This window comes from Sphaerodactylus townsendi, linkage group LG05 (genome assembly GCF_021028975.2).
Source record: "Sphaerodactylus townsendi isolate TG3544 linkage group LG05, MPM_Stown_v2.3, whole genome shotgun sequence".
Taxonomy (NCBI): Eukaryota; Metazoa; Chordata; class Lepidosauria; order Squamata; family Sphaerodactylidae; genus Sphaerodactylus; species Sphaerodactylus townsendi.
In genome coordinates this window covers 83343667-83573686 of record NC_059429.1, presented here as the reverse complement: position 1 = coordinate 83573686, position 230020 = coordinate 83343667, and the positions used below count along the sequence as shown (strand labels likewise).

At 41.9% G+C, this 230020-nt stretch overlaps 1 protein-coding gene across 1 annotated transcript; it reads right to left on the bottom strand.

The window, feature by feature from the left end:
• Nucleotides 1–37199: 37199 nt before the first annotated feature.
• On the bottom strand, nt 37200–199587 carry FOXP4 (forkhead box P4). The gene is made up of 17 exons (XM_048497872.1): nt 199230–199587; nt 152887–153088; nt 124850–124939; nt 95640–95762; nt 90493–90579; nt 83188–83335; nt 81724–81928; nt 79464–79568; nt 75772–75859; nt 72482–72565; nt 69596–69797; nt 69082–69158; nt 65236–65286; nt 51741–51862; nt 48784–48850; nt 47566–47732; nt 37200–45580 (listed from the first exon to the last, which is right to left on the bottom strand). The coding sequence occupies exons 2-17, from the start codon at nt 153070–153072 to the stop codon at nt 45436–45438; spliced, it is 1947 nt and encodes a 648-aa protein (XP_048353829.1). The 5' UTR covers nt 153073–153088; nt 199230–199587; the 3' UTR covers nt 37200–45435.
• Between the last annotated feature and the right edge of the window lie 30433 nt (nt 199588–230020).

The window sequence follows — 230020 nt, the reverse complement described above, 5'->3', positions numbered from 1 at the left end:
GGGTGGGACAAAGTAGTGTGATTGAAGCTGATTCACAACCATTGGGGTGAGTAGAAATATCAAATTTATTTGGGGCAAGCCTTAAAAGGCCCATTTTTGTGCCAACACTATTTCTGCCCTACCTTTCCCCAAGGAGCTGAGGTTTTTCCTGCATGTTTCTTCTTTCACAACAACCCTGTGAGGGAGATTGGGTTGACAGTAAGCATGACTAGCCCACAGTAAGTCACAGTGACTTTCTAAGAAGGTTTATTCAGCTCTAATGAATGGGGCTTATTCCCAGGAAAGTGTTTTTAGAACTGCATTGTCATTGAGCTTCAGTGTAGGTTAGTGAGGAGTTGGCCCCTGGCCTCCACGGTCCTAGTTTGACAATTTAATCATCATGGACAATTAGGACACAGGCTCTCCTAATTTGAGGATAAAAACAATGTAATCTTGCAGAATGTTAGAGTCTGATCACTGATAATGGTGTTCCAAGTGAATAATAACTTATCCTTCAATGAAACAATAAAACAAGTAAATTTTCTCCTTCCAAATATAGTCACATGTTTATTGTCTGGGGGGAAAGTGCTAGGTCTGTATTTTAAAATCGATATGTTTTAAATTGTCAGAAAAGCATGCCACTAGTACCGGATTTAGATGAAGAGAGGCCCTAGGCTATTCCACTTGTGAGGCCCCTCCCAGTCTCCCATCCTAATGACTAGATGGAGATGGAAGAGTGTTTTAAACAAAAACTGGATAAAGCCAAGGATAATGACGAGTGTTTAAAATTCCACAATTCACAATCCCTCCTCTAAAGGACATAAGATGTTATTGTTAAATACTGCAGTGACTGAAAATGCACAAATTTTGAAAAACTTTTGCATTATGTCAATATGTATGTAAGAAAGACCTATGACAGTGTCAAAAATATTATACACCTTGATCAGAGACCCCTTAAATTTTGAGGCTCTAGGCTTCAGCCTGCCAAGCCTATATGTAAATCCAGCACTGCATGCCACTAATAAAAACTGTCAGAAAAGGGGAGAGATATATTTCTTACTGTTGCTTGCTAGAGGTAACTTTTCAGTGTTAAATGTTGTGTAGTAGGTAGCGCTACAATACTGAAAAGCAAAAACGTATCTGGTTCTATCCCCCCCCCCCTTCCCCCTGCGCACACAAATGAATGGACTGGGCACATCATAGCAACCCTAGCTGGGACTTATGAAATGCACACATTGTCTGCTATCCCAGTGTTACACTGATCATGGATGCCCTTGGCTGGTAAATGTAGCTGGACAACTGTTTTACTTATTTACTTCATTCATATTCTGCCTTTCTCCCCAGTGGGGACCCAAAGCTTACACCATTCTCCTCTCCTTCATTTCCTCCTCACAACAACCCTATGAGGCAGATGAGAGCGTGTGACTGGCCCCAGGTCAACCTACCAGCTTCCACCATTGTGTAGGAATTGAACCTAGGTCTTCCAGATCCTAATTTGACACTCTAATCACTGCACAATCCTACTAGACACTTGCTATACAAAAAGGAGGACAGAGGAGAGCACAGGTTGTCAGGGAATGCTTTCCTCACAGGTGTCTGTCTGCACTGTTGGGCTATTACAGCAGAGATCTAAATATGAAAAGGAAAAAGGAATTTCAGTGTGTTGCATGAATTTGTGCATCCATTCATTTTCAACTCAGATTATGAAACTATAGAAGCAGAAGAATAATCCTCTCTTAAATCATACAACATGATCATTTGTATATCAACAAGTCCAGCAAAAATGAAGAGCAGACAGCAAAGACATTAGGAAACTCTTTCCAATGGATTGCAATTACTAGATAAGTGACAGTGGATCATATGCTTGCAAGGCCATTGCTTTCACCTCCTGTATGTGAGCTCCCAAAGGCACCTGGTGGGCCACTGTGAGTAGCAGAGTGCTGGACTAGATGGAGTCTGGTCTGATCCAGCAGGCTAGTTCTTATGTTCTTATGTTCTTAATTTCTTTAAATAGGTGTTGCCCACTAAAGAAGCAGCCATATACATTCAGAACAGCTAAACAGCTGGCATGAAACAAGTATGAGGAAACAATTTTGGCAGTTAAACAAATTACTCATTATGAGAACAATTTGTTAAAACAGTGGCACCTATTTGGAGCAAGCCTTTAAAGAGCTTTATGTTGCATACGAATATCATAACAATAGGAAAAACCCTCTGGAGAGGTGGCATACTTTTTTTCTAAATAAATAGGTTCTAAATTAGTTTCTGCTTAACTTTTAAAGGCAGTACTTGGTTATTAGTTCACAATCTGAGGTGTCTTCATGATGTTTCTGTTGTTTGTTTATCTGATCTCACTGATATATGCTCCCAGAAGAGCAATACACCAGGGAATGAAGGAAATGGGTCAGCCCTGGGCCTGCTTATGACTGCCCTGTTCACAGGGGCATGAATCCACCTTGGAGCATGGGGGCTGGCCTGATGACAGACATAAGAAGGAGCAAAACGTGCAGCCAGTAAGTGTATTTCAGCTCATTAAGTACTTCAGTCCATGAGCATTCTGCTGGTTTCAAGAAAGAGAATTCACTTGCCATATAGGTTCCCTTTCCCCACCCCCCACCCCCTGGACTTTTAAGGAAACTAACTATGGAAATTCCCATCCCTCTGCTCGAAGAGACAGAGCCAGTGTTCATCCGCCACTTCCCTACTCCAGTCAGCCAAGGCCACCAAAAAGACCCTGCCAGTTTTTCCACAAGGCCTCATTGACCAGATATGACAGAAAAGCTGGCAGGACTTGTGACACCCAGCAAGCCTGGCTGCAAGAGTGTCTCACTGGGCGTGCCTTTGGTTTCCTGACTACTAGGCAGTGTGGCTGTGAATCACCCTCAAAACATGTTGGTGCAGCCACTTGGGCAGCTTCTGCTTCTTGCTTGTTTGCCTGTTGGCCCTGTGCAGCTAATGCATTTTTTTTGTATTTGCCTCTTCTCTCCCCCACCCCCCATTCCACATCTGGGAAGGGTAGGATTGTAGGTGGAGGGGGTTAGTTTCATAAAAAGACACCACAAGCACAGATCCCCCATTTATCTCTCTGGCACTCATCTGGGAATGCTGATCTTTTCCCCCCACCCACCTTGCTGCTCTTGCTCCCTGCTCCTTGGTGCCACTTGATGGATGGGAGGCACCCTAGGTCTGCAAGAAGGAGAGCCATGTCTTTGATGATGAAATGCCAGCTCATCTCTTTCATCTCCCCCATTAAGATTCATGCTCCCAGGCAGGTGTGAGAGGGTCCCCCCTTCTTTCAGTCCCTTTTGCCTGATGGTTCTTTATTTATGCTGAAAGTAAAGTGAGTGTTTTAAAGTCTTTTTTTTTTGCTTATAATAATGAGAAAGCACCTTTCATCTGAAATTCTATAACCACTAATTAAGCCTCCTGGCCCCATGGCAAGGTAGGGCACATCTGTCAGTCAGTCCAGGTTTATAGGTGGGTAATACAGGAGAATTAAGTGGGCTGCCCAAGGTCATATGTGAAATCTTTGACAAGGCTGGAAATTCAGTACATGGAACATTTCGAGATGATACATATTTGTTGCTTCTTAATAGAGTTAGTATAAACCTCTGTGTGTTTACTAAGAGGTGGGTGTCACTTAGTTCAAGAGGACTTACTCTCAGGTAAATGGATATGGGATTGCAGCTGCAGCCATTCAGGGTGGTTCCATAAAGTGAAGTGTTCAAAAGGGAAATTCCAAAATGTTAATGATTGAGAAGAAAGAACTAGGAATGAATTCAGAACATCTACTTTGTTTCTAAATGTATATAGAGCTCTTGGGTGCTATGAGACAGATTACACTTTAAGTTTACAGAGCTCTTTAAGCACATTAAAATCACAAATAAATAGAGCAACTATTAATTCTGCCTAAAATCAGACATGTACCATATTTAAGGACTGTTTGTCCAGAGCCTTTGTGCATTTCCAGTGGGACTGAGTTCCATAGGCAGAGCCCAAGCACAAAGAAAGCTCCCCCAATCCTGGACTCAGATCAACCTGCAATGAAAGGTCTGAATTGTGAAAGCCAAAAAGATGATGTGGAGCATGGAAGAGATCATTGCCCAGTTACCTAGGTTCTATGAAAGAGAATTAAAGTGTGTGATCCTGTGACTCATTTTTTCCCTAGGCAACCATTTGGCTGAACAGTCTTCAAAGAACTGGAGAGTCTTGTCTACTATGGCCAGAGTTGTGTGTATTCTGCAAACAAATAAAGACTGTCCTAAGAAAAGTTGGATTGTGCAATGTTTAAATTATGTAAAGTATTAACCTTTGCCTTTATTCTGCATAATGTATTATTTTCTGTTAGTCACAGGGTAGGTTGCAGACCCCCCCCCCCCCCCCCGCCTGACCACCAATACTTTGCTCCTCGCTGGCTTCAGAGATCTTATGTTTCCAAGGCTACCTTCAAAGATGTCGTGGATAGCACAGATTACAACTGAGCTTCATAGGAAACTGAATTTAATGCCAAGTATCAAATATGTAGCCTTAATTGGACTTTCAGACACAGTCAGCAAGTCACAGCAGGGCAAAAACAGGGAAAATGGCATCAAGTGGGATTTCCCATATGGCTTCTCATGTAGGCCAAAGCAGAAGCACAGATTGGACACAGAGATGGCCCACCAAGGCAGACTTAAACAATTGCATGGGGGGGGGGGGGTGCCAAAAGAAGCTTAGTGGTGACTGCATGCATGTGTACATGGCTTGAATGATCAGCAGTGGTGATGGCTGCTGGGACATGCTTGCCTTCCCCCACCACACCCTGAAAAGGAGGGAGAAAGTGCAGGTAACAAAATAGCATCAAGGTTGGCATGTGGGCAATAACGACCATAGACACTATTTCAAGGGGGGAAATGGCGTAGCGGGGGTGGGGGGAAGCATGATCACATCTGCAAGATGGTTCCAGCCAGAGTCAGCCACCATAGTGCAGCTTAAAAGAATTCACAGATGGGAACTCACTTTTTAAATGGTGGTGTGTCCCCAAGGAAAACCCAGAAATGCATATGATATCTAGATGGGCCCATAGATACACACTGCTCAAGTACAAGTTTAATTGAAAGAGACAGATTGAGAAGGGTTGCCCAGAGCAAGAGAGCATCCCATAATCCTCTGGGGTGTGCTTTCTCTTCACATGTGGGCCAGCTACAAATCCCCTTGCACACAACTGTTTCTCCATCGTTATGCTGCCCATCTTCTTTTACTTGTTATAGAGGAATCTGGGGCAATAGGATGTCACGCTATTTGGAAAGGCAGCACAAGCAAGAGTGAGTCTCACTTCAGGCACAAGGCAAAAGTGTGGTTTAGTTTAATTATAGTTCAGCTTGCAGACAATCACTAGTTTGTCTCAGCAAATCCTGCTCTCATCACCTTTACTCTAGCCAGGCATCTCTGTAGCTGGGAAGGAAACCAGGATATTCACATGTTGTATATCACACAAAACTACAGTTAAGATCAGCTGTGGCTAATGAAAAATGTCAACTCACAGTTGCTGATCTGGTTTGGTGCTCTCTAATTAACCATAGTGAGGGGAGTGGCCTGTGTTTTAGACAGTCACACTAATCATAGTATAATTAAATCATGACACTCTGCCCAAAATGAGACATGGTGACACTCAGCTGTGTGTGCATCTTACTGAACAAGGAAAGCCAGAATGGTCTACTGCCTAAGAGCAGGTAGATTCTCATCTGGAGAACAGGGTTTGATTCCCTACTCCTCCACCTGAGCAGTGGAGTCTTATCTGGTAAACTGGATTTACTTCCCCATTCCTATACACAAAGCCCACTGAGTGACTTTGGGCTAGTCACAGTTCTCGTCAATCTCTCTCAGCCCCACCTACCCCGCAAGGTGTCTCATGTCTGTTGTGGGTAGAGGAAGGGAAAGGAGTTTGTAAGCCCCTTTGAGTCTTCTTACAGGAGAAAAAGATAAATACAAACTCGTCCTCCTCTTCTTCTGTGCTGCAATGGACCCACTCAACACCTTATTTTCTTCAGACAGGGAACCATGCACTGACTTGTCCTGTCACATTTTTTCCACCTTTTTCCCTTCAGGGACTGAGGTGCTTCTAATAATGGTAGTATAAGGTAGAAAGCAATACACTTCACCCAGAGTGCAAGGTTACCTCAGCTAAACAGGTGGCTTCCCTGTTCCCAGGGCTCTATGCCTCACTCTGATTGTAAACAGTAAGTTTTAGACAAAACTGCACTTTAAAAAAATCATATTTTCTTGCAGTCCATTACACATGCCTCAACATTTTGTTTACGGCCGGCGTGGTACCAGTGACCATAAGTGTCTGTGGATGTCAGTATCCTATTGTTCTCATTTTTAAGCCTTCTAAACCTAGTAACTGTCACTAGATCATGTAGGAATAAATTCCATAAATTAAAATACCTGTTGTAAAGAAGAACTTCCTTGACTTTGGCATGAATCTACTGTCCATCAAATTTACTAGATGTTCATGGGTTCTAGAGTTTCCTCCAACATTCCTCTCACTTTCCTCATACCAATCATGCATAATTTTCTAAACCTCTTTTTATGTTTTAATTGTATAAAGCACTTAGGTGGCTTTTTTGATTGAAAAACTCAGATTTTGCCCCGGGCTCCATCTTTCCTAGGTACACCTCTGGTGTCTGGGAGGATGGGCTCATGAAACAGGTGAAGAAAGAGAAAGTCAAGCTGTGGGCTAAGCAGGATTGCTCCTCTGGGAAGTGGTCACAAGGAGGAGTGGGGATTTGAAGGCTGGGAAGGAATATGTTTTGAAAGAAATGAAATGAAAAGCCTAAGTTCAGCAAAAGAGAAGTTTACCTGTCATCTAATGAGCTGGGTGGAGGACACTGTGTTTCTAGATGGAGGAGGACAGTATCCAAAGGGCAGCATTTATGACCAGGGGGAAATGAGGCAAACAAAAAACAGGCCTAGACAAACACACAGCTTGCCTCACTCGATCCCCTTCATGACACAACTGCCCCTGAAATCTTAAGGCTATCAAGCTTTTCCTCCAGTTCAAAGAAGGGTTGCCTAGTCTGGATTGGGAAATTCCTGAAGATTTGCTGGTCGGGCCTGGGGAGGGTAATGTTTGGCAAAAGGTTAGTAGGGATGTAATGCCATACAGCACTCACTCCAAAACAGCTGTGTTCTCTAAGGTAACTAATCTCTGTTGCCTGGGGATCAGCTGTAATTCCAGGATATCTGTAGGCTCCACCAGGAGGTTGGCATCCCCAGATCCAGCTGTGACTATTTTTTTCTATGTGTTCTGATAAGAGAGCAGTATTTTTGAAGGGAGTTTAATAAAGTGGGGGGACTGTCCTTTTCCACCTTTCTGAGATTTCCTGATAATTTTGTGAACATATTAGGGAGCCCTACTTTGTAGTTAATGAAGCTTGATCATTAATCCATCTTGGAAGTCACAAAGACATTATGCCAAGTATCTATATGCCTCCACATTGGCAATTGCCCTTTTCTCCAGTGTGGATGAGGGGATTAAGGCAGTGCAGAATGCGCTCCTTATAATATATTTTTTATCTCCAAATAATTGTGCAAGTAAGGCCTCTTGTCCCAACACGTTTATTGCTTTCAGTGGTCCTCTTTGTCCTCTAGCAGCAGATTGTGCTTATTATGTAAGTGTCTTGCAGAGAATCCCATGTACAAGCTAAAAAAACTTCCTCTCAGATGTCCCAGCCCTACAGTACCTTTGTTCCCTTTTAGATACTAAGACTGATGAGTTGCAAAACATGCAGGTCTCCACCCTTGTGGTTTCAAACCCTGAAACATATCTTTAATATGTAAATCAGAAAAGTGACAGTGATTTAACAAGGTAATATACAGCATATTTTCTGAATTTTAACTGTAGGCAACACTTTACACACACACACACAATCTGCAAAACCTTACTTGCATAGGAGTGCTAATCCTTACTCATATGAATGGCAGAACACTTTTCAGTTTTCATCTGAGCACAAGGCACGGCTGTAATAGATAGAATGGTGTTTGGCCAGGGCTGGTGTCACAACCTCCTAATTTGTCTAGCATAATTATCAATCTTCACATAACAGGCAGAAATCGCTAAAAACAACATTTTCGAATCACTCTATTCAAGGAGAGGTGGGGCTATAACCTGGTGTGGTTTGCAAGTTTTTAAGTGAATGACCCCACTGTTTTACATTTTCAGCTCAAGGATTTGATGAGTCACAAGGTATTTCAGTAAACTCTGAAGAGAGAGAGAGAGAGAGAGAGAGAGAGAGAGAGAGAGAGAGAGAGAGAGGCTAAAAAGACACTAGTCTTTTGGAAAGGGAGTGGGATTTTAACACAAGTATTGATCACTGGAGATCATATGCCAGATCATATTCTCAAGCAAAACACAAAATTCATTCAGTGCAGCAAAATCACATAACAGTTTGTAATAGCAAAGGGATTTATTTTTTGGTTAGAATCACAGCCCTAATGGAATGTTAGCCTTCTTGGGCAATGTTGAAAATAGAGGCAGTATGGTGCAAGAAGTGTCTTTGGTGTGTAAAGGAGAGGAGATAACAACAGTGCACAAGGCCTTAAACAGCACTGATGTCCCCTTTTCTTTGTCTGCATTATTTAACTTCCAAGGAAAATAGAATTTTTTCCTTAACAAGATGGTCATTCAGTATCAACATTGCATAGTAATGTCATCCCCTGTACATTCAAAACTGCAAAGACTGGAATGAGTAGGATTGCTGCAGAGATGCATAGAGACTGTGCTGTTGTACTGGGAGCAAAGTTCACTTTCACTATTTAAAGGCAAACAGTGCAGATTTGGGTTCCACAATGAATGTGGGCAATGTCAATTTTTTCCTCAAAGGGAGTCCCTTGCAGAAAGCCATTACCAGTTCAGAAAGGATAAAGTGCTACACATTTCCATCTGGAATGCGGGCAGGAACTGTCAACATATAGCATTCATTCCCAGTAAATCCTTCATTGTGGGATTGCATTCAGTTTCAATCAATCCTACAGTGAAGATTGTTGAGTGACCTAACACAGATGCTGTACGTTGGCCTAAAGCACAGTGAAAAAGTGATATGCTGCAAATAGTTATCTTCACGATGGTGGATGGTCAGGAGCCTTCCAGAGTCCCAGTTTCCTGTGGGATGCTCTGCCATGCTTCCAGGGCATCCATAAATGCCAGCTCCAGATTGTGCTCATAGCCTCCCGCCTTTTTTTTTGAGGTGGGTACTTGACCTCAAGCACTCTGCAAAGCCCTTGCGTAGCATTCTATGTAAGTCAGTGTGTGCTGAATTTTGTCCCTCTGCCAAAAAGGGTCCCTATGTTGAAGAGGCCTTTTCAGTGAAGTCATGTCCTTTTCCTTGTCCACAGGGACGTAGCATTGAAGGCCAAGTATACATTTGAGTTAGCCTATAGTTTCCTTGAATCCTGAATCATCATTTTTAAAAGAAAAATATGCAGAGCTGAGAGGAACACTGGAAACTGAAATTGACATGGAGACTGGCTCCAAAATGGGCTGCTTTGAATATGTGCCCAATTAGGGCTTTTTTATTTTAATTTGTATCTTATCAATAGATTGATCTATCAACATAAAAAAGGCAAAAAAGGCTAAATGTCTTGAATGTGGTATCAGTACACCTTGCTCAAACACTGATTGTCTTTTATGGTGGGAAGTGAGCGGGGTGGGTGGTGGGTGGGGAGTCATAGCAGCATGCTAACTGCAAAACCGCAAAAGGACAATGTGAACTGCCATTTGCTAAACTCCCAGGTTCACAATCCCTATGTTCTGTAAGCCCTATGTTTCCCTATGTTCTGTAAGCCCAAGCATCGAGACCAATGGGCTTTTCTTGATGTGGTCTGGAATCACTGATTGCTTGTGTATCTGGAGACATCCCAGTTTGTTGATCAAATGCAGGGGTAAATTGACTAATTTTTCTTTTTTTAGTGTTAGTATCAATTTATCAATTTATCAATATGGTTATTAATTTTTTAATCTAAAGATCTAAAGATATGCAGGAACAGGGAGATCATAGACATAGGCAATAGAAATGATACAGCAGGACAAGAAGTGGGAAGTAGTTGGCAGCAGGGAGGAGGGCGAGGGGGAAGCATGCAAAGCATTGTGAGGGATTTGGGGGGGGTAAGACTAGATGGGCTGGCTGTGGGCAGAGGGAAGAGGTTTGGGCAAATCTGTGCGCACTGGCAAATCTGTCTTGCTCTGGCAGCAAAGCAAAATTAAAAACATGTTATTCGTGGAATGAGAAGTGAAAACAGGAAATACGTCTGTATAAGAAATCTTGCCATGGCGGACATTCACCTCCACTATGCAGCAAACGTGTGTAATAAAGCCCAATATAACATTCACTAAGGTAAAATAAACCCTGGTGCTCTGCCCCACAGGGAAGGTAGATTCTCTTTGAGTCAGAGTTTCTGTTATGGACACTTTATCCCCCCTCTCACACTCACCGTGCCTCAGATCTGATAATCTCTACGGTTTGTGAGAGTGGGCAAAGAGCAATCTTTTCCCTGGCTTTTTAGGGAATATAAAACAGATGGCCCTGCTTTACCATTTCCTCTGGCTTTTTGGCTAGGTCTAATATGGGAAACAATTATTTTGATAGATCTAATACTGTTCACGTGCTTAAAGTTTTTTAAAAAAAGTCCTCCCAATCACTGGCAAAGCAGAGTGGGGAAGGCTGGGTGAAGGCAAAAAGTGGTTTTGAAGGGAATAAGGAAATCAACAGCGGGCAGGCGAAATGTTGGCTTGGCTCTACTCACTTTGCTGCAGGGTGATCAGGTAAGGACAGAAAGCTGTGGGGAAATCCCACTGTGAAGCAAGCAATTGCATAGGAAGTGAAACAGGCATAATGGGCCTAGGACCTCTTTGACAGATTTCCCTCCAGTAAATGGTAGGGATCATAGTCCACATGAAGCTCAGATCAGAGGCGGAGCTACCGGTGTGTGTGTGTGTTGCACCAGGCCCACGCCTGGGTGTGTGTGGAAAATCTCCAAATAAGGAGACTCCACTACACTTCGAGGAAGTGTATTCAGTGGTGGGATCCAAAAATTTTAATAACAGGTTCCGATGGTGGTGGGATTCAAACAGTGGCGCCGCCGCACACATGCACCTCCAGTCCCTATTGGGCAGGGAGGTTGCTTTAGTAACCCCTTCTCGGCACTCATTTTTATTGCCCAAATGGAGTATCTTACATTTATCTCTGTTGAAATTTATTTTGTTAGCTTTGGTCCATCTCTGGAACCTGCCCAGGTCATTTTGAATCCTGATTCTGTCCTCTGGGGTATTAGCTACTCCTCCTAATTCAGTGTCATCTGCAGATTTGATTGCCATACCCACTATCTCATCATCCAAGTCACTGATAAAAATATTGAATAGCAATGGACCCAGGATGGAACCCCGTGGCTCCCCACTAGTCACTTCTCTCTAGGATGAAGATGAGCCATTGATGAGCACTCTTTGGGTTCGGTCAGTCAATCAATTGCAAATCCATCTAACAGTAGCATTGTTCAGACCACATTTTACTAGTTTACTTGCAAGAATGTTATGGGACACATTATCAAAGGCTTTCCTAAAATCTAGGTATACTACATCAACAGCATTCCCTTCATCTACCAAGCGTGTCACTATATTAAAAAAAGAGATGGGATTAGTCTGGCATGATTTGGTTTTGAGAAGAGAGACAGTGCCACCATGCCTTAAACCTGCAAAGGTGCACTCTGCCACATTGCATGCCCTACACGAGGTGTAGCAAAATTTCCTTTAACATCTGTTGCTGGGTCTCCCAAAGGGCTTCCTAAATAAGTGCTCCTATGAAGCACTTCAGCATCCATGGCTGTGCAGAGTGCTGAGTTACAAAGACGAAATCATTATGGTTCCTTCCGTTTCATCAGTCCTCCGCATCAATGAATCTTGCAGTGTGGTCCATTGTTCCCTGCAGCAGAATGTGTGAGTAATGTTTCCAGTTCCCATACTTGTCCAACCTTCTTCCTTGTGGATGAATCAGCAGGTAAGTCCCATTTATGGCACAAGGGCAGGGAGGAAACCACAGATGACTGAACTCATCCATAATCTGAAAAGATTAAGGCATTTCAGTCAGTATATAAAACCTGAATCCGCCCTCCAGCCCTGGAATCAACGTTCTACTTGATGAACATATTAAATAACAACCATATCAAAGCTGCAACACATCTTTTGATAAAATAAACATTAAATGAAGGGAGGATTACCTGTATTTCCTTGGTGCCCATGCAAACAGTTTTGCTGTAAAATCCAGTCTCCAGGATGAAGCAGACTTCAAGGACTATCTTACTAACATGAAAAGTTCAACCCAAACTATTCCCTGACCTCTCTGTATGTATTTGCATTGGCCAGGTATCAGAGGGCAATTGCAACACACGTCTCTGCTGGAAGAGGCTCCTGCATGGTGGTCGTTTTCTGCACAAGCCTTCCTCTTAATGCTGCCACAATTTTCAAAAATGTTTCTTGGGTCATGAGGAAACTGTATAGCCACTGCTACTCACCCCAGAGTCCAAGCACAAAATTTTCCCACTAGTCTGAGCTTCCTAGATAATCCAATAGCAATAGGGCACTGGGGCACTGGCACATTGACTATGCACCTTCTTTCCTCCCCCACCCCCCAACGTGCTTCCTGCTTTTATTGCTTGGCAGGGCAGACCTCAGAGGACCTGCTTCCTTGCCCTGGCTAGTTGAATCAAGCAGTTTCAGCAAACTATCAATAGACAAACGACATGCCCCTCCCCACAAAAAGTAGCAGGCAGTCTGTCAAAAAAGAGGCTGCATGGCAACAGCAAAGAGACAGGCGGATGGGCAAAATGGCAGATTGGCTTGGATAGGGAAACAAAAAAAACCATGAGGGAAAGGAAGGACGGTATTAAACAGGTGGAAACCCTCACTGTGAAGCAAAGTTAGAAAATCAACTGCTTCTTAGCCTCAGGGTAAGTAGTGCTCACATGAATGGTGTAAGGAATTCCATAGAAGCAGAAATAAAAGGCTCTTGGCTTAAAAAAGACCGTTTATTCAGACATCTTAGAAAGCTCAAGTACACGCGAGTGGCAGGAATGGCACTTCCCGCCAGAAGCTAACAGGTTATAACTCTATTCAACACCCCATCCTCCTTCCCTGCTTCCCATGGGAACGGAGTCCTCATCTCCTCACAAGAAAGATAAAGTCTCTCACGATGCAAACTGGCCCATCGCCCGGGCTGTGGAATGCACTCAAGGTTACTTTACCATCAACACCATTGAAACCTTTACACTCTGCCTCCTTAAAGAAGACCCCCCCCCAGGTTTATGCCGAAAGGCGCGGCGGAAGCAGAAATAAGCGTGGAGGCTTCAATATTTCCGGAATAACCCCATTGATTATACCCGCAGAGGGAATATCCCACCCAAGAGACTAAATATTGCAAGCCGCTTGCTGTATTACAGAGTCCGAAAGGGATAGCCAATTTTCGAAAGTGCTTGTGGCCATCAATAATAGTCGGTGGGGGCCTCCTCCGGCCGGTCGTGCCAGGCATCGGAAGCGGGAGCCTCCTTGAGCAAGCTGGAATGGAAGACATTGCGATGAATGTTACTGGCGAGAGAGTTAGGGCAAACTCCAATCGGCAGTGACATCATTAATCACTCTCTTAGTAATCTGAAAAAAGGTCCTTACACCCAATCTTTGCCAAGTTTGGAAAATTTATGCGTAACGCCTCTTGAGATTTTTGGTAGACAAATACACCTGCCTCACTACGCAGAGGGAAACCGAGCGATGTTGCCATCCGCTTGCAGCTTTTGGGAGTCCTTAGTCTGTTGTAAGGCATGTTCTGGAATCCCATTTCCACCCCTCGGCTAGGGGACTGAAATCCATTGTTGAAACTCTTGAGGGTCCAAAAGCTGTCGCTGGTAGTTGTGGCAACGGCGGGAAGTAGGAGCCACTGCAGACACAATTTCAAAGGGGGTTTTCTTTTGTAAACCGCTATGAACCGCGATTGTTATAGGCGCATTCACAAACGAAATAAGCTTCCGCGACCAATTGTCTTGGTGGTAGTTGGTGTAACAACGTAAATACTGCTCTAGGGTTCTTGTTCGCTTCTTCTCCGGCTCACCGCCACTTTGAACGCGGTAATGGCTTAATAATGGGCGGCCCCCAACAACCCTAAAAAAAACGCCTTCCAGAATCCTTTGAAATGAATTGGGGCCTGGTCGAGACCACCGTAACGGAGCCGAATGGAGACGGTAAACATGTTGAATGAACAGCCGCACCAACTTAGGGAGCCGGAGGGGATGGAAGCACATGGAATAAAATGGGCTTGCTTTTAGGAAAAATAAGTCCACCACCACCCACAAAACCGCGGTTGCCATGACCCTTCGGCAAATCTGTAATAAAAAATCCATGGAGATGACTTCCCAAGGGCGCTACAGTCACCGGAGAGAGGTTTCAACAGCTCCATGGGCTTTCCCCGGATTGGTTTTGGCTTCTGCAATAAACCGGAGCAGCGCCTTAATATATGCCTCAATATCTCCAGCGCATTGCGCCACCAGAACTGCCGGCGGGCCAAATGCAGAGTTTTCAGAAAGCCAAAATGTCCAGCCGAAGCGGGTATCGGTGGCAGGCTTCAAGAACCTGCTTGGCGAGGGGGGGAGGCATCGTACCAACATTCTCCCCTCCGCCAAACTCCATTCTCCAAACGCGAATTGAGTCACTTTCTTCCGCTGAGGCTCGCGTTCCCCGCCTTCCCTCGAAGTCCCTTCCCAAGCAGAGGAAAGGAGAGAGATCGAGACTAGAAATGGGGCGGAGGAGGAGTGGACGCTTGAGGATCGGGTGACAGCCAGCCCCAACTGGGAGGGGGAGAGAACAGTGCGTGGAATGTCTCGTATGGTGCAGCTCCACCCCTCCGGTAGGCGCGAGCCGTCAGCCAGGTTTATTGGTTTTCCTCGGGAAAAAAATCGGACTGTAAAAGAGAAACGAGAAAAGAAATCGGCCCAACGGAGTTGTTTTATGGACATCTTGAGGGGGGGTGGAAAGAGCTGCCAGGTTTTTGTGATCCGAACCAAACCTGAAAGGGGTGTTTAGCCCTCCAGTTTGCAGTGGCGCCAAGTGGAGAGTGCTACTTTGATGGCCGCAGTCTCTTTATCCCCTACAGTCCGAAGTTGAGTTCGAAGCAACCAGAGAATTTCTTAGACAAATAAGCTAACAACCTGGGAACCAGCTCTACCATCTTTGATTTTTCTGGCAACAGGGTTGCCCCAAGTGCTTTGTCCGGTAAGTAATTCCACTCGCGAAACCACAAACGGGAGATCTGGGGTCAGGGTGCTTTAGGATAGAAGCCCCGGTGGTAAAAGCAGCACTCTTAAGAGTTGAAAGGTTGTTTGGACACTCTTTCAGACCAGGAAAGGGGGGGCCCCGGCTTGGCGAGACAGTGGATCTTTACCCTTAGTGCGAAGAGGTCTGTGAGAGGGAGAGTCAGTTCAGCCAATTGGGGTATAAAAGTCAACGATAGAAATTAGCAAAACCAAGAAAAGATTGGAGTTCTTTGGCGGTTGGTGTGGGGCAGGCCATTACTGAGTGACCAAGGCCAATTTTAGCAGGGATCCATTTTCAAGTCCTCGGCTGCGAAGTATCCGTAACCCAAATAGTCAATGGAGGTCTGGTGAAAACAGCATTTTGAGAGTTTGGCAAAGAGAGTTAGTTGAACAGCAAGTCGCTTCAATACCTCCCGAACCAATAATGTTTCATGCCTTCTATGGTTTTGTGAGTAAATTAAAAAACGTCATCTAAGTATACCACAACTCCCTTGGTAAACAATAAATCATGGAGAATCTTCGTTGATAAGGGCCATAATAAGCCCTCGGGGCCCCACTTTAACCGCCGAATGGCATTATCAAGTATTCAAACTGTCCAAACTTTGTGTTAAACGCAGTCATGTTCATAGCCTTCAGCAATTCTGACTCCCTGTAGTAAGCTTCTCAAGTCCAATTTAGTAAAAATGCTCTCGTTGTCGAAAGTGCATCTAAAAGGTCCTTGGATCAAAGGCAACGCGGATATTTATTGGACAGGGAGACCGCCTGCTGAGACCTCGACATAATCTGTGCAAAGTCAGTAGTTAGACCCATCTTTCTTTTACAAACAAAACCGGAGCAGCTGCGGTGTGTGTTTGGTAGGCTCTCCGCCGCATGAACCTCGGCTGAAGCCGGAGGTTCTTGTCCAAGAAGGCAACGTAAGTTCCTTCTCCTCATTGGGACTCATGCGGTAGATTCCTACCTTTGGGCAGTTGCTCTGGTTGTGGCATAATCGATTTTCAGCAGTCAGTGCGTCTCTGTGGGGTGGCAACTGATCGCGATTCTTGCTCCTGAAAACTCTGGCTAGATCATGATAACGCAGGTGGGATGCCAATAGAATCGTAGCACCCGCTGAAGAAGCTTTTCAGGAGGGGGGTGTGTCAGGAGAAGTTGGGTTTTCCCCACCACATGTGTTCACCGCAGGGAGGGTTGGAAGTGAATTCTAAGATCCGTTCTTTCCAAATGAACTTTGGTTCATGTAACAATCAACCATGGCATGCCCAAAACTGCTGGAGTAAGTTTGGCATTTCACTGGCGCCAAAATAAAACTAATTTTCTTCCCAATGGTCGGGCGCAACTGGTATGGAGCAACTCGCTGCTGTGTTTTTTGAACTGGCCGGTCCTTCGCCTCCCTCGAGGGGCTGTCCGTCCATTTGGGTGAATGGTATGGGCTTAGCCAGGGGAATTTGGTCCAGACCTTAGCTCCTCTGCCACCTGGGGCCGCATTAAGCAATGGGAGCAGCCAGAATCCAACAAGGGTCGCAGGCTATACCGCGAAAGTGTGTTTAGCTGGGTTGGCCAGGAAACGCTTGGACAGTAATGGGAGCTGCCTTCACCTTCACCGCGCCAGGAGTCGGCCCATGTCCATGGGGGCTGAAGAAAGGTGCGTAAACAGCTGCTTCCCCCTCCTCTGGGTCAGCCGATGACCGCTTTAGACCGAGTTCCCGTCGGAGGCGGCCCCGATTCATGCTGGTGGTGGCTTTTCTGGCAGATGGAGTGCGCCAGAAGCTGGAGCGGTTGGTTTTGCTTCTTGGGACAGTTGGTGGCTAGATGCGACCGCTGGCCCTCCGCAGTAAAAGCGCTATCATCAATCCTTCAGTCGGGCGACGGCTGCTCAGAGGTGGTTTCGGTAGGGGCGGCTGGCTTGGCTTGGTGGGCTTAGTGGCGGGTTTTGGCGCAATGCGGCCGCACGAAGCACGCAGCGTACTCCAAACGAGACGCCACCTGGGGATCCCAACTGGATCCAATCTGCAATAGTACGAGGAACCCAAATTAAAACACCGCTTTCACGTAGCTTCGTCAGCCCACAGCATCCGAGAAGTATTCGCGATTTTCCATGCGCTCAGGCCACTTCAGGAGGAAAGCTCGGCAGCAGCCGCCGCGACAACGCACCACGGGCAAATTCTGCAAACGGGCGGTTGCCTTTGCTGGATAAGTTTTGATGGTGCTGGATAGCTTCATTCTCGGGCGCCTGGATCTTGGAAGCGCGCTCTTAAGGCTTGGAGGAATGGCGGGCAATCGCGCGGCGAGAGTCTTCATCTTGCAAATCCAAAAGAGTCACGAACCAGTCGGCTGCTGCCCCATCCAGGACTGAGCCGGAGCAAGTCCCGCATTTTTTTCGCCAGACCGGCATATAAATCATCAAGTAGTCTTCTGCCAGCGGGCATTGAGTTGCAAAATGAAGTAGGGAAGTTTGGAAGCCGGGTCCCATCAAAACGGGCTGGTATCGGGGCCTATAGTAACCCTCGTCCATCGGCTCTTGGCGCCTGCTGGGGCGGTATGGTTGCGCCGGTTGAAAGCAGGTTGGGCAGGCAGCTGTTGTACGGGGCCGGAATCGGGGGCGCTGGCGGCGCAGCTTGGCATTTGGGTGGCAGGACCCAGGTACGTGCGCTCTTCTGGCCGGCACATTATCAGTGTAACAGCAAGGTAGACTCCGTAACTTGGGGCTTCCCTGGTCTGCTGCCTCCTTAGCTCCCTCTCCAACGTAGCCAGCTCCCTTTCCTTGCGGGTCAATGCATCCTGGTGCGCATGCAGAGCAGCTTTTTCTCGTTCCACTTTAGGGAGTTCGGCCCGTTTAAAGGCTGCAGTGTGTTCACTTCTGCGTGCGCAGGGCCTGAACGCTGTCGCTAAGCCGTCAGCAAAATCCAGTCTGGAGTGTTCCAGGATTCTTTATCATGGACTCGATGCAGATTCTGGGCACATATTGTCGTTGGAGCGCATCTTTGGCACGGTCCAACTCGGAAGCTGGACTTCTTTGCGTTGCCGTTCCCGGTCCCTCTGCAGGTTTTCGCGCTCTTGTTGCAACTGTGCCCTGTTCCTCCTCCCATAGCTGACGTTCACGGGTCCATGCTTCTTGGGCATCTCGCAGTCGCCCCACTTCCTCATCCCAGGTCTCCTTAGCTCCCTCTCCAACGTGCCCACCCCCCAACTTAGCCCACCCCCCAACGTGCTTCCTGCTTTTATTGCTTGGCAGGGCAGACCTCAGAGGACCTGCTTCCTTGCCCTGGCTAGTTGAATCAAGCAGTTTCAGCAAACTATCAATAGACAAACGACATGCCCCTCCCCACAAAAAGTAGCAGGCAGTCTGTCAAAAAAGAGGCTGCATGGCAACAGCAAAGAGACAGGCGGATGGGCAAAATGGCAGATTGGCTTGGATAGGGAAACAAAAAAAACCATGAGGGAAAGGAAGGACGTACAAACAGGAAACCCTCACTGTGAAGCAAAGTTAGAAAATCAACTGCTTCTTAGCCTCAGGGTAAGTAGTGCTCACATGAATGGCCTTTGAGTGTCTCCAGTTAGCAATGGAGAGGTTCCCAGCAGCTCCAGTCTGAAAGACTGAGATTGGCCTTTCCCCTAAATTCTTTACTAATTAGCAGCTGAGGTTCAAGAAGGTCCTGGACAAAGCTGAAAGCATTGGGTGTTGCTGTTTTAGATTCTTTCTCACCCGCAGAAATTGTATAAGCATCTGCAGGAGAATTAAAGATGGTTAACACCCATAACTGAAGATGTGAAAAAAGAAGTTACTGAAATAACACTGTTCAGCCTAAAGTTAGCTGGAGTGGGGATGGAAGGGGGAAGAATTCAGCCCATCCCTCATATGGGCAGTTTAAGGTCAAACACAATTTCTTTCCCAAAGAATAAATGCTTTGGCATTTCAAATTCCTCTTAAAAATATTTTTGGGAGAGAGGGGACTTTAGACCTAGCACAGCATTATGAAAGATCATATTGTACTGATCAATTAATTACTGCTGGGAAATACTATTTTGTGCTAATTCAATACAGACCAATAAAGACAATGAGAAAATGGGTGCAGTGCCTATTAGACAATAGGAGGCAATGGAAAACATGACGCATTTAGAACACTGATCTCCAACATAGTGCCTGCTGACTCCTGCGGCCCACTTCGTTCCTACCCAAAGCAGAGAGCCAGCCCTGTCTTTCCTCCAGCTCACTGGAGCAGGAACTGCCTCAGAAGGGGCCAATGGGCACCAATATTCTTGCAGGGGGCTCCCATTCAGAAACAGTGGCCATTATCATAGGAAGGTACTTGGTTTGGAGCCTCTCAACATTTTGTGACCAGATGCAGCACCCATTGCAGCCATGGTAGTCAATGCCCCCACCCATCTTGGCAACTATTTTATGGTGACATATCTGTTCGGTTCTCAAAATCTAAAATGCCCACAGGTACCATAAAATTGGGGTCCCTAGTGTAGAAACTCTCATGCCTACTCTAAAGAGTGGAGGCTGCAGTTCTCCAGAATTATGATTGATCTCCAGATTACAGAGGTTCATTCCACTGGAGGAAATGGGGGCTTTGGAGAGGGGCCTCCATTGCATCACATCCCTGCTGAGCTCCCTCCCCTCCCTATAATCCACCTTTTTATTCTTTATTAATTTATTGAAGTGATAGTGTAACCTCAGCTTGTGGGTTCTGTGGGGCAGTACTTGGAAGGAGTTGCAAAGAACCAAATTTAAACAAAACAGTTTACTTTACTTAACAAATAACACTTTTAAAACATTTAACATTTACACTTTGCAGTCCTGTTAAGTTTGCATTTTCAAGTCCTTATTTACAGTCTACTGATATTGCCAAGTCCAATTCTTCTTTGCTGGTGGTTGGTTTTGAAGACTTCTGAGGCTTGGTGAATGGGCTTCAAGATGATGAAGGTTCCCAGAAAACTCTCACCATTTACATACACAAAAACCCTGAAACAATAAATTCTAACATTTACAATATAGCAAAAAAATAAACTCCCTTCCCACTAGTTCCCACAACATTGCAGTTACCTTAAACAAGGTGTTAAGGGCTTAATAAAATCAATCAAGGTCCCAGCCTGGTAGTCTCGCTTCCTCCAACCTCATGAGTTCTGCAGCATTCTACTTCATTTCAGACTCCACCCCTTTCTGGGTCATCCCATTCTGACACAGGGGTTACAATAGCCCACCCATTCCCAATCAAAGTCTGGCTCAAAGCGGTTTACAGAAATTGAAAACATAGTAATACAATAAAACATTCCATTCAATTAATTATAATACTAAACCCTACACTTAAATCTACTGATGGCAAATAATAAAACAATAACATTCACAATAACCCATGGGTTATCATAATATATCTCCCCAGCTTGACAGTTCTCCTATAAAATGATATCTGAGGGCAAGGAGGACAAAAAGCAAACAGAAAAAAATAGAAAAGTGGGGGTGGGGGATCCTTTTTCAGGTTTTGCTCTCAAATCTCCAGTAATTCCTCCACCCTGTAATTGGCAGCCCTAAGCACAGAGCCTTCTGCTAACTGTAGCTGAGACAAATTTAGCAGAACATTATCGATTACTAATATCTCATTCTCATCCAAAGTTTTCTCTGTGAGGGAGAATTAGCTTGGCTATTAGTTAGAGCAGGAGCTCTCCATTCTTTTCTTTCCCATGTAGAACCAGAAGAATGTGCTTAGAAGAATCAGAGACCACAGAGAAAAGGCAGTAAGACTCCACGAAAAAATAAGCTTCTGGTTCTTCCAATCAAAGTCTCAGACATCTGTGGACAACAACAGGAGTCAGTATGGCTGTGCTAACTGTACTGGACTGACAGCTGTTATTCTTGGTCTTGAGTCAAAAGTGCTCATCAGCTAAATGGAAGGCATTCACAGCTCTTTCTGTGAATGAAATGGAAGGCATTAAATAAACAAATAGTTGACTCAGGAAATATTTTGCAATGTAAGGTAGGGAAGAGTGTTGGGATAGAGTCCAATTTCAACCCCATTCTAGAAGAGAGCAGAGTGGTTTGTGCTCTATTTCTTGCTCAGTCAAAGTGTAGCCCCATTTCCTACTACCCTTTCAACAGACCACTCAATTTTACAGCCTGTCTTACTGCAGATGGCTCCTCTGAACACATTAACAAGCACAGCCTGCCGGGAGGGCTGATACTAGTCCAAACTTTTGATTCACTTGCTTGGTAGGCTCTTCTGGACTCTGTGCTGCTTTCAGCAGTCAAGAGACCCTTTCTTCTTCAAACTTGAGCTGTGCACATCATACAGCCGTTGCTACTAGCATTTATTCTGATAAGTTATTTTTACAATTGCTGTGCTGAAGTCTTGCCTTGAGCCTGACCTTGGTTGGGGAAGACAGAGTAGAAATGTAAATAACAACAACCTGTGGACTCCCTCCATTTCTACTAATAAGTTCACCTTTAAAATTATGTTTTGGGCCTAACCAGCTGAAAATAAAGATTTTTCTTTCAGCCTCTCAATTACACTGTCACTTAAATTACTGAAACTCCACCATATCGTCACAGCCCAAAATGACCACTGTCATTTGGACTCAACTTGGTAGAGCTAATAATAAGGATTTACCCCAACTCTGCTAAAGAGAACTTCTTAAGGAAAATGTACAAATGCCCAGGAGTAGCTAGTGAATTTTGAAGTTGGTGGAACTATAGTGAGGGTGCATAAGTACATCGTATATGAAGAACAAGACAATTTCATTTCATTTATTTATTTAAAACATTTCCATGCAGTTTTTCCATCCAATTTAGGGTACCCACGATGGTTAACTCTAAAACATTAAAAACATTAAAAAGCACTTGAAATACAAGCCTAAAATATTTTAACAGTTACATGAAACACATAAACATACAAATAGAAAAGTATTTGCCTGAAATAACATTGCAATTTTAGTCCATTGCTGTTTCCTGGCAAATTTGTCACCAGTGAAGGGCAATATACTCCCTATGGGGTAGTGCACAATCTTCCTGCAATCTCCGATATATGATACTGAGCTCAAATGAAGGCCACCTCATTCTATACTTGCTGGGAGGGGGGACTCAACCATATCAAGGAATTTCCAGCTCTTGGTTGAGAAATACTTGAAGGTTTTGGGGGTGAAGCCTGAGAAGAGTGGGATTTGGGGAGGGGAAGGATTTCGGGGGGGGAGGGGTATGATGCCATAGCATGATGCCAAAGCAGCCATTTTCCCCAGATGAACTGATCTTTGTCACTTGGAGATCTGTTGTAATCCTAGGAGATTTCTAGCTACCACCTGGAGTTTGGCAACCCCATGAGGAGGCAATGAACAATTGCAACAATGAATATCTCTATAATTATGAAGCTAGATGTGTATAAGAAATTACACAAAGAGCAAGAATTCAGGCCCTTTCTGCACAAGCCCCTGAAAGCATTTTGCAAAAGTTTTCAAAACGTTTTCAACCACCACCAAACACCCCCCCCCCACATTTGTCTGCATTCACCCACTCAAAAATGCTTCTTGGCTACCATTTGTGGTTGTTCCATTTTTTTTAAACACCTCTGCAGATCTGATGCTACAATGCTCATGTTATGATTCTCTAAGAGTTGTATCTGTGTAGCTACATAGACACAACCCCATAAAATTAAAAAAAACAGATGGAAATTCAGCATGAGACAGTTAGTGCGAGCTCAGAAAATAGCACCAATGAGGAAGTCTGGTGGCTGCAGAGCAGAATGGGAAATGTTTTAAAGAGATCCACACAGAAAGTAAAAACAGTTCCAGAAAAGAAACACTTCCAGAAAACCATTTTCAAAAAAGAATCAATTGCAAAATAACATGTTTTTGGGCAGGAAATAAAATGTTTTTGACCAAAAAACACGCAGAACACCATGGAGGAAACATATTATTTCCTGCCCCAAAATGTTTTATTTGGCTTGTACAGAAAAAGTCATTCTGACTTGCCATGGACAGTGGTGGTTTTTATATTTAAAAGGTTCTCATATATAAGAGTGAGCTAATTTCCACCAACTGCCCCCTCCTTCTGCAGATCCCCACTAGACTGACCCTAGTCAGTCTTTCTCTGGCTGAGTAGGTCAGGCAAGCTGGCTGCCATGCAAACGTGCCAGAATCTTAAGCAGGCCTAGGAATGGGGTTGTTACTTTTCTAGCCTTTGGAATATATTTACTAGTTGCCTTGGGTTGATTAAGCCTACTGCATACTTTATGCCATTAAAGGTTTTGGGAAATTGAATTGAATTGCTTACTGCATACAATTGTAAGTAGGGCTATCTTTTGCTTTCTCAGCTTCCTAAGAGAGGGGAGCATGAGCACCAGCTTTTGCTGACCATTAGGCCTGGCAAATTTAACTCAGTATAAAAGGTAGGTGGAAGAAAACTCAGAGAACTTCACTGTAGACCAGGACACGGAGGATGTTGTGGAACAAGGCCTCAGGGTGCGGTTGTTGCTGTAAGGCGCTCCCAGTAACACATGGAATGTAAGATAGTGCCTGAGTAATTGTATTGTCTTTGGTTGCTTTTATTAGAACAGCTCTTGTACTTGACGATACCTTGCTTTTGTTGGGTTACTGACTTCCCAATTTTTTTAAATAACCTGGCAGAATATTGGGACTTGGGGATCAGAGCTTGGAAGTCCTGGTATTCAGTACTGGTGAATACTGTCAAACACACAAAAATACCTCCACACAAACAACTTTATGTTGAAATTTCAGTTCCAATTTTATTTTAAAATCCTCAAATATGAGCTTAGTGATTTTGACATTAGAAAATTATTCCAGTCCAATATCTAATTACTCAGTGTGGTGAAGATTTTATCAGTAGGTATAAATTTGCACATTTGTCCATAAAAATTAAACTTTGTGACTTTGTGTGAGAATACAGCTTGCCATTACAAGTTTAGTGTCCAATCAAAACTCAACATGTGTCTTCATTTTCAATTTGGGATTATACAAACTGTCACAAAAATGTAGCCACCTGAGGGCAGCAAATGAATGTTGTGAAGGAGGGTGTAGAGAAAGTTGAGATGACTTCTAGGCTAGAAATAAATTGATATTTACACAAGTAGAATGTCACTTTAAAAAAATGTTTTTTAATATTCCTGTTTTCACTGACACCATGCCATTAAAACTGACTGGAGCAAAAACAACTTCTAGCCAACTCAAATCTATTCTTCCTTGGTTAGGTGTCATTACCTCTGGCTGAGCCCTCAGTTTTTTCTCTGTACAAACAAGTCTCCCAAAGTTTGAGGATGTTTCATCCAATAGAAATAATTCAATTGCTGTTCTCAGGAATCAATGTATCTATTTGAAAAATAGTGTTTAAGGCATTGGGACTACACAATAGCAACACTCAGTTTTAGGTAGGACTCTTTATTGGGTGCTCAGTTCCAGAACCCACTGGGAAGGTAAGTCTCATGGTAATAAGTGAAAGTTATAATACCATAAAAGAAAAGGCGAGTGCATCTCTTCAGGCAGATGCTTATCCCATCACTGAGAAGCCACAGTGTATCCCAAGGCATCTGGGGAACAAAGAGCAGAACTATCTGTGAATTGCATGTGACTTTTTATATAGCCTTGAGCTTAGGGTTGTCAATTCAGGGTTGGGAAATTCCTGGAGGTTTGGGGGTGGAGCCTGGAGAATGCAAGGTTTTTTGTGGGGGTTATAATGCCATGGAGTCCACCATCTTCAGGGGAACCTACCTCTAAAATCTGGAGATCAGTTATACTTCTGAGAGATCTCCATGCCTGAAGGCTGACAACCCTACTTGAGTTCCAGCACTTCTTTGGAAACATAGTAATAACAGAATATTGGCCTTACAAACTTGTCATACTGGAATGTGGTTCCATTCAGCTTCTTAACAAGCACAGTTTCACTTTCTACCTCCAGTGCAGTTTTGGTTTTTACTAGCTGTTGTTGGTTCAGTTCTGGGTTCCCTCCTGATGTGCCTTTGTGCATATACCTTTCCTTCTGGTTCTGTACTTTCAGTGTGTCTCTTCTTCGTGCTACTTAAACACTGTAAATCAGGAGGTGGATACTTCTGAGATTCTATGTAGCAACTAGAAAGCAAACGTTTGAGGATTTTGTCCTAAGCAGTGTTTTGGGCTGTATGGAAATTCCTTCAGGGACTTTAAGTCTGTGGAGCCATCTTGTGAGACCCAAGGGCGTACTGACAAATATAACTCTGCATGCCCCAGCAAATGGGGAAACTATGCAGCTAGACTAGAGTTTTAATCAGTAGCCAATGGCATTACTGACCTATACCGGAATTGTGCTGTATTACTCAGTGTCTGTTGGACAACTTGAGCTCTCCTAGCACCAGTTCAACCTGCTTAACACTTTTTATGGGATTATCCTAACAAAGCATTTTTCATTAGAAGCCTCCAAGTCAACAAGTGCACATATATTGCTGAATTATGGCACCTGGCAGAGTACAGCACACCTGTTTCCCACACCTGGAGGAGATGCTGAGTGGACCTTGCTCTGCAACCTGCGCCAGTAAAACCCTGCAGAAGTGCCTGTTTGCAAAGAAAACAAACAAACAAAAATACTCACATCCCAGAATTCACAAGAGTAGGATTGTCATGAGAGTGGAATTTATTTTTCCCAAAAGATATTTATTTATTCCAAAGTCCAAAAGATATTTATTTAGAATATTTATTTATTTAGGGTCCCTAAGGCAACAAAGACTTTAAAACAAGCCCTTTGAACCTTTAGCCAAGTGCAAATTGTCCTCAAGGAGGCAAAAAATTCTGTGATCAAATCTATTGTCAGTTGTTCTTCACTATCTGACAGATGCAGATACTGCCTCCATGTATTCTTTGATGGGCATTCATTACACGATACCTACATTACACCACACCTACTATATTGCCCCACCAAGAGGAGTGACCATGATGTTCTAGAGCAGTGGTGGCGAACCTATGGCACGGGTGCCAGAGGTGGCACTCAGAGCCCTTTCTGTGGGCACACACACACATCTAGACTGGCCTGGGCACGATCCTTTACCTGGGAGTAAGCTCGATTGCTGGCAATGGGGCTTGCTTCTGAGTAAACCCTCCTAGGGTCGTGATTCACCCATTCAAAGTGTTGCACGGTTGCTTCACCCAGCTTACTCCCGAGTAACGCGAGCCTCGGAGCCAACTGTTTTTTCTAAACTAAAACCTCAGTATTCAGGTTAAATTGCTGTGTTGGCACTTTGCGATAAATAAGTGGGTTTTGGGTTGCAATTTGGGCACTCAGTCTCAAAAAGGTTTGCCATCACTGTTCTAGAGGTTGTGTTATTAGGGTTGCTATCTGAACTAATCCTTCATGGGATTGATATTGCTGTTACATTATCCAAGGACCTCATTCTTGCCTATATTCTCAACTGAGTGTGAAAAGGGTAGTCACTAGGGAAGCCCGAGGAGAAAATCAGGCTATTTGTGATTCCATGTTTATTTATGGGGAGAAAAAGATTATTCTTTTTCAATTCCAGCATTTTTTCTTGTTGAAAAGGGTAGGGTGAGCAGATTATTTATTAAATGTGGGGAGGGTTGTACAAATACATGGAATGCAGATGGGTTGATGGGGAAGGCCTCCTCAGGATCAGGGATCATAATTATTGGGGGTCAAGAAAGTTTTGGGAAGGGAAGAGTATAGAGATATGGATATGCTTGGTGTTCTTCCAATATCCACCCCATCCCAAAGCACACTCGTGGAAAGGCTAAGGATTTTCACCCTTCTCTGTCAATGATGTTGTGCAATGCCAGATCCCATCAATAACAAGACCAAGTCTCTACAAGATTTGTTTGTAAAGCATAAGGTAGATCTGGCTTGTGTGATCGAGATTTGGGTGGGGGATGGTGAAAACTATCGCCTTGAATGAGCTTCCCCCTCCCCTGACTTCTCAGTCCTTCATTAGTCATGGAGTGAAGGGCAGGGGTGGATGGGTGGGAAGCAGTTGTGCTAATTCTGGAAGCTTTCTCCCACATAATGTGTTGGTCTGGTGTGGAATGCTGAGGAGAGTCTGGCTATCTGGATGATGTACTATCTGCCTAATGCCCTGGGTGATATGCTGCCTAGACTGCTGGAGGTGGTGGTGGCTGGGTCTTGGAGTTCCCCAATACAACTAAACAATAACAAGTTAATTTGTTCAGTCAAAAAAGGCTATAGAAAATAATTTTTAAAAAGGACAAGACAAAATGTAAAAAAAATGTAAGTATAGACACACAGTTAAACAAATCTCAAAAATAGTTTAAAGGATGCTGAAAAGAATACATTCTTAAAAGCACAGATCACTACAAAAATAAAGATGAAAATGTGGGGAAATGGTCAAAAATGGGAAAGGAGAAAAGAAAAGCATTGACCAAACCACTTCCCTTCTTCTTTTTTTTCCATAATGCCTTGAGACATTGCAGATAGAATGTTTTGGGGGGAAATGAAAGGGAAAAAATTAAAATAAATAAAAATAAAATTCTGGACAAATGTAGATTGATATTTTCCCAATTAAAAGAAAATTTGAATGCATGTCAAACAATGTCAAATGACAAAAAACAGTGTTTCAAATTTTTAAAGCTTCAAAAAGTGTAAATTGGTTAATAATATATCTAGAAGAAACTACTTGCAAACTAGAGAAAATAAATGCACCAGTAAGAAAGGAAATGTGGAAAGAAAAGGCAGTTTTCAATTGCTAGTAGAATGTTCTGTATAAACCACCGTAATGAATACACTAAAGGCTGACATATAATTATTAGCGAACTTTAAAATATATTTTATTGTTACAATGAAAGGGGGGGAGAGAATTGATATAAATAAAAACATTAAGCAAAACGTGCTTTTTATTTCATAATAAAAATTGAAATAAAGAAACTCAAAGTCAAACGTTTTAATAGGGTCTTGTTTAACTTGATGCCAGTGCCAGATCTCTTTGCAGAGCAGATGCAGGTGTCAGAACTGAAACAGAGCCTTTGCAGCAATTCTGGCATAGCTTCAGCAGTCCGAAAGAAAAATCTATGTGCAAACTGGCTTTATGAAGTTAAACAGCACTGCCGGTGTTAAAGCAATCATAATCATAATCTTTGCGTACCATTTGAGAGCTGCAGATAGCAAAGCTTCACTCACAATCCACAAGCTGTCAGGAACGTGTGTTGTGCAACTGTACACCATGATGCTACACCCAAGAGATACCAAGGTATATTCTTACAGGAGGGAAAATTCACCCAGCCAGTTTTGAAAAGAAAATTCAATCTGGAGGATGTGCCATGGTCCCAATACATGGTCCCAATACAAATCAAGCACCCCATGCATGGGAACTGATAAGAACTCGCATCTGACTTATTTATATTGGGGGACTCCTGTCCTGACCCGTCTGATATACATGAAGGTATGCCTCTGTCAGTTTGTGCTCCTTCCCACTTCCCACCCCACCACTAAAAACTGACTTGTGCCATCATCATTGGGTCTACTTTTATTTTAAAAAGGCACTACAATATATACATATTTGATTAAGTAATGGATAATAAACCTCCCCTGCCACCCACCTGGTATCCAAATGCAAGTAAGCAGCTGTAGTATGAGCTGCCAGGTTCAGGCTCATGCATGGGAAACAGAGACCCTTGTACTAAGGCTCAGGCAGCCTCCTCACACATTATGTTTTAGGTGCATCCCTATCAAGCATTAATCACAACCATACAGGTTATGGGAAACATAGGATGCTTACAGGCTGTGTTTGTGTTCCAAATGTACTCATGGTGGCTTTCCAACATTTGTTGTTGTGTAGTGTCAGAGAAGGCCCTCACCTTGGAGGAATAACCAACAAATAACTGGTCTGTGTGCAGTGAGCGAGTGTCACTGTGGAACTGAGAATGCAGATCATGCAGGCATTTCTTTCCAAACTGATGTTATTAGTAATTTCAGGATGTGAACACAACAGGATTTAATGTTCAAGCACCTTGTACTCATGAGAAGCTTTTATTGTAGAGACTGTTCACCTTAAAGCCTTCCAAAGTGCTCCTTAAGCCAGACTCTTCTGTGATTTTTGTGATATTTGTCAAGAGGAAAAGCATGTTTTATACTGTAGGTATTTTCCCAATGGGCAAAAAGGAGTTCTCTGTTGTTTTAAGACAGGGACACTGAAGTCAGGTACTTGGAGATCAGATTCTCTGTAACAAATGGAGATTTTCCAACTCAATTCCAGAGGTTTTTATTTTATCAACACACTTCAACAAGTAGGGAATTTATTTTTAAAGTCAGTTTTAAATGGCGTTGTGGGACATGGTGGCAGTTTCCCACAGACACAAAGATTCAAGAATCCTGGAGTATGAAGAGACCACAAGAACCATACAGTCCAATCCTTTGTCATGCAGGAACATACAATCAAAGCACTCCTGGCAGATGGCCATCCAGCCTCTGTTTAAAAACCTCCAAAGAAGGAAACACTACCCCCCTCTGAGGCAGCATATTCCACTGTCCAACATCCCTTACCGTCAGGAAATGTTTAGATGGAATCTATTTTCTTGTAGTTGGAATCCATTGTGTCCTAGTTTCTGTAGCAGCAGAAAGCAATCTTGCTCCCTCTTCAATATGACATCCCTTCAAATATTTAAATATGGCTATCATGTCACCCTTGAATCTTCTCTTCCACAGATTAAACATACCTGTTGTCTTATACCAATTAATAAGTATTGGGAGGAGAGTTCTCACAAAGGTGGTATACCTATGTCTGTGTCACTTCAGAAACATCATCCATATAGCATAGTATGTATATATTTCTGCTCATACGGTAGAAAACTGGAGGGTCCAGGAAAAAAACCTAGCAGGGTCCAAGATGAGGTCTTTTCTTGCCATCTAGGTTTATGAATGCATTTTTGTGCGTGTTAAAGTTATGTGTCTTGTCTTCCCATCCAATTATGTGAGCATGCAGTTTGAAGTGGTACTCAGCTCAGACACAGGTTTTTCATATCAGTTAGACCTGGTTGTTTAAATCACTCATGCTTTCTACTAGGTTGCTGAAGAATCTGTTTGAAGAGAAAACTGGGTAAACAAAGACCCTCCATCTCCTTTCAGTGCTCAATGGCTGTGTTTTTTTTTAATTCTCCATTACCTACACAGAGAATCACCAACTCACCAGAAAGCAAATTCATTTTGTTCACTTTTCAAAATGACAAACACTCTTGCTCCACACTATAAAGATAAAGGTAGTCCCCTGTGGAAGCATGGGGTGATGTCACATCATGACATTTGTAAGGCAGACTATGTTTATGGGTGGTTTACCATTGCCTTCCCCAGTCATCTGGACTTTACCCCCAGCAAACTGGGTACTCGTTTTACCAACCTCACAAGGCTGGAAGGCTGAGTTAGAGCTATTTCATGTTAATCGTAAATAAATAGCACTGATTTTGTCATGGAAATTTAATTTTTTAAAAATTAAGTGGCTGAGGCAGTTTGTTAGGATCAACATCCAACATATTAATATTAACATATTAATTCTACCTTAGTCTCTTCTTACTCTTTGGCTACTTCCATTGTGACTAGATAAAATGGCCAATCATGTTATGCAGCAAATTAATCTATGCTATTTACTCTGAAACTGACTTGTTGAGAATCCAAACTCCACAGGCACAGTTGGAAGCAATGCATTTCCCTTGCACTTAGGGAGCAGAGTAGAAAATTAGTGGTTAACACTGTTGCCACTACCACACTCTCCTTTGCCTGTACTTTTCCATCTCTCAGAATTAAAATATGGCACCAGCATTTCCCTCAAAACCATGTAGATCTGAGAGTACAATGCTTTGAAGGACCCACCGCCAACATAAAATTGCCCTCCTTGTTTCCACTCACTCCAGCTAATGGAAATTCAGACAACTTTCAACAAGTACCATGTTTAAATCCAATACCACCCTCTGGTGGTCAATGGTAGAGAAGTGGGCTGTTCTGAAGGTAATGGGTTATTTCAATTGATTGTTCATAGTCAGTTACAGATTGATTTTCTGACGAGATAAAGAAATGAAGGGTGAAAAAACCTTTTTGGCCAGGTCTTCCAAGATGAAATGCCGCTATATAAATTGGTAGAGGGGAGAGACTCCAGGTAAAAAGCAGGAACACTGCTCTGCTTGTGTAGAATAATAGTTGCACAGTCTAGGAGTGAATCAGTATACCAATCAATACTATTGGAGCTTACTTTTGATAGAGGAGGACTTTTAATGTAATGTTAAAGAACAAATGGAGTGGAGGGAGAAATGGCTAGTCAAGAGGTGGCTTAGGAAAGCAGAGATCCATACAGAAGCAGATGTAGAACTACGTGAATGCACAAGCATTTGAAATTCCACTGGGATTGGCATGCCAAGAAATGCAGAAGAGGCTGGCTTTTGGTCGTGTAACAAGAGAATCACATTGTGCTTTGATGAGTGGGAAGCTTTTGTCAAAGGCCTGGACTCTGCCTCTCTAGCTTTTGGAATGGGACTTCTTTCATCAAATGGGAGAGGCAGAGTAACAGCGAGTAGAAGTTTTGAACTGTGAACAGAGGCAGAGAGAGTTTTTAGTTGGATTGAAAGTATCAGGAGAGGTCTGTGAATAGTCAGTACTGTTTGGGAATCTGAAGGATGAAGGAGTCTGGGAGACATGCATGAAAAAGCAAGAGCCCAGACATATAGCAGAGACAAGGAGCCCTAGTGGATCCAGTTGGGAGTGGGTGGGAATAGAAGAGGTTGAAGAGCAGCTGGCAATGCCAGGGTATGGAATGTTGCAGTTGATAGTTGGGAAGAATGGAAAGCAGAAGGACCAGTCTTAGGTTTGGAAAGCTGCTACAGACGTCAAGAATGTGCAGCTCAGAATGGAAGGAAGTGGCTGGGGGTGGAGTGGGATTGCCAAACTCTAGGTAGTGGCTCAAGATTTCCTGCTATTACAACTGATCTCCAGGCAAGAGAGATCTATTCACCTGGACAAAATGGCCATTTTGGAAGGTGGACTCTGGCATTATAAACCACTGAAGTCCTTCCCCTCTCCAAACCCCACCCTCCTCAGACTCCATCCCCAAAATCTCCAGGCATTTCCCAACCTGGAGCTGGCAACCCCAGGGAGAGGTAGTTGCCTTTTAGAGGTAAAACCTCTACAAGTTCCACACCCCCACATTAGGTTGTTGGAGCAAGTTTAATCTTGTAGCCTGTGCATTGTGGTAAGAAGTCTCTATTTTGACTGGGTTGATGGAAAGGGAATTACTGGCAGCCAGCCTGGGCTGGATCCCAACACAATATCTACTCTTATTATAACATTGCAGGCCACAGTATCAGCACTGTAGTCACTAGCATGTGAGTCACAGCAAACAAAAATCCACATAGAAGTGACAGGAAAGAGGACACTAGGGAGAAATGGCCTGAGGCATGATGAGGTCTGGACAATTTTAAGGTGCCACTGAGGCAAGATAGAAGGCACTGAAATCAGCCTGCCTTACCAAGAAGATATTTATCATGTAAGCTTCGTGGAAAGGTACTCAGAAGCCTTTTATTCAAGAAACAGGAATTGCCGTTGAAAATGGAACCTATTAATGAAGCCCTTAGACAAAGAGAAGTATAGCTTATCCATCAAATGGTGTTGAGTCCATATGTTTGAATAATTTGAAGGGGGTATTGAACAGTGTAACTAGTGTTGGAGATATTATTTCATTCAAGTACTAACCAAAAGTGGGGGAATCATCCATGAAGGCAAAAGATTTAGTGGGGGAAAGCACAAGACTGGCCTCAAGAGAGACTGCTGTTATCCTCTCAAAGGAAAGGGGGCTAAATTAAGATTTATACATGCCACAGTGTAGGGGGAGGAGTCTCTCGTGGTTTGAACTCCTTTTCCAAAAAAAAGATGGAAAAGTGTGTTTTTGCCGGCTTTGGAGGCAAGTGTTCTGCTAAGAACTCCAGGCTGGTATACTGAGAGGTATTTGGGATATCTAAAAAGAAATGTCTTAACTGTGAAGATGTTTCTGCATTTAGGACAGCTGAAAATGCCACTAACTGAAGACAGTCTTAAATATGGGAAAAAAGCAAACTATTTTGGTTCTTGTTCTGAAAGCAAATGTAAATGAAGATGCCTTCATTAAATCCTGGAGTTATGTTCATTTCTATATTTGCTCTCTTTTGTTGCAAAACCCAGTGATCTAAAAAAATAATATAGCAGCTGGGGAGGGAACCCTAGCTGTGCAAGCCTAAACAGAATGACATCTTTCAAAGTCCACTGAAGAATGGAAGAATATAGAAGGATGAAACAGACAAAGAAATTCTGCCAGGTTTGAGATTGGGGGGTGGGGGTGTAGTCAATATTGTGGTGTCTGAAAATGAAAATAAAAGGAAATAAACATGTGCTTGGGACCTGGACAAAGGGCTTGTGGAAATGGGTAATACTTGAAATTTTTACTTTTTGTGATGCCATGAATTGGACAATTTTTGCCTGGTGGGAAATTATTTATTGGTGATGTAGATACTAGGGTGTTATGGGTTTTCTGGATTGTATGGCCGTGTTCCAGTAGCATTTTCTCCTGACATTTCACCTGCATCCGTGGCTGGCATTTTCAGAGGATCTGATGGTAGTAAAGCAAGTGGAGTATATATACCTGTGGAATGTCTAGGGTGGGAGAAAGAACACATTTATGTGGAAGTTGCATAATCAGGTGATAATTTTCTTTCCATCCTCCCCCCTTTTAAGATTATGCAACTTCAGTGTTACATACATATGCTAAAATGGGTGGATTCCACTTAACACATACAATTTATACTTGCAAATTGCACCCTTAACACTTTTAACCAATGCAAATGGTTAAACCAATGCAAATGATGTAGATACTGATGATGCATTCCAGGAAAGGAGGAGGGAAATGTAACTATACAGAAGGCTTTTTGTGTAGAAAATGCTATAGGAATATTTTAATTATTAATAAATACACAGATACTAATACTGTATTCACCTTGTATGTACTTGTTATAGTCTTGCCAGGATCAGTTGTAGATTCTCTAGAAGTTTTCTGAGAACCAGTCCTTTATTTGAGAGGGGATGGATGAGACCTTTATGTTTGTTGACCCCTTTGAATGAACCTACTCAATCACTAGGTTTGACTAACTAATTGGAATTTGGAACTAACAAAAGAACTTTCCTTTACCTTGTTGACTGGCCCCAGCCTGCTGGAATGTTCTGTCTGATGAGTTCGGGGCCCTGCGGGATCTAATGCAGTTCTGTAGGGTCTCTAAGATGGAGCTGTTCCATCAGGCATATGGTTGAGGCAGCAACAGTTACCATCTATGCCCCCCATTCCCCCACTGCTGTTCCCTCTATTAAGTGATCATTTTCTTTTCATCCCCCCCTCTTTTAAGATCTTTTGAGCTCATTGGCAATGGGATGCACCTTAGCTCTTTGAAAGTCTAGTTTTAATCTAAATTTACCATTTTAATAGCTTATTGTATTATACATTGTTTTATGAATGGTTGTGAATGGCCCTGAGTCCAAAAACAGGACGGGTGGTATAGAAATTTAATAAAATAAATGAATAAGATTTTCCTCATTTATTGACTCTCTCTTCAGCCTTTGAAAGGGGCTACCTTTTGCTAATGGCAGAAGAACACTGGTGAATTTGTAGTGGAGGGAAGGAATACTAAGAATTTATAGCAGGAGTTAACCAGACTGGAACCATTGTGGAGACTGTACTGTAGCAATCCATGCTATTTCTTTGGAGAACTCTTCGCAGTTTTTGCTGTCTGCTGTAGGAATGTTTCTACTGGGCTTTTGTACATTTTTAACTAAATATTACAAAGGCATCATTAACACTATGATGTGTTTTCATTAAAGAAAAACTATACCCTTTAGTTCTTCGCTGAGCTTTGTACTCTATGAGGAACTACGTAGTAGGGTGAAGGGAGGTTTCCGATTGCAAGTTAGGACCGCTAGTTACAGACACACAGCAAAGATATCTACTTCAAAGAGTTGTCCTAGTGTGGGTCACTTCATCTGCCTCACAGCAAAGACAGGTTGTCCCTCATTTTGTTTTGACAACTGCTGGAGCAGGTGAACAAGGAGGGACCATAAGAGATTCTAGGGAAAAAAGTGGCAAGGTAGCAATTTTGATCTTTTTGTCCAGGCTTCAAACTATCTTAAGGCCAGCTCTGGTTTCCATAGCACAAATAGGTCAGATTTCCATTCAGGAAAAGGAGAGAGAGAGGTTTTCTTTAAGCTGTGGCTGACAATTTGAGCAGAACACTTAGAACTGCAAATAGTTAGACTGACACCACACTCAAAGGGGGAAATGAAATGCAACACACCCAGAAAACATAATTAATTTAAGCCTCTAAACAAAAATGTAGCAATTCATATTTTTCCTCTGTGATTTAAGGGCATGACAGTTATTATTCCATCTCTCTCAAGGGGGCTCACCAACCAGCGTCACTGTCCTTTATGCAAGTTCCCAGAAGAACAGATTAATTGCAGAGGGCCAGCTTACCCAAAGCAATCAAGAAGAATGCAGGTTAACTCAACAAACAGAGCTAAATCATCACCTGTGGAAATGGTGGCTCCCTGCTGCACTATAAAGCTATAAAAGTATTGAAATGCTACACAACCATGAGGATGCTTTGAAGAGGCCAAGGAAGCATATGGAGAAACCAGCAGAAACACATGAAAAGAACATAGTGGTCTATTGTAAAAGAACTGAAAAAGATAGCTTTTTAAAAAGTCACAACCACCTCATATAGGTAATTCTTAAGTTCTTTTATTTTCGTAATTAAGTAATGCCATTGTCCAAGTAGATTTATAAATTCAGATTCATCAGTATTGTATAAGGGTTTCATTGTCTGTCAGAGCAGACAATACAGATGTCCGGTAGAAGTACAAAATGAGCATGAAAATGCTATTTCCTTTGTACAAGGTGGCAGTGTGAAGCAGTAGAAGAGGATGGTTCAACCGTTTAAAGACATCCCCCCTTTACATCCTTTCTCTTCACACTGACCTGCCACCTGTCAAAAGGAGGATCACATCAAACCAACAAATGTGAGGAAGAAAACAAAATCCACAATACTAAGGTCACTGCATGTCTTGCCCCTTAACTTGCACCTTCCTGGGTACCAGGAACAGGAAAAAATAACGGACAAGGGCTGACATGCCACATTCCGCCACCCCTCCCACCATATGTTGGGGATCAGGATGAGGGAGAAGAGATCCATTTGCAAGATAAAAGGTTTGTTTAGAAGAAGCCCTTGAGGGCCAAAGTAAAGTATCACACATGAACAAAACAGGTCATTTCTGGAGATTTGTTAACCTCCCATTTCCATTCACAGAAATTAATGACCCCTCCATCCTTGGCTCATACTGAACTGATATGATCTCAGAAGTTACTAATAGTTGATTCTTGGGTGTTTTCTACCACTTGAGATTCAGTGAGAGATTTGGAAGACAAGAATGTCAAGTAGTGAAAAGTTGAGGGACGCGGAGCCTCAGTTCTTTGGGAAGGTAAACAAGACAACTGTGCCGTCTAGCATGCTGTCAAGGGTGAAGCAATGGGTTTCCAATATTTACTCCTATCGGAGAGTAGCCCCACTACAAAAGTAGGAACTCTTGGTTGACAAATCTGTCAGCACTTCTGAATGGTCTCATTTGAACCCCCTTCCCCCTGCCAATTATGCAGTGTGGTCACATTTATGTGCAACTGTAGAGGATAACATCAGCCTTTGACATTCAGGGTGTGGATAAAACGGAATAGGACCCTGTAGATTCTTCTGAATGGGATGTTTGTCTCTGTCCTAATAGGGAAAATGCCTATATTAAAATTATGTAAACAAGATACAAGACAGAAACACACACCTTTGGTTTAGTAAAACACATTTTGCTTCAGATCTTCTCCAACTCCCAAGATGCAAGGAGGGAAGAAAAAGGAATACACTGATCTTTCTTTCTTTCTTTCTTTCTTTCTTTCTTTCTTTCTTTCTTTCTTTCTTTCTTTCTTTCTTTCTTTCTTTCTTCAATGGTCTCTCCGGCCCTCCTACCCTCACCATTTCTACCAGCTAGTTTACAGGGAGGAAAGCCCAAAGATAACATAGAAAGTTGGAACAGCATCCAAGTCAAGTCAAACAGAGATACAAGAATGGCTTCCTAAATTCCAGAACAAGGAAAAAAACCCTTCCTAAAATATTCCCTGCATTAGTTTCATCACAGGATAGTTAAACAGACAACAATCTACTTTTAGTAAGTTTTCAACCAGCATATATATCAATATATACATACACACACTATCCTGCTACGAGTTTGGTCTTTCCCACATTACTCCTTTAAAATTCATTTTGAGGTAACAACAAAGCCATGACATTTTAAATACAAGTTTTATTTGTAATTTTGAGTGAAATAGTGTGTTGTGAACAGCTGTGTGTGTAAATCAGGTGTACCTAAAATAGCAGAACCTCAAGGACAGTTAGAAATGCCTTGATAATTGCAGGCAAAGAAAAAGACGTCTAAGAGCAATGCCAGCTATGCTGATGGCCCAATAATTGGGTTGGGGGAGGGAAAGAATAGAGCAAAACCATAACAGCTTCAAGCCAACTAAAATAAATCATACTTCCATACAATTCTTCCAAGATGACTTGTGGAAAAATAATAATACAATATGAATTTCTGATGATGTGGAAGAAGCCAAATAAATGCAATGGGTGTTTACACGATGGTTTCTTACATTCATTTTTTTCAGTTCCATAGGTGTACATATCGGGTGCCTTTTAAAAAGTGGCATTATTGTTCAAGTAATTGAACAGAAATAGAATGACTTTTGGAATCTGCCACAAGAAAGCAAAGGCCAGGTGGCTACAAGTCCCTGGAATAGGACTACAGTTTTGCAATGCCAAAGAGATAAACCTTGCAAATGAAAACATGACTTCAGTACAGGTTTGGCCAGAAGATTCAGTCACTGTGGAGTATATGTTAATGTCTCTCCCATTTTACAGTCTGATTTTTGTCAGAAAGGAGCCAGGAAAAATTATATTGCCCAAACTTATTCTGCCCATACTAGGAAAATCATATCCTTCCATTACGTGGAGTATTTTTAAAAAAATCCCTGGGTACTTTTGTCTTTTACTATTACACTAGTATAAATCCAGAGAAATGTACACACCCTGTACCCAAGAACATGAGCAGGGTACACTGGTTATTATTTCCTAGAGCTGCTTACATCTTAGCCATCTCAACTATGTCTGATGCTGTTGATTGGTTCTAAAGAGTTTGTTACTAGCTTTTGTTAAAGTGGCCTGAGACAGGCTGAATATATATATATATATAAACCTTCCCTGGGTTTCAAACAAAAGAATTTTAGAACATTCAAAGCCCAGGTCTGCACTTAAGAGATCATGTAAGGTTAACTTAATCAGATTTAAACAACAAAAGAGAAAAGGTTGCTAACAAATTTTTAATCTCCTTTTTAACAGTTCACACAATGTGAAAATTATCACAGCATGTTTCCCTTCTTTAAGGCAAGGTAGAGCACAATAATTTCCAAAATCAGTCTTAGTGAACACCTTGCTTCATTGATACTGAACTACATTCTTTACTTAGTGTCCCTTTAGGGGTTGGGTCAGAGTTAGTCAAAAAAGTTTAAAGCTGAATGAAAGAACATATTGCTTGTTACTAGTCAGTAACATCCTGTGGGATGGGTAGACCTTGATCTATTGACAGGGGAAGCCAACAGGAAACCTGCTACTGATATGAATAAATATGTGGTTGGCTGCTCTGTTGACAGTGTTTGCAGTTCTACAAGAGATGATCTTTGTTGTTTAATATATGTAAGTGGACCAAAAAAAAGGACACATGGAAATCTATAATCGAGGCCCCCATATACATGTGTGTGAGACACTGTGTCACTGACTTGAACTTAAAAGATGTAAAGATCAAAACACTCTTGCTTTGCATTACACTGTTTTACAGGGACTGGTCAGTGCCATTTTACAATGTTAAGTTATAAAAGTTTATGTCAGATTTCAGTTGTAAGAAGTGTCTACTACAAAAGGCAGGAACTTAAAAAAAAAGAACCCCCAATATGGAGAAGGAATGAAAAATAGAGAAAGAATGGCTTTACATTAAAAGCTATTAAAATGTCCACTGATATAAGTTTGATATTGTGCCCCAGTCTTCAAAAGCTCATCTTTTATTATTCAAAACTCAGAGGTACATGCTAGTTCCTATCAAGACCAAGAATTTATTCAAAAGCTAGAGAGAGTCAAAACAAAGTCAAACCGCACAGTGATGTATTTATATACATACATACATACATATCTGATCTTGCCAAGTCTGTAGCAAAATCCTGGTTTCAACAAGCAAGGCAGTGATATTGGAGAACAGCACATCCAATGTTTTAAAGCCTGTTGATCACAAACAAGGACTGTGGGCCCGTTTGGCAATCTATAAGGTGAGGATTACTTGTTGAGGAACCAAACACTAATAATTTCCATCATCAATCAGTATACTCAGTTCTCTTTTTATGATTAAACTATGGCTTAGTTTTTACTGATACAGTAAGCCTGTACCTATATTGAATCACTTCATACCTACGGGCTTGCATGCTTGAAAGCCTTTCTAAAAAAATATTGCTACAGATGGAAAACCAAGCATCAGAATGAACCCTTCAAAGCAGTGGAAGGAAAATATGTTTTGTATGGAAGAACATTCAATCATGTGAGACCCCCTCCTCCTCTAGTCTTTTTGGCTCAAGCCACAATATTAAAGTTCAGTGAAAACTTGGCTTAGAACGGTTGTCTGAATGTATACATTAATACTGCCTTATGGAGAGGGGTTACAATTGACAGAAATGGCAAAGAGTGTATTATGGACTAGAAAAGATTCATTCTGGATGAAACTAGGAACTGGGATCCCTAGATTAGCCATTATTGGTAAGTCAATACCATTGCAATGGAAATCAGTTGAAACCACCAGGATTGTTTCATCTCTGGATCCAATTGCTTTTTGATATACTCTGATTCTGTTGGAAAGCTTTTCCTGAACTGCACCTACTTCAGGTTGCAGGTATGTGAATATACAGAAGGGGTGCTGCATGTTTGAATGGCTCCTCTGAGGAAGAAAAGTAAGAAATCAGAGAGAAGAATTCAGCTTAGCTTTCTTCCAGATAACAATGATATCTTAGACCCACCCTCAATTAGGGAGCAATCAAACATGGATTTCCTATTTGCATCCCCAACTGACACAATTTGGGCAAAGTTTTACCATTTTAATAAACTGATTGTTGTGTAACCAACACTAAAGCAACAATTTACCATAAGTTATTTCTCTTTCTACTGATTTGGGATAGTGGGTGGTAAACATATAACCCATGAGCACCATGCACTCTTTTCTTGGACCCACTTAATTAGGTCAAGGTGAACAAACCCAAACAGGAAGGCAAAGGTTTTGGTTTAAACAGAGACAATTATATTTCTAGAGAGAGAGAATCCCACAAGTGGGAATGGTTACAGTTCAGACCTTGACTGTACACAGTACCAGGAAACACCATGTTAATACTGGCAGAACAACATATATACAGGGCAGCTCAGGACCAGCTGCGGGTGCCCAACACACAGAATGAATATTGTACCAGGCAGGATTATAAACAGACTGAGGTCAGTGAGTCAAGATGGTGGCATCTTTGAAGAGTTCAAACAGATAACAAAGCAGCTGCATCAGTAGGAATGAATGGAAAGGGGGAAAAGTGTAACACTGGGGAACAGGCACTCCATTTTGGAGTTGTTGGCAGAGTAATTCAATAGAAGACTATAGTGATTCATCATGATTTTGTGAGAATAAATTTACACACTGCACAGAATGAGGTTGTAAATTTCTGGAAGGTGCCATTTCAGGTTGTAGGGATATAGAATGTCAAATTTGTTATGCTCACTTTACAAATTCCTTGCATATAATAAAGTACTGCAGCAGAAAGACAACTCTTCAGCTTTCTTCCCAATGCAATAGTTTAGTAAACTATCAAGTTTAACAAAAGGATACATTTGCAAAAATATGACATTGCCCCTCCACACACACACACCACACCCAATTTGAAACAGGACAGTTCAGAATTCTACCACTTTATTCTATGAAATGTGTAGGGGGACTCATAATACCTTGAAGGGCTAAAATGAATCACCATAAACAAACGTATCTTTGTCCGGTTGATGTCTCCAAATAACAGATTTGGTTCCCCAATCATTGTGGAATTAACTGAGATAAAGGGATAAGGATAACAATGCCTTTTGAAATGAACAGAGAGAGACAATAGTTGAAAAATTTATCAAATGTTGCAGAAAACAACTGCTGAAAAGTAAAGAGCTGAAACTAAGGCAGCTATGACATGTGAAGGACAAAAGTGAGATGGAAAGAGGTTCAGAAGTGACCCATGGAATGCAAACCCTATCTAGGATCCACAGTGTACCCTTGGTTAAAAACAAACAGCAAACAAAGCAGCAATCTGTGATTCTGGCCTACCTTCATTGAAGACATACAAAACAGCACCTGTAAACTTTGGTTTAAATAATAACTTAAAAGTCAAAAGAAAGTGACAAAGGGCTTGGGGTGTAGGATCTTTGTGAATTTATCTTTTTTGGCCAATGCCTGTTGGGGAAAAAATCAGAATAAAAGCAATGAACGAAAAGGAAGTATTTTGGTTTATGCTTCTTGTCTAAGAAAGGTCTTTGGTCAACAGTTAAGCCAATTGTAAAGCATTCTGTAGAGGGTTGTTAAGGAGGCATTTAAAAGTGGTCCCAAGAGAAGCGAGGTGTGGTATGGATTTATCCAGACTAATGATGGGTGGCTTCTGGAGTTCAGCTGGACTTGGGAGTGATAGATGGATAGTCAAATGGGGCTTTGAGGTGTTCTCAGCTTCCACATTCCAATCTTGGCTGTCTCTGAAGATCAAACCACTTGCTGGCTGTGAACAGTCTCTCTGGAGGCCTCCTGTATGTTTCTTCAATTTGATTGACATCCCTTAAGCATGGTCATTTTCAAAATTACTGCAGCTTAAAGATTGCCTCTTTGCCAGTATAGAAATAGTCTAGTTCCCTTCAAATCAGAGCCATTTCCTCAGCTCTTCTAGGTAATCCTTCCAATTTTGCTGTCTATTGGAAACACTAGGAAAGAGAGTGAGAGGAAATGCATGTTCAGCAGAGACCTCTAGTGTAGGCTCCAGGAAATTGAAACTTCCAACTGGTAGTTTTCTGAGTGAAGACTATGACATTCCTGTATTTTTGCAGTTGTAATTCAAGAATGAAGGGAGAGTATTTTCATTCTCCCAGCTTTTGACTGTCTAGATTTGCCAGAACCTTGAACAATTCAACATGTCATTTGAAGGAATACTTTAGTAAGGAAGTAAAAATTATGTGAGTTAAAGGACAATACAATTGCTTAGATAAAAATAATCTCTCAAACATAAAGCAACAGGAAATGGTCTGAATGAAGGGTTAAAGTCTTATTTTGTTAGCAAAATCCTTAAAGGAAAAAAGGGAAATGGGTCAAGAAGGTGGCAGAGACCATGCCATGTACCATACTGGAATTTAAGACAGAAAATTGTTAGCATGACTGACCGGGGATCTTTCTAGGAGATATGTCCATCAGATAAATGGAGCAGGCTGACTTCAGAGGACTCTGCTAAATGGCTTTAGAGAAGTTGTTACTCTTAGGGAGCACAATCCATCTTGGCTAGAACAAGAAGTTTGATTCCAGCCATTATTGATCTACCACGGAATCAGGGTTATATAGGAAGAATGCTGACCTGTATTCTTAAGAGAAGTTAAAAGTCTCAAGGAATGCTAGTTGGTTTACTGTACCCCTCTGAGCTAAACCTGGGGATTAAAGAGGGGGATTGTCATCATGACCTGTCAGCCACTGAAAGTGTCCTTTAAATAAAGTCTGTGAGTTCAAACCAGCAAAAACTGTTCGCTTGAACTCATCTTGGTCAAAGTTTGGATCACCTTGGATTACAGGAATCCTATCTGCCATTATTGCTAACAATTTCTTGCGGGGGATGTGGGCTACAGGGTTCTCTCCCGGTGCCTGGCGCTCTGTGACAAAAAGGACTTCTGCTGTTTGAGGAGTTTCAACACCATTAGAATACACTGTACAGGCAGAAACAGACTTTGTTTTGAGTAGCTGAACTACCTTCTTACTCAAAATATATTTCTCCTCATTCTAATTGTCCCCTGAACTGAACGTGCTTGGAGCAATCAACAAGCACTGGGCAACTAAAATTTCTGTGCTGCAGGTAGGTCTTGAATGCAAGTTAGATATGAGGCAAGATACATATGGGTCAGCTTCAGAATCAGGAGCACAGTACCCATTTTCCTTCACTCACCAAACTCGAACTCTACAGTCACCTCAGATTTACCGCCATGCGCCAATCTCTGTAGTAACAAGAGGAGCTTTGGGAAGCATCAACAAGATAGAGTTTGTTCTGTCATGCAAGGAAGCTTTGGAAACCTGTTGCAGAGACATTTTCCCTGTATTGAGATGCGAGGCAACCATACAATGAACTGGGGGTAGGTGGGGAATCAACGGATGCTGGAAAGCTTTTTGGTTAACACTGCTTGCTCACCTGAATTATGTACTTTCATCTACTTAACATTTTATAAACTTTTGTTCCCTCTTATTAGTAGTTTCTGTCTAGGTATTAATAACATGTTGGATGTGGGGCCTGGATGTATCTGCACTAGATTTGCTAATGGCTAAGAGGAGCCAAGTGCTTCAAAGCTTTGCTGTGTTTGGTCACAAATTAAAGGTTTTGTTGACCATACATATATAATCTCTCTTTATAAATTTATATTTATACATATATATATATATATATATATATATATATATTGCTCTGAATTTTGCATGGTCACCCAGCTCTTGGTTTGTTTCAACAGCCACATACACTGGCCCTTCTTTTCCCTTTCCTCCCCCCAACCCAAGTGCTTCAGATTTGCAAAGTCAACTTCACTCATACCTACTAGGCCTTTCTACTTCTCACTACTTCTCCCCACTTCTACATTTCTTCTCTCTCTGGCCTCATCATCAGAGAACTCTTTTTAAAATGGAAGGGACAGAATGGAAGCTAGGAAGAGGGAGCAAATGTTTTAGCTTGCGAAGGTTAATCACACCACGAATTCAGTCTCATGCAGGACCTTCATCAGCTTGATTTCCAATTGTCAAGGTATTGGCTTCTTGCAAAGTTTCACAAAATGTGATGGCATGGAATGGACAATCATTCCTGGGCTTCGTTGATGAGTAAACTTTTATGGACTGAAGACCAGCTGTCAAGCACAACTGCTTCTTGAACTTGCAAGAGAGAGTGAAAGAGAGGCACAAACACAGGTTGGAGAGAGAATAACCAAGTGGTTTTACATGTGAGAGACCCCTTGGCTACTTGCTGACCTACAACGTATGAACTGTACCTATTGTGAATTGTTGTTTCTCTCTCAGTCAGGAAATGAACAGAAACATCATGGCCACTGCAGGGGGGGGGGGGGGGGTCTTGTTTCCAGCTCCTGTTCCAGAATGTATAGATGATGCTAGATGGATCAGGGGGAGATTGTGTGAAAAGATTCCTCCTAGTGCAAAGTTCTCAGTGGGATTAACTGGCAAGCTACTGGAAATACTTTCCAAGGAACAATGGGGAACATTCACAGAGGCTCATGGCTTGGATGCTGCCCCCTGTCAGACTGGATGCTTCCAAAATCTTGATTTGTGGGAACACAGCATTTGAGCTGAAAACGACAGAACACAGAGCAGACAATACGAGACACCTTCTTTTTATCACCACAGGGGTGGGGTGATGGGGGGGGGGGAGAAACAAAAAAGTCTTCGGACAGAAACAACCTACCATCCTCGTTCACCAATTACAAATTTAAAAAAAAATCTAAAAAGAAAGGAAGGAAAAAAGCTCAACTCTGGTATTTTTTTTTCTTTGTACATCCCCTTCTGTGAATGTCTTTTTAAGAGTCACTGTGATGCAACAGAGGGGAAAAGAAAGGTGTGCCTTCAGCAATGGGTAGACCCAAGGAAACCCTTTTGCTTTGCAGAAGTGCCTTAAACAAGATAACGCTGAGGGTCACCTTGAGGAGGTGGGAGCCATTGCTTTGTCTCTGGGGAAGTGCTGGGCCCTAGATGAGGAGGGAGGGCCCTTAAGACAAGTCTTCCACTGGCAATTCCTCCTCCAGGTCTCTTTCATCAGGAATCGTCACATTCTGATTGGTTGTGGCCATAAGAGAAACAGGTCTGCTGTCATCCTCTGTTTCGGCCGGTTCTTCCTTCACATGAACTTGATGGCTAAAGATTTGGAAGATGGAGAAAACAAGCAGAATCAGAACAGTACTTAAGAAATCAAAATTGTTCAGGAGTCAGGTAATGAGTTTTCTGAAGCACCTACCTGACCAACTTTTACCAATAGAATAAAGAGATCAGAAACTATGTAATTGGTCAAAGGAACAACTTTTGTTCAAGTTTTCCAAATATTAATGTTTTAATAAGTTTTCTATGTATCAGAAATCTTTGTAGAATTAGCAGAAACTGTTGCCACTAAAAATCGCGTCCCGGGCTTCAGCCCGGCAGCACCATTGCGTAGGGAGAGGAAGGAGTGTAATGCCTCCTCCCCTAGGCTGGCTGAATCTGTCACGTGGCTTGGGAATCGCCACGTGACAGGGGACTAGGCAACCTATTTAAGGCTGCACCAGCCATGTTCGGCCTCTTTTGAGGCCAGGAGCAGCAAAGGCCCTCCCTTCCCTCCCTTTGTGAAATGGTTGTTGGTTCTGCTATTGTTATTATTTTGTTGCAGTTCACTGGGCGTTTTTTGGGCATAAGAGCACATCCTATTGGGGAAGGCAGTAGCTTGCATGCCGGACCTTCCCACATCGGAGGCCTCTGTATGAGGTCCGAGGTGGTGATAGAGCTCAGTAAGGCAAGCCTTGGGGCCGCGCTGAGAGCTCACCACCCGGCAGGAAGGGGTGTCACAAATTGGGTTTCCGCCCATGTGGCACCTAGTAACTTCCTGTTCCAGTTCCCTTGGGGGAATGCGCCGGACAGGGCTCTGTCCGAAGGGCCCGAGGGGTCAGCTGGGGTTAAGCGGTTCGCTGCCTGGGGCCCAGGATGTGCTCGGTTATGCTCGCCCAGCTTCAAAATGGTTGTTAGTTAAATAAATTGGGCTGCGGCCGATTTCTTTCCAACAATTACGTTGTTGTTTTATTAATGGAACGAGTCTCCACACCTCCGCACGCAATGAGTTTATGTAGCTACTAATACAACTACTCCCACAAAATTGCACACACCACTAAAACTGGGCAGATGCTCCTCTCTTACTTGGACTGTGCAGTTGGATATTGCAGAACATAAAAACGCTATGCCTTACCTAGCAATGTATTAGGTAGGATATATCTTAGGCAATCAAAGCTGCCATGAAATGACTCCCAGATCTGGCAACATTGTGAAATAATTATTGGAAATGATCAGAGACTGTCAGTCTGCTTTTCATTTATTTTTAAAATGTTTCTCCCCATTCCAGCTAATCTTAGTCCTAGGACCAATCAGGTGCATTGCCCTAGCCAAACACAATCTTTCTTGGAGGAGAGGGAAATTTTATTTCCACTGGTCATTTTGTGAGGTGCTGTTCCTTACATCTTGGGAAAGATGCCTTGGATTATGCTAGATCCCAGATAGATGGATCCTCTTATCCAGTTCACTTGAAACGTGGGAGTCTTTAGAACAGTGGACAAAGTTCCCACATATTTGGTGAGAAACAGGCTGCTCAGGGAAATCTGCCATTTTTCACACATGGAAAACAATAGGCAGACATCCAATACAGTCTTAATCAAAACAGAGATATAATCAAACAAGTCTTCATGATATAACATTACTGATAACTCTTCATACTGATATATCTTCTATTTCTTAAATTATGATACATAATTAAAACATAAGGTCACGTTCTGTGATTCAGTTTGGACCATTACTAAACTATAGCACATCTCTGTCATTTCAGCATTTCTGGATTTCCATTTACTTTTCCTTGACTACATGTCAGTGTTTCTCCCAGCTATACACCATGCTCCCAAACTCCCAAACTCACGTTCTGTGATTCAGTTTGGACCATTACTAAACTATAGCACATCTCTGTCATTTCAGCATTTCTGGATTTCCATTTATTTTTCCTTGACTACATGTCAGTGTTTCTCCCAGCTATACACCATGCTCCCAAACTATACAACAGCCTCCAACCATGGCAGCAAGAAGGAAGGAAGCCTATGAGAAATAGTGCTTACCTGAACTGTTGTGGTGAAAGTCGGGGGCTATTGCTGCCATTACTGTTGACTTGTTCTACAGTGCTGCTTACGTCATCATGACCAACATGCAGCATGCCACTAGTGGAACTTGTGTTGATCATGCTGGGGCTGTTCAGAAGAGGGAAGTTACTTTCTGCCAAAGCTGCCTGAAAACAGACAGAATGCTAGGGATAAAGCAACCACAGTACTGTAATATTCCCTAATTACAAATTGATACCCAAAGAAGAAAACAATGATTTTGCCCAGCTCCACTTCTTCTAACTGAATTTCACTGACAATGGGTTTGAAAGATAGTCTTGTTTCCATTTAGACTCTGCAAGGTACAAGTTGATGGGTGTCTAGTATTTAAAACTCCTCTGGCTCTAGGACAGCACAATAAATCAGGAAAATGGGAACCAAGGTCTTCTGAAAATCTTGTCAATGGACTTGCTTAACCTCAGTTTTATTTAGGGTTGCCAAGTCCAGCTTGAGAAACACCTAGATATTTGGGGGGTGGAGCCTGAGGAAGGCAGGAATTGGGAAGGGGTTTAAAACAGATGCCAGAATGTGAGTCTTTTATAGTGCTAACGAGGATCTTCCTCTTGTTGGTACAGGATGACCTGAAGCTTAATTTGTTGGACTGATTAAATGGTTCTAGGTAAAGCCCACATCTTAGGAAAGAAACTAGCACCTTGTTAGTGTTCTTATTCCATCACTCTAATATCTTTACTCCATATTTGAACACTCTTCTTATTTACATTCCTAATATGGTCTTACACCCCTGTAGCCTAATATGATTCACACAGAGAGAGAACAAACAGAAATGGAATCATATTGGCAAATTCAAAATTTAACCAGTTGCAGTAAGGGAAACTTAGAGATTGCCAAGATAGCTGCCACTTGCTACCCTTCCTTTCCTATCTACCACTCACCCACTCCCAACCTAAACATTTGCATCCCACCTTTACACACAATTTAAGCCTTCAAGTTAGTGAACAGTTAAATATATTAAAAATCAACATTAAAAGCAATATATACTACAACAACTACTAAAAAAATAGGAAGGAGAGCTGTTCCTTTTGAACAATGCTATGATGAACTGACAAAGCGAGAGCTTTTCTTTTTGCATTTGCATTGTAAATACAGCACTCTTTCAGATAAGCATCATCTAACAAGAGCAGTGTTGCATGTAAAATCTTCATCACTAGTGGAGTTTACCTGGTAACTGGCATTAAGTGCTCCATAACTAAGGCCAGAAATCATGTTTTTGACTAAAGTCGGACTCCTGTAAATAAAATAAGCAACTGTTAGTATTTCTATTCAGACATAAGATGGGATAACAGAGGTGAGAAGGTAGGAAAAGCAGCTGCAGACATCCAGGGTTCTCTCTTTTCCACTGCTGCTGGTAAAAGATGGCAATCAGTTCCATTTCCACCCCTGGCCGCCTCTGCTCATCTACTACAATCTAAACTTTTAAATAGTGCTAATAGTGTGCTAATCTCTGTTGACATCCCTCTGTTGTGTCTTTGCAGGCATATCTCAAGACTGGATGTATAACAGCTAGGAAACTGAACACCCTGACTCGCACTAGGAGGAGCAGCGTTGTGATAAATGCTAGGCATTTTTCATTGCAAAGCCTCAACAGCTGAGAAATATTTCCCTTTCATGTTTCTTTTCTTCTTATTTGTTCATTTTGCACAAATAGACACAAACAAGAACATCAATTGTAGCAAAATGTATTTTTAAAAAATACAATTGTTTTGGCTATATCATTACTAAGAGCAACAGAGTTTTCATATTTATGGGAACTAATACCACCAGTGGAAATAAGAGGGGCATACTCTGTTGCCCATGTAACCACCAGCAAGGTTATTTGCTTGCAAATGCTGCTGCCAACTGCTTAACTCCTATGCAACTTTAACACCAGTACTCATTATTGATGTGATGCTTAGACATATAAATCTGAAATGAGTAACATCGTGAGTACACCAATTATTGAAAAAAATGATATGTAGAAGAAACATGGTTGTCAGATCATACATCTCTCTTCCATCCCTCCCTATTCATTTTTTTATTTCTTCTACATCTCATCAAGTGCGCTTCCTCCTTGTAAAAGGCAATCACCCTAGAAGCTGAACAGCAACTCTCTGTATAGGGGCTACAGTCATGGCCAGTGCACTGTGCAATGTAGTTCTACCGGTGCAATGTGTGGGTGCAATGAGGTTCAGTATCTATATAAAAAAGAATAAATTAAAATCATGCAGGAGGCCTATTGAAAATAGCTATGAAAGCCAGGGGCATAAACTATTGGGGAGGGGGGGGAGAGAGCAGGGTTCAAGCCCCACCCTGGATTTCCTGACCAGGACAACAACCCCTTTAAACTGCCAGGCTCTCCAGGATTTTCCAGTAGGGACAATGCCCCACCCCTTACCCCCCGGTAGCATAATGAAACTGCTCAGGCTGTCAGGTTCTCAAGTTCAATCAGTCTTATTTGTCTCTGAAGCAACTTAACAAGTTCCTAGGAGGCACAGGGCTGGTTTTGTTTGTTTTTTGTACAGGTAAATGGGGGAGGGGACCTTCAGTTGATAGTACTGCCTGTGAAGAAAAGATCAAAGAGAGAAAAATATAATGGAAGGGGCAAGATAAAGATCAATCCATCCAACAGTCAAAGAGCATCAGCAGTTGGGCTGAAGATTATATTTTCTAGCCTATAGCACAAACTCTGATGTACATAGGTCTAGAACAGGGGTAGGGAACCTGCGGCTCTCCAGATGTTCAGGAACTACAATTCCCATCAGCCCCTACCAGCATGGCCAATTGGCCATGCTAACAGAGGCTGATGGGAATTGTAGTTCCTGAACATCTGGAGAGCCGCAGGTTCCCTACCCCTGGTCTAGAATCAAGTCCAGTAGCCCTTTAAAGACCCACAAGATTGGGGGGGGGGGGAGAATAAGCTTTTGAGGCTCAAAATTCCCTTCACTGGTGCCTGATGAAAGTAGCATTGACTCTAAAAAAAATGTCTAGCCCCAAAATCTTGGTCTCTAAAGTGCTACTGGACTTGAAATTATCTGTTCTACTGTAGATCAACATGGCTACCCTCTAAAACTATGTGATGAAAGTAAGGGATCTAGACAATTATGTTTGTCTTCACAGATGGGAGACTAACAATTCCATGACTACTGTCTCCCGGTAGCATTTCTCTCCTTAGAGAAAAAAAATGATCTCATTTCCATTTTATCTTTAACCATGGATGTGTGTGTATGTGTGTGTGTGGGGGGGTTGTACCAAGGACCCCCTTCCTCCTTAAATGTGTGCTGTCTACCCTGATTCTATTTTGGCTATTTGTCTTGGCAGCCATATTAGGAGCTTAAAATGTGTTGTTTTGGAGAATGCTCTCCGCAGGCTACACTAATAAGTGACCAAAACCTTGGGTAAGAGACTGATCCACTGAGGGGACATGTGCATACCTCCCCATTGCCACAGGTCTTGCAAAGCCTCGTAATTTCATCAGCAAATGCAAGTCTTTCTGACTGCAAAGCCAAATCACTCTCAAGCAGCCCGGTGAACTAATTACCTTTTGCTAACCTTCCCTGAATACTGCCTAGTCTATTTGCCTGTTTCAAGCATGAGGCAAACCCCCACCATTCCAGAACGCAATCTGCTTTTGTCATCTTGCTAAGAAGCCCCTCCCTCCCTAACTCAGTTAGAGCCAGGAAATCCATAGTCTCACCTAGACTCATCCCGTATCCATAGACCTTACGTGTTGGATATTCTTTTGTGCTGGCTCCTAAAACTAAGACTGCTCTGTCAACGAAAACTGCAGTCTCATCCTTTCCACTTGCACAGAAGCAGCTAAGTCTGCTTTTCTTTCTCTGGGACTTTGGGACCTTCCTTGTCCCATGAGAACTCCTACTCAGGAAACACATCTTTCCATGACATGCTTCTGAAAATGCCAGCCATAGATGCTGGCAAAATGTTAGGAGCAAAAACTACCAGACCATGGCCACACAGCCCAAAAATCCCACAACACCCACTGGAAGTTTTGTAAGCCATGTACCATAGTTCCTGGATACTTCCTTCCAACCCATCCAATGCTGAAAGACCAAGTCACCCTGATACTGAACTGTAGCACTCCTCTACCCAAGGAAGCTGACTGGCAAACGTGTCAGACATACCCTGTCATCTTTGGTGGCCTTCTCTTTTGGTACTCATGTTCATCTACGGTCCAGACAGCTCCCTTGACGTTCTCCACTCGTACAAAGCACTTATGCAGGCTCAGGTTGTGGCGTACAGCATTCTGCAAGCAGGAAAGAAAAAGAAGGTCATGAATGTTGAAGGTCTTACACTGGACAATTTCCCTTCCTTCAAAAACTCTCCAAAGAATGTTCCTTGTCAGCAATAAGTTGGTCTCTACTAAAATGCTATCACCAACCTGACATTAATATCCTTAAAACTTGTTTCAAAATACAAGTTGTAGGAAGATGCCACTACTTTGCCATATCGTGAAAAATATATGCCTGCTTATTGTAATAGCTGCATTTTTGTCTGATCAATCCCCACTGCGTATACTTCTATAGTATGAATACGGTACAGTGGCAGCTGGTTCAGGCTGTCACCTCGTACATCTGCTGATCCAGTTACCTAGTCATAATGCCTCCTTTGAACAGCCTGGGCCTATATGAACATTCCTATGTGCTATCTAAAAAAAACATGTTTGCTGGAATTGAGGTCTCTTGGTCACTGTGGGGAGCAAAAGAAAGGACAAATGTAATAACAATGGAAAGGAGGGTAAGACTTCCTCGTGGACCACACATGGGGTCAGCAAATGCCAGCAGTAACTGGGGAAACTACCACTCAAACAAAGAAAGGGCTCTTATTTGACATACCAGTATTAGAGAAAATGGTACAATATGGTTATTTTAAAAGACAGCAAGAGTACATAAGGAGGCCATTTCATCCTAGGCTCTGGGCCATTTGTTAACAAAGCAGTCACAGAAAAAAAAACGTTTTGTGAGGATGGATCTTGTTCTCATTTCCTACTGAAGTCAATTGAGAATGGTTAGTTGATCTACTATAAACTAGCCTACGTAATTTATTGGCCAAATGAGGAGAAAGGGAGGGAGAAGAAAAGATTAGCAATGAACTGTCAACACTCTGCAATGCTCGGAAATCCTCAGGGTGGGTTTTGGTTTGTTTGTGGGGGGGGGTTTTTGCATCTTGCAGCCCAGCCCTCCTCTTTATTCTGTCTTGCCCATCTTAACATTTCTAAATGTAAAATAAAGAAAATGCACGTACACAGGCAGTGCTGCCCCAAGAGATACTGGCTCCCTTTTCCCCCTTCCAGCTCCCTGCCATTTGCTACTGCCCCTATTTCATTACCAATTTTAATTTGCCTCTAATTAAATCCTGTGTATTTTTCTGACTCACTTGCTAATCCATGAGGGAGGCAGGAGGCTGGAGTGGAATCTCTCCGAGCTATAATTACAAAGGGCCTAATCACGCCGGGGCTCTGCCTTTGAATAAATTTCCTTGCATTAAGGTTCTCAGATTCTCTGCCTTGCAAATGAGAATGACCCCAATTTCAGGATGTTGGCCTCGGAGGGTTTTTTTTTTATTTCGAGTCCTGATTCGTGATGAGAGACTAATTCGTTACGCTAAAACATTAACAGCAATTTAAGAGGTCGAACGGGGGCCGTATAAACAAAAGAGCTGGCCAAGACAACAAGGCAAAAGGGAGAGATGGGGAAGAAACCCCCCACCTTAGAAAGTGTTACCATTCTTACAAACACATCAAATTGGACTTCCCCCTACATTTCTGGCAATACTTCATTGTCCAAAATAACACATTCTTCCTCGTACCTTGGGTTATTTGCCCAACTGAATATTTGTGATGATGCAGATTAAATAGCCCGAGTAGTCCCTGAGCACCTGTGTTTAAGACTAGGGCCCTTTCAGTTTTTGTGCAGCAGTGGCATCCAGACAGCTCTAGAGTATCCACATGGCACTGTGGACTGGATCTTGTGATATATTAAAGGAGTCAAACAGCAGTCTTATTAAAGAGACTGTGTCACTTCAGAACACCGAATTGTGTTGATCCTCCTGTACCATCTTTCCAATGATATATGAAATACCTCACAACCCTTTTCTTTCTTTCTTTCTTTCTTTCTTTCTTTCTTTCTTTCTTTCTTTCTTTCTTTCTTTCTTTCTTTCTTTCTTTCTTTCTTTCTTTCTTTCTGTGACACTGAAATGGCTGTAAGCCCTGAGACCTTGTAAGGGATCCACCAAAGTCTTGTAGTTTATCTGAGTCATGTCTCAAATTTGATATTTTGAGAAGGAGCCTAAAATGACTTGCTAAGTTTTTCAAAGGGAGCCTTCTCGTTTAAGAATGGACAGTCCTGTAGAATTCAAAAAGAGGAATCCAGGCAATCACTAAAAATGTTGTAACCTGATGTTTTGATTTTTGGTACAGCAAAATTCTGCACAGCATCACTTACCACTAGAAACCACATCTATTAGAAATGACAGCCTTTTATTATTGGCCCTGAACTGAAAACAGTTTGGAAACAAGCACTGAAATCAACAGATAAACAGGAAAGGAATACTTTTTGGAAACCCATGCTGCAGATAATTCTAAGTCTATTTCATTAGTGTGGCTTTGCTGCTGTTGGGCAGATGACTCTTAGAGAATGCAGCTGTTTGTATCTCTATCTTCCTTCCTTTGGCTGACAAAGTCCATGATGAACTCTAAAATTTGCATGCACTTGTACACACCCCAGCAAAAAACAAATTTGGTTTTGAGAAGGCTTTGTGCACAATGACAGCCACTAATCAGAGCTGTTACAATTTAAGAGCAATGCATGCTTTTCTGATCAGACTTACAGATCCAAACTCAGAGGTAGCCTCAGAACCTCCTAGGTGTTCTACTGGTACTGGCCTGCACCCACAACAGAAAGCAGAATCCTATCTTATATGCAGAAGGCCAGACAGGAAATTGAAGCAAAATAAAAACTCACCCAAGGTATCAGTGAACTACTGTGTCATTCCTGAACATTCCACTTGATATTTTACAACAAAATCAGTAATTTATGGATCAGTTTGAATTGCAGCCCCATCCTGGAGGAATTTTTTTCCCCAGAATTAACCCCTCTGTTCTTCATAGCTACTCTGGTTGAATTCACTTTTCTGAAGTACCTCAGCTCCCGAGAACTCTGTGTGGCTTCTTTATAAGGTACATGAACTCCTAGACAGCCCACTAGACAGAAACAGAGTGGTGCTAAGATGTCCTTTTTCTCTGCCTCGCTTCTGCAGTCCCCTGCTCCAGGGGGGCCTTCCTGCAGGATTTTAATGCGGCTTTTGTATTTTGACAGAGTATTTGTTTAATGCCAGACTTGGCTGCTGTGTTTGCTTCTTATCTTTGCCTTTTCTAATGATGTTTGCTTTAGGCCCCTGGCCCTGCCTTTCTCCTCAGTTCCAGCCCCAACCATTCAGCATTACTCTCAGCTCCCTGCTATGTTTGCTGCTGCTGCTGTCACCACCAACACAATCCTCTTCATGCCCGACTCTTTACAGGTACCTTTCCCTTCTCCTCTTGGCATCTGTTTGCTTTGCACTCATTCAGTTCCTCCTACCTGAGTACCTCAGAGTGTTCTAAAAACAACAGCTATAGATTAAATCATCAGGAAAAAACCAAAACAAAACGGAAATGCTTTCTGTGTAAGACAAACAAAATAATATATGAACTTGATAGAACATTTCTCACTGCCAGAATCCCAGCTCCTTTGCCCAGCACTTTCCTAATGATTTTTTTTAATTGCTTAAGAGGAGAAAGAACTGCACATCTAGGTTTTTTTCACTTACGGAAATAACAGCTGTTTTAAAAGGAACAAAAATATTTTAAAGCCAGCTTTCACGGGAAGAGGATTCTGAGTAAAGGTAAAATTTCACATGTGAAATGTGCAAAACATGATGCAATAGTAGGCATATGAGGCAGAGTATAAATATTTATAAATAAAAAATCATATTTCTAAGTCACTATTCACTCTTCTTAGAGTCAAAACCATAGTCCAAACCTTTGGATTCACAGACATAGCATCATCTATGAGGACACATTATTTTAAATATGACTGGCATATCAGAGCTGAAGAGCAAATGGATGATCTGGTATTTCTTTAGATGCAGCACCACTGTTTCTTTCTATGGGACACTATTGGAAACATATATACATTGTTGTTCATGCTATTATTTCTGGTTTGTACGAACAGGGTGCATTTATACATAATGTTCAACCTAAGCCATTAGGGGGATGCGCAAACTTACCAACCCCTAGAAAAAGATTGCAGTCTCCCTTTCAATTTGTTCAAAATTATCTTTTCACAGACATCTACACTTGTTCATATTGTAGGGAAAATAACTTGAGGCACATCATCATCGTTCTCTACTCCACAACGTAAATGTTTCCATGACTTATGGAATTATTGGTCAGTACAAGAATCTGAACAAAGTCAAGATAATTAACGTTATAATTCTTCATATCTAAGGGGGCAGCAGGTACTGAATTCATGTCAATGACACATTCAGTTAGGACTGTTTTATGTTACTTTTTAAGATATACTCTAACTTCCATGTCAGAAAAAGTACACAATTCAAAGAGCGTGCAAATGCTTTTTTGCAGCTGACATGGGTAGTGGGGAAGCCACTGGACAGAGGAACAAAGAGACAGAGACACATATGCTATAACTACCATTCATACATGCTGAGCACACACTCTCAACCACACTGATTTTTAAAGAGCAGCACATGAAATAGTCTTCAGAAGGTCTCATAGGGTTAAGTAGGCAAGATGAAAGTAGTGAAGCCAAAGGAAAATTCAGTGGTGCAAGACCCTGGAATGAGAGAATGGGAGACACGTTGAGAGCAAAGGTTCCAGACAGAGAATGAAATGAATAAGTGTATAGCAGGATCGGACCAGTCTTGCACATCCATTTGTCAGAGGAGTGGGGGGAATTGCCAAGGCAAGCTTTTGTTGATGATCCACACTGTGGAACAAAAACAGCTAACAAAAACTCAGAGGATGAGTCCAGTCTGGAACTTGTAAGCCCGACAAAAATAAATCCAGGCAAAGTAGTACAAAGTGCAAGGGGGACATTTAAGCTATGCATTTCCCTTTCTTGGTGCCATTATTCATGATTGTTCACCCAGACACAGGCTCAGCACTGAAGCAGGCAAACAACTATTTAGAATCATGATGTCTGCCAACTGCAGGAACAGTCCTTTTTTGGAAGGTGGAGGCAAGAGTTTACAGTGCAAACATGTGAAGGGTTCTCAGAACAGTATGTTCACCTGCATGGCATTCAGAGTCTGTACTTACATTCTATTTTCAGGAGTTTTCATGAAATGTATTGAATAAAAAGACCTGTCACAACTAATCTGCCACAACAATCCCTTGATCTTATTTCTTGCCTGATAACAAGTAAGAGCCCAAACACTTTTACCAGCCCAGCAGGAAGTCCAATGCAAAGAATGGACTGAAATTGTATACAGAGGACCAATCATGTAAGAAACAACAGCAAGAAGGAAACACATTTTTAAAAAACCTGCCCCACAGAATCCTAATATAGAAGTCTAATCCATACCCACATCTGGACATGTTATTTTTGCAGTTTTCTTTGCTGACAAAATCACTCTCATCCCTTCTGACTTGGAGGCCAAGTTGAGGACAGATCCTGTACCTGAGGTGTCAAAAGCACCTGTTTGTTATGGATAGTTTCAGATTGATCCTGCCAATGGATTCTGACAGGGTCCTTGGAAGTGTGAGGGCTACCACTTGTGTTCTGCACTCATGTCTATCAGGGCTTTTAAAATCTTGCAAAGAAAAGGAATAAGAGACATTAGTGAAAATCATCAACTCCACTCTGATTGAGGGGGCTCTCCCTAAGCCTTTGAAGGAGGCTGTTATTACACCACTGCTCAAAAATCTTCAGTGGCTGAGAAGAGGTGGCTAATTACAGGCCAGTCTCCAATTTACCTTTTCTAGGGAAGTCAATACAGCAAATTTAATTAATTACCTTATTATGCTTGCTATCCCCTGCTTTCTCAGCTGGAGCAGGGCAGTAGAACAGTTTCAGGATTTCCTGAATGACATATCAGGAAATCCATTTCAGTCTGTCTTCAGGCCTGGGTTTGGTAGTGAGATGGCTTTAGTTGTACTGGTGGATGATCTTCGTTTAAAGTTGGACAGGGGACAATCTTCCCTATTGGAACTGTTGGACCTCTGAGTTGCCTTTGATACATTTGACCACTCCATTCTTATGCGCTGGCTTGAATATGGAGTTCCATAAGTCCCTGTGCTCCAACTATGGCAATCTCTCACCACTTAGGATGGCCAGTCTAGTATTGACCAGAGCCTTAGCCTTTTCGATCTTAACTCCAGCTCTGTGGAATGGGCTCCATGAAGAGGTGGGAGGGTCCCGTTCTAAAAACACTAGGGTGACACTTCAAACATCTTCAAATCGACAAAATCAACACTGATCAGATTCAGAAGGCAGCCCTGCTGGAACCTGCACAAATACTACATCGATACATTACAACATCCTAGGTCTCTGGGTGGAGAATGAATTGCAATGAAAGGTCAACAACCAGCTAAAGAACTGGCAGCTGTGATATCAAACATGACAATAATAATATTTCAATACTTCTGAATCTAAGTAGAAATGGGGCTAGTCAGTGCCTGGACAGGAAACCCGCTGGAAATATTTTGTACGCTGCCTTGAATTCCAGGATGGAAGAAAGGAAGGATACAAATGTAACAAACAAAACAAATACAAATGTGGAGGGAATTTAATGTATTTTCTGAATCAACAGCTGGAAAAAGCTGAATGCCAACAACAGAAGATAGATCACACGAGATTTCGAATGCGGAAGAGAAGAGAATAAAGTTGCTTTGGGTTCCCATTAGGGAGAAATTTAATTCAATTATTATTTAATAAATGATAAATAATTTATTGTTCTACTTTAAAAAAACACTCATTTGAAGCACGTAGCTCATTTGAAGCACGGACATTTTGGGGTTCCATGATTATATTAAATGCTACATGATTATACAAAAGACCACAGAACAGGGAACTTATTGTCCTCTAGACAACGGAATTCAAAAAGTTCTGTATCTTTGGAGTTACCAACATCCCTTTAATCTATGCAGGTCCCTGTCTTTTAATAGCACGCAACAGTCAAACATTACAGGAATTACAGATAACTAGCTGGGATTTCATTTTATTAGTAATGGATTGGTATGTATTTTATATTAAATGTATTTACAACTACTTTCATGCTTAGCATATTTTTAAAAGAAAGCTGCAACCTGGTCTCAGCAAGGAAATGGGCAGGACAGAAATCCAGAGAAACCACAGTGTCAGAGATCACAATCTGCTAGTGTATCTGTCCAGACTGGTTCAGCGTACAGCTGAAAGCACACTCTCAATACCTGTACTCTAAAACTGTAAGCAAAACATAAAAGCGCAAATCTATACACGGCTAATATTACAGCTAAACAGATCACATGCTGTTTGAAAATTTCACAGCGGTTGTATTCCCTGAAGCACTTCCATATCTGGTGTCTCGAGAATGTGATTATAGCATAGCATAAGCTATTATAGCTAAAATTTGTTGTATTGTAAATAATTACATAGTAAGAAAAATTCCTCCTCTGGCAGGTGAATTGACTAAGTGTCACCTAATAATTGTTTTCCAGACTCTAGCAACCAAGATTATAGAATTCATGAACAAGCAGGAGTGAAATTTCTTTCAAGTCTTTCATTTTGTACTTGAGTAGGTTAACTATCTGCCTCCATCTATGGAGGAAGCTCAATGATGTAGTGAGCAATGCCCCAGTATCAGAGGGTGTTTTTAAAGCAATATTTTACATAAGTAGAACACTGTGCTGCAAGTTTTTGTTAACTGAAAATGAAAAAAAGATTGTTTTCCTCAGTTCATTATTTGCAGTTCTCTGTTGGAGTGATCACAAATCCTTTTTATTTGTGGCTTGTTCCCACTGATTTGTGGCAGTATCTATGACCTGCACAAGTCCAACCACTTGCCTGCACTGTCATTAGTGCTGCTTTCCCACCTTCTGGATTCATATGCACTTGATGCAGTTAGCGCCAATCTCTTCAGGACAGGTGTGCAGCACAGCCTCAGAGAGGCATCTGTCAAAACACATGCATCAACAGAGAGCCAAGACTGGCTATAACCCTCTATCAAGACACTCAGCGGCAGATCTAAATTTCTGGCAATATAATATTCTAACATTTAGGCAAGTGAGTAAGTGCCTTATATGCCATGCCGAATTCATCAGAGAGATAGTGAGATCAGATGGCAGGGTCAAACAAGGTATAATAAAGAGACTAAAGGGAGGGAAAGGGGCTTATAAAGATCATGAAGAAGTAAAGGAACAACAGAGTCAGGGCTGCAACTTTACCTGTGGTGCTGCAGAGAGAAGAAAACTGTGGACAAAGGAGCCGGAAGGAGATTAGTTAATTAGCCTTTCCACCTTTCAAAAGTCTAGACAACTGGGGGCAAGGAAGGGAGAAGGTGAATTGACTGAAGTTGCACTGGATGAAAGGGCCATTTAACTCTACCCCCTCCATTCCTCTAAATTCCCTGCCCCCCACCCTTTACTTATGTCTTGCACAGCAAAATTATCTCTCTTCTTTCTGTGATTTAGGTCTGGAGAATAGTGCTGTTTCTCCATGGCACCCATCCCATCCCCTCATGACTGCTTAGACAAAAATAATCCTGCAGAAGCGCTAATTATGCTTTCCCCATCAATCCATCCCCATCAAATTTGGTCCTGAGTACTGTGGAGTTCGGGGAGAAAAAGGTCTTGGTAGAGATGGCGGCAGATGACCTTTTGTGATGGAAGTAGAGAAGCAGGAGAGAGATGAAGCCGTTGTGAAGAGAGAGAGCAAGCATGCTATGATGTGAAACAGCATTCTGAGCTAGGGAAAGAAAGGAAGAAGAACTGTCATAATAATTCCCCACCCGAGAGAAAAAACCAGAAGCAAAGGTATGAAGAGGTACAGGAAACACGCTGCAAGGGGGCAGCCATGCCAGCATATGGAATTCTATAAAGAAGAAAGAAAGAGCAGGGCAAATATGTCAGAATTGGGTTAAGCCAAAACGGACAAAAAAATAATTCCTTCTCCATAGTTAATGCGGCAGGGAAGATGGCCCGAACCGAATGAAAACAAATTCCACATAATACAACATGGCTTTCAATCAGTTTGAGAGAGATCCCAGTGAGAAATCAGAAAGACACAAAACGGCATTGGCCATTTCAAAAATTTTGCTGTCTAAATATTTAAGAAGAATGCAAGTAAACTATAGAGAATTAGAAAGCTAGCCCCAGTCAGAAGAATGCAGTGTATGCCAAAAAGACTTTAAGGAGCTTCCTATGTTCCTGATTCAGTGTCTCAATCCATAACTGTAAGTGGAGGAATGGGACTAGGCATCATGTTGCACTGATTTGAATATCTCTGGCAGATTCCACACGGGTCAAAATCAGCGGTGTGTGGATGGTAAAAACACCATTTTGGGGGAGGACTTCACACAGTTACCACTGCTGAAGCGAAGCTGCAACGTCCTATTTTCCCCAAAACAGCGTATTTGTGACTTGCTAAATGAGCGAGTCTTTTCAGAAATGCTGTTCTGCAACCGGTGCTGAGCAAATGGCCGGGCAGGAGGCGCTTCTGTTCCAGCTGTGCTTGCGTTTCTCTTTTATTTCCAGTTCACATCTGCATAGCCACGCAGGCGCATAGGGTCATATCAAGGTCTCATGGAATGTCAGCATGGCTGTAAGGGTTCATGTATGCATTCCTGCGTAGCTACGCAGGAGTGGACAGCCAACACACACAAAAATGCTGTGCCTCCATGCAAAAGCCCACGGCCTGGCCAATTTTCATGCTGTCCATGGGGTGCCTGGTCACGTGAATTCCCTGAGGCTGCAGCATTTTCGTTTACACCAAATGCACTCCACTATTTTTGGCCCATGCAGAATCCGCCTCTCACAGCGGATTCACAATTCCCCAACTGCATCATACATACTCGTGGAACAGCATACGTGTGGCTTTCATAGACCAGATGCAACTCATCCTGTATATAATAGTCTTACACTTATTCTTAGACAGGATCACACGGATCTTGACAAGTATTATTATTAATCTCACACCAGGCGGCTCAGTGGAAGGCTACCGGGTGACAGGACAGGCCGGGAAGACGCATCCCAGCCAGCTACGCTGGGCGACCCTGATCTTGTGCCTCAGTTTATTGTCCTCCGGGTTGCAAGTGGGAAGAAAGGAAAGATGGCAACAAAGAAAAGTGTGATTCCCCACCCCACCCCAGCGCACACACACACCCTTGCACTTGACACCTTTAGGCTCATTCTGTAAAACCAGGTTTGTTCACACTTTTTTGGCAAGCCTTCACAAGCTAAACTGATAAAGCAGATAAAGGATGACAAGGAAAACAAGACTGTTTTGGCCTTTGTTGAATTCAAGCACTTTAGGATTAGGAAAATCTCTGTTCCTCAGGAGCTTGTGTTATAGGGATGTGAGCGGCTGCTCATAGTTTGATATAATTAAATAATCAAAAGGATCAGTCATGTGCGGCAATTAACAGATCATGTAGCCTGACACAGGCAGCAGCATCTCAGAATTATCAGAATCCTTCTCCTGCTCCCTCTGTTGTAAAAGATCCCACATCCTGGTGCCTCATCCTTGCAGCTTCTGTCCACTAGCACAGAACAGCTCTCTCTCCCCAGAGATAGGTTTTCCCACATTCTTCTCAGAATTGATCCGTATCCATTCAACCCCTTCCTACATATGCTTGATGTCACAATCCTCTTTTCACTCTCAAAAGGGAACTTGTCCCATGACTTAATGGGCAGCAAGCTCTACCTGGCTGTTATCAGAGTCTGACGGATACACAATGACTCTGGCTTCCCGTCTGAGGGAATGATTGTATCAGGACTTGCCTGTGACACTTGCAGAATTATGTCATGTCTGGAGGATGGAATCTTATCAGGGCTCCCACTGAAAGGCAGAGATGCCCAGCTGCAGGGATGTGGCATCCCCTCCTCTATGCTAGAGAGAGTTTTCCCCTCAGCTCTCCCACCCCCTTCCTCTCTCTTGCATTCCAAGAAGGATTTGTCTCTTTTGCTCTCCAGCTCTAACTGAATGCACATCAGAAGCAAGGAATGAGAAAGCATGCAGACTGAGGCTTTTTTCTTTTCTTTTCAACTTAAAGGGCAAAATGCAGGGCTGCTTCACACAAAGTGTGTACACACGCAAAACACACTCAGGTAGTTTTCCGTATGTTAAGAAAGGCACATTTTCTAACACAGAGATTCATCAGCAAAAGCATTATTTTAAAAATGTTATAAATGGGTGTGCATTTAAAGGGCTGAATAGAGCCAGAATATTTTTTATTACGTGCGAGCCCAGGACCTTAGTGTCTAAGCCCCACATCCAGAGCTGATTCTCTTCTTCTCAATGTTATAATGTGCTCATGGCCAGTTTCACATACAATGCATTAAAGAAACTGTCCTGTTTTAGAGCCTAATTAAACCTGTAACTACAGGAATTGCGATCCGTGATCAACATCATCACATGTAAATGTATAACAGAGGGAATACACGCCTACCTGTTGACCCACAGGGAACTGACTGAGACTTATCTAGCATTCCAAAAAGAGCCTGAACAGGTCACATGTGAATGAACATGAGCCCTGTTTGATGCACAGAATCCTTTCTGTGCTAATGATTAAGTTTATTCCTCATGTTCTCCTCCCCACCTCCCAAGGTAGAAAGTCAAGAAGGCATCACACTCTGACACAGAGTCTTATCAGGAGGGCATCTACATCTTAGGGAGAACACCTGTTGCATCAAAAAGCCATTCTGAATCATTGCTAGTTTAGCCGAGTGATTTTCTATTTGCCACATACAGCAAGTTACAAGCCCCCCCCCCCCAACTCCCATGAAGGTTGACATCAACCTTGTTTTCTATTTCTGGCATCTCGACCTCCCTTTCTGCTTTTTCTACAGCCTGTGCCTATTTCTATAACCTTGACATGTCACTGACACCCACCCATACTTCATTTGCCATCTTCTCAGAGGACTGAAAGATTCTTGAAAGGGATGGATCATAGTCCTTGGTTGCTTTACCAAAAATAATGGTTGACTCATCTTTAACTGAACAAGTTATAGTGACAAGGACTAGTACAGAGAATGACATTAGCCAGGGTCTTTTCATTAGTACTTTCTGCATTCAGAGAACTGGTAACCATAAACCCTAATATCTCCCACCATGCCATTTCACCCTAACTAAACATAGTGAAAAATGGATGCAAGGTGATTTGCTTGCCTACTTTTCCCACTTCTGGTAATGACTGAACAGGGATCCAATGCATCTTACATGTAGCAAGTTTTAACTGTGAATGGAATGTGCAAATCTCAAAAAGTGAGAAATCTCTTCCTTCAGTTACAGTGGAAGCAAGAAAAACAGATGTGCAGATAATTCACACATTGCTTTACCTGCTTCAATCTGCATGCGAAGCCAGTTTCATATGTACACAGTATACTAGAGAATACAGTTCACTTTTTAAAAAGGTGAACATTGTAATAAAATAATTTCTTCTTTACCATAATATCCGAGTACCTCACTATAAGTTCTGTGTAATGCTAAGTGGAACAGAACTTGAGGGTAATGTCACATAAAGGCAAGAATGTCTAATAATCCTTTCTTCCCAAAATGAAACACGTGATAACACATTCCAAACAACTCTAGTGCCTTGCTCTACTACCCCCAAAATAGACTCCTTAGAGCAGTGGTGGCGAACCTATGGAACAGGTGCCAGAGGTGGCGCTCACAGCCCTCTCTGTGGAAACAGAGCCCCCGCCCCTACACACACCCATCAAGGCTGGCCTGGCCCGCTGGGCTCGATTATTAGCATTAAACCTAAGACTTAGTTTTGGGGAATCAGTGTAGGTAACCCTGTTAAGCGCTGTTAAACCCCACTGATTTTCATGCGAAGAACTAAAGCGCGATCCTTTACCTGGGAGTAAGCTCGGTTGCTGGCAATGGGGCTTGCTTCTGAGTAAACCCTCCTAGGGCCGTGATTCACCCATTGGAAGAGTTGCACTGTTGTTTCAAAGCAAAGCTACCGACTACCACCAAGCTTACTCCCGAGTAACGCACGCCTTGGAGCCAACCGTTTTTCCTAAACTAAAACCTCAGTATTCAGGCTAAATTGCCGTGTTGGCACTTTGCGATAAATAAGTGGGTTTTGGGTTGCAATTTGGGCACTCGGTCTCGAAAAGGTTTGCTATCACTGCCTTAGAGGGTGTAACTGAGTAAATGCCTTGATGTATTATTGTGCATTAACATAATGTATAATTCCCAGAATTATGCCCCTTACCACATTAGTGCTCAGTCATGGACATAAGCAGCTGCCAACCAACCCCATTGTCTCCCATCTACTGGAACTGCTCTTTAGAAATGAAGTTGTTCGTATCTGCCAAATCTAGCGTTGTGAACATGCTCCCACACTAAGGAGAGCAGCATTGCAGGGAAAGGATATGTGCATCTTGAAACTGTATTCCAATCTTAGGTTAAGCTTTACCTTCCAGGTAGCTGTGTTTCTTCTAAAGTAGGCAAACATCCGTTGGTGAATCTAGCTTGTAGATTCTTCCTATTCAATGGCTAGCTTGCCCTGTCAGGGTAGTCCTTCTAAGCTGGATAGCCTGCATTAAAAAGGAGGGAAAGTTATTCCCAGCGAATAGGCCTAGCAAGGATAAGGGATTTTGGAACAACAACAACAAAACAGACAGAATACACAGCAGGGCTTTGCAGACCATTCATTCCCCTTTCAAAACACACACCAAAGTACTGGACTATGGGCAAGTTCATCTATGTTTCTGACTGAAACATGAAATTATCAAACTCCACAGATGTTATATGCTGTCACTTCATATTTTATATATTTTCAGTGAAGGCAATTCATTCATTTCCTGAGAATCAAATCAGTGAATGAGTAAAATATATTCATATGTGAATCAGTCCAAAGGCAGTAGAACCCAGATATATTACCTACCCCCAAGGTTACAGAGCAAGCAGTAAAAGCCAGAATGCATAGGCATAATGGGTTGTATAGTCATGGCTTACTTTGAAAAAAAGAGAGGCAGCCCAAACTTTCCTGGAATCACACTCTTAGTATGTAGGATCTCCGCTGTCTTACTCAAACACATGGCAGCTGGCTTAGTGGACACTTAACATACACACACTGACCGTGCTCAGAGGTCCACTAGCTCAGCTAAGCATACAGGCAGAGAGAAAACTCCTCAGCAGCATCACATTCCAGTGCATTTTAGCAGCTTCTGGGGCTTCTCATTAGCAATCTTCAAGTGAGCTGAAATCAGTTTTTCTGTTCTTTTTCCTAACAAAGCAGACCATATAAAGCTAGCTAGGGGATGCCATGTTTACTTGGATGAGGACACCCGTTTAGATCAATTCAAAGCTTAATATATTCCTGTACATCTGAAGTTGACAACTCTGTAAATAATTTTAATAGGAACTGAGAGATGTAGCAGAAAATCTTCTAACACACATGCTCTGGCACCCTGTTTCTCAACTGCAGAAAACAAGTCCTAGTGAATACTCCCTCACCAGACAAACACTGAAAAGAACTGATGGGTAAAGGGATTTGGATCACTCTGCCCAAACTACAGTTAGCAGAAAAGACACTACCATGTTCATATGGTAGGATAGTAAAAGTAAGGGTTATTAAATTGCTCTTAAAATGCTGGGCAATAGAGTTAATTCAGTGGAAGGGGCAGCAACCATTACTAGGAATTCCACCCAAACAAGTTATGTTAGAAAGCACTCCTATACTCCCACACAGAACCAGACCAAAGCTGGCCTTTTTGGTCCTGCTCCCAGTTATGTATATGAAGATCAAACATTTCAACCTGAACAGGTTGACTCCCCTCTCTCTTCAACCTAACCAAGGTCACTGAGTTGACAAAGACAACTGAGAACAGATAGCAGGTTGATTCCCTCATTTGCTAACCTGCCTTAGGGAATGCTTCAGGCACCTGGTGCCAGTCACATTTGAAAAGAACCTCCTCAGTACTGAGTAGGTATCATTATAGAACTAAAACAACCAAAGAGACAAAAACAACATGAGAGGCACTTATAAAACGACAGGTAGCATAGAAAGAATCTTTTGCAGAATGTAGAATTTGGTATAATCCACTGAAAGCTGATAGGCAACAGATTCACAACATATACTGGTTGTGGTAGGTCAGTGGTGGCGAACCTTTGGCACTCCAGATGTTATGGACTACAATTCCCATCAGCCCTTGCCAGAATGGCCAATTGGTCTTTCTGGCAGGGGCTTATGGGAATTGTAATCCATAACATCTGGAGTGCCAAAGGTTCGCCACCATGGTGGTAGGTTTTCCGGGCTGTGTGGCTGTGGTCTGGTAGATCTTGTTCCTAACGTTTTGCCTGCATCTGTGGCTGGCATCTTCAAAGGTGTATTCAGAGCCACTATGCAGCCACAGATTCAGGCGAAATGTTAGGAACAAGATCTACCAGACCACGGCCACACAGCCTGGAAAAACCACAACAACCAGTTAAATCTGGCCGTGAAAGCCTTCAACAACATATAGTTTTTGCAGTACCTGCTTTTTGAAAAGTATTTCTTCATACTCTGAATGTACCACAAAATGTAGGTGGTGGCCACAAAACTTAGATGACTTTTAAAATGTTTAGTTAGCCACTATGAGATTTATTATCCACAGAAGCAAAAACAATTCCCAAATGGAAGCAGCCCTAGAATAACAGGCATTATATTCCAGTATGCCCCACTTGTGTGCATCCAGGGGCACGTGATTCATCCCTTTTTGATTTGGCACAAAATGGGTCATTTGACTAAATTCAACAATATCTATTTATTCACAAAAATCATAGCATGCAACAAAGCTTCTAATGCTTGCAGATGGAATGAGAAGAGGGCATAAAGGCATCGTCACTCTTTGGTCTTATTAATGGAGATCACATATTTGTACATGGAGCTCTTGATCTTGGAAACCATGGTCATTTCTCAAAGAAGTCAACCTCAATGAGTTTGTATGCAAATAAAGGTATCTGAATTCTCAACAGCAGGAAGAGGACCCTGGAGTCATTCTAATTCAGCCTTCTTTGTGTAGGCTTTAGAAGACCTTTAGTGCCAGCGAACAGGATATAAGTGAACTTAGTATTCTTATTAGTGAACTTGTGCATGTTGAATGAAGACATTTACCTGATCAGAGGGAAGTAAGGGTCAGAACTATGGGAAAATGCTGCATCTTGTATTCTAAGATAATTCTAAAATAATTAATAGAATGTAGATACACCAACAGCATGGCATAAAAACCATCCTCAATGGGGTTTTAACTTGTGTCAAAGATATGCTATTGGAAGCTCTGGAAACAGAAAGCCACAGCTCATCTAAGAAACTGTGACATAGTAAATTCCACCCATTGGCAAGGAAAGTGCAGACCTCTAGGATTGCTATCAATCAACTTTGTTGCGCTTTGACAACAGGAAGCTTATACAGATATAATATACCTCTTAGGAGTCAGCATAATGTAGTACCTAGACTACAAACTGGCAACCAGGTTTTGCCGTCTCTCTCAGACTAACCCACCTTACAGTGTTGTGGGAATGCAACTGGAAAGGGAGAATAATTTATGGTTCTCTGAGCTGTAGAGCTGGCAGAGTGTAGTGGTTAGTGTTGAACTACAACTTGGGAGACCAGGTTCAAGTCCCCACTACTGATTCTGTTTCTAAACTCACACCAAAGGAGAGGAGTTTGTGAATGACTCTCCATACCTCAATTCCTCGCATTTCTAGTTGCGGTGTCTTTCATATTAGGAGGGGAGCAGTCACAGAAGTAACCGGTGAGAGATACTGCAATAAAACTAAACTGATTTATTTTTTGAGGAAATCAGGGAGTTGTTAACCTGGTACACAAAGAAGCATCAATCCCAGAAATGAAACTAGCAACTCCTTGTCTCCAAGACTTTGACTCCATACAAACAGACCACACAGAAGAGTGCACTACCTACCCTTTTGCTCACCCTGCTAGACTGCTTAGTGATTCTTATGAAAGGGGAGGAAGAACACACACAGGCCATCTGAATGCTCAGGTTCAGATTGAGATATGGTAGGACAACAGGGGCAGCAGGGTGGGGAAAATATTTCACAAGAGCCAGATTTGCACCAGCCTACTGAACCAAATACTACTTCTCCAAACTCAGACAGAAGCAGCAATCTAGTATATACCATGGGCCACCGCCACAAGTTGTCATGATGAATCCCATTCAAGCCAAGTGTCAGCATTGCTCAAAAGCCTGTATTTTCCAGTTCTAGCTGGCATCCAGTTCTAGCTTGGCATACAGTTCTCCAGAATGCAGTTTCTCACCTGCCGGATAAGTGAGGCATATGTGAAGGGGGGGCGGACATCTGCATTCTTGTAAAACTCATGATTCTGTGCAAGCTCTAGGAGGAAGAAACACAGTTATGAAGAAAAGCACTGTCTGAAAGTACAGCTTATAGGACAATTTAAGCCAGGGGTCCCCAACCTTTTTGAGTCTGTGGGACTTCTGGAATTCTGACACAGCATGGTGGGCACAACCACAAAATGGCTGCTGCAGGAGGCAGAATCAGTCCCAAAATGGCTGCTGCAGCTTACCTTCAGTCACATAGTACAGATCCTTGTACTGAGGGTGGCAGCGGCTGCCAAAGTTGTGTTTTTAACAATCTACACAGCGAATCAAATCTTCAATGGCTAATAGCCCCACTTTGCCCCACCCACTTTCTAAAACCCTTGATGGGCACCAGGAAAGAGGATGGCAGGCACCATGGGCACCATGTTGGGGACTCCTGATTTAAGCAAAAACCAGGGAAACTATTGTGGCTTCCTCTTCTACACTCACCTGACGAGATTGGTGTGCAGAATTTCTCTGAGTTCCTTCTGCGAATGGGTCCTACACTGTGTAAAGTGGATGAGCTGATGACAGAAGGACCCTGCCGTAATGGAGTAATGGGTGCGGTAGCAGAGGTGGGGGGATGAGGTAATCCATCAGGGAAGGTATCAGAAGTGCTCTTGGAGAGGGTGGCGCTAGAAACCAGGTTCAGCTGCTCAAATAGGATGGGGAAAAGGCCATGATTAAGACCACTTAAGAGGCAGTTGCTTATGGGTAGACAGACAGCACGTTTTGTTTGCACAAAGCAGAAGATAAGGATAAACTAAATGGGTGAAAGGGAGTGAACATTACACCCATCAACCACTAATCGCAATGGAGAGACTGCATTTCATTGAAACCTGGGTCACATTCTGCAAAGCTGAATCTTAAAAATAAGGTACAAAAAGCGTTCAAAGGATTTTTTTCAAAAAAACAAATAGCAATAGAAGACAAATCTCAGGAGGAATAGATTTTAGTAAGGTCAACCCCTGTATACTTTTCATATCTACATTTGCAATTGCAAGTGAAGCAGGAATAAAACAGCATGTGCAAAAAAAATATCAGGTATTTTTGGAAGAAAGAATATTTTTTGAAACATCAGGCTTGCTTGATCAGAAACAATAAAGCAATTATAGTGCAACAGAGTATTGACATACTTCATCTCAGTAATCTTTACAACAACCTTGTATAGTTGTTAATATTAATACTATGTGCTACAACTGGAGGTATTTGTTTGGAAAATTTCTATGCTGCCTCATCAGGGAACCTGCCTGAGGTAGCTCCCAACATAATTAAAATATAAAGCATTATCACAGTGTTTAACAAAACAAAGCCAAACACAAAACAACATAAAACATAAAGCAGCTCAAGGTGGATCTCAAACATTCTCAGATCAAAGAGAAACTAAACAAACAATTTGACCTGATGCCTAAAAAAACATTGTGTAGGTACCAGGCAGGCCTCAAGGGACAGAGCCACTACTGAAAAAGCCCCGTCTCTAGATGTCACCGGCCTCATCTCCAAAGGCAGGGGCAAACAGAGCAGGGCTTATGAGGCAAATCTTTACCAGCAGGCTGGACAATATAGAAGGAGGACGCTCTTCCAGTACTAAGCAGGAACCAAGAGACAGTAAGTAACATACCAAGCCTGATTCTACTGCAGCTTTACTGAGAAATAAGGATATCTGACTTCAGTGGGCTTCCCTTTCAAGTAAACGTGCCTTCGTGAGTTCATGGCTGAGGTAATCTTTGAACTTGTAGCTTCCTGGTTCATAGCTCACATTCTAACTACACAACATCAGTCCCTGAAAAACTGCCCAAACGATCAAATGACTTTCAAACCAAGCCTGTAGCAGGAAGATGATCGGGTCATTGCTGTTGCTTTCATTTTAGAAACAAAATCTAAGATAGCCTAACAAATGTTGCTGAAAAATATTGGACGTATGCTGCCTGAGTAGAGAGCACCACATCTAGTAGAGTACTGGAGTAAGCCATAGCTATGACCCAACTCTGGCAGGTCAGGATAAACTTGTGGTGTCCAGAGTCCACTTAGAATTCCAGTTATTGCCAGAGGCAAGAGAGAAAGTCGTAATAATACGCTGAAACATTGCAGGGTACAAGTCTGGCAAAATATGAGCATATGAGCTAACAGCCTAACATTTCAGAAAAATGCTTTGGGTTAGGAATGCAAGTCCAGGTAATGATGGGCATGGATTTGCTAGTTCCTTTCTCAAATTACACCCATGGATGCTTTCCCAGGAACAGGAAGGACTTTCAAAAGCCACAGGAAAAGTGTAAGGGAGCACGGGAGAAAAAATTAAACTTTTTGTTGATAATGCAAATTCTTCCAAGAGAATCACACATAGATGTGAACAAGGACCCCCAGGGGGCACAGAACTAGTGCATCAGCAGCTCACATTTCCTAAAACAAGTCTTTGACACAAATGTTTTGGGATGGCTGATAAGGCAGTAAGGTAGACAGTGGCTCAGGAAGGAGCAAATGGCATGCCCTGCAGGAGACAGGCTTGTCTAGGAATCATTTGTACCAGCTTTAATTTTCAGCACTTCCAAACCCCAAATGCACAGTGATTTACAGTTCCTGCTGGCCTCTAAACCAATCTGGGTAATTAGCAGGACAGAAGCAGGAGCAAATCAATCTGTCTACATGAGTAGGAATGTTCAACCTAAGCGTGACCAGACTCATCCCAGACTACTTTCTGCACATCTTCATTTTGCATTCTACAGCTGTTTTGGCAGCATGACTATACCAAGTCAGCTGTAGTATGTTTAAGATGCCTCAATCTGGCTCAACATTGCGTTACTTGCCAGGAAGCAGGGCTAGATCATGAAACTACGCAGTTTCAGAATGTCATGTGGAGATGGCAGCAGAATGTCAAGAAGAGCAATTAGAGACTACAGCTAGAGCAAAGGGATAGCTAACCTACTGAAGGCAGTATCTGGCTGGCACTATGATTTTATTTTACCTTCCATGATCCCACTGGCAGATAGTGTGTGCTGGAACTGTAGCAGCAGAAAGGAGGCGGACGCTACAAGGAGGTAGAAAGGAAGGAAGAGGAGGCCAGGTTCAATGAAGACAGACAGAAATGTTTTCATTTCCTCTTCTGCCCTCATATCGTCACCTCTCTACACCAAGGCATAGTGGCTCCTTCATATCCCAGAGAGTAACCCTACCAGTTCTAGCCTGGCAAACACTATTAGAGAAATGGTTGGTCTAGCTCTCAGCAACTTCTGCCAGGAAGCTGACAGTCCAGATATGATGAATATAAGCAAGCCAAGACAGTACAAGTGGGGAAAAAACTCAACCCTACAGTTTGGGAACAGTCATAGAATTACTTACAGGCTGACTGAAGGGTTTTGGCTCTGAAGGTCTCATATGGAGATGGGCCATCATTGCTTGGAGACGCTCACTCTCTTTAGCTAGCTGTGGAGAGAAACAAGCAGGAAGTTGTTTATTTGGAGGAAGCTTACTCTCTGCAGTGGCCAGTTCACTCAGCCCACATACCTATAAGAGTGTCCTGGGTAACAGTTCAGTTAATAATCAAGCTGTTGAATGGCTTCTGATCATCAGAAGGGTAATGCACTGCTCCTTTTGCTTGCTCCATCTAGCCTCAGTGAACATATACCAACTTCTGTCTTACCGAACATTTCATATGAACAGTAATTTGACAGCACAGGGCTGTTTCCTTTAGTCCTTGCTGCACTCCCTTCTTAGAGCATTTCTTTAAGGGAAAAAATGCCACCTACCCTTATTCCTCAGTAACACTGAATATTCCTGAGAGTCACAAACCTAGCTATGGTATCACATTTCCAGTTCTCCAAGGAGCTGCCATTTCATATTGGATATCAAGATGCATGGTGGTGCTTGCTGCTCTGGCATGCCTGCCTTAAGAGTGGAAACATAGCAGTGGCAATGACATTGCAGTAAGGGAATAATCCACTGGATGCACAGAAACAGGGAAACTACCGACAAATGGAGTAATGCACTCTATACAGAGCTAGATTCCCTCCTCCCAACATCTTTCACCCCTGGCCTTTCCCTTCATCAAATGGTCTCCACACATCCCAGGTATCAAAACCCTTTTCTAATTGGACTTGCTGGATTACTTCTCCCTCCTTTCCCTGCTATATACCCTCCTGGCTGCCCCTACCCCTTCTTCCTTCCCATGCACCTGTTTTCTCCAAACCTGTCACTCGTCCATTTTTCCAACCTCTTCCCCCACTACATTACACTACTTACCCATCACTCCCATCATCCCTTTCTCAACCCACCACTCACCTGCCCATCCATCTTTCCAGATGTGCAACATTGGTTTAATTGCGTGCTCCTGGGATGTGTGTTTATTTCTCAGTGTGCAGAGAAGGGTGAAATATTCATTGTGGCACAGGGAGAGATTCTGAGTGCTGCAGCAGCAATGGGATCTGACACCATATCCCTTTGTGTCACCTTCCCTTTCTGAGGGCTCCCCTCAAACTTAGCCTCGGTTGCTCCCTGACCTGATGGGTCCTTATGCAGAATCAAGGACACGCCCAAAGAGGGCATTTCCACCTCCACCCACCCAGCTTGACTCCCTCCCCAACACAAAAGAGGGATGGCAAGCCACGAGTTAAAAGGCAGAAGCCAGTATGGAGTTTGCTGAAAGTTTGAGAGGCTCTGACGCAAGGACGCCCTGGCACCGTCGTGGCTCTCATTAGAGCTGACAGATCCACTCTCATGATGCAGGCTCTCTTGCTGTCAACACAGCAGGAGCTCTGCAGTGAAAACTTTATAATTGGGAGCTCTGGTGGCAGCTTCTCCCCTTCACGCACGGAGCTTTCTGTTCTCTTCAAGGATTCACTCTCCCACACTCCCTCTCTAAGCTCCTGTAATTGCTTTCAACCTTTTGCTTTAGTAAGTGTTTGGGAACAGGATAGAATCACACATCTTGACTCAGGGTGTGTAGCTATCTTGAGTGGTGCACTGCTTTCTAATTTTTCTTGGCATGTCTGTTGCATTCGTTTCGAGGAGCACCATTTGCAGCCACTGGTTTAGTTTAGTTTCCAACAGAGGCTGCCAGAGCCCTACATTATATTTGTCTGGCTCTTTAGCATTCTCCTTCCTTTGCCACTAATCCTGCTCCTGCAGTCATCTTAGAGAGTAATATGTTTCATTCATCCTTACACTACCTTGCACAAATACAACCTTGCAACTTAAAGTAACTCTTTGCCCAATCCCTCCAGAGTCCATCATGGAAGTATCACTGTTGACAGTGTTGAATTAGTACCCAGTGTAATAATTATGCACCCTAGACTTCATGCTTCTTTAACTAGTCCTATTTAATATAGAACATCCACAGTCAAGCCCTATGTTCAAAAGCATTTTTTTCCATAATCCAGAGCAGTGCCTTTCTTTGGCTTAGCAGTGTTCCATTTTCCAGGAAATTGTTTAGACCCACTCTTGAGCCCAGAATTAAACATTGTGGGGATTCTGCAGCTGCTGCTCAAAACAGAACCCCTGCATCTTCATCTGCTCCTTTTCTCACTCTTCATTAGACCCAGGAATAGAAAATCCATGCTGCAGTGTTGCAAAATTCCTTCCCTTGCCAACAGACAACAAAGTGGAGTGGCTGGCAGTGAGGAAACACACAACATGGTGACATTACTAGGTGTTATCTAGGTGAGAGGAGACAACTCACAGGTACTATTCTCATTGGCCATTCTGTGTCCCCAGTCACTAGGCTGAGGAGTAAGCAAACTCATTAAGTAATATTGGCACCACAAAATAAGAGACCTAAAATGGAAGAAGTGTCACACTCCATAGAGCTGATTTTCATGATGCTTGCCAATTTCAGAAGGTATTATTCTATCAGTTTATTTTGGATTCATATGCCTGTGCAACTCTGAGGGATGGAAACAGGGTTTTTTTAACACAGCAGCTTGCAAGACAGTAATAACAAAGACCATGAAACAGTCATGGTACAGGGCTTGATGAAACAACAAATATAGTCCACAATCTATTTCATTTTGCTTGCATTAACTTCTCACAGGCTCTCTCTTTCCCTTACAGGGTTACATGCCTATCTTTGATTCTGCCAGTATGCCTTAAATTGCTACCCATTGTGTGAGCAGTCCTAATCCAGCCCTGGGTACATACACTCAGTAGTGTGGAGAAATGAAGTACGAACCAGATGGTACACAGGTAATACTATGGAGGCTTCCATCATTGAAACGTTCAAGAAGTGCAACTATTAATCTGGTTGCTGCTGGCTGTATTATTATTATTATTATTATTATTATTATTATTATTATTATTATTATTATTATTATTATTATTACTATTATTATTACTATTATTATTATTTATTGGGTTTATAGACCGCCCTCCCCCGAAGGGCTCAATGCAACTAATCTAAATGCAACTTATCTTCTCCATGCAATCATGGGTATAAATGTGAGGATTAGAAATAATATTAGTTGCTTTTGTGGTTGATCTGCATCTACCAATAGGGAAATTGTTACCCTGCTGATTTTATTAGACCTTTCAGAGGGCTTTGATATGATTGACAATTCCATCTTATCTTGGTGCACTCAAGATTTGGGCAGGAACCTGAACTGAGCTGAACATGGTTCATTACATACATTTGCACCAACCTGTATTTCCAGCTGCTGTACCACTTGCATTTGAACTCGACACTGAGCTGTGCTTCGGTCATCAAGTGCATGTTCTGTATTGAGGTGTCTAAGAGACACAAGTTAAAAATTAGCAGGAGCAGTCCATGTAGCACAACAATATTCCTTCTCACATTATTGGTCCATACATGACAATCCTTTAATATACTAGTTTATGGCTGTGCTGCAGGTGAAAGTGTACTTTAAAGTATTGTCAAAGGTTTTCACAGCCGGATTCAACTGGTTCTGGGGTTTTTTCCAGGCTGTGTGGCCGTGGTCTGGTAGATCTTGTTCCTAACATTTCACCTGCATCTGTGGCTGGCATCTTCAGAGGTGTATCACAGAGAGAAGTCTGTTACACACTGTGTCTAGTGAGAAGGTGTGTAACAGACTTCTCTCTGTGATACATCTCTGAAGATGCCAGCCACAGATGCAGGCAAAATGTTAGGAACAAGATCTACCAGACCATGGCCACACAGCCCGGAAAACCCACCACAACCAACAAAGTGACATGCTTACCATTCTACCACCAGATGCATTCCGAGAAAGAACTCTATGCCCTCATGTGCCAGTTCTTCCACTGCAATTAACACTGCCAGGGAAAACAGATTATAAACATACATATGCATTCCGGCAGCATTCTCTACTTAAAGTTCACCACTTTCTCTCCAATTTAAGCTCCACTGCTACCAAGTTTGTATCCTGGGCTGAAGCATCATGGCAGCTCTCTACTCTCTATTTAACGAAGCCAGAAGTCCAGATGTCTAATCCCATCTACAATCTTGTATTTTTAAGCTCTGAATTTAAAGTTTGCTTATTGTAAGCCAATAAACCTGTGGTGCTACAATGATAAAAATTATTTTATTTCAAAACCTTTTAACTAAGGATGTGTGTTTGGATATTTCTGGTCTGAATATAATCGGTGGTTTTTGTATATATTCAAGTGTATGGATGTGTCACTGATGAACAGGATCAACTTAATCCATGCCATAGTATTCCCTATAAGTATATATGTCTATGAAAGTTGGACACTGAAGAAAACTGTGATGTTGGAAAAGAGTTTTATAAATACCACGGACTGCCAAAAAGACAAATAAGTAGGTTATAGATCGAAACAAGCCTGAACTTCCTAAAATTACTTCACTGAAGTTGTTGACCTTTGGTCACATAATGAGAAGATAAGGGTCACTGGAAAAGACAATAATGCTAGTAAAAGTTAAAGCCATTAGGAAAATAGGAGACTCAACATGCGATTTATTAATTCAATGAAGGAAGCCGCAGACCTCAGTTTGCAAGACCTGTGAAAGGCTGTTAATGATGGAATGTTTTGGAGGTCATTAGTTCATAGGGTTGCTATAAGTTGGAAGCAACTTGACAGTAGTTAACACACATGCACACACTCAAGAGTCCAGAAGATATTCAGGATTTTATAGGATACAGTAAATGATTCCCCCAAAAATCTGGAAATATTTGGGAATATACAGAAATACTCAGGGGCAACATTTTAAGGCTCTCAGGACTATTTCTATTTCATTTGACAGTGTCTTGGTAGTGACTTGCCAAGTTGGTTTGGCTTGGATTCTGTGGTTTGAAATTGATTCTGTTGGTCTTGCAACAGTGTGCCTTGCTTAAATTTGTTTTCCTTAGATTCTCTAGTGTGACATTGATTATGTTGGGCTTACCACATTGACCCTTGCTTTGCAGGGATTCTTTGGTTTAATGTTGATTCTGTCCCATTTCAGAGGCTTTTGGCCAATGGTTGCTTGCTCTTGTGTGTTTGGCTGTTGGCTTCTTTTGCCCTGGTAAAAGCATGGAACCCCCCCCCCCCCAGGAAACAATGAAGAAGAATAGGACAGCTGGGGCACCTTGTTCAGGGGCTCCATAGAACTGGACCTTGAAATTTGGGGAAGGGTCATTAGTAGACAAGTAGGATGTTCCCTGCAATTTGAGTGACATTTGCTTGAAAAATAGCAAGTCCAGCCCCCTGGAAAGATTTTCAATAGAGAATAACGGACCTGAAAAATACAGGAATTCTGAAAGGAAACCCAAATCCAAATCTGAAAATGGCATTGGGGACCCAAATAACCTGAAATACCAGAATTTATGCCCTTCCCAAAATAAAAAAAAACACCCCAAACTTTTTTTCAGATCCCTACTGTTACTGATAAGAAAAGTTCCTTAGTATTTTAAGCTTTGTCAAGGGAGTTTCAACAGCAAGGTATATCTGACTGATGCTAGAAGGCTCCTTTTGGACTAGTCAAGTTGCTTATGGTAACAGTCCTCCTTTTCACCTTTGCTCATCCACATGCAAAGATTAGGATGGGCGTTGAGCAGAGGTGGAATCCAACCAGTTCTCACCACTTCTCTAGAAGTGGTTACTAATTTTTTCTGAGTGCTGAGAAGGGGTTACTAAAGCAACCTCCCTGCCCAATAGGGACTGGAGGTGCATGTGTGCGGCAGCGCCACTGTTTGAATCCCACCACCATCGGAACCTGTTATTAAAATGTTTGGATCCCACCACTGGCTTTGAGGATCATGAAAGTCTCTTAATCATCTACCTCAAGCTCAGTGTAGTTGGCACCTACTGGCTAGTGACAATTGCCACTGCATAGTAGATGGCAGGTGGGGTCGGGTAGGACTCAATTAAATACTTTGCACAATATAAGTGAACACATAGATTAGGCATACAGGGCTGTGCTTCTTGCCCATCTCCAGCCTTTCCAAGTGTCATTTCCAACCCTCACAACATTCTGTTCAAAGGCATGGAGGAGGTGAAGTCAGGTGAAGTGCACGTGCATGTGGAGGAGGAGGAACATGTGTAGTGGCAAAGCACAGAAGGGTGGGGGGAAATGAACAGGCAAGAAAAGAAAACCCGTCAGTTTCGTCTGATGTCTTTGCTAAAAATCTTGGCTACAAAGAGATCTAATTGCAAATGAACTAATTAAGTAAACCTCTGACGAAGCGTGAAAACAATTTGTTTGACCCTGACGCTAGCAGAGGGCTCTTAGACAGCGGAGTTAATCAGTCAGTGACAGAGCCCACAAGCAGTGTCAGCAGGCTGCCGTGCTGCCATCTGTTTCTCTCTAGTTTCAACCCCCCCCCCCTTCCCATTTTAACATGGACAAGCTTAAACTTTACTGGTCTGTCTTCTCTCCTCCACATACCTTTTTATTTCTCTGGGTCCCAGTCAACCTCTCTTTTTCTAGTATACTCTGTCCAGCAGCTTTATAGCCTTCAACTTCCAATAAATGGCCTATGAGAGCCATTTCTAACACAACGGATGCAAGGGGAACCTAGCTGTATTGTACAGATTGGTAACCAAGGCACAAATGCCATGGCCATTTTTAAAAAGTAACTGTGCCAGATGCCTCAACCTCAGTCTTTGGGGGCAAGGGAAAGGGTGGTGACAAAAATTGTCAGTCACCTGCTCTGTAGAGATCAGATCTATTTTCTGAACTACCAAGATGCCCCCAAACCTACCAAATAACTGTTCTTCAGTTTTGGAAAAATGCCTCAAAGCTCTGCACAGATAGAAACAAAAAGATCTTATGGTTTTTTTTCAGCATAAAACTCTTGTAACAGATTTTTCCTTTTTGGCAGTTTAAAAGTTACAGTATATGAGAAGGCATGAAGTAAGGGAAGTTGGGATAGGGCCAGAAAAAAATGCCACCTACTTGACAAACTGTCCCAAGTCCTCACAGAGGGTTTCACAACCAGGCCATTTACACTCTCCATGTCCGTACAGAGGGTGAGAGCCAGGAGTCTCCTCGTGAGAAGAGCTACAAAAAAAAGGGAGAGGGAAAGGATATAACAAGCATTACAGTCAAGCTATTCAAGGCAGAATACATTGGTAACCATTTGCTTTGTTGATTGTAAGGGCACACTCAGAAAAGTTCATTAAGATCACCCATGTCTTTTACACTCATTGAGCTGACCTCATGCTGGCGCCCAAATCAGATGCATGACTAGTAGGTGCTGTTTGATCCCAAGATACTAGAACCAGAATTCCCAATACAGACCTGCAGAATGATCGTCATACCAATTCACTTTTCTTCAATGCTCCAACTAAAACCCAATTGAATGGCAAATGAAATCACACTACCGTAATCAGAGAATCCTCTACAGCACATTGGTTCTTGACAATACTTTGCAGGGCCTTAATAGGCAAATATCAGAGGATGCCCGACTGGGTATTTGTTTTACATTTGTGGCTTGGGGAGAGTCAAATACTAGCTTTCATGACCTTCATTATCACATCTGAGATCTTTCAGTGCTAACTCAACATACCATTATGGACATGCCATCTACAGAAAGGGATTTTTGGTGTGGTTTTTTTTTAACATAAACCAGTTCAACTTTGCAGTTTTAACAACTAAAACACAGTTTTTATACCAAAATGTGATTTGCTATGATGATGACATAACCATCCATTGTAAATTGTTGTGTAATGCCTAAGAAATTATGATACTGCAAAACATCCCAACTACTCTGTATTTTGTTGTGATTTTAATTATTAAAGCCTCTGGCATCATATCCACTTTGCCCAGAGAACTTTTGCCAATTTATTTGCTTGGCACAATCACCCCCCACTCCCCCACCCCCCAAAAAGGTCAATGGAAGATCCTTAGGCAGACATGCAGTTCAAACTGCCTTTAGAAGAATCAATGCAGTACAGTACTTTGGATCTCTACAGTTTAGATCTATGAGATGTTTTGTGGTGGTTCTGCTAGTCCACAAGATAACCAGACTGTGGTTATTCTGTCATAAGTACTGGGCTGTCAAGATCTTAAGACTTTGGAGAACCTGTTACACACACTGTTGAAACATTAAATCCATAGAACAATATTCAAGGGCTCATTTAAAAAAACACACACACACACCCTGATGGCAGGGGGTGGAAAGGGTCACTGAGAAAATTATGTCCAAGTATGTGGAGCCAGGTAAAAACCCAACTTTTCAACCCAAATGGCAGCCACTCAGGCTTTGCTGCAATCTTTCTCAAAACATCAGAGCAAAGCAGGTTTGGGAAAGATCAGGGAAAACCAAGGAAACCCCAGGAGATGAATAAATGCACCATTATACTGTAGGAAAGAAGGGAACACCCCACTTCCCAAAAGCATCAAACCAGTGGAAAATAACCTACATGGAAATGGCTTTCAGGCACTTTCAAGCACTAATTGCAGGCCCACAAACTTTCAAAGAAACTTTCAAAGCGCAAAGTACTTCCTTCATTACATTATGAGGACTCAGAACTTCAAGAAAATTTACACTCTTTTCATGCAACCTTTACAAGACATGCAAATTTATACTCTGAGCCAAGTAATTATGAATTTTATCAGTACCACTAATCTTACACCACAAAAAGGAAAAGTAAGAAATAAAGGTATGTTTGCACCAGTGTGTTAAGAAAATGGGGAGAAACTGTGCCATTTTATTAAAGCATGTAGAAAGGTGTGTACTTTGTTCCATTTCCCAGTGGCTGCATGCTGTGTGTGTTAAGTGCAGTTAAGTTGCTTCCAATTTATGGCGACCCTAATGACCCACAAAACATCTTTTTGTTAACAGCTTTGCTCTCGTCTTGCAAACTGAGAGTGAAGCTCCACATAACGTATTAATTATACTAAAGCTGCAGTTTACTAGGTCTGAGTTTAAGAAACAAACTCCCCACTCTCAGTTCTTCCAGTTGTAGTTTAAACAACTTCACTTCTCAGAAGCAGGTACAATTACAAACCTGACCCCACACCAGACAGTTGGCACTATGTCAAACTGCAGCATGAACACAGATCTGAACAAGAGACAAAAGCAGACAATAATGCTCTCTCAGTCACCAATGTGTACTTCATCCCATGGACTTTAGAGATTCTTGCAAGATAAACTCTTCAGATTATCCATCTCATAGTTATATTACCCGAATGAAGGCCTTTGAGCTCCTACCTGTCCCTCCTTTGTGTGAGCATGGCGTTCTGTCCATTGGAGAGAGGGTGATGGGAAATTGGAGGAGAGGCCTTGGCGGCCAAAAACGAGGTAGAATTGGAGGTGTTGGTGGTCAGGTCAAGTCCCTCTTGCTTGATGCTATCTTCTACAGGCTGAGTAGCAGTCACCTCTTTCCACAGCTGTTGAAGGTCTGAGGGACAAACAGCTTCATATATGTTGGGGGAGAGAACAGGAGAAACAAGCAGAGAACGGGGTGGGAGGGAGAGAAAAATGTTAGAAAAAACAAATTCTCCAAACGTATCAATGAGTCTATGAAAGTATTTTTAGTTGGGTGGCGAGGCTATTTTACGTTACTTTTTAGCCTACTACATAATACTATTTATTGTGGAATTTCCCAAGACTTCACATCGTCCTTAGATACAAGGCATGCATCAGCTGACTTCAGTCTTTCAGAACAGCTCCATGGTCCAGTGGTGTGTTCTAAATTTACAATGCAAAAGTGCCCAATGAGGATTTCTTAGGCATTACTAATTTGTTAAGCTATCCTTCAGGGGCTATGGTATTTCTTATACACCCTACATCTGAATTGCCATTCCTTCACCTACAGGACGGGCATGGGCTGAATTGGTTATAATGGTAAAATGAATCCAGAAGCCAGACTGAAGTTACAGCTGAATATCAGAGCTATTTCTTACTTTTCATCTAAAAACAAAATGCCTGCATATCTATGCTACTGTATAGTAGTACTCAAATACTCTTGCTCTGAAAACCAAAGTTTGTGTTAGGAGTGGAGGGAGAAACCAGTCACCCTAACCCTATTTCTCTCTCTCTCTCTCTCTCTCTCTCTCTTACACACACACACACACACACACACACACACACACACACACACACACACACACACACACACACAGAGAGAGAGAGAGAGAGAGAATGGTTATATTGATCCATTCAAGAAAGTATGTTTCAAATGTTTTAGGATTCCCCCATTGAACCTGAACTAAACAAAGTATATTAGCCTAGGATCTGCTCCTTTCCTCATAGACAGACTCTTTAGCAGATAGGGGGGGAAATATCTGCTTACAGCAAAACTACTCTGTATGTTCACCCCTACCTCCACATCAAGAAGCATCACCACATGGAAGATTCTGCAGAAAGTTAATTACTGTGTTGCAATTTAAATTTAAAATATTAAGCACTAGAACTATTGTATTAACATCAACAACACAGCTCCGAAACATTCCTTGAATGGGAGCTAGCTTAGGTACATTAAATCCTGATCCAATATTGGTTTGCTGATATCTGTTCAAAGCAAAAGCATGCCAAATGTTAGGCCCAAAGCGCATTGCAAACATCCAGCCTTTAAAATTAACAGCCAGCCAACCAGCTATGTTAATTGCTGGTCTGGGTAAATGGGATATGTCCGACAACACTTTAAAGAGCAAGAAAGCTTACACATATTACCTTGTGGAAGGGTCTGCAGAGGAACGGTGCCTTGTCCTGGCTGTAAACTGACCAGCCCTTGTCGTTGGAGGTTTAACAGGTGCTGTTGCTGCAGCTGCTGCATCTGCAGTAGCTGTTGTTGGAATGCCAGCTGCTTATTCCCTAATGGCTGCTGGAAGACAAAAGGAAAAAATCAAAACACATTATTTTCAGCCCTGTAGCACAGGCCTTCCGGGATTCTCTAGGGTCTCGCATAAGCAGCCCAATCCCAGTTTTAGCCTTGCTTGCAGCCAGCACGGCTCACAGTCCTGATCTCTTGTCCTCAGTGGCCACACAGCATATAACGAAGAGCCTTTGATCTATCAGAGAAATAGAATGAAAGGGGTGGGGGAGAAGGGAGCGAGCCTGCTTGGCAGAGCACTGAAAATGCTGAGTGTCTTTGTCAGACAAGGATATCCACAAAGTCTGTGCTTTTGAACTGAGCAGAGATACAGAATGCCAGTCTCTCAGCTTTACCTACATGGACCAGGACATCAGAAAATAAGCTTTTCTGGATCAGAACAGGAGACAGTCTAGAACAGTATTCCTGCTCACAACAACCTAAAACATGGACCCAATGGTATCCATGAGCAACCATCCCACTGATTCCAACAAAACATGGTCCATTGATTTCAATGGGAAAAAATATACATTTTAAGTCAATGGCCCACAGCACAGTACATGAGAAATCTGTCACGAAGCCAGAAATAGAATGCAATAGCTACATGGAATCCGCATGCCCCAAGGGCACTATGCCACTGATCACTGCAAGGCTACAGTGAATTTGTGCTGGTATGTGAACTTCCATATGATTTCACGCAGACTGTGAATGTACAGTGTTTGGCACCACACATTCCCTCTCTCCCAAACAGCTTCAAAACCGACAGGGTGTTTTTAAAGAGCTGAGTAAGTACCTGAAGAGGAAAGCACAAGGATTACAAGAGAGAATTAGTCAGAAGAGACTTCTGAATGAATAAATGAGACTAAGGAAAAAACAGTGCTGATGATTTGCGCACTTGCTTTTTAAAGAGCTGTTCTAGTGCTTTAAAAAGTAGAAACAAAATACTTGTGTATTATTTTATTTATTTAATATATTTGAAATTGAGCTAATAGGAGGCAGGAGTACATAAATATTTTATTTATCTGACTGTGGCATTATGCCTCTTGAAATAGTTTTCTGGGACTAGAAACCACCTCCACCACCTCAAAGGATTTTCCATCACAATTTTCCCAGCTGTCTCATTGGCACTGGGGTTTTTCAGAGGGAACAGAAAGTTCAGGGATGAAACCTGTGCCTGGTAATACAACCTATCCAAGACACTGGCTGCTAAATGTAGTTTGAGGTAACCAGATAGGGACAAGATGGTTGACTTTCTAAAGAAACAAGAATAAAGCTTATTTTAAAGAAAAGCGCAAACTGAGGTAAACCTTACCCAAAATCTTAACTCTTGCTTTTCCACTACTCAGGTGTGATTGGTTGCTTCTGGGTACCACTCTAATTGGTGCCAGTGTTACTGGTGCTGCATGCATTGGTCCTGTGTTGTTTTCACTGTTCTACTGTCACCTTTGTCTGCCTGTCACAGTTATACTTCACCATACAGTTACACTTCACCCCACTGTTGCCAATGCTTGAACTTCAATACCACCCAAGCTCTTGTTAAACACAGAATATGGATTTCATGTCTAACACTGGTTCTAATGTTTTATGCCCTGTCAAATGGTTAATTGAATACATATATGTTTGTTCCTAAGCAGGACATAGAAAACAGTTAATTTTGCAAACTGTAACTGTTTTTGAACTATTTTCTGTACTCAGCAACTTTAACGATGCTAATTTCCTAAACTATGTTTGAAGATAGAGAATGTCAGCAAGTGCATGTGGGGGGCAAGGAGAGAGCAAATGTGTGTGTGTAACATTTAAGCCAAAGATCTAGGCTCTCCACCCCACTCAGTCCTTAAACAGACTGTCTAGTACAGTTGCCAGGCTTCCGTAGCCATTGGCAGGAGACTGAGGTGTAGGGTGGCTAGATCCAGGTTGGGAAACTCATAGAGATTTGGGGATGAAGCCTGGGAAGGACAGGGAATTCAGTGGGGAACAATACCATTGTGTCCACCCTCCAGAGCATCCATGGTTGGCACAGGAACTGATCTCTGCCGAGGAGAGGAGCTGCTATTCCACAGGATCCCCAAGGCTGGAACCCCTACTTTTCAGTGCCATGCTGATACATCTTGTACATGCTTGAACGCCTCTGTGTAGTCAGCCTCTTCATTCACCCCTACCCAACTGCTGTTGCAAGATGAGACAACCCTAAAATAGCCAAAGACAGGCCGAGCCAATGAGAATAGCAAAAAGGCTACAAAGATGTCAACAAGGACTGAGTGAGTACTGAGTGCACCCACATTTTAGAGAGTAAGAAGGAAGGGCAAGAGAAGGGAAGAACAAGCAAAAAGTGGCCAGAGGCACCAAGACACCTCCTACAAAGGAGGGGACCAGAGATGGGCAGGGCAGAATTCTACCTTGTACCATCAGTGGAGCTCTCCTGCTAAAGCAGCCGCTGTATATCATCAACTGAACCTCAGGATGAGTGTGAATGAGATAGGCTTAGGTTCACTGGTGGGATTCAAATAATTTAACAACTGGCTGTTTACGAGCACCATTTTAACAACTGGTTTTGCCGAAGTGGTGCAAACCTGCTGAATCCCACCACGGATTAGGTTGCATAAATGCTTTCAATAAGCCTTCATTTCAGTTAATGGATTCTAGTCTGGGACCCTTCATCTGTTCACTGCTATATCAGGAAGCCACAGGCCTAGTGCCCTTCAGAAGGGTTTGATCAGCCCTAGGATAAGAAGCCAAGGAGGCGCAGGTACAATTTTGTACCTACTACTCCTTCTGCTAAGTTCCCCCTTTCTGAAGTCAGGATCTCCATCGTTCCAGCTATTACAAAAACATAGCTTAATTAATTAGGAGGCCTTACTATATGAAAAGCAAGACAGATACAATTCCTGATTTTATTTAAGTTTTGCCAGCAATGCTGAAATTCTTTAACAACAAAAAGTTAATTTGCACACCTTCCCCACCATAACATTTTTGATCCTATCTTTTCCTTACACTGTCACTGTGAGACTGTCAGTGCAAGCCTAAGCAGAAGTGCATCTTTCTCAATCCACTGAGTAGGTAGCGTGCACATACTTAGGTAAGCTGAAGAGGCAGAGAGAAATTTGTAGGGGGCTTTGTAGGGGGCTTCAGAGCAGGGAAAACTAGCAGAAATAACATGGGACAGATTCAGAGCCCAAACTTTAATTTTGTCTTTGGCCTAATCTTTTGCCTGGTGACGCTGTGAAGAATAGACTACATTACTGAAAAGTGTGATGGTATCATTTTGGATTTGGATAGAAATCTTGACTAATGAAGCATCAGGGACTCTGGATCAGCCAAAGGGCATTACAACTGGGAAGAGGCATCCTCTACAGACAAGAGTGCAAACAGAACTGTAACAGAAGGTTAGTCATTCATGTGAAAGCATTTTTATGGATGTGAGAGCTGCACTTTGAATGGCCTGCAGGGAAGGGTGGGTACCCCAGAATTCTTCCTTGTTATAGACTACTAGCAGTGCTGCACAACCTAGTGCCTGCTTTGCCCCCTCCTGCTGTAGGCTTTCTTGTAAGCACAGGTTTCTGCCTGTTACATCAGGGTGGTTAAACACTACCCCATTCACTCAGCTTCCAGGCTGTAAAACAGAAGGAAATTGGGAATGGATTAAGTCATTAGAATCCCGGGGGCATGTGGCTTTCATCTCATAACTCAACAATTCAGTATCTTTTCTCATCTACTTGGGTTGTGAGTGCTAGCATCCCAAAGTAATAGCAGGCAACAGCTGCAGTAGCAGCTTCTGCGATTCTGAAGCACAGAAGGCAAAGAGATGGAAACACTGGGTAACCTCAACAAGTGAAACCAGTTTCACCAGCACAGTAGCTTGCCTCTCTAAAGCTTCACTGAAAAGGGACATCACAGTATTGAATGCCCATCTGAGACATTCAGACATCAGGGGAAACTGAAAGGACTCTGATATCTAAAAGTCATACAAGTAAGTGGTGGAGACGGAGGGCCCTTTTTAATCAGCTCTCCTTAGAGAATGGATCAATTCAATACATGTCACACACAACACTGTAGTGATAACATACCAGCACAGAAACTCCTGTAACAACTTGGAAACTTAAGTACTCTCATTGCACAAATAATTATCCACCAGTGGAAAAAAGGTACATTGAACAGGTCTGAATATATTATAGCTAGTTAGATAAGCAATTTTACTTGCAACAAGTGAAGGAAGCTTTTGGCTGCTCAAACATCTGCAGTTGACAAACCACTACCCAAATATTCCAAAGCAAGTGGGAAGTTACAACCTCACTAGGTTTCAATGATTTCGGAAAATCATCCACCAAACCAAAATTAAGGGTCATTGCTAACTTGCAGTAAACCCAGTGGGGGAAAAACAGCCTGTTTAGCAATCTCTGCAAACAAAAGTACTGAATGCAAGGTAAAGCAATGCAAGATAGCATATGCTTCATATATCAACGTTATTAGTTTAGGAGAGGGATTCAGTTAAAAGTCTAGTTACCTTTAAAGATTTGTGAACTTTGTTGGTTTACTAGAGCTAGCACTGAGTGTTGTGTGTGTAAAACTGCACAGTCCATCAGATGTGCTTCAATCTTTCTTCCAACCTACCTTGAATAAACCACATTCCTGAATCATCTTTCTCTGATCACCAGGAGCTAAAACAATAAAGCTTCCTTCTGATGTTTCTCAACCTCCCCTGCCATGCTGCTGCCAGAGTCTGTGGGTTTCTCTGGACACTTTCACTTTGGAGGTCATCCACTGTGTACTTTTGATAGAACCAATGAAGTATGAAGCTTATCTGCCCACAGATAAAAATCTTAAACACAAAGAAAGTAATTACTAAGCCTTACTCTGCCAGTCACTAGCGCCCACTGGGCTTCTCCAATCTTATCCATTCTCAGAGGCACATACAGAAGGTTTCCTGTTCAGGTGCAATTCCCAAATCCCTCCCTCTTCCTGTCCTTACCATTTACTCCCTCGATCCCTGGTCTTCTCCCTAGCGATGGGTTTTGAGTTCCTTAATGCATTTTGTCTGCACTCTGTTTACATTAGACGCAGCTGAGCGGGTGCAGCTACTGGGGTAACAGGGACCGTCACTTTGATTTATGAGCACATCAAGAAGAGTTTCAGCGTGACACTCTGGACTGACAGGAGCACTTCATTAATCTGACTGCCTAGGTTACTTGCTGGCCGGTCCTTGTATGCTGCCCCCCTCCCAGACTAACTGTGCAATATCAGCTGGTGCACTGGGGCAACTGCCAGCAACAAGACTCTATATGAAAGCTCTCCTTCCTTCACTCTGGAAGCACAGATGAATTAGGTGTATAGTAATAACATTCCAGAGTTGAAAAAGATACTATATAGAAGTAAGATATAATTAGCAGATGTAGAAATTCTAGGTCTGACTCTTTGCTTGACCAACTCTTTTGTGATTTTAGGCAAAGAATGTACTCATTAAAATAAAGTCCTTAAGTTCTCATTTGTGAAACAGGTGCCTTAAATATATCTGTTTTCTAATAGCATTAATTCCTGCACTGGCTCAGGGGTGGGCTATCAACTCAAAATCAACAAACAAGCAAGCAGATACTTGTCCACATACCTGCATTTTCTCAAAGAATGACAGAGATTCCACATAGCAAAGCAATTTTCAAACAAAGTAATCCAACACATTAATTCTCCAAAGCTATCCCAGAACTCACTGGTTCAGAATGGAAATTCCTCAATTGTTGTCTGACACTGAACCACAAGTAATCAGACATTGGCAAGCCAGATGTGGCCCCTTGCTGCTCAGTTAATCTAAAATTAACCAATAACAGAGATAATTTGTGAATCAGCAAATTGCTGTGCTCTAAAGCATAGCTGATGCAACTTGAACATTATATGGTAGATGCTACCCCCTCATATATAAAAACTACACAACCACCAGGCCAAAGCCATTCTGAGAAATTATTTAACAGTTATCGCAATAGAATTTGACTACACGGTCAAATTTGACTACACAGCCAAGCGCCCCCTTCCCCACTAGCCAGTTATTTTGATCCTGGTGAAAAATATAAAAAATGGTTTTTTGGGAAAATGCCAAATAGCAGCAGTTAAAGGGGTCTACAATTGCACTACCGTTTTTCTGTTTTTGGACTGGTGTCCAGAGCAACAGGAGGGAGGGGGGATGAGGCATTTCTCATAGGCAGATGTAGGGTAGTGGTTTTGTAGCACTGGCTTTAAAATTTGGTGTCTAATAACCTTGTTCCTCCCCATTAGTAAGTTTCCCAGAGAAGGGGGGGAGGGGAGGCAGTGGCAAATAAGATTGCACATTGGTGGGAGGCGGAGGGGGGGAGTATTGTTCTTTGCCCAGTCACAGGAGTAGTTTCATGGCTGGTTTTCTTTCAAATTCTTCTGACCGTGGGTGAAGAGCATTAACACAGGTTCTGGCTGGAGCTACACTCCATTGCAGTGAGAGATTTCTAGAGTGTGCACTCTAAGCTTAGCTTCAGCTGTTCTGAGCCATGGGAGATTTGCTGCCTGTGGGTCTGCTGCAATTAGAGTTGCACTGGAGCCTGTCTCTCTGCCTGGGGAAGATCATCAATCATTAACTGGTTCATTTGAATGAACTGGTTCATTTTAAAACTATTTGAAGTTTTCTTAGTACTTTATTTTTAGTTTATTCTTTGGATGTGGTGGTGGGTTGTGGGAGGATCCCAAAAGGTCTAGTAAGGCCAGTTGTTTCCTTCTGTTTGGGTCTTTGTTTTTGTTGTTGTGTTGCTTGTGTTGTGGTTCAATTGGTTTGTTTGGCTGTTGGAGCTTGTGGGGGGGCTCTCTTTTTTAAAGCTATTTTACTTTTACCACTATTTTACCTTTACCATTCTAATAATTTTCTTTTGGGGTTGGGAGGTGTTGCTTAGTTTGCTTTCTACAGTTATTTCTTACTTTTTTCCTTGAATGAATGGTCAAATCATTAAAAAAATAGCAAGCAAATCAGATGTAAAACAAGAAATTGCAGAAATGTGTCCTACTGATCTCAAAAATAATAAAAACAAAGGAATGCAATAACAAATTCAAATTATGGATTTTTTAAACAAAAAAATAAACAGAAGCTAAAAGCACATCCATTTATTCCTATACATTTATATCTATACCCAGAGAGCAACCTCACATGAGGGCCAGCTCACCTCTTTGGCTTGCTGCTTTCCAGCTTGCTGCTGAGTCAGTAGCTGCAGATGAAGTTGCTCCTGTTGCTTCTTGTAGTATTCCTGCAGCTAGGAAGAAGTGGAAGGAAGGAACAGAGACAGTACATGAGACATCTAAATTCTCAGAAATCCCAGAACCTGCATGGCGCTTGTACATTTAGCACCACTCCACCATACACAGCAGTTTCAAAGCACTGATGTAGGCTGCAAATTGTTCTGAAGAAAAGATCATCTCTCTCCCATTTTGTCCTGTGCCAAAGATCCATTCTGAATTGGGGGCCTCACTTCTATTTACTCTTGAATTATCCATGTACCTCTTGAGATAGCATTTAGTTATAATCAGCGGGGCTGAGGGGCGCTCGATTGTGGTCTCTGCTGGGCCTGACTGGGGGGTGCCCTGCAGCGGCCCTGCTAGGCCACTCCTGCAGCCTCCACTGGCTGAAGGAATGGCCTGGCAGAGCCCGAGCCAGCCAAGGGGGGAAGGGCATAAGAGGCAATATTCCACCCCCACATGATCGAACGAGGGCCTGCCTGGGGCGTTTGTCCCCACCCCTCCCTGTGGTAGTTACGCCACTGTGTTCCACTGAATAAAATGAAATTTACTTCTGAGTAGTCCTGCTTAGGCTTGCTCCCAAGGTACTAAAAATGTGCAAAGTATACACTAACACTATGTAACAGGCTCATGAAGCCACTGAAAAGGAGAGGAAGAGAGAAACAGACACGAGAGAGTCTGTGGAAGAAGATTCTTTACTTTCTTCATCATTTGAAGGAAGTCATTAACATGTCCATTATAGTGACAGGGGAACAGGGCTGATAGTGACTTGTACAAGAAGGACTCCTCAAGGACGTAGGTAAGGGGGGGTTCTTGGGTTCAAACCCACCCATTACATGCCCGAAGCTCCACCCCCGTTTGTTTTTTTTTGTACTTTTTAAGTGTGCAGTTTTTAGGCTAGCACAGAACTACAATTCCCATCAGCCCCTGCCAGCATGGCCAATTGGCCATGCTGGCAGGAGCTGATGGAAATTGAAGTTCATGAACATCTGAAGAGCCACAGGTTGCAGACCCCTGGGCTAGCAGCACCTACATTTCAGGGATTTGTTGGAAGACTCTCCTGATGATACCATCCAGGTTTGGTGAGGTTTGGTTCAGGAGGTCCAAAGTTATGGACTCCCAAAAGGGGTGCCCCCATCCCCCATCGTTTCCAATGGGAGCTAATAGAAGATGGGGGCTACACCTTTGAGGGTCCATAACTTTGGACCCCCTGAACCAAACTTTCACCAAACCTGGGTGGTATCATCAGGAGAGTCTCCTAAACATCCCATGAAATTTTGGTGCTGCTAGCCTAACAATTGCACCCCTGACAGCAGGCACCCCCCAAATTTCCCCAGATTCTCCTTTTAAATCCACCCTGGTCGGCATGGATTTAAAGGGAGAATCTGAGGTCCCCAGTTTAAACATTGAAAGTGATGCTGTTTCAGGGTGGGGGAGAATCCACCCCCAAACAGCATCACTTTCAATGTTGTTTTAACTGGGGACCCCAGATTCTCCCTTTAAGGTGGATTTTAAAGGAGAATCTGGGCTCCCTAGTTTATACATCATTGAAAGTGATGCTGTTTTGGGGTGGATTCCAGCATCACAGGGGCTGCCCATGGGGGTGGGGGCACAAAACTCAGATTTTGCACCGGGCTCTATTTTTCCTAGCTATGCCTCTGCCCGAAGGGGAGGGCAGAAGGGACTGCCAGCTGCCAGCTAGGAGCCCAGCCAGCGGGGGGCGGGACGGGCAGGGCAGGGGAGTCTGCCGTCCTTGGCCTCGGAGAGCTGCTTTTATAAGCACTTAGGCCAGGGGTGGGGCTTGGGGAGGCATGGCCCCGCCCCCAAACCCCCCCATAAAAAATCTATACCTACATCACTGGGACTCCCCCGGTACATACATGTCACACTAATCATAGTATCACTTTAGCACTCAGAAGCTATAACCACTACACCCTCCTCAACTTCTTTAGTAGTTCACCCTAATCTGGGGATGAGAACTTTCAAATCATTGGAATGCCTGAAATCTTCGCAGAAGCAAACTATTGGACTCTGAACTACATTCTGCTTTCTTTATCTCCTTGCACCTGGAGAATCCACAGTTAGATGTTCTTTAAACATCCATATTAAATCATCATTTGCAGAACAGTAACATTGGAAGAGTTTTTGAGTCACTTATCTGCTTAACCTGAGACAAAGAAAACCTTTGCTTTATAGGAGAAGCAGTTTTATAGAAGAAGCAAGAAAGAAACTTAGAAAGAAACTGCTTATTCCTTGGTCAGAAGATTCTTGCAGGAAAAACAACAGCCAAATATAATGTTTTTCTAGAGGGTGTGGCAAATATATGTAAACAAATCAAGACAATCAAAAAGAACATTCCCAGAACTGAGCAATATGACTCACTACCATCTTGAATTACATGAGACCCTATAACCTCCTGCCTATCACTAGAGCTAACTGGAATAAGGGAAATGGGAAAAGAAATGAGGAATGTGTCCTTTTTTTTAGTTGGGTTGTTGCCAGAGACTAGCTGGTATAGTGCAGAATATGCACAGTTTAGTCTTTTCCTAGGTTCAAAACAGAGATTTTGGAAGGCCCATTCCAGTATGTCTGCAAAATGTCTGTTAGTTGATTGTGCAGTGTATTAACGTTTAGTGGTGCAGCTAAATTTGCTTTTGGCATGTAATGACTCTAGAAGCTCCTTAAGAGCACAATGGGGGAAGACAACACAGAGTGTGGCCATGCTTAGGATGGGGGTAAAGAGTTAAGCAAAAGCTTGTCAGGTAAACGATACTCTTCTTGCAGCTGTCTGCAATGAAGCCTTGACAGATGCCAGAGAGAAGTTGCAGGAGGAAAGTGACTGGTAGGTGAACAGAGTTTTGCAAGGGAGAAGCAGCATCTATGTAATATGTTATTTACTCCTTAGAGGGGTATGTGAAAGCATCCTTATTCCACTCCACACATTCAGTGACACTGATTGTTGCCCATGTCACAATTCAGCTGTTCCCTAAGATGCCACTACACTTTGTATCTTTTAGCTTCTAGAAGAGTGTGCATTATCTTGCACTCTACCTCGGAAGTTTTTCCACAAGGCAATGACTGTACATGTACTGCTGCTGTGAATGCATTATGGGCATTAGCTGCCATAACATAGCTTTTACACAGCAGTTCTTCTGGAAGTTTGCTTAACTTACTATGCCCCCAAACACCACCAAAGGACTTTTTCAGAGTTTTTAGAAAAATGTTATTGCTCTATCACTATTGCATACTGATTTTTTAAAGAGCCCCCCAAAAGCCTTGGGTAGGGAGAGGCTCTTGTCCACACCATGTACAATAATGTCTGTACAGTAACTTTTCCCAACAGGTTACATTAAATCAGGTTTGGGAGAGATCAGAACCAAGCAGTGAGAACTCAAGAAAGGAATGACATTGCTGCAGTTTGAACACCAAACCGGAGCAAAATATCCATGATGAAGCAACTTTGAAAATGACTGCACAACCTTTAACTGGTTCACCACAACTGATTTCTATGGAACCTGAAGAAAATACTTTTGCTCAACATCTCACCCCCCAAAAAACAGTCATGTGATTGTTTACAGCCCAGGACACTCAAAACTCTAAATTCCTGGATAAAGGAAACTGTTCACTATCTACCAAGTAAGATTACAGTAGATTTGCAAGGGAATGTCATTTCCAATTCCTTATGCTTCCAAATCCAATGATCTACAGATTGATTTTTCCACAGGAGGGGGCCAGCACCACAGAAGAGGTCAGCACAGACTTCTACAAAGTTAGGAAAAAAGCTGGCTCCTAAGGAATGTCCCTGGGCATTCTGGGAAAGTCCTTATCAGCTTGTAGTTGACAGTGCTGACAGCAGAAACCTCTCTCTTTATGTCTGCTGAACAGGTTTGGAAAAACTCCTTGTTTACCCAAAAGCCAATCAAAGCCAGGTCTCTGTATGGTATTCTGAGTACATTGGGTCAAGAGGTGAGAGGTGTGATGTTTGGTTTTCTTCTTGTGGAGAATGCCAGCTATTCCAGCCTAGGCTGTTTAAGTTGCAGTCAAACGTGTTTCTCTAACAGGCTCCAGAAAGACTCTGAGAAGGAAGGACCCCACCCAAGTTAGTGTTTACCTTTTGTTCTTTCCCTGAGGCCAACCTTGACTCCTTATCAGTATGTTGGAAGTAAACAGGTACTGAAGGGTGTGGAGTGTACGTTTTCATGTTCTCTCCCCCTCCCTGGAGCAAATGTTTGTCCAAACAACTGCATTTTGTTTGGGAGTTTTATTATCTCCTCTTTTGTTCTTACCATTTCATAGTCACCTTCTGCCAAATAGAAGCTTGATTTGTGAAAGATCCAAGTCAAGTTGCTAAAATGTTAAGAGCTCCCCCCCCCCCCAATCCAAATATGTAATCCCAGCTTTATGAACGAGTGGAGGAGGGGTTCAGGATCATGAGATCAAAAACTGTTAGTTAAGGGAAGACATATTGTCCCTCTCTCCCCCAATTATCTGAAGCTGTACTAAAAAAGTAATTCTTTATGGGAATACTTTAAAATAAAGATGAATTGGGAAACATGCATTTCGAGGTTACCATGTGCCATGAAAAATGTAGCTAGGGTTACAGGCTGCAGGTTGGGAAACGACAGTTTGAAGGTGAACTTCATGGCATTATACCTGCTGAGGTCCTTCCCCAAACACCGCCCTCCCCAGGCTCCATCCCAAATCTCCAGGAATTTCCAAACCCAGAGTTGGCAACTCTGTTCCTAGATAATTTACAGGTTTGTAAAGAGCTATATTTTCCCAAAGATGAAACTAAACAACTTGACAGTATTCATAGGTTTAGCACAAGGGAAAGAATAAATTCATGAAGTGAAACACATTGGATTTGAAAATCCAGGACTCATATCCTGGCTCTACCACTTAGGCAAATTATTGTGGCTCAGCCTCAGTATCCCAAATGTGAAAAATCAGAATAGAGTCCTACCTCAGAATTTACAAACAGGAAAAAACTTCACCCTCACGCAAAAGATGCTGACACAAAGATCAGCCCTGTGAAATCTCACCATGAAACGCCTGCCGCCAAGGTAGACAGCCTTACCTGTTGCAGCATAATTGCTTGCTGCTGCTGCAGAAGTGCCTGAAGCTGGGGAGGAGACAGGATCTGTTGCATCTGCTGTGGTGTGATCATCTGAGGAGACATCATGGCAACAGACACTGGGACCTAGAGAGAGGGAAAAGGAGCAGTACGGGAATGACATTATGTATCAATTGCTGGAGTAGCTATCATTTGCCATTTTGGGAATATCTCCTGTTGAACAGACTATCTGCAATTTATGCTCCCATAGTGCAATTCTAAAAGTGTGTAAGTCAACTTGCACATGAATTTGTATGCCTGAAGCATTCCTTCAAGGCAAGAGGGAGGGGTGTGTGCTCTGAAGACTATATGTTTAGGTGTACTGAAGGAACAGAACAAAGATCTCCCCTAGTCCTCAGAATGAAGATAAGATTCTTTCTCCCAACCACATTTTTACCCCAAAACGTAAGACTGACCAAATACTGAGCTATGCCTAGGACAAAATCAGACTTTAGTGCCAAAAATGAAACAGTCATCAGAGTCCATATTTTCTTTTGCACTGTCAACAGAATTTCTTTTGCATTGTCATTTTTATACTGCTCTCCCACCCCACAAAATTGTGAGTTTGAAATGGTCATTCATTCTTGTCAAAGAGCTGACATACTTTTCACACAGTTCTTTTCGAAGGACTACATGAATACAAGAGTATGCAATCATTTTTACTATGCTAAAAAAAGTATGTTTTTTCAAAATTCCTGGAGCTATAAGGGGTAAGTGATCCCCAAAAGATGTCATCAGCACCACCCCCCAGTATCCGTTCACATTTCTAGTGAGGCGGTCCTGGTTGCACTAGTGAGAATCAGGTTTGGTGTTCTCTTTACAGTGTGAAATTCTATAAAATGTAGCAAAGCTAGAGAACAAAACAGGCATACACTGGGCAATGGTAATTCCATGCCTCTGAAAATCCATTCCTGTCTATACCCTGAAATTGCAAACTCACCAAATCTAGAAAAATGGAACACGTTCTAATAGCCCTGAAAATTGTAATAGCCATGTCCTGCACTGCTGTCAAAATAGAATAAGCACAGCTTTAGAACTGGGTCACTCTAATTCACTGGGGCTCATAAGTGGGTTAGAAGATACACATGGATTTCAGTACATCCTTGTTTGAAGACAGAATCAGGGATGATTCACATAACCAATGTGCTTGCAGCTGACCACTTTTCTGCTCTGCTCACTAGAAACAATGCTACCAGTAAACTGACTGTCTGAATCCTTCAACACCAGTCATATATTTGTATAAAGCAGTTCATTCTACATTTGCAAGTATTACATAAAATTGTACTGCTCCTCACAGCAAGCAGCTTTCAATGAACCCCCATGAGATAGTTCGGGAGTTGCAACTATGAGATGAGTAGCCTGTGTGAATCAACCCTCAGCTTTAGGTGCATTTGTTTTGACAGAAAATGCTTTCTCTCAAACTAAAATGGAACAGGATTTATTTCTATCTGAGATGACCAGAAGAACGACATTGCAATATTCATGAGTCCCCCTCAGAAAACTCTTGGCAAGGTATATAATCCCAACTCTAATGCAACTAAGGAGGTCTCTCTTTCAAATGAGGTCACTGCAGTGAATCATGCATCAATAATCTGCTATCTTTTCCTGCAGGTATAATTGCAAAATATTGATTAGTTATCTACCATTCATCTGATAAGTTTCACCTTGACTTAAATTTCCCTTTCATTTTCCTGTTATACCCACATAACAAATGAGAATGTCTGTGCAACAGGTTAAAAATGGCATTGCTGCCATGAGTCTCCACTTCTCCAAATCTTTGAGCTAGGAAGTCTGCCAATAGCAGCTCAGCAAAGAGCATTAGGGATCTCAATGCTTTCTAGCATCCTTCAAACAAAACCTCTAATCTCAGAGCTCATTGTATTGTAAAGCCACTGCAATTTAAATAACACCGGGAGCCATTCTCAATTTGTGCCTTCCTTTTCAGAACAAGAGTGAAAATGGAAAGCAAAAGGAATTAAGAGAATCATGAAACTGGTCTGCTTTCCCACTATTAAGTGGTGCACAAACTACTGCTCTAGCTATTCTGACAGCTTGGTGAAGACTCAATGTTGACAGAGTGCAAAACTATATGAAACTTTTCACCCTGCCTATATTTGTTCAAGGCGGCTAACAACAAAACTAAAAAAAAACAACATACAAGACAGCTCAAGACATAATATGGGAATAAATCAATTCAAAAATATAACAGCCTAAATTTTTAAATCACAATCTAGGCCATTTTACAATTCTTCCTGTAAGCTATTCAAAGGCCTTTGTGAAAAGGCAGGCCTTATTCTCATCTAAAAGGCAGGAGAGAACATCACAAACCCCCTGCTGCAGAAAGCTTCTATATTTCCATCAAACTAGAGCAGTTACCAAAAACATTCTCACTCCATAATTCAGAGCACTTCACTTCCTGGACAGAGGGAACCAGGGTCAAAGTGAATCATGTGGGGATCAATGAATCCCAGCCTGTGAAGGGCTGTCGAAGCTCAGTATCTGCAACCTGACTTGGGCCCTGAAGCTTCCTGGCAGCTAGCTTTCTGGCAGTTGGCACAGGAGTGATTATATGTGTTTTTACCTGTGAATTACTACATAAAAGGCTTTCTGCACTATCTGCAACTTTTGAACAATGTTCAAAGACCAACCTATGAAGGGCATTTTACAGTAATCAGTTCTTGAGGATACCAATGCATGGATAATTGTTATAAGAATCTTGGTTTAATACACTGGCTCCAAACCTTTCTAAACAGCAACCAATACAATACACTTCTAAGTAAGATCAATCAATAAATGCAACATATAGTTGCCCAGATGGTCCATTCAAACATTTTTTAATAAAATGTTGGAGCAAAAAAACACGATTGAACAACCAGAACTAAATTCAATCTGTTTGGGCACTATCAAATTATTTTCAGTTACCCAAACCTCTAACGTCAAAAGGAAGTGCCTATCATACAGCTTCCTTATACTCTAAGTAGGACCTCAAATTTAAACATCAGTAACTACTAATCCAGGAACACAACCAGATTATATACCTCCTCCAAAAGTGCTGCATAACAAATAATATGTAGATTCCTAAGACAATAATCAGTTTCACTCTTTTCTCTGGAGTCAGGCTACTTTCAGGCTACTTCTGGATTCAGGCTACTTTTGGAGTTGGCTGGATTCAGGCTACTTTTGATAGTCCACATTCATCAAACCAGTCTCTAAGCATAAGTTCAGAGCACAGATAATTCCTTCTGGCTACTGAGATGAAAAGTTGAATGCTATCAGTTTATCAGTGATAGCCCACCTTGAAGGTACTAGCACTTTTCCCCTGAAGCTTTCTCTACTGTGCTCACAATTAATGCTTTACTGCTAAACTAGAAAATGGATGAAGGAATCCTGCCAATTCCAAAAGATACCATGGATTGTCCCCGTCTTTTCCACATGGAATGTGCTGACCACGTTGGAATTCCTTTGGTCTGCCATTCAATTTGGGATCATCTGAGTCTGTATAAGGAATGGAGTGAGCAAATTAGTATGCACACAACAAATATCCCACTATTGTGTAAGAGGAAAGAGAAGGGTAGAACTGGACAAACTGCCATCTCCAGAATCCTCTTGTTTGAGTGTGTTTCCATGCATGAGAGATGAGTGCCAAAGGACATCTGGAGTGCCAAAGGTTCGCCACCACTGCACTATACCATGCTGAAAGTGGTAGCACACAGCAACCTGCACAGAAGGGTGCCATGTGAGTAATTAATACTCACTCTAGAACACATTTCTTGAAGTCCAATTCAAATGGAATGAATTCAGATAAAGTAAGCATTAATTTGCCCAGGAAAGGCATGAAAATGCAATAGCTACAAATTACCATTGTACGTGTATACACTGTAAATGACTTGGGAAGCAGGAATTAGCTGTGTATACATGAAGAAGGTCTTCATTTAAACATATGAGAAACAAAAATTCACTATAGAAAAGGGGGATAGTTAGTTAACATATCAGAGATGAAGTAATTAACAATTAAATAATCTATTCAGTTTCTCTTCATCAGGTTAATAAGGGAGTTGGTAGCCCCTTTCAGACATACTGGTCCCAAGCATTTGTGGTCAACAAACCACCTTTAACCATGCCTGGAAACAAGTTGGGAGGCAATGTATGTGAGCAAAGATCGAAGTGATAACGTCTGTACAATCCACTCCAGTCAACAACCTGTCTGCACCAACTGAAATTTCTAAACACTTATCAAGGTTAGAGCCAGATAGAGTGCACTGCAGTTATCTAATATACATGTAACCAGGCCATGCACCACAGTGGTCAGCTCCTTTCTGTTTAGGAAATGTTGCAGCTGACTAATCAGTCGAAGCTCTTAAGAGATACAAAGCACTGTTAAAGATAAAATTGTCAAGCATATGGAAGGGCAAGCCCTGTTAAATAAAAACCAACATGGTTTCTACAAAGTTAAGTCCTATCTCGCTAACCTTTTAGAGTTCTTTGAATGTGTCAGTAAACATGTAGACAGGAATGAGCCAATCGACATTGTTTACTTCCTCACCAAAGACTCCTGAGCAAAACCAAGAGCCATGGCTTCTTATGGATTGGAAAGTGGCTAAAAACAGTAATCAAACAGTAGAAATAAATGGTCACTTTTCACAATGGAGAAATATGAACAGCAAGGTCTCTCAGGGATTTGTATTACGACTAGTGCTTTTCATCAACTTGTTTATAAATTACCTGGAGTTAAAAGTGAGTAGTGAAATGGCCAGTAGTACAGATTACACCAAATAATTTAGTCTGGTTAAGACAAGATGGACTGCAAACAATTCTAAAAGGATCTCTTCAAACTGGGAGAGTGGGCATTAAATTGGCAAATGAGATACAGTGTGACAAAAGTGTAGTGATGAATATTGGGGCAAATAATCCCCACTTCACATAGGTACTGATGGGACCAGAGCTAACAGCATCAAACCAAGGAAGGGATCTTGGGGTGATAATGGATAGCTTGATAAAACTGTCAACCTAATGTGAGGCTGCTGTGAAAAAGGCAAATTCTATGCTGGTCATAATTAGGACAGGAATAGAAAATAAAACTTATACAAATCTATGGTGACACCACACTTGGAATATTGTGTGCAGTTTTGGCCACTGCACCCAAAGAAGGATATTGTTTAGGGTTTGAAAAGGTGTAAAAAAAAAGAGTAACCAAAATGAGCAGCTGCCCTTTGAAAATAGGTTAAAACACTTAGAGCTGTCTAGCCTACAAAAAGGCTAGTAAGGGAAGACATGATAGAGGGCTATAATATTATAGACCATATGAAGAGAGTGGACAGGAAGAAATTGCCACAGGATGTGGTCATGGCCACCAACATGGAAGATTTTAAAAGGGGAGTAGACAAGTTCATCTTTCCATGTTCTACATGTGACTTCTGTGAACAGAAATCTTCATTCATAATTCTTTAGAAGTCATTGAGCATAGCAACAAGAAGTAGATAGGAATGATTCAATCAACATTGCTTATATTTTCAAAAATATTTAGAGAAACTCACTGAATAACTCTAAAGAAGCAATGACTTATCCACTCTACTTGAAAGATCAGCCACCAATCCTTTCTTTTTAACTTCTCAGAGCAATTCTTTTTACTCAGAGAACACTAGAAGCTACCTATTTGGTCCTCAACTAAAGCTTTTCTTTCTTCTTCTGAGAAGGGGAGGGGTTCATACAGCTTGAAAATGGGGGTTAATTTAAATAAAAAAATAGCCCTTCAGAGCTAGTAGTTGGAGCATGTAATTGGATAAACAAAACAGGTGACATAAAGCAGACTGATAGGTAAACAGATATAGTGGTGAACCAATGAGTTGACCAGTTGCCAAAGTCAGCCTAATAGCAGCTGCATGAACACTAAAAATGAGTTGCATAGACTGAGGAGCTAAGTCAGAATCAGAGGCTTTGTAAGACCAGATTGACTTATGTATGTGTCACCCAATATCTGTTAGTAATCAGCTGGAGGACTTCCTTCAGGACAGTTTCATTGATGTCCCCTAAAAGCAACAAACCTCAAGCCAAGGGCTCTTCTCTTTTTTGACCATGCGCAAAGACATTTGCTTACTTAACTTTATTTATATCCTACTTTTCTCACCAATGTGGCTTACAACATTCTCAGCCATTTGAGAAGAGGACCCATCTTTAACTCTAATGTATGAAACATTCATACAATTTGCTACATAAGTCTGTTTTCTTGATTTATCCTCTTCTTTAAAAAATGGTGTTTGTGCACCTGGCTGACCAGTAACCTAGTGCTTGGTCCCATCCCACAAACTGAGGACAAATTACCTTGACACAGAGAGTAAAAGTTATTACTTCATTTCAACCATATATTTTGCTAAATAAACTGGCCAGCCACAATCTGCACTCTATTAAATAATGTGAAAAAAGAAAAACCCAGCCAATTATGTCTAGAGCTGATATGGCTCATATTTAGGATGCATCTTTTTAAAAAAGTTGAATTCCCATGTCCCCAACAAAACCTACCAGAAACAGCTGTTACAATCCTCACAGTGTCTCTCATTAGGAATCTTCTGCATTTCCCCCTTAATGCAGATAGAACTTTATTAGAGATGCTATAAGAACATTGCTTCTTTCCCACTAGTTAGTGGATCTACTAAAAAAAGGCTTGCCGTGTGTAGTGGATCAACCCCATATCAGCAAGTGCTAACGTGCACATACATTATTCTTACCTTTAATTTTATCCAGAGTTTAAATCTCAGTTGAAGGAGCAGACTCTTGAAGAACAAGGGATTCCATTGGAAATGTTATCCCCTCTCGTCCTGTTGGTTCAAGCAAGCAGGAGCTTGCTGACCTTTGGGGCAAGTTGCAAGGCTTATCTGTTTACTCAGGTTGCTGGCTTGAGGGAGGCGCCCAAAATTTCATTTGTCATTTCAGAAGTCATTTTGAGTTAACTCTGAAGTTATTTATTAACTGCCCTGGGCTTACTCATAGTCTGCTAAAGTGTTACTGTCAACCAGAATCAGTCAATGAATCAGGGCTATTGGACCCCTTGGCCCATCCTGATGAAATCCAGATGAAGAAGGGTCCAATCCAGCAGTGCAGATAGATGCAAAACTCTCCCTACTTTTACTCAAAAGTACTTTTACAAAGCAAATATAAGTCACTGAGACATCAAAAAGGAAGAGCCACCAGTGTGGCACTTCACTGGATTGTAATGGAGTAATTTTACTATCATAGCAAGGCCATTGCCTCTGTGACCTGTATTTCATTGATGAGCAACACTACTGGTAATTTGTACTTTGTCTATCCAATTGAATGGGTGTTCCTACATGCATGAAGCAATGGAATCAACTGAAAGAAACTCAGGCAGCAGCACCAGTAGAATGAGAAAGAACACAGTTGATGCCCACTCACTAGGAGACAAGCACCACGCTAATTTCCCTTTGCTGTTCATCAGCCTGCAATGTGCTCTGAATGAGAGCCTGTAATTAATTGCTCATCTGCATCCCCCATCTGAACTCCCTCCCCACCAACCCCCACCACTACACCGTGCATCCAGCTTGATACACGTTGGCTGGCATTTTCAAAATCGGAGGCATTCTAATTACCGGAGAGTTATAACACCTTCTATTTCGCGCCGGTCGGACTGACACCCTGTCAAGAGCAAAGAGACTTGCCAGAGGTTTTGACAACACTAATTGCCCCTATAATCTAAAAACACAAAGGAGAGGCGATTAGTCGTGAAGGCCGCAGCTCTCGATCCGACATGAGGTTTTCACAACGTTACAAGAAAACAAAAGCGGTGCTTTTTAGACTATGATGGCTGCTAACAAAGCAGAATTATATTTTCATACAAACCTTTGTCTGCATCAAATGGCTTTCCCTTCTCTTGTAAAATGCTGTGCTGACACCAAGAACAGCGGAGGCTCCTTAAGAAGAGGAGCAGAAAGATAACAATGTACATGAGTTTCAGTTCTTTAAAAAGAGTGTTCTGGGGAGGTTTATTTATGATTGTATCATGGGAAAGGTGAAGTTATTCATCAACGCTCCACGAACATTTTGAGATTTGTGATCTACCTTGATTACTCTTCTTCTTCTCCTTCTTCTCCTTCTTCTTCTTCTCCTTCTTCTCCTTCTTCTCCTTCTTCTCCTCCTTCTCCTTCTCCTTCTCCTTCTCCTTCTTCTTCTTCTTCTGCCTAGTGCTTCTATGAAAACTGTCAACCTAGCAACTGTTTATGCCTTCATAGTGTGCTTGAAAGACAGTTACTGCATCAGCCCTTCAAAATCATAGGTCAAGCATGCATGGTGGCTGTTGATGAAACCAAAGATGGAATTTTGTGTCTCTAATAAAAAAGAAGACTTTGGGCCTTTGCTTTCTGTTCACAGCAAGTTAACTGTGACACACTGCATGAAACTCACCATTCTTTTACATACAGGAAAAGGGATTTTGAAGGTAGATGCTATCAGCCATCAACACAGTTAATGCTGGTAGACACTGAAGCCATCAAAGTAGGAAGCAGAGAATGAAAACACATAGGAGCTTTGAAATTATAGTTAGACGACTTTTCTATAAAACATTATATGAAAATAATCTATCTCTCCCTGCAGAATACAATGGCATAACTTAAGTGGTAAAGCACCTGCTTCACAAGCTGAAAGTCAAGGTGTGACTCCTGATATGTCCAATCAAAGATGAGGAGGTAGTAGGTGATATGAAAAATTTTTGCTTGAGACCCTAAAGAATTGCTGCCAGTCAGAGTAAACAGAGAGCACAACAGTCTAGCTCAGTAATAAGGCAGCTTTATGCACTAGGAAGTTAAACAGTGAGACAAGGTGTAAATTCACCCCATTTCACAGAGAGACTGAGGCCCCTTCCACACATGCACTTTCAATCCTTTCACAATTGATTTTGCTATTCCGCACATCTGCAAAGTGCATTGAAAGTGGATTGAAAGTGCATTATTCTGCATGTGTGGAAGGGGCCTTAGATTTGTCTGCCATTCCTTGCTAATCACTGCTCCAAGATGATAAATGCATAGTAGCAATTTTGCTATGGAGAGCAAGTGGCAGCAGAGTAGTCTACTTACTGTAAAGACATTTAATAGTAATGTCTTGAGTTGCAGCATACTAGAACATAAGCACTAGAGTTCAACTCTGATAGTTCACATAGCTGCTGAAACATAGCAGCAACATGACCATGGAGAAGAAGCAAAGGCTTTAGATCTAGTAAAATATAAATTGCATTAATATAGATGCAAAGGCAAGTCAGACAGCTACCATGGAAAATTACATGCAAACTGACTTTTTGTTCTCAGCTAGTTTCTTCTTATCTTTCACAAGAACTGTAGGTTCTTCTTCACACTATGAAGCTGAACACTCCCAATAACAACAACAGAAGCATTGTGTCTCTAGATTGGGAGGCTAAATTTCTCTCTCCAAGAATGGTTTGTGGGAGGGTGTGTCATAACTGGCATCTGGTAGACAGTGAGCTAAGGCAGACAGTGACTCACTTGCTGGCCAGTTGCCATTCCACAGAACTGCTTACTAACAGCTCTGGCCTCCTAACAAATCCTTGACAATGCATCTGAATGGAGAACTAAATTTCTCTGGGATGCTCTTCCAAGAAACCTGAGCTAGAATCCCACCACACCAGAGTTAGAGATGAAGCATGAGAGGATAGCCAGTCCATGGGTGGAAAATAAACCTATTAAAGGAAGTGAAAGTCTGGAAAATTCTCTAGAGTTATTGAAGTTGATGAAGATTTTCAACAGAATAAAGAAAAGCAGAATTGCATGAAACAGATTCTCGGGGTTAGAAGAACGTGGTACTGAAGGAGAACTGTGGGGGGGGGGGAGCTGTTTTGGTACACAGAAAGGAATGTACTGTTTATATCGGGATAAGACTAATTAATACTGTAGGTCCTCAGTTGCTTTGGCCTAATGTTAAGAGTGGGGAAATAACCCAGATTCAGATTCCTCAAGATAGGGCCTGATTCCATACCCAGCATATCAATTTGTCTTTGAGCAACATGATATGTGTGTGGGGAGCACATGGTTCAACAGACATGACAGACATACTGAATGCTACTGCTCACACTTACAAATCTTGTTTTTCATTTATTTGTAAAATAGATCTCTTTCGTGTAAAGACAAAATAATGATCATCACATGAAGAGATCTGAGTGAAGCAAGTAAGCTACAGTACATGCAAAGGGGATAGACACAGTTAACATACACAAAAAGGGTAAGCTTGTCAAATCCTTACATAATATGCCTTTCCCCAGTCTGACATACACATACAAACAGATACTAGCCCTGGTCTTGCTTTTTATGCCACCTGCTTGCCTTACATACTACAATATTAGTTCCTACATCATAGATCTGTAAGGATGAAGAAAACACTTTTAAACCACCACAATTAGAAAACCCAGGGAGGGAATAAGAGCCAACTGCAGTAAGATCAAGTGAAAAAAAATTCAGTACTGCAGCCGAGACATAGGCTATTCTGCTTTTCCTGAAGTGAAGGAATGCGGAGGGGCCAGTATTGATCTGTCTTCATTACCCATTTCACTCAAGTTCAAATCAACAAAATACACTTTTCCACACCAGTGCCCTCCCTGCCACAGCAGACAAAAGAAAAGCAATTTCCTGCAGTTTGCTCCAAACTTGCTAGTCTTTCATTATACCATTCTTTCCTTTCCCCCTACAAACATGGCTCAGGATGCCAGATCTACTCCTAAACATTTCTTCAAAATGGACAAGGTACCAAGGAGAAAAACCTGAAAAATCTATCACTGCTATTGCATAATCAGGAGTGCTACAGATATTTATAGCCATAGTCTTGCAGCAAATTCAGTGTCTAATGCAAAATCCAGAAAGAGGTGCCATAGCTTAGTGGTAGAGCATCTGCTTGGCATGCAAAAGGTCCCAGGTTCAACCCCAGTCATCTCCAGTTGATAGGATGAAGTAGCAGGTGATATGAAAGATCTCTGCCCAGAGCCCTACAGAGCTGCGGCCAGTCTGAGTAGACAATGTGACCTGGATGGACCAATAGTCTGATTCAGTACAAGGAAGCTTCATATCTTAAGTTCAGGTTTTTTTCCTTTAAAAAAACCGCCTCCTCTTTCTAGTTATGAGGTAAGAAAATGAAAAAGACATCCGCTTCATCTTTTAGGGCAGTTTCACCAAAGATGAAACATCATCACTTCTGTGTCACAAACAGCAGAAAACGGTACATTGGTACTTACCCTGAAGGGACCTTCTCCTGGTAGGCGATGAGGGCATCTTGGATTGGGTAATTTCCAACCTATACTCAGGGAGGCAGGACTAAATGATGTCACTTCCTGTAGAGGCTGGAATCCATCTTAGATCCCCAGTATTCCGTTGACTCAGCAGTGAGAGAAAAAACTCTATTATCTTAAGAAGTAGAACAGGAAGTAACGAGAACAACATAATAACGAAGAATAACATTGAAAATAAACATCAAAACGTGAGGAACTCCAAGTATTTTATAACTAACTACCCCGATCCATAGATCATAATAATAAACGAAGGAATGATTAATTTTGGAGACTGCATAGAAAGTGCGCACAGGGAGGGCCAAGATGTCCTCATCGCCTACCAGGAGAAGGTCCCTTCAGGGTAAGTACCAATGTACCGTTCTCCTGGAGGCGATCTCGGGCATCTTGGATTGGGACCTCCCAGAGCAGTGTCCCGAAATGGGTGGGAATGTTAGTCTCCAAATATATGTTCGAAAGCACTCTAGTTCCAAAAGCGGTTTCGTTAGCTTACGCCATGGAACGCAACCTGTAATGTCTGATAAAGGAGGATGAAGAGGACCAGGTGGCCGCCCTACACACATCCTCCAGAGGAACCTGTCGTCTGAATGCCGCGTTAGTTGTGGCACTCCGAGTGGAATGAGCCGTGATGCCGCTAGGCACAGGTATGTGAGATGCTTTATATGCCTCGGTAATGCACATTCTGAGAGTGTAACTGAGTGCAGCCTTGGACATCTGAGCTCCCAGATTAGGCATGGTAACGTTTATGAATAGGGATTCAGTCCGGCCAGTCTGATATTCTCTGTTCCTGATGATAAAATGTCTTGAGTGCCCTACTGGACATCTAAAAGGTGTGCCAAAGGATTTCTTTGGGATGTGAAGGACTCTGGACAAAAGGTGGGGATGATCACCTCCTGCTTCATGTGGAACCTGGGAAGCAACTTTTTTGGAACAAAGGTGGGATCCAGCCTCATGACTACTCTGTCCTTGTGAAAGATGCGCAGAGCTGGGAGTTGACGGATAGGGCCTGCAACTCTGAAATTCTTCTGGCTGTAGTGATGGCAATCAGAAAGAGAGAAGGCTTTCATGCTAACCCATTTCAGCAGATGCACCCAGCGAACCCGGATGGGCTCGAAGGGCTGGTTTGGTGAGAGCTAGAGAGCACGATGTTAGAAAGTCTCCATGAAGGGAACCGATGGACTACTCGGAGGAGTTGTTTTTGTAGAGACCCCTTTGAGGGAATCTAAGTATATCTGGGTGCCTGGACGGTGGTAGTCCATAGACCTTGGGCCAAACAGTGGCGTGGCGCTGCCAGCTGTCTCTGCGAAGAGTAGCACTTCTAAGGCCCTTCTCGAATCCCGACCTGGAGAAATCTGTAAAACCTACAGAGGGATACAGAAGGTCTCAAGGTGGAGTCGATCCGGGCCTCTTTGAGCCCAGGAGAGGAAGGTCCTCCCACGAAGAGTTATAGATCTCGAGAGGTTGATGGTCTGGGCGGACGCGATGATTTGTAATTGATGACCTGGCCGGAATAACCTTTTTTTTTTGGATTTAGGAGCCTCCCGCTCAAAAGCGCCAAGCGGTCAGACAAAACCACACTTGGGGTTGGGATGGACCCACGCAGGTCCCCTGAGAGGAAGCATGTCCACGCATGTGAGGCAGCCTCCAGGGACGCGCGGAAGTTGCCAATTGAAGGGATTGAGGAGAACCATGGTCGCCTGGAGCCACCATGGTGGTGCGCATACTTCAGGAATTACGTCGGCTTTCTCTGACCAGACCTTCCCTTATGAGCTTCGGGATGACGCTGGGGTAGGAGTGGATAGGCATAGAGGAGCTCCCTCGGCCACTGAGGCCGTCCAGTGCATCTACTGCTAGTGCTTTCGGGGAATGAAAGGTATCTGGTGGTGAAAAATGCGAGGAAGTTGTGCATTTTGAGCCCGGAGGCAAAGAGATCGACGGATTGGGACAACCCGAGGGGTTTGAGTGATCCAGTTGGAAGATCGTCCCGGATGGAGCTTCCACTCTTGCTTCCGTCACCACCCGATTGGCGGCTTAGCCAGTCCGCCTGAATGTTAGAGATTCCCCTGTATGTGTGCTCTGGCCGACAGCGATAGGGAGATGTTTCTCGGCCCATGTCAGTATCTCTACTGCCTGTAGATGAAGAGGCTGAGGGGATCTGGACCACGCCCTGATGATTGTTTTAGATATGGAGCCTTTGCCACGATGTTGTCGGTTGGACCAAAAGATGACAGCCCTGGATCTGAGGCTGGAAGGCCTGAAGCGCCAAGAAGAATAGCCTGCGCAACTCTAAAGAAGTTGATGGGCAGGCGATGTTTTGGAGTCATCGTCCAGAGACACCTTGTGCTATATTGTCCTCCAAGGATGCACCCCCCATCCCGGCGATTCCTTTCCAGCGATCTGTGAACAACCGTGCATTCGATGAGGGTAAATAGAAGACTTTCCCTTGGAAAGGTTTTCTGATAATGAGACCACCAGCGAAGACTGTACTTGGCGTAACTGATCTGTGATCTGGAGTGACCTGTCTTCCTTCCTCACTGATCCGGGAAGTGGTGAGGCTGGAGAAACTGTTGAAGGGCGTGCATGGAGACCTCCCCACTGCAAACATATCGATAACAGAGATGAAGAGACCCATCAGTCTGGCTAGCTGAAGAAGGGAAGCTCTCTCCTGGTTGGGAGGAAGACCGCTACCAACCTCTCTGGATCTTGAGAATTTTTTGGACTGACCCGAGGAAATTTGAAGAGGCGATTGTGTACTGTGTCTATGGTCGCCCCGAGATGTTCCATTCGAGATTGGCTGGAATCAGGGAACTCTTTTGCAAAGTTGACTATAAACCCGTGAGTGGCGACATGGGTAGTCCAGGAACCGACATCCAGGTCTCGAAGGGCTTGTGTTCCTGGACCCGGACCGGAATTCAGGATGTCGTCCAAAGTATGGTGTGGATATGAAGACCTTGTTCCCGAAGAGCCATGATAGGTGCCAGAAGGAGCTTTGAGAACACTCTCGGGGCTGTGGCCAGCCCGAAGGGGAGAGCCTTGTACTGGTAGTGTTCCGACTGTGATGTGAACCTGAGGAAGCGTCTGTGGAGTGGGTTGATGGGGCGTGAAGATATGCCCGGTCAGGTCGAGAGATGTTAAGTAATCGCCTGGGCGAAGAGCCTCCACTATGGATCTCAAGGTTTCCATCTTGAAATGGCGTAGGAGCATGAATCTGTTCCACGACCGCAAGTTCAGGATGGCACGCCAGTCGCCGTTCTTTTAGGTACTGTAAAGAAATGTGAGTAAACACCGCATAGAACGCTCTGAGATGGAGTGCGGGTTCGATCGCCCTGAATACTTAGTAGATGGAGAATGGCTTGCTGTGTTCTCTTTAGTTTGTCTGGATTGCATTGGGGGGGGTAGGTCGAATTTGGATCTTGGAAGGGTTGAAAATTATAGGAGATAGCCGTGTGTGGGGGCCTCCTTTGTCCAGCAGTCGATATGGTCGCCCACCCACCGGTGTTGAAAAAATTACAGGCGACCACCTACTGGAACGTGAGTGTAGTCAAGACCTGGGCGGTCGCTCAGGTTGGAAAAGGTTTGCCACCTCTATTGGTTTGTCTAGAGTAGTTGGGACGAAAGGAGCTGCCAGAGAATCCTCTTCTACGAAAGGAGTAGTGTTGCTGTTGAGGTTGTTGAGAAAACCACTTTCTGCCATCTCTGGGAGTTCGTGCAAGTGTGCGCCTGAGTGCGAAATGAAGTGTAAGGTTTGTAGGTGGAGGAGCCCTGGTCTGGCCTAACGTACCTAGGCATAGATTTCTTGTTTCCCTTAGTCTCCACCAACACAGCGTCTAAATCTTTGCCAAAGAGCCTGGAACCATGATAATCGTAAGTAGACACCACCTGTTTTGAGTGGAAGTCTGCGGTCCAGGCTCTCAACCAGGCCTGTCTCCGAACCACTACTCCCAAGGCTAATGCGCGGGAGACTAACAGGAGAGAATCAAAGGTGGAATCTGCCCAGTACGAAACTGCTGTGAGTACTCTCTCTAAACCCTCTCTGAGGCCTTGCGCTTCGGGAGGGATCATCGTAAGAAGCCTCCGAAGCCAAAGGATGGAGGCTCGGGCCATGGTGGAAGAAGGGGCTAGAGCCCTAATGGTAAGGGCAAGTCTGTCATGAATCCTTTTCAGGAAAACGTCGGCCCTGCGGTCTGCGGCATCCCTTAGGGAACCCTCCCCGTCCTTGGTGACTAATCCACCAGATTGGAGGGCAACCACAGGTGCATCAATTAGGGGAGTTTTAATGATGTTATGTATGTGTTCGGGCAGTATATATAGACTCTTGAGATGTGACGGGCAACTCTTACTAGCCTCCAGATTCACCCATTGCTTTTTTTTAAATTCTTCTCAAAGTACTCGGGTAGTGGAAAAGCTTCTGGGACATCCTCCGTCTGGGGGAAAATTTTTGTGGCCCCTTTAGGGACACCTTTAACTGTTCTCTTGGAGGATGGGAGACCCTCAGGGTCCTCAGCGTCTGCTGAATCCTGGAGTTCTAAAGTGGAAATAGTTTTTGACATAATCAAGGCTAAATCCTCCTTTCTAAAAAATCTGATAAGTTTTTCTTTTGGCTCAGCGATGTCCTCCTCCCCTTCAGAGAAATGCTCTGAGGAATGTCCCACTTCCACCTCACTGAATTCCTCCTCCCCATATTCATTAAGGGGATCTCTGTAAGTGGAGGTGGAGGGCTGGGGGATGGTGGGGGAATTGGAAGAAGAGCTAGATGAACGTCTGCGTCTACCACCCCTCCTAGAACGGGACCTGCGTCTCCCTCTGCGTCTACTTTCTTTTTTCTTGTCATGGAGGGAGATCTCTTCCCTCATTGCAGCCCTGAACATACTCATTAGCTTGGGAGCAGGCATGCTAGCCCAGGATGCAGGGTCTGAAAGGGTTGGAGAAGGTTCGCGCTGGGGACTTCCCTCCCCCACCGGGCCCCTCTGATCTTGCCTGAGTCGCGAAGATCTATGAGGAGATTGCCGGGAGGCCGTTTGATCATCCGCTCGCTCCTGGGTCCCGCGACGCTCCCCCGCGCCACCGCCGCTGGCGTGGCTAACACTTAAAAATTGGGAGCGTGGGGGGGAATGCGGAGCTACACCTTCCGCGGCCTGGACTGGGACGCTGGTGCTCCTGCGCCTTGGCATAGCCCGGGAGGGCTCTAGGCGCGATTTCTTGGCGGCAGGGGCTTTGTTCTTTCCGGCCTGCGCCATCTCCTGTGGGGGCGCCGAAGCCACGGCCGCCGCCGCCGCCACCTTCGATGCGGCAGAAGAAGAAGTGGACGGAGCCTCAGCCGAGGACTCCTGACTGTTGCTCTTCTGATGCCCCCTTCGGGTTGCTGCCCGAGTGCCCTCTGCCGCGGTCTTGCCAAAAGACTCAGGCGGGGGTGAGAAGGAGCGAGCGTAGATTCCATGGGCGGCCATTTTAAGGCGGCCCGTTAAGGTGGGAAAAACTGACAGTTGGAAAAAACTGACAGGCTGATTCACAAACTGACAGGCTGATTCACAAGAGGACAGGAGCCGACAGAAACAGACACACAGAACACACGTGAGAATAGAAGTAAGCTGAGAGAAATAAGGTAGAAATAAGGTAGAAATAAGGTAGAGAAATACAAGTAGCTTGGAGCCCTCTCACAAGCACTGCGCTCCCTGCTAGGCAGGAAGTAATACTGGGGATCTAAGATGGATTCCAGCCTCTACAGGAAGTGACATCATTTAGTCCTGCCTCCCTGAGTATAGGTTGGAAATCACCCAATCCAAGATGCCCGAGATCGCCTCCAGGAGAACCACCATTTAGATCATCAGGTTTGAGGACTACATATATGCCGTAGCTAAACATACTTCGAATATGTTCACAATTTGCTACAATATCTACAGATGCTGTTCAAAATGCAAATATGCAATTGAAGTGACAATATACACACTGCTGCCCACTATTTCCGGCCCATGCTTTCTCTGCAGGAATATAAGATAGACAATAAATCATAGAAATAGAAGGATCTAGGGCAGTGATGGCGAACTTTTTCGAGACTGAGTGCCCAAATTGCAACCCAAAATCCAATTATTTATCGCAAAGTGCCATTGCAATTTAACCTGAATACTGAGATTTCAGTTTAGAAAAAACGGTTTGCTCCAAGGCGCACGTTACTCAGGAGTAAGCTTGGCGAAGCAACCGTGCAATGCTTCGAATGGGTGAATCGCAACCTTAGGAGGGTTAACTCAGAAGCAAGGCCAGTCTAGATGTGTGTGTGTGTGGGGGGGTGATTTTCCGCTCCCCTTATATGACAAACTCTGTGCGCGCGTGCCCACAGAAAGGGCTCTGAGTATCAACTCTGGCATAGGTTCGCCACCACTGATCTAGGGGACACTTCCTTTAAATAAAGGAAGGGATATTTTACTCTGCATGTCTCAGTTTTCCCCACTGCACAACAAATGCAACTATTCCCCACTGCACATTTAGCCACTATATTTTATTTATGTATTTAAAACATTTTAATGCCACCTTTCCACCTAACTACAATTCATAAGGCAGCAAATCTTAATCAAATAATTGAAAATCTAGTTAAAATCCTAACCAGTAAAAGGCTAAGGGATGGAATGTTGTGACAATTAACTCTCAACCAACCCTCCACCATTGGTGGGTGACTGACATTACATCTGCTCCCCAACTCGCCTTCCCCCAACTCAGGAGCATGCCCCAGAACCCCATCCCTTCAGGAGGAGCAGCGACATCTGGGTGCCTGCTGCTCCCCAGGCCCAGAGAAGCCATCTCATTTTAATGCTGTGACCAAGAAGACCCTTTTTTGGGTTGCTACCTATGTAGTTTCAGAGGGCAGGGACAACCAAAGCAGGGCCTCCAAAGATGATCGGAGTATATGGTTAAAATTATATTAGAGGAGATGGCCCATTAAGGCATGTTGGTTCTAAGCCATATAGGGATTTATAGCACCCTGAAGTGAGCTCAGAAGCAAATTGGAAGTCAGCATAGATATAACAAGACTGGAGTGATAAAATCCCTACAACCCACTCCAGTCCACACTCCAGCCAGAGCATTCTGTACAAACTGTAACTTCCAGACAGACTTCAGGGGCAGCCCCAGTGGAGTGTATTGCAGTAATCTAATTTAGATGTTACGTGGGCATACGCCACAGTGGCAAGATCACTTCCATCCAGGAAAAAATTACAACTAACTTGCATTGCATTGTGTTGTCCTTCCTTCCAAAATCTCATTCCCTACAAATTATGTGGGCGAGGGGGGATGCAATGAAGATACACAAGTAAAGCATAACAAGAGAAATTTATGCAAAATTGCCCAATATGCATGATTTTATATCACTGGTTATGGTATTTCAATTACAAAATATTTCCCAGAGTAGGAAATGTATTACTTGAGACAGTAGCTAGTCCAGGTTTTGTAAAACCATTATGGGATCATGGGAATAGGTATATCATGCCACAGAACACAAACGTGGCTTAAACGGTTTCATATCACTTAGTATGAACCTATTTACAAAAACTCATCAAAGTCACATCCACACAAAAACTCCTTGGCAGCTGTTGGGAACCTTTGCACATACCAGGTCCAAAGCCCAGGGGAAACAAATACTCTCCTGAATTGAAAGTATGTCTGAGAAAGAAAAGTGAATGGGTAGAAAATCGAGCCCTCCAACTGAAATTATTCTATGAATAAGCAGAAGATTGTCTTCTTCAAATAGCTGCAGACTTCTTGAATGGTGAACATTTTTTTAAGTGCATCAAAGGAATTTTGTTTCAAGCTATCTAGTTAGTAATAGAAACTTCAATTCACTAAGGAACAGCAATATGACAACACTGAAATTCTTGTCACCCTAAATCACAGCCAAGGACAGATTTTCTCAGAAATACTTAGATGTCCACTCCAAACACTTAAGATGGATATTTTTATACTTGAATAGAAATTTTCAGAAGCAGTTGTTGATTTCAACCTATGCCAAATGAGGAATCTGTCACTGATATTTGTAATTGGATGAGGAGGGGTGGCATGCAAGGGAAGAGGAGGTGAAGGAGTGAGTGGTGGCATGCATGGTAGGGGAGGTAGGGAAAGGGGGCCTGGAATCTGGACATGGCCCACCCACCCAAGCGGAGGGAGGGGGAGGGGTGGCAGGCAAGGGAAGGGGAGGGAAAGGGGAGTAAGTGGGGGTGGCATGCAAGGGAGGGGGGGCCAGCATCTGGACACGGCCCACCCACCATAGCGGAGGGAGGGGAGGGAGGTTATCGGTTATTGTTACCCAATAACAAATAGCAGTGACAGATTCCTGTCAAATAGCAGTAGATATTTTTAAAGAAACAAGAAATCAAAGCAAAAGAACAGATAGGACAAGACTAAAAATAGTATAGAAAAAACCTCATGACTTATTCAGTTGATTCACGTGCTGCCATTGATACAGTGTGTTTGATCTTAATCAAGTCACAATTAAGTACAAAATAGTATAAATAAAGGTAGTCACTGGGTTATTACTGACACATGGGCTGATGTCACATCACAACATTTACTAGGCAGATTATGTTTATGGGGTGGTTTGCATTACCTTCCCCAGTCATCTACACTTTACCCCTAGAAAGCTGGGTACTCAATTTAATAACCTTGGAAGGATGGAAGGCTGAGTCAACCTTGAGCCAGCTATCTGAAACCAACTTCCATTGGGATCGAACTCAGGTCGTGAGCACAGCTTTGACTGCAGTACTGCAGCTTAACACTCTGCACCCCAGAGCTCCTATCTGCATTTTATTATCATGCTTCAGAAGTCTTGCTGCCAAGGCAGCATGGTCCTATATTAGCAAAACATCTTAGTACACATCATCTTCAGTAAAGTATATAACATCAATATATGTTTTGACTATTTACATCTAAGTCACTCATAATTCTCTTTGCAATAAAGATACACTGTAGTACATGAATAGTTGCATGCCCACAAGTTGGACAAGGTGACCTTTAATTTCCTTGAAGCTGCACAATTCTATGCAGATGTTACATTCTGTTTAGCTCAATTCAACAAACTATTTACTCAAATGCTGGATGTTGAATTGAGTTGGATGCTGAGTTGGGGTCAATGGAAAATCAAGAGCATGGTTAAAAATAGGCACATCCCTCATTTAGACGATTCAGGCATATTCATCAATGCGGCTGAAATTTGGGGAAGTGTGCACAACGTATCGGCACTTTTGGTTTATATAGCTCAGATAGGATGGATCCAGCTTGCAGCAGGTTCCCTCTAACATAACCAAGCTAGTATAACATGCTGATAGGGACCACTAGAGGTTTTCCTGGCATAGCAAGAGTTCTCTGTTGAGCACTTATGCAGAGACCATTTACAAGTATGTGAATCTACCATCTGTATGTGTTTCCAAAGCCAGGTTGCTGAATTGGGATCTAGCTCTGAATTCAGAAAGGGACAGAGACTCCTGAAGTTAATGGCAGGCATCCAAGTTGGTCCTGTTTATCAAAATTGCATTACCAGACCATATTTGGGTAACACACACAAAGAAATCTTTTCAAAAGAGGTGACAGTAACTGAATTTGACTAAACTGTCAGTTTAGTCAACAAAGTCTTGATATTTGACACAACCATTAAGTAAGATCAACAGTAAAAACAAAAGATTTTTGGCTGTGCTCAATTTTCACAATGTATATATGAAGGTAGAATGCAGTGCTAAAAACAGCTTATTGGGGGAGGATGCTACTTGCCAGTTTCTACCTTGGCTATAACTGCTGGTGCAGCACAACCCAAGAGTTGTTGGTTACACAGAACCAGCCCTGGGACCATGTTCATGTTGCTGTTCTCATGCTGCTAGTATTGTACTTCATTGCCCACCCAGAAGGTCCTATTACTGTAACCCCAAATTTGGAATCTACCATCTTCCCTCCTAAGTCCAGCAAGTGTTACAGTTGCAGCCCCTTCAAAAGCTAACTGATTAGGGGGAAAGGATATTTTATCTTATTTTTTAAAATGTGCATCGAGAGCAAATTTGCGAGTCAGCCACTGCAACCCTGCCTGGAATATGGGAAAAGGGGAAGTCCATAGTTTTGCTTCCCTGAAAAAGAATCATTCGTACTCCATGCGAGCCGTGCTGTGGCACAGATTTTCATGCATATTTTGCAGTCGGCTTTCCATACTCCATTGCTATATGCAGGCTCCATTGCTCTTGTTCTACATCTTCTTCTTTTTCACACCAATATACTCTCCCATCTACACCCTCTCTGGTAAAGCTGTCCTGGTCAATCTCATCCACACCATTCCTCTGTTAGATAAACTTCCTTTCAAAGGCTCTACTTAATCCTGTATCTTCTCTCATTTGGATCCTCCTCCAGTTGCAGTGCTGGGGCATGAGGAGGGGAGAAAGGCGTTGAATTATGAGCTACTCTTGACTTATGTCTACAGGTTTCACAAGTTTCTTTGCAAAAAAAAGTGGGGAGGGAGTTAGAACGTCAGGCTTTGTTAACTCTGGGCAAGCCAGCTGGATGGACAGAGAGGAAACTGGGAAAGGGGGGAGTGGGGATGGAGGAGACAGAGCAAGGGGACTGAAAAACAAAGTGCAAGAGAAAAAACAGACCACTAGTGAGTGAGGGTGAAAGGGAAGATAAACAGGCAGTGACAGAATGAGACTAACTAACTTAGAAAGAGAACGCTGCACAGGCATTCAGTCAATAGGAAAACAGACAGCAAGGGGAGAAAAACAAAGGGGGGGGGTCTGGAAGATGGGCAAGCCCAGACACACACAAATAATATGGGGAGACACTCACAGATGACAGGAATCTGGCTTCACCCTTACTGCTTTTGTTCTTTCAAGATATTTTCCATTCAGTGACTGCATTTCCTTCCTGAAAATGCTATTGGAAAAAGCTGACTGCTGGCTCAAAAGCAGCTCCAGTGAATTATTGCTGTTAATATCAGCAGTGATTCTGCCTGCTTCACTTTCAGTTAAACTCACTAATGGAGATGGCAGCAGATCTGATACCTCCACCAAAGGTCCATTTCTTTCAGGCAGGTATGATGGAGGTCTAAGAAAAAGAGGAGGCGGGGGATAGAAGAGAGAGGGGGGTGTTTCAGGGCAGATATGGATTCCATCATGTCCCACAAATTCCCTGCAGAGGTGGCATTTTTATGGTGCATTTTCAAGACTGGGAAATACCCATTAGGACATTAAGGTAGTCTCTCTGCCAATACAGGATTTTTCCCACAATCATCTGCCCTAACTAAATACAAAACACTTCAAATAATGGACTGTTCCATTATGTGAGGTGTTTGGACCTAATCCAAACCTTTTTTAAAAAAAACTCAGGGGAAAATTCCCAAAAGAGATTCATTTGACACATCCTTGAATAAAGTCATTTCACGTATTACAGGGAAATAGTCATCATGTCTGATAGAGAACAAATTAAGCTAAGCTTCTTTGTTGAGTGGATACTCCAAAAACAGAGAGCTGGTTCTGATTTAACTTTTTCAGAGGTCTTCATTACATTGAAATAGTCAGAATTACCAATTATGACACATTGAATTGGCCTTCTTCCACAAAGCTCACTCGCATATTTTTGTAAGTGGTCATAAATTTGTATCACCTGTATCATTCTGAAGACTTGCCTCCTCAGTCATCTTCGAGACACAAGTTCACAAACGTGGATGCTAAAGTAGACTTTTTGGATGTCAGGAAGCAAAATGAAAGAAAAAACAGTGCAATCCACTTGCTTTATTTTAACCCTGTTCTCATTCCTTGTCCATTGATACAGACAGTTCTAAGACTATCCTGTGGATCTGGTTTTCAGGGGCATGTGGATAAGCAGGAGGCAGCCACTTCCTACAAAGCTTCATCCATTGGGTTTCCTCCACTGCTAGCAGACTTTGGAGTCAGTGCAGTGTGGTACAGACAGGACCTCAGCACCAAAAGAGCACATGCCAATTACTTTCCTTTGTTAATTATACCCACGTGGCTCCAATGAGGTAACCTGCTGTTCTCCGATAAATTTAATTAGCCTGAAGGGAGAGCCCCTCCATGCAGCTATTAAAATTGTCACTTTCCATCCACTTGGGCTTTCTCCCTGCTTCTTTCTCCGCTTCTCCTTTAAATCTGAATTTATGCTCATTTTACAACCGCTTTCATGTCCCAAGCCTGTTGCTCTTGCCGGAATGTACTTGGGCAACAACCTCCATCTTGGCAACATCTCCAGGGATATTCAAAACTGAAAGCAGGATGGTTTTAGATTTGCATCTAAGGAGAAGTCAGGGCAGAACTGGATGCTATGGGAGGCACATAGCTACTATCTCTCTTTTCTGTTTTTCCTTGTAACATTTAAGAACATAAGAACAAGCCAGCTGGATCAGACCAGAGTCCATGTAGTCCAGCATTCTGCTACTCGCAGTGGCCCACCAGGTGCCTCTGGGAGCTCACATGCAGGATGTGAAAGCAATGGCCTTCTGCTGCTGCTGCTCCTGAGCACCTGGTCTGTTAAGACATTTGCAATCTCAAATCAAAGAGGATCAAGATTGGTAGCCATAAACCGACTTCTCCTCCATGAATCTGTCCAAGCCCCTTTTAAAGCTATCCAGGTTAGTGGCCATCACCACCTCCTGTGGCAGCATATTCCAAACACCAATCACACGTTGCATGAAGAAGTGTTTCCTTTTATTAGTCCTAATTCTTCCCCCCAGCATTTTCAATGAATGCCCCCTGGTTCTAGTATTGTGAGAAAGAGAGAAAAATTTCTCTGTCAACATTTTCTACCCCATGCATAATTTTATAGACTTCAATCATATCCCCTCAGCCCAGGTCTCCTCTCCAAACTAAAGAGTCCCAAACGCTGCAGCCTTCTTCCTCCCATAGGAAGGTGCCTCCAGTCCCCTCTAACTCATCCTTGCGTTGCCCTCTCTCTACACTTTTTTCTATCTCCTCAATATTCTTTTTATGAGATGTGACAACCAGAACTGGGATTAACACAGTACTCCTGGCAAGTGCAGTCAGCACCACTGCTTTTATATAAGGGCACATGACAATCTTTTGCAGTTTTATTATCAATTCCTTTCCTAATGATCCCCAGCATAGAGTTTTTTCACAGCTGCTATGCATTGAGAGTTGACATTCCCATGGAACTATCAACTAAGATGCCTAAATCCCTTTCCTGGCCTGTGACTGGATACAGCTAGCACTGACCCTTGTAGCGTGTATGTGAAGTTTGGATTTTTTTGTCCCTATGTGCACTTCACTTTGCATTTTGCTACATAGAACCGTAGCATTTGCCATTTCTACTTAGCCCACCTTCACCTAATTTATCAAGGTCCCGCTTTTGAGCTCTTTCATAATCTTTTGTGGTTCTCACCACGCTACATAATTTGGTATCATCTGCAAACTTGGCCACCACGCTACCCACCCCTACTTCCAGGTCATTTATGAATAGGTTAAAGAGCACTGGTTCCAAAACAGATCCTTGGGGGACACCACTCCCGACATCTCTCCATTGTGTGAACTTCCCATTTACACTCACTCTTTGCTTCCTGTTTCTCAACCAGTTTTTAATCCATAGAGGACTTTTCCCTCTTATTCCTTGATTGCTGAGTTTTCTCAATAGTCTCTGGTGAGGAACTTTGACAAAAGCCTTTTGGAAATCCAAGTAGACAATGTCCACTGGTTCCCCCTTATCCACATGCCTGTTTACATCCTCAAAGAACTCTAGTAAGTTTGTAAGACAGGATTTGCCTCTGCAAAAGCCATGCTGACTCTTTCTCAGCAGGTCTTGCTTTTCTACATGTTTTATAATTTTATCTTTAATGATAGATTCTACTAATTTACCAGGAACTTACAGTCAGGAACAAACTGACTGGCCTGTAATTTCCTGGGTCCCCCCTAGATCCTTTCTTAAAAATTGGTGTGACATTGGCCTTCAGGGATACAGCCTGATTTCAGGGAAAAGTTGAATATTAAAGTGAGAAGATCAGCAATTTCATGCTTGAGCTCTTTAAGAACTCTTGGATGAATGCAATCTGGGCCAGGAGATTTGGTAGCATTTAGTTTATCAATGGCTGCCAGAACTTCTTCCTTGTCTACCACTATCTTCGCTAGTTCCTCAGATTCACCTCAGATTCACAAGCATGGTTCAGGTGCAGGAATTTTCCTCACCTCCTCTTGGGTGAAGACAGATGCAAAGAATTCATTCAGCTTCTCTGCAATCTCCCTGTCATCATGTAGCACACCCTTTGCTCCTTTGTCATCTAACGGGCATACCGCTTCCCTTGCTGGTTTCCTACCGCTTCCCTAGCTGGCTTTATTTTAACACACTGTATAGTATTTATCATTATACCATGTGCTACCCCATCTCCCACCTCACCCAATTGGCTGACTCCTGTGAAGGCGGAGCAGATGTGATTGACAAATTATTTCATGTGTGGTAAACAGAATGTTACAATGAAGGGTGGGAAAGAGATACAAAGTAACAGCTTTGAGCCTCACTTAGCCCTTGTACATACACTACAGGGCAGGAGGGAAGAACTGAACACAAAACTTTACTAACTTATGCAGAAGCCAGTGCATTCATCAAAGTGGAACCAAATACAACAGTACCAATTTTGCCCCAATGGATACAAATATTTGAGATCAACTATTGGGGCAAGGAGTTGGACTAGATAGCCTGTATGGATCTTTCCAATTCTATGATTCCATGATCTCAGTAAATGTATTATACAGGTCAGCACATTTCCTGTTGCCCAGACCCACGTATAATATGTAAGTACACTTAACCTTTCATTAGTACCCTAATAGATATTGATATTTGTATCTTCCAGATATATTGCCTACAAATTCAGTTTGTAGGTAGAATATTCACCAACTTCTTTTCCCAAGTAAATCACAACTAGTCCATAGTGTCCTTTTGTCTTCTAATAACTGGTTTAGTATCTGTAAGAATGAGTGAGGATCAAACTGTGTGCGATGCTGAGGATCAGTGACAGGATCCATCCGAAGACACAAGGGCTGTAACATGAGTAGATGACACACTTCACTCATGCAGAAGTCATCTGAGCTCATGATGACCTGGGCCCTCCATAACTACACTATAACATTACAATCAAGGTGGTTTCAATATTAGCTTGCTATGTTAGTGAGCTGGCTGCCCTAGAGTAGGTCCACCTCACTGAAAGTTCTTAAAAGACAAATACTACTATTATCAAATTCAAGCTTTCAACTGAAGATAAAATGTGCCTGTGTTTTTCTTCTCCCCATCCTTGGATGGTGAGCATACATCTCTGCATGAATCAGCCTCCCAAGCAGACAGGCTTTTATGCATCCAGTTATCTCTATGAGATTTACAGGGGGTCTTCTAAAGAAGCTTTCTCTCTGGGAAGGCTCTTTCATACTACTGTGAGATATTGAGATTCCTGTCCCAATCGGCTTTTCTCCCACTGCACTATGTCTGTGGTGGCTCTGCAGCAGTCATTAGAGGCCCATCTACTGCTGAGCTTCACAGCACAACAACTAGGTCTATGCCTTTTGTCAAGCACAACTGGTTTGCTCCAACCATCTATTCCACTGTATAAAAGACCACACAAAATGCTATGCATGGAATCATGGGACCTGCATGGGCAAAAGCTTTATGGTATGGGGGCTCTAGTAAGGGGACAGGAAGAGATTGAGTGGGGAAGGTTGACTGTAAGCTTGAAGCTTCAAAAGAACTGGCCTGAACAGAGTCTGCCTTCTGCTCTTTCCTATGCAATTTCCCACATGTGAGACTTCACAGAAGTCTTTATAAAGAAAACAGTGCTGCTTTCCTGTAGCTGTGATTCTTTTGGTGAAATCGCAGAGAACTAATGCACAGAATCATAGTGCAATTAACTATTCTTTGAGCTTTCATTAACTGAGATGGTCAGCCACAAGCCCAGATCACAGTCCGGAATGTTATCACTTCATTTCTATAATCCAATGAGTAGTGAAGGAAGACTGCAATCTGTGGGAGTGACAAACACTGTCATGAAACCGTGCAAAGTAATCTCAACAAGAAATAAGAGCAATTTAAAAGCCCTCTGGCTAAGACAGTCATCCCAGTTTCAGGCTAAGGAACAAAGCTATCTGTCCTCGTGTACCACTGCTTCCCATACTACGTATATCTGAAGCCACTGAGCTCCCAACAAGTTTCTCTATTCCTTTTTGCTTATTAAAGTTTGTGAGATATTGGGAGTAGTACCACTGAATTTTTTCCTAACCCCAAAATGTCACTAGTTCTTCTGACAACTTTCCCAAGAGACATGCCTTTATCCAGCATTTAATCCCAAGAAAGCTTTTTGTAAAAGATTTCTATCATTCCATGTATCACCACACATCCATTACTCTTGTTCAGATGCTTAAAATGTTATAGCAACAGTATGAACCTAATGGACTAATGCCCAAGCCAAGCTCTCCCTGGATGGCTCCACCAAGCAGAAGTCAACCCAAGGATAATATAGGTGTGAATGCCTATCAAGATGATTCAAATATTCTTCCATGAATTAATTAAATCATTTCATTACATTTCTGCATACCTATTCAACAAATTCAAGATCTAGACAAAGGCATTTTCTACATGCAGAGTTTACCACAGATCTTCCCAGGGGCCAAATCTTGCGTCTTGGAAAAGTTTTATGTGAAATCATTCTGCATTACCCCATTCCACCAGTTGTTTTTCCCCATTGTCTCTTTTGTTACATTTATTAAAAAAACTACTGTCGAATTATTCCTAATAGTTGTGGGTTGTCATTTGTGACACAGATCAACCTTTTCCCCTTTCCCTCCTTTTGTGCAGGTGCTCTATCATTACTGTGCAGTTACACTGAAGTGGCAATTCAAAAAACTGCATCAGCCTCCATTTCTGCCATTGGGAAGTACTCATGCAAAATTCAAGTCCCCAAAATCTACCGAAGCAGGTGCCATTAACTGAAGGAATAGAAACACATAGCACTCCCAACTCCCCCTCCCCCCCCACACATTTTTCATCCAAATTAGAGCTGCAATAATGTACAAGTGTAATTGGGATAGTCCCTTGCCAATTCCATTCTCTCCTAACTGAGGACAAAGTGTATTTTTGCCTTAAGGTTCAGTATAAAATTGACAAAGTTAACACAATCACCCCTGTTTCTTTGTATCTGTGCATGAATGTATACATCACAAACGCTTTGTGAAATGTAAAAAGCTGATCCAATCAACCCTGCTTCTTTCTATCTGTGCCTGAACACTGACATCACAAGCTCTATGTGAAATTGACTAAGTTGATGCTTTTGAAAATGGCTGAAGGGGAGGTTGGCAAACTACACAGTGGCATGGATAAGGGCCAGCTGTTTGGTATGGAAGAAAGATGAAGACCATTTTAATATGATTGCATGCTCAAGGGAAGCGGGTTCAGAAATGGATGCAAAAAAACTTTGCAGTAAAAATCCTCAGGAAAACAATGAACAGAAAATGAACAGAAAATGTGATTTTGTGTGTATGAAATTACTACTACACACCCACAAACAGGTCAGTCATTTGTAAGAAGGAGGATCCCGTTTGAGCCTGGAAAAAGGAATCCGCTCTGGCACCTTGGCCAAAGAAACTACTTTTATCTACATATTGCCCCTTCATCTTTATTTGGGTAATAACAACAAGAGTGTCTCCCAAGAATAATGAAATGATTGGCATGCAAAGATTCTAGTACATCTATTACTATGTCATCTGATGATTAAACAATTGATTCTGAAAATTAGTGATACTTTTGGAAATCACACACTGGATGCATAATTTTCCAGATGCCTACTGTGTAAGAAAGCTCTCATCGCCATATAGCCTATTAAAGTCTGAAAGGAGCACACAAGTTTTTGAAACCTCTCTCTCACCTGGACAGCTGGCTGCTTATTTTCATTGTTGCTAGGAGAGTTCAGGCCTGTTGCCTGCTGCAGAAGGAACTGCCGTGCCACCTGAAGAGCCTGGAGGGAAAAAACAAAGCATAATTAAGAAAAAAAAGTTAGTCTCCCACTTTTGGACTCCTCTCAGTGCAACCGGATGAAAAAATTATAAACCATCAGATACAGGTAGTGGTACTTGCTAATGCATTACAGAACACAATAAGGATGGTAACACATACACACACAATGCACAGGGGCCCCTATACATCCATGTTTTTTGCTAGCAGCTTTGGAAAGTTTGAAAACCAGTCAGAAACTGGAAACTCTGGAAATTAAACTGGAGCTTCCTACTCTGGCAGAATTCACAACACCTTCTCCTTCTGTGCCCATTTTGGACACAAACCCCATAGCAACATGCAACTACATTTCACGAAGGTTGAGGTTTGAGGGATAGCAGGCATAAATAGCATCAATGGGGCTATGAGCAAAATATCTAGTACTGTCAAACTACAGTTCAGACCTAGAAGAATTAAGCTCAGTTTACACAGACTAAAGCTGAACGATTTGCTACAACCATCCCCAATGATGTACACATATGCAGGAATACACCATATGTCCAAAGTCTTCCAGAGAGACAGTTAAAGCTCTCCAGCATCTAGTCCTGCAATCACTGCTACTGAAAAAAAATGCTGCCACAATCAACAACAAACCATTATTAGGCATAAGTTAATCATACAGTAAGTACATAAAATAGTCTCACAGGCCAGGCACCTGTAATAAATACTGAGCAGTCTTCTCCGGAGTGTGAGGATCATCACTGTTCAGAAGTCGCATGATAGTTTGGTTTAGAGGACCGTTAATCTTAGATAAGAAAGAGCAGCCTTCTCTAAGGAAAAAGTATTTTGCTGCCACAATCGCAACCAAGAAAATGACCACAAATTATTATACCCTGTACCAGGCCTCATTGACCTGTCTTGGTTTATAGGACATTCATATATATTAAAACTCAATCCAGTGAAGACGGAGGTCCTATGGCTGGGCCGTGAGAGGGGGGACTGGGGAATTTCAGCCGCCGGTGAGGGAAGGGGTTCTTTTGACACCAACCCCTTCAGTTCGCAACCTGGGTGTCCACCTGGATTCATCCCTCTCAATGGAGACCCAGGTGGCACATGTAACCCGGGTTGCTTTCTTCCACCTCCGTCAAGCCCGGCGGCTGGCCCCCTACCTCTCCCAGACTGATCTGGCCATGGTGATCCATGCAACGGTCACCTCCAGGCTGGATTATTGTAATTCACTCTACGCGGGCCTTCCCTTGCGGCTGATCCAGAAATTGAAGCTGGTCCAAAATGCGGCGGCTCATCTTCTCACGGGGGTCCCAGCGAGAGATCATATTACCCCCGTGTTATGCCACCTGCACTGGCTCCCAGTGGAATTCCGGATTGTCTTCAAGGTGTTGGTCCTGACCTTTAAGGCCCTTCACGGCCTGGGGCCCTCATACCTACAGGATCGTCTCACTCCATATGTCCCGGGTCGTACCCTCCGCTTAGCGGAGGCAAACTTGCTGGGGGTCCCCTGCCCCTCTATGATGCGGCTGGCCTCCACGCGGGCCAGGGCGTTTACTGCCCTGGCCCCTGCCTGGTGGAATGCTCTTCCTCCAGCAGTTAGGGCCCTGCGGACCTTGGGGAGTTCCACAGGGCCTGCAAAACTGAGCTGTTCCACCGGGCTTTTGGGGGGACCGGCCGCTGATTCCGCCCCTCTTCTTGCCCTGTTCACTGGTTGTACACCTGATCATCTGCCAGCCCCCTCCCAGAATTTGACCACTCCCAGGTTCTGACCACTGGGGTGTGATGCCAGACGCCCCTATTATCAATTATTAACTATTTATTGTAGGATGCTGCTGCTATAGTTTTAAGGTTTTGTATTTTTAACTGGGGTTATTCGATTTGTTTTATTACGGTTGTTGTTGTTTTGTTGTACACCACCCTGAGCCCTTTGGGGGTAGGGCGGTTAATCAAATTGAATGAATGAATGAATGAAGAATAAGAATAAGAATAAGAATAGGACGTTCCTCTTAGGATACAGTTAGAACTTCATCAGGCACCTTGAGCTGTTCCCAAAACCATACTGGTAACCAATGGAGTTGTAACAATGTTTTCTTCTGTTTGTTCCCACAAGTTAAGCAGCCACGTTCTGAACTAACTGAAGTTTCTCTTTAAAGGCATGCTGACATAGAGTGTATAGAATAGCACCAAGCCTTTATTGGCATAAAAGATGATACAGGTAAAATACAGAAAAAACAAAAAACAAAAACCAGATTTAAAACAATCCCCAAAGAGAATGATAACAAAGAATCTCTTAATAACAGAGTGATACAACAAAGTTAAAAAACAAAACTATCCTTTAGGGTGTATAATTTCTAGTAAAAACTTGGCCACCAATTCACAAGCTGCAAGATCAGGGTTATTTAGCAAGTATAAGATCTTTTGAGTATCTGGAATCCTGTCACAGTTCAAGGGAAGAGCATTTGCATATTTCCCCCTAATTCCCTCATATTTAGTGCAATAGAAGAGGGAATGGGTTCAAGTTTCCAGTTGATTAGAGTTACAGAGGCAGAATCTCTTCGCACCCTCTATTTTTTAAAAAATCTACCATATAGCAGTGCTGAAGGCAGAACATTGGACCTAGCTAATGATATAGCTCTCCTAAGGCTAGGGTTATACATATATAATCTGCTATGCATCCCCGTTTAAATGGTATCAAGGAGCTAAGGGGTGAACATGTTTTGGATGCCGCTGCAAATAGATTTTGAGATTCTGTTTCTAGTAATCTTTCTTTCAAACTTTTATAGGCTTCAGTATAGGACAACATACCCAAGGATTCAATAGAAATGCCAATTTCCTCAATTTTGTTGGTAATTAATGGGAGCCAGTTGGAAAATTTTGATTCTGTTATCATCAGATATAAATAGCTTGAACAGTCCTGTTAAAAATGGACATGTAACCAGAACCTAAAAGTTCTCCACCAGGCTTTTGTTTCTAAGGTCGATTGTCCAGTTTCTAAACACAATTCCACATAGGGCACACAATTTGGCAGTCCCATGATTTTGTGTAGAAATTTAGAGTGGATCAAATTTAAAGAGTAATTTACCAATTTAATCCAAATGGGGGGCCCATACAGAAGTTGAGATTCTATTTTGGCATTAAAAACTTTCAAAGCAGCTGGAATATACTGGTTTCCCTTGCTGTAGAAGAAGCATAAAATACAGCCCTGTTTAATGCCTTGTTTAATGGAGATGTTACTTGTGAGGAGGCCCTCTGGTGAACATTTTACTTGGCAGGCTGTATTGTAATATAGCTACCTGATTAAGAATAACAATCTAGGGTCAATATTCCAAGAAGTAAGCTTTTCCCATAGTAGATCTATCGAGATCAAATCAAAAGCCCCTTTCAAATCAATGAAAGCAACAAAAAGTTTGCTTGAGCCATATCCTTCATATGCATCTATTTTGTTATTAAGCATGAGCACAAAAATTCTAGGCCATTACATCCAAAGTAGATTTTGCCTTCTGCAGAAACTCCACCTGTTCAGTGGGGGTTTTGCAGACAGTAGGAACTCTTTGGCACCTTAGGATGTTATGGACTACAATTCCCATCAGCCCCTGCCAGCATGGCCAATTGATGGGAATTGTAGTCCATGAACACCTGGAGTGCCAAAGGTTCGCCACCACGGGCCTAAGATCTTAACTTGACAGGCACTTTTCAAGTTTGGCACATGGAAATTTAGCATATAGCTTGCCAATTATTGAGAGCAAGCTAATGGGGCAGAGACACAGAGTGTAATGCAATAGCCAAAGTCTGTAAGTCAACAGGTCCATTAAAAAGCACCACAACAACAGAAGATATCTAGGAATTCCAGAAGCAATGCTGGTTCATTCCCCTCACCCATCCACAACCTGATCTTTCACAGAATATGCAATCCCATCCAGAACAGGTGCTTCCCAAGCCAGTCGATCTGCTCAGTCCACCCCATCATTTCTGTACTGATATTAAATTTATTCATACTCATATAGCTGAGGCATTCAGAGATGTTACCCATTCACCTAATCAAGTGAAAAAGAGAATAAAGCTTCATATTGCCTGCATACTAACAACATCCATTTTCATTAACTCCCAGAGGTTTCATAGGCACAGTAGACCCCCTAGCATCAGCTTTTGAGAATTACCCTCCTGGAAAGAGCAAACTACTGCAACATAGTACTCCCTACCCTCAAGCAGGAGAGGTCAATAGAATGCTGACAGTTGCAGGAGAATCAGCTAGTTCATGCTTCCCTTATCACCCTCCCAAAATTTAATCACCCTGGATGATCAAAACTGCTGCAGTCCCAAAACCAGAGAGTGTACTGAAATGATCAATACAACCTATCCTTGGAGCAAAGCAATTCAAGGAAAAGATTATAAGTACCCAGCCTGGGAGGATTCTGTTTTGTTTTTAAATTGGACAGGAATATCAGGAATATTTTGCAGGCTTGTAAAAGCCACTTGCCCAGCCACCTCTGGTAAGTAAAAGCTGCCTGCAGGGGTCAGAGAATGAAGAGTTTGGGTGAGGGTTTTTTCCCCCTCCCATCTTTCAGGCCACAAACACCTATCAGAGATATGCGTGATCAGGTACATTCACAAGGTTTTTGGGCTTACTTTTATCGCTGATTTGACAGGTGTACAATATTTTAAACTCTTGTAAATTCAAAGTTTTTTTGACTGCTAAGAATAAAATGTACATAATACGTCAAGTAACCAGGATATATACCTATCTTTGGATAGGGTTAGACTAGGTGATGCACTGCAGGGGTGTAGCTAGGGTAAATGGAGCCCGGGGCAAAATCTGAGTTTTGCGCCCCTCCCCCCCATTTGGGCAGCATTCCTCCCCCACCACGACCAAACAACATTTTTTGCACCAGGTCATCTCAAAGTCACCATCGCATTATAGAACATAGCCCAACACACAAATCTGAACACATGGCTCCCAGGGCTCCCTAGTTTAAACAACATTGAAAGTGATGCTATTTTTTGAAGACGGGGAATCCACCCTGAAACAGCATCACTACAGCTAGATTCTTTAAATCCACCTTAAGGGGATACTCTGGGCTCCCTAGTTTAAACAACATTGAAAGTGATGCTGTTTCAGGGTAGATTCCCCACCCCAAACAGCATCATTTTCAATGTTGGTTATTGTGGGAGCTTAGTAGTGGTCACAGTGGCCGTGGGTCTGGGGTATTCTTGTTCCTAATGCTCCCACCTGCATCTGTGGCTGGTATTTTCTAGAGGTGTATCACAGAGAGAGGGGGCTCCCGCTTATACACTGTGTCCAGCCTTCTCTTATAACAGAATTCTCTCTGTGATACACCTCTGAAGACGCCATCCACAGATTCAGGCTTAAACGCTAGGAACAAGATCTACTCAGAATTCTCACGGCTACACAGCCCTGTAAAACCTGGCTACAACTACCAGTTGAATCTGGTTTTGGAAAAAGCCTTCAACAATACTCTTTCTAACATGTTTTTTTAATCTAGGGAGTTCAGATTCTTCCTCTTTAAATCCACTCTAAAGGAGGTGGATTTAAAGCAGAGAACCTGGGGAAAAATTTTGAGGGTGCCTGTCAGGGGAGCAATGTTTAAGCTAACAGTAAACCAAACTTCTTTTAGGCTGAATCTTCAGAAGACTTTTCTGATTAAACCACCCAGGTTTAGTGAAGTTTGGTTCAGGAAGCCCAAAGTTATGGACCCTCAAAGGGTAGCCCCATCTACCATTAGCTCCCATTGAATGGGGGATGGAGCACTCCTTTTGTCCATAACTTTGGACTTCTGAACCAACTCTTTCATCCAAACCTGGGTGGTATCAGCAGGAGACTATCCTATGGTACCACCTGGGTGCATCTAGTGAAGTTTGATCCTAGGGGATCCAAAGTGCTATGGACCTCAAAAATGGTAGCCCCATTTACTATTAGCTTCCATTGGAAACAATGGAGTATGGGGTCACCCATTTTGGGGGTCCATAGCTTTGGACCCCCTGAACCAAACTGCACCAAACTTGGCTGGTATCATCAGGAGAGTCACCTGACAATAGTCTGAAATTTTGGTGCTGCTAGCCTAAAAGCTGCGCCCCCTGCAGGCCAAAAATGGGAAAAACCCTGGAAAATAGAAAAAGCCACTAACGAACCTGCAATTTTTCCGCCCACCACAAGGTGGCGCCCGGGGCGCTTGTCCCCGGATGTCCCCATGGTAGCTACGCCTCTGATGCACTGAGCCCCTTGAACCTCAGAGCAATAGATATAGAGAAATAAATTCCCATCTCCCAATGCTTCCAGTGGTTAAGGAACACAGTAAAATAAAATCAACATAATTAATACTCAAAAGTAATACGGGATGGGGATGCAGAAAAAATGGTCATAACCTTCACCTCCAAGGAGGAAAAGAAGGGCAGGAAAGAAAGGTGTACAGGACGACATAAACCGGGGGGGGTGGGGGGGGGATGAAAAGCATGCTATAGTATGTCAGATCACAGAGATGGAACGGGGGGGGGGAGGGGGAGGGAACATGGCCTTGCATGGAGAAAAGGGGTTTCAGTCAGGAGCCAAGAGCAGGCTGCAAGCAGAGAATAACCTCTAACATAAACAAACTGATAGTACCAAAAGAGACTGCTCCCAAAGCCCTGCTTCCTCGTACGTTCCTTAGTTTTGCTTTGAGAAGAATGTCAATTTTTTTTGTACATTTCTGAACAACAAAGTCATTGTGGGCCTGCCTGCAAGACAGGTTTTTATTACAGCACAGAGACGGGAGGGGGAAGCACAGGGGTAGAGGTCGGCAGGTCATAGCCCAGCTTGGCAGTGCTGCAAACAGCATGTGGGTTCCACTGAGCTGTCAACACCACAGCCGTAAATCAAGGCTCTGGCTTCCAAAGGGCGGCTGTGCTCTCCCCAGTCGGCAGAGGCACTTGCAGGGTGTGTCCCAGAGAAAGAGCCGCTTGTTAATTTTCCACATTTCCAGCTATAAAGAACAAAGTTACTTTCCGTCAGGCATTTAAACCTTACATACTGTACCGTACTCTCTCTGTTTGGAGGAGCAGCTGATTTTCTACACATGGATCAGATTAGCGCGTGCACACTTAGCCGTACGCAGTATAATTGCATACACTGCCACATGTAAATGCAAGACAGAGATCGCATTGTTGCAGCTATGAAGAAAACCTGTGAATAACTTGTTGCAGCTATGAATAAAACCTGTACATGTACCATCTACTGTGCCAAACCAGCTCTATATGTTTGTAACATAAAATTACACGTGCACAATATAAACAGACATATCAATAGGCACAAAAATTATGCAGTGTTCATATATATGAGTTTCTGACACACGCACCCCATCTGTGAACACAGGCGTGATAAAATCTTGGTCAGTCCTTTGATTATATACTGCATATATTAAGTACACAATGCATTTTATACACTATCAGGGTAAATTTCAAAGGACATTATTTGTAACTTTCACTATGATCTGTGCTGCATACTGCCTGTCAATCAGACATACTGTGAACATTAGCACAATTACAGAATAAAGGTACACTGTGAGTATGCATCTTTCAACATATATCAGAAATGTTACAGGTTGCTTTAAAGAAGAACAGATGTCCAAAGGAGACTAGTGGTTTTATGCAACTTTCATTTAAAAAGGGAAAACAGCAAAGCTTTTAAAAAAAACTTTTATGCATTACTCTCTTTTTTGTCACATTACAGAAACTCTTCTGAAACTCTGGTATAGTCATCCTTAGATATAACAAGCAGGAACACACAAACATCCCAAATCAGGAAATCCAAAGTATAGCTGTCCAACCCCCCGCCCTGCCAAAAAAACCCTTCCTCAAAATCACAATTATCTTACATACAGGTTAAGAAGACATCACCACATAACATTTTCAATTATAGGCAGAAACTGAAAGATAATGAAAGACAAATGTTCAAAACACAAAGGCTAAAAATCAAAGGTTATAGGTTCACATATGCAAAGGATAATCAACAGCCCTTTTTTTTTTTTTGCTCTATAAATCTGGGAGATGGCCATTTTCTTTTGGAATGCAAGTAAAGTTTGCTTGGATTTGTCTACTCGACAGGCACCAGCCAATATGACAAGAGAAAAGTCACAATGAAATGCCATTCAAAATTCAGCAGGTTTTAAGTTTCAGTTGTACCACCTGGCTTTCAAATACCTGTGGAAACAGCTTAGCTGACACTTTTATCTACTTCCAACATGTACAGAGAAGCCTGCCACCCTTTAACAGTTTCCACTTTGCAGCAACTTTTGCCCAAGGTGTTAGTTTCCCCAAGGAAGGGTGGGCCTGTTGCAAGTCAAAAGGTGTAGGCTTATATTCATGACACAGCAGCACTGACCTGCTGTGTGACCTGGACTAAATCCATTCCTTTCCACAGCCTTACTGCCTATATTGTTGGCTCTTAAAATACAGCTAATCCCACATAGGGAAAAATACATACATACTACAAAACTAAGTTCAAGGATCACTGTGAAGTACTTCAGGCAACTTTACAAATGAAGAAACAGTGGTATTGGAAGAAGTGATTTTTCCATACGAATAGACAGTTTTGGGCACTAAACAGAAGTTTTATTCAACCAGACTGAAAAGAAACTTTTACAGTCCCCAGCACATTACAAGGCTATTTCCTAGTTGTTGCTTTTTAAGTTTCACTTTTTTCCCCTTTGACAAAGTTCAAGAGGAATCTGGGGAGAGAGAAAGGACTATGCTACAACACAAACTACATACTGACTGGAAGGCCAGAGGAAACTGCGATGCCACAGCCAGCTGTACGAAGTCTCCAATAGGCCCCAATTTAATTGCATTAACCACACAACAGGAGCTTTGTTCACAGGGGGACAGTAAGGACAGCCCCCTGTTTTATGGGCTTTGGGAACCCTGTAAAGTCTCTGTGAGTTTATTAAGCTGGTAGTGGCTTGTGCAAAAAGAATACGGCTCGTGACGGGTGCCGGAACATGTCAAGAGGGCACCAAGCCAGGCTGGTACACAGAAGGCAGTATGAGGCCTGCTGCTCGATTAAAGGGATGCACAGCATGGTGCATGAGAGCCAAGGGAACTGTGGACAGAATCTAAGAAGCCCACCCCATACAAGCTCTCATGGGGGAATTTAATTCACTCCCTGCTGACTCTCTCACTTTGTTGTGCTCTGAAGCACGAAATTACAAGATTTACAGGAAAAAATGGCATGGCCTTACATTCTCACACTAGGGCCTCCCTGTGACAACTATGCAGTTCACCCACAGGAGCTTGTACTTCCCTCCCTTTCCCCTGCTGCTAGACAGTCACGGAGGGGAAAGAAATGAGGAATTAAAAGTTGGAATATTTGCTGCTAGGAAGGACCAGCATGGGTGACTCCCATTTCCTTTTTATTTACTGAAATAAATGTTTTCCAATACACACCAGGTCAAATTTGTCATAAGCCAGTTACAACAAAATAGAAATCCCCTCCCTGCCTTAATACAAATAAATCGACAAAAGTATAGGACCAAGGAAAATTCTGCCTTCTTATAGACACAACCTCTTTTCCAGTCACATGACACTAGGGAAACCCACTCTAATTTCCATCCCGAAGGAAAGCTTGTTTCAATCTGACACAGGCAGGAACAGAGAAGCAAGTCGAGGAACCTTTCAGTTCAGTCAGACAGCTGAGATGTCACCAATCACCAGCACCAGACTAATCTATGGTTTGGAACAGGCAAGGTCTTAATTTCCTCCTCCAGCATGAATTGCTTATATAAAGAAACAAGTTCCCTTCTCCTCAGTACTACATGGGCAGCAGCAGTACCCTGACAAAAAGGGAAGATTAACCAGCTAAATATTGAAATGTATTTGAAGTTTCCATACAGTACTAACATAAAACATTACTAAGTTGTTGTTGGAAATCTGAACATCTTTCCCATAGCTAGGATTACTTTAATGGAGAAATCATGTCTCACTAAGCACTCCATCACAGTCTAGTATCACTGAAGCAATGCAATCTCCTCTCCACTGATAGCACCTCTACTAATTTTAATACAATGTTCTTGTACAAGTAATGCGAGCAGTGATGTCACATGTATCCCTCCATCCCAATTCTCCCATTAAACTCTCCTTCATTGTGAGCTATTTGATATGAGAAGCTCCCATCCTCCTTAAATGAGGATTTAAACAGTTCAAATAATTATTTGGCATTATTACAAAAATTAATATTGGGTTTAACAGGCACCAGTGAAGACCTCAATAAGAGCAGAATAGAAAGAAATCATATATAAAAGGAAAAGAATCAACACTATGAAGGTAAGTAACAACATTTTTTAAATGTAAGGGAAAAGTTACCAGTGAAGCAGAAGATGATTATTTTTCAAGTACAGAAAAAAATAAAAATAAAGTGGGCTGCAGAATACAAGAAGAAAGCAAGAAGCTTATAGTAGAAACAAGGGGAAAAACCAAAAAAGAACAATACAATAATGTAGTTGTGGCAAAGTAACAGAATGAACCAAAATATGATCTGTATTAAAATAACATACATTTGATCAATGTTGACAAATGAAAATGTCATGGCTTAAATGCTGATGAAAAGTAAGAGTAGTATAAAAATCCCCACCGAGATTACTAATGTGAAAAGAAAAAGTAGTAACTCCAGAAGCAGTTGTCCTGAACTATAAAATATCTTTAGCATAATAACAGAAACACAGTAATTAATTATTCTAATTAATTAATAAATAAGCCAATATAAGAAACAAGGAGAGAAAAGTGCAAAGTAAAATTTTAGCTCCAGAAAATGAGAATTCAGACATGGGAGGACAAACAGCAACACTATGAGCTCAAAATGACAAGGACAGATTGGAGATTGAAAACAAGAGGAAAACCAAGATTAAGAAAGAATCAGAAATGGTATATTTTTTAAAAAATGAAGTAAAAATCCAAAGGAATCACACCAGAAACCATTAAATGATTAAAACAAGCAATAAAAGATAAAGAAAAATATGTTTAAGAAGAAGATCCAGAGGCAAAAGTACAAATCTTGACTGAAGCCAAGAAAATAGAATAGTCACACAAAGCAGCACAGGAGAAAGAAGAAAAACAAAATTAAAAGCAGACAAACTTCAGAAAAGTTAAAGTGAAATATGACCAAAGAAGAGAAGAATGAACAGCACCTGATGTGTCATTTTAAAAATGGGCAAAAAGTTGAGAAGTAACAAGTTAGAGGGAAAGAAAAAAGGATGGGGAAAAAATTAATCTAATACTTTGAGAACAGGAATAAACGGAAAATCAATTTTGCCTAATAAAACTATCCAAAATCTGTGAACAAAAATACAGTGAAGAAAAACAGAGACTTTAATATTCAGTTTAAAAAGTAATGATGTCAAAAGCCACAGATGAAAGGGAGCCTTGAAAAAAATCAGCAACAACAACAAGAAGAAGTGTATATTACTCAACATTAATAGGAAAAAGCCTTAAAACAGGGAAAATTGTCTCACTACAGTAAGATGCAGGACAAAAAGACACAGATAAAAGTAGGAGATAATAGAGGATACGGAGTCAGAATCAAGAGTTAAGGTGTCCTAACCAGTTTAGTTAGATTAGACACCAGAATTAAAAAAAATAAACGAAAGAAAGAAAGAAAGGAGAAAGAAAGAAAGAAAGAAAGAAAGAAAGAAAGAAAGAAAGAAAGAAAGAAAGAAAGAAAGAAAGAAAGAAAGAAAGAAAGAAAGAAAGAAAGAAAGAAAGAAAGAAAGAAAGAAAGAAAGAAACATATAGAAAGGCCACTGTACTGCTCAAGCTGAAAGGCACCACTGATGCCTTGAGATGCTAGAGCACATGGAGGAACATACCACATTGTTCCTCTCTGTCTCTCCATTAAATACTTTATCCAGTTCAAAGATATCATCCAAGTATCTTATTACCATGGAAGAACATTCCTAGAAACGGCTATGCCAGCTCACAGCTGAAATAGCCTGAAGTTCACTGCTTTATCTGTAAACATGATTGTGCTAGTGAATGAAGCTGAAGCCCTGTAAGAGAAATACTCATATCCACATTACTCTTCAAAGTGCAATGGTTAAATAAGACAATATACTAAAAAAAAAACACCAAAAATAATATTGCAGTGGGAATTCAGATTCAGGGAACTGTTGGGGAATTGCATTTTCATCCCCATAGATGAGTTCCCAACGTTTCATTAACAGGCAATATCACTCCTTGGATATTTTACTGGGATATAACAAAGCTGCCCCCCTCAAAAAATGCATTCACATTTTTAACCCACTCTATGCACAAAGGTTCAGAACAGGAAAGAAAAATAATAACACCAAAAGCAGTCAAATTTGTATGGCTCTACTTTTGTAGGTAATGAAAAGATCACACCCCAGCCCACTAATACATTTCTCCTTGTAAGGTCTCGCTTTGCTCTCAGACTCTGACACAGACTCTGAAGGAAGGGAATTGCAGAGCAGCCACTAAAAAATCTCCTTACTGCACATGTTCACCATTTGTACAAGACTCACCGAGACTACCACTAATTGATGATGATTATGACAAGAACAAAGGAAAGGAAATTTCCTAAATACACAGGCTCCAAGTGGTTACAGCCTTTATAGTTTGAAGAGCTACATTAGAATTATGCACATTTGACTATAGGAAGCTAGACTATAGGAAGCTAGATGTTTGATAGATTGCCATAACTGCATAGTCTAGCTTCCTATAGTCTAGATTCTGAGTGCCAAAGGTTCGCCACCACTGGACTATAGGAAGCTAGACTATGCAGTTATGGCGATCTATCACCAACAGGAGATAAGTAACCACACGTTCCATACCAGTTAAAGCGGAAAATCCATTAACTTTCTAGATTTATCTAGCCACAAAATTCTAAAACCCATTAATGACCATTGCAGTTCCAACTCTGAAAAAAAAGCATGTTTTCTTATAAATGAAATAAAATCAAGTAGCATTACTAGTATTCATGTGGTTTAGGCTGCAAGCCAGATTACCCAGCCAACCCCAGTAATGTGAGCAGCCCCCTTTCCCAGATTACAAAAAGCTATCACAATTTACTTCCTTAATCTTGTCTCAGTTTTACTCCAGTTTCCCAACACTGGTTTCATATGTTAACATGTATGTTGTTGCGGAATCAGCTACTGAATTGCGGGCTCAAAGGGCAGCCCCTACTATCAGAAAAAAATACTTTTTGTTAGAGTATGCATATTATAAAGTATGCATGTCATCATTGTGATATATAGTTAGAAAAAGGAGATACAATGAATCTCTTGTTCCTCCTCCATCACCTAATTACCCCTTATCAAACCTAGTAGCAATAATGGTTTTTGCAAAGATTAGGATGCATTCCATGGTAAGTGCAAGAAGTAAGGAAAGGAAAAATGTAGGCATTTGTTTGAAAGATTAAGAGGAAAACCTTGTAGCAATTTTTAAAAGTTTTTTAAAATGTCATGCTCTGCTGAGAGTTTATCTAAGACAGCACTTAATTTTTAAACATTTTATATTATTACACATAATTATTCAGCAAATAGAAATGTACCAAGAGGAGATAGTTTTGAGCAAATTTCAAAATGAAGCAAAAATGTATCAACTTCAAAGGCCTAAACACAGGATTAGTGAGTTTCCAAATCTGCTCCCTGAACCCTCACCTCCTGGTTTGAATCTACACCAATCAGTAGCATTTATGAAGAAGAAATTGGAGCTTTAGAAGTATATTGGATTTGACAAATAAATTTCAGGTCCAACTTGGGTTCTGAATTCTGAGCCAGAGTAGTACAGATCCAATTATTTGGTTTTAGAGTGGTTTCTGTCTCTAGTTTTTCATGTCTGATTTTCAGTTACTATTTTATGGCTTAACTACAAAATACCTAAAGCAGTTTAGACTGAATAGACTGTGTGCACACACCTACAGCAAAGAAAGTTTTCAATTAATCCCAGGTGTGTTTGGCCATTGAGAAAGTTTTGCCACATGAAGAAGAAATGGGAGCTATAGTGGTGAAAAATGCCACACTTTAGAAACCTAAGAATGATCACTTTGCTAGAAATGAAACTGCCAAATCTGCTGTTGTCAACTTGAAAATGTTACACGGATATAGTTGAGAGGGGATAACATTCCCTTAAATTTCCAGCTGACCAAAAAAATTGCCAAAAAATTGGTATGGTTATAGTCAGTCAAGATTATGTTTTTACACAATAGATGAGCAGCTGTTTTCCTTCAGCTGAAAGTGACAGACTAAACTCAAACAATTTACTCTCTTCACATTAGCTTCCGACTCCAAAGGCAGAGCATGACTTTTTTTCTGAGTGGGAGCTGTGCATTCCTTTCAAAGCATCATTTCCCCAAGACTCTTCTCAAGCAGTTTAGCTGCTCTGAGCATAACTTGTTGGGAAAGAGTGTGATAAAAGTTAAATAAATAAATAAATAAATTAAACCACATGCAAGAACTATTACAAAAGGTTATTCATCTAATTGTTCCAAGTTCCCTTGACAGAAGCCTACAGGAATTTAGGACCCAAGAAAATCTACATGAATAACCAATTCTTTCAGAGTGAACATGTGCAAAAGTTAAAACAGGGTCACTTCAAAAACAATGAAATGTTATCTTCAAATTGCTTCTTTTCATATAGCCAGGAGGTAAATTTACAAGAGTAACTTTTATTTTTTACAAAACTGATCATTATTTTCTTCTTATTAACATGGGAGAGTATGCTATGCTTAAACACAAACTCAAATTAAATTCTATAGAAAATTTAAAGCTATACATGGATCTGGAATAGAAAGCTAATTGTGATTATATGCCTTCCCTTTATCCATTTCAAAAAATACTTCCCACATGGATGGGATGGAGGAAATAACCTTCATCAAGATACAACTATTAAGTATATTCTAAAATATATTAAAATATTCTTTAAAAATCATGTATAAATGTGTTCCAGCTCCTTTCCTTTATCCAAAACAGACTCTTTGAAAAAGTCTGCCCATTATGTTTATATCATAAAAATGACATTTTCACATCCCAGATTTAGAAGTGTGCTAGATTTTTAATAGGTAATCAGAACAAGGGAACCCACTCTTGCATCCCCCCCCCCACCTTCCTGTATTTGATCAGAATTAAATGCTGAACAAACAAAAAAGTAACATATGGTTAGATTCTTCTAGTCATAATTTCTGTCTTCAAAGAAAAAACCAAAACACACACACACATACTTTCCCTAGTTCTAGACTGGATATTCTTTAGGCAATGTCACTTCCACACAGTAGTTTGCCCTCTGATAAATCTATCATTCTTCTATCTACAAAATAAGACCAGCAGAACCTGGTTCAGCCTTTGAACCAGACAAGTCCTTCCCTCCCAATTCTTTCCCAAAATCAGTTTCATGTTCACACAAGAGACAGAGAAAAGAGGTGGTCTGGCATTTCATTTTTTCCCTTAAATATCTAACCAAGTCCAACACAAGATATAAAAAATGTAATCACACGATTACAATTAATAACATTTTTAAATGTTCACTCCTCATCCCATGCATACATTCTTAATTCACCCTGCAATATGAAATGGCTCCATTTTGAAAGTTATTTTCATCAAACACTTAAACATAGTTTGTGCATAAAATTGTTAAAAATAAAAAACACATACTTGGTGGATGAAATGATTTTTCCAGATGGTTCATTATTATATAATTGTAATTTGGAAAGACAGCCAGGAATCACCAAAGCCATAGTCTGGTGTCAGCTCTGTTAAAAAGGGGGTGAAATGCATCTGATAGTTTTCTTCATGTGCTTAGCCCAGCAGGCCGCCCAGTCAATACCAATGGGCTTTTGAGTACTAGAAGACCACTTTATTTGAAGGTCTACAGCCATTAAGTCTGAACAAGGGAAGGAAAGGATTTCTGATTGCCATCTCCCCACAGCAAGTCGCAAGTTTTGAAAAGTAATAAATCTTGCCTTTGCATACACAATACTACTTGGGAGTGTAGGTAGACAGGAATATACCAAACACTCCCTTCTAATATTTATTCTTTGAGGCATTAGGCTACACTTCAGCAAAACTTTGAAGTGTTTTATTTTTACCCATGAACAAAGAAGGCAAACAAATTTTTAAAAGGTAAAAATCAAAGATTTCACAACTACTAAGGCCAAAACTGTACAGCAATTACAGTGAGACTTGCAAACAACTTAAGAATTAATAACATCACCTTAATTCCAACACAACTACTACATTAGTAGACTCTTGTGTTATATGTAAAGTTTTTGTGAAACTAGAAGGGAGATTTATTGCTCTGGAAAGCGGGAAAAGAAAAAGTATAAAAAGAAGTTCCTCATTTGAACAGAAGTAGATTTCTGCAAAATGTTGAATGAAGAACAACAAATTAGCCATCCTTGTACTACACTACCCTGACTTGGATAGCCAAGGCTAACCTGATCTCAACAGATCAGATCTCAGAAGCTAAGCAGGGTCAGTCCTGGCAAGTACTTGGAAAGGAGACTTCCAAGAAATGCCAGGGTTATGCCATGGAAGCAGGCAATGACAAACCACCTCCCAGAGTCTCTTGCCTTGAAAACCAGTTAGATGATTGGACAGCTAGGTGTGTGGCATGTGTGTGTGACCACTCTTTTGTCCTTGCATCATACCCTCTGGAATTTGATCAAACATCTATTGCATTTCCCCTACTTTTCAGAATTGCTCTTTAAATGCCTTTACCCCCTCTAGCTAGCAATTGCTCTGCAATTGCTATATAACATGGTGTAGTGGTTAAGAGTGGTAGACACTAATCTGAAGAACTTGGTTTGATTCCCTGGTTTGATTCTCCACATGAGCAGCAGACTCTAACCTGGAGAAACAGATAGGATCCCCCACTCCTCCACATGCTGCCTGTGGGGTGATCTTGGGCTAGTCACAGATCTTGCAGAATTCTTTTGGTCCCACCTACATCGCAAGGTGTCTGTTGCGGGGACGAAGAAGAGGAAGAGTTGGTTCTTATATCCCGATTTTCTCTACCTTTTAGGAGTATCAAAGCAGATTACTATTACTATCACTTTCCCTTCCTTTCTGTCTTTACAGACTTCTTGTGAGGCAGGTGAAGCTGACAGAACTGTGATTAGCCCAAGGTCACGCAGCAGCGTTCATGTGTAGGAGTGGGGAAACAAACCCTGTTCACCAAATTAACTACTATACCAAGACAAGGTAATTGGAAGCCATTCCTCAAAGAAAAAGAAAACATTATAAAACCCAACTCCTCCTTCTTCCATGAGCCCTTAAGCAATCATATCCGAGATATCACCAAAGATAATTCCAGAGCAGTTGCTGTGAAAATAAACAGGAGTCTTGTGGCACCTTAAGGACTACTTGTTTACAGCCTATGTTTTTATTGTTGGGTCAGCTTTCTCAAATGGGTCCCCACTTGGAAGACTATAGTGACATACAGAAATTTATTGAGGAAAAAATTGCTAAATAGTAAGGTCAAATGGCCGTGAAATGCCTGAAGCCCCCCTTCCCGAAAAACACAATTGAGTTAAATTCTTTTAAACTATTTCAGAATGATTACTGCTGTACACCTCCCCTGCCTCCGTGCAGCAGGATTCTTCATGTAATTATTTCATTCAGGTTTCATTTCATGAAAGAGGTTTCATTTCATGAAAGAGAGGGAGCACTCCTTTAAAAATTTGTCAACAATGCATGGGACAGTAGAAGTTAGCCACACTGATTACTAACATTTCCCAGATAAAGCTAGCATTAAATGGAGATAGGCTGCTCAACACTGTCTTTGTAACAAGACTAGTCAGGACCATACTGTCCTTCCAATAATTTGAAGATTTTTGTGTCAAGGCTGTAGATACCAAATTGTGTTGACTATCAAGCAAATGAAAGAAAAAGAGTAAGGTTAATCTCCTCCCCAGATGTTCTCAGCAGCGGCTCCTAGGGGAGTCAAGAGCAGTCAATGGGCTGTATGGCTGTCTTCAGCGCAAACTCCGTTACCCTGATTTTTGGAGGATTCTTCCCTCCCCAATCCTGTTGTATTGAATAGATGATTTCTCATCACACTGCCTTGATCTCTCCAGTTTCTGTTATGCTATTTCTTTCTAAAGATTAAAGACGATCTGCACTTGGGAAAGTGAGGTTCTGGAGGGAAGGACATAGCCACCAAGTTAAAAACTCATTAATGTGCAAAGACTGAAGTCTTTTGAATCTCGTTACAGGATGTTAGCACACTGGAGGTCTCTTGATGTTCCCACAGCAACCACTGTGGGAGTTCCCAGACGCTAGGCAACCCTCCCATGACCCTGGCTGACCTTTCCCCTCCTGTGACCCTTGCCACAATGTAAATGCATGCTATTGAATCCCAGGACATTTTTCAGTTGGGCCCCACCACTGAAACGTAAGGATTTTCCTTTAACACCATCAGATTTGGGAGAGAAAGCTAGGAAATGATTTCTCCATTCTTTTCATTCTCTTCAGGAGGAATATGCGGAAGCCTTGATGGAAGTTGTTTCTAACACGTTACTTTTTGGAAAGAGATAGGAGTTGTTGTCCCCACTTCCCCAAGGGCACGTTCAGAGCAACAGGATTACAATACAGAAACGTCATGTTTACTGTAGCTCAGGCAGCTTTCAGACTACAGATATATACATACTCTTCTGGGCCAAGACATCAAGCAGGAATATGAATAGACACTCCAAGGCTATTTTCTAAACACATGCAGGGATGAATATGGCACTCCAGAAGATGTTGGAGCCACAGTTCTAGACCTAGGTCGCTTAGAATCAAGGGATCTTAACCCTAGATCTCAAAAAGTACAGAAGTCACAACTCATTAAAACTATTTTACTGAGTCACACCTGAGTGATCAGGATCGCAAAATGGATCCTGAGTTCTCGAATGTGTTCCACCTTACCTACCATAATCAGTATCACAGCTAGAGAAAATATGCTTTCAAGCACTTGCCCAGGCAAAGGACACAGATCTATTGATAACACTTGGACAACATGAGAAATATTTCCTACAGTGGCAACCTATTCTAAGAGTAATCCATGATATAGATTTTTAGGCACAATTAGAAAGAATTAGTGGCACCAGCAAGCATATTAACATCTAACTCCTGGATAAATTAAGTCTGATAATTTTCAGGGATAAAACTGGCCACCAGGGAGCTGGGCACTCTTAACCCAGCTAGTTCTGTTTGACTGAGACCAGAGTACTTCTAAGCCATTCACTAAGGACCAGTTTAAGTACAGTCACCAGTACAAAGCATTGAATAGCTTTAATTTATGAAGAGCTTCATGTAACACTCTCCTTTTTGCGCATATACAACTGTATAGGAAGTAGCTACATGTAAAGTAGAACCATGGTTACAGGTTTGGGCCCTCAGTCACATTCCCAGCATGCAGCTATGCAATAAGGAATATATAAATGTTGCTGCTTCTGCATGTAGCACCAGTACAGATAAATAGTCTCTGAAAGCAAAATGGAGTAGTAATTTGAAAAGAGAAGAAGAGTTTTGGATTTATACCCCGCCTTTCTCTCCAATAAGGAGACTCAAGGTGGCTTACAAGCTCCTTTCCCTTCCTCTCCCCCCAACAGACACCTTGTAAGGTAGGTGGAGCTGAGAGATTTCCGAAGTACTGTGACTAGCCCAAGGTCACCCAGCAGGAATGTAGAAGTGCGGAAACATATCTGGTTCACCAGATAAGCCTCAGCCAGGTGGAAGAGTGGGGAATCAAACCTGGTTCTCCAGATTAGAATCCACCTGCTCTTAGCCACTACACCATGCTGGCTCTGTCTGTGATTATTTTATTTTGCACATACACACATGTGTGGACATGTGCACATGGCAAGCAATTGTTTCAGAATGCTTGTAGAGGTAGAAGTGAATAGTATTTACACTGTCATGGTTTATTATTTTTACCAAAATTCATTAGAAACCAAACCACAACCAACACTGGCCAAAACTCACAACCCAATCACAGGCTAGGTACAGCAGATAAGATAGGGAATAACAGTAAAAATGAAATATCAAGGTTGCTTTCTTTTCCTGGTAGCAACCATTTTTTTCAAAGTCTGATTAATATCAAATTGACAAGGGCAAGACAAACAGTCATTGCTGAAAGGGAAGTTACATGGGGAAAGAGGTGGGGATCCACAGCAGTTGAAATACCATTTCAAGCTTTCGGAGGACACAGAAAACATCTGGGCATATGGTAACTTCACACTTTCAACACCATTTTCCTCTGCAGTAAGGTTTTGAGTGGATTGATATGATCTAAAAAGAAGCAACAGATGGAAACTTAACATGTGTTTTTTTGTGTGCGCACACATGCTTGAATCTTAAGTTCCCGGATTCTTTCTTTAAACAAAAACAACAAAGAAGGTCTCACGGTAATTGGTTATCAATTTTTTTTACTGGAATCTCTGTAGTTTCCTTTAATAAGTGGAGATTTTTTTGCAATCTGTAAAGGAAACTGTCCCAAGAACAGGTGAACTCTCCAATTCATATATTGTACGGTAAGCTGCCTTGATATTGTAAGCCACTTTGAGCTCTGAATTGAAGAAAGGTAGACAATAAATATTTAAAATAAACAAATAAACTCATCTGCATGAAACAATCAAACTCTACACTAGCCCATCCTAAATTTCTTCCTTCAAGGCTTCCTGAATGCAACTTTCGGCACTTCCTCTCTTCCATTTCTGACACTCCCTTGCTTTTTCTAGCCTCAGGACCAAATGCAGGCTGCAGGTCACACAGCCTCCTCGTTCCTTTCATCTCTATTTAAACAAGCTCTTCAGCTCTGCCCATTGCATGGAAACAGACACTCCGTCTTGTTCAAAAGTGACGTGCACTCTCTTTTCAGTGCTGTTTGTTTCAGTCTAAACTCCTGTCAGATGCCTGACTTCTGACTCTCTCTGTTTATCTCTCTCTCCTTCTGTCACCTCATTACTCCACAGCCCAGCTCACGTTTCCAGGCCTTGTTTACCATAAGCTCAGAAGCCGGGCATACTGTCTGCCCATGAAGAAGTGGAGGGAATATGTTATACCTGAACAACAGCTGGAATGACCACAACAAAACCCTGCACTGTGATCTTCAAAATGCATCCTAAAACACGTGCCTTGAATAAGTCTTTTCAGCAAGACAATAACCTTAGCAGCAGCAGGATTCTTGCTGTAGCTTCTTTATAAATTCATTTGATGCAATTCCACAAGGCCTGCAAGACAAAGTTGTTCCACCAGGCTTATGGTTGAGGCAGAAACAGTACAATTAATTATCTCCACCAACTTCTGGCCTCTCTCTCTCCTACTTGCTCCCCTTCATCACCACATCGAGATTTTAGTTGCCATCTGTTTTAAAGGTTGTGTTTGTGTTTTTTAAATGCTTAATATGAACTGTACTTATTTATATGATGAAATCCACCCTGAGCCCATTAGGGGAAGGGCGGCATATAAATATAAATGAACAAATATAAAGAATCACTAAGATCATGGACTTTACCAGGACAAACAGAGGTCTGGAAGCCAGGCATGTCTTTATAATTCCCATTCTGATTCTCCTTGAGGTTGGGGCAAATCATTTTGCTTCTCTGAGGGAAGACCACTAACACATTGCCTTCCAACATGAAACAAAATTAGCAAAAGCTTCCAGTGTTTACTGGCATCGATAGAATGGCATCTGCATAAACCCCAGTTTTACCAGATTTAGCTTTTCAATATCCACACCCTTAACTGTAATCAATCTGGATTTGGGTGTAGGATCAGACCCTGGCTTAGAAGGTCTGTGCATACCAGTATTTTCCATGGATACCCCAGACACAAGTCCATTAAGTCCAAAAACCAGGGCCTCCATAGCCAATGTGGTGCCAATAGTAGCACTTCTGCCTTTTCCTTCCTGATATTCCTTGCCCAATAGAGCAAGAGGTGAGAAGATATATAGAAGGCCCAGTGGTCATCTCTTTCTCAGGCCATCCACCCCTTCTATCAGATGGTCTTGAAATCAAGAGGAAAAAAATGACTAACTTTGCATTTTCTCCCTGTTTGCAAATAAGTCTATGATTGGTTCCCTGAACCTGTCCATAATAGTGTGGAAGACAGAAGGATGAAGGCCCCATTTTCCTTGATCCATCTCTGTTCAACTAAGCCAGCCTGCAGTAACATTAAAGACTCCATTCATATGTCTAGCCCTTAAGCTGAGTATGTATTTCTTACCCCAATATAGAAGAAGGAGGGCCTCCTGATGGAGTTGGTGCATCTAAGTTGCTCCCTGGCAATTTACATGAGCCTTGGTAGTGCTGTTATCTGTCTGGACTAATACGTGGTACCCCTTCACTAGCTGCTGGAACATCTTCAAGGCATTCCTGACTGCCCTTAATGTTAACCTGTTTACACTGTTTCTGGCTTCTAAGACAGTTCACATTCCTTGGGCTACCTGGTCCAGATAGTGAGACCTCAGCCACCTTTTGTGGTGTCTGTGGTGACAAGGACCTGGATTATCTGCACAAACTTGACTCCTTGGACCAGGTGCACAGATTGAGTCCACCACCACAGTTATCTCCTCAACTGAAGAGGAAGAAAGACACTTCTGGACCTGTTTGTTGCTATTTGTCTCTGGAATGGAAGAAGTGTCCATTTCAGGGATCTGGCATGCAGTCTTCCCCATAGCACTATGTTGATGGTGGCCATGAGCAGGCCCAAAAGCATGGACAAGTCAATCAGGTCCAGTGATTATGATCTTTAGTCTTGTCTCTTGTGCATAATCGGCCTTGGGGACAGAACTAGGTAGACATCAGGACCTAAACAGAGCATTCTAGAACAAAGATGGTCCAGGAAATGGCAGATGAATTCTCAAACCTGGTATCATCTTTATCCTGAAAAGGGCGTAATCGGTAGTATTAGGGAAAGCCCTTGGCCTCCATCCCCTATTTGTTTGCCCCTCCAGGGCAACTTGTTGGCTGCTGTCCTTCATAAGTCAGTATACTGGACTAGTCAGCCAACTGCTCCGATCCAGTAGGACTCATCTGATATTCCTATGCACAATGTCTTATATAAAGACATAATATTTGCCAAATGTGATCAGATCTAGAATATTCTACAGTCCAATATTGAAAGTTCACCCAAAAAGTAGATGTATCAGAAGCTGCACTTTTTCCTTGTGGTGCCCAGCAACATATAATTATCGACTTTTGTTGAACTGCAGTAACTCCATAAAGAACAGCTGGATGTGGATTTACTGATTGTCATGCTTACAAATTGGCTTTTGATAATAGAACAAGTCCAAAGTTGCCTAACAAAAGATTGCCTTGAATCCTGAGACCAAAGTTCAGCATTCATCTTTCCATGTTTGTATCATTAGTTATTCCCCTTCTGGAAAAACCACTTATAAGCAGTCTCTTCTGTAGTTTTGCAGCATGTCGACTCTTAATTTTTCTTGCGGCAGAAGGAGACTCTAACTGAGCACGTAACATGTGAATGAATTCTACCCTTTTAGTCTTTCTTTTACAGCCCACTTGTTATTTTCCTAACTGTCCTTCTCTTGGTGCTGCCTTCAAAAATAACAGGCAGCCAGAGAAGGCACATTTGGGGTCTGAAGCACAAGGATGAAACAGGAGTTGTCAGACAGGAACAGACCAATGGCTCAGTATTCTCTTTACACAGGGTCTGACATGGGATTCTACTGAAGAAGGCGTAAATCCTTCATAAAGTACCTAATTGTGCAAAACTCTATATATGGGGACATTTATTACTGACCCCAGCTGCTCAGCTTGTTCTCTGAAGCATGAAGATTGATGGCACCAGTGGTTCTCATCTGAGCTAGTGTCACTGCAGATGCCATCTGCGTTCACAAATTTCCTTTGCCTTTAAGTACTGTCTTGCATCAGTGAGTTCCACAGGTTAATTATATGCCTTATGCAGTGCAGGCACTCAAGTGAGGGCAACAAACATTATTTGGGATAATAATCATAGCCAACCATCTTCCTTTATAGAGAAATTGCATGCCTAGAGGGACAGTTGTGGAAGACTCATTTCTAGCTTATTCCTAGCTCTCTATTTCCAAGAAAGAAAAGGACACAAGAATCCTAGCTTTTTTCCCTTTGATATTGCTACAAAGAGGTATTTCTGGGGGAGGACACAGGTTGCTTTCAACTGCTATTGTCCCCTACACATATTTTTGGCAATCAGTGGTACTCAGTCTCTGACTTGCAAAGATCCCTTTCACAATTAACACCAACCAAAAGAAGCCCATTTGCTTTCATGCCTGTCATCTGGCCTGCACCTCAGGGAAACTTGAAACTTAGCTGAGTGAGTATCACTGCTCTAGGGGTTCTTGGAATAGTTTACATTGGTCCATCTTAAGTGCATGTGTGTTCAAAAGCTTACACACCAGCATACTAGTGTTGCAACTGAAAGCAACCTCTTATACACATCCTTCTATTAAGAGAGCATCTCCATAAAATTAATGGACATTAAGCATAGGAAAAAAAGACAGCAACCAAATTTAAAAATTCATACAGATATGGGGTGGAGACATTGGCAGATTTTGCACTTGGTTTTTTTTAGGTTTGCTTCAGTCTAGCAATTAGGACAAGAGACTCAAGTCAGCATTTTTGTCTTCCAATCCTTAACCCTGGAAGGGTTGAAGAAGAGAAAGGGTCCCAAGTAATGTCTGCCTGAACTTGAAGGATTCTGGATTGATTTCTGTAGAGTTGCCACACATATGCATAACATTTTCCCCATAGGGATCCATCAACAGAATACTTGAGTCCTGCCAGCTCCTATTTAAAAGTATTGCAGAAATAGCCACACAGGTGAACAATATAAACATTTTTCCACTTGCGTTTCTTCAAGAGAACTGCTCCACAGAACAAGACAAGAGATTGGTACTTTGTCAATGCAATATAAATATGAGTATAGCATTTACCGTGTTTCCCTGAAAATAAGACAGGGTCTTATATTAATTCTTGCTCCAAAAGATATGTTAGGGGTTATTTTCAGGGGACGTCTTATTTTTTGTGCCCCGTGGGTTCAGGAAGGAAAAACAGAGCCCAAGGCAAAATAACACCCTGTCTGCCACACCCTTGAAAGGGCACACCCCCCATCAGGCAACACACCCTGCAAGTCCGGGCACTAGTGCCTCAAACACTTATACAGGTCTACTGGCTCTGTGTGTTGAAAAAGATCATCGTCTAGCAGGCATGGTCCTGCTTTTGGGCTATCTTTTAAGTTATGGTGAGCATTTTTAAAATTATGATTTTTAACTGTAATGCAGGTTTAACATGTTGTTGCCATCCTGAGCCCTTCTGGGATGTGCAGGATATAAAAATAAAAATAAAAATGAATGTAAAGGTTTTTTTAACAGCATACCCATGAGCCTTTGCTAAATATGCAAATTATTAATTTGTATATTTAGCAAAGGCTCATGAGTATGCTGTTAAAATTTTTAAATTCATTTTAATTTTTATATCCTGCCCATTCCAGAAGGGCTCAGGGCGGCAACATGTTAAACCTGCATTAGTTAAAAATCATAATTTTAAAAATGCTCGCCATAACTTAAAAGATAGCCCAAAGGCAGGACCATGCCTGCTAGAAGATGACCTTTTTCAATACAAAGATCCAGCGGGCCAGTGTGTAGCCTGTGTGTCTGAGGCACTTGTGTCTGGCCTGGCAGGGTGGGGGCTGTGCTAGGGAATCTGTAACTAGGGCTTATTTTTGGAGCAGGGCTTATATATTTCAAGCATCCTCCAACAACACTGAAAAATCATGCTAGTGCTTATTTTTGGGGTAGATCTTATTTTCAGGGAAACACAGTGCTAAAATTTAGAAGCCTAGGGAGAGTATCCAATAGCAGAACATGAACTATCGCATTAGCCCAACCCATGCAGCTTAACAGTGTTGCAGCTGCCACATGAAGCCACTACCATGTAAATGTCTTTCCCCATATGAGGTGGGGAAAGAAATGTAATGTTAGAATTAGTCCTAAATATCTCTTTTATGAAATAATTCAATGTCCTAACCAACTACAATATTAAGTGGCAGGTTCAACATGGCAGCACATGGTTCAGCCTCCAAGGTGTTTACTTGGCTACAAGCAAACATAAGAGCTGACCAGCCCTTCACTCACATTGCTAGTGGCTAGCCCCAAGACATCATGAAGATAGCCACACACAGGCACCTCTTAAGGAGGGAAGAACTGTGTCCTCTTTCATTCGGCAGGGGTGACTCAAAGAAGCATGGCATGCATGATTACCCTTCAGATCAGGGGAACAGTGGCTTAACTGCATGAGAAACGGCTGTTATTCAGGTAATGGATTTACAGTGCTCGCTACTAAAGTATCAGACACAGCAATTTTTTACAGCTTTCACACAGGAATTTATAGCTCAGGGAGGCAATCTCTCTATGAGGTTGGGTTCATTTCCTTATTTAGTACCTTAGGAGGAAATTTTATATTTTCTCTAAGATTTTGTTTTGAAATGTAACTTGCAATTGCATGTGCTTAGCCATACATTTTATCTGTGTACATGCAGGCATCATATAGAAATCATATGTAAATTATGTCCTTATTTAAATATGTTCAAGAGAAATACACATGCACAAAGGAAATCCCTACAGTGCACACACTTAAACTGTCCTTACATTCCATGTGTAATAACATGTATCTCTTCACATAAAAGAGAGTACCAAAAAAGACACAAAGGATAAAGTTCAAACAGAGAGATGTATTATGTAAGAACATATGGTATATGCAAGTGTGCGTATGCCTTACAGATTCATATAAAAGTTTATCACTATCCTGTACCTTTGGAAATAATATCAAAATGGACTAGTAGTCAAGGAAAATATTAATCATGCATTTCCCCAATTCAAAGCATATGAGTCTTGATTTGGAGGTAGGACTCATTAATAAATGTACAGAATGTCACCCTAATGAAGCACCTATGTGCACTTTCAGGTCTGAGGTGACAAAGTCAAAAGACAGCATTGTGCTGTGTGCACACAAAACAATGTAAAACTTAGTGTAGACAGGCGGAATCACAGCAGCACAAATACCATAACTGCTACAGTTAAGTCTACAAAGCAGATGAGACTGCACTTTATACAAAGCATAGTAAATAACTTGACCTTGCATTCTCTGGGCCTTAGAAATCATCCAAAAGTCTACTCAGAGTGCAGTGCCTATGAGATGGGTTGTAGCCTCACCCAGCTTTAAGCCAACTTACTCACACCACTGGAAACATGCAAAATGTGTAAAATGATTACAAAAAGCAGAATGGTCCACTCTCAGGAGACCAAGACTCAGTGGGGATGCCAACGAGAATTTATGGCAACAAGTCGGTGTATGTCAGACAGAAATATTTGCCTGCACCAGGATGTCAAAACACTGCCATTCACTTTTCCTGTGCTGATGCTTGGGGAAATGCTACTTGCTCAAGGTTGCCTTTTAAGGGTTCCACTTTACAAGCGAAAGTGGAGCAAGGGTTTAAAGAAGTCCCATCTTTCATCCGCAGCAATATGATGGGCCAGTCTCTTCACACAACCTGCTGCAACACAGAGGCTACGCAGAAAGAAAAGCAGGGTAGTGCTTTAAAACTAGTATTAGGCATAAAAATGAGCAAAAAGCTCAAGTTAAAGTATACTAGAGTATTAAGTTAAGGCCCAGTCAATGAATGTTCATAATAGAAGTCAACTCAAGTAGCACATAACTTCCATGAGAAAGTATTAAAACATGATAGAAAAGACTCTCTGGCCACAAGGGGCAAATGTGGCTGAAGAACCAATAGCAGCAAACTATCCCCATTTCCCACCCACGTGCCTCCCTCTCTCACACACACAATTCATCTCTCTGGTACCCCATTAAAAATGGTTTGGAAACCAATGGGGAAAAATGGGAACCTATCTTAATCTGTTTCTAAAGCAGGCCTGAACAGGATTCAGAAAGCTGAGCAACAGATCAAAGAACAAGAAAGCCCCTTCTACCTGCTGCTGCTGAAAATGGAGGAGTTCCACGGGGCTCATCTCTCCATTGGTTTCTCCGCTGGCTCCGCCCTCTCTTCCACACCCACCGCCGCCGCCACCTCCATCAGTTGGGTTGTTTAGATTGCTGACTCCGTTCTGACTGGAAGAAGTGGAACGTATTGTCTCAGAGGCAGATTCAACCATCATGACTTGCTAGCAGCACCTGCAAAAGGAAAGCGACATCACTGAGCAAAGATGTGAGCTGACAGTATTGTCTAAGATACACCAAGTGTCTTCCTCTGCTAAAAACTGGTCACTCTGTCAGAACTTAAACAGACAGATGCCCCTTTTTGAAATGGTCCTAACTCTCCCCAAAGCCCTCACAATATTTACATGCTTTAAGATTCCAGGGAGCAAGAACAAAAAAGAAATTTGCCACTGTACAGATAAGCCTACATATTTTCATATAACTATATCTTCTAGGAGTCCTAGAAGAAAGAACATGTAACTTTATCAACTCTTAAATGTTTTTTGTTGAGCAACTCCTTTCCAAAAGCTTTGAAGGAAGAGGACTAAAGGGTGACGGGATTATGGATGCTTTCTAAGGAAATGGTACAGTTCTGGTATCTCTACCTGCAGCCATCAATAAACAGTTTCAAACAAAATATTACATCACATCAATTAAGAAGTCCTAGGACTTCCCATGGCTGAGAGGTGGGGTATTTGTTCCAATTACAATACTGATGAGTTTCTTACCTACAAAAGTATTTCTTCAAACATGTTACAAAAAATCTCCACCATCACAAAAAAAAGTTTGCTTTGAAAGCTTAGAAGTGGTACCATATATACTCGTGTATAAGCCGACCTGTGTATAAGCTAAGGCAACTAATTTTACCACCAAAAACTGGGAAAACCTATTGACTCGTGTATAAGCCTAGGGTGGTAACTCCAAAGCAGGTGGGGACAGGGAAGAGCCGGGGTGCCTGCTCCCCACTGGATCACTCCCACCCACCCCCCGCCGCCTCTTGGATCCCCACAGCAGCCTTGGCTCCCCTTGGCTGCTCTGGCGTTTCCTTGCTTGCAAGCAAGGAAACATCAGAGCAGGCGGGGGCAGGGAAGAGCCAGGGTGCCTGCTCCCCACCGGATCTCTCCCCCCGCCGCCTCCTGGATCCCCACAGCAGCCCCAGCCCTTGGCTGCTCTGGCGTTCCCTTGCTTGCAAGCAAGGAAACACCAGACAGAGCATTCACCTGTTTTTTGGGTTTCCTTGCTTGCAAGCAAGGAAACCCAAAAAGCAGATGACTGCTTTTTGCAGAGCAGGAGGGGGCAGGGAAGAGCCAGGGCAAGGATGTAGGTAAGGGGGGGGTTCTCATGTTCAACCCCCCCCCATTCATGTCCGAAGCTCCACCCACCCGTTTGTGGGTTTTTAAACATTTTTAGTGTTTTTTGGTTTTGGGCCTGCAGAGGGCACATTGTTAAGCTAGCAGCACCAAACTTTCAGGGATTGTTTGGGGGACTCTCCTGATGATACTACCCAGGTTTGGTGAGGTTTGGTTCAGGAGGTCCAAAGTTACGACTCCCAAAGGGGATGCCCCCATCTTCCATTGTTTCCAATGGGAGCTAATAGAAGATGGGGGCTACACCTTTGAGGGTCCATATCTTTGGACACCCTGAACCAAACTTCACCAAACCTGGCAGGTATCATCAGGAGAGTCTCTTACTGATACCACCCAGGTTTTGTGAAGTTTGGTCCAGGGGGTCCAAAGCTATGGACTCCCAAATGGGGTACTCCATCCCCCATTGTTTCTAATGGGAGCCAATAGGAGATGGGGCTACACCTTTGAGGGTCCATAACTTTGGACCCCCTGAACCAAACTTCACCAAAACTGGGTGGTATCATTAGGAGATTCTCCTAAAGATACCCTAAAAGTTTGGTGCTGCTAGCTTAACAATTGCACCCCTGACAGCAGGCACCCCCCAAATTTCCCCAGATTCTCCTTTTAAATCCCCCCCCCTTCCACATGGATTTAAAGGGAGAATCTGAGGTCCTCAGTTTATAAGAAGAAGAAGATATGGATTTATATCCTCCCTTTCTCTCCTGTAGGAGGCTCAAAGGAGCTTACAATCTCCTTGACCTTCCCCCCTCACAACAAACACCCTGTGAGGTGGGTGGGGCTGAGAGAGCTCCGAAAAGCTGTGACTAGCCCAAGGTCACCCAGCTGGCGTGTGTGGGAGTGCACAGGCTAATCTGAATTCCCCAGATAAGCCTCCACAGCTCAAGCGGCAGAGCGGGGAATCAAACCCGGTTCCTCCAGATTAGAATGCACCTGCTCTTAACCACTACACCACATTGAAAGTGATGCTGTTTCACGGTGCTTGATAAACCACCCCAAAACAGCATCACTTTCAATGTTGTTTAACTGGGGACCCCAGATTCTCCCTTTAAGGTGGATTTAAAAGGAGAATTTGGACTCTCTAGTTTAAACACCTTTGAAAGCGATGCTGTTTGGGGGTGGATTCCAGCATCACAGTGGCTGCCGTGGGGGGGGGGGGGGGGGAAGGGATGGGACGCAAAATTCAGATTTTGCACCAGGCTCCATTTTCCCTCTATGCCTCTGCCCAGAGGGGAAGGCAGAAGGAACTGCCGGCTGCCGGCTGGGAGACCAGCTGATGGGGGGCAGGGGAGGGCAGGGCAGGGGAGTCTGCCATCCCCAGCCTTGGAGAGCTACTTTTATAAGCGCTAGGCTGGGGCGGGGCTTGGGGAGGCGTGGCCATGCCCTAGGGGTGGGTGGGGGTGTGGCCCCCCAAACCCTCCATAAAAAATCTATACCTACGTCCCTGAGCCAGGGCCACCCAGGATGCCGGGCGCAAGCCTATGGGGGGGCGCCAGCAGGCTCCTGCCCACCGCCGCCCATCCTTCCCCTAAAGCTTAAGCAATCTTTGGAGCATTGCCCTTTTAAGAGAATGATAGAGACACCCTGCCCGAGCAGCAGGTTCCCTGAAGCCAAGCCTTCAGAGCTGGCAGGGGAAAGGAAAAGATGAGTGGATGAGTGAGTGAGGGGAATGACGGGCGGTGGTGGCGGTGGGTGGGTGGCTCGTGTATAAGCCGAGGAGGGCTTTTTCGGCACAAAAACTGTGCTGAAAAAGTCGGTTTATACGCGAGTATATACGGTATGTACTCTTTTAAGCCCACTGACTTCAGTGAACTTAGAGGAGTGCAACTCTACTTACAATAGCGCTGTAAGTTTCTTGCTATAATGCACAGTTATATACAAAATCTGGAACTTGCAAGTATCCTATTCTAAATTTATGTTTATTCACAAAGAAACTGACTAGGCAATCAGAACTAATTTTTAAATGGTTCATCAACATGCAAGTGATTGGTTACAAGTCCAGGCTGCAGATGACCTATACCTTGGTTACAAGTCCAAGCTGCAGATGCAGAATAATGATTATTATTCTGCATCTATTTTTATTGCCAAGGAACTGAATTATTTACCTACAACTAGTTTGCTCCTACCTCATCTTCAGCACAAAATACTCTGCTTCAGAACTGTTTGTTTTGCTACTTCCAGAAGAAGTAAATGGCTGCTTTTGACTCTCTTGTCAATTATACACAGGTGCTTTGCCCTGCAGCAAGTCAAGGAGCAACAGTGGTGTAGTGGTTAAGAGCAGGTGTACTCCAATCTGAAGGAATCGGGTTTGATTCCCCGCTCTGCCGCCTGAGTTGTGGAGACTTATCTGGGGAATTCAGATTAGCCTGTACATTCCAATACACGCCAGGTGGGTGACCTTGGGGTAGTCACAGTTCTTCTGAGCTCTCTCAGCCCCACCTACCTCACAGAGTGTTTGTTGTGAGGGGGAAGGAGTTTGTAAGCCCCTTTAAGTCTCCTATAGGAGAGAAAGGGGGATATAAATCCAACTCTTCTTCTTCTATGGTTCCTGCAGGCCCGATTCTTGTACTGACACAATTAAAGTTGTGTTGCTGGCAATCCCTGATGCCCCACAGTTTGCGAGAGTGGGGAAACTGTGAGGTTTCCCCCTCACTGCGGGGCTTCCTTCCTTCCAGGTGTCTCCGGAAGGCAAGAGTGAAGGTTGGTTGCTTTTTAAAAGCACTTTAAAGGTAATATTGATATTGCTTATATTGATATTGTGGAGGTTGCTTCGTGGCTTTTGCATTTTAAGGGAAAAGCCATCAGCCCCTGAGAGCAGTGGGGAACACATCTCTGGGATCAACGGATGGCTTTTCCTATAAAATGCAAACACAACAAAAGCAGCCTCCACAATATCAATATAAGCAATATCAATATTACTTTTAAAGGCTAATATTGATCTTTCCTTGATCTTTCCCTTTCCCTGGATCTTTCCCTTTGAGCAACATGAGGAGCAGGCAATTGCAAGCTGTGGGATAACTCCTCATGTTTAAACAGGGAAATGCAAGGAGACCCCACTGAGGAGGCACTGCAGGGCTAGGAGCCCCATGGAAAGCACTTCATGCATAACAGGCCTCAGCTTTGTCACAAGAAGAAAAATAGCAGTGGTTCCATTTTCCTTCACATGAAGTAAAGGAGATACCTATATGGGAACCAGCAACAACACCATAACACTGAAGTGGCTGGTTGCAAATTGGACATCCTGCAATAAACCAGTGGTGAAGTTCAGAGTTAAAGCTTCTACAGATATGCAGCAGTTCCAATCTGCAAAGTTCTTGTGAAACTAAGCCTGGATTTGTTTTGAAAATAGAGTCCCAAAGCTCCCAGACAAAGCCAGAAAGGTTTAAAAAAATCCGTTGGGAGAGAAGGGTTCAGATTTTAAACTCAAATATGCGAAGTTGCTTTGTACAAGACAGTTTTACTGTACATGACTGACAAGATGGAGGCAAGGAAGGGTAACACTAATCACTACCCTAACAATGGCCTGCCTACTTTCTCTGCAGCACAGGCTAACACCATAAGAATAGCAACAGAGAAGTAAGCAATGAAGTAGCCTCAAGTTGTATCAAACAAGAAAAAAAGCTTAATTTTTCTTTTAAATGGAAGCAGGGGGTGGGGAGAAACTACCATAGCTGTACTATACACACATGCATGTGCATGTGGAGGAAGTATTTATTCTACCATCAGCCAGGTGTCTCTGAGGAAGCCAGTGATTAGGAAGGGGCTGAAAGGTCTATGGGTGTCTGCATTTCAGAAACTGGTATACACATAAAGCAGAGTGAGGTCATAGAATAGACTATATCACTTTAGGCTGCAGATGGGGAAAATATCATTTAAAGTTTTCTTCCAAATAAAAGAAAAGCAATCACATCAGAAAAAAGCACTCTAATACACCTACAGGCTGAAGTGGCATCATCTGTTCAATCACCTCATCTCTACCACACAGTGGTGTGTGTGTGGCCAGCCTATATAGCAAGGCCTCAAACTCTCTGTGTTTGAGGGACTCAAGAAAAGCAGTCTCTGGGAACATACGCAGGGCAAAAACAGCAGAAAGGTTTTTCATTTCCTTTACTTTCCTCTCATTTTCAGCCAAGCTTATCCAAGGTCCTATCTTTTGTCTGGAAATGGAGCAGTTACGGGGCCTTAAAACAAAGAAGCAAAAAAGAAAAATTATGCCCAGCTCCCTTTCATTTCTGCTCTTTTTCCTATCCAATATGGATTTTGGTTTCCTGAGGGGATCCATACAGGCACCATCACTGAACTGAGGGATATGGAGGATTAATTTAGCCTAATCTGTTCTGGGGAAAAAATTACTGAAAGCATTGTGAGCACTTTTTAAAAGTGCTACAGAAATCCAAAATATTTATATTATCATTATTTATATTATAGTAGGCACATCACTTCTATTGAACATCTCTTTTACACAAAGAAAAAGTTATAAAAGAAAACAATATGGGATAGAAAGGGTCTCTTACAGCAGTGAATAGGTTTCCAAATAATTTATAAATATACAAAACTGTGTTCTTCCCTAAAGTACTCATTGAACAGTTTTTCAGACATACAGATAAACTGAAAGGAGACAGAAGAAGAACAGAAAGGACCCCCCCCCATATTTTATTTAATTTGTTTCTCTCATACATTCCAGACCACACCTTATGAATGACTGTATTTGGAGTAAATCAGTTGCTGTTTCAATCCACAATCAAGAGCATGACCAGTAAGAAAAAAAACTGAGTAAACTTACAGCAGGAATTATCTGTTGAAATCCTCAATGGACAACCACAGTAGTTGGTATCCAATTCAAAGGACTACAAAACTCTTATTATTTTTAAAAAATGCTTTCAAAATACTTCTTAATTCCTTTTTAAATTTTTTGGCTCAAGGAACCAGTAGACTCACTACAATCACAACCTCATGCTTCCTTCTGCAACCACAGAAACTAGTAGTTTACTTTACACAAAGTGAAAACAGATTCTAATATATATTCCCATGATTTCAGTAAGACAGCAAACAATTATGCAAATATAAAGGAGCAAGCCTGTTCTTAAAAACTGACAACCTCAATTCTTGTAAGCTCAATGGACAAAGTTTTGATTCTATATGGTGCTGCCATTTCACACTAATAATCCTATCCATAATAAATATAACAGGAAAACGAAGTGCTAACACAAAACGAACTCACTGGGGTGTCTTTCATTTTAATTTTGCCTCTCAGCAAAGGAAACAATAGTGGTTATGTCTCCTTGTAGGCAGCATCTTCCCAGAGCAGAAAAGCTAGAACACGAAACCTTTGAGGACCAATCAGACAGGCAGCCAGCAAGTTTGAAAGTGGAAGGGCAGGAGGGGGGAAGAATGGGAGAGGAGAGGGAGGGATGTTTCTTTTTCTTTTATTCCCTGGCTTTTCTTTTCTGTATGTGGATTTCCCCCCTTCTTTTTTGGCATGATAGACCGACAAACTGAGAACAACATAATTGCTGAAATGTGGCATGTAATAATAGCTATTCAGAAGCAGATCATTCATATTAAACAGGGTGAAGCAAGCTTCTCATTTGCATGTTTGAGATTATATGCATTTCAAAAGTCATTTCCGCAGGGTGTATGAATGACATTAATTCCCATGTGGAGTTGTCGACTCCCTCCTGTAGTCCCTCACACTATCAGACACACACGCATGCACACTTGCATGCACAAGCTGAATGGCATACTTGTAGCTGCAGGAGAATTCAAGGGCACAAACAGCACTGCCTTTTTTGTTCCGTTCTATGTGATTGCGTATGTGCATGTATGTTTCAGGCTAGTGATACATAACAAGGTTTTGGGTGAACATTTGGAGAAAAGGTTTGGGATGATTGGGCTGCAAGAGCTGCAAAGTTAATAGAAAAGGTGGCAAGTGTTTTGTGCAAACGAACAGGAGTATCACTCAGCTTTTCCAATTGTACACTAACTGTACAATGCTGTATGACAAAAGGGTTCCAAACATGCATCCTTCTATTTTGTGAAGCCCAGAAGACAGTTATCCTCTTCCATAAAAAGGTGAATTGATATCAGGCCAATTGTTAGAAAGAGAAATTGCCTCTCAAAAATCTTGACCTACCAAAATTCACCGTGAGGACATCCCAGCCAGTACTAACTCACCAATCTTAGTCCCTAAGTTCTTCCCCCCCACTTTATTTAATTACAATTTATCCACTTCTTTCCTCACCCTAAAATCAGGAACACTTCTACTATATTTTTCATTTATTAAAATATCTCTATCCCACTTTTCTATAATCTATATTCAAGGTGGCTTACAAAAATCACAATTATAATAAACATATATAACAAAGTGACAATTTAAAACAGCATATTAACCACAAAACTACTATTAAGAATAAAGCAACATTTTAACTGTAAAACAAATACTAACAACAAATATTAATAATTCATATACATAATAACCTAAAAAACTCATTTATTAAACTCTCCGCTGTTAAAATATTCTGATGTTAAAAGCTGCCTGAAATGTAAAAAAAGTCTTGGCCAGGCAATCAGGGAGGGAGCTCACGCCAAACACTAGCCTTTTCCACATGCACAGCTTACCATAGATTTTCCCTGTGGTCAAACCTTGTGTGTTGGAAATGTTTTCTGTGAAATCAATCCACACACCTCCTCTCTCACACTATTTTGGGTTTTTTCCACCTTGTCTATTCAGTTGTAATTATTTATCCCACACTCTACTGCTAAAGACGTATTAATCCCCATGTGGTGGGATCCTCATGTCATCTTTATGTTATATTATGTTTATTGTTGTACACCGCCCGGAGCCCCTCGGGGACAGGGCGGTATAAAAATCTAATTAATAAATAAAATAAAATAAATCTGTGATGCAGAAGAACAACCGTCTCCCCTTTTTTCCTTTTGTACAGGTGCTTTAACACTAAAGCAGAATTAGATCTTGAAGGGGCAATTAAAAAATGTCTCAGCCTCTGTTTCCACTACTGAGAACTACCAACCCAAAATGGAGGCCAAAACAACTCCTGGAGCATGCTGAAAGAACAGAAACATGTAGTCCCCCCCCCCCCGACACACACAGCCACATTTTCCAGCCAGATTTCATCTGCAGTAATGCAGGATCATTACTGCAACAGTCCTCAATTACATCCAGCAATTACTTTTCAATTGCCCCTGCTTTAAAAATTACTCTCTGCCACAATGTTACATTGCTGGTTTGATAGGACAAAGAGAAAAAAATTAAAATTGCTTTTGAAAATGGAAGAGGAGGGGGAGGAGAAAATGGCTGAAGGAGAATTTGGGCAAATACACAAGGCATGGATGCGGGTCAGGTGTTTTATCAACATGAAAACAAAACAACACCAACACCCTACTGTAGCAGATGCCATTACTTGAAGGAACAGAAGCATATAGTCCACTCCCCAAACACAAAGAACCACATTATCTGGCCAAATTAGAGCAGCAATGATTGTTACTGTGTCAGTTCCACATCAATTTCCTCCTGCAAAAGCAACTTGCCTTGTCAATTTCACTAGTTATTAACGCAGACACAGTGTATTTTAGCCTTAACATTATATACAGCACTAATGCAAGCTGAAATTGATAAAGTTGACACAGTGGACCTGGCTTGTGTCTTCATCCTAACTTTACAATGTAGCCCATACACACACAAAAATCAACCCTGCTTGTTTGTTATTTCTGCCTGCACATTCAACATTCCACTGCAATCTGATCTAATCGACACTACTTCCAAATATGAAGGATGAAGAAAGTGGCTGAAGGAGAGCTTGTGTGACTACATGGGGCATGGACAAAGGTCAGGTATTAGTTGAGATAAATAAATTAAGACCATTTCAACATGATTGCATGCGTAAGGGAGGCTGGCTCAGAGGTGGATTAAAAAAACTGATAAAGGTGCTCAGGAAAATAATGCAGGAAAAGGAAAGAAAAATATTTACAGGACCAAACAGAGGAAAAAACATGCAGAATTTAAAAGGGGGGGGGGGAACCCTAGCATTTGGTAGCAAGATACATAGTAAACAACTGATGTGGAAAAGGCTACTAGGTAGGAGGAAGACATTTTTGTGAGGAGAAAGTGTTTCAAAACTACATAAAAACACATGCACGACATAATTTTTACTTCTTACAACAGCTCCTCAGGAATTCAACAGTTTAGACTACAAGAGGACTTCCAAGTATTTATTATCTATCAGAATGCATATAAAACATTAGAAGACACATTTACAAGGAAATATTCTTTTTTCCCAAACAGGAAATATTGCAAAATATTCAGAATACATGGGACATTTGTGATTAAATCCCTACTTATTGTCAAAGTTAACATAACCCTAAACAAGCGAAGAAATACTGCAAAACACTAAAGTGAAATATTCCCCACCAATCTTGTCTCTCTGATCTGAGGAAAACCAGGCAGTAATGCCAAGGATGTTCCAAAACAAGTTAGTCTCTCTCTCAAGTCCCTAGCAGGCCACATACATGCCACCCAAACATTCCTCTTATCCCCAATCTGAGCTTAACTATACAAGGTACTATGCAAGGGATATACTAGAAATCATTTTGTTGAAATCAAACTCTCCCCATTGTGTACACCTGACATGAGACCCTACATATGTGTCCTCCCTCCTTTTTTGTGCGTCAAAGCATATTTTCCTCTCCTTCCTTTAACAGCTCTTAATTTCAGTTGTCAAACTTTCACAATGTTTAACAATTTCCTTCTTTATTTTAATGATGTCTCTCATACTGCTAATTCAACTCTGAACAGTGTCACACTAAGTCTAAGACTAAAAGATAACAATTTTATTCAACTACATGTATTTGATATGTGAGAAAATCTAATGTCAAGTAAAAAAAAAGAAAAGCCACTGTAGACTTTTGAATAAAAAATGCTGCTTACAGATACATGTTAAATAGCTAATTGCTATTGAAAAGTGCCAGCAACATTTTTTTTTTACTTTACTGGTGGGGGATACAGGAGAAATTATTCCCATGTATAATGACTGCCAAGAAAAACTTATGCAACCCAAAAAGTGGTTTAAAACCCAGAAAAGCAGTAACAAAACCCGCAAGTTACTGCTTTTAAACATACCATAATTTGGAAAAAGTTTTAAATTATGACTTTTAAATACATCAAGTTCCTAGTGCTAAGGCACCCAGAGGACTCTATAAGCCAGAAGCAAGTTTAATACATTATGTGCATCATGTGGTTCCTGTCCTAGTGAACTTAAAGACTGCTTCTCATGGTATGGTTTTAGAATGTGCATCACATGTATACATATGTATCTGTGAGGGAGGGAACTGTGGGCTCCCGACATGCAAACAAGGCATTTACATCTAAGTTTACTTCAGACATAACAAGACTGAATGCTCCCTGTTCACCCATTGGACTGTTCTAATCACAGTTGGCTGCAACATTTGTTCATGGTTACCAACACCCAGGACTGATTCCAAAACATGCATTGCAAGCCATAGTTTTAAGGCCAACCAGGATTAGAAAATGGAACAGGAAACTGTAGACAAAAATGGGAGAAAAGAGTCCAGGGCACATTTTAACCCTCCAAACTATTATTTGAGGAATTGGAATATGACATTTAATTCAAGCTGTGGTGCAACAGATAGATCTAGCTGTTCAAAAACAAAAGAAAGACCATAGTTTACTATAAGAAAGGAGCACTGTATCAGCAAGTGACCCACTGAACTTAATTTGCGTGTACAGCATCACACATACAGTCCCCTGAAAGAAGGACAGGTTAACATTATAACAATATGGAAAGTAGGATCTCTGGCAAGAATTTACGCTTTGCCTGAAACAGTCCCAGAACACAAAGTATATGTATGGCTCATATCAAAATGGCAGCCAAACAGAAAGACTGCTAACTGGATAGATTTAAAGGAACCTGATAGACCTTGATTTCAGTAAAAGCATAGCCTAGATTCTGGCCAGTACACATACACAAACCTTTTACAAATAAGTGAGCAATAGTAACTTTTCAGCCTCTCCATGAGAGGTAAATTCATATACATGTATGAAATGCATACACAGTACAGAGTCTGGATTGGGGGGAGTCGTCTTTCAGTGATTAATTGAAGTCTTGTGAATGGATCACTAATTGCTGCTCTTTGTGGCCAGTACCAAAATAATTCATTCAACAATTGCCCTTCCATTTCACTTTCTATATTTGTTTGTTTCAAAGAATACCTTTTATTTGACAATGAAAAGGCTAAAGAAGAACAAAAAAGACAGGGTAAAGGAGTACAGGGGGAGATCCAACACCATATGGTAGACAGGCATATTAATTACCGATGCTTTTTAATTAACAATTGCTTAATCCAAGCAGTAACATTTGCCTTGACATCTTTTGACTCTCTGCTAACCTGTGAAGTGTGCAAGTCATGCCAAGTCATCAATTAATTTTTATTGACGTTTTCTTCCCCTAAACAGGCACAATACCAGGGTTTTCCAATTAACACCTCCGCACTCTCTAATTAGTGCAATTAACAGACTGATGGATGCCCGGAGTTTCCCTGAGAGAGAGAGCACAGATCAGCTGGTTTTGCTATGTGGACAGAGCTCCCACTGAGAGCAAGCACACATAACAGTGTACACTTGTTATCTCCTACACTTTAACATGGAGCAACTGAAAATAAGGGAATATATTCTAAGAATTATTCTGCATATGGGGGCATGGATATTCATCATGATACACATCTGCAGGCGTGCACACACAAGTTCCACCTTTAAAATTCATCAGAATATTCAGCAATGTAATGATTCATATATTTTAAAACTCAAGTACACCATCCATATAAAACCCTCCTAGCAGCAAAAAGTACAAGCTTAATTCCCTTTCCTATGAGTATTGTCAGTCATTCCATATGCGTCTTAATCCAATTAAACATGCTATTTTCTTTCTCAATATGGAGCATCCAAGAGACCACAACATCTCAAGTCCTCTTTGCCTATCCCATTCAAACAAATTCAAACCAAAATAGAAAGGATTTGAGGTTCTTGTAGAACATTTTGAAAAGCATTTGCAGAGGGTCACTTCACCCTCCATATACCTTAACACAGACTTGGTTGGCATAAGTTCACTACCCCATGATCTTGTGCTTTGCTCTTGTGAACATTAAATTAATAATGTGTCTCACCAAGTATGTTCTGGTCACTCAAAGCCTCCAGAGAAACCATGGCTCCAAGTCTTCCTCAAATGAGTGCCTCCCTAACTGTCACAGAATTTTCTGTCATCAAAGATTCTGTCCTAACCATACATGCATTTGATTTGTGGCACAAGCTACATATGTATCATCTGATCAAAGTTTCTTCCCCACATCCAAATAACAGCAAGTGATTAGAAGAAAACAAGACATGACATCCATACCCCAGAAGACAATGAAATGAAGAAAAGAAGTCTCTGTAAAGCAGGTTTAAGAACAAATGTTCATCTTGTTTTTGGAAAGTGGAAAGATGTTGAAGGACTGAACACTATCTGGCAGAGAGCAAAATCCACAGATCCATCTGATCTGTGCTGATTTGATTTTAAAGAAAGGAAGGAGGTAGCTTTATAGTTCCCACCTTACACATAGGCAGAAAAGAGGTCTAGGAAACATAACCCATGCGCAATTCATACAGTCAAAGCTGAGAAAGCAAACATCCAACTAGCCCAGATCTCTGGCCAAATACAGGAGCATTTCTTTTGAGAAACTCCAGACACCAGTGTCCCACCCCAATCTTTGATCAACTTGCAGCAAAAGCTGGCAGAGCAAATCTAAATTCCAAAAACCTTTAATGGCATAAAACAATTTAACAATTTACAGGATGAAATTGGTTAATTTAAAACTAGTACATAAAATTCCCTCTGGAACCAAGGATCTTGTATAGAAATCTGGCAACTGTCTCTGTGGTTCGTGGGTGGGAATTACTTAGGAGGAACGCTACCAAGTCCCTGTCTGATTTTGCTAGAGCCTTTTCCTTCCTGATGGCTTCGAGAAAAACAGGGCGGTAGCGGTCAAATTTATTGCATTTAAGGAGAACGTATTCTGTCGATTCCAGAGAACCTTCGCTGCAGGAACATACTCTGTTTTCCTGTGGCATGTTATTGCATCTTCCTCTCGTTTGGGCAGTTGGGAAAATATTCAATCATGCCATCATGCGTAGATGAGGAGTGATCAGATTACTCATGCATTTTGGCATTAAGCCAGGTAAAGGTGGTGAAATGCCATAGGACATGGGGGAACAAATTCTCTGGGCACCTGCAAGAAGCAGCTGCCCATTGATATCGAGGGTTCTTTGTTTTAAGATTTGGAATGCTTGGCTTTCGTCTAACTGAAGAAGTTGATCAAATGGTATTCCTATTTTGTGAATTTGGCTACGGATTGTGTTTTGCCAAGTATAATTGGATAGCTCACTTAAGAGAACCTGAGTCAAGCTACTCAGGAAAGCTCCGAAATGGAGACGAAGCCAGAATTTGAACACTTCAAGCCAAACCCGAGCAGATAACGTATGGATTTCTGTTTCTAAACAGAGGACTCGGTATGAAACTGAGTTAGGGAGACCTAATAGGTGGCAGATGAACAATGATTGAGTGCTCTTGTTTGGCTGCAGTTTTTGCTCCCCAGATAGGTGCTCTATAGAGTAACTGAGGCAGTAATTTAAGTTGGAATACCTTTAATGCAGCTGGAAAGAACTGACCCCTTTGCGTGTAGAAAAATCTTGTTATTGCCTGAACTTTGCTTTTTATTGTATTAATAGGCGCTTGGATATGAGTAGTCCAGGACAGGGAATGATGGTAAGTGATTCCTAAGTATCGAAAGGTGTGACCCTGTTTGACCTGCATGTCATTGATCTTCCAAGTTTTTTTGATTTGGAGAAAACTAGCACTTTGGATTTGTTATAGTTTAGTGACAAGGTGTTGTTCAAGCAGTAGTTGGCAAAAGCTTGGAGGAGTCTACGTAGGCCCACTTTGGACTGAGACAACAGGACTGCATCATCTGGGTATAGAAGCACTTGAATGGGTCTTTGCCCCAAAATTGGTGCATGATTGTCTATCGATGACAGGTGAGGGGCTAGGTCGTTTAAGCAGAGATTGAACAGGGAGGAAGCGAGGATGCATCCCTGTTTGATGCACAGCAAATCATTCCAGATTAGTGAAAATGACTGAAACACATAGATTACACACATACCACACTGAACTTTTTCTCACATATACAGAGTTCCAATTTCCTGACCAATTTCAGCAAAAGGGAAGATTTTCATTTCTAATGTACAAGGATGAGACCAGAAATGTTTGGAGAAGCACAATACTATGCTACCAGAATCTCAGTTAATTTCTGTCATCAGTGAACTCAAAGAGAGATGGGGATGTGGGAGAATCTTTTTTTAATCATAGCTAATTTATACATGTACCCAGATTTGCAAATGCATCTCTGAATTTTCTGTACTTTCCATCACAGTTCAGCTGAAGGTTGGCAGTGGATGAGCTTTTAAACAAGAGACAGCAATCTAAGCTAGAGTTTATTTCTGGCTAGAAGAACAAGGAAAATGCTCTTGTCTGCCATTTGTCATGCTTCCCATGCCACCTAAAACCCATTTGGAGGCAGTGCAGCTGTGTCATGGCACCACCACCCTGGCTGCTGTGAAATATTCCCCCTGCCCCATGGATTGCACTGCCTACCTGCAAATCAATAATTTACCAGGACATCTTCATGAAGAGCCAGAACAGTGTAGTAGTTAAGAGTGGTGGACTCTAATCTGGAGAACTGGGTTTAATTCCCTACTCCTTCACATGAATGGAAGACTCTAATCTGGAAAACCAGATTAGATTCCCCATTCCTCCACATGCAACCAGAACTCACTAGGCGCCTGTTGTGGGAAGAGGAAGAGGAAATGATTGTAGGACAATCGCTTTAGTGGAGAATAGTGGGTATGAAAACCAACTCTTCTTCCACTCCTTCTTCTCTGTAAAAACAAGAGAGTCTATATCATCGCATACAGATATAACCAGTGGTGGGATTCAGCAGGTTCGCACCACTTCGGCAGAACTGGTTGTTAAAATGCCTCTTGTAAACAACTGCTTGTTAAATTATTTGAATCCCACCACTGGATATAACCAAAGGTATGCTTTGCTGCATATTCACATACTTGGAAGACCACTAACTTGGAAGACCCCATATGTCCCCGCACAGCCTCTCCACTCGGTGGAGGCCAATTTATTAGTGATCCCTGGCCCCTCAATGATGCGACTGGCTTCCACGTGGGCCAGGGCCTTTACGGCTCTAGCCCCAGCCTGGTGGAACACCCTTCCTCCGGCTGTTCGGGCCCTGCGGGACCTTGGCGAGTTCCGCAGGGCCTGTAAAACGGAGTTGTTCCGCCGGGCCTTTGGAGGGGTCGGCCGCTGAAATGGTGCCCCCAGCTGGCCTTCCATCTAGGCCACCATCTAATATGACTCGCCGCTCTCCTCCCCCTCTCTCCTGGGGAGAATTTTTAAAGTGGGGTTGGTCGGACGCCTCTATTATTATTATTGTTATTGTATCGCTGTTTTAAAGATTTTAGTAATCTACTTTATCTACATTTTGTGTTGTACACCGCCCAGAGCCCCCCGGGGATGGGGCGGTATAAAAGCGGAAACAATAAATAAATAAATAAATAAAATAACCAACCACATATGCACGTTTATTCCTATAATAGCACAAGAAAAATCTCACATGTGAAGTATATTATATCACAATATCTGCAGTTCCCACCAGTTGTCTTGAATATCTTTAAAGATTTAACACTAGAAGAATATAAACACTATAAACACTAAAAGAATCTTAGTCAACTGACCATCCAAGGTGATGATACAGAGTTCAACAAAAGGAAGATAAAGCTCTCACAACAATGCTAGAAATTTCTACCACAAACCTTTACATGCTCTCAACCTGCACTAAAAGGTGTGGAAAGTTGAGCAGCATTCCTTGTCTCTTTAGAAGACAGTGCTTTAATCTTTAAAAGCTTTGGGTTCAGGAGGGGAAGAAGAACCTAGGATAGATGAGAATGGCTTCTTACTCTTTAATTAACTCACAAACACATGGAAATGTGGATGGGGATTAGAAAATAAAGTCTGCAAGCGCTAAAATGAATTTAAAGCATTACAGTAAATTAGAAGAGATTTAAGAAAGCAAGGACTGGCTTAGTCCAAGCACCTTCTTTAATGGGATCACACCCATAGATGCTTTCATCTACCTTTTTCATCTCAGCGACAGCAACTATTTTATTTTGGACGAAGTCACCTTTGTGTCCTACCCATGTACAGTTAACAGAATATGGCAAAAATCCTACTTGCCATCCGCTGCTCCTAAACTTCTTCCTTTGCTAGCATTACTTTCAACAATAATTTTCATTCCCAAACTCACAACACAGCACCCTTAAACCAATTTTCAGGTTTCATCCATTTCCAAGTTTTCTTATTTTAGCAAATCCTTGAATCTGAAAGAATTCCATGGCAATGCCCCCACAAAATCTAGAGTCAAGGAGACTAGGATGCATGAATCTGCATTTGACAATATCTGCTTTTCAATATTTCTTGGGCCAATTACACACAATGTGCTTGTTGCATGATGGGGGCAAATGTTTGTCGCAGCAAGATTTCTTGTGTAGCCCTGTTTCCTCAACCCCCGCCTTCACTTCCATTCTCTCCTTGGCAAGCAAGACCACTTTTAGCATGACAAATCAAAACAGAAATCAATTCTAGTGTCAAGTGATCAGCTTGAAACAGTATTATTCTGAAATGGAGTTCAAGTAACATTACTGAAGGGTGGTTTAGAGACTACAGTGCATTTTGACATAGAATCATAGAATCATAGAGTTCATATGTTCATCCAACCTCTGTTTTAAAACCTCCAAAGAAGGAGACTCCACAACTCTCCGAGGCAGTGAATTCCAAGATCTTGTGTCAGAAAGGCCTATGACAGTGTCAAAAACATTATACAACTTGGCTAAAGGTCCCCTAGATTTTGAGGCCCTAGGCTTCAGCCTGCCAAATCTATAGGTAAATCTAGCACTGGTCCACAGCACCCCTGCCATCACGAAAACCTGTGGTTGCTTAAAAGTTCATTGGTGCCAAGAATGCGACTAGAAGCCTTCCCCCCCAAAAAAGAAGAAATGGGGTGAAGTGGCTTGCCCGCTTTTACTGCTTGCAGTGGCTGAAAAGGTGCCAGGCATTGGCATCCTGGCTTCACCCACTGCTTACTTTCCGCTGAGCTCTTGAAAAGATTAAAAAAAGAGCCCCACTCCATCTCATTAAGAAAGTAAACACAAGAGCCATCTAAGTGTCTAATTAAGCTTCTAATTAGTCCCTGCTTGTTACTAATGCAAATTAGATTACGCCGCTTAACTACAGCATGTCCACAACACCCTTGTTAATTGCGGCCTTTTGAAATTAAATTACTCCCTAATTAGCATATCAAAGCCATTGATTCGAAGCCAGGAAAGATGAGGGCAGAAGGAAGCTGAACGCCAAGTTTTGTTAATCAGGGACGACTAATCTCAAATAGTGGATGTGTTTACAATTAACACACACTGTAAGGCGCATTTCTTTTCCTCATAGGCTCTTTGGGGGGGAGGACTCCAGGAAACCATATAAGTCTGTGACAGGGAAGAGACCTGATTCTGAGTGTAAGTGGCCAAGTCATCTTGCTGGGTGGAGTGGGAGTAGAGGGTGTTGCTGGCTGCCTTCTCTGTTGGGAGATGACAGAGCTAAGTTTCCCACAGGCTTTGTAGAGGGGGAGGGAGTTGCACCCCAATGGCCACTTCAGACAATAATAGAACTGTGTAATCTACTGTACAGCTATTATTAAGCCATCCTCAAGCTATGACAATGCATAAGGAATAATTCTGAAGTTATTGTAAATGTCAAATCCTGGCCAAAATCCAAACCCCAGCTTCCTTTTGCCCTGTCTGGTGCCTGATCTTGCCTACCTTCTGGCTTTTTGATAGCAACTGTATGTCTGTGTCAGAGAAACCAGCACGTAAGGTTGCCAGCTCCGGGGAAATCTCCAGGTTAAGATTTTAGAGGTGGAACCTGAGGAGGGTGTGGTTTGGGGAGAGGAGGGACTTTGGTGCTATAGAGTTCATCCTCCAAAGCAGTCATTTTCTCCAGGTGAAGTGATCTTTATTGCCTGGAGATCAGTTGTAATAGTGAAAGATCTCCAGCCACCACTTGGAGACTGGCAGCCCTACCAGCAAGTCACACATCTAAGATACATTTCACAAATTGTGTATGTCACCTAGTATATAAGCAGGCAACAACAGCTCCCTGTCAAAAGTGCCTGTCTTATATACACATTTGTAATATCCACACATGACCTTTTCAGGTATACGTTTAATACACCTCAAGAGCTCATCTCAAAATGTGATGTCCAAGAAGAAATCCAACATTTAAATGTGATCCAGCTTTGTCAACTAAGTTCATACCATACTCAGTTTTTTCAGTTTCCCATTACATTTTTGGAATCTTGCTATGTACAGAAAGTTGTATGTCCAAGAAGAATGCAGTTAGAGGACCCAAACAGCTTTATTTAATTAATAATCTGACATAGGCTACAGTGAAGGTAGATCAACAGATTTAAATTTTGATTATGACACACACTCTGAAAAACCACACAGTCTTGTGGTATTTATACCCTTTTCCTCTGAAAAATCTAAGTAGAATTCTAACTCCATCCACTGCATGCTGAATTGTCTTTGTTCTGCTTGGGTCCTAGAGGTAGGCACTCAGACCCAAGTGAAGCATTCTAAAACAAAGATGGTCCTGCATGGGGCAGATGAAGTTACAATTCTACTTCAATATTTTGGGGGGGAAAAGTATAGAAAGATTTATATTGCATAAACTCTAATGGATTAAAACATATTTTACCAGCTGCACTGAAGGCCTTTCATTTTTATAAAGACATACATAAATGGGTATACGGAAAGAAAACTGTAAATAGTGCAGCCAAATGCCACAAAAATGGGAGATTTGTAGAACAGTTGTAGAATTTCTATGCAGAGTTTAAAGTGAGCACAGTGATTACTTACAACAGTGACTAGAAAGAAATATACAGTGCAATCCTAAGATGATTGGTGGTTCTCAAATAGGAATTACTCATCAGCCCCGTCAGCATGGCCATTTATTAGTCCAGCTCAGACAGCCTTAGAATCCATACCTTATCAGCCCCTGTCAGCATGGCCAATTGGCCATGCTGGCAGGGGCTGATGGGAATTGTAGTTTCTGAACATCTGGAGAGCCGCAGGTTCCCTACCCCTGATTTATACCCTTCCACTGAAGCAGGAGGGCATAAATCTTCTTAGGAATGAACTGAATCTTCCAGTTTTTGTTATCCAGAAAACAAAAGTTCCTTCTCTTCACTGGGATGGGGAATGCACTGTAGAAGGAATAGAGAACTGAGACATTTCTTCCCTCTTCCCCGTTACCCATTAAACTTTGTTAGAGTTCTTGGCTTTTCTGCAAGGTGGAGAACAAAGACCATAGCCTATGGCAGATGAGCGCCATTTCCTGCCTCCCCAGCTGGACGGTGGGAAACACCCACAAGATGTCCTCCAGCTCAAGGGAGAATTCCTTTGCTGGAATTTAGATTCCATGTTCTATACAAGATGGCTGGCAGCGGAGCTGCAAATACTGCTATACCAATGTTTTTAAAAGTAGAAGGATTTCAGAATTCTCTATTAAAATAAAAGAAATGAAAGAAAAAAGAAAAATAGAGGTGTTCATCTGAACAACACAGATTCAGATATGTTCTTGTGTTTTCATGGGTAAATAATGTGTAAACATCTATTTCACACAGTTAATACTTGCATAGGGACAACAAAATTGTTTAATACCAGATATTTTCTCAATTCACTTGGCAGACCTAACTGATAAAGTTCCCAATTGTCACAACAGGGGCACTGTGGGACTTTAACATAGCCCTGTAAATTATTCAGCTGTCTAGCTTTCTAGGTAATCATAAAGATGTTCCTTGTAGCTAATTTAAAAAAAAAATAAAACACAAGAAATCATGCCAAGAGTCTAACATTCATTCTGGCTTATAATAAAGGCAAAGAATGGATTAGTTGGGTGGGGGGGAAGAGGAATAAAAATAGACACTTCTACAATCACAGCTTTCTTATTAAACTATGGCCCATTGTAAGATATGCATCTGTTTATAGTAACAATGGCTATCCTTCAAATGTATACTTAAAGTTCATGCATGGGACCAGATTGTCCATTTTTCAGTGGCACTAAGAATGTCTTTACACAAACCAATCTTGTGTGTATACCCACAAGCAGGTCCAAAGTTCAATTTCAATGCATCATGATCCCCAGTATGCATAGGATTTCAGTCCTTATTTCTTATTTCTGAAATTTAAAGTGAAATCTATCAAAGCAAAACAGATCTCTTCTGAATTTCCAGGATGCTTGAGCACCAACCAGTTCAGCTAATGTCTCACTTTCCCATCACATGCAGGGAGTCAACTGTTCAGAGGGCAGTTGAGGATACTTGCAAGCAGTTCAAGCCTGTTCAACAGTTTGATTTCCAACATCACAAATAACTGCATATTAACCATCTTATCCTGTGCTGCTCAGCACATTGTAGGTAATGGACCGCAAAGACATAATAAACCAATCCAAGCCTCGGTTTATTAAAAAAAGGTATGAGCACCTGGCAAATACAGTCACCATGAACTTCTCAGCATTCTTACTGATTTCCCAGCAGTAACAATGCTCATAGATGTATACAGAGCAAAGAGAATAAAAATTAAATTCTAGTGCCACATGAACTAATGCTAAATTAACGGTAATATGAACACAAATTGTATAGGCATAAATCACTATTGCTACATTGTGAGAAAAAGAAATTTGGACATGCAATTTTACAAGAAGCAATTTATTTTTAAAATATCTATATCTATATCTATATCTATATATAAAGCAAACAGTGAGTTTGTTCACGATGGTCTAGCACAGGAACTGCTGGGCCAAATCCTCTGAAAATTCCCAGCCACTGTAGTCAGCCAGGCGAGAGTGTTTTTAGATGTTCGCATATCTGAAATTTCACACCTGGCCCAAGTAAAATGTCTTTTTCCTGGCGCTCCATGGTGAAAGACCTGCAGCTGGCTGTGTTTAACTGTCACCCTTAGAATGTTCGTGCTGCTTAGAATGTTCGCTCAGATGGCCAGATATGAGCAGTGAAAACAGTACATAGGTAATAACTCAAGTGGAAGTGAAACACATACACACGTTGCCGTGTGAGACGTCAGGCGGGGTTCCCCCCCTCACAAGCAGGTAACAGGAGGGGAGGTAGGGGCCCAGCATCTGGATATGACCCACCCACCCTAGCGGAGGGAGAGGGAAGGGAGGGAGGGAGGGAGGAGAGGTGGCATGAAAAGGAAGAGAAGTGAGGAAAGGGAGAGAGTGAGGGGTGGAATGCAAGGGAGGAGAGGGAGGGGGCCCAGCATCTGGATATGACCCACCCACCCTAGCGGGGTGGCATGCAAGGGAAGAGAAGTGAGGGAGGGGAGAGAGGGAGGGGTGGCATGCAAGGGAGGGGAGGGAGGGGCCAGCCAGCATGGATTCCCTGAATACTGAGGTTACAGTTCAGAAAACCAGGTTGCCTCCGAGGAATTACCCAGGAGTAAGCTTGGTAAAGCAACCGTGGCATACTTTGAATGGCTGGAGTCACGCCCCTCAGAGGGTTTACTCAGAAGTGACACCCATTGCCACCAACCAAAATTACTCCCAGGTAAAGGAGTGTGACCAGCCAACCTAGATGTGTGGGAGGGGTACCTTTCCATCTTCCCCAAGGAATGCGGTCACACACATCAATGCCATCGAACAGTATCAGGCTGCGTGTTTCCATGAGCACGTACTGCTGCTCTCTGCAATTGATTTGCTGCTACTGTTCCTTTCCCATTTCACCACAATAACCCACAGCAACGCGTGGCCGAATACCGCTAGTTTCACATAAAAAGGCACAGCTAGTAGTACAGATAAGAGGATTTTTAAAACCCTCCTCCTATACTTTAATCTTCCTAAGGCTTTTTAAGGGTAAAAACACATAAGGTTATAAAAAGGGTTTTAAAAAACCCCATTTTAAAAAACTGAACTAAATAAACACCATGTGTAGTTCAATCTTCTGACTAAGTTTAAGCAAAAAAGAAAAAGAAAGAAAGAACAAATTATGGAACTGAAAATAAGCAATCCCGCAAAAGTATGGAAAGTACTCCCGTCATAACACTATCATCATTTTGAGTACATATTTCAAATATGAGTTGCTGTTTACACATTTCTTCATACCCTGACAAGTCTATAGACCCTACTGATGGAAGAATGATGGAATGAGTCTTGAGCCCTGCATGACTTAGTTCAGTTTTGCAGGGCTTGCAGGATGGAGATGTTCCACCCAGCTTATGGTTGAGGGTAGTGACAGAGTCATGCAGCTGGCCTCCCTCACGGGACCCTCCCTTGGACTCCCACATTTTACTGTAACCAGCACCATTATGTATTATGGTTTTTATTGAATCTTGCTGGAAAATATAGCTTTTAATATAATATGCAGGACGAAATTAAATTCAGGTGCCATACTTTAGGCAACTTTATAATATACAGATAATAATATTGAGATTGGTATATATTTTTGTATTTTCTAATTTTTTTATTTTATATTTATTGTATTATTGAACCTGGCCTAGGCCAGGAACTGACAGGAAACAAATCTAATAAAATAAAATATAGGAACAATATTCAGCAAATACTCTAACTGCAAAAGAGATTGTGTAAATCTGGGACTAAGTCCATTAGTCAAGAGGCCATTGGATGGATTTGTTTGTTTGTTTGTTTGAGTCATTCAAGTTAAACTGCTCTCCCCCGAAGGGCTCAATTTCTGGAACATTGCCTCCACAATCCAGCAATTAAACCATCAATACCATAAAAATGCCCTATCCCTAAAAAGAGGGCTTGTAAAAATAATGTGGGTAAGTTTAGTAACAATGTTGAATCACGTGTGGCTTCGTGTTTATTAGCAGGTCAAGGGAAAGGGGCTCAATGAGAAGGAGGAAAAGGGGACATTATCTGTTAAAAACAAAGAAGAAACTAAAGAAACAGGTCGATTCCAACTACTGACTGTTCTAATAATCTATATAGCAGATTTCAGGATTTAGCTGTTACTTCAGTTTTAGACTCAACTGAGGCAAACTGTTTTCATCTTTCTCCAAACTTGATTTATAATATGATAAAACATTTTCAGTTTTTGCAAGAGAAATCAGAAAAAACTGCTGCATGAACTTCCCTTAAAACGCATGATAAATCTGAAATGCAAACTCCTGTAGAAATGTATTCAATTGCCCAAGCAAGAGTCCAGTTTGGAGTTTTTAGTGAGCCTAATGTCAGCAATACGGAACATGCTGGTAATAATCTGGTGCCCCTTGAATCTAAGGTTATAGTTAGAAAACCTAATGGTTGTATTATACAGAATTTAGATGAGTTTTTGCCAGCAACTCAAGATTGACTCTCATCTACGTCTGTAAAGATCCTTTCATGGAAGTGGAAGGCTGGGTAACCAAGACTGGATGGTCAGACGTGGTCAAGTTGCTTAGTCAATTTTTGATAATATTAGTACAAGAGACCTGAGATCTCCATCAGAGATCCTGTGGTTAATGCAAAGACTTCATGAACTCTTGGCTCAGGTTCATGTAGTCATGAAGGGCATCTGTAAGTCCAGTGGAATCTTAAAGACAAGCAACCCAATCCAGATGGGTGGGCCAAATGGGCATAGGGAGTAGTGGAGGGCTGAACCGATGTGTTTGCCTACTCTGTCAATGTTAAAGGGCACCTCGGCTGGTGGAGAGGGCAATAGTGCCAGTGGCCAGGAGCACCACAGCTCCACAGTGGCAAAACCTAGAAGTAGATATCGCCATAGAGCAATGCAGGTGTCTGATAGGATTTCAGCACAGTGGGTGGGCGGCTGGCCAGCTGGGGCATTCCCAGGAGTAGAGACAACTTTAATTGGCTTCCACCTGGTCTTTAGGGCCGGGAATGCCGTGGCCAAGGTTTAAAATTAAGGAGTTTTTAGTGAGTCTGGATTAACTCCATTAAGCCCTAAGTGGGTGGCTTCCAGGTGACTAGGATTTTTTTTCTTTTAGTCATTTCCCTGGACTCCCTGGAAGTCCTCTGGAGACACAGCTTCCATGAGTTACAGCTCACTTCTTTTGATGTTACAAAGAGAAAATCACATTCTACATTTTTATAGGGAAAACTACCAGGGGAGGGAAGAAGATCAGGGTTTGTTGTGGATCCCATCATAAACCTTTCAGATTAAATTATCTATGTAAAAGGCTGTAATTGGGTTGGGTTGTTATGTGCCAGTCTCCCTCTTCAAATCTCAACCCCAGCTAAGCTACCTCCTGTTAAGAAAAAAAATAACTGGGAAAATGAAAGGAATATGTGTCACCTATTTTCCATTTTCATAGCTAAAACTTAAGAATCTCAAGTGCAGAATCTTCTTGTCAAGGTTAACAAATTAGATATTCCTACCATGCATACAGAAGAGTAGCTTGGTAGCACCTTGTTTCTAACACAGCAAGATATAAACTTATGTTCAGTTTTACTACTGATTACTAGATGACCATGTCAAGTCACTTCAATTCAGCATTTGTATTTTCCCTCAAGTTTTTTCTAGTTTAGCCCAGAAAATTGAAAAATGCAGCCGCTGGATATAATCTGGATCTTTCTGCAACTCTGTGGAGCTTTTACAGAATCAACCTTAAAAACATAGGCCCTTTCTGCACAGTACAATGTTTTCAGGCTGGAAATAAAATGTATCCTCTGTGGAGTTCCACATTGTTTTCAGAACCCTTTGGTCCCAAAAACATTTCCAAGCAGCTTTTTCTCAATTTTTTAAAAACCCCTTTCACAACAATTCTTTTGATTGAAACGTTTCCAAGCCAATCTCCCCATTTACAATGCTTTATCTTTCCCGCTGACATTTTCCACACCTTTCTGCTGTTGCCTAACTTTGCCCTAGGTGCCATTTTTTGTGCCCCTCGTCTCTCTCCTTTGCCCCTCACATCTTCATTTTCATCTTATCATGTGTGGATGAATTTGGGGTTTTTTTTCCCGGTTTTGGGTGAATCTACAAAACATTAATTAAATAGAGTTACAGACAGGGGCACACTGTTGTAAAATGATGCCTGGGGCACCCTTCTCGGTCACCTGAGGCATCCCTTCTCAGTCACTCACCCCGCCACCATGCAGGAGCCATAGGGGCGCTGGGTTGCCCGGCACTCTGTTGGGTGCCCTGGGCCTGTCCCACTGTAATATCCCAGGCAGTGACAGAGCCTTAAAAGGACCAAGGTGGCAGATGGACAGCAGGTATGCAAGTGGCATGCAGCAGCGGGTATGAGGCAACAGACAGGCAGCCAGGGTGGTAAAGAAGCAGCCGATGAGCAGGCGAGCTGCTGCTGCTGTTTGCTCCTGTGGGTGAGGCCAGGGAAATGGTCCAGTGACCCCCTACATGACACATCATAGTGGCACCTGGGTCGTTTTCCCCCTCCCCCTCCCGATTTGCTATTGGCTACAGGGCACTGAAGCAGTGAATCATTGAAGTGTTGTTTCAACTAATAAGCATATATATATGGCACCTCATGGCAGCCAGGTGAGTGAGGACAAACAACATGATAAAGTTGAAAACATTCTGGAAAAGTTCTAGGTGACTTGTGCAGAAAGGGCCATAATGGCAAAGTGGGCTGCAGGTTAAGGAACTGAGGCAGTTAAGAAGCCCCACAACTGTTATGATGTTTTGATCTCATACCTGCACGCCATTTGTGTGATTTTTGCAGTGGTACTTTCAGGCTCCTATGTTTGGGACCACTTATTTTGTTGTTGTTGTTGTAATATCATTACTGTGCTTACCAGTTAAGGTTTGCAGAGGATTGTCATGTGCCACATCTTCAAGCAGTTTTGTTTTTTGTGTTTTTTGGCCTCCTATTATTGCTAATTAAATCTGTTAGCAACTTTGAATCTGCATATATTTAAATATATTAATACCAGGAGAGATAATTTCCCATGTTCATTCTGAAAGTCTTGATAGCATTTGGTTTGCATCTACTATAGTCATGTAAAATAATAAAACGACATCAGTTCCTCAGACCTAAAATAAGGAATAGATACAGTAATACATATCTTAATAAACAAATTGTCCAGTCTCTACAGAAAGTTGTTTCAGATTCTTGGGGGTGGGGGGTGTAATTAAATTCCTAGATGATCATGCCCATAGTATCCTCCCTGCCACCCTCCAAAACAGTAAAAAAAATCAATGCAGTTTCTCCTAACAATACACATTTCTGTAACAGAATCCTATGAAGCTCTACTCTTAGTAGGATTTAAACAGCCACCACTTTGTAATAGGAGTTCCACAAAAATACTTGGTGGCCAGAGCAAAACCAGGTAAAAAAGCCAGGTGGCACCTCTCTTGTGCAAGGTTGCTAGTAAAGCTTGTTCCTCTCACTGACTGGACTCATGGTTGTCTATTAGGATTGTCCTCTTACTGGCATTGATAGGAAATGGGAAACAGCAAAAAACTCCCCACTCATCTATTCACAATTACCTCTCCTTTGGAAAATAAAATGATCAAGCAACCAGAGAAGGAGTTCTGCCTGCTGAGAAAATGCTGTGATAAGAGAAGGTATGCATTCAATACCAAATGTGCAATTCTTGAAGCAAAGGAAGGAATTCGGGTGGGGGGGAGAGAGAGAATTGGTCCACATCAAGTCTCAGTTGACTTATGGCAACCCTGTGGGGTTTTCAAGGCAAGAGACAGGAAACAGTTTGCCATCACCTGCCACTATGTCACAACCCTGGTATTTCTTGGAGGTTACCTATCTAAATACGAACCAGGGGTGAGCCTGCTTAGGAGCTGAGATTCGATTCAGTCAGGCTAGCCTGAGGGTATCTTGCCTGATCGGGGCAAGAAAAATAATATAGAGACAGAAATCCACTCAACTGATGCTGTACAGGTTTGCCCTAAAACTTTCTTCAATACAATCATATAGCATTCAGTGTGTTACGGAACTGACAAGATTCAGAGTCTGAATAACCATAGTAACATGAGAATATGGAAAAAGGGAGACAATATTTAAAGATATAGATTTAAAAAAAACTTTTAATATATTGTTTAAATAAACTTATGTGAATGAGTCAAGACCTTTGATTTCCAGCTTTTTGTTTAAGGAAGCAGAAAAAAGGAACAAAGAGTTGAGAAGTTAATAAAATGAGAGCAGAAGCCTATTCATATCCTGAGAGCCCATCTTGTGGGAAGAACTGAAATTCACAACAACAAAAATTACTTCTGCAAAGAAAAGGCACAGGTTTAAGAGAAGGTGCAGAACGTTTTAATTGAAAAGGAGTTTCAAATGTAATATCCAATATCCCCATTTGAAAGAAAATGAAAACCCAGTAGCTTTGCCAAGAAATTGTGAGGCACGATCCCCCCACCAAAGTCTTCTAAGGAAATAGGGGGGAGAGAAGTTGAAGTTTCTTTTCTATATGAAGATACCCCAAGAAAGGGTGAAGAGGAGGGGGGGGGGAGAGAACAAGTTTTATTCATTTATTTTACAAGGAGAGTAAAATAATAAAAGTAAGTTTTATAATGTCATAGTGTTTGGAACAAGCAGTAGAAGGAGGGAGAGAAAGAGAGGGTTTCTTTAAAAGCAGCTAAGAACAGAAGGACCAGCTCTAACCACCCGCCGTACAAGCCTCCTTCCCAACGAGATTCAATTAATTGATAACAAGAGGCATCAAATTAATTTTTCAAGGATGTTAGATTTTGATGAAGGAAAAAATCTCTCTGATTTTAATCGGGGCGGCGTTTAAAAGGCATAAATGAATATCCCTTTCTAATCATCTGAGGCGCTGAGGAAGCGCCAAGCGGTTAACGTGCAAATTCAAACCATTTAATTAGGGGGGGAGGTGGCAACATGGGGAAGGAAAACATTTTCTCTTTTAAAGAGCTTTATGAAGAAATTATTTTTTAAAGTTTATTCCTCCAACCATTATGTTCTCTCCCGCCAAGCAAAATTTCATCCTGGGACAGAGACAGGAGCTTTACTGTTGAATAGAGATAATGTCCCATCACAACCTAATTAAACAGAAAAAAATACAAAGGAGGGGGAACTTAAACTCAGGGGAGAAAAAAATGAATTACTTGGATGCCTGGCCACAGCAGGCTTGTAGTGTTTTAATAAGAAACTTTGCCTTTCACACTGCCTGTTTGTACATGGGTAAGAATGAGTTAAGGGATCATGGACAAATTAAAATACTCAAACAGTCTACTTTCATGTTTACATTTTATAAGGAAAAATGTATTACTTTGCTACTTAATAAATGGAATTTAACTAAAGGAAAGTAAGTGTGAATGCATCAGTAAAAAGGTTAGATATGGACAATTTGAATGTAGAGTAGTCCTCCATATAGGGCAATTTATTGCCAGGTCTTTTTGGGGGGGGGGGGAGATTACCCCATGACATAGTCATAGATTAATGAATAGCAGCAATTATAATGTAATTTAGTTCTCTCCCCCTTTACATCTTTACACTAGGCACAAGGCTTTTTTGGAAATTAAAACCTACCACTCTTCCCACATAAAAAACCCTCCCCTCATTTAGTACCTTTTTAAAGTAATCATCTCAAGCACCAACTATAGCAAATGACTTAATCATCACCATACAATTCCTTCCTCCAAACAGTATAGAATCTTCGATTTTCAGCCACAATTCATAGATCTCACCATGTCTTTCTAGAAAAGCAGATGTAGGTATGTAGACAAAAGAAAATAATCTGTCCCAGTGGACTGGCTTTATCATGGAACTAAAATGCTATCTGTCTATTCCACTGCTTGTAGAGTCATCAGTGCTATTCCATCTAGAGAAGAGCAAAACAGCTTAGCAGGCATCACCGGACATAATATTCTAGGCTGAGAAAGGGGAAGCAATCCTTTCTGCCGAACTGTGCACAACACCCTCCAAATATCAGGGGAACGGGCATGGGACTGTGGCAGGCTGCCCAAGTAACAAGTGCCCAGATTCTAGCAACAAGCATGAGCTGTGCTCTACTAGCGCAGCTGCAATTTCTTTAGAAAATAGGAATCAGCCTTTAATATGACTTTCAAATTAATTGACTTAGTTTGAACATCTGTTTCTTGAATTTTAAGTGCCTATTTTGTTTGCTATAATCCAGCCAGCCAGCCAGCCAACTAACCAAGAGTAAGGGATCTCTCATCCACCTAACGTTTCAACATCAGGCAAGCTTGGATCATGAAAAAAATTAGAGGCACACTCGACAGAATGTAAGAGTTAAAGCTTACTACTAGCAACTTGGTAGTAGTTAAAATGTACCTCCAAGCCTGCTGCTGAAGTTCTTTGATACTGCCAAAGATTTCAAAATATAGAAAAATACAGTTTTAAAGGTAAACTCCTTTACAACTTTTATACTGGAAATCTACTCAGCATGTCTTCACTAGCTTGCAATGATGCCTGGTTTTACAGAGATAAAAAGTGAGTTCATAGCTTTTCGTTGATCCAACTTCCTAATGAAGTAGTTCTAGTTAACTCAATACTCACATATACCGATAACTACAGTTTCTCTCATTTTCCAGGATCAACATAGTTTTAACCATAATCATCACTACCAAAGGTACATTCATCCTAGACCTCCATTGAAAGATGCAGCCTTAGCTCTGCTTGTTGGGATTGGCCAGTTCTTAAGTAGTCCTTAACATATAATTCTAGTCTGTACTTGAAATATAAATATCTTGTATTGTACTTGTTGGGAGGATGCCTTACTGAGAACGGTTCAAAGAGATGAAAAAGAGAGACATGAAAAAAGGTGGAAAGAGAAAAGACTGATGAGATAAAATATGCACCATAAACAAAAAGACAAGAGACTTCCCTACAGTTGATTGATCAGGTTTGTGGGGGGTAATGTGCACTGGAACTTTCTGGCCAAGTGGGTCGTAGGAATCTGGTACTTGTATATTTTAAGTAATCTCCTACACAATTAGCAACATTTTAGTATCATAGGCAGAGTAGCTAGTCCTGGCCTGGCAACTACTGCAAGACTGGAGAGGGTAGATGGGGGGTGGCCAGCACGGTATGATGTCACTTCTGGGAATAATTGACATACCTCTCTAGAAATCACTGGAACTCCGGCAAAACCAGAGTTTTTGGCAATTCCTACAGAGGATTGGCATCACTTCCAGGGAATCCCAGAAGTAATATTGCACCATTGCCACTGGTGATTTTTCATTTTTTCTTTCTCTTACTGACCAATAGAGTGCCAACTGGCAAACCCCACTGGGGGCAGTTCTCTCACCCACAGTGAGCACATGGCAACACTAAATAGGCAATGCGAACAGTCAGATAGGTACAGATGCAAATAATAAGAGCATTGCTAATACATTGGGAAACACAGTATATGCATAGAACCGTGGCTTGGAGACAAACTATATACTATAGGCTTGTGAAGTCCCTTCCCATCCTGAGTCTCAAATGGTTTGCAGTAGCTATTGTTTGCAATAGCTATTGTTTGGTGTCACATCTGCAATGAGCTAAGTGTGGCTAGAGCTTCTGATACTGTCAAAGCCATCGTATATTAAGCAAAGCCATAGTATATTAAATTATTTCAAACCATAGTTTGGACACTTGCAGATAGTATTGCCAACTCCCTCTTGAAAAATTCCTGAAGGTTTGGGGACGGAGTTCAGGAGAGATGTGTTGCCATAGAGTTCAACCTCCAAAGCTGCTATTCCCTCTGGGAGATCAGTTATAATCCTGGGAGAAGTCCAGGCCTTAACTGAATGCTGACAAGCCTACTGGGAGAAATACTGTCTGGACTGGGCCTCTAAGATTTGCTCCTACTGTGCATTTGGCTTTCAACAAGCTAGCTCACTATTCAGTTTAAATTTGATTCAGTGTTCTCAGGACAACCTTCTTGGACCTGATAGCTATAGCTCATTGACAGCAGAAACATGCAACTACCATGCTTGGGAAGGTCACATAATATGAGCCCATTGCCTAACACTGAACTGTTCTAGCTCAAAGTACTTTTCTCTAGAAAAGTTTGTGTGTCCCACAAAGTGTATGTAGCTCATCAACCATGGAAAGATTGGAACCACTAGTACCAGCAACATTCAAAACAGCTTGTTCCTGAACCCTCTTGACAAGTTTTTGAAGTTATTTAAATGTGTGTGAAATTGTTTTATTTCATTAGGGGCAGCCTTGGAGGTGACAAGAGTGGACAATGAAGAACTTGGCTCAGATCAGCTAGTTTTTCTTCCAAGGATGCAACAATGCAAATCAGTGACTTCACCTGACATGAAAAACACAGAGAAGTAGTAGTCTACAGTTTCAGCCCAGGACATTAAGCAAACAATTGAATAGTTCACTTCACCAAGATGCAGGCATGTGTTACATCTTCCAAAATCTTAACAGCTTGTTTGGCATAGCTGGCATTGCTGAATATTAACCTCAACACAATGGCAGCAGAAATGACAGTACTATTTTGTGCCTAGAATAGCTTCCTGTATTATGCTGAACAAGGCCCAGAGGCCATTTCATATTCATAGGAATAAAAAGAGAAATAACCCAAACTGAGCAGAAATGGAGAGAAACAGTTTACTGCTTACATGTCCAACTGGTTTTAAGTCTATCTCTACCAAAAGACACGACACTGTTAAACAATTTTATTATGGCATCACTTTTTGTGAACCAGAATTGATATTGACAAACACATGAAATGGGAGTTTAAACCTTCATGTACCTGAGAATGTGGAGCTCTGACTCAAAAAAAATTTTTTCTGCAAAAATACATTTATTATTTGTTAAAGTTTGTCATTCTAGCTTCAAGAGCTACCAAGGCTATCCCTTCTGGAATTTGAGTTCTAACTCTGAAGCAAAAAATTAAGTCTCCTGACCCTTTCAATCACTGACCTGCAGTAAAGACTCCAAATGACAGCAAATTAACACCCATTGTGTTGGTGGCTTTTATGACAGGGTTATCACTCCCATTGGGGACTGGAAAGAGACTCAACAATCCAGTTCACTGTCCTGAATAGCCAGATGGTGGTGGCCCATGGGTCATGTTGGAACATCTCCTTCAAAATCCCCCTTGCCTTCAACAAGATCCATGTGGAATTGCATTTTCCAGATAATCAGCCTAACAAGTATTCCTTTATCAGGTCTGAAGCCTATTGTACAAAGTGTTAGCAGTCAATTGATTCTGGGCTGGCAAGTACCAACATTTATTGCAATGCTTCCATTTTCACAATTCTCTTGAAATGGCACACATTAGTAGACCTGCCCAGTCATTAAGTAGAACTGTAAGGATAAAAATATATAAACAACTGCCAGGAGCATTAGAGGCTCCAAACATGCCTGTGCAAGTCTAACATGCTGACATTCAGGAGTATAAATTCATAAAAAGCTCTCTTAAAAAAACACATAGATTTTAAAGACTCCTAGACAGCTACATGTATTGAGATTTTTATACACACACACCTACCAGCAAAACATGTGAGATACCACTCCTATCATCAAGAGAGCTGGCTGCATTTAAATGCCTGAAAGGGCAATGGTAAATTCTGGAGGGGTCAGAGACAACATATATTCTATCCCTACAATATCTTTTTGAGAACTGAAGCACGGTCTTTCCCAGCCATGTTGAAGGAATCTCTTTTAAAGCCCGGGGGGGTGGGGAGGAGATGGGAGCTTCTGGGTTTAGCAGAACATCACACAAACAGGTGTTTTCCACAAAGGGAGGGGCTTTTGTGGTTTCCCTGCTATTGCTGCAGCTGCTGATATAGCACAGCAGCAACAGGACTTCCGCATGGTAGGTTTCCTGCACTTTTCCTGGCCAGGTGCCTAGCAGCAATGCCCCCAGTGCCTTTTTCAGGTGTTCTTTTTAATCAGCAATGAATTGAATAAATGCTATATCATCACAACATTATGAAAAAGACCCCCAAGGGGCAGAGGGGAAATGGCGGCTGCAAGAATAGAGAAAATGGCTGCCATGTGTGTAAGACCAGGAAAATCTGAATTTTCTCATTACAGTTAATGTAATTGTAATTAATGTAATTGTAATTACATTACAATCATTTAGGCTTTGGTGCAATTGTTGCCAAAACTTCGCAGCAAAACTGGTTTGGGGACAATCAAAGAATAGCTAGGAAAAACTTGGGAGTAAACCATGATGCTGTGGAAAATACAAAATTATTAATCTTGTCACTGCAAGAAACCACCAATTCACTAAATACCAATTTTCAGTTCAAAACAATATAACTCAACATCAGTATCAAAATATTGAATTCTGTGTTCTTTAAAGAGAAACAAGTTCCCTCTGAAGTTAATTTTACTTTATTGTACTTCAAATTGACTGCCTTTCCCCCATAGAACATGCACACAATCCCTACTGAAAGTCAATAGATCCATTAGCCATCTATAAACAAAATTGGACACTTTTATGAAACTTAAGAAATTTAAGGGATTCCCCCATGGGGGGGGGGGGGGGTTGCAGGCTATTTCAGGATACAACCAAAAGGTTTTTGGACAACAAAAATGAAGCAATCCTATTGAGATATGGTCATTTTTACTCAGGCTGTTGAAAACATGACAGCAAGCCTCAAAACACTTCCACTGTTACTAGGGATCAGATACTACGCTAGATCTTACACTGCATAATTGAACTACAAAGTAGCAACTGACACAGAAAAAATGGTCATACTGCATGCAAGATACTACCAAGAAATACATCATTCATCATAACATGCAGTATGATTTCATGTGAGTACACCAGATGGCTACACAAGGTCAGGATCAAACATACACCAATAGATTTCTCACTCTTGAAAGTTTACATTTCTCAGAATTTAGTAAAAGAACATGAACATAACAAGCAAAATTTCCATCTAGTCTAACATGAGCATGTCATAAAATTCCTTTTACTTTGGGCATATTTGAATTTTTTCCCATTGGAAGGAGACTAATTGTACAATTCTATGTCAAGTTATTTCCAGACTGACCACAAGTTTCAGTGGGCTTAGACTGGAGTGACTCTGCATAGGATTAACACAGAAAGGTATGTCATGACCTGTCCACTGTTATTTTAGAGAGAGATGTTTTAACAGGGAGTGGATAAGAGGAGATATGTGGCCGTTTGCAGCTACAATACCAGTCTCAACAACTGACTCTTCAGCATCACCATATTTCTGTCAAGGCGGCTCACTGAGCTTGGAGCAAGCCACAAAGCAACTGAGACTGATCGAGATCTCACGGTTTGTTTTCTTGGTAGCTCTGGCACAGCAAGAAAGGTCACTATACACAATTACCACTAGAAGCCAAAACGGTGTCATGTGGGACGATTTGCCACCAGATCTGCACAAAACCTTGTGCCAATACAAGTTGGCAGTAATATAGTCGATCTGTGCCAATCACTGTTTTCAAGCTTCCTTGGCAGCCCTTTCAATTACAAATTTGATTTCTCATCTTAAGCAATCTACAATGTTGGGCAAAATGTTCCACAACACATCTTTCTCATAAGCATACTAGTGAAAGGATTTGCTGCTTTGGATTTAACAGACTTACCCTCTTTCAAATGCCCAACGTAGAACTATTTGATCATCTTGTAGCGGAAGAGATTATATTTATCTAAGATTTCAAATTGAAATTCTATGACTTATCTACTGGAAGAGGCATAGGTTCAGAATGAGAGCATCTGAAATAAACAGCTTTCTTTTCTGGATTGAGAGCACGGTGATAAAGCCAATAAAAGTATGCTTGCACAGAGCCACTTTTCCTTTTGTTAGAGAGCTGCAACCATAAAGTTCTGTTCAGCAAAGAGCTAAGGGGCACACATTTTTCAACAGAACTCACTATATATTGATCATTATGACTATGAGCAACACTGATACATGGCACCAATGAACCAAGTTAACAGATAGTAACGAGCAACAAATCTACTGCTCAACTCGGGGCAATTCTCTAGTCTGTTCCATACAGAGTCTATTTTCCACAAATCAGGCAACTCAAGCTCAGGATCAGCTGATTGTGGAATTGTGACTGGAAGATCCACATATTGTGCCACTGAAATAATTTGCCTCCTACATTTTCCCATCCATGCCAGGAGCGGTTTTATTCTCATTATAATCCCAGCCTCTCCCACTGTTCACTGACATAAAGGTATGTCCCATGAAGGACTTTTTTTAAAAAAAAAAAGTTAACCAATGTACTTTTTTCATAGCTCTATACCACTGTTTCCAAACTGCTGTTAAGCAGCAAATTCCAACAACCTTATATTCAATTCCCAGAGAGGAACTTGGGCAACTCTCCCCCAGAATACTCTCTAATTTCAATTAAATCTTGATAGAAACTTCAAGCTTTCACTCTCAAATGTAAATGTTTCCCTTAAAAACCACACACTGAGAAATGGCACTAATTCTTAATGACATCATACTGCCAAAGAAAATAAATTAAACTGACTGTGGAAGCTGTCACTGCACTGCCCAAAGGTTACAGGTAAGATGAGAAAAATGCTTTTTCTTAAGAGCATTATAATTCCAATAACTTTTTTTACAATCAATTACAGCATCTATCAGTACGCTGCTCATAGATAACATGGTAGCACATTGCCATGAACAAAATAAATTGACCCAAATGTGAAAGCAGTTGTATAATGGCATGCTCCCTAGCATACTCCTGCTCCCAGAATTGTGTTAAAGCACAAGCTGCTCTAGGGATCTGGTGGAGTATTAGTACAAAGGCTATCAGCACAACTCAAGCATACTGTATTTCAGTCAGACACGCATTTTGAAATGATTAGTTTTAAATGCAAAAAGTTCTACCATATAGAAGATAAATGTGTGTAGGGGATGCCACATAGATTTTTGAAGCAATTTCTAAACTTTGTGTAGCATAAAGGAAAGGACTGTACCTCGCATTTAAAAAGTCAGTATTGTCTTTCTATTATATTGAATTCTCAGATTTACATAGCATAAAACATGAGCTGGGTGCCATGGGATGGACGAGCTGAAACCAAAAATTATCAAGTTTCAATGACACATTTCAATCTGTTCTTCAGAAAGGTCTCGTCAAAGAGCAATCAAACATAAAAATGAAAAAAAATCAGAAGCATCATCGTTTCCCTGTCATTTTAGCCAAAGGTGGGAGGAGCTTCCTCAATTGATATATCCTGCAAAGATTTTTAGCTGACAAAATATTGTCTCCATGAATGTTATCCTTCTATCAGAGGCCAAAACAGTTCGAGAGAGATAAACCAGGGATATGCTGGGCATAAATCACCTCTTTACTTGCAACATACATCAAAAGTTTTTTGAAGCAGAAGTATTAAAACTAATGAATTCTATTTTCATCACTCTTAGATTGATTAAGTCAGCCAGCAAATATTCTCCAATGGAGAACAACTTTGCTTCCTGAGAAAATAAATTGGGATTACGAATTTCCATCTAATGCACACACGGCAGGAAAAAAACAAAGGCAGAAAGAAAAACAGAGTAACATAAATTAGCAAACAGGCACAGCCTATCAGGCCCCATGGCCAAAGCCTCAAGCTAGTACAACTGCTTTTGGAATAGGGGTAGAGGACTAATTAAATATTTTGTGTAGCTGTACTTCCAGGGCTTTAGGCTGCCTTTTACTATCTACCAAGCACTAGTTAAGAGACCTTGACCAAAAAAAATCCTGGACCATTACAAGATACAACAGCAAAACATTCTCAGATATAGAGATAGGGCAAACCCTTACAGCAACATATAGAAAATATGAAGATAATGGCTGGATCAAGATGAATACACCCCAGCAAACTACCTTGTTCCCTATCAGCAGGTATCATTAAAACAGAGGCAAAACTGAAAGGGAAGCTTCAAACACCACCACTGTTGGGCCATCAAAGCAAACACAAGGATATTCATTTCAATGGGGTTAGACTGGAGTAACTGTTTAGGACTGTAGTGTTAGACTCATCAAATTTAGCCCCTCATTGTACCTCTCTTTCCTCATGTACCCACATCCTTGAAATACTTTTAAATCAGACAACTGGGACTACAGAACTGACAATATAGTGCCACCCCAAATTTATCACAGACTAACACAAACAGGAAAACAGAAAATCAGTACAGCTCTGCTGCCATGGCTTTGATGGCTCAGTAAAGGGTTGAGATACTTCACTCTGAACTAGTATGAGATAAACAGATTGCTTCTTGTGAACCTAATGGAGCATACTAGTAAGACGGCAGCATAACAAAATGCTATCAAGGCTGATATTTAATATCAGCTGATATTTAATGTTATCATCAACTTTAATCTTAGAGTTTACCATCCAGCACCTAAACTGCTTCCAAAGGCAATGCAGTCTTTCTTCAAGTTAACAGAAAGAGGTCCAGACTTTAGAGCTGCATTCACTGGGAAAGCCATTGCTGAGAGCTCTGAGAATCTCCAGATCAGAAAATGGATGTAAACAGAGACCAACCCATGCTAAACACTATTTTCTAGATGAAATAGGCTAGATTTAAGCATAAATATTCATGTCCGAGACAATAGCAAAGAATTGTTTAGAAATACTACAAGATTCGTAAAATTTGGACAGTGTATTATACAGAAACAGAATCACCTGAAAAATTAGTTTGATTATGTCCGAAATAACTTAACCCAACTGAATGAATGAGGTCCCACAGCCGCACTACTTATGACCAAATACAAGATTTACGGCCCAACCCATTACACATTTTCAATCCAGTTTTGGTACTGCCAGAAAAACTGACTTTCCTCCACTCTGCCCTAATCCTTCAAATTATGGCTGATCCTTCATCATATATCTTTGCAGTTTCAAGCAGTTAATTTACAGTACCTCAAGATACCAATACACCTCAGAAAAGTATCCTCCGCCTTTAACAGAAATGTGCAGTTGAAGATTTTCATGGCATGGAAGTAAATAACATCCCATAATTTGCTAACATGCCATGAAAAGTTTCAACTGTCCATTTACACCCATTAAGCCTGTTAAATGACAGGATATTTCTGTGGGCACCCCTGCCTGTACCAGACTGTACCTTTGATTAGACACCTCTGTACTTAGGTCTACAAAGGAAGGTTACAGCCTAATTCAATTCCAGGATCTAAGCAAAGTTTTTGAAGCAGCATAATAAAGTGACACGACGAAGCCCATAGCAAGATTTTCACAGCACTGTCAAAATCGACAGACCCTAAATTCGGGACCTGAAACACAGGTGAACACCATCTAGCTGCAGCATTAGTGCATTAATGTGTTTTAATTTAAAAATATTGTTAGAGATGAAACAAACTAGAAAGATTAATATTCAGGTCATAGGAAAACCATTCATAAGCCAAGCTAAAGTCAAGCTTCATTTCCACTATCATTGTGAAAAGATACACCCAAGCAACCTCATGAGTCCCAGGACAATGCAATACACAAGTGCTTAACTAAGAGACCAAACTGAACATTTGCATTTTGAGCTTCTTCTCAACCAGAGGCCATGTCTTTTGCCAGCTTCAAAATAATAATTTGTAGCAGTCAAAGTGTGCAATGGCCACTGAAAGCTGCAGTCTGGCTCGTGGTAGAGCACTCAAGACAGCTTAGCCACATTCACATTTAAACTGGGTTGGAAAACACTCACCACAGAGGATAAGTCAGCTTCAACAGCAAATCAGCTCCATATTTCTCCAGGACTGCCTGAAATATTGCAAGTAAAGTAATTGCACTGCTCTTTGCAGTGTCTTGTGTTGTACTTTGTGGAAAGGGTGAGGGAAATGAGAAAACAGTCTAAGACTCTGGTCACACCTTCTGATCTTTTAAAGGGGAATAAGCAGCTTCTAAATGAAGTAACTGCCTCTTCAGGGATGGGATAAATTCCCTAAAACTTCTTTGTTCACTCCTGCATGTGTGAGTCATTACACAAACGGTTTCCATTTGAAAGGATCAAATACTGGCAGATAAATCCAGAAGCATGTTAGCTCCCATCCTGCCCTGAAGGAACACTGCATACATATGCCCTGTTGCCCAATACTGTATATGCACATTGGCCATTATTATCATGCTTGCACAGGACACTGTATTTATTCCCTACACCTTTGTAACACATCAACCAATGCTGTTCCACCCCTGTCATGCTCATGCAGGCAAAAAAAAAAAAGACTTTGCTTTCTTCTAAAACATAAATGCCGAGGTCATCATGCAGACTAGAATATAGTAATTCAAAAGTACTGCTCATGTTGAAACTGAGCACAGGACCAGGCAAATCTTGCCGATACATATAAACAGGATACCCAGCTCCATTCTTTGTAAATATACAGACTGTTCCTGTCTTGTGGATTCACAGCGCTTCCCCTTGTTCACATTTCACAAACCAGTGAAAGAGAATTAAGCTTCCCACAGGGAGAAGAGTCTGGGACAAAACCTTGGTTTCCCAACATGGAAGTCAAGTACTTTAGCTATTACCAATATGCCAACTTGTACCGGAACAGCATCACGCGATACAGTTTTGCCAGTGAAGCAGAACAAAAAGCTTACCAGTTGCTTCCAAATGGCATTTATCTCTCCACTCCACTGATACCTTTAAAGTTTACATTTTCAGAAATGCCTAAAATTTAAATGAACCTCTTGCAAAATTTGCATATGGTTTAAATAGACATGTATTTAGTGTGCTAGGATTTAGAACAAGCCTTAGAAAGGTAAAGAGATTTTATTTTTTACATGGGCCGCTGTCTCATAACTAAAGAGCATTTCAGAATGTTATATAAAAGAACTAGATTTTGTCCCAGTACGCAAAGGCTGGTGTTCATGCACAGCCTGATGCAGAGTAGATGATGGATGCTAATACTGTCATAAAGACCAATTCAGCCAAGCATGATGTGGGATACAAAATTTCTAACTCAGACTCACCATCTAAGCAACTCTATGGAACAAACAGAATACTTACTCAGCAAATCTTCAGCAACCACCTCCCATGAAGTCAGTTTCTTCCCCAGAGATAGCAGGGTCTTCAAGTTTGCCCAATAAATGCCTGCCCTCTGGATTTCAGATGATGTTGGTTTATATGCACAAAATTCACAAGTGCAGCTACACTTTTTAATGTCTTCCTTTGTTCTGTGTTTTAGTTGCTTAACCCTTTCCACAGAGCCTTTTTTTAAAGGAAAAAGCACATCCTTTAATAGATGGAAATTCACTAATCCGCCACACAGTCCAAGCTTCTCCACCTTGAGATCAAAAATTGTGATGGGATATTTACAGAATTCTGCCTGTTGCACTCTCCCCTGCAATTCTTCAAAACCCTTTCCCACATAACACACAGTAGATTTTTTCAGAGGCAAGAACTGATTTAAATTCTGTGTGCAAGCGGCACACACTATACCTGAATCTCTAGTGTGGGTAGCAGAACAAAGACACAAAAATGTCATTCACAAACAAACACAGAACACAAATTTTTCAAAAGCCATCCGTCTGACCACCAAGAAAAAAATGCTTCTGATTCGCAAAAGAGATAACTTCTGAGACAAACAAAAACCACAAAGGGTGAGTAACACATTAATGTGCAGAAACGGAAAAAATGAAATCAACAAATAGATAGGGGGGGGGGGACTAATATTACATCAGTGATCTCAATTCCAAAGTTCTCTACAAGATTTCACCTTCTATACATTATGTTTGGGAATAGTTATCTTTTAAAAGCATACCTCCTGCAAACACACACATTTCCCAGGTACAGATTCCTTCCTCATACTTAAGTTTTCACTCTTTCCTATCAACAACAGTTCAGAAGGTATGTTTAAACCTGCCATGTGGCAGTTACTGCCAGCATAAAGAGGAAATCACTCAGCCCTGGAGGCAAGTGAACTAGCCAAGTTTGAAAGGTGGCATCCTGTTCTTTGCAGGAGCACAACAATGCCAAATGGAAAATAATTAAATCAAAAATGGCATCACTGGGATTTGTTTTGAAGCTGTTTAAAATTTTTATTGCTCTCTTTCAGGAACGGAGATAAAACAATACACTGTTTTACAGGAAAATAGGTGAGTTCCTGCAATAAGAGGGACTATTTCAGCCCTGAAGGCCAATGTGTGCATACATACAGTTTGATTATAGTAGCTGATAATGAATTTCTTGCAGGATCTCAATGCCAAGCACCTATGTTACAGTGTTTAGCAGACCTGTGCCATGTTATTCCCTCTTCTCTTTGGAAAGAGTGCCAATATTGCAAACACCACCACACCTGCTAGTAGGAAAAAGGAACTTGAGAAGAGAAATGCCTTCTTCTACTGTATCACCTTTTGGAGGATACAAACATTTCTCCAAAAAAATAACAAAAATTCAACTGTCGCATCAAATTCCAAAATCCTACACAATCAGGAGAAAATTCATAGAAGAGATGAGGATATTTGGGTCGCCTCTTTCTCATCCCCACTGAACACTCACCCACCAATTTTCTTTAAGACAAAGGTTAAGAACTCTCCAACTCCACAGAGATTTCTCACACAAAGACTTCATGTCTCTTTAAAGGCAAAATACAACTGCATCTTTCCCTCTTTCAATTTCTCCCCCCTATGCAATAGAAAGAAAAAATTTCAGTCACCCCCTCCCCATTCCAGCCCCACAGCGAGACACACAAACATTATCAGATTCAAAAGCATCCCCTCCGCCATGAGAAAAGAAAAGCTCTTAGGCTTCTCTGGGCAAAAACTTCACAACTGACTGCACATAGTTCCCGGCTTGGTTATTAGAAAAGAAAGAGAGAAAGCGCCTGAAGTGGTTATTTTATTTGCTCTTTGTTTTATAGATCCCCTTCCCCTTCTTAAAGAAAATCTCCTTTCTATAGAGGGAATCTGAATTAGGGATCTGCCACATTTCTTTGGGCTCCCCCCCCATCTTTATTAAATAAAAAAAGAAAAATTGAGAATGCTAATAGATCAGGACCAAGTACATCCCATGTAGATTTATTAAGACTACCTACTTGCCCCAAAACTATTTATTCCATTATGACTTCCTCTAGTCCCAGACATGAAAAAACAACTTATATTATAAACCTCATTGCAACGTTGGAATATCCTATATGCCAGACAACTTCATACACAAGAAAGTTATCAATGTGCAAAGAAAGGGGTCCATTCTTATTTACCCAGCTTCTCATGTAAATGTTTCACTATGGAAATGTGAAAAGGCAGTGTATTGTATATGTCTTACTCTGCAAGAAGGCTTTTGCCTACAATCAGCACTCAGTGTCTTTGGAATGGAATAGGGGAATATTTTTAAAGCTTTAGCAGAGAAGACCTCAAGACTAGATATTCCTCTTCACAGAAATACTCACAATTTAATGATATGAAATGCAATTTCACTGACAAAAATAATTTTCCCTTTTTGATACATTGATTTTAAAATATTACTTGTGCCAGTTTTAACTAAAAAGTTATCTCTCCATTTAAAATTCACATGTTAATAATGCATGACCATGAAAAATAGTCATTAATTGTTAAAGACTTAGTTAAACTTTCCCCAAAATTTCTCTGAAAATAGTGCAAAATTTAGGAATCACAGGGTCTCAGAAATTCATGTCACCTCTACAACTCTTCATTCCTGAAGAAAAAAAGGTTTGGAATCAGAACCATCTGGTCACTTTGTCAATCTTTCTGACTTGGTTTGCACAGTAAATTATACATCTGGTGTTTACTGTTTTTTTCTCTGAGTTTCAAGGTGTGGTTTTTAAAAAGAAGGGGAAACCTGAGAGGGGCAAGGAATTTTTTTTTTAAGAAATGGAATTCTTTGAATATCACCCACTTGCAAGATCTAACTTTATTTTAAATTACAAATAACAGAAATTAGTTAAATTTGTACAAACTTTATTGAGACTCCTGAGTGACATAGCAGGAATGTGACAAGGGCCCCACTGCCTAGAAAGGTAACACACTGTGTCAGTTTGACATAAAATGGCCTATTGGCGGCACAAGCCCCTTCTTGGGTAACTGCTTTAACATGTACTAATAAATTCACAGAGTATTATGCTGTTTCTGTTGTGTGTTAAAACCTTTTTTAAAACACAAAGTAATAATTTTTTATTGCATACCCCACAGCTTTCCTAAAGCATTAAAGTGAAGTATTAAACCAATGCTAAAAGATAGAATGACTGGGGCATACGGCAGCCTCATGTACATTTTTTGTCTCAAAAGAAACTGTACCGCGAATTGGGCAGTTGATTGAAGTCTGCAACGGACCCTGGAATGGGATCTGCAGACAAATTCCTTAGGGCTAGATTAGAGAAGAGACAAATCTCACTATGAGTTTGTCAAATGCGTTCCTTTTAATATAGAGCTGCAGAAGAAACTGAGACTTTTATTATTCTCTAATGAATTACTTTGTAACTTCTAAGCCATTCCGAAATGTATTTTGAACTTGAGACTAGAGATGGCATAAAAACATTTCCATTTCACAAATGCCAAATTCAAGAAGAAAATTAGTGATTCGGAACACCTTCTATTTCCCTTTAACTTTACTGAAAACATGGTTTGTCAACACAAAAAGCATTTTCTAATAAAAGAAAACTACTGTCCTGTGGAGTCGGAGTCACTTGCCTGGCACAGCGTTTTCAAAACTTTCACAGGAGTGACATGAGAACATTTCTAGAAGAACAGAGAACATTAACTTTAGCAATGGTTGGACTGGAAATTGGTTTCAAAACTATTTGCTCATTTGGAAGTTTGATCATAGGAACAGATTCGATGTCTTAAAGACCCTCATGCCAACCACAGATTCAAAAATATATTTTGCTTGATGCTTTTCAAGTGCCTAAAGACACTGATGAATTTGTTCCCTTTGTTGTAATGTTTATAAAGCACAAAGTATGTAAAAGTAACTAAACCACAGCAAGTATATTAGAAATTAGTATTAGGTCCAAATACTTAAGAAAAACTTAAGCAATCTTCACAGATTTTTAAAAATTGATTTTCCAATTAAGAGAAACCTACATTAAAAATCATGATGTCAAATATAACCGTTTCCCTTTTAAGCTTAAATACCATGACAGGTTAATAACATATGTAGAGATATGTGCATCGTTTTCCGCACTTATGCATTTATACAGCTCATCCCAGAGAGAACTGGGATTGTCATCAAATTAAATTGAAGATATTGATGTGCATGATCATTTTACTTTGGATTTTAGTTCAAGTTTACCACTTCGAACGACATAAATTTGTTTTAAATCATGAATAGAGGAGAAAGAAGATATGCTGACAAAATGCTGAATAGAAGACTGATCAGAATAAAACCATTCTCTTACCTCAATAAATATGTTCTGCATATTTTTTTTTAAAAAAGGTAAAGCATGGAAGATCCAGCCCACGCTAGTCACAGGAAAATACAGTTAAAGCAGTGAAACTACTGAGGGTATTCGTTGTCATTACCCCATCATGAAACAATAAGGAGTTATTCTTTAAAAAAATTAAGTTCAGTTATTTAGAATAAAATTATTTTAGATTCACTTTTCCAAGTAAAAACATGAGAAAAAAATCAAGGAGAATTCTGGGACTTGTATTTTTCCAGCATCCCAAAGTTTTTTCAAGCATAAGAATAGACCCTGAGAGTTGGGTTCTTCGCTAGACAAAAAAGTTTCCTATTCATAGCCAACTTGATTGCTATGAAAAAACTGTTTCACAAAAAAATCAGTCGTCCCAGGTCAGAACCTCCCCCCTCCCCATATACTCGAGTATACTCAAGTGGACCATAAACGTTAATACCTTTGAGTCTACCCATCCTGTCAATCACGGTACATTGTAATTCACAGACTCACTTACTGGGCTGATTGATCTACAGAAACCCCAAAGCGGTTTTGCAATATCTACTCCCCACCCCTCCTCACATTCACAAAACAGAACCAAAAGCAAAAAAAATCAGACTATCTGCCCTCATAGGCGAGACGCTCCTATCTCGTCCCGCTATAGGACCCCCCCCCCCCCGCCCCATGAACAAAGAGAGAACCCGAAACGCTTTTGCAGAGCACCAGCTAGTTCCCGATACTCAGCCCCTTGAAGTCACACATCATCCTCCGTAGAATCCCAGCTGAAAAGTTGCTCCCACCGGTATCTCTCTTTGTCTGGAGCGCGGATCTTTTATAGGTATCCCCAATTCTGACGCGTCTCCTTCCCTAAAAACCACATAGCAGACAAAAATACAACCCGGAGGGGGGGGGGGACTGCCTTCCCCCGATATCACCTGCCACCCCCACCCCACCCCTTGAGAATCCTTTTTAACTGTAGGGAACTAGGCGAAGAGAGGGAAGGGATCAACAAAGCACGAATCCTGCTCACTACACCTGGGGGGTTTTTTAACCGGGGGGTGGGAAGGAGAAAAAGAAGAGAAAAACCCACCAGATCGAACAGTTTACTTCACGACTTTGAATAGTTACTCGGCGCAAATATTCTATATATTTTCTTTCAAAGCAGAAGAGTCCCTTTAATTTTAAAAAAAATGTTAAAAAGAGGAAGGAACTATCAAGGCTTACTGAAACTACACCGCGTTTAAAGTTGGGGAGGGGTGCTCTTTGCTTGCAATCCCACCAACCTGTTTGGATCTACAGCGCCTGGGATCGAGACTCAACTTTTAACACCCCCCACTCGGAGCATGTGGCTGCTTCTCTGCCGCTGCCGCCGCCTCCGCTGCTACCGCCGCCGCGTCCAGTTTCTTCCCTTACGGAGCAGAAAATGCCTCCAGCTCCCAGGCAGCCCGAGGTCCCCCAAAGTTAAACACCTCGGAGACAAAGAGAGAAAGAAACAGGGGGGGGGGGGGAGGAGAAGCCGACACAGACAGAAGGAGAAGAAAGCACTACTAACACAGTTCAGGCATGAGCATACTTTTCTCTTGCCAAAGGCTTTGAACCGCTTTCTTCTCTCTTATGGTGGGAAGTTGAAGGGGGGGAGGTCCGCTTCTTCTTCCTTCACCCCCCTTCTCCTGTTCCGATTTCCTCAATGGAAGTCTCAAGGGCGGGCGGGGGAGGCTGGGGAGTCAATCTCTGTCGCGGGTCCCTCCTCTCGCTGTCCCATTCAGATGGGCAGAGCTGCCTCTAATCACAGGGGTTGCGTCTGTACTGGAGATGTGACTTGAGCGCTGGGTGGGAGGGGTAGGAGAGAAAGAGAGAGAGAGAGTTACTTCCAGTTCTACCATAATTCATCTAAAGCAGGTGCAGCTCGTTTCCGAAGCCCGCAAGTCCTGAATGGCAGAGAGGAAGCCGCGGCGAAAGAGGATAAAAGAGGTGACCGAGAGAGCTTTTGAACCAAGGGAAGAGGCCTCGCTCCTGACTGCTCGGGTGCCTTTAATACCTGTGATCGGGATTTCGTTGGGTGTATGTTAGCAGAGTAGAACAGAAGAAAGAGACAGATTATGAGTTTACTAACTCTAAAGGGAGGGTTACATGGAGATACAATAAGAAATCCTTCCTTTCTGGTTACATGCATTATTGTAAGTTTGGTTACATCTTGGTACGTATCTGCTAACCCTTGGTTGTGTTGGTGTTGGTATCGTGTCTGCTCAAAGAAACGGAGTTAACTTTATAACTTCAGATGTACGTGCTCGCTAGCATGTAAGCAATGGTTATCTCATTGACCAATAGCTAATCAATAGATCAGGTCATAAACAGTGACTTCAGCAAGTTGTTTCCATACAAGTTAACCCTTTTATAACTGAGTTGTGACAGACACTTGCAAAATCCCAACAGATTTTTGAATAGACTGTAGGAGGAGGAAATCGTAAGGGAGACGCCGCCTCTATCTACACTTGCTGCTTTGCAAGTTTTTGTGGGTCAGTGGTCCTGAATAGAAGACTGGCGAATGCGTGACCTGCCTCGCTGCTGTGTCACACGTTACCTTTTTTTAACTAAACGGCTTCACGTGTATGCTTCAAAAGAACCCAGTGAATTATACATGCACTTAAGGCAAGACTGATCACTGTGGTATGCATATACGTTAGTAAACTTGTGTTGTCATGTAATGTACAAAGTGGTCTTTACAAAGTTGCATGAATGAATGAACGAATAAGGTAGTTTTCCTTCCTGAGTCTTTTTTTTATTTTTTTGTATTTCACATTTGCAGTGTGATTTTTAAATGCTTTTTATGTACTTTTTCTCTGGGATTAAAAAGCATTCACTTAGATATTTTCACAGTGTGTGCAATGTGCAGATATGTTTAGCATTCACACGTTAGGGTGTTCTCAAACTTGTTCATACTTTCCTTGATAGTAAGCACCACCAACTGTAGTGGGATTTTACTTCTCAGTAACTTCATAGCAACCTGGATGCACAGGCATTATAAAGTACTTTTAATACTGGGACTGATATTCTACTTTTAACTTCCCTAAATTTTTAAAGAACTTTCTAGCATCAACTTGAATTTTGCTTCAACTTCCAAATAAATGTGCTTAAAACAGTAGTACAGAAGGATTCCAGATAAAATTCTGATTTATTCTTTGTTCATCTTCTTAATTCTTTGTGCAAAACAACAGTATACTTGCATGCCCATTTTTACCAGTCCCTCAATAACCCAGATTTAAATCTGTTTAAGAATATGCAATGTGTTGAACATAAATATCGTATTTTTATATATTTAAAGAAGCATATCTCAGCTTTATGTCAAATTATATTCAAAATGATTTACCTAAAAGATTAACAATGCAAACATAAAATAATTAATTTAAACTACCCCCCCCCCCCGAAAAAGAACACTGCTATCAGAGCAGCAATATTCAAAACTATCTACTGTTAAATCCTAGCAAAAGCTCAAGTAAATAATCTGCTTTTGTCTGGCACCCACAAGATATTAAAATTGGTATCTGGCAGATATGTTTGAGGCAGGTGTTTGACAGTCAGGGTGCTGCACCAGAGAAGACCATATTGCTGGTATCTAGCCAACTAACTTTCAAAGACTGCAAAACCCAAATGTGGGCCTCTGAAAATCTCATCAAAATGGCACATTATTGGTAACTCTTAAGATACCCATGCCTAGTCCAAGGCCATTTAGAAAGTTGCCTCCATACTACAGGTAGATGTATAGAGCACACATGTTATTACACTGGTCTAGAACACAGCAGCTTTGTTATTAAAGGAGTTTAGCTGGCCTACCCATATGACAAAAGTATTATAGCAGCTGCACTGGTTACCTGTTTGTATCTGAACCCAATTCAAGGTGCTGGTTTCTTCCTTTCAAAGGCTTCTATGGCCTGGGTTGTTCATAATTGAAGGACCATTTTTCCCCATATGAACCCAAATGGACCTCAAGATGATCACAGTGAGGTTTGCTCTCTCCTTAAAAGAGGTGTCAGCCAGAACAAGAATGTTGTCTGTGGTGGTCCCATCCTTGTGGAATGGCCTGCCTTTTCCCAGTCATTTTCAGATGACAGTGTAAGGCTATCCAGGCTTCTTTCCTGACTTCATTTCCCTGGAGTTTAGTTCTGTTAGTGTTTTTAATGTGTCAGGTCCCAGGATGTTTTTGGTTTTTATTTTTTGAACAATGAGGAAAAGCAGTACAGAAATGTAAACTTACGAGGACAAAGGTTCTTAAAAATTATTTAAAACCCTGAAAGTTGACATGCAGCTGAAACAAGGGAATTGCTGTTCATATGCATGGTTCTTGTCCCACTGTCACATATTTACTGAGAAAAGTTCTCTTGAAGTCAGTAGCATTCACTTCTCAATGGGCAACTTTAGGACTGAGCTGTAATCCTACAATTTTTTTTTTTGGGGGGGGGGGTTGTAAACCCAGGAGAGTTGCTGCCACAGCACTGCCTAACAGCCAGGAGAAAAATGTCCTGTTGCTTTAATATTGGCTTAATGTGGAAATGGACAGCTGAAACTTTTTATTGCATGTAGGTAAATAGCATCATGTGATCACATTGATATTAAAGGGACAGCTAGAAGGACCAATTCAAAGGTTGGCAATCGTAGCTACCAGTTATATTAGATAGTACTGATGCAATTTACTACCATGCTATGAAAATCTTCACTTGCCTGTTTTTGAACATTAAAGAAACAAGAAAAGATGGGGACATTTTAAGTCATTATAAGGGAAATTAAAAATATTTATATGCCCTCCTTTCTCTTGACCAACTCATCATCATCTTAAACACTCATGTCATGATGACCTAATCTTTTAAAAGGTCACAGATCATGTAAATGATGGAAAAAGCAAGAACCCTAACAATACAAGCATAACACAAAAAGCAATCCATAGAAGTCACTAACAATCCAACCCTAATCAGAGTTGCACCCTTCTAAACCACTGATTTACAAGGACTAACCATGGTATAGGTTTAAGATTGCATTATAAAACTTGTAGTTAATTTTACTTTCATTTTCTTTTTTCCATTTCTCCAAAGTTTCAGAGTGGCTGCATACATTTTTATAAATGTCTTGTAAAAATGTTGGCATCACAGAATATGCAGCAATTAAGCTTGTTTTTTTCAATAATAATTTATTATATTTTATCCATTTGTTTCAATGGACTCTGAACAATGCACATGTCTTCAACTACCTCCATTTTAATACCATAACCCTATAATATAAATTAGGCTAAAGGACAGGACAATAAGTTTTAAATTAATGCCTGCATGCCAAACCTTTAGACACTTTTGGAAATAAAAATGAAGGTGGTGACATATTTGGATATCTTTTTTAAAAAGTGAGGTTGCTAAACATTTAGGGGGAAATCTTACAAATACCTTTGAGTCCCATATTTTCCATTATCTTTGTAATTATTATTATTATAATCAAGATCCATAACATCTCAAGTCGTGAGGCACAAATGTGGCTGATTGCCAGTGCAGCCTAATACAGGATAGGTGATGACATATACACTATGTTATGAATCTACCTGAAGCACAGAGCTGGAAAATTTGTGATGCTTCTTATGCAGTACATAGAATCTGGACTTTGGAGGAAGTAGCTTGAGAAAGATACTGTCAAGACCACTAATAAATAATCAGAACTCTGTCCCCCTAGTTAAAAAAACTCTCTCTCCATCACCAAGATGACAGGCTCCACAAACCTTTTGGAACTGTGGGATATGTGGACTTACAATGATGAGCAATGGACTATGTGCAGATGACCCAGCTTATGAAAGGGGGGGGGCGGTCCTTGCCCAATTCAGATCTGTCAGTTATGCTTTCAGAGCTTCATAAGTTTTTAAAAAGTGCCCGTACTGATATATAACGTTGTGCTAATTTCTACCAGTTCCCCTCTCAGGACATAGGACAGCTCAGAAAAAAGGTGCTGATACTCAATACAGGTGTGCACCCTCACAAAAAAGCTGTCCTCAAAGTAATCTATCATAATGTAGTCCAGAAATATTAGTTATTTATCTGGTCACCTGGGACTGGTACAAAAGAACCAACTGGAGAACATAATCTTTACAAAAATTACGTGGTTTTTTTTTTAAAAAAAAACTACATTAGATTAATGAACAAACAGGCCAGGAAGTGTTTTTGTTGACTGCTGTCCTCTGTGGAGCTGCTATTGATGAACTGCAATATCTTCAGTTACTGCAGAACATGGTAGGCTCCCTTATGCAGGGGTGTAGCCTAAAAAATGGCGCCTGGGGTTTACCCTGGGCATCATGCCACCTCTGTCCACCACAGCCATGCCCCATACCCAAACTCTCCACCCAGGTGGGGCGTAGTTGTGAGGAGGGCACTGCCTTGCTGTGTGCCCCCAGGAAGTGGCACCCTGGGCTCCAAACCACCCCCCCCCCACATCCCCAGCTATGCTACTCCCCTTACGACAGAGGATGGTTAATGAGAGCACATTACACCAGTACTCCAACATTTGCATAGGCTTTCTCTCATCTTCACAGCACTACGTTTGACTTACAAAGTCACTTGGACCCTCAGTTCCCTCAGAGACAAAACAGTCTCATGCAAGAGCTCTGAAATGACCACAAGATAACAAGTAGTCTAGAAATTAGTCAGAAAAGAGAGGTTTTAACTCACACTCATCAGGCACAAACTTTTGAGACCCCCAAGCTTATCTTTAATCCACCTGGCAACATGGAACTGACTTTTATTAAATTTGGACATTTTTCTCCTCCTTTCTCTACTGTGCACATTCTCAGGAATAATATGGTTTTAGTGCTTCTGTTCTGACCCACTTTATGTTGGGATATATCTCAGTTGTTGGTTAACAGCCCCCCATTTAAAGACTTGTACTCTTGGAAGTGGTGGTGGGGAGAATAAAATGGAGAGAGGGACTTGGGAGCAAGAAGGGGAGCACTTTAATGGACCTGAATGGTCAGAAAGAGTTGCAGACTCTGCTCTCAGAGCCAGATCTAGGGGGAGCAAAATGGAGCAGGTGCCCTGGGTAGTGGGCAGAGAGGGGGAGGCAGTAAGAGGTGGGGATCCAGCCAGAACAGGCCCAGCACTGAACTGTGGGCTATGCCTCTGATGTCCATGTGGACTTCAAAGGTAAATCCCACAGTTTAAAGCTGGATCTGTCTGGGGTGGAACAGAGTTAGGTAGGGAGTTGGCTGAGGGAGCCCTCCTTCAAGTGGCACCAGGGCACACTCTGATTGCATCTCCCTAGATACACCTCTGTAAAAGAGATGGCTCATTCTTCAGCATGCATGCTCCAATCCCCTGATTAGGCTGCTGCTGGGGGAAAGGGGGGAAAGGGAGACCATTGGCCCTTGATAAGTGGAGTAGCAGCTCTTGATAAGGCAGAAGCTGCAGATGTTAGTCAGGCAAAACTATGGTGAGCCAAGAGGTGGGGGATCTAAAGGTTAATGAGGAAATATTAAAAGATGTCAAGTTCTGTGCAGTGGGAGACATAGACTCCCAGATAACCTTCTTAGCCTTCCTAATCTTCTTCCTTCCCCTTGCCAAGGCACCCTCCACTCTCCTTCCTGCAAGATCTTCCAATTCCTTGTCTTCCCATCCTCCCATCCCCCTTTCAAGGAATGCACATTGACAGTGGTTTTGGGAGCATTCTGAACACTCATAAAGAGGAGAAGAGTTTGGGAGGTTAGTGACTGATGTGCCCCTCTTTCCCACCCTCTTGCCTTTGAGCTCTGCTGAGGTGCTGCAAGCCCTGGAGCAACCTGGAGTCAAATGGGTGGTGGGAAAGAGCATGGGCTCTTATCTTCCCCCTATCCAGCCCCTTTAAAACTGGGAGTTGTGTGATGCTTGGTGTAAAGGTTAAAGGATACGCAGGGAAAGAGAGAAGCCCATACAAACTTTGAGACCCCGTTGGGCAGGGGTGTACCTAGGCAAACTGGAGCCCGGGGACAAAACCTGAGTTTGGCGCCCCCCCCCCCCGCGCGAATGGGCGGCTACCCTCCCCCATTATGAACAAACAATGATTTTTTTGCACCAGCTCACAAAACACCTCCCACTCCCAGCAAAACATACATGGCTCTCTCCCCACCAACTCTTCTCCTAATTTCCTAATCACAACAACCCTATGAGGTAGGTTGTTAGCCTGAGAAACAACTCCAAGCCAGTGCAAGTGGGTATTAAGCATGTACATCTCTCACAAAAAAAGTTTGCCTGGGATGGCCGAATGCTGTGGGCATCAGGTTCACCTTCAACTTGGTGCCCACAGCATTTTCCTCTTCCACACACATTTTAGCAAATTTGGTTGGTTTCTTTCAGGAGACTCACACCAGCAGCCCTACAGGAAATGCCCCCACCCAGATAAAGACCCCTGCCACAGTGCCTCCCATTGAAACCTCTACCACAGAGCCATCTGGGCATAACAGAAAGCCCCATTGAAGTCTATGGTGGGAAAAGTAATTTTTCCCACCACAGAACTTGCTGAAGAGCCTGGCAGATTCTGGGGAATTTCTGAGTGTGTAAGTGCTGGCTGCACATTTTTGAAGATAGAGGTGGCAGACTTTCAAGGTGGCTCCAAGAGGTCTTGGGTAATAGCATCCAAGTTTGGTGAGCTTTGCTTCTGGAGTGGGGGGGGGGGGAGTTGAGAGAGTTCTGTGAGAACTCAGCCCACAGGCTTTCATGTGCAGGAGCGGGGAAACAAAATGAGCCTTTTGGGGGCCCATAAAATTGAACCCCCAGAAACAAAGGTCTCTAAGCCTGGATGCTATTACCAGGAGGGCCTCCTGAGCCACCTTGAAAGTCTGGTGCCTCTATCTTCAAAAATGTGCAGCCTGCCTACACACTCAGAAATTCCCCATTGGCTACAATGGAGCAAAGTCATTGAAAAACAAAGAATCTTGGGCAAATTTCTTGGGGTACCTGTAAGGGGTGTATTTTTAAAGCTAGTGACACCAAAATTTCAGGGTATCATCTGGTAACTATTCTTATGATGCCACCCACTTTGGTGAAGTTATGTTCAGGGGGACCAAAGTTATGGTCTCTCAAATGGGTAGCCCCCATCTCCTGTTAGCTCCCATTGAAAACAATGGGGATGGGGCACCCCCTTTGGGGGTCCATAACTTTGCTCCCCCTGAACCAAACATCACCAAACTTGGGTGGTATCATCAGGATAGTCTCTGGATGGTACCCTGAAATTTTGTTGCCGCTAGCCTTAAAAATGCGCCCCCTGCAGGCTGAAATATAAAAACACTAAAAAATTTAAAAACACACAAACGACCCTGAAATGGTGGTGCCCCCCCACGTGACCAAATGGGGGTGCCCAGGGACATAGGGTACCCCCTGTCCCTAGGCAGGTACACCACTGCCGTTGGGAGAAGAAGGAGGGTGAGAGATATAGATTCAAAAATCCCCACACTATCCTTCAGACTAAGGAAAAGGAATTTTCTTATTTACTTCGCTGCCACCATAAAAGAAAAGAAAACTAGAAATCCCCCAAACTGCTGCTGGTTTGCCAAAACATACAGGATCCCACCTCACATACACACACTTGGTCTGAGGGGAATGTCCTTCAGAGTCCCTTTAACAAAAATGGAGGGAACTCAAAACTGGCTGGGATTCTAGGTACGCAGACAAGCACACACAATCCTCTCACACATAAATGCAGGCTGGCACAGGGGTAACTTAAACATAGAAAACAGAATTTATTTTGAGAACTAAAGAAAGGTTTCTTAAAATGACGCTTAATGGTTTCAGAGCTTAAGATGTTACTTCAGTTTCATACGCACACAGACACACGCAGGTGTCTCTTAAGGAAAGATTTAGCTTTGAACTAATAAATTTCCTTACACACACAGACACTAGTCTGTACTGCTCTAATACTGCTCTAATACTGATCACACTTAAGCACCCAGTCTAAGCCCAGGAGATTCTGGCACACTTGGGCTCCCTCTCTCCCACTAATCCTAATATGGCTTCACTGCCTCTGGACCGGCTTCTCCCAGACTGGTGATTCTGGGGATACACACAGGGACAAGGCAGACTCGATAGGTCTGGACAGTTTTAAACCGCCAAGCTCCTGAATGGCGCTTCGATCTGCACCAATTCAAGGCCTCCTCTCTCTGTCAAGCATACACCGCTTAGACAGGGACTGGACTTCTGTCAGCCAACTCTGCTGACAGAATCCTTTTTTTCCAGAACTGACAGATTTCTCTCTGCCAGACTCTGCTCTGACTGATCTTCAGTCTCGACTGCTCCCGGACAGACTCTGATTAGAACTGTCCTCACTCTAAGTGCTGTAAGCACACTAGCTCCCCCATAGCTTTGGCCAAACGTTATTGGACCTTTTCCAACCAATCAGGTGGGTTCTCTGCTTGTGGAGCCTTTTTCTCTTACTCTGGCTGTTGCTAAGGCCTTCTCCATTAGGCCTGCTGGTACGCCAGCCCTTCAGGGTGGGGCAAGTTCGTTACACTTGGCTTTGCCAAAGGCTACAAATAGACTTGCCCTTTCGTCTGATAGGCTAGGCCAGTGGTGGCGAACCAATGGCACGGGTGCCAAAGGTGGCACTCAGAGCCCTCTTTGTGGGCACGCAAGCTGTCGCCCCTGTTTGGGCACTCAGCAGTGGCATAGCGCCAAGGGGGCGAGGGGTACGCAACGTACTGGGCGCGCACCCCTGCAGGGGTGTGGCGAGGGTGTTCCCGGGGTGGGGGTGTTTGGGGACATTCTGGGGGCATTCCAGGACAGGGCAGGGGTGTGGAAGGGCCACAGGGCGCATGCGTGCCCCAGGTGCAGTTTCCCCTCGCTCTGCCCCTGGCACTCAGTCTCTAAAAGGTTCGCCATCACTGGGCTAGGCCTTCCACGAAGAACCTAGTTTTAGTTCTTGGGAAAGGGGATGGGAACAAGAATGGAGTTCTGTTGATGTGTATAATGTGCCATCAAGACATTTTTGACTTATTAATCAATGATCTTCAAAACATCCTCATTAACAGCCCTCAGGTCATGCAAACTGAGGGCCACAGCTTCCTTTTTTGAGCAAATCCTTACTGTGGGGCTTTCTCTTTTCCTATGGAAACATACGATCTTTAACATTTTCTAGCATTGTTGTATTTTCCATGAGTCTTTTCCAGTAGCTTCAGTTTAGTCATCTTTGCTTCTAGCAATATAATTACCAGATAAAGCTATATCTGGGCTGTACCTTAGCGAGCTGCGAAGGAGCATGAGGTATGTTTAGCGTTTTTCATGTCAAAATTATGTGTTTTGTTTTATTTTGTTTAATTCCAGGAAAAGGCTGTGCTGAAAAACCTTCTCCTTGGGTTGGGTTCTTTATGTGTGCAGCAAGGCTGATGGAATATTCAACATTACAGATAGATAAAATAATGTAAAAGTGTAATTATTCATTAATAGATCATAGAGGATAACATAATTTATTCTATCATTGAAACATGTTATATGCATTGATTATATATTTGCATATAAAGAAAAATATGTATATAATATATGGGGGGGCATAATTCTATACTCTTGCCCCTTTCAAAAACAAATGTTGCTCCAACCCTGCCTGTACCAAAATCAAGTTATATCCAAAAAGAAGAACCTTACCCTCAAGAAACCCTTTGAACAACACTAGGTTTCTTTAAAAAAATATTTTACCAACTAAAGAAATACAGAAAAAAGTTAAAAACAAGCAAACATTACAATCATAACAGTCACAATTGAAAAAAAAAGTGGAGAAAAAGTAAAGGCAATAAGAAAAAACCGACAAAGAGAAAGGAGAAAAGAATATAAGGGAAGATGGTGTGTGTTGGGGGCGGGGGGGGGGAGGCAGTTTCTAAGAGCTCACGGCTCACTCGCACTTGCTGTTTGCAGTTTTTCTCAGAACTAGTGGGTCTAATTTCAGAACTCTTCTAATCCACCTGTAAAATTTAAGGTCCTCAATACATGGGGAGGTAAGAGCTGAGTAATACTTGCTCCTCAAGCTGGCAAAGTCATGTCTATCATCATTGTGTGATTGGGAGCACTCGGAGACTCAACCATTCCCCAGAAGTCAACAACATTAGGTTTCTTGAACCCTGTTCTACTATCTCGACAAAAGCTATGATGGACAAATATGGAACTCATACATATATTTTATAGTTTAACAAACAAAAGATGTATATCAAGGTGTAAATGTCAAAAATTGCATCTAGCTTGGGCATAATATTATCAGAATGGGTACAATATATATATTTCCATTCTTTTCACATGGACAAAGTGTCATTTTTAAAACCTTTTGCTAATTTTCAACCAAAAAATGACAACTTAAGAAATTTAATTTCCATGCTATACAGGCAGTGTCCTTTTACAAAACAATTTATAAAAATTATTAAATGATGCTTTTTGGTGGTTCTGTTTTGTGTGGCTGTTTTGCAAATGGAAAACTTGTGAGATTCCACTTTTTCAACAGCACTGTACCTTGGTAAATAGCCCAGTTGTGAAACACTGCAACACTGGGCACACTCCAGCTCAAGCTAATTGTGGCCAGGCTCATTAAACTCTGTAGATATTGCCACAAAGTCCCCTGTTAGTTCTGTGTACATTGTCCTTGGAATCCTACTGAATATAATAAGACTTTATTCTGATGCAGAGAGTAGAGCTGTTAGTTGTGATCATTTTGTGCTACATTGTTTCTAGGTCATACTTTGCTGGTCTTCTGTCTTTCCCATCCTTGTTTAATTGCACAATTTCAAAAAAAAAAAGAGCTGCTAATGGACAATAGAGTTGTTTGCATATTTTCAGCCAGAGTTTTGTGAATTGTTCTCATAATAAATGTTCAATTTTTCTCTCATTTCTAGTTATGACATCAACTTGGACATTGTCATTTTGCCTGGGATTGTCAATATGTGCTTCACAGTTTCTGTTTCTATAATAGTTGTCTGACAATGGGATGCAGAATCTCTGATAAGAGTGATATAAAGATAGGAGAAATGTTATTTCTCTACTGTTCAATTGTGTAAAGACACAACAATACAAGTCAAGACATGAACAATGCATTCCTATTCAGTGTTATTCCAGTCTAACCCCATTTAAATTATGGGGTTAGACTTAAGCAGCTCTGCATAGGATTTCACTGAAACTGTTCCAAGTCCTATTCACCCTTAGTTTTGAATCTTCACAAAAGATCTACTTAGCTAATGTTTGAATGGGACCATTTCTTTGAGAATATTCAAGATGTGTCAACATTTCTAGTTTTATCCTGCCATTTAAATGCAAATTTCCAATTTAAAATGAATATCTGAATTCTGAATATGAAATTTCCCCTATGAAATTTTAAATTCAAGTGTTTTGGATAATTTTGATTTTGTCACATATTGGGTATGAATGCTAGAGAGCCCTATCAGCTTCTGGATGCCACCACATATTAGCTAAAGAACAGCAAAGCTAGGAAACAGAGGAGCATACACCAGCTGCCCATAAGGGATAATGTATCTTTTTCTTCTAGTTCTTTAGTCCCAGCCCCACTGCATTATATTGTTTCACTTTGCTTTTAGAATCAAAGGTTATCATATTTCATAATCTGCTCGCTGATCAACTGAATAGCTTTGTTTAACTAGGAATCTTTACTATTAGATTAAAATGTTATATTTTGTAATCAGTTTGCTAATTGAGTTGAATAATTCTATCATATTTTTAATCTTCCTTGAGTCCTAGTAAGAAAGGTGGACTATAAATGAAAATAAATAAAGTAAATTCCAGATTTGTGTCTAAATATATGTCTATGTAATACCAAAATCAACAATCAATTATTATAATATATTAAATTTGAAATCAAACATTGAAGTCAAATAGCCAGTATTGAAACCAATTATCATGCATGTCAGTACAGATCTAAACTACTCAGTACCTTTTCAGAGACTACCAGGAGAAGCCATGGCTTAGTAGTAGAACATCTGTTCAGCATGCAGAATGTCTCTTGTTCAATGCCTGCAGTCTCCAGTTAATGTGGTAAATGTAGAAGACTTCTACCTGAGGCTCTGGAGGCCAGTTTCCAGCAGAGGCAGAGCGAGGGGGAACTGCGCTCAGGGTGCACATGCACCCTGAGCCCCTGCAGCTGCACTGCCCACCCCGCCCTGCTCCTCCATACCCCCTTTACACCCTGACCACACCCCTGCACTGGGGCGCACCCAGGACATCGTGCCCCCCCCCCGTCCCATGGGCGCTACGCTACTGGTTGCCAGTCAGTAGACAATCTTGACCTTGATGGACCAATTGTCAGATTCAGTATAAAGCAGCCTCATGTGTTTTACTAGTGAATATTCAGCATTAACATTCACAGAGTTTTGAGGAGATTTTTTGGAAATAAATCACATTATCCTTTATTTAGATCACCCCTATCTTGGAGAACTTAATGGCCTACTTTAGTTCCTTCACATTGTCCCTAGGGTGTTTTCTTGATGAAGGACATCTAACAGCAGTGCCTTCCCTCACATGTTCAACATTTCATTTTGGTGCATTCCTGCAAATATAATTGCCTTGAGGAAAAGTGAGACCCTTCTAGTTTACCCACAAAGGTAAAAGTAAATTGGAAATACCTCTTTCTTCCTTAGCCAACCCCTGCAAGTTGTCTTTATACTAATCATGGGCCCCTGACATGATGCCAGTGGCAGGGGCGGAGCAAGGGGGAACTGCACCCAGGGCATGCGTGCGATCTGCACCCCTGCCACGGCTATGTCTCCACCCCGCCCCCTGCATACCCTGGCCATGCCCCCTAACTTGGGAGCACCCAGGACATCGTGCCCGCCCCATGGGCGCTGACCCACTGGCCAGTGGGCACCTACTGACCCCTTTCCTGGTGCCCACCAATTGTTTTTTTAGAAAGTGGAAGGGGGCAGGTAGGGCTTCTGATTAGCCATGAGATATAACTGAATGTGCAGATATTTAAAAGTTGCTTCAGCAACAGCTGCTACCCCAGCACTAAGATCTTCACTGTGTATGTATAGAAGACAATATTTAAAACAATGTATTCATTTAAAAATCCTATTAAACAGAGCTTCTTCCTGAAATATTGAATTGTCATGCACAACCTTACTTCTTGACATTTTGTGGTTAGCTCTGCCTCCTGCAGCAGCCATTTTGTTATTGTGCCCACCATCCTGGGTCAAAAATCCAAAGGTGGTCTCAGGCTCAAAAAGGGTTGGGACCCATGATATAAGTAATATGCCTCAACCTACAGACACAAGGTGCCAAGAGATGGCACAGGCTTCCCTGCTGCTAAGTGTTTGCCCTACCTACCAGGTCCTGGCCCAATAGTCAGTCTAGCTCCTGGACCAATAGTTGTTTGCTTGCTACCCCACACAGAACACATAGTGGATCTAAACCTGCACATTTGTACAACCAAACTTATGTCAACATGTTACCTGTATTTATTTTTTTGGCTTGACCCTTCAAATAAAGGCAAACTCTCTGAAGCTTCCTTTGAGAGGTAATTCAATCTCAATTCAAATATATTAACATCAGGTACTGAGCACACAGCATGATCAGCATATTAGAAGATAGTATGGGACTCATAGATAGGTGAAAAGTTTAAGCAGAAGCAACAAAGAAACATGAGGTGTACACTACATTGTATGAGAATATTCTGGGTTGACATCAGGACCCTTGTACCCACAAAGGATAAAGTGACTCATACCTCTCCAGATGTGTGTTCCTTCTTGACATGAGTTGGCACCCTATGTGTTTGTAAAATGGCTTTAGCTAGGAATCAAATGATCAGGTGTGTTGCCATGGCTTTGTCTCTTGGCTACTAAATTCCCAGTTGTGCAAGCCAATGGAATGATGTGATCCATTTACTGTAAGCGATGAGAAACCTTCTGGCTTTGCCTTTAAAAACAACATGCTCTGCTCAGCAGTGGGTTAAAAGCCAACCCACTAGCCTTAGTCAACAAGAGACTGCATCATGTTTTCCCAAACAAATATTCACAAGGGAATGTGGTCCTCCCTACTGGCTCTAAATGCAGAAAAGGAATGAGGAGAGTCACATGAGAAGCATTCATCTTGAATTCCCAGAAAACTGAGATGCATATGCAGGAAGACAGTTAAAGAGATGGGAACATAGTATGTATAAATGGTACTCGTGAATAGTTCCAAGGCTGGCAAGCATTAACAACTTTTATTTTTGCTGGTATCAGTGCTTTTAGTTTTCTAGAGTCTAAAGCAAGAGTTTTAAAAATATTCTTGTTTTTAAAAAGAGAACTTTGTCACACAATTTAAAGTGCAATAAATGTGCAATGGTTACATGCTAATTGCAGAACCACCACACATTTTTCCTCGAGAAGATTTATCACATTTTCTCAACACTGGAGGAGCCATGTAGCCTTGTTGTGGAATGATCACATTTTCTCAGCCTTGAATATACTATATTTTGTATCTGAATATAGGTTCTTCCCTTAGAGCAGCAGTTCCCAACCTTTTCAATATGGTGACCCACATATTTAAATTTACTTGGTATGATGATCCAAGCCAGGTTGGCCCAAGGGTTTTTGATGCCCTAGGGTAAACTATGAACTTGACACTAGCTAGTTCAGCATTCCATTTCCTGCAGTGGCTAACTCCAGATGTTTTTGAGAAACCAACAAACATCACACAAAGGGAGCATCTTTCCCTATTATGAACCCCAAGCAAGCAGCATTTCAGCACCTAGCCTTTGCATGTGGAAGTTACATTCCAGCCTTTAACCACCCTCTGCTTCTTCATTACTCCCTTTATTCCCCCCTAAGATTCTAAGAAACTCATTTTAGTTACCATCAGGACACGTTTTACTGAACATATATATGCAGTGAAGAAAAAAATACCACTTGATGTATGACATGGAAAAAACGGTTTCCAGGGTCATATGTTGGTTTCCAAAATACAAAAAGCAAACAATAGAAAGGACAGAGGTGGGCTGGCTGCAACCAGAGGCATATCTACGGAAAATGTAGCTTGGTGAAAAATCTGAGTTTTCTGCCCCCCTCTGCCTCCCCCCCCCCTTGACCAAACAACATTTTTTGCACTTGTCTTGAAATCAGTATATGGACCAGGGGGAGGGGGAAGAGGAGGGATGGGGGGAACTAAATGGCCACAGCCCAGAAACATTTGACCCCATATGTCCCCTTGGGTGGTATGCCCCTGGCTGCAACCCCCTTTCAGAGGTTTCTGCCTTAGAGAGCATACTTATACCCACAGCTGATGCTGAAAGGAATGTGGTTGCTGCAATAATATTACAGGCACCTAATGGACAGTGCTCGTGCCATCACTGAAAATGAATAATGCTATTTACCTTATTCCTGACCCATTCTGAACACTTTGTTTTAATCAGTTTTTAATGTTCTTCAGGGTTTGATTAATCATCCAGTAGTAATTCTGAACAAATGTTACAAAAGCAACAATCCTACTGTCTTCCCTTTCACTGCCCAGGCAATTCAGGAATCTTTTTTTGTTTGTTTAATTTATTTTCTGGCTGTGTATACTACCAGGATCATTTGGCATGAGAATAGGTGAGGGAGGCAGTATGGCTGTCCTTCCATGGCGTTGCAAAACTACCTCCATTTCATAGCAAAATTATTTGCACTCTCCACCATTATCAAGGATGGGCTATCACACTGCTAGTGTTAGACCAGTGCTAGTATTACTTTCAAGTCAAGGATAAAATCTGAATTTCTGTCTGTTTGTTGTAATTGACTGGAAAAGTATTCATTTTATAGATTCTCTGCTGCTAACCTTTTTTCCCCAAAATGAGTTTTGGTTAAGCACAACGTATTCCCAGAAGGAAACTTGTTTGGGGTAGGAGAGCCAAAACAAAAATGTTGCCTTCTTCACCCACCCTGCTCCATCCCTGGCTTTTGTATTCTGTCCCTCCACCCTTTCACCTGGGAATCTTCAGTTCCAGATGGGGCTTAGTCAGCAGGGAGTCTGCATCACGTCTCTGAAACCTCAAACCAAAAGGAGGAAAGCTGGGGGCTTGGAGGCTGTGTTTGAGCACGAGAGAACAATGTAATTCCAGACCAATGAACAGCTGACCTGCGCGTATTGCCTGCTTCATGCCAGGTGGAAAAAACACCAAGGCTGTAGTACCACCCGCCCAGAGCCATGAACACTTTACCACTCACTCCTTTAGACACAGCAGGTTTGGGTTTCATTTTTCATTTATCTGCTTTTCAAATAATGTTACTCATACAGATCAGGCTGTCTGTGCACACCACTCATGGTGCTTGTCTGCATTGTTTCCTTAGATTTAGATTCTTCTCTCCTTACTCCTTTAGAGTCAGCTGTGAGTAATCCTTTTGAAATCGATGGGGCAATGCACAAACTAAATAATGCTGTGTGTGAATATTCTTCACTCTGAGGTTTTATGTTTCTCCTGTTCTTTTTGTTTTTCCTCTTCGAGCAAAGTCTCCATTTACTCTGCTTTGGGGCAAATCCTTAGCCAGTGAAAAGCTACACCAATGATTTCATTTACACCAGGCAACTCCCTGATCCACTGACTTCTATTAATTTTGCTTTAATAATTGCCAAGGCACACAGGGAAGCTGAGACTTTGTTTTCTTTTTGTGTTTCCCACTTTGCTTATTGTTTTACCAGCTTATTCACTAGGATTGCATCTATACCTCTCTGAATATTGCACTGAAGTTATGTTATAGCATTTATTCTCAACTGGATTTTTCTTTGTGGTCAAGGCAATCCAGTTGCAAATTATTTCTGTAGTATAATAATAGTGTGGTGTCCAATGGTGTGTGGATGCAGCACTGGTTTCCTCTTTTCCTTCTTCAGATTACTTTTTTCATCTCTGTACTACCGTGAATGTTCTGTTCAACTTTCTCCTAGTTTTTTGTTTGTTTTTGCTGTTTTATCAGCTCAGACAGCACACAAAAGCTGGGCGGATGTAAAATGACTCTTCAACCATACTACCAATGCATAGCAGATCAGTCAGTTCTGTTTCACTGACTATATAACATCTACAAGAGCAACATCATTCCCTTACAATGTATGTATGTATGTATGTATGTATGTATGTATGTATGTATGTATGTATGTATGTATGTATGTATGTATGTATTTTATTAAACGTGCTACCCTGCTGAAAAGCTGTGGCCCTGGTTGAGGCCAGCCAGACATTCTTAGGGCCAAGGACTACCAGAACATTTCTACCAGTAGAGTGAAGTGCTCTCAAGACAAGAAGCCTGGCATATCTCAAGGCCCAGTCTGCACAACCTCAATCACATTCAGCATGGCATCTGCTGGTGCGCTAGGTGACCAGTACACCAGCAAGATGGCCAAACTCTCCATGGCATCCCACACCAGGTCAACACAATCAGTGCCAACTATTGTTGGGATGTGGATTGTCTTGAAGGAGAAAACCTCCCAAATGAGGATCCCTTTCCCTCAACCCTTTGTCCGGGACTGATGGAAAATCAAGAACCCTGGCCAGTTCTTTCAGAGTGACAGTTTCACCATTCCGAGCCCAGGTCTTGGTCATGCACTGCAAAATAATTATACAGCATCACAGTCTTATTATAAATGGACCTGGTATTACACAATATCAGTGTTGGAGAAAGGTAATTTTTCCTAGCCCCACCACAGTCGTCTCTTGGGATGGGATGAAGGTCAGAAGGGGGATGTTCCTTACTATGACTCAGCCTCCTTCTCTCATATGACCTTCTCCCATTGCTATATCTCCCACACCCTATAAACACTGGAATCCCCGACCCCATACTGACATATTCAGATGAAATAATAACTCTACCCCCCTTTAAACTAACTACTACCAACCTCAGACTAAATAATTTCCAATTCAGCCCTACCAGACCAGTTGTCCATTCCATTTTCTTTCTCTGCTTCTTTGTCTCTGTTTTTCCCTTTCTGGAAAGAAGATGGCATCTGCTTTTTGTAGAAGAAGGAAGACCATAGTCTAGGATGGAGAATCTCAGCAAACATTAAGCATATAAGTGCAACAGAGAGGGAAAAAATGTGTCATCCTGCAGTCTTGGAAGGAGTAACTGAAGGTCACCACACGAGGTCTTATGTGTAAATTACCATGCTTGTAATCTGGGGCACAATCTTCTGTTTTAAGCATGTGTTTAGGAGGACTCCATGGAAAAGCATGTCAGATGCAGCCTATTTCTTTTCCTGTGCAAAGTTACAGCAGATCAATGAATATTTTAACAAAGAAATGTTTCATTAAAAGGGTTGATTGCTTAATGAACTGTCCCTATGAGCCATCAAAATGCAACGGTTCCCTCCTCTCTTTAACGAAAGCAAAGATTCATATCATGAAGAACGGGCTTATCAAATTACCGTAATAGCCTGTGTAGAACATGCACTCTTCAAGAACAGTTTATGATGTAAACAGGATACCAGGAATGGCTCGCATGGCAGAATGATGGACAGTTACTTTTACCTGTATCGACTGTCTCCTGTGTCAGATTCAGACAGGTTCATATCAGCTTAACAGTGTGAATAACATCTACGCTTTTATAGGACACACAACTGCTATACCTTGGATTGGTTCCTTTAGAATGCGTCAACTGTTTTATTCAGAAAACAGAACAGTAGCTGGGAACCTGTGAGAGACTTCAGGATGCAGATTTATTTGTCAAGGCCTAGGTCAAGCAAGCAGATATTTGTGGATTAGCCTCTGTATTATTTCCCTTCAAATAACATCAGTGGTGGGATTCAAATAATTTAACAACCAGTTCCAGTGGTGGGATTCAAATAATTTAATTAATTAAATTAATGGCTGGGGTTGCCAATCTACAGTGGCACCTGGGGATATACATATATTTAATTTCTATTCTCTCTTGTTCTTATTTACTCTTTTTCCCCTGTTTATATATTAGTCAATGTTATTTACTGTTATACTTTGTACTTTGTAATAACCATTTGATTTTAAATCAATTCTGTAACAAATCTCATTAAAGTAAAAAAAAAAAGAGATCATGTGGTACTTACCAAACTTGCCTCTTCTTAATCTGAGAGCGAGAAATGCAAAAACCAGGGACAGGGCCCAGGCCAGAACCCAGAGGCATAGCTAGGAAAAACGGAGCCCAGGGCAAAATCTGAGTTTTCGCCCCCACCCCCCACCCCCTAAGGGGAGCCATCCTCCCCCACTATGACCAAACAATCTACTAGCTGCAAAGCCCATTGCTGGAGAGATGCAATGGGCCCTAGAAAAGGGTAGAAGAGCAAGAACCTCCCCAGCAATGGGCTTTAGTGAAGTTGTAGCAGACCCTCCAGACCCTTGCTCAAGGTGTGACACTTACCTGGGTGTGCATCTGTGGCTCGGGGGTGGGACAGGTTGAAGAGTGTGGCTTGAGTTAGGAAGGAAGGTGCCAGCACATCACACCCACCAGCATACAGGCGCCCCAGCTTGCTGGCATCAGCTGGAGTCAGGACAAAGGCCAGCCAGCATGGTGCACATGCGGTCTCAACCCTGAAATCCTCAACTCGCGAGGAAACCTGAATGGTGGGATAATTTTAACAACCGGTTTGCCAAACTCTGCAAAAAATTAGGTACCAGTGCTCGCGAACCAGTGCAAACCGGCTGAATCCCACCACTGAATAACATGTTGCTAACTGAAAATTGCCTCAAAAAAGACCATCTTTGGTTTTTAGCTAACAAGAATTTACAAATATTATCTCGTGATTGGTTTTCATCTGTGCTGAATTTGCTTGCCATGTAAGTATGGTTGCCAACTGTTCTGGAGAAATCTCCTTATTCTTTTAATAGAGGCTTAGGATGTGAAAATGGGCATTTAAAACTTTTCATGGCAGAGAGGTAAACACCACCCCATTACACCTCAATTAAAGGGAGAGGATGTATTTCTCCAGACCAGTTAGCAACCCTACACATACCCCTATTTCCTTTGAATAATTAGAAACTGCTTTGATTATTAGGAGTGCAGTCCACTAAATGGGAGAGAAAATGACATGGTATGGCCCAATCTCTTGAAATCTTAAAAACTAAACATCTGGTCGTGGCCCACCCACCCTGGGGGAGGGGAGAGAGGGAGGGGAGCATTTGGGAGGGGGAGAGGGGAAGGGGGCCTGTCATCTGGTCAAGGCCCGCCCACCATTTAGTTGAGGTTTACCCATCCTGGGGGAAAGGGTAGGGAGGGGGCCCATTATCTGGTTGTGGCCCACCCACCCTGGGGGGAAGGGGAGCGGGAGGAAGGAGGGGGTTTGTATCTCCAAGGATGACTCACCATTAGTCAACTGTGACTTGAAAGCATGTAATCCACTAAACATCTGTTTTGAAATCATAGTTCATTTCAACAAACACTTAATGTGGAAGCGTCATACAAACTTCATTGAAATGAGTATAGGCCTTAGCAGTGGCAGCAGTGGCAGAAACAGCATTTGTTGGACTCAGAAACTATTTTATAAGCCTAATAAAATAGTTTTCCCCAATAACACCACAAGTGGAACTTCACATTTGGCAGTATAACATGTGAGCACAGAAAACAGAATTATTTAGCTACATAAAATTAAGTTTTCAAGGAAATCTTAGTAAAAAATATTTCCACTCATCTCAGCCTTTAGCAATTACTTTTCATTCTCACACTGACCTGAAAAAATGTTTAGAGGGCAGTATTAATGTATTCAGAGTCATGAGAACTTATATGGGTATTTTATGAAATCTCAAATCTGCACCCTGATTGGAAGGGCACACAAGTTATTAAGAACCAGGAAATGAACAATAACCTGACAAGAAACAACCAATTTTCCATCAATTAGAATGAGGTTTCCTTTTTGTAAAATTAAGGTTGCTGATCAGCGATTACTTTTGTCTGATGACAATTCATTAAAATTTACAGGAAGAGAATGTTAACATTGTAACTAACAAAGAAAGGCAAGACTGCAGACATGAGGAAGGCTGGTGTTAGAGCAACTCTCAGCAGCCTGATGAAGGCAGGATTCCTGGGGACAATTCCAAGTCTTTTAGGCTATGGTGCAATCCAAGTTGGCCTAGCTCTTCCCCCCCCCCCCTTACACTGAGGTGGTAGAGATTCCCACAGAATGATAACACTGGGATGAAAAATTGAAACAGTCAACTCAGAGCTCATTAAAACTTCCCTGAAAGATTAAAAAAAATCTGCTTTGCAAAAATTAAGGAGTTTTTCTTTGACTTGTTCAAAGAAGCATGGGAGATATGATCCCTGGTGTGATTTGTTGGAACAAACTAGAACAACAAACTATGTACAACAAACTAACTTTCAAACCCTCCTATTCTTCTTTGGGCAAGAAAGAGGGGTAGGATATGTTCCTATAGGAACATAAAGAGCTGCCTTACCTAAACAGAAATATTGGTCCTCCACCTAACCCATTAGTGGCTACTCTGTTTGGGGGTAACTGGAAAAGCCTTTATTAACTGCTGCTCCCTGAGACTATTTCAACTGGGAATGCCAGAGACTGAACCAAGGATTTCAATTACATTTAGAGTAGTATTGCAAGACTACAAAGGTGCTTTTCAGATGGTGGGCATTTTGTGGGTGTTGGCAGAAGCGTAGCAAGAGGGGAAAGCGCCCGGTGCACCAGTGTGTCCTCCATCCTGCCCCAGAACGCCCCTACCACACCCTTGCCACACCCCTACAGGGGCTCACGCCCGGTGCACCACGCCTCTGGGTGTTGGGGGATCTAATGAAGCAGAAGGATGGGTGGATTCTTATGTAAGAGGCAGAATTTCAAGTTGGTGATTGGATATGTTGTTATTATCAAAAATCTTGAAGAATATGTTCCTACACTATCATTCAGTCACATATCCTCTGTGCTGACAGTTGCCCCCATCTCCCACAATCTTTCCTTTCCATGTGTCTTTTGCATGACTCTTATCCACAGTTCCTCTAAATGTTTGATTCCCCATTCTCATTTTCCTGCCTCTATTGTTTCCCCCAGTGACTTGTATTTCAATGGATACTGGGCCCCCTCCTCTTCCCTTGCATGCCATCACTCCCTCCCCTCCCCTCCCTCCCTCTTGCATGCCACCCCTTCCCTTCCTCCACTAGGGTGGGTGGGCCATGTCCAGATGCTGGAGCCCCTCCCTTGCATGCCACACCTCCCTCCCCTTCCCTTGCATGCCACCCTTCCCTCTCCCTCCACTAGGGTGAGTGGGCAATGTCCAGATGCCGGGCCCACTCCCCCTCCCCTCCCTTGCATGCCACCCACCCTCATTCCCTCCCCTCTCCTCCCTCCCTCCCCTTCCTTTGCATGGAAACTTTGCATGTTCCTTTGAACATGAAAGCTTCATTTAACAATCATGATTAACAGCACTGATGGATCTATCCATGAATTTTTCTAATCCCCTTTTAATACAGCCCAAACCATCACTGTGTTTGTGGCATCAAATTCTGTAATTAATTATGCTTCGTGTGTCTATTCTGAATTCCTGAGTTCTAGTATTTTGGAAAAGACAGGAAAGGTTCTCTGTATCCACTTTCTCTGTATCCACTCTGTATCCAAAAATATTTTCATATTTTTAATGGCCATAATCTGTATGTCTTTCAATGACATGTGGACAGGTAGAAATCAATGGATGAAGCTTTTCCTCACATGGAGTGTACTGAACAAACTTTCACCTGTTGATATCTAATTGTTATGCAGATAGACTTACTATGTGTGGGACATATCTTGCCCTACTTTTTGTTGCTTGCTGGTATGGTGGCTGCTAGAAGGAGGAAAAAAATAAGTATCACTGTTGAACGACAGAGTTACTCCGAGAAAATCCAAAAGTGATGTCACTAACAATTCCTAAAGAGATGAGACATCACTTCTGGGTTTCCCCTAGAAGTGACATAGGCCGTCTCTGCATCGTGGCAGAAGCGGCTGTCAGAGCCTCGGGACCGATTGCACAGTCCTGTGCAGGCAGTCCCAAAGCCGCCGCGGCCTGCAGGGCAGCTATGCACAGAGCCGCCTCCAGTTTGTTGTGTGTACCTACCTTTTCTCCCTGCGAAGCTCTGGGCAGAGGAAGGGACATACCCATGCTGCCCTCCGACCCCTGGGGGTCAGAGAACAGCATGGGCGTGTTCCTTCCTCCGTCCAGAGCTTCACAGGGAGAAAAAGTAGGTACACACAACAATCCAGAAGCACCTAAAAGTGGCAAGCCGGTGCGCTTCAAAACTCATTAAGTAAGTTTTGAAAGCAGCATTTTCCCGCCATTTGGGAGGGGTGAGCACAGCGCTGTTGTGCTGCAACAGTGGCAGCTGTGTGAACAGCACCCCAGGGACGGTGTTTTTACTGTCCCTGCCTAAGGTGCTGTTTTGGGGCCATGCCTGACAGCACCCCCAGGTTTCTGTTTGCTAGGCTACTGCTGGTTGCTAGCTTCTGTCTGGCAAGTCTGCCTGTTGAGACTGTTCAGGTCTCAAAGTCTCTCACCATAAAAAGTCAGCAAGCCTACATAGAACTCATGTGTTGCTAAGCCAGTCTTTCTTGAAGAAGATTGGGCAGATACACATGACTTGTTTTCCTGTTTCCTTCTGTAGTTCTATTTGAAGTTGTCCACTCAAAGATTTCAACAGACACCTGCAAAAATGGATTTTTAAATCCAAAAATGTTTCAAATGTAATTTGATCATGCAACTTTCATTCCAAAGTTGTTTATGCAGAGGCAGTACTGTGCCATTTGAATGAAAAAGGTCAATAGGTTATTTTTAATGGTCATTTATATTTTTAATGTTTATTTTAAAATGTATTTATAAACATATCCAAAGTTATTCACTGTATCTCTCTTGCTGGTAGAAACACCACTGTTATAAGAATCAAACTTTAAAAGCAATGGACTGGTTTCCATTAGTTTTGTTTTGTTTTTCTTTTAAAAAGAGCAAGTCTGGGAAACAAGGAAAAATTAGCTGGGAGTTTAGAAGTACAGTCCACCAGGAAGTCCTCTTATATAAGAGCCAAGGAACATGTGACTGGACTCCCCAGTGCATTTTTAATGCTAAAACGAAGCTATGGGGAGGCCTGGGTTGGATCTATGATACAGCCCCCCTTTTAATTCTGCCCCCCATTTATTATTTATTATTATTTATTTATTTAGATTTATTCCCATTTATTATTTATTTAGAGTTATTCCCCAACCTTTACAACAATCTCAGGGCAGGTTACAATAAAACCCATAATAAAATTCCAAATAGTACAACAATAAAACCACAATGGAATCAACCCTAAAACCATAAAATATTCTAGACTCTAAAACTCCCACCCTATCACCCACAAATTGGCAGAAGTATGCAGGATATCTCAAATCCTCCCCCCCCCATCCCAGTAAGGGGCAAATCAGCCAACACCTGGGTGAAGAGGTCAGTCTTCCCCATGTGCCAAAACCCCAAGAGAGTAGGCACCTGGTGTGCTCCTGCTGGTAGGCCATTCCATAGTGCAGGGACCACTGCTGAGAAGGTTGTCCAAGCTGCCCCCATCTCCCTCACCTCCAAAGGGGGTGGGTCAGCTAGGTGGGCCTCCCCCTCCAAGGTCAGTGCCTGGGCAGGAATGTAGGGGCAGATGAACTCTCTCAAGTAACCAGGACCAAAGCCATTTAGGGTTTTTATGTTAGTACCAGCACTTTGAATTGGGCCTGGTAGCTCATTGGAAGCCAGTGCAGACTCCTCAAAATTGGGGTGATGTGGTCCCAGTTTCCTACCCAACCCAGAAGGACTTTACCGTAGATGGATTCTAAGGACTGGGTTACCAGCTTCTTTACCATTAACAGCAGCTTGATCTTTAGACATTAACTATTAAGAAAACGACTAAACACAGGCCAAGCTGCTAAAGGCGAACAGGCTGTCTTTTTTCCAGTCAGTTGGCATTGGCAGTTCTCTGGAGGAACTGCCAAGCATCATACATCTAACCCCAAGCATCATACAGTCACTATTCTTAATTTCTGCGGGAGATTGCAGCAAATCTTCACAAGATCATCATCTCAGAAAGAAAGTAACATTTCTAGTTCTTATGTGTGAGTTGGGCTGGGAGGGGAGGAATTTACATCTGCATTTCAAACAGCTTTTGGGTATATTCTGTGTTTCTTCTTACTCCAAGACAATCAAGAGGTAGATCTGAATCTGAGATTAGGATTTTGTTATCTTTAGGATTTGAGGGAGGGAGGGATTCAAGTTTTCAGGAAAGGAAACTTTTGATCCTATTATTTTTTCTTGCCTTGGTGAAAGCGGATTTTAATCATCTCCCTTTTGAGAAGATGCTGGAGCACACAAAGCCCTGGGAGATCCTGAAAGTGCAGGTGTTATGGATATTTGCATTACGTTTCTTTCCATCTCTAAACTGACTATAATAATGATGAATTTATGGAAGAGAGGCATACTTAAATGAATGAGACATGGAAGGGGGAGGGGAAATAAAAGGAAAACCATCTGGATCCGAGTCGCCTTCCAGCTCTGAACACATTTGTGCCACTAGTTCCTAAATGCACAAATTATGCAGCCATTTCACGGGACACTTAGGACTCAATTTGCAACGCGGCAGTGGGGGGAAATTGGGCACATAATTCCCCCTGAACAATAACAGGGAGTCGTGTGGTTAATTTAACTCAAAGCCTGTAGCCAGTTTGCACTCCATCAGAGAACGCTGCTGCAGGCGCATTCCAGAGCATAACCATGAAGCAGGCATCCAGCGTGAGATGCACTCCTGTGTCCTTGCCCAGATTGGAACCAGAATAGCACTAGTCCTTTTAGTGTATGCTTTTGACAGGTAACTAGCTACTTGGGCTGGGCAGTATGGATCTATCCCAGATGGATTGCAGACATCTTGTAGGAAGCATTTTGTGTGTGTGTGTGTGTACTTTCATCAGATGCACCTCTCTTACATCAGTATTATGGGTCTCAGAGATATATATCTTGACAAAAAAAAAAAGGTCAGGCCAAGATAACAGAATGAGCAAGGAAGGAAAAACAATAAACCTGGACATTTGTGATTTGCAGAAAAAACTGGCAGGAGACATGTCTATGTAGTCCTTGTTTACTTTCCAAGACAGTGGCTAAGCGAGGTCAGTTTTGCGGGCGCACACAGCCACACACATACATACAAAAATGATCCTCACACCATTGGAATCCAGCAGCTGGGAGCACAGTGGCAGCAGGCTGTTCTCATTACAGACCAATGAGGCTGTTTACTCACCCAGCTGGAGATGGTTAGAGAGTGATAAATAATGAAAGAGAAAACATGATTTTCCCCTCTGTGGTTTCTACTTGTGTAACCATATGTCACAGCTCAATACGTCGGCATTTTTCTAATTCTTTTTTTCAGGGAACAGTTGATTTTTCCCATACAGTGGCTCCCCCCCCCCATTTTTTGTTCAGTGGCAAAAAAATTTGGGGGGAGGGGGTTGGGTTTCCTTAAACTTGAGCTTCTGTCTGCTCCAGGAGTTTACTAGTCCCAATAACAACCATCTTTTTAGTAGATGTGTTCCTTCTTTTAAAATACTTCTCAGAGTTGCTCTGGTAATGTAATTGAAAAACTTACTACTCCAGTCCCACATGCGATGGGTGTTTCACAGATACAATTGCTGATAGAAGGTCTGTGCCTTTAACAGATACAAGACAGACAGAAATTCAACAAGTGCTGCTTTCAGACACATGCATGGGCAGCGATGAGGGAAGGGCTGTATCTACTGAATTTCTCCCTGCAATGCATCTGTTAAAAGCCCACACTATCATGAAAATTGTTGACAACCCTAGCTCCAGATAAGGGATTAGAAGCAGCAGGTATCAGCTTTTAACTGAAAAAGCTCCAAACTAGTATTCCTGATTAATATCGATGGGAGAGATGTTTGTTTCTGTGTTTTAAACACAGCTGCCTAATGGCCAGAAAGGAAGCAATTGGGGGAGAGGATTGTGGCACCCCAGTTGCTGCCTGTCAAAGACATAGGAACTTTGTGCTTTAAGAAACTGGCAATTCTCAAGTTGCAGTACTGAAGGCAGGAAAATTATGTCCCCTCTGAGATAATGTTATCTTTGTGTCCAGCTAGCCTTGGATCTGACCAGTTCATCTTAAGGATCTGGTTTCAGTTGCTTAATATATAATAGTGTCTTGCGTTTGGTGTTGAGTATGACACCTAATCTGTGTAACTACAATTCAGAAGCCTGCACTGTGTTTGAATTACAGCCATTGAATTACAGCTATTAAATTTAGCAAACACACCTCCTCTCAAAGGTGATCGAATTTTTCAATTTATGAGGAAAAAATATCTCTAGAGGTGTCATGAACATTATTCCAGGAGTGTCTGAATGGGGTATAATCTTCTGCTCTCACCCGAAAACATCCATGCACAGCTAGCATTTCAATCCTGTGGTCTCTGCCTTCTGTTATACATTTTCCAGTGTTCTGAAGTAACCATCTCCTTTATCTTAAAGCCACAAGATATCAGTAACACAAAAGCCCAGAGGCGGGTCAACTTTGTTTGATCGGCACAGAAGATATTCAACAGGCAAGCCAAACAGGGTCAAGATGGTGCTGGGCTAAATACGACAGTACTAGTAAATTGTACTTGTCCCCTCCCACTCATTTCTGGTCAGTTAAAGGAAAGGATAATAAATCCATTCCAATTAAGATAATGTCTCCTTTGTGCAACTCTGCAAGTTTGTTCAACCCAGAAAGAAGTTTCAGAGAATAAAAGGCAAGAAAAGAAATCATGTTTCTATCATCATATAGCCCAATGAGTCGAGGTCCTTAACTGCCATCCCCAGGTCTTGTAACTCATCAGATATGAGTGGAGAAAGGTGACTAATGTCTATAACTCATGGTATTTCAAAAAATAATATGACCTCCATGCCATGAAAAGCTTCAACCATTGATTCCACATGTTAAGCCTTTATGAAGGAGACAGGACATATTTTTTTTAGTAAGAAAATTCATTGGTTGCCATTAGAAGGGAAAATCATGGCAGGAAAAATCCAACTTTCTGTTTCAAGGTAGCTCAAATTTTGGGCTAACAAAAACAGTGCTGTGTTATAATTTATACAGATTTGCGCATTTTTGCATCTTTGTGTATATTAGTCTGTTTTGGCTAATTGTGGTGATGGGAAAAAAGGCTATCCACACTCGTGTAAGGCCCTGCACCGATACCCGAGTCCCAGGTAAGATTGCCGATAGCTCTGGAGAAAAATGTCCTGCCTCTTTAATAATAATTTTACACCGTCATGGCTACCCCAGGACCATGGGGTTTTCAATGTGAGAAATGAACAGAGGTGGTTTGGCATTGCCTTCCTTTGTATAGCAACCCGTTTTCCTTTATGATCTCCCATCCAAGCACTAATCATGACCAATCCTGCTTAGCAGTCCAGTCCTGATGAGACTGCACCCTGTCCATTTAATAGAGGGTTAATATGTGGGAAATGGCAGGTGAAGCTTTCCATGGCGTTAAAGCAAATAACATCATCAGATAAATAATACTATAAAATAATAATAAATAATATTTATTTGGGCATGTTGGCCAGGATTCAGTTCCAAAAGATAAATTTGGAAGGGGAATGAAGGGCTGGCTCATGGAGGGGGAGAGTTGAGGATGCTGAGAATGATCTTGATCTTGAATTCCCCAACAATAACTAAACTTTGTAAACATTGAGCCCTTAGGATTTTGTAGTCTGATGGATCTTTGACCCTTTTCACCACAGCTTTTAAAACGTTTCCGGGCAGGAAACGAAATGTTTCCTGCATGGAGTTCCATACTATCCCCCCCCCCCCCAATTTTGGTTTTGGAAATGTTTATTTCCAGCCTGGAGATGTTTTTTCTGAAACCCTTTTACAACGATTCTTTTGTTGTAAGCAGGCTTCTCTTGCAGTATTCTTGAAACGTTTTAAATTTCCTGCCGAAAAGCTGGCCTGTTTCTCAAGCCCCTGTGCCCTCTCACTCAGCTTTCCTCTTGGAACCTGGCTTACCATGTATTCATGTCCCTTGCCTCACTCCTTTCCCCCTCGCTTTCTTTCCCCCTCGCCTCTTGGTTTTCATCATTTCATGCATTTTATAATTTTTGGCTGTTTTTCTCACTCCTCTCCTGGTTGCATTTTCTCTTTCATGCAGATAAATTTACTCATGAGCAAACCTACTGTTACATGAAGCACCAATTCAACTGCATTTTTCCCTGCATTTTCTCTTACATTTGGATAAATTTACTCATGAGTAAACCCGCAATTACATGATTCAGTAGAGTGATGACATCAAATCAACGGATCAGCAAAAAAAAAAAAGAAACGTTTGGTAGAGGCAGACAAACATTGTGGTAAGGAGCAGGAATCAAAACATTCTAGAGATATTTTGATGATTTGGGTGGAGAAGGCCTTTATCTATTTACTACTAGAAATAGTTCTGCTACTTACTTTTGACTGGCCAAAGTTTGCAGCAGGCAGTTATAGGACAGCCAGGGTGGTGTAGTGGTTAAGAACGGCAGATGAATACCTGGGAAACCCAAATTTGAATCTTCACCTCTGCCATGGAAACTCACTGAGTGAACTTGGACCAGTCATACTCTCACAGCTTAATCTACCTCACAGGGTTGTGGTGAGGATAAAATGGAAGAGAGGAAAATGAAGTTACTGCTTTGGGTCCACACTGGGGAGAAAGGTGGAATACAGATAAATTATATAAACATGAAATAAATAAATTTTCCATTTCTTCGTGGCTACCACACCGCTAGCTAACACTTTTATATAAAATAAGGCATTAAAAGTTACGTGCACAACTAATAACTCTGCAAAGTAGACTATATATTTAGGGTTCTGGTCATTTCATTCTTGATGATGCTCTATTTAAAATACTTTCATTTTATAACAAAGTGATACTTTCATACTCCTGTATGATTCTCAATGAAGACTGATATTTACTTAGGGGACTGATTGATGTCAATGGTTATCTTGAGGCAGGAACTGAACCAGTGATTTGGAAAAGGAAAAGCTCCACTAATCCATTACCAAAGCACTGAGCTATCCCATCCCTAATCACACATGGGCATAAACCTTTCTAAGGACCAACTTCTTCGACTCAAGAAGAATGACACCATCATTACATTACATCAGGGTGAAATTTGCTCTTTGACTGAAATATGCACGTGGCAGAGGAGGAAGGAGCTTACTGATGTATCTGTTAGCTTCAATGGGAGCTCTGCATATGTATTAAGAGGAGAATGAAAAGAGGCTTTGCTGGACTGAGGTGTGGAGAGCACATGGGACACTTGTCACAAGATCAAGACAAACCATTACAATCAGAGCAAAACAGGAGAGACAGTGTGTCTGATAATAACTGTCGGCAAGGGTTTTTGATTGCATGTGTAGCATGTATTCCCTGCAAGCTTATGGTTCACAGAAAACCTTTCAAGGTTCTCTGTATCAGGGAG

Bases quoted from the DNA above. Each gene is read 5' to 3' on its own strand.
- FOXP4 (XM_048497872.1), bottom strand. From the start codon at position 153,072: ATGATGGTTGAATCTGCCTCTGAGACAATACGTTCCACTTCTTCCAGT. The intron at 47,733-48,783 runs GTAAACTCCACT...GTCTGTTTTCAG, and splicing joins CACTTAATGCCAGTTACCAG to GCAGCTTTGGCAGAAAGTAA. The intron at 45,581-47,565 runs GTAAGCACTATT...CCAAATCTTTAG, and splicing joins CTTTCACCACAACAGTTCAG to CCATCAAGTTCATGTGAAGG.